This window comes from Vulpes lagopus, chromosome 17, assembly GCF_018345385.1.
Source record: "Vulpes lagopus strain Blue_001 chromosome 17, ASM1834538v1, whole genome shotgun sequence".
Lineage (NCBI taxonomy): Eukaryota > Metazoa > Chordata > Mammalia > Carnivora > Canidae > Vulpes > Vulpes lagopus.
In genome coordinates, this window is record NC_054840.1 from 25,291,853 (window position 1) to 25,578,230 (window position 286,378).

General features: G+C 40.0%; 4 protein-coding genes across 7 annotated transcripts; 2 read left to right on the forward strand and 2 right to left on the reverse strand.

The window, feature by feature from the left end:
* The first annotated feature begins 15,440 nt into the window (after positions 1–15,440).
* On the forward strand, positions 15,441–62,770 carry PARL (presenilin associated rhomboid like). The gene is made up of 10 exons (XM_041731608.1): positions 15,441–15,604; positions 24,917–25,112; positions 25,786–25,926; positions 28,380–28,428; positions 43,111–43,206; positions 43,791–43,940; positions 45,788–45,858; positions 58,331–58,432; positions 58,572–58,669; positions 62,443–62,770. Exons 1-10 carry the CDS (start codon positions 15,480–15,482, stop codon positions 62,552–62,554), a joined length of 1,140 nt encoding a protein of 379 aa, XP_041587542.1. The 5' UTR covers positions 15,441–15,479; the 3' UTR covers positions 62,555–62,770.
* A 3,368-nt stretch (positions 62,771–66,138) lies between these two features.
* On the forward strand, positions 66,139–75,480 carry MAP6D1 (MAP6 domain containing 1). Of its 3 annotated transcripts, none has more exons than XR_005984220.1 (4): positions 66,139–66,583; positions 70,639–70,703; positions 70,984–71,101; positions 71,593–75,480. XR_005984220.1 is itself a non-coding variant. In XM_041731609.1 (3 exons), the coding sequence occupies exons 1-3, from the start codon at positions 66,186–66,188 to the stop codon at positions 71,671–71,673; spliced, it is 597 nt and encodes a 198-aa protein (XP_041587543.1). In that variant the 5' UTR covers positions 66,139–66,185; the 3' UTR covers positions 71,674–75,480. The 3 variants fall into 3 exon arrangements, 1 of the variants encoding a protein (XP_041587543.1); XR_005984219.1 differs by lacking the exon at positions 70,639–70,703 and having other exon boundaries at positions 71,593–71,755; positions 72,442–75,480; XM_041731609.1 differs by lacking the exon at positions 70,639–70,703.
* YEATS2 (YEATS domain containing 2) lies at positions 75,249–195,814 on the reverse strand. Its single transcript, XM_041731650.1, has 31 exons — positions 195,633–195,814; positions 168,989–169,106; positions 164,623–164,720; positions 163,561–163,653; positions 159,659–159,904; positions 156,694–156,809; positions 147,133–147,294; positions 139,594–139,705; positions 134,745–134,789; positions 132,219–132,399; positions 120,774–121,013; positions 119,155–119,313; positions 116,975–117,078; positions 115,871–115,978; positions 115,221–115,403; positions 108,447–108,705; positions 105,763–105,924; positions 104,181–104,353; positions 103,254–103,412; positions 98,978–99,023; positions 97,723–97,974; positions 90,952–91,080; positions 90,140–90,238; positions 85,857–85,959; positions 84,893–84,966; positions 83,061–83,140; positions 82,203–82,404; positions 80,295–80,521; positions 79,398–79,472; positions 78,563–78,636; positions 75,249–77,024 (listed from the first exon to the last, which is right to left on the reverse strand). The coding sequence occupies exons 2-31, from the start codon at positions 169,086–169,088 to the stop codon at positions 76,916–76,918; spliced, it is 4,170 nt and encodes a 1,389-aa protein (XP_041587584.1). The 5' UTR covers positions 169,089–169,106; positions 195,633–195,814; the 3' UTR covers positions 75,249–76,915.
* A 28,492-nt stretch (positions 195,815–224,306) lies between these two features.
* On the reverse strand, positions 224,307–268,706 carry KLHL24 (kelch like family member 24). Of its 2 annotated transcripts, XM_041731632.1 has the most exons (8): positions 268,555–268,706; positions 261,627–261,689; positions 251,644–252,624; positions 241,653–241,837; positions 240,592–240,710; positions 236,272–236,460; positions 234,394–234,582; positions 224,307–229,422 (listed from the first exon to the last, which is right to left on the reverse strand). In XM_041731632.1, exons 3-8 carry the CDS (start codon positions 252,561–252,563, stop codon positions 229,222–229,224), a joined length of 1,803 nt encoding a protein of 600 aa, XP_041587566.1. In that variant the 5' UTR covers positions 252,564–252,624; positions 261,627–261,689; positions 268,555–268,706; the 3' UTR covers positions 224,307–229,221. The 2 variants fall into 2 exon arrangements, with proteins under 2 accessions (XP_041587566.1, XP_041587567.1); XM_041731633.1 differs by lacking the exon at positions 261,627–261,689 and having other exon boundaries at positions 268,555–268,697.
* Positions 268,707–286,378: the final 17,672 nt, after the last annotated feature.

Here is a 286,378-nt window from a genome sequence, read left to right on the forward strand (position 1 = left end):
CCTTTAGCAAGCTTCCTTTTGAATATGCTGGCTTGTCCCACCTGGGAGACAGCTGTGGGACGGGAAAACTGAATTTGGAGACAGAAAACCTGGATTATTAAACAAATCAGCTCACCTTCTGAGCCTCACTTTCTTCATCTGGAAAGTGGAAGCAATAACTTTCTTCACAGTATCCTAGAGAGGACTGGTTTAGAAATTTGATGTGAAATTACTTCATACAGGGAAGGTGCTCAACTAAAACATCTTATTGATTTAAGTTGTTCCTAGAGGACCAGGAGAGAGGGGTCTGAGTTTCATCCATCCTCGGCTTAGCATTTGAAAGAGAAAACAGGGAACCCCATGGCTTGGGTGATGATGATGGCTAGAATCACGAGACTGCCTATGAAGGTGCCCTCTGAGCTTTTGGAGGGGCAGACATACTCTGCATGAGGGCTTCCCTTTAAGTAGGAGCTTTGTGGTCCACATCTACCATCTCACTTGGGAGCCCCCACCTCACAATCTGACAACAAAGGCTTGGCCCAGCAATGAAGAAGGAGTTAGTACCTTGCTGGAGCCTCCGTTCTAGATCTGTATCCCTGGATCTGCCATCCCTGGAATCCAGTGGTCATCTGGCCCTGTGTGCTGGATGTCTCTGGCTTAGGAGCCACATCCCATCCTCAGCAGCCAGACAGTGTGACCTTGGGCAAGAGAGGGAGGAGGGCAAGTTCAGGGTTCAACACACTTGGAAGCATTGAGAAGGCAAGTCTTCCACTTGAATAATACCTTTCTACAACTTCAAGAAAAGTCCTCAAATGTCATAGCTGATTTGGAGGAGGCTCTGGACAGCATTCCTGGCCAAGATACAGAGACGACAGCTGAAGCCAAATGGAATGTGGTCATTGAGGTCACAGGCAGACAATAGACCCATCTTTCTAAACTACCCCCATCTCCAAAAGCAGAGTCACAGCGCTGCCTAACTACCTTCATCTGTGCTAAAGCCTCAAAACCCTCATGACCACCAGTACCCCCAAAACTACCATCCACATGTACCCAAACTGCCAAACCATCTGAATTAAATTGGAGGCTAGACCGTTATTCTAGGTGACATATTTCTTTTTTTTTTTAATAGATTTTATTTATTTATTCATGAGAGAGATAGAGAGAGAGAAAGAGAGAGGCAGAGACACAGGCAGAGGGAGAAGCAGGCTCCATGCAGGGAGCCCGATATGGGACTCGATCCTAGGTCTCCAGGATCAGGCCCTAGGCCGAAGGTGGTGCTAAACCACTAAGCCACCAGGGCTGCCCCAGGTGACATATTTCTGTTGAGAATGGTCGCTGGTCTCGAGTAGCTCACACTGCAGTGGGGAGAGGAGGTGGTCAAAGAGTCTGGGCATGCATGAAAGGAGCCCCATGTAGAAGCTCCTGTAAATGGGCCACTGGTGTGCTCACAAGAGAGGAAGATTGTGCACTGTGGGATTGGATCCCAGGGCCACCAAGTCTTCCTGTCAGTGAGTCCACATCACTCAATGGCTACTCACGACTCTGAGCAATTGGATAACACTTCTGCAGAAACCCGAAGAAAGGGACATCTGGTTGCCTTTAGGAGCTTGACATATTGTGGGAAAGATGGCGTAGACACAAAACGTAGACAACAAAACCAAGGAATCAATCCAGAATAAGGCAAGGACCACCACGGGAGACAGCTGACATGTTTTCAGGAAGTGGCGAGGGATTGGTGGGGTTGACTAGAGAAGATTTTGGAGGGGTGAAGTTTCTGAAAAAAAAAATGTTATGAGGAGGAAGAAACATGATTTGCTGGAGAGGGAAAGGCAACTTCTAACAAACAGGTAGCAGTTTTGTGGGAATGGCATCAGTAACAAATATTGTACAAGCATGGAACATTATCCACAGCCCTTCCATGGAGTGTTGTCTAATCCCCCCATTGTCCCCAGTCCTAGGCAATCACTGATTTCCTTTCCATCTCCCTAGATTGGTCTATGCTGGACATTTCACATTAATGGAATCATGCAATATGTTCTTTGTGTCTTGCTTCTTTCACTTAGCATAATGTTTTCATGTTTGTCCATGTTACAGGATATATTAGTACTTCATTCTATTTTGTTGCCAAATAATATTCCACTGTATGATTATACCCCATTTTATTTATCCATTCATCAGTTGATAGACATTTGAGTTGCTTCCACTTTTTGGACTTGATGAATAATGCCACTATAAACATATGTGCACAAGTTTTTGTGTGAACACACATTCTCATTTCTTTTCAGTATATACCTAGGAGTGGAATTGCTGGGCCATATGTTAACTCTATAATTAATTAGTTGAGGAACTGCTTCCAAAGGAGCTGCACCATTTTACATTCTCTATGGGATATCTTACCCTCCAGCTGCTAATTGGATTTGACCAGTGGGAGGCACTGACAGAGATCAGAGAGTGAAGGAAAGTAAAGGTTGGGTATTTATCCCCATAGAATTGCCATAAACCAGCTGCATCTGGCTAGCAAAGGCCTGAGCTCTTGCCAGTGACCCTCTCCACCCAGCTAGGGGCTCCAGGTTCTTCCAACATCTCTATCCTTTTACATTAAAAAAAAAAAGTAGTAAAATATACATAACACAAAATTTTCCATTTTAACTATTCTTATGTGTACGGTTCAGTGGCATTACGTACATTCACACTGTTGTCAACCACCACCAGCAAGCATCTCCAAAATTTTCCCATCTGTCCAAACTGAAACTCTACCCATTAAACAATGTTCCTTGACTTTTTTGAGTGGTAAAAGCTCACCACTGTGGCTAGGCTTGAGCACTGCACTATGCTTTGTGGTTCCCCTAACCCCTGCCCACACACCTTTGTAAACTATCTCTTTATTAGACTATCCTTAATTTACTCAACTTGAGTGCACCATCTACCTCCTGCTGGCACTGGTAAGGGTATAGAGTTCTATGGGGCAGATGGTTTTTTCAATTGTACGAATGCAAAAACTGAGGCAAGTGGAGGCTGAATCACTTGCCTGGGGTCACTCACCCAGTAAGAGAAGAGCTAGGATCTAGACCCAGCAGTCTGGCTTGAGGACAAATGAAACTTTAAAAGCAAAGACTACAGAGCTTGACTATGGACAAACAAATGGAGACCCCAGGCAAGAGAGGAGTCCAAACCTGACCTGAGCTTGGAGCTAGGTGGAGGACGGTGACTGGATGCTGGGGAGGCCTCCACGGAGGCTGCTTAGTGCCTGGACAGAGAAGGGCAGGAAGTGTGAATTCCAGTTTCATATCCTGAGCTGGAGTAGCATATCCTGAGGGCAGACGACACCACTCCAGGGGCTGCCCCCTATCCCTTGCTGAGCCCACCCATGTAGTCCTCTGAGAGTCCTAGGCAGAGGCTGAAAGGAGCCTGACTAACACTGAGCTCCATGGGCCAGAGGTGAGGCTGCTGTGGGAGAGAAGGTATCCCAACCTGTCCCAGGCTGAGCAGCAGGACCTCATTGTGACTGGCACGGCCGAATGGATTTACTCCATTGGGAAAGACTCCCGGAACTTGTGTCCCTCTGTGATGCTGCCTGAGAATGCTGACATATAAGTGGAGGTCAGGCAGGGTGGGTGAGGAGAGTGGCCGGAGGAGGCTAAGGAGAAGGCTGGATTCCACTGGAAACCCTGGGACCAGGAATCTGAGGGGTATGGGGAGGCCCAAATGTTGCCTCTGCTCAGCAGGCTGGCTTTACTCACTTTCCTGCCCTGGAAACTTGGCACCTTCTACTGGAAAGGGAGCTTCCTCCTGGCTCCTTCCCCTTCCCATCCGAGAACCCATGGCAGCTAAGCTTTCAGCTATACCCAGAGACACTGCTCTAGGTGGGAATTCGGTCCTCTACTGGAGGTCCTGAAGGGGTAGGCAGATGAGCCTCCCTCTCTCAGCCCAGGGACACTAGAAGGAAGGAACTGGGCTCAGACACGTGGGGGTGAATCCTGGTCCTGCCACTCACTAGCTCTGTGGCCTTGAGCTTCCTTCAGTTCCGCATCTGTTAAATGCAGGAATGTTGGAGGGATTGCAAAAAATTGAAGGTAAAGACTGTGCAGAGGGGCACCTGGGTGGCTGGTGGTTGATTGTCTGCCTTCGACTCAGGGTGTGATCCCAGGGTCCTGGGATCGAGTCCTGAATCAGCCACCACAGGGAGCCTGCTTCTTCCTTTGCCTATGTCTCTGCCTCTCTCTCTGTGTCTCTCATGAATAAATAAATAAAATCTTTAAAAAAACAAAAAGACTGTGCAGAGCCTATCTCTGCCCACAAGAGGATTCTGAGGGAGAAGCCTGCTGCCCTTGAATGTGACACTACCAGAAAAACTAACAGAACCATGCCTAGGGGAGCACTGTGTGTGTGGATGGAAGGGGTTTTCTGAAAAGCCATTTGTGATGGGAGATGGGGGAAATGGGGACACCCAAGTACCAATGGTTACACTAAGCCACCTTCTAGGGCCAGTGGATCTCAGCAGTTGGAGGGCTTCTGTTGTGTTGCATGGGGTTTGAAGTCCAAGTCAGAGATGAATGGCTGCTGAGAACCCTGGGTACCAGGAGACTCTTCCCTTCCCCATGACAACAGTCAGCTCTCAATCAATGTTGACTAAATATTTTTTAGTATTAAGTTTTGGTTGAGGATACTAGATGACTGGTCCCCAGGCTCCTCATGCAGTGAGAAGAACACTGCACTGGGAGTTGACAAACCTGGGTTTTCAGTCCTTGTCTTTTGCTTTCTTTTTTGGCCTCCATTTTCTTCTTCTTCTCCTTCTTTTAGGATTTATTTATTTATTTGAGGGGGGAAGGGGCAGAGGGAGAGGGAGAAGGAGAATCTCAAGCAGACTCCCGCTGAGCACAGAGCCTGAAGCAGGGCTCGATCCCAAGACTCTAGGATCATGACCTGAGCTGAAACCAAGAGTCAAATGCCTGACTGAGCCACCCAGGCACGCTGACACATTTCTTCTTACCAATGCTATCCTTTACACGTTGTTGTTACTGTTATTCTTATTTTACAGACAGGGAAACCAGGTTAGAGAGCTCAGGTAAGGGCCCCAAACCCACAGTAACTAACTGACTTATCTGAGTTTCAAATTCTTCTCCCTCTGATTCCAAAGTTTTAGCTCTTTCTACCACATTCCCTGACATTCTGATTACTCCAAAAATGTTCTCTATTGAAGTCAATGAGCCGACTGTTGAATGGAGATGTTTTGCTGCCCATTGGTCTGCCAGACTGGCTGATACTGAACTATCCTTGGCAATAACTGTCCAGTAAGTTGTCATAGGTTTGACAAATGTTTACTAGAATATGAGTACAAGACCATAAACCATGTCATTAGCTTCTCTTGCTGTTGGCATGGCAAGAGGCCCTGAGCCCTGATGGTCTAAAAGCTGTGTCAAATTAGGTCAAGTTAAAAAGGAGGGAATCTGGGGCATCTGGGTGGCTCAGTTGAGCATCCAACTCTTGATTTTGGTTCAGGTCATGATCTCAGGGGCCTGGGATCAAGCCCTGTGCCAGGCTCCACACTCTGCAGAGACTCTGCTTGAGGATTCTCTCCCTCCTCTCCTTCTGCCCCTTTCCCTGCTCTTTCTCTCTCTAAAATAAATAAATAAATCTTAAAAAAAAGAAAAGAGGAGAGAACCAGAGTTCAGTTCTGTTTTATACCAATTGGGATCAGAAATTTCCTTATTAAGAGCCCATTTCTACCAATTTGATTCTAGGAATTATTCTGTGTAAGAGCTCCAGAGGCCCATTAATAACCTGGAGTCATTAATAGCCTGAGCTATTGCAACTTGTGTGGGAAATGTTTCCTGAAAGAGGAATTCAAAGCTTGCCAGCAGATCAGTAAATGTTACAGGTATTTCCAAAGCTATCCTCAATCATTCCATCAAGTTGAGCGATAGCAAAAACAGCAATGATCTCTAATACAGTGATGGCACTTCAAGCCTGTCTTCTCATTCTATTTGATTGTGAGCTCCAAATTGCAATTTCCTGGGAGGAGGCTGGCATAGAGTCATCCAGCAGCCAGATGGCTCTGTAATTTGGGAGACAGGGAGGGTGGGCCTTTTCGTATACTGGATAAGCTGTCCTCTGAGGCTATTCTATGGACTAAGATCAGTCAGGCACTCTGTAAGGAATCTGGAATGTCACCCAGAACAGGAAATAAATAATTCTGGAGGGAAAAGAGCATTTTTCCAAGGCCCTCTGCAACTGAAGATGATTATTAATAGATTGCAGAGATTCCTTCACCCTGGTAGGGGAAATCTCCCAGAACCATAATTAGGAAATGGATAGCTCAGTCAGACAGCAGCAAAAGCATGTGTCCCCCAGCCCCTCCACTTAAAGCCATGGAGTGACCACCCTCGCTAGGTGACCCTTGATCCAGATGGCTGGGATCACATTTTTCCTTAAGCCTGCAGAGTGCAACTAAAAAAAAAGAAAAGGCACATCTGGCTGGCTCAGTTGGTAGAGCATGCAATTCTTGATCTCAGGGTTGTGGGTTCGAGACCCATAAACTTTTTTTTTTTTTTTAATTTATGATAGTCACAGAGAGAGAGAGAGAGAGAGAGGCAGAGACACAGGCAGAGGGAGAAACAGGCTCCATGCACCGGGAGCCCGATGTGGGATTCGATCCCGGGTCTCCAGGATCGCGCCCTGGGCCAAAGGCAGGCGCCAAACTGCTGCGCCACCCTGGGATCCCACTTTTTTAAAAAGAAGAAAGAAAGAAAGAAAGAAAGAAAGAAAGAAAGAAAGAAAGAAAGAAAGAAAGAAAGAAAGAAAGAGAAAGAAAGAAAGAAAGAAAGAAAGAGAGAGAAAGAAAAGAAAGAAAAGAAAGAAAGAAAGAAAGAAAGAAAGAAAGAAAGAAAGAAAGAAAGAAAGAAAGAAAGAAAGAAAAGTGCCTTCTGAAAGTATTTACATCAGCTAAATTTCTGCATTCTTTATTTGCTTCTGTTTAGGATGTACGCTTCAAACTCTCCAAGTTTTTTCGTTTTGTATTTTTTTTAAAAGATTTTATTTATTTATTATTTGAGAAAGAGAGAGATCACAAGCAGGGAGGAGGAGTAGAGGGATTAGCAGACTCCTCACTGACCAGGGAGTCCAATGGTTTGATGGTTTGCTTCGCTTAACCAACTGAGCCACCAAGGCACCCTTTTTTTTTTTTTTTTTTTAAGATCTTATGTTTTATTTGAGAGACAGAGAGTGCAGGAGTGAGAGAGCACTAGCAGGAGAAGGGGCAGAGGGAGAGGAGGAAGCAGGCTCCCCCTTGGGCAGGAAGCCTTATGCAGGCTCCATCCAGGGACTCCAGGATAATGATCGGAGTCGAAGGCAGACATTTAACCCACTAAGCCACCCAGGCGCCCCTTTGTATTCAATTTCAAGACACCTTTGTCAAAGTCAAGAATCCTGCTGCCAGTCCTCTGGTTCCCATAGGAGAGATTGATGAATTCTCTGGTATTTGTTAAATGAGCTGCAAGGTACGAAGCCTTCCTCAGAACCCCTGGAGGTGAGTGTCCCAGGTCCTGGGTGGATAACCGACCCCATCCTGGTTCCACTTTGACCTTCTTGTTAGCCCAGGGCCAGAGGGTGAGGAGCCCTCTTGTAGGGGCCTTTGGCTTCTTTGGGCTCCCACCTAATCAGGCTGATTGTCTTCCCACTCACTCACTTCTCTTTGAGGTTAGTGTGAGGGCTAGGGCTGTGTAGATTTCATGTTCTCTCCCTTATCCTAAAGAGGGTTAGGGTTGGGGCTAGGGCTGGTTAGGGTTCATGTCTCCTCTCCCCACTCTGAAAGAGGGAAGCTTTTTGTCTCCTCCCCTTCTCTCTGCCTCTTCACGCAGTCTTTCTCTGTCATTCCATTTCTCGTCCACTTACCACCACCACTCCCCCTCTCCCTACAATAAAGTTGTCCTGCACAGAACCTGGTCCTCTTCAGTCATACCCAACAGCTGCTGGCCTTCTCCACAAGTGGCAGTAGCTGTGTCTCTAGACCTGGGCTGGGAGTCTTCAGGATAAAGGTGGGTGGCCCCTAGCCAGGACAGCGTGATGCTCAGCGACTTCACTGATGTGAGCCTGGACAAAAGGAACCCAGGGAGAGCTGGCTGCTAAACCTTTCAGTGGCCTCTCTCTGGGCCACTCTCAGCCCTGGCCACTCTCCTGGGCCACTCTCACCAGCACACTGGGTGTTCTCAGAGCTCACTTTAGCCTACTGTCAGAGCTAGATGCTGGGTCAGCTGAGGCTCCTGGAGCCACACCAGCTTCTCTCTGCAGGGCACCATCATTTTGCCCAATCTAGCCTCTGTGCTCCTTGATCCTGAGTGTTGGGAGACCTCTCGACAATTCAACCCAGGCCTCTTTTTGGACATGGATGGAAACTTCCTGGTCAATGAGGCTTTCCTGCCATTCTCTGCAGATACTGGGCAAAGCATTGGGTTATGGGTGGTAGGTAGAGGGTGTGATGGGACAGGCACAGAGACAGCTACCACCATCTAACCTTTCTCTTTGCTTCTGGGGCATCAAGTGGGCCCAGGGGACCAGCTGGCTCTGATGGAACTCTTCTTGATGTTTGCCAACCCCTTCATGAACTTTTGGTTCCAACTGCCGGAAGGGAGCCTAGGGTGAGACCTACAATACATTTGGGGCACTTTGTAGCCCCAGCCCCAGAAGATCTGTGCAGTGCCCCCATCTGAGTCGCCCCAGCCTGGGCGATGGGGGGGGGGCATGTGGGAGGATCTGTAGCCAGCAGGGGATCTGGAGACCTGTCCCCCACAAAGTCCATCCTCAGTCTCTCTCAGCTTCAGCAAAGTTGTAGAAGAACAGGGTTCCCCAGCTCAGCTTTTCATGTGTCCCCCTCATACAGGCTCTCTGGAGTGACATTAGACAGGAGACTTAATAAGGATTCTCCAACAGTAGCTCAGTTTCAGTAGTTTAGTTCTTAGGTTAGTTATGCTTTGGGAGGAAAGGATTTTACAAAGTTATTTAAGATTTGGCATTGAATTATTTCACAAGATTAATCTGGGGAGTCAAACCTCATGCGATGGCAGCTAAATAGGTTGAGAGGGAAAGCCATTTGAGAAAAACTGCCAATATAATACAGTGTGCAAATAATATTGATGCTGGTGCCTAATGAGTAAGTTCCAAACGGGGCGGTTTATTTTCTACCCTCTCCTGCCCTCTCCTGACCAAAGGGAAGAAGTTCAGGCCGCTCCAGACAGCGCAGGAAAGCTCTTTCCCAGTCTGTTATCCCACAAAACTAGCAGCTAATAGGACTGTTCTCTCTCTCTTTTCTTTTAATATTTTATTTACTTATTCACGAGAGGGGGGTGGGCCGAGACACAGGCTCCATGCGGGGAGCCTGACGTGGGACTTGATCCGGGGCCTCCAGGATTACACCGTGGGCTGAAAGTGGCGCTAAACCGCTGAGCCACCCAGGCTGCCCACAATAGGACTGTTCTCAACAAATTATCTACCAAGCACTCCCTTTACTTCTCCCTTAGCTCCCGCCAAGGTCCCCAAGTTTTGAAACAGTATGTTTCCAGACAAGCCTTGTTTATTTTAAAAAGATTGAGTTAGGGGTGCTTGGGTGGCTCAGTCGGTTGAGCATCTGCCTTGGGCTCAGCTCATGATCTCAGGTCCTGGGATAGAGCCCTGTGTCAGTCAGGCTCCCTGCTCAGTGAGAAGTCTGCTTCTCCCTCTGCCTCTACCTCTTCCCCCGCTTGTGCTCTCTCTCTCTCAAATGAATGAATAAAAATCTTTTAAAAAAAGATTGACTTATATGAAGTCAAAATCAAAAGGATACCACTGTACATCTTTTAGAATTGCTAAAAACAAAACCCTGACAATCCCAAGCACTGGAAAGAGTACAGAGCAAACCCTATGAATGGTACAACCACAATGGAAAACAGTTTGGCAATCTCTTGTAAAATTAAACACTTCAACCCAGCCATCCCACTCCTGGACATTTACCCCCCAAAAATGAAAACAGATGTTAGCACCAAGACATACTATATGATTCTATTTGTATGGTATTCTTGAAGAGACAAAACTACAGGAATGTAAAGCAGATGAGTGGTTCCTGGGGTCTGGGAATAGGGTTATATAGGTTGACTATAAAGGGGATAGGACAGCCCCAGTGGCTCAGCGGTTTAGCGCCGCCTTCAGCCCGGGGTGTGATCCTCGAGACCCGGGATCGAGTCCCACGTTGGGCTCCCTGCGTGGAGCCTGCTTCTCCCTCTGCCTGTGTCTCATGAATAAGAAAAATCTTTAAAAAAAAAAAAAGGAGGGGGACATGAAAGAAATTTCTAGGGTGATGGAAATGTTCTGTATTTTTTTTTAAGTTTTTATTTATTTCTGATAGTCACACACAGAGAGAGAGAGAGAGAGGCAGAGACAGAAGCAGGCTCCATGCACCGGGAGCCCGACGTGGGATTCGATCCCGGGTCTCCAGGATCGCGCCCTGGGCCAAAAGCACACGCCAAACCGCTGCGCCACCCAGGGATCCCAGAAATGTTCTGTATTATAACTGGTGATGGCTATACAACTGGATATGTTTGTCAACATGGAACTGGGCACCTGGGTGGCTCAGTGGTTGAGCGTCTGCCTTCGGCTCGGGGCGTAATCCTGGGGTCCCCGGATCGAGTTCCACATTGGGCTCCCTGGAGGGAGCTTGCTTCTCCTTCTGCCTATGTCTCTGCCTCTGTGTGTGTGTGTCTCTCATGAATAAATAAATGAGATCTTTTTTAAAAATCATGGAACTATACATCTAAAAGGGTGAATTTTATTTTATATAAATCATATCTCAATAAATCTGACTTCTAAGAAAGGCATGTCTTTTTTTTTATATTTTGTTTTTTTAAAGTAGACTCTGGACCCAACTCAAACTCACAGGGCTCAAACTTACAACCCCAAGATCCAGAGTCACATGCTCTACCAACGGAGCCAGCCAGGCGCCCCTAAGAAGGCATGTCTTACTATTCTCCTTTGAGTTATTTAAAAGATGCACGTTGGGCTCCCTGCAGGGAGCCTGCTTCTCCCTCTGCCTATGTCTCTGCCTCTCATTCTGCGTCTCTCATGAATAAATAAATAAAATTTAAAAAATAAAATAAAATATGCACATGTGAGTGCACCAACATTTCAGTTAGTAGCATCTCAATCATTGCTGCTGCGCTGAGCTAGGAGAATCCCCATCAGAATTAAGGAAACTTGATGTACTAATTAACCTCTGGCATTTCTGCAGGCAAGCCTAGCCATTCCTCTAGACTTCATGAAATCCTGAAATTCTCTCACAGCAACTCATTTGCTGTGTGGAACCACACCTATAACCTGGAGAGTCCAGACTGGGATCCACTGAGCAACTTGGGTCCCAGAAAGCAGCAGAAAGACTGGGGTTTTGTTGCCTGGGAGAGTCTCTCCCACCCCCTCCCCAAGGCTGGCACCTGTTTGTGGCCCAGGTAGGCCATAGGGTGGAGAAAACACAGCAGCCTTAATCCAACTGCTTTTTGCCTCCCTCCTAACGCTTCTCTTTAGGAGAAGTTCTCCCCCTGTTAGAGTCTCGCTGGTATAGTGAGAAATATATTTGGGTTTTTTGCCTAGCACAAACCCTTGGAATTATCCTAAGTGACAAGGGTGTCTTTTGTCATTCAGAAGAAGCCCTTTTGAGTTTACTCTAATGAGGTGATCTGGACAAAGTCAGAATGGGGCTGATCACCAGAAAGACCAAGAGTTTAAAGGATTGGAATTTTCAGCCCTACCTACCGGGCCTCTGGGAAGGGGGAAAGGAGGCTGTAGATTTGCTCTGTAAATACTTAAACTATGAGATTTGATGAGTTTCCAAGTTAGTGAATACATCCATTTGTTGGGAGGATGGCACACCCCAGTTCCATAAGGACAGATGTTCCTATTCAGGAGACCCTTCCAGGTTTCACCTTGTGTACCTCTTTATCTGACTTTTTGTCTGTATCCTTTATAACATCTTGTATAATAAACTGGGAAATGTAAGTAAATATTTCTCTAGAAGTTCTGTGAGCCACTCTAGCAGATTAATTGAACTCACCTAGAGAGTTGTGGAAACCTCTGATCTCTAGCCAGTGGGTCAGAAGCACAGGTAATGACCTGAACTTGTAACTGACATCTCAAGTGGGGGCATGGGGACAGTCTTGGGGGATTGAGCTCTTAACCTGTGGAATCTCACACTATCTACAGGTAGAAAGTTTCAGAACTGAGTTGATTCCTTGGTGGTTTTGAAAAATACACCTCAGAGCTTCTATCTGGAGCTTGCAACACCCTCTAACATCTACCCCTGCCATCTTCCAGTCTCCTATCATCCTGCCTGGCTTCCTGCATGTTACTCCATTCAAAGGCCAACTCCTCCAGGAAACTTTCCCTCATATGGGCTTGGACTTCGGTTGAAATCCCAGTATTGCTCTTAATAGCTCAACTTTTATGTGCCTTGGTGTCCTCATCTGTCCAATGGGATGCCAATAGGAATTTTTCCCTTAGGATTGTTGTGTGGAAGGCTCAGCACAGAACCTGGCATATGATAAGTGCTCCATACATGTTGGTGGGAATCTCTTTCTCCCATACAACCATATAAGCACTTCGTACCTTTGTTTATGGCCATAAAATAGAAATGATGATGATGAGAGGAAGCCTTCACCTGTGGATGGGCTTCTATGTTAGTTTCTAATTATTACCTCATAATAATAGGATGATAGCTACTATGCATTGAGTATTAACCATGAGCAACTGGGTATTTGATACAAAGTCATTTAATTTTCAAAGTGACAAGGTAGATATTATTATCCCAATTTACAGGAATCAGAGTCAAAGTGTCAGAGTATCTGTAAGCCTCCAGCTGGCCCATGGCATTGACACTGTGGGAACTGGAGAAAAAGGGGAACCCATGCAAAAATAATGCTCATGCTGCTTGTTTGTGCTGTGGGTAAGTCTTTTGTCTTTGACTCAGAATCTCCTGTTTACTGCCAGCAACCAAACTCATTAGCTTCTCAATAGGGTAAAATTAAATTCCAGACTTGACACCTATGTCCTAGGCAAAGTGAATTTATTTTAGTTTCTCGAATAAGTCATGCCCTGAAAGACATCACAAATACTATTCTTTCTGCCTAGAACATTTCAGCCCTTCTCTTCTTTTGGTCACCCCCACCAGTTTCTGTAGGAAGCCTTCTCCCCTGCCTCCTGCTCCCCATCTGTCAATTGTAGTATTTTCCCCTCTTTTAAGCTCCCACAGAGCCTTCCGTTTCCTGGCTCAAGCACTTCTCACAATGTGTTGTAATTGCCTGTTTATTTACTTGCCCCCCTCCCTCAGTAAAGCAGGATCTCTGTGAGGTCAGAGACACTGTCATCCAAAATACGCCCTTGGGACCCTTGGGACGGCTAGGTGGCTCAGGGGTTGAGCATCTGCCTTTGGCTCAGAGATTCTGGGGATTCTGGGATCGAATCTTTCTCTCTCCGTGTCTCTCATGAATAAAAAAATCTTAAAAAAAATACACTCTAATACATTGCCTGGTATACAAAAAGTGCTTCATAAATATTTATCTGATGAATACAGTACAATTAGAGTGATACGCATAAAGTGGTAGTAAAAAAAAAGCATAAATGGAGGTCATTTAAATAAGAGTGGAGGTCTGGGAAAGGCCTTTAAAGAAACCAGAATATGTCACCCCAAAGTATGCCTCTTTGACATAAAAATTATTTTGAGTTGAAGGCAATTAAGAAGCAGTAAATCCTAAAAGCAGGAAATGTCTCCTTTCCTAAAGACTCTTAACAACCCAAAGACCAGAGGCCAGGCACCAGAGGATCTGCAAACAAACCTCATTAAATTAATCCTTTTCTTTCTCATTAAGGAAGATAAGGACTACCTTGCTCTAGTTGGACTACCCCTAACCTGAACCTCACTGTCAATTCTTCACAAATTATTGTTTCTTTGCCTAACAGATATAAAACCTTCCTGTTCTGGTCTTTTCTTCAGATCTTTGTTCTCTGGCCTTTCCACGTAAGTGTAAAAATAGAATAAAATTTGTATGCTTTATTAGGAGGCCTGGGTGGCTCCATCAGTCCAGCATCTGACTCTCGATTTTGGCTCAGGTCATGATCCCAGGGTCACATGATGGAGGCCCACATTGGGCTCTGTACTCAGTGGGGCACCTGCTGGAGATCCTTCTCTCCCTCTGCCCCTCCCCTGCTCTCTCTCTTTCAACTAACTTAAACAACTATGTGTATGCTTTTTCTCCTGTAAATCTTTGTCAGTATGATTCTCAGACCTAGCTAGAAGCCCCCAAGACAGTTGAGGAAGACTTTCTCCTCCCCTACAGCCTCCTGGAAGAGAGGACAATTGAGGTTGGTCTGAAGGACAAGTCGGTTTGGTAGGTTCAGTAGGGAGAGAAGACAAGGGCGTTTCAGACGGTGAGAATGGTTAACGTGAACATGGAAAAAGCAGGTGCCTTTAAGAAAACGGCCTATCTGGGCGGCCTGCGTGGTTCAGCGGTTTAGCGCCGCCTTCAGCCCAGGGTGTGATCCTGGAGACCTGGGCTGTCCCAGAGTCCCACATCGAGTCCCACGTCGGGCTCCCCGCATGGAGCCTGCTTCTCCCTCTGCCTGTGTCTCTGCCTCTCTCTCTCTCTCTCTGTCTCTCGTGAATAAATAAATAAAATCTTAAAAAAAAAAAAACAAAAAAACCGGCCTATCCTGCAGAGCTGGCTGCAGCCGGGGTCAGAGGGTGGGTTGGAGTGACAGGAAACAAGGCTGCCTGCCAGGTAGGTAGGTGAGGGCTCAATCATGACGTTTGTATTTCATCTAGAATACAGATTTTCATTTCAGATTTAGACTTTTGGTTAAAGATCAGACTTTTTGTAAAGATACATTTACACCCTCTTCAATGTCTCATACCCTGAAGTGGCGAGGGGCACCTGGGCGGCTCAGTCTGTTAAAGCCCGTGGCAGTCCTGATTTAGGCTCAGGTCAGGATCCCAGGGTCCAGAAATCCAGGCCCAGGGAGGGGCTCTCTCTCTCTCCTTCTGCCCCCCTCCCCCCGCCATCCCCCACCGCAGGAAAAAAAAAAAAAAGAAATAATGTAGGAACACGTGGGTTGCAATGATGGTTTCTTCACTCATTCCCTTCTGAGCCTCTGTAAGCCAGGGGTGACCGTATCCGCCTCAAGTGTTTGGCGGAGATTAAGCGCAGTAACCTGGGTAGCGGGCCTGATAGGCGGCCTTATTCGGTAAACGCTGGCTTGCCCTTGTCTCTTCCTCCCGACCACTCGGCCGCGCTGCCCCACGTGCGCGCCCGGCCCCGCGGGGAGCTCGCCCCCCCGCCCCCCAGGCCTCGCGAGCTTCCGGCCTCCGCCGAGCCCGGCGTGGCGGCGCTCTAGGCTGCACACTCCGGCGCTCTATGGTTTTTTCCTCCGCCCCGGAAGTGGTTCCGCCGCAAGAGTTGGTAAGGTCGGGCCATGGTGGGGCAGAGGTTGGGAAGATGGCGTGGCGTGGCTGGGCGCAGAGAGGCTGGGGCTGCGGCCCGGCGTGGGCTCAGCCGGCGGGCGGTCGCGGCTGCGAGGAGCTCACTGCGGCCCTGGCCCCGCCGCGACTGCTCGGACGCAGGTAATGACCGGGCTTCTTTCCCCTAAGACCCTCAGCTCCGGCCGAGCATCCTCGGGGGCGCAGGCCGCGCGGGCCTGCGGGGCTGCCTTCGCTCACCCCCGTCGTCACCCCTCCCTTCCTCTCTCCATGCATCCCGCTTTGCCCTCTCGCCAGCCCTCGCATCTCGCCGTGCCAGCGTGCGCCGAGCCGGGGTGCCCGTGACCGACCGCGGCGCCGCTTCCCGTGAGCCCGCGCCGTCTGCCCCTCTCCCAACGGGAAGGACGTGAGGAGAAGGGAGCTTAGTCTCTGAGGGCTAATTGCGTGCCACGCCTCATAATCCCGCGAAGAAGGTATTAGACCCACTTTTTTTTTTTTTTTAAGTAAAGCCGTTACACAGATGGGAGAATAGCAGAACTGACTCTATCCGTCTTTATAAGCCTGTGTTCTACAAGTTACTTTTTTAAAAAAATATTTTACTTATTTATTCATGAGACACACACACACACACACACACACAGGCAGAGGCAGAGGCAGAGGGAGAAGCAGGCTCCATGCAGGGAGCCCGACGCGGGACTCATCCAGGGTCTCCAGGGTCACGCCCTGGGCCACCCGGGCTGCCCTACGAGCTAACTTTACCGTTTAGAGAACTAAGGGAAGACGGAGTCCATGGGCATTTGCTTTGCCTTCTGCTAAGTCTTAGGAGAGGCTTCTCTGTTGGAGAATGGAGACCATGGAATATTTGGTTTCCAGATGACTTGGAAAGAAAACTACAATATTGGTTTACCCAAGTAGAAGCTGCATGAAGAGTATACTCAATATTTGCTGCTTTTTTTTTTGTTGTTGTTGATTCAATTCTGAATTAAGAGAAGAAAAAAAGAAATCGGCTGTCCGAGATTTTGATGTGGTTTGATTCGAAATTTGTTCCAGTTGTTTAATCTCAAGTTCGAACCTTCCCAGTCCCTGAGTTGGTTCCAGATGCCTGGAATCCCATCTGATTGATGGTAGAGCAAGTTTAGGTAGAGTGTTGAACAGAGTGGTCAGCCAGTGGCAAGTGGAGGCTCATACGTGGTGGAGTTTTTGCCTGATTTTAAGAATCACCTGGAATGTTTGTAGATTTTTCCCAGGCCCCATCCCAGTTCTATCAACTCAGAAATTGTGGGGTTGAGGGAGTGGAAAAACCTGTACTTCTTGGCAAGCACTCCCAAATGAATTAGGGATTTGTGAAAACTTGCATACATTGTAGCTTAACCTCGTGACACATCTTAACATTGGAACTTCAGGCGCTAACCTTAAACTCCTGGGGAGATGGAGAATCCCATCTGGAGGTTAGGTGGAGATTTCAGTGGTCCAGATTCCATAATTTCTTCCAAATCCTGTGAAAATTGCATGGTTTGGGGGTGGGGGGAGCAAAAATGAATATCACTATTAGGAAGCAACAGGTGTGTTAATATTAAAAATAAGTATTAAGGGAAAGCAAAGGAAAAATACCTTGACTAATGAAGAGCTTCTGGTAAAAATTGGAAACCATTTGAAAAAAACAAATGAAAGTGTGATGTGGAAGGTTAGCATCTATTTTTTTTAAGTTTGCCTTTTATTTGCAAAGTTTGAAAATGACATTTTTTATGGTTGTATAGAAAAATGTGCATTACAAGAGAATGTAGGTAAGCCTGAAATAGATATGGCGGCTCAACTCTGGAAATAAGCACTTAAATAGGAAGAAGGAGTTACCTTCTATGTAACTTTATTTGCTCTGTTTTGACTTCCTGTGGTTCTAATATTAGTATATAGACTATAGTTAGAGGTAAGGTTAAAAAGCAGAGTTCTGGGCCCAATCCTTGTCATTCTGATGTGATAGACCTGAAGCATGGCTGGAAATTTGCAGTACAAGTAATGATAGAAGAGTTCTGTAAACTATGGAAGGCCCAATGCAGCCCATCTGGTAAAAATGATTTTTATGTTTTTAAAGGGTTGCAAAGCAAAACAATATGTGACAAATGTGTTCTTCATAAAAACTACAATATTTGCTATCTGTCCCTTTGCAGAAAAAAGAAAATCTTAGGGTCTTCAGAAGCTTTACCATTATCAAATTTCTGGCAGCACTTCTAAGAAATGGTTTAGGCTTGAAAGAAGCCTGCACAATTTCAGTTGTATGGAACTATCCAAGAGAGTAGTTGGTTGTTCAGCTACTTTCTCTATTTAATTTATCATCTATTGACTCAAGATGGGCTTTAAGAGAATAATTTTGTCATGAAAGTTTTTATGTAGAATTCCTCCTCCCCTAAATACGTTTAATTTCTTTTTAAGTGTAATGAATCTATTGCTTGTATGCTTAGACACATGTTGTCTTCATTTGAACATTAGGCCATTTCTACTCAATGTATTCATTAAAATCTGTAGTAACAGACATTAGTGCTGACTTGTACATATATCTAAGTTGCATTGTTAAAAACAGTTCACAAGACTGTTTTCACTCATTAAGCCAACTAATTCATAGATACGACTTTTCCTATTTATTTGTTTATGTATTTTTTAAAAGATTTTATTTATTCATGTGAGACAGAGCGAGAGAGAGGCAGAGACATAAGCAGAGAGAGAAGCAGGCTCCAGGCAGGGAGCCCGATGTGGGACTCGATCCCGGGATTCCAGGACCATGCCCTGGGCCAAAGGCAGGCGCTCAACCACTGAGCCACCCAGGCATCCCGACTTTTCCTATTTAAAAGTTATGGGATCATGTTAAACAGAACTATAGGGGGTTCCCTGGGTTATATGTATATGCCTCTAGTGGTCCTCTCCCTTTCTACTCTCTGCTCACACCATCCATTTTATCATGTTGTTTCTCTTTGTTTTCTGAACCTTTTTCAGGTAAGTGATTTATTCATTTATTTTTCTCCTTTTTGTACTGATATGAATGAGTAGAGCTAAAGAACCTAAGCTTGTAAATATGATCTCAAACATTTTGCAGTTAGAAACGTTTATGATGCTTTTTCCTTGTTTTTGCATTTTAAGAAATTTAAAACAAAAGCTCCTTACGAACATAATGTACCTTTCCTACAATGTGTGATGAAGTACTTGATCTAAAAATATTTTTGTACTAACAGAGGAAACCCAACTCTAACCAACCTAAGTAATTAGGGGAATTTATTGGCTTATGCGGTTAAGTCTAGAAGTAGGACTGGCTTCTAATGAGGCAAGATTCAGTATTTCAGATTGTCACCAGGATTCCATTTTTCTCCATGGGTTGGCTCTGCTTCCTAAACGTTGGCCTTACTCTTGGCATGCTCTCCTTGTTGTAAGATGGCTGTCAGTAGTAGCTCTTGGGGCTGTATACTCTTAGGTTCACATCCAGCAGAAAAAGTTCTCCAGGGATGCCTGGGTCGCTCAGCAGCTGAGCGGCTGCCTTTGGCTCAGGACATGATCCTGGGGTTCTGGTGTTGAGTCCTGCATTGGGCTCCCTGCATGGGGCCTGCTTCTCCCTCTGCCTGTGTTGTGTCTCTGTCTCTCGCTCTCTCTCTCTTTCTCTCATGAATAAACAAAATCTTAAAAAAAAAAAAAGAAAGAAAAAAGTTTTCCAGTATTACAAACAAAATCTTGAAATTCACTGGACTAGATTTGCCTGATTTGGGATACGTGTCCATTTTTGAATCCTTCGAAATTGGCAGGAGTAGGGGCTTTCTAGGTTGGTTTAAGCCAGTCAGGAGCTGGTGTGCCTCTCCCAACCAAATGGCTGGAAATTCCAGTGTACTGTTAGAACAGGGGGAAAGGACTTAGATGCTGGGAGTCAGCGAGAAACGTTCCCTACTGTCAGATCTAGTGAAACTTTTGTGTTTAAATTCTTTGTTATAAGTCCAAATTTTTGTTAGTCCTAGTCAGATAGGATTACCCTGTATATAACCATTCTAGTTGAAGTGGAAGTTTTGTTAGGAATTAGGTTCTTTTTTTTTTTTTTTTTTTTTAAGATTTTATTTATTTTTTCATGAGAGACACAGAGAGAGGGAGAGAGGCAGAGACATAGGCAGAGGGAGAAGCAGGCTCCATGCAGGGAGCCTGACATGGGACTCGATCCAGGGTCTTCAGGATCACGCCCTGGACTGAAGGTGGCGCTAAACCGCTGAGCCACCGGGGCTGCCCAGGAATTAGGTTCTAGCTCCATTGTAAGTGGTTCATGAACTAGCATTTTAGGCCTCGTCTAGGATAGGGGTGGCAAACTTATTTTGTGAAAGGCCAGGTAGAAAATGACAGGCTCACATATGGTTTCTGTCACATACTCTTTCTTTTCCTTTAAATAACTCTTTTAAAAATTTAAAAACACTCTTAGCTGAAGGGCCAAATCCATCCTCCAAGCTGAAGTTTGTCAGTTTGTGAGCTTGTTGAGAAATGTAGAATCTCCTATTTTTTCCGCCTTACACTTACTAATTTGGAATCTGATATTAACAAGACACCCAGGTGATTTGTATGGATACTAAAGTTTTCCCCAAATCTGTGGTAGATCAACCCTGGGAAATAAAGTTTTTAGCTTTCCAGCTCCTGCGGCATATAAATATGTGCCAGATAATAGGAATAGGTGTTCAGTGAACCAGTTTTAGTTCTATTGAACAAGTCTTTTTTTTTTTTTTTTTTTAAGATTTTATTATTATAGAGCATGCACACAAGCCAGGAGGAGAGGGAGATGTAGAGGAAGAAGCAGACTCCCCTGCTGAGCAGGGAGCTACCTGCGGTCTGAATCTCGGGATCCCGGGATCATGACCAGAGCTAAAGGCAGATGCTTAACCAACTGTGCCACCCAGGCACCCCTGTTGAACAAGTTCTGTATGTCTAATTATAATTCCCAATATGTATATACTTAAAAAAAAAGATTTTATTTATTCATGAGAGACCCAGGCAGAGGGAGAAGCAGGCTCCTTGCAGGGAGCCCAATGCCGGAGTCAGTCCCAGGACCCCGGGACCACACCCTAAGCCGAAGGCAGGAGCTAAACCACAGAGCCACCCAGATGTCCCTGTATATACTTTTTTCATATGTATATATTCTTAATATATATATTCTGCATCTGACCTTAACCCTGGGCCCAACTTGTGTAACATATTCTCAGTGTCCTTGGCCCCATGCTTATTTTTTTTTTTTATAAATTTGTTTTTTATTGGTGTTCAATTTGCCAACATATAGAATAACACCCAGTGCTCATCCCATCAAGTGCCCCCCTCAGTGCCCGTCACCCAGTCACCCCCACCCCCCGACCACCTCCCCTTCCATCACCCCTAGTTCGTTTCCCAGAGTTAGGAGTCTCTCATGTTCTGTCTCCCTTTCTGATACTTCCCACTCATTTTTTCTCCTTTCCCCTTTATTCCCTTCCACCATCCCACGCTTATTTCTAAGGTAAATATTATTCAAGGCAAAAGGTCTGGCTTTGCTTAAAGTTAGGTTCCGAAACTGGTGTATTTGTGTTTCTTTTCAAACGTGCACTTCAGAATTTTTGTTTTTGTTTTTTTTACGATTCTGTTTATTCATAAGAGACACAGAGAGAGGCAGAAACCTAGAGGGAGAAGCAGGCTTCCTGTGGGAGCATGATGCAGGACTCTGATCCAAGGACCTCAGGGATCACAACCTGAGCCAAAGGCAGATGCTCAACCACTGAGCCACCCAGGTGCCCTGCACTTCAGAATTTTAAATGAGTTGATAAGCTATAGAAGTAATCTTTTATTAGAATCGATTGAGTTTGTGTCTTCTAGTATTACACTAATGGAAATGTAAATGGGTCTCATCCTTCACATTTCTTGGTCTAATAAGAAAAAAATGCTAGAAAACAACACTTGGTTACAACTTGTGGTCTTTATTTTATTTTTTTAACTTTTTTTTTTTTTAACTTTTATTTAACTTGTGGTCTTTAAAGGGAACATACTCTTGTTACTTTATGTCACACCTTTATCTTTTGACCCGAAGTGGTGGTACTTTATTTACCAGCCATGCTCTATGTTACTTTTAATTATTTAATAAAAATTATATCCCCTCCCCCAAAATAAATAAAAAATCCAAACGCAAGGGATTAACATTTGCCACTTTAAAGGTGTTATCAGTTAGGAATGCATTTGGCTGTAAGTAAATTTGCTGTTTAAATAAATGAGGGGATGGGTAGTTAGCATAAGATGATGGAGGTCAGTGGCTGCTCTCTGCTCAGTAGCTCAAAAATCCCAAGGTTAGTATTTTAATCCCTTGGCCTTTCTCTTGGCATTCAAGATGACTGCCCCAAATCTAGGCATTACAGCCTTATTCAAGGCAAAAATGAAGGGGGGAGGATTATGGTAATGACACTAATGATATGTCCATTGTTATAGAGAAACAAATGTTCCCAAGAGGCACATAAAAATTCTTAAGTCTCTCATTTTTCGAGAACTCTAATATGGCTACCCTGTGCCATAACGGAGGCTGGAAAAGTGAAGGTACTTATCTTTTCTAGCCTCTGCAGAAAAAGGCAATAGAAAAAGAAATAGATTTGGGATTAGCTGTTTAATGGTATTTGCTAAAGGATATTCATGATACTGGTAACAGGGCTATGAAGGAAGTTCAGAGCCATTCAAAGCAGCATTGCTTTGTTTTGAATAAGTGCATTGCTTTTCCAAATAGATTTCCTCAAAAGGAATAGCACTTATTTGGAAGTATAAATTATGAATTATTAAAGGTTTCAAGGCAAATTCCTTTATCACCATCACCCATCCTCACCATGTGACTTCTGAGAAGTTGAACTGTGGAGTGGACTCAGTGTTGAAGAAAGAGCATACTAGGCAAGTAATAGTAATAATAGTTGCTATGCCATTTTTCTGAGTTTCAGTTTTTTCCAGATATCTACTAGACACTACCTGGGTATCCTACAGTTGCTAACAATATTTTGTGTAAGTATTAAGTGTATAGCCCATGGATTCTGACAAATGTATATACCTGTGGAACCATCACCTAAAGATAAACATTGTTTTGCTCAACAATGTTTTTGAGTTTTATCCATGGTGTGTAATCAGTAGTTTGTTTTTTGCTAAGTAGTGCTCCATTGTATGAATATACAACAGTTTGTCCTTTCCCTTTTTGATAGGAATTGAAGTTCTGGTTTTTTAGCTGTTAGAATAGAGCTGCTGTGACGACAAGCATTTGAAAGACTGCCCAAGATGGAATTCTTCATGTCTTATCTTCCAAGTTCCTATTTTGGTCCCCCTGATTTCCCTTGTCCTGGTGAATAGTATCATCTTCCTTTCAGTTATTCAAAATAGAACGATCATTCTTGACCCCCTTCTTTCTTCTAATAATTATTGATCTTTTCTTTATTAGGGGCTGATCTTGGTGATAGAGATACAGTGAATACAAAAGTAATTGTCTAGTTGTGGTACAGGCCATAATTCTCACATAAGCAAAAGAGTCTATACAGGATGCTTTAGGACTCTAGGAGTACAAAGGAGACACCCACCCTGGTTAATGAATGATTCCTGGAGGATGAGATAGATGAACTGAATTTTGAGGGGCACAAGAGTGTTTTAACAAAGGGATGTATCAGAACAAGGGAGTAGCATTGCTGAGTTTGATGGGAGGATGAAAAATTATTGTGGAGTTTAAAGCAGGGGAATGATACTACATTTGTGTTTAATAAAATGAAGATGAATTGGAGTGGGGCAATATTGGAAGTAATGAGGTATGGGCATTCCTCAAGTAATGAGGAAATAGGGCATTCTAGGTCAGAAGAGATGAGCTAGGAGTTGTATTGGAACTCGAGAGATTTTTGGTCCTCTGAGGAGGCATCTGGGGACTATTGAATGAGGAAAAGTGATTTAAGAACAACATACAAGTTAAAATGTTTGAAGTTAAGTAAATTGTTGCTGTACTACAGGCATGAAGTGAGGGATTAAGAGTGAAATTTTTTTTTTATTTGACAGAGTTGGTTTTTAATTGGATGGTAAAAATAAAGGAGAAAACACCAAAATGACATTTAGATTTTTAACTTCAGCGATTGAGAGAGCTGTGGTTTCTCTGAAAGTCTTTCTCAGAAAGACTGAGGAAGTCAGAAAATGGAACTGTTTGTAGAGGAGGAGTTTCTTATTGAATATATTGGTTTTAAAATAAGAGCATATCCAAATCAAATTCAGTATACAGATGGAAATACAAGACCACAAGATTGAAATTAGGACTAAGAAAATATATTTAGAAGTCATCACTGGCCACAGAAATACATTTATTCAGCTAAAATGTTGGAAGGCCTGTCTGATTTCTGCTTTCAAGGAGCTTTGAGTCTAGGAGGATGGTATATTTAGAGTACAATGAGAACAAACAGGAAAGGGCCTCTACTTTGTCTACTTAAGGAAATTTTACAAAAGAAAAAATTCTTCATGAATTTATATGGGTTGAGTTTGAAAGAAGAGCATGTAAAGGAACTATTGGAGACTTTGAACGTATCTATCACTAAGGGATAGGAAGAATGGGGAGAAGCCATCAAGAAAGTGAATTTGAAGAAAAGGAATGAGATCTTACAGGAACTGGGTAGGGCTGGTAAGTGTGGTCAGTAGTGTCAATGTTTTGAGGTCAAGCTATGAGGACTCAAAACAACAAAACCCTTTATAAAACATTTGGCAGGTGTCCCCAGAGCTGAGTGATATAAATAGGGGGAGAAGTAGGGAAAATCCATCAACTTAGAATGATCAGTATTTCTATAAAAGAAAGCAATTATTTGAATTTGGAGTGACTTTGAGGATAATCCTTATATTTAAATGTTTGTCCTAGAAATTGAACAAACTTCAAACAAAATAACAAAGCCATTCTGTGCAAATTCACACTGACAAGTTGGAGTTCTCCAGCTTTTTTTTTTTTTTTTAATTTTTTTTTCAATTTATTTATTTATGATAGTCACAGAGAGAGAGAGAGAGAGGCAGAGACACAGGCAGAGGGAGAAGCAGGCTCCATGCACCGGGAGCCCGACGTGGGATTCGATCCCAGGTCTCCAGGATCGCGCCCTGGGCCAAAGGCAGGCGCCAAACTGCTGCGCCACCCAGGGATCCCGAGTTCTCCAGCTTTTTCCCAGACTCCGAACTGTGTGTAGAGGAGGGAGACAAATAATTTTGCTGATTGATAACACAAGTTAACAATCCAGACAAATTCACTTTAAAGTTGCTGTGGTTTGTGTGTCTCTGTCCCCTTTTCTAGAAGGGCACAGTTCAGTATTTTGACTTAGAACCCTAGCTGGAAGTAGGAATATTGGCTTCTTTGGGGGCTATGGAAGGAGAGCAGATGCAGGCCGAGGGTGAGGGTCATGGAGGTTAATGTTTGCAAAATGCAGCTGTTGCTAATCTCTCATTTTCCCCTTAAAGGTTTAACTTTTTTATTCAGCAAAAATGTGGATTCAGAAAAGCACCCAGGAAGGTTGAACCCCGAAGATCAGACACAGGAACAAGTGGTGAAGCATACAAAAGAAGTGCTTTGATTCCTCCTGTAGAAGAAACAGTCTTTTATCCTTCTCCCTATCCTATAAGGACCCTTGTGAAGCCCTTGTTTTTTACTGTTGGGGTAAGTGCTCATGTCACCAGGAGTTATTTATCTTGCTGCTGCTGTAGTAAGGAAGTATATTTGTCTTATTTGGGCTCCCTTAAAGACAAGTAGAAGGGGATTTAAAGCATCTGGGTATCTGGGGAGTCATGAATGATTTTGGGAAAACAAGAATTTAACAATTGCTATTGTTACTATTTTTTAGGGAGCTTATATGCATGCGTGGGGGGAAGGGGCAGAGGAAGAGAGAAAGAATCTTAAGCAGCCTCCATGCCCATTGGGGGCTCATGAGGCTCTGTCTCATGACCCTGAAATCGTGACCTGAGCTTGAAATCAAAGACACTTACCCAACTGAGCAAGCCAGGTGCTCCTAATAATTGCTATTAGAATCTGATTCACTTCTGTATGCCCTGCAGAAGAAACTTATGGCTTTCTTATTTGGGATAACATTTTATGTGGTATTTTGAATTTTATTTGAAAATTTCTAACTATAAACAGGCCCCAGGGTACAGTAAAGTTAATAAAATGGGGAGAACAGTTAAATATTCTTTTCACCTAATTAAGTTTCACTATGCCAGATGTTTCTGTTCCTTCTGTTGATTTTGCAAGAAGCAATGAAAATGAAATATTGTTCTTAGATCTTTGTTTTGATCTCTTTTTCTTTTGAATTTATTTTGTGATATGTTTTATATAGTTTACAGGCTGTGCATTTGGATCAGCTGCTATTTGGCAGTATGAATCACTGAAATCCAGAGTCCAGAGTTATTTTGATGGTATAAAAGCTGATTGGTTGGATAGCATAAGACCACAAAAGGAAGGAGACTTCAGAAAGGAGGTAAACATGGCTTTCTTTGTTCTACTTGATCACAAGTTTAGAAATCTGGTTATTTGTTAAGTGTTTTTAATGATGATAACATTTACATCAGGGGATACAAAGTTATTGAACTTAGTATTCTTTAGGGTCATTTCATTGCAATATCAGTGCTTTTTTATACGTCTGGCAGTAATGTACTTGACGGTATTCTAGGTTTGTCCCTCTACCCACATGTATCAAAAATCACTGGATAGTTGCTAAAAATTAATGGGCTGGGGTTTCAGCTCTACCAAAGTTTAAGGGCTACTGTTTTGCATTACCTGCTGAATTGTTTTAGAGTATGTAGTAGAATCGCAGGCATTTTTTTCAAAGCATCTATGCCTTAGGTGTAGAGATATTATGTGGATTTTATTTTATTTATTTATTTTTTTTAAGATTCATTTATTTATGATAGAGAGAGAGAGAGGCAGAGACACACACAGGAGGAGGGAGAAGCAGGCTCCATGCCGGGAGCCTGACGCAGGACTCGATCCTGGGACTCCAGGATCACACCCTGGGCCAAAGGCAGGCGCTAAACCGCTGAGCCACCCAGGGATCCCCTGTTATGTGGATTTTAAAAGGCTGCTCAGTGTGGGACGCCTGGGTGGCTCAGCAGTTGAGTGTCTGCCTTCAGCTTAGGGTGTGGTCCTGGGATCGAGTCCCACATCAGGCTCCCTGCGAGGAGCCTGCTTCTCCCTCTGCCTGTGTCTCTGCCTTTCTGTGTCTCTCATAAATGAGTAAATAAAATCTTAAAAAAAAAAAAAGCTACTCGGTGACATGATGTTTACACACCTCTGTTAACTACCCACTGTAGAATATTTCTCCCTCAGGATAAAGTTGAAAAGGGCACAAAATATAGAGCTTTTAGAGCTTTTCATTATTTCGTATGCAAGTTGGTGACCCTCTTTCAATTTAATTGATTTTTTATTTTTTTACAAATACTGCCTATAAGATAAAACATACTTCTTTCACCTGACAGTACTTAAGTGAGCAGGGAGGCCCTAAGTTAATGTGTGGATCCAGGTTCATTTGGTTTTCAAGCACCTTTGTTTTTTGTTGATTTGTTTTGTGTTTGTTTTTATTTGTTTTGATATGTGTGTGTGAGAGAGTTTCTCCTATTAGTTTTCTCCTAATGATAATTCAGGGTCCTTTGAAGTACAAAGAAGTATTCATTCTTCACTTCTTCACTTCCCCATAGACAAATGCAAGAAGCCTGAGCCTTACCTGGTTTAGAGAGGTTTTGTGTCAAGAGGACAATGGGTGTGATTATTTGCATGTGAAAGCCACAGTAGCTAACAGTGATTAATTCAGAACAGTATGTTTAAGAAGTTAGTAACACCTGTTTCATAATGCTGGATTCCTTAGAAAGCTACAGGTTTCCAGCATGTCTATATTATAAAGTATTTTTAAAGATTTTATTTTATTTTTTATTTATTTATTTATTTATTTTTAATTTTTATTTATGATAGTCACAGAAAGAGAGAGAGAGGCAGAGACACAGGCAGAGGGAGAAGCAGGCTCCATGCACCGGGAGCCCGACGTGGGATTCGATCCTGGGTCTCCAGGATCGTGCCCTGGGCCAAAGGCAGGCGCCAAACCGCTGCGCCACCCAGGGATCCCTAAAGATTTTATTTATTTTAGATCATGAGCTTGGTAGGGAGGAGAGTGTGTGAGCATGTGAGCTTGTGTTCTTGCACTTGAGCAGGGAGGGGTAGATGGAGAGGGAGAAGCAGAGAATCTCAGGTGGACTCTGCCCTGAAGGTGGAGCCCAACGCGGGTTTTGATCTCAACACCCTAAGACCATGACCTGAGCTGAAACCAAGACGCTTAATCAACTGAGCCACACAGTTGCCTCTATATTGTAAAGTTTTGATGGCCCAAGTTGGTTCTTTAGAATGGTGAAAAGTGACACAAGCAGTACATACATGAGCACATAAGCATGGGTAATAGCATAGGGAGAGGGACAAGCATGCTCTCCGCTGAGCAGGGAGCCCAATGCAGAGCCAATCCCAGGACCCTGGGATCACTGTGTGAGCCGAAGGCAGATGCCCAACCAACTGAGCCACCCAGGTGCCCCTTTGGGCGCCTAGAATTTAAAACTCGATTGGACCTTGGTGAATAAATCACTTAACCTTGATACCTGTATATAATCTGATAGTGTGCTAGGTGTTTTATGTTATTAATATTCCTCACAATATTGCTAGGTACCTATGTCTCCATTTTTAGAAATTATTTGTCTGAGGTCACAGAGCTAAACAGCGGCTCTGCATGGAGATTGTAGCCTCACTAAATCACCTGTTTCTATTTTGCCACATATCTATTGTCTGTTTATTGGTAATATTTACACAGGAATATTTTTATGCACAAAGCAATTTCATTTTCCTAGCCTGAAAGTATTTACCATATGGTGATAGGCAATTTTCCTTCTGTTTTAGATTAACAAGTGGTGGAATAACCTAAGTGATGGCCAGCGGACTGTGACAGGTTTGTGTTAGCTTACACGTTTTAGCCATTCAAGGGAAGAGAAATCAAACCAAAAGGTACAGTATGTCACAGTCAATGGCTTTTGTGTACCCTGCTCACCAGTGGTTTAGAAGACAGAGTCTGTACCTTCAGGCTAATGTAATATTTTATAAAAAGTAGTGTGACATAAAGGTGTGCATGATGTTCTGGATCACTTATTTTCTAATTTGACCTAGTATGATACTGATCAAATAATCTTTGTTGTAGAATCCTAGCTTGTGAAATAGGTTCTGAGTAATTATTACTTCTCCTGTTAAAGAAATTAAAGGGGACATTAATTAAGTACCTTCTTTATGCAGAATGCTTTATACACATTCTCTCCCTACCTCACAGGGTTGCTTACCGGGTAGTTCTCTCCCTTTTTACCAATAAGGAAACTGGCTTTCAGAGAAGGAACTTTTCAAAGGTCACACTGCTAGTAAGTAGTAGAGCTAAGTTTTGAAACCCAGGTCTGTCTCATTCTAAAGCTAATTTTCTCTTTACTGCACCATGCTGTTTTTAAAGTCTTTATTTATTAAATAAATGTAAGCATGCTATGCATGTCACCATGATAATTTTTGTCTGTTGTCAATTTTCATGGAAAGATAAATCCAGCTCTTCAATGTAATACTTGTACAGGATTTTATGGACTTAGTTATTTGAGAATTTGGGGAAATGGATTTGAAAGTTTAACAATTGTGCAGATAGGGAAAATGTCTTCTAGAGAAATAGCAAAATACTGCTTTTTCTTAAATATGGTTAGACTTAATGGTACTCTTAATTTTCTTTACCTACCTAAGAGGAGAAAAAATGCTCATCTTTCTTCCTTTGGGCTCTTTGTTTAGAAGATTTACTTTTTCTCTCTCCTTGTTAGAACCTGAACTGGTCTTCAAGCTTATGGTTTAGACATTGTTTCCTGCAGTAACTGTTACCAGACCAAAGTGAATCTGCTCCTTGGTGAATTATAGACAGAGACTATATCAGGTTGGAGTTGCTCAGAGTTATCTTTATTTGTACAAATGAGACCATGGGAAATAATTTCCAAAGCCATGACTCCTTTCATCAGGGCTTGGGGTGAATATTCAGAAGGGTAAAAGATTTTAATATAATGAAGCTGAGGTAGCAGGCACTTTCTGACTCACCTACACAGGCTTCCTCCTCAAATATTTCTTATCCTGTTATAGCAGTTCATTAGTTTCTAAAAGATGAAAGTGACAAGCCAAAGCTTCTGGGAGTGTCCTAGATTTAGTGGGTCATGAGATCTTGTCAGTAACAGGTGCTTTAATATTTCTGAACTCATTGCACTTTTTTTTTTAAAAAAAGATTTTATTTGAGAGGGAAAGAGATCATGGGAGAAGGGCAGAGGGAGAAGCAGACTCCCCTCTGAGCAGGGAGCCTGATGCTGGGCTCCATCCCAGGATCCCGGGATCATGACCTGAGCTGAAGGCAGGCAGTTAACTGACTGAGCCACCCAGGCATGCACCTCTCATTGCACTTTTTAATCATTTATTTATTTTTTAAGATTTTATTTATTTTAGAGAGTGCACGCATGTACAAGTAGAGGGAGGAGCAGAGGGAGAGGCAGAGAATCCTTAAGCAGAGTCCTTGCTGAGTACAGAGCCTGAGGTGGGGCTGGATCCCAGGACCCCAAGATCATGACCTGAGCTGAAATCAAGAGTCTGATGTTTAACCCACTAAACTGTCCAGGCGCCCTATACTTTTTAATCATTTATAGCACAGCTTGCCTTATGTAATTGTACATACAACATCCTTAAGGACAACAGTGAGATTTTTCATTTTTTAGAGCAATTAGCACATGTCTTCCACACAGTAATGGCACTTGACTAAAAATCTGCTGAGTGAATGAATATTGAATGGGCTCTTGAATCAAAAGATTGAGATTTTTCAAAGGTATATTGCTATACTGTAGAATTGCTTAGTCAGTAAGGTCTTAATAAATAGAATACCTTCAAAGACAGCTCCATAATAGCTCATATGTTTTCATTGGGATTAACAGGGTTTTTCGTTTGTTTGCTTGTTTTCTGAAAGTAACTAAAGTTAACATTATTTCCTTAGGGTAGTAAAGTTTTTATTTCCTTTGATATTTTCAGAGTATCTCATAGTTAGTTAACACCTAGTGTTTTTTGAAGATAGTAAAGATTTTATGTCATTAAATATTTGAAGAAACCTTGGGATTAAAATGTAAAACATTTCTCATGCCAGTAAATACCTTATACAAAGAAGTTGGTATTTGGAGACCACTGAAAATCAGAATTCTTTCCCCAGCCTTTTTATCTTAGTCAAATCCGTTATTTGACACATAGGATATAGCAGTAGAGAGAGAGAGAGAGACATTTTGATCTAACTGGCAGCTTGAGTGTAAAGTGCTTTGAATCACAGAAACATGAACAGTCATGCTAACTCCTTATTATGAGGTTATCTAAGTGACTTTTAAGTGCTGAGGAGATGCTGTCCCTGGGAGTAACTTTTTCAAAGGAACTAGAGAACTAATCTTTTTTTTTTTTTTTTTAAAGATTTTATTTATTTATTTAAGAGAGAGAGAGAGAGAGAGAGAGAAAGAGAACAAGCCAGGGGGAGGGTCAGAGGGAGCAGCAGACTCCCCACTGAGCAGGGAGCCTGATGCAGGGCTTGACCCCAGGACCCTGGGATTATGACTTGAGCAGAAGCAGATGCTTAACCAGCTGAGCCACCAAAGTGCCCCTAGAGAACTGATCTTCATCCTCCCTGCTCTCCCTTTGGTTGGTTGGGGATTTTTTTTTTGGTGTTAATCTTAATTACTACACAGAAGTATCTTCCCAAACTTCACCTTGCTTTGAAAAAAAAGTTCACTTGGTATTTGTGGGAGCATCGAGTAGCATTCTTCAAGTTAGACTTGTCCCTGGTGCTTTTACACTTCAATTAGTTTCCTATTGTATTACCTTGTTCTGCAGGGGTTTTAAGCCTGTACTGGAGGTCCCTAGGCAACCCGCAATTTCTCTCAAATAGATAAGGAGAGTATTTCCCCTACCTTTCTAGCTTTCAGGTATGTCTGTGAGATACCTGCCAGGTTTTCTAGTAGCTCAGCAGAATGCTGACTTTACTATTTTGGGATTTAGGTAAAGCAGAGAGAGAGAAACCTGCCAAATTGTTGTATCTGATGGAGGAGGAGATGCAGAGGAGGAGGGGAAGAGAAACCTCAGAAAACAGTGCCCTATTTTCTCTGCTAGTCCATGTGTATCGTCAGCTCCAAAGTTAGTCACTATCGCACCCTAGGGCCTTACGCCTTCTGCCCCAACCTCTAAAAGTGTATTTTTTTTAAATTTCATTTTTTTGCTATTTTCCTTCTACCAGGAATAGTTTATTTTTAGTTTTTATTTCCTTCCTTCTTTCCATTTTTAAGTAGGCTCTACACTCAATTTGGGGCTTGAACTCACAACCCTGAGATAAGAGTTGCATGCTCAGGGCCCCTCACTGGCTCAGTCAGTTAAATGTCTGCCTTTGTCTCAGGTCAAGATTCCTGGGTCTTGGATTAAGCCCCATGTTGGGCTCCCTGCTCAGTGGGGAGTCTGCTTCTCCCTCTCTTGCCCCTCCCACTCTTGTTTTCCTCTCTTTGTCTCTCAAATAGATAAATCTTTAAAAAAATAAAAAGAGTCACATGTTCTACCAACTGAGCCTGCCAGGGGCCCCTAGTTTCAATTTTCTTTCCCTTTATACCTTTCAAAGATTTTGATCTATACCTCCTAGGCTAAGGTCTGCTTCCCTGCTTCTGAAGTTGCTGGTAAGGCAGTGTTAACTGGATCTAACTAATCTTAAACTTTTGTCACTTTTTCCTGAAATTCTTAGCTTCTCAGTCTTCTGACAAGTTATTTCTGGGTAAAGAAAAACAAAACTAATGTTTGAGTGCCAATTAGGCTTCAAGTACTAGGGTAGGTACTTTACATATGTGCTGTTATCCTATTATTAATCTTTTTATTTAAGATTTTATTTATTCACGAGAGAGACAGAGAGAGGCAGAGACACAGGCAGAGGGAGTAGCAGGCTCCCCACAAGGAGCCCGATGCCAGACCCAATCCCGGGACCGTGGGATCACACCGTGAGCTGATGACAAGATGCTCAACCACTGAGCCACCCAGGCATCCCCCTTATTATTAATCTTAATTGTAAGAGCCCTTTTGGTGGTATTCTGATTGTTCACATTAAGTAACTGAGGCTCAGAGAAGTTAAATAACTTGTCTGAGCTCACACAGCTAGAAAACGTAGGGATGGGATGGGGGGAATAAACTTTTTTTTTCCCCTCTCAAGTGCACTTCCTAGTTTAATATACATTTTATTATATCTTTTCACTTTCTACTATAGCAGATCACCTCACCACTAACTTATCTTTCTGTTAACCACACTGCCACCTCCCAAACCAAGGTATCTGGGTGTTTATTGACAGCCCAAACTGCAGTGGCTTGTCCTAAGACAGCAGGCTGGCACTCAGGGATGAATGGGAGCCCTTTTTGTCTACTTAGGTTAGTCTTTGCCGTTGTAAAATGAATAAATGTACATGGTAACAGGATAAAATAGTGTTAAAGAATATATAAAGTGAAAAATCTCTATAGATTTCTAGTTCTGCAGTTTTTTTAAAAAAAAAAATTTATTCATGAGAGAGAGGGAGAGGCAGAGACACAGGCAGAGGGAGAAGCAGGCTCCATGTAGGGAGCCTGACGTGGGACTCGATCCCAGGACTCCAGGATCCCACCCTAGGCCGAAGGCTGCGCTGAGCCACTGGGGCTGCCCTAGTTCTGCAGTTTCTGTTCCCATATTAACTACTGCCTTTTTAGTTATATTTGTATATTCTTCCAAAGTGTTTATAGATAGGCATTTATACTCCTTTGCGCCTTGATTTTATTATTCTCTTGATATCTTAAAGGACACTGTATCAGTACAAATAAGTCTATTACATTCTTTGTTTTATAGAAGTATAATGTACATAGAAGAATATGCACATGTCAGATGTACAGTTTTCACATGAGCCCATCCATGTAATTATAATATAGCACCTAGTTCAAGTTCAAAAATGGAAATTACCAGCACCCTGGGCTCAGAGTATTCTTTTTAATAGCCTTGTAGTAGTTCATGCAAATGATTACTATGTACCAAGTCTTCTATTAATGGATATTTAGGTTAGTTGTAGTCTTCAATAAATAATATTGCAGTGAATATCCTTATATAGAGATATTTGCACCCTTTTGCAAGCGTATTTTTAGGATGAGTTAGTAGAAATAGACTTCGTAGGTCAAAGAGTATGTACTCTTAAAAGTTTATTGTCAGATTGTCTTAAAATAAGTTTTAAATATTTATTTAAATATCTATTTAAATTTAAACATCCTCCAACAACCTACAGAATCTAAGTCATTTATTTCTAAAAGTTGCTCACAGGGGAGGTTACGTATTCTCATTTATAGGGAAGGTGCAGAGAAATAACCCCTTCTGTGGTTAGTTTGTAAATGTCTTTGTCTACCTTACTGTGAATTTGCCCCATTCTTTCCATCTGCCTTTGTCAGTTCTAACTATCTGTATCCCAGTTGGAAGATTTAAGATAGATGGTCTTTCTGAATTTCCTCTTGATTCCAGGAAGCTGTAGGACCAGTCCTCAGCTAGTTTTGTTGATACTGTCCAGGAAGAGAAATTATAGTCACTGCGTGAAGCCAACAGGATGATCCCTATGCCTATAATTGTGCTTCCCAGGGAACCTGAGGTAGGAATCACTTGAGCTCAGTTCTTTGGTTGTCGTGGATGTATATATTTGATAGTGTCTGGACTGGCCAGGTCTAGCCTCCCTCAGGTAGGGAAGCTGTGGAGAGGTGAGCTGGCCTACTGCATCAGCAGAGGGGATCTTGTTCTTAGCTACTAGCCTCCAGGTGGGATAGTAGGTCCTTTTTCAGAAAAGGAGAAAAATAGACTGAGATTACTGAACCAAGGAGTGATTCCCAAATTAGTGTATATTTCTTTTACTCAAGATATTATTCATATATCTTAAAATTTGTCTTTTAAAAGTATGCAGTTCAGTGGTTTTTATTGTATTCACAAGGTTGTGCAACTATCATACTCTAATCCCAGAACATTTTCATTATCTCAAAACGAAACTCCATACCTGTTAACAATCACTCCCCATCCTCTTCTTCCCCTCAGCCGTAAGCATCCCCTTATCTATTTTCTCTCTATAGATTTGCCTGTTCTGGATGTTTCATATAAATGGAATCACATACATGCCCTTTTATGTCTGCTTCATTCACTTCGTGTGATGTTTTCAAGGTTCACCTAAGTTGTGGCATATGTCAGTACTTCATTTCTTTTTATGGTTAAATAATATTCCATTATAAGGATGTATCACATTTTGTTTACTCGTATGTTGATGGATATTTGAGTTTTTTCCACTTTTGGCTATTATGATAATGCAGTGGACTTTTTTGGTATACATTTTCTTCCTCACTCCTCCCTCCGTCTCTTTCTTTTCTATTTTATTAATTTGACAGACCACAAGCAGGGGGAGTAGCAGACAGAGGGAGAGGGAGAAGCAGGCTGGGAGCCTGGTGTTGGACTCGATCCCAGGACCCTGGGATCATATGACCTGAGCTGAAAGCAGCAGCTTAACTGATTGAGCCACCCAGGCACCCTTTTGTATACATTTTCATGTAGATATACCTTCATTTCTTTTGCTAATATATACCTCGAGTGGAATCATTGGGTTGTATGGTACTCTTATTTAACTTTTTTTTTTTTTTTTTTGAAGATTTTACTTACTTACTTATTTATTTATTTATTTATTTATTTGAGACACAGAGAGAGAGGCAGAAACACAGGCAGAGGGAGAAGCAGGCTCCATGCAGGGAGCCCGACGTGGGACTCAATCCCGGGTCTCCAGGATCACACCCCGGGCTGAAGGCAGACGCTAAACTGCTGAGCCACCAGGGTTGCCCTTGTTTAACTTTTTAAAATTGTGGTAGAAACAAAAAATGTACCATGTTAGCCATTTTTAAGTTTACAGTTCAGTAGTGTTAAGTATGTTTACTTTGTTATAAAACATCTATAGAACTCTTTTGTCTTATAAAACTGAAACTCTATGGACAATTTCAACTTTTCCCTCTCCCCTTCAGCCGCTAGTAACCACCATGCCACTTTGTTTCTATAAATTTGACTATCTACCTCATTTAAGTGGAATCAAACAGTACTTCTGTTTTTTGGCTCATTTATTTCACTTAGCATAATATCCTCAAGATTCATCCATGTTGTAGCATGTGATAAGATTTCCTTCCTTCTTAAGGCTAAGTAGTTTATTCCATTGTATGTACATACCACATTTTGTTCATGCATTTATTCATTGATAGACTTTTGGATTGCTTCTACCTCTTGGCTACTGTGAATAGTGCTGCTGTAAACATCAATATGCAAATATCTGAGATCCTGCTTTCAGTTCTTTTGGATATATACCTGGGTATATCTCAAAAGTTGGATTGCTGGATTATATGGTAGTTTTATTCTGAATTTGAGGAATTTCCATACTGTTTTCCACAGTGGTTGTACTGTGTATTTTATTTTTAAGTAATCTCCACATCAAATATGGGGCTCAGTCTTACAACCCTTACATCAAGAGTCACATGTTATTTATTCATGAGAGACACAGAGAGGCAGAGACACAGGCAGAGGGAGAAGCAGGCTCCATGCAGGGAGCCCAATGTGGGACTTGATCCTGGGACCCTGGGATCACACCCTGAGTGAGCCAAAGCCAGACGCTCAAGCGCTGAGCCACCCAAGCATCCCTCTGTTTTTTTTGTTTTTTTGTTTTTTTTTTTTTTGATAGTAGCCATCTGAATGGGTGTGTGGTGATGACACATCATTGTGGTTCTGATCTGCATTTCTGTGATGTTTAGTGATATTACACATCTCTTCATATGTTTGTTGGCCATTTGACTATCATCTTTGGAGAAATGTCTATCCCAGTTCTTTATTCTAATCAGGTTATTTGACTCTTTTTTTGATTGTCATTGTTTTTTATATATTCTAGATATTTACCCTTTATCAGATAAATGATTTGCAAATATTTTCTCTCATTCTGTAGATTGCCTTTTTCACTGTGTTGTATATTTTGGACAAAAGTTTGTTGTGGTTTTTTGTGTGTGTGCGTGCTTGGGCTTTTTTTTTTTTTTTTTAAGATTTTATTTATTTATTTATTCATGAGAGAGAGAGGCAGAGACACAGGCAGAGGGAGAAGCAGGCTCCATGCAGGGAGCCCAATGTGGGACTGGATCCTGGGTCTCCAGGATCACACCCCAGGCTGCAGTCAGCGCCAAACTGCTGCGCCACAGGGGCTGCCCCATGCATGGGCTTTTAAGAGCGAGAAACTGAGCAAGGGGTGGGGAATGGAGGGATAGGTAGAGGGAGAGAGAGAATCCCAAGCAGACTCCACTGTCAGTGAGAAACACCACATGGGGTTCAGTCTCAGTATCCTGAGATCATGACCTGAGCTGAGATCAAAAGTCAGATGCCCAACCAACTGAGCCCCCGAGGTGTCCCTGGACAAAAGTTTTTAGGTTTGATGTCCCATTTGTCTATTTTTGATTGTATTCCTTGTGCTTTTGGTGTCCTGTCGAAGAAATCATTGCCAAGTTCAATGTTACAAGGCTTTTCCCCTGTGTTTTCTTCTAGGAATTTTATGGTTTTTGTTTTCACATTTCAGTCTTTAATCCATTTTTAGTTAATTTTTGTATGTGGTGTTAAGAGTCTAAGTTCATTTGTTTGCATGTGGATATCTACTTTTCTCCATATTTTCTTTTAGAAGAATTGCCAAATTGTTTTCTAAAGTGGCTGCACCATTTTACATTCCCTCAAGAACTGTATGAGGATTCCATTTATTGTCTTTGTTTTCTAGTATATCAGTGACACTGCACGTATTAATTTCCCATTTCCCCTTCCTCTTAACCCCTGGTGACTACGATTTCTATGTCTCTGAATTTGCCTATACCTCATATAAGTGGGATTGTAAAATACATTTTTTGTGTCCAGCTTCTTTTGCTTAGCATACTGTTTTTGCAGTTCATCCATATTGTAGCATGTATCAGAATTTCTTTTTTTATTTTTTTAAGGCTTAGTCATTTTTCCATTTTATGTGTACACCACATTTTGTTCATCTGTCAATGGGTATTTGGGTTTCAGTCTTTGGCTGTTACGAATTCTGTTCCTACAAACATTCGTGTACAAGTTTCTACTTTGTGTCCCTTCTTTCAGTTCTTTGGGGTATATATATAGTCAGAGGTGGAATTGTTGGATCATGTAATAATTCTGTTTAATTTTTGAGGAACTGCTAAGATCATGACCTGAGCCAAAGTCAAGAGTCAGACATTTGAAACTGACAAAGCCACCCAGGTACCCCTGTCCCTTCATGCTTATATGGAGAAATGTCTGTTTAAATTCTTTGCCTGTTTTAGAGTAGTCTTTTTATTTTTAAGAATTCTTTATATATTCTGGATTCTAGATCCTTATTAGATACATGATTTGCCACAAGCTAGAAAGAGGGAAGGAAAGACTCTTCCCAAGAGTCTTCAGAAAGAAGCATGACCTAGCAACAACTTGATTTCAGACTTCCAGCCTCCAGAACTTTAAGATAATACGTTTCTGTGGTTTTAAGTCACCAAAGCTGTGGTAATTTATTATAGCGGCCCTAGGAAAGTAATAAACTGGTGAAGCCATCTGGTTCTGGGCTTTTCTTTGTGAGAAGTTTTTTTGTTTTGTTTTGTTTTGTTTTGTTTTTTAATTATAAATTCACTTTCTTATAGGCCTATTTAGACTTTCTTTTTTTTAAAAAATATTTTATTTCTTTATTCATAGGAGAGACAGAGAGGCAGAGACATAGGCAGAGGGAGAAGCAGGCTCCCTGTAGGGTGATCCCCAGGATCACAGTGTGAGCCACAGGCAGACACTGGACCACTGAGCCATCCAGGTGCCCATGACTTTCTTTTTCTTGAGTCAGTTTCGGTAGTTTGTATCTTTCCAGGAATTTGTCAGTTTCATCTGATTTCTCATTTGTTGGTATACAATTGTTCATAGTATTCTCTTATAATCCTTTTTATTTCTGTAAGGTCAGTAGTAACATTCTTTCATTCCTCATTTTAGGAACTTGAGGTGGTGTTTTTTTTTGTTTTTTTTGTTTTTTTGTTTTTTTTTTCTTTGTCAATCTCCCTAATGGTTTACCAATTTTATTGGTCACTTCAAATAACCAACTTTTGGTTTCATTGATTTTTTTTATTTCTCTATTTTTCTGTTCCTTCATCCAAACTATTATTTCCTTCTTTTTGCTTGCTTTGGGTTGGCTCTTTTTATTTCTCTAGTTTTTTAAAGTAGAAGGTAGGTTATTGATTTGAAATCTTTATTCTTTTTTAATGTAGGCATTTACAGCACTACTTTTGCTGTACCCTGTAAGTTTTAGTATTGTTTTAGCAGCTTGGGTTGTCAAAACAAAATACCATAGACTGAGTGGCTTAAACAACAGAAAATTATTTTCTCAAAATTCAGGAGGGTAGAAGTCCAAGATCAAGGTGCCATCATGGTTGGATTCTGGTAAGAAGTCTCTTCTCTCTTCTGCCACCTTCTTGCTGTGTCATATTTCAGAGAGAGAGCAAGAGCAAGCTCTTCAGTATCTTATCTCTCTTATACGGAAACTGATCCCCTCAAGGGGGACCCACCCTCATGCCCTCATCTAAGTCTAATTACCTCCCAAAGACTTCGTCCCCAAATACCATCACATTAGGGCTGTGTAATGAATCTTAGTGGAACATAATTCAGTCCATAGCAGCTAAGTTACATTTATGTTTTCAATCATCTCAAAGTACTTTCTAATTTACTTCATGATTTCTTCTTTGGCCCAGTGGTTATTTAGGAATATATTAATTTCCACAAATTTATGACTTCACCCAATGTATTATCGATTTGTAATTTTATTCCATTGTGGTCAGAGAGCATACTTTATATAATTTCAGTGTTTAAAATTCATTGAGACTTGGTTTGTGGCCGAACATATTGTCTCGTCTATCCTTGATAATGTTACATGTGTGCTTGTAAAGAATGTGTTGTTTGTGTTTTTTCTTCCTTAAGATTTTACTTATTTTTTAAGATTTTATTTATTCACTTGATTGAGAGAGAAAGGAAGCATGAGTGGGAGAAGCAGACTCCCCACCCAACGCAGGGCTTGATCCCAGGATCTGGAGATCACGACCTGAGCTGAAAGCAGATAGCTTAACTGGCTGAGCTATACAGGCACCCCTTAAGATTTTATTTTTGAGCAATCTCTACAACCCAGTATGGGGCTCTAACCTACAACCCCAAGATCAAGAGTCACGTGCTTTACCAACTGAGCCAGTGGGGTGTCCCAAGAATGTATTGCCTTGTTGTTGGGTATTTTGTTTTATTAAGTAGGCATCACATCCAGTGTGGAGCCCAACATAGGGCTTGAACTTACCATGTTAAGATCAGATACTTAATCAACTGAGCCACCTAGGTGCCCCTGTTGAGTGTTATATAGATGTCTGTCGGGCCTACTTGGTTTATAGTGTCATTCAAGTCTTATTTCCTTGCTGATCATTTTATCTGTTACTACAAATAAGGTATTGAAGTCTCCAACTATTACTATTGAACTGTTTCTTTCTCCTTTTAAGTTCAATTTTTGCTTTATATATTTTGGGATTCTATAGGAGCATGTATGTTTGTAATTGCTATATTGATATATCAAGAAGATGTTATATCTCCTTGGTCCTTTTATCATTCTATAATGTCCTTCTTTGTGTCTAATAATAAATATTATCTTAAAGTCTATTTTTTTTTTTTTGTTAGGTTTGTGGTATACAAGAACCTAGGACTATATTGAGGCTTTATAAGCTCCTGTGGACATCTCATTCCTTAGCTTTTCCTTTTAAGATTTTTGTTTGGTCTTTTGTTTACTCCAAAAATTATCCACCATCTTAGGCAGCCATGAACGTAAAAACACTTGCCTGATATTGTTTCTGACAAATGCCCTCTGTGAAAAGGAATTTTGCATTTGAGGTTTCAGTCAAGTCCAATATAGACATCCTTGCAAGTGGAGTCTTGCAGGGAACTATTATCAGGTCAGATGATAACAATTCTTTGGGAAGGAGGCTTTAAAAGAGTTCCAGCTCCATTGTGCTACCTCTCGTGGTTGTGAGACTGCATGGGAAATGTGGATTGTTTTTATAACTTATTGCTTCAACTTGTAGCTGGAAAAGGAATGGGACCAGGGCAAGTTAAAATGCCCAAAATTTTCTATTCCTATTGAGATTTGCCATTTTTCTTAAATACTGAGTTGCCACAGGCCTTTAGCTAGTTTCCAAGAGTTCTGAATAAGTTGATTCTGACAGGGTTTTTTTTTTTTTTTTTTTGCCAATTTTTTCATTGCTTTGTGAAGGAAAGAATTTTTCAAAGTCCTTATTACTTCATCACTCTCTCTAACGTAATCCACTGCATCCCTTTTGGTAAAGGTAGGTGTTGAGGCAGCAGCACGCTTACCAAATCAACAGTGTCAAGTTTGTCTAAGAGTTTACTGAGTCAGGAGGAGGCAAGTAATACTCCTTTTAAATGGAGATAAAAGCAAAGACCTTAAGCAGTGCTACTTCTCAAAGGAAAAGGAGGAGGAGGGAACCATTATTTGAGTTTCTGAATACTGCATTTGAGTGCATGCAGTAATTTTGTTTAAGCCTGATTGTCTTTGCGATCATGGAGTCCTGGAGCCAAACTATTCTCAGATCTTCTTTATCCCAAGGTACCAATCACTATGTACAACCTAGGCCTCAGAGAATTTTCTGGGTAATAAAGATATTTCTTATAAAAGAAACTAAGGAAACCCAAGCAACACTAATTACTGCTCACTTCCTTAGGATAAACCCTTTGAGGTCTGTTCCTTCACCTGAGGAGGCTCTACCCTTCCTTTGCCCACCTTTCCTGCCCAGGGTTTCAGGCTCCTTGTTGGGAGGTATACATTGTACTTTCACTTGCCCTGCTTGTGACCTCTTTTCTCCATCCTTTCACGAATATTGTCCTTCTCACCATCTTTGAAAGACTTCTAATTAGTTATTTACTGAAGGTGCATAACAGCTGTCAGTTCCCACTAGTAAGACATGATAAAATTGATGGAATCATTCAGTTAATGCAGCAAAACACCGTTTCATGTGCCACGAAGAAAAAAATGTTTCCAGTTCATCTATGACACACCACCAGTTGTAAGATGCATCCTGATTACAGATATTAAAATGGAGGAAATGTCTTAGAATCTATGAAAAATGGTAGCTTCATTTCCTGCCTGACTCTCAAATGGGAGAGTGAAAACTGGAGAGACTAGTAATACCAGGGTATAGCTGAGAGCCTTAGTGAGTAAATATAGAAGCCAAAGGAAACTCCAAGATACAGCAGCCAGTGGGGATTATACAATGAATATCTTCTAAAATAAATCCTCTTACCAGAATGTTGCTGGAATCAGTGTTTACTATGATTGAAGAAGCTGAAAGGCCTTAGTTGCTTATTGATGAAAGAAACTGGAAGAATGAATAAATGTTTAAATTCCTTTAATCCAAAAAAAAATTTAAAAAAAAACAACAAAAAAATAAATTCCTTTAATTCAAATAGATGAGTGCCTGCTATATGGGCAAGGAGTTGTGGTACCTTAAAATTAATGTGTTTTTTAATGTTTGTAGCTTTTAAGAATAAATTTTATAATTTTATTTATTTGAGAGAGAGGGTGAGTGAGAGTGAGAGAGTGGGAGCAGGGGAAAGGGCAAAGGGAGAGGGAGAAGCAGGCTCTCTGCCGAGCAAGGGAGTCCAGTTCAGTGCTCAATCCTGAGACTCTGGGATCATGAGCTGAGCCAAAGGCAGATGCTTAACTGACTAAACCACCCAGGCACCCCAAGAATAACAATTTTTCACTAAAATGTTACTGAATAGTTAATTCTTTTTTTTTTTTTTTCTGAATAGTTAATTCTATCATTAAATAATAAACCTCAATTTAGTGATAGTTCTAGCAACATCAATTTCTTAAAAGTGAAAGTTACTCAACTCCCACATATAAACAGTTTCAAAAGCAGTTGGAAAATTCTTCCAGGTCATTCCTCAATTCTTATCTAAGAAGTATTTTTCTCAGACAAGTGGATCTTCATCTACCCAATGACACATAGATATTTCTGTAAGTTTAGGAAGTATATTATTCCCTGTGGAAAAAGAAGCGTGTTATACAATATAGCTTTTCTGATCTTGGCCAAAGAACCCAAATCTGTACATTACTTATCTCTGGCTTGCCATTTTCAAACAGTAATTATAGATCTGATTATTGCTTATTGAGAAGAGTAAACTGTTCTGAAGAAAGTGGATCTGAATGAAGGAAGTTAGCTTCTAGAGCATTTGCAGTTTCCCAGGAATTTTCTGACTGTACCAGTGCATATAGTTTGATACTTAAAAACATTGATTTCACTCAACTTTCCTTAGCTTGCCCTGCCCCCACCCAACCCATAAGTATATAGTAATCTTAAATAATTGTGGTAGAAAATCTTATTCAGGTGGACTTTCAGTCAGACTTTCTTTGTTCCTATTTTTAACCTCCCTAAATTATAAATCTTTATTTTGTAGGTATCATAGCAGCAAATGTTTTTGTATTCTGTTTATGGAGAGTACCTTCTCTACAGCGGACAATGATCAGATATTTCACATCAAACCCAGCTTCAAGTAAGTCTACTTAATGACTTTATTTTGAAGTAGATGTAATATGAAAGAAATATGCTTTATGTTAATTGAAATGCTATAAAAAGGATGAGTTACTTGTCAATATTATAAGCAGAATCTAGAAGATAGACTATAAGTAAGCTCCTTGACCTCATTTCTCTTAGTGTTATGTCTCAGGTACCTAAAATGTGCCTTGCACCTAGTAGATAAGTATTTTTTAGTGACATAAGATGCATGATCACTACAAGTTTACTCTTGGAGGAGGATACTGTTATGTACAACTGCATATCTGTAATTGAAATAATTTATGAAATCCTTTTTCTAAGTGATTTTTGCTATAAGGATAAGTTGCTTTCGTTGAACTGAGAATTTTTATTGGTTGCTTGCTAAAGTAGAAGAGAGAAATTTAGGATAACTTTTTGCCACTTTGAAAAATACTGTGGTAAATCGTCTTATTTAACTGGCTCTATTTTTATTTACTATGTTTGAATTTTTTATAATAGTAATGAAAAAAATCTAAAACAGATCATTTTTAGATCATGGTCGTGTGTCCTATGATTACCAGACTGTTTTTCATTCTCTTGTAGAGGTCCTTTGTTCTCCAATGTTGCTGTCAACATTCAGTCATTTCTCATTGTTTCACATGGCTGCAAATATGTATGTTTTGTGGAGCTTCTCCTCCAGCATAGTGAACATTCTGGGTCAAGAGCAGTTCATGGCGGTATACCTATCTGCAGGTAATAAACTTTAATCTGGGGATCTTTCAGAGTATAAGCATTCCCACCTACCTGGAGGAGAAATTAAGGGAATGATTATAGTCATAGTCTACATATGAAGACTGTATGTAGAGAATTGTATAAATTGTATATAGAGAAGGATGCCACAGACTGGTGGCTTATTTTCTTTTCTGCTTCTCATCTGGTTTCTTCTTAAGATTATAGGTATGTTTAGTTTTAAATCAGGATAGACAGGAGTTAAGGTTTAATATAGATTTTACAAATGTCATTTTTATCTCATTAGGCTTGGTTTCTTTAGATCAGGCCTACCATTTTTATAAATCAGTGTTTCCAAGACTTCCTGGCTGTCTCAGTCATCTGGATCTTTGTTAAATAACCATAAAACTCATTTCCCATGGTGTGTTCAGTTTCCAGAAAGCTTTGGATCAGAGCTTTGTAATAAATTGTCAAGAATGAGTTTATTCTAACTTTGCTGCAAGCATATATCTTAGTCTGGAACAGTTCCAGTCATGGTCCTGGAGATAACACCATTTCCTTATTTCAACTAGGAAATGATGGTAGTAGATTTCAGGTTCTAGATGCTACTAAACTGGCAATTGGTCAATTAAATTCTACCCCTCTCTTTGTAAAATGTACTTAATTAAAAACCACAAAGCATAAAAATTCATTTCTGAAATCTCTCTTTTTTTTTTTTAGATTTTATTTATTTATTCATAGAGACACGGGGCGGGGGGGGCAGGGGCACAGGCAGAGGGAGAAGCAGGCTCCACGCAGGGAGCCCGATGCGGGACTTGATCCAGGGTCCCCAGGATCAAACCCTGGGCTGCAGGCGGCGCTAAACCGCTGCGCCACCGGGGCTGCCCTCTCTTCATTTTTTTTTAATTAAAAAAATTAAGTTTATTTTTTAAAAATAATCTCTGTACCCAGCATGGGGCTTGAACTCAGAACCCTGAGATCAAGAGTCACATGTTTTTCTGACTGAGCCAGCTAGGCGCTCCTGAACTCCCTTCATTTAAAAGCAGTATATCTGGGAATCATACTGTAGTGTGAAAGAAAGCACTTGAGAGCTTGAAGACAGAAGTCCTAGTTTTATTAGATCCTATTTCTGCTACTTGCTGTGTGATATTGTGGAAAAGACCATATACTTCTCTGAGGTAATGATACTTAGTCTCTCCTGACAAGGTGGTATAGAAAGGATTAAATAGAAGCATTTACCGCAAGGCCCAGAATGAGTGCTTAGTATTAATTAAATATCCATGCATCTGGTCCCTTCAAACTAGAAACTGAGCAATATCTTTGGCCTGTAACAGAAGTGTGTAGTTCTTTTCTCAAGCACTAGTTGTATAGTAGGTAAGATGAGTCTGTCAGCTGCCATTAATTCCTGCTCTGTAGGAAGTTGTTTAAAATGAGCCATGTTCAGCTTAGATGACATCGGAGCCAGAGGGACTTGAAAAAGATCATCTAGTCTAGATCTGTGGCAGAGTCATTTGGCAAGCTGAGTAAAATATAGATTCTCTGGTCCTATTCCACAGAATCTGATTTAGTGTTTGGAGTATGGCCTAGAGGATTCCCAGACAGTTGGTGAGTTTGGAAATAGTCTTTTTCATGTTATAGATGAGAAAAGTGAGGACTGAGAAGTAAAGTGAATGATCCTGTGTCACTCAGTAAGTTGTGCAGTTGGTCAGACTCTTTAAAATACCTAGAATGATAGGGTAAGTTGTTTGTGCCTGCACCTTGTACTGACCTAGGTAGAGATCCGACACTGTTAGTCTCTATGAGGTGGAGATCAGAAATGGAAACCATTTTTATACTTCACTATAATGATCGAAATGTGACTTTTTTCCCAGGCGTGATTTCCAATTTTGTCAGTTACGTGTGTAAAGTTGCCACAGGAAGATATGGACCATCACTCGGTGCAGTAAGTGTTTCTAATGTAGATTTTCTAAATTTAGTTTTTAGCTTCATTTTGACATAATTTGAGGCTTACAGAAAAGTTGCATAATTATTACAATGACTTCCTATATACCCATTACCCTACTGTTAAGTACAGAACCACAGTACAATTATCAAAGCCAGGAAATTAACATTTGAGACAATGCTACTAACTAATCTGTATCTAACTTAGAATTTATATGTTTGTAGACCCTTTAAGCCTCAGGCTATAGCTTTTAACCATTGGTCATTTATATATACTTGATGTAACAGTACAAATCAAGAGGAGTAGTGAAAACAATGAGTGTTCGGTCTGGTCTCTAAAACCAGGTAGCCTAATCTAGCATTGGAAAATTCAAAATAATTACAGATTTGCTTATGATGTTTAGTCACTACTTGAGTGTCTGCTAGGCAGATTAGACTAGTAGGCACTCTACTCAAGACTGGGGATTACAAAAAAAAAAAGACTGGGGATTACAGCCAGTGAGCAAGATGATCATAGTACCTGTCTTTAGGAGCTAAGTTCTGGATGCTTTAAAAACATAAAGACAAAAATACATTTTCTTTTGAGTTTAGTGGCAGATTTGTAGGCACATGGAAATCTTTGCATAACATTTCTCTAAAGACTTCATTTTATACATATTTATTATTTTTAAAAGATTCATTTATTTATTTGAGAGAGAGTGGTGGGAGTGGCAGTGGGAGGGAGAGAGAGAAGCAGACTCCCCATCAAGCAGGAAGCTGGATGCGGGGCTCTGTCCCAAGAACTGGAGATCACAACCTCAGACCCTAGCCAAAGGCGGTGGTTTAACCAGCTGAGCCACCCAGACACCCTATTTTCTACGTATATAAATGCAGATCACTTAAATGCATTGAAATAGGGGGTTTCATATTTAAAGAAACTAAGAAAGGCAGCCCAGGTGGCTCAGTGCTGCCTTCAGCCCAGCATGTGATCCTGGAGACCTGGGATTGAGTCCCACGTCGGACTCCCTGCATGGAGCCTGCTTCTCCCTCTGCCTGTGTCTCTGCCTTTCTCTCTCTCTCTCTCTGTGTCTTTCATGAATGAATGGATGGATGGATGAATAAATCTTAAAAGAAACTCTAAAAAGATTCAGTTTTAAAAGAATTCTTATGTAATCAGCCCATAATTTGTGTGTTCTTAATTTCCTAATGAGACATATACTTTTTCCTATAACCTACTGGATTTCTTAAGCCCTGCTTTTCCCTTAATGGAATGTTTTATATATAAAATTTTGTGCTGATATAATTTACATATTTCAAATCCTATCCTTTACGTCATTAACCAACTAAGCACCTGTTATGTGAAGGCAACAGAGACCACTGGTATGAGTCAGAAATAGATTCTGACTTTAGTTGAGGAAAAAACATTATACACTATATGTAATACACACTGAAAGGGCTTAGTGTTCTCTAGAAGTCTTCAGGTGTTCTGAATGTGGGGAGACTTTTTTCATTAACTGAGAGGATCTGGAAGGGCTTTTTTTTTTTTTAAGATTTATTCATTCTGGGAAGAGAGTGGGGGACGGTCAGAGAGAGACACTCCTCAAGCAGACTTTGCATTGAGTTCAGAGCCCAACACAGGGTTCAATTCCAAGACCCCAAGATCATCAACTGAGCCAAAATAAAGAGCTGGGTGCCCAACCAACTGAGCCACCCAGGCGCCCCTGGGAGGGCATTTTGATGTGCCTCCGGACAAGTATTCTCATTTTATAGATAAGAAACTGAAGTCCAAGATGAAAAGAGTGTGGCAGATATTTGGAATTAGACTGGGTTTGCGTTCCAGCTCTGCCACTTATCTGTGATTTCTAGAACATATTCCTGAACCTTTCTGAGCTTTAATTTCTCTATGTAAAATGGGGATAGCACATCTCTTCTGATCTGCAATGCAAGTGTGTTTAGAATGCTTAGCATAATAAGGAGCATGTACTAAGAAATGTGGTAGTGGTAGTTCCTGCTCAGAAATCAAAATTCTGTATAGCCATGTCAGGATAAAATCGTCCCCAATAATAAAGAAAATGAAATCATCAGAAATAATGGCATTTTTAATGAGAAAGCTAGAAAAAAATACTGTCGACAAAGTTGTGTTAGATGATGGGCTTCATCATAATCCTTTGTTAAAGGATAAAGGGGACCATTAAAGAATATTTGTCAATTAACATATTGGCACTAGAGAGCAAGAATACTGATGGGATTTTGATAACGGTTTTGTTAGACCTCTGTGTTTTCAGAATCTCACTTAAAAATTGTTTCTTAGTAGTTATTGGTAGGAAGCTTTCCCTAGTCTACTTTTCAAAAGTTTATTGTCTGTGAAATATAACCCTTAATCTTGAGATGGCAAAGATCAATAAAATGTTTGTTGTAGGAAACAGCATTTGTTAAAATGTTAGAGAAATTTTTTTCACTTAATGATGTAGTTTATCATAGTGTGGATTTGCTCAGTAGCATTATGATAACTTGCTTACTATAACTTCATTGATGTAAGTATCACATTTAATCTGTATATAAAAATTCTCTGCTAAGTTAAGGAAGTATCTTTTTTTTGGAGGGGGGAAGTATCTTTAGTCTCTTCCTACAGGGTTGCAAGTAAAATGAAATGGTCACTAGAACAGATTCATATGGAGTTCTATTTTGATTTACCTATAGTGTCTGGAGTATATCTCTTTGTATAACTTTTTTAGTGGCTGCTCTAGGTATTCCAATATATATACACACATCACTTATTACAGTCTGCTGGTGGTGGTTGAGTGAAGTGAACCTTACCTCCCTTTTCATTCCTATGTCTTCTCCAAATTATACTTGTCTTAAATACTTGCTCCACATATATTTAGAATATTGGCCACTATTATTATAAGTGCTTCAATAATTAAGCATCATTTAGAAAAGTCCAAGGGAGGAGAAACCAATTATATTTATGCATAATTTTTACTTTTTCCATTGTTCTTCTGTCCTGATGTTTCAAGATTCTTCCATCATTTTCATTTTATTTGGAGAATTAGCCATTCGTTTAGGTAGGTCTGCTGGTGATACTTAGGTTTTTCTTAGAACATGTCTGCCTCTTCATTTCTGGATATTTTCACTGGATAAGAAATTCCAGGCTGACATTTCGTTGGGCACTTGAAAAAATGTTGTGCCACTTCTTTTTGGCCACGATAGTCTCTGAAGAGAAATTCTTTGTTGTTCAGATAGCTTTTTGCCTATAGGTAAGGTGTTGATCTCTTTGAAAAATTTTTTTCTTTGTCTTTAGTTTTCAGAAGTTTGACTCTGTCTTGTCATGGATATCTTTGTGTTGATCTTGTTTAGGATTTGCTTAGCTTCATGAATCTAGAGTTTGTCTTTTGGGACGTTTTTAGCCATTACTACTTCAAATACTTTTTCAGCCTCACCCTTCCTCCCTCCTTTATAACTCTGATGACATAATGTTAGATCACTTATAATCTCATGGGTCCCTGAAATTTAGTTAATTTTTTCAGTCTTGTCTTTCTGTTGTCCAGACTGGGTAATTGACACTCTGTTTCAAGTTCACTGACTATTTTGTCCTTTCCATTCTACTTGGGCCGATTTATTGAGTGTTTCTATTTTAGGGTACTATATTATTTAGTTCTAAAGTTTACATTGTTAGTAGTGTCTTCTGTTTCTTTGAGAGCTTTTCTATTTTTGTGCTATTTTTCACTTGTTCCAAGCATGTTTGTAATTGCTCATTAAAGCATTTTTATAATTGCTGCTCTAAAATGCTTGTCAGACAGGACGTCTGAGTGGTTCAGTTGGTTGGGCATCTGACTCTTGATTTCAGCTCAGGTGATGATCTCATGGGTCATGGGATCAATCCTGCTTTGGGCTCTACACTCAGTGGAGAGTCTACTTCGGATCCTCTCTCTTGGCCCCTCCTCCCTGCTTGTGCTTGCATGCTCTCTTTCTCTCATAAATAAATCTTCTTTTAAAGATTTTATTTATTCATGAGAGACACAAAGGCAGAAACATAGGCAGAGGGAGGCAGGCAGGCTCCCTGCAGGGAGCCTGAAGCTGGACTCTCTCCTAGGACCCCGGGATCACACCCTGAGCCAAAGGCAGACACCCAACCACTGAGCCACCCAGGTGTCCCAATAAATAAATTAAAAAAATATATACTTGTCAGACTATTTTAATACCTGTGTCATCTTGTTGGTGTTGTCTTTTTTTCATTCAACTTGAGGTTTTTCCTGGTTCTTGGTATAGTGACTGATTTTTATTTTATTTTATTAATTAATTAATTAATTTGTTCATAATAGACATAGAGAGAGGGAGAGAGAGAGGCAGAGACACAGGCGGAGGGAGAAGCAGGCTCCATGCTGGAAGCTGGATGCGGGACTCGATCCTGGGACTCCAGGATTGCGCCCTGGGCCAAAGGCAGGTGCTAAACCGCTGAGCCACCCAGGGATCCCTGGCGAATGATTTTTTTTTCTTTTTAATTTATGATAGTCACACAGAGAGAGAGAAAGGCAGAGACATAGGCAGAGGGAGAAGCAGGCTCCATGCACCGGGAGCCCGATGTGGGACTCGATCCCTGGTCTCCAGGATTGCGCCCTGGGCCAAAGGCAGGCGCCAAACCGCTGCGCCACCCAGGGATCCCTGGTGAATGATTTTTAAATGAAATCTGGACAGGGCAGCTCAGGTGGCTCAGCGGTTTAGCGCCACCTTCAGTCCAGGGCCTGATCCTGGAGACCCGGGATTGAGTCCCACGTGGGGCTCCCTGCATGGAGCCTGCTTCTCCCTCTGCCTGTGTCTCTGCCTCTCTCTCTTTGTGTCTCTCATGAGTAAATAAATAAAATCTTAAAAAAAAAAAAAAACCTGGACATATTGGCTATTATGAGACTTTGAGTCTACTGTTTATTAGGCTGCCCCGAAGGTGCTCTGATGAGGGGGGAAAAGGGGTATGTTGATCATTAGTGTCTGATAAGGTTAAAGTCCAGGTTCCCTACTTAGCCTCCTTTGACACCTAAGGGATAAAGGCTCTTGTTACTAGAGGGCAGGACTGGGAGTTCTGGAAATTGAGTCGCCTATGTAGACCTCTCTTGGCTAGGAAGAACAGGGTGCCTTGTTACTGCTGCCTACATGACCTCCACTGACCCTACCCTGTCAACAGTATTGGGATGCCTGGTTGCAGTCTGCAAGGGTAGAAGTCAGACTCTCCATTCAGTCTTTGTTGATGGGGATTGGGCCACAGCCTTTTCTGTTGTTTGGCTGGAGTAGAGTGGTTATTATCTAAAAGTTGATAGGCAGCCCAGGTGGCTCAGCAGTTTAGTGCCGCCTTCGGCCAGGGGCGTGATCCTGGAGACCCGGGATCAAGTCCCACATCGGGCTCTCTGTGAGGAGCCTGCTTCTCCCTCTGCCTGTGTCTCTGCCTCTTTCTCTGTGTCTCATGAATAAATAAGTAAAATTAAAAAAAAATAATTTTCATATTAATATCTAAAGTGAGCACTTTATTTATTTTTTTTAAATTTTTATTTATTTATAATAGTCACAGAGAGAGAGAGAGAGGCAGAGACGCAGGCGGAGGAAGAAGCAGGCTCCATGCACCGGGAGCCTGATGTGGGATTCCATCCTGAGTCTCCAGGATCGCGCCCCGGGCCAAAGGCAGGCGCCAAACCGCTGCGCCACCCAGGGATCCCTATAGTGAGCACTTTAGATGAAGAACAATCATCTATGGAGAAGTAATCTATAGCTACCTAACCATTTTAATTTTAGTGTTGTTCTTTTACATCAAGTAATCAAATTCTGGTGGCCTCATTTGGAGGGAAATATAATTTTATTGTTTTTTTTCCTTTTCAGAAAATAAGGTCTCAGCTTGATTTTGGGTTTTGTTGAGTTGACCTTTTTAGGTTTGTTTAAAAATAAATCTAGGAAGAGCAGCCTGGGTGGCTCAGTGGTTTAGCGCCACCTTCAGCCCAGGGCCTGATCCTGGAGACCTGGGATTGAGTCCTATGTCAGGCTCCCTGCGTGGAGCCTGCTTCTCCCTCTGCCTATGTTTCTGTCTGTCTCTCTCTCTCTCTGCATCTCTCATGAATAAATAAATAAAAATATTTGAAAAAAATAATAAAGTTTATAATTTGGCAAGCTCAGACATGAGGATACCCATGGAGCCATTGCTAGAATCAAAATAAATGAACATATTTGTCATCTTAAAAGTGTCATTGTGTTCCTCTGTAGCCCCCCCTTACTGCTTCTCCCTTCATTCTTGGGCAGCAACCTCTCTACTTTCTGTCATGATAGTTTCATTTGTATTTACTGTCTACAGTTTAATAATGGAATCACCTAGCATATAGTCCTTTTTATTATTGTTCTGGCTTTCATTACTTTGTAGTTATTTTGAAATTCATCCATAAAGTTGTATATATCAATTTATTCCTTTGTATGGATGACTCATGTTTCATTGTATGAATATGCTAGAATGTGTATATGCATTCACCTGATGGACATTTGGGTTGTTTCTAGTTTTAGCTATTATAGAAAAGCTGCTATGAACATTTGTGTAAAACTCTTTGTATGCATGTGTGCTTTCATTTCTCTTGGGTTAACACCTAGGAGTGGAATGGCCAGAGAGTATGGCAAATAAGTATTTAACTTTTAAGGAACTTCCAAACAGTCTTCCGAAGTGGTTATAGTATTTTACTTTCCCACCAGCAGCGTCCTCACCAGCACTTAGTGTGGTCAATCTTTTTATTTTTTTATTTATTTATTTATTTTTTTAAATTTTTATTTATTTATGATAGTCACACACACACACAGAGAGAGAGAGAGAGGCAGAGACACAGGCAGAGGGAGAAGCAGGCTCCATGCACCGGGAGCCTGACGTGGGATTCGATCCCGGATCTCCAGGATCGCGCCCTGGGCCAAAGGCAGGCGCCAAACCGCTGCGCCACCCAGGGATCCCTGGTCAATCTTTTTAATTTGTAACCAATATATAATGATATCTGTGTGGTTTAAATTTTTTATTTCCTTAATGATTAATGATGTTGATCATCTTTTCATGTCCTTATTTGCTATCCATATGTCTTTCTGAAGTGTTCAAATATTTTGCCCAGTTAAAACAATTTTTTAAGGGGCACAGTTGGTTAATAGCGTCTACCTTCAGTTCATTCGGTTAATTAAATGCATAGTAATGAGAATTTTCTTTCATATTAGATTATCTGTAGTGAGCCAGTATTCTCTTTTACCTATATCTTGTCTTCTCTCAACAGTGTCCATTGGAAGACTGTTTGGTTTATATAAAGTCTGATTTACTAAGTTATTTTTTCTGAAGGATCATGCTTTTTGGTCTCATAGCTATGAAATGTTTGCCCAACATAAGGTCACAAGGAGTTTTCTCCTATGCTTTCTTTAAAGGTTTTTATTTTATGTTTTACATTTAGTCTGTGTTTCACTTTGAAAGAACTGCAAAATATTCTTGAACTGTATTCACCAGTTTTTAACAGTTTGCCACATTTCATTTGTCATTTTCTTTATATATACATACTATTTTTTCTGAACTATTTGCAAGTAGGTTGCATATATCATGCCCTTTTATCCTTAAGTACTTCAGTGTATATTTCTAAGAATATGAATATTCTGATTCTTTCTACAGTTCAGTTATCAAATTCAGGGAATTTGCTTATTTTTTTTTAAAGGTTTTATTTATTTATTCATGAGAGACACAGAGAGATAGAGAGGCAGAGACATAGGTAGAGGGAGAGGCAGGCTTCACTCAGGAAGCTCAATGTGGGATTCTATCCTGGGACTCCACGATCACACCCTGAGCCAAAGGCAGACGCTTAACTGCTGAGCTACACAGACGTCCCCAAATTCAGGAAATTTAAAAGTGATATAATATTTTAGTTTCACTTATAGAACATATTACAGTTTTGTAAATTGTCCCAGTAATGTCTTTTGTAGCTATGTTTCTCCCTCTAATATCATATATTGCATTTAGTGGTTATGTCTCTCTGGTATCCCAAAAGCTGGAACATTTCCTTCCACAGCTTTTAAAAAATTTTTAAGTTGAGGTATAATTGACATAATATTATAGCTTTGGGCATACAACATAATGATTTTATATTTGTATAAATTGCAAAGTGATCACAATGAGTCTGGTTAAACATGGTTAACAGTCTGTTACCATATACAGGGTACAGTTAAAATATTTTTTCCTTGTCATGAGAACCTTTAAGTTACATTCTCTCAGCAACTCTCAGCAATACTACTGTGTAGTATTAACTATTGATTAGTATTAACTATGTAGTATTAACTATGATTGCCATGCTGTACATTGCTTCCCTATGACTTACTTATTTTGTAATTGGAAGTTTGTACCTTTTGACCCTCTTCACCCATTTTGGCCCTCCCTATCCCTGACTCTGGTAACCACCAATCTTCTTTACATACAAGAGCTTGCTTTTTGTTTTTTGTTTTTTTTTTTTAGATTTCATATGCAAGTGAGATCATACAGTATTTGTCTTTCCCTGGCTTATCTCACTTACCATAATGCCCTTAAAATCAATTCGTGTGTCACAAATGGCAAGATTTCCTTCTTTTTAAATTTTTTAATTTTAAGATTGTATATATTTAGGGATGCTTGGGTAGGTCAGTGATTGAGTGTCTGCCTCTGGCTCAGTGGGTGATCCTGGAGTCCCGGGATCGAGTCCTGTATTGGGCTCCCTGTGGGGAGCCTGCTTCTCCCTCTGCCTAAGTCTCTGCCTCTCTCTCTCTGTCTCTTATGAATAAATAAATAGAATATTTTAAAAAATGATTGTTTAGAGATTATAATCTCTAAATTATATAAATATATAAATTATATAAATTATAATAATCTAAATGATTATTTAGAGAGAGCATGCACAAGCAGGGAGAAGCACAGAGGCAGAGGGAGAGTGAGAGAATCCCAAGCAGATACCATGCTGAGTCCAGAGTGCAACACCAGGCTTAATCTCATGACCCTGAGATCATGACCCAAGCTGAAATCAAGAGTCCGATGCCCAATTGATTGAAACACCCAGACGCCCTAAGATTTCCTTCTTTTTAATGGCTGAATAATATTCCTCTTTGTGTGTGTGTGTGTGTGTGTGCACACATATGTACATACCACATTTTCTTTATCCGCCCATCCATTGGTGGACACTTAGATTGTTTCCCGATCTTAGCTATTGTAAATATGCTGTGAACATGGGAGTGCATACACCTTTTTGAGTTAGTGTCTTTAGATGAATACCCAGGAGTGGAATTACTGGATCATATGATAAGTCTGGTTTTAATTTTTAAAAAACATTCTTTTTTTTTTTTTTTTAAAGATTTAATTTATTGAGAGAATACATGAGCAGAGGGAGGGGCAAAAGGAGTGAGACGGAGAGCATCTCAAGTAGACTGTGTGCTGAGTATAGAGCCTGACGGGGCTGTATCTCACAACCCAGAGATAATGACCTGGGCTGAATTCAAGAGTCAGACACCCAGCTTACTTGAGCCACTACCAGATGCCCCTCTGTTTTTAATTTTTTGAGGAACTTCCATGCTGTTTTAACAATAGCCATTCAAACAGGTGTGAGGTGATATTTCCTTGTGGTTTGTGACTGCTGGCCATCTAAAAGTCTGGAAAAATGTCTATGCAGATCTTATGCCCATTTTAAATTGGATTGTGTTTTTTTGCTTTTGAAGTATAGTTCTGTATATATTTTGAAATTAATCCCTTATTAGATATGATTTGCAAATATTTTCTCCCATTTGGAAGGTTACCTTTTCATTTTGATGGTTTTCTTTGCTGTGCAGAAGCTTTTGGGTTTGATGTAGTTATGCTTGTTGCTTTTGATCAGCCTTTTTTTCCCCTCATGTCATTAACAGTTTTGAACCATGCGGACCAGTTATTTAATAGAATATCCATCAGTTGGGTTTGTCTATTTCCTCATGATGAGATGCTGATTGTGTGTTTTTGGTTGAAATGCTACATGAATGGTGGTCTGTCCTTGGGTAACACAACTGGAAGCACATAATGCTCATTTGCTCCTAATTGTCCATTTATTGACTGGTTGTTATCCAGTTTCTTTACTGTAAAGTTACTGTTTTCTTTTACTGTTTAAAATCAGTGTATAATTTGTGAGAAGATGCTTTGGGATTTATGTAAGTATCGGGATCTCTTGTTTGTCAACCTCCTCACCCCATTGATTATTCTGGCTCGAAGTTTTTGCTCTGGTGATTATTATAAGGGTGAAGGATACATCTCATTAGGGGTACATTAGGTAACAACTGTTATAACCATGACTTACCAAACTAAAAAATTAACATTGGTAGAGCACTGTTAACCTGCAAACTATATTTGGATTCCCCATTTTTTCACGACGTTCTTTTATTGTTCTAGGATACTATATTGCATTTAATTATCATATCTTTTTAGTATCCTCCAGTCTGTTGTGCTTTCTTGATCTTGTCTTTCGTGACCTTGATACTTCTGAAGAATAGTAGATACATGTTTTGTAGAATGTCTATCATTCTTGTAGAATGTCTATCATTCATTAGATTTTTGGGTAATCTCTACACCCTACACCCTGAGACTGAGTCACATGCTCTACCAACTGAGCCAGCCAGGTGCCCCGGAGCTTTATTATTTTTAATAAGTGACTAGAACTGAGAACTTTGGCAGAAGACAAATGAAGTTAAATTGCTGACCTCCCTTTGCTCTCCCCCCTGGCCTCCAGCTGTACTCAGCTTCTTTGTATTTCTCCCACTCACTGTCCTCTCTGATATCCAGGCTTGGTTTAAGCTGATTTTCTGCCTGGAACACTCTTCCCATCTCCTCCCCTTCTACTTGCCCAATGCCTGGTGACCCTTCCGTGCAAAATTTGATGTCACGTCAGCCTGAGCTTAAATGAGCTCTCCCTTTCACATGCCACCATAGCATGCCCTACTTCACTATCCTACCTCATCACATTTTGTTTTTATGTCTGTGCTTCTGTAAACTCCATTCAGGAAGGGACTGCTAATTTTGTGCTCCTCTATACCCACAGCATCTTGCATTGTGCCTGGTACGAAGTAGGCCTCAAGTATTTGGTTGAATGATTATCATGAGATTTAATGTGAACTAGCAATTATGATCTAATTTCTCAAGTATTCTACCGTTTAGAGGAAGTGGGAACATGTCTGACATTAAGACTTAAATTAGCATTATTTATCCAGGAGATACTTCATAGCCATTATACATTTAAGTTATGAAGGTTATGTAGCAACCTGGAAAAACGTGATTCAAAAAAATATAGCCATTGTAATTTCAACTATAATAAGAAATGTTTGGCTTCTTGATCATAAGGTTGTGACATTTAGATTTTCTTTTTTAAGTAAGCCCTAGGTCCAGTGTGGGATTTTAACTCATGACTCTGAGATCAAGACTTGCATGATTTACCAACTGAGCTAACCAGGTGCCCTGAGATTTAGATTTTTATTCTCTAAAATAGTAGGAGGTTGTTGGGGGGAAGTGCTTCTCAGGCAGGCAGATGCATGTGTATCCCTGGGAGGATGCTGTGACGGGTAGGTCATGTAGAGACATGGGACAGACATGACGTGCTCTTCTAGAGCAGAGCATTTACTCAAAAGTTGTTTGTTTGTTTGTTTGTTTTTTAAGATTTTATTCATTTATTCATGAAAGACCCAGAGAGGCAGAGACATGGGCAGAGGGAGAAGCAGGCTCCATGTGGGGAGCCCAATGTGGGACTTGATCCCCAGACCAGGATCATGCCCTGAGCCTAAGGCAGATGCTCAACCACTGAGCCACCCAGGTCTCCCTTACTCAAAGGTTTTAAAGAAAATGTTTGGGGCATCTGGGTGGCCCATGGTTAAGTGTCTGCCTTTGGCTCAGGTCATGACCCTGGGGTCCTGGGATTGAGTTCCGCATTAGGCTCCCGGCATGGAGCCTGCTTCTCCCTCTGCTGCCTCTCTCTCACTGTGTCTCATGAATAAATAAAAATCTACTTAAAAAAAAAAAAAAGTTTAGTTTTACTATGAAGTAGGGTATAAATTTCACAGGGTGTTTTTTGTTTTAAGATAAAGCATTATACTTGGAAGAAATTCATGCATGTGAGTTTCTTTGGGCAAATTCACGTCACAGTCTAGGTGAAGTGGCTTTGTGGAAATTTGAGAATTTCTTTTTAGTCATTAAATGAAATGATGCATGTATCATGCTTAACACTGTCCCTGAAGTTCATGAAGTACTCACAGGCTAGTGGTTACACATCTCCTCGTTCTTTCCAGGTGGTTACTCTGCAGTGGGCTTGAAGCCCCTTTGCCTGATATTTTCTACGTTAATAACTAAAGGCTTTTAAGATATGTACTCATCCTAGAAATGTATGGCTTATAAACTTTGTGGAAAAAGTATTGCTACATTAGACATTGTAGTCATGAAACAGTTGCATATTGAAGAGTTTCACATTTTCACATGTGTTTGTTTGCAGTCAGGTGCAATCATGACCGTCCTTGCTGCTGTCTGCACAAAGATCCCAGAAGGGAGGCTTGCCATTATCTTCCTTCCAATGTTCACATTCACGGCAGGGAATGTGAGTATTTTTATGAAGTGAAGTGCTGGGGACAGTGGTGATATTTTTACATTGACTGAATTCTTGCCCTTAAATTAGAAATGTCAATGCTGGATGAATCAAAGTTGTACCAGTTTTATTCTCTTTTGCTGGCTTTCAGGCCCTAAAAGCCATTATTGCCATGGATACAGCAGGAATGATCCTGGGCTGGAAATTTTTTGATCATGCAGCACATCTCGGGGGAGCTCTCTTTGGAATGTAAGTTTGAGTATAACCAATTGCTAAGCTGCTTCCTTGGTCCTCTCTTCCTGCCCACCCTTTTAAGAAGGCAGAACAAGGCAGTTAACTCTGGGACAAAAGCAGGGGCAAGTGGGGGTGGGAGATTGAGAAACCTGCCACATAGTTGTTTTCAGCTTTGCCCAGTTCCACCATGTGAGCTTGGAAGGGAGAAGAGCAGGTCCTGCCCCAGCCTCAGTAATTTTAGAGAGACTATGCCGTTACCCTACTCTTAACTTCCACTCACCCCAAGTCCAGAGCTGTCAGAACTCCTAGCCCCTCTTGGGCTACTGTTTCCCAGCCTCCCATGTGCGTTGTCCTCTCCTTTCCTCATGCTTAGGCCTCCTCTGTCCTGCTGCTGCTCACCTCCCTGTCACCAGCGCTGGGCAGTCAGAGTGACACTCTGCCTGTGACAAGTGTCCAGGTGTGTGCTACCTGAACAAGTAGAGGATGGGGATCATAAAACCAGTGTTGACCACTTAACTGGGCATCATTTATGTGGCAGGCTCTGAGCTAGTAGTTTCCATTCTACTATTATTACTTCCATTTTACTGGTGGGAAACAGGCTCAAAAGTGATCTTTCCCAGGTCAGACAGCTAGGAGCAAAGCAAAGATTTAAAACCAGATCCAGAGTCCTTTCTACCTCTGTCACACCATATTGAATATAGTAGTATAGTGTTCATAAGATCTCCCATTTGTGTGTCAGACAGTGGACTTTTGCCTAAAATGTAGTAGCATTGGAGTGACTTGATCATAGAACTTCCTCAGGACTCCTGGAGCCTATCTGACCATGAGAGTCCCTTCAGCAGAGTAATTTCTATCTCATGTACTGGGTCCCCTGATGGACTATCTTACTTATCCTACATAAATGTTGCTTTTTGCCCTCACTTGGTTTTTACTTTGTTTCATGACAATGCAAAACTGAAGTTTTTTAAATTTAAAAAAAAAGAAGAAAAGTCTATTCTAAGTGGAGCAGTTTTGCCCAGTAGGCGGTGGAACTAAATGCCATTATGCCATTTATAATTTTCAGTGATGATTAAAGAATTGCATATGTGAGTTCTGGCTTTAACAGCAGCACATTATAAATAGTAGAAACTGACCTGATATTACAGTAGGAGAAACCTAGACTTAAGAAACAGGATTCTGTTTTATGAACTCTAAATTTATCTCTCTGGATCCTCCCATGTATACTTAAAGGATCTTCTCTTCAGCAGGTTTTTATTCTTCTGAATAAAAGGTCATTAGATGACCTTTTCCATTCTGAAAATAATTAGATCAAATGTATTTTAAAGTACAGGATCTGAAAGGCAGAGGAATCCTTTTTCTTTGCTCTTTCTAATTTCAACCCCTTTCATTTACTAGATCTCAGTCATATCCAGAATTCATCTTTTATAACATCTTTAATTCAATTAATAAAGCTAAAGATTTAGAAATCCTTACTAATGGTAAAAACCATATTAGTATCCTCCTGCGCATTGCCTTGACTCTGTTCTCTCATCAGATGTTATGGTCTTTGCTCTGTACTTTTGCAGTAATACTAGCTAACATATTTTGAATATTTGCTGTGTGCCCAAGCTAAGGACTGATTTAATATTCTTAAATCTTGTGAGGTTAGAAACTGCTTTAAAGAAGGGAACTGTTCAAAGTCACACAGCTAGTCCTTGCAGAGCTGAGTTTCAGAGTGAGCACTAGGCTATACAGCTGCTGCAAAACAAACCAAAAAAAAACCAAACTGAAACTTAGAAATTGGTCATTTTAAAGCGTTTTCCTAATTTTAATTTAGCCAAATGACCAATTATATTTGAACTTCCAAGTATGATCAGAACAGTTTACCTGTAATATTAAACTGGTTGACTCTCTGCTTGAAATAAGTGTATTACAAAGATCTGGGAAGACACTTCATTAATGGAGAGTTCCTGACAAGTGACTCATTTCTTGCAAGAGTTTTACAATTGCGTTTGAATCTTAGGTGATCCTTTTTCTGTTGTTCTAAGTTCACCACAAAATTTGATTTAGGCCCAAAAGAATTTTGTAACATGCCTATTAATTTGCATGTTCTTTAAGTGTCTTTTTTCTTTCTCTATATTTACTGATTTTTTTTTAACATTTTAATGGTGACTATTTTCATGATCTTTTTAAAAATATATTTAGTGAATGTTAAGATTCAAGTACTTGGGAGAAAAAAAGATACAAGTACTTTATAATAAACATACACAGAACATTAAAAAAATTGAAACAGGGCAGCCTGGGTGGCGCAGCGTTTAGTGCTGCCTGCAGCCCGGGGTGTGATCCTGGAGACCTGGGATCGAGTCCCACAATGGGCTTCCTGCATGGAGCCTGCTTCTCCCTCTGCCTGGGTCTCTGCCTCTCTCTCTCTATGAATAAATAAATAAATCTTAAAAAAAAAAATTGAAACATTAAATTGCTATTCTGATACTAATCTAAGCCATTTAAATAGAGCATGTTTTCAGTCAGGTGTTTGAAGAGATGCAAAGATTAACACAGTCTGGTCTCTGCCTCAGGGAACATAAAATCTATTTGGGCAAGGAGGGCAAAAATAAAAGTTTCAGTCATAGCTGTCAATGACAGCCATTCCAGACAACCTCGTCTCCTCCAGGAAGCCCTCACAGCCTTCCCCTAGCCCAAGAGAGGAAGAGGTAGGTGCCTCCGAGTTATACTTACAGCCTGTGCCTCCCTCAGGTAGAGCTCCTGGTCTTGCAGTACCTAGGCCTGTGGGCTTCTAAAGGCAGGCATTGCTCAGTGGTCTCTCAACTTTGTGTTCCTCCGCTTACAGTAGATTCTCCCTAGAGTCAGCAGTAGTGATTATGGCACCACTTTCAGAATCAGATTTAGGTTCTAGTGTCTGTTCTGGTGATCGCTAGTTGTGCAGCCTGGGCAAGGTAAGTTTCTGAACATCTCGGTGCTTCATTTTCCTCAGCTCATTGCTTTAGGCTGCTTTTTGGCAGTATTTTAAGAGCGGAATAGGGATTGGAACTATATTTTTAAAGGTGGGCAGAATTTGGATCAGCAGATAGCTTTGTGTAGCCTGGTGGAAGATGACGAGAAGCATTTAAACTATTGAAGCCATCATTAGTGAATTTGAATGCTGACATTTCTTACATTTAATGTAGTGAAGAGGGACCAGGCTTAGGATCAGTCTAGACCTTCAGGTGAGTCCTTAGAAGCTGTTGTTAGCTCCTGAGAAGATTGCTTTCTCTGAGGCTTGGTTTCCTCATGTCTGTAATGGGGAGGTGATGCTCAGTTGCAGTGGTGAATCAAAAGTAGTATGTGTCACACACAGTCCCATCCCTCTTATATTTTTTTTTTCCTCTTGATCTGTCATACACTCCATATTAACAGTGAGTCAGGGATCCCTGGGTGGCGCAGCGGTTTGGCGCCTGCCTTTGGCCCAGGGCGCGATCCTGGAGACCCGGGATCGAATCCCACATCGGGCTCCCGGTGCATGGAGCCTGCTTCTCCCTCCGCCTATGTCTCTGCCTCTCTCTCTCTGTGACTATCATAAATAAAAAAAAAAACAAACAGTGAGTCATTGATCTACATCAAATAAATCAATCAGCTATTTTAATAAACAAGATAGTAAATAACCATAGCATTCAGTTTTTATTTTTTATTTATTTATTTATTTTTTTTTTAGCATTCAGTTTTTAAATGTCAATTTGATATCATCATGGTACTTAACATTTGTATGTCATACTGTTTGAATGTTGAGCCTGGTTTGTTTTTCTCCTCCCCAGATGGTATATTACTTATGGTCATGAACTCATTTGGAAGAACAGGGAGCCTCTAGTGAAAATTTGGCATGAAATGAGGACTAACAGCCCCAAAAAAGGAGGCGGCTCTAAGTAGAACTGGGATCAGATGATACTGGTGCATGTGCCCCGTGCTGCCTGGAGAGTCCCAGGAACTCATCAGCCCTGGAGTGACCACATCTTTGCTCCTGCTTGGAAGACACCCAGCATCTAGCTTTCCCAGTATTTTAAACTCTGTCTCCAGTACATGTCTTACCAGAAAGTGAATTATGACAAAGTTGTGAAATAAAGGTTTATATCTCTAGTTTGTAAACAGAGGGTGTGTGTCCCTTTTGAAAAGCACTAATGCTGCCCTGGAATCTTGCTATTAGTGTGATATCTGACATAGTTTGAGCAGTGAACTTGGCAGGAGTGCACAGGGAAAGGCCTAATTGAAACTCAGAGATGCTTGTTTTTGTACTTTGGCCTTCTTGCATCTCTGCTTCCTCACTTACCCTTTCCTTTGGTTGGTTGGCAGGTTAAAAAAAAAAAAAAAGATCTGGCTGGCGTGGACTGAAATAACAGCTGTAGTATTTTCTAAATTTTCCCAAGAAAGGTAATGTTTTCTGGCATATACAAAAAGCTATTTTTAGGCTTGCTTTCTAGATTAAAATTGTAGCTAAATTAAGAGTTAGAAGGAAATATCTTGGAGAAATTCAGACTTGAATCTGAGCCTAATTGCATCTTACATTTGAAAATGTGCATTCTTTGAATTGAAGCATCATACTGAAATAGCAGACAGTGGTCATCAGAACAGCTTCACTCTAGTAGAATTCTTGCTTGCCCTCATGATTGAAAATTATTTCTAGGAAATGCATTTTGAGAATTTAAAAGTAGTGTTTGTTGAGATGATTTATAGGAGACTTGTTAGTCTTTTGGTGGCCTCAGTAGGTAATCCCGGTTCTTGCACCCTGCCCTGGAGAGGAGTGCAGCCATCTTTCCTGCTAGGTGTCAAGCTTTATGGAAAGGAGTGAGCTGTGCCCACCTCACAGTGGTGAGAGCTGAATGGCAGCATGTCCCCGCACATTGGAATTGTCTAGAATTTGACAATTCTTTGTACTTTTCCCCCCAGATTCTTCTCTAGTGTGAAATACTTTATTTTTACTAGGCAGAAAGGATTCTATCCTAAACTATAATGTCACTCGTTTTGTTTTGTTTTTTAACCTAGCCCTCTCTTTGCTGGTAAGGAAGCAGGATGGTCATGTATGGGTACTGCTCAGGGTCACACTGCTGTGCTTTGACATTTCTGAATATATTATGCCACCAGCCCTGCAATACACAGATGAGGCAGGAAGCATTTCTCAGAGATAGGATGGGAGGCTGAGATCACACGGACATTCTGTATGGGGTCCAAAATGAAATTTATGTCTTGCTGTGGGCCGACTAGGGACATAGGCCATGAGGACATGTATTTTCCTGCTTTGTGATGGTTAGTGAAGGAGCATTTAGAAGGTCAAGTCCCTAAATCACTTCTCTGTCCATAACATCCTTCCATGCTGATGCCTTTGAACAGCCAAGTTGCCATTCTCCCCATGAGAGGCCTCATGAAGAGTCCGAGCCCAGCTCTGGAAGCACGAGTCTTACTGTCTGTAGCTTTGGCAGTCGTCCCTACTACTCTTTGCCCACTAGGGTGTTTTCTCCTCATGGCTTCTCTACTGACACGTGAGCGCCCCAAGCCTCTGTTCTGCCTGGCTAGTGCGCCTCTCGGGCTATGCCTCCTCTACTGGCCTGTCAAGTGCGTTGCCCCCAGGAACACAACTGCCTCGTCTCTCTGCTTTCCCTGGCTTTAGTTATCTTCATGAGGACATCCTCTGAGCTCTGGGCCCACAGACTACCTCTATACCCAGTACATGGATCTACCGCATGCCAGGTATGGTTTCAGGTGCTAGGACTCCATAAGCCCTTCAGATACCACTCCTGGCTTACTGAGTGGTCTCACTGATCGGAAGCCGGAAACTTGGGAGCCATTCTAGATTTCCTTCTCTCAGCAATCATTTCTAGAATCCAGTGCCCCTTCCATCCCCAGTGCTTGTGCCTTAGTTCAGCCCCTTGTCTCTAACCTAGACTGTTGAGACTGTTCTCCAGCTGGTCTCTAAAATTTCCTTATATGTCTTCATATGGCTACATGGTGCTGGAAACACTTTGGTCATTCCCCATTGTCCCCCGTGAAAAAAACTTTTAAATTCAGTGTGGTTCCCTGAGGCTCTCCATGGTCTGGCCTCTGATGCCTTTGACTGGACCTCCCAACCTCCCACCCTGCATTCCCACCCCTACCCAACCACCTTCCCTCATTACAGGTGACTGGGCCAGCCTCACCACCCCCTACTTTATCCAATTCTGTTGTTGCCTTACTACACTGAACCTCTTGAGTCCCCCAGCATTATTCCAGGCACCTCGTAAGTGCTCTTTGTTGTTTAATGAATGAAATAAAAAAGAAAAGCTACCTTTTCTTTTTCTTCCTTTTTCCTGCAGGATGGAGTACTGTAGTCCCAAATGTCTCAATGGCTAACCCAGGACCCTGGAGCACGGAGGTCACACAATGACAGCTTGCTCTGCCCAGGGAGAGAGCAGGTGTGCAACCTCCTAGTGTCTTCACGGCATGCTCCTCTTCTGCCTCCTGGGCCATGGCCTGGCCAGGGCAGCTGTCACTCTGCTATGACTGGAAGCTAAGAGAGGATGCTCTGGGAGAGGAATCAGTATCCTGACTGGTCAGGGCTGCACTGCAGATTTCTCCTCCAAGATGCAGACTGGAGACCATCCAAGTGTATGTTGGAGATGGAGCTCTGGGTAATTAATGCCGTTTCGGTAGTGTGATTAATTAATTAGTCATTGGTCTGCAGTGCACATTGAGGGCATGTGTCAAATACTCAGGAAGTCTCTTGAGTGTGGCCAGGGAACCCTGTCGTGCATTAAACAAACTGACCTTTAGTGGCGGATTACCCAAACTGCAAAAAAAATAAAAAATAAAAAAGGTACAGGGGGAAAGGGAATTTTTATTATAACACAGCGGCCAGAGATTTATCGGCAGCTTTATAATGTAACTCCTCTGTTGCCATGCATTAAAATTAGGGATTTTAGAACCCAGGGAAAGGTCAATTGAGGGCTAATGCCAGTTCTCAATGAAAACTGGATTGGTTGTTACAAATTTAGCATCGCGAAGGCAAGTAGTGACTCACTGGCTGATTCGGACACGTGTTCCCTGGCAGCAGGGCCCGGGCGGCCAGCCCCGCGCTCCCGCCTGCGGGGCCCGCGGGCAGCGCAGCGCCAATGCGGCAGCCCCGGGCGCCCTGCGAGGCCCAAGCGCCTGGGGGGGCGGGTACTGCGCCCGCGCTGGCCCCCGGGCTCTCGCCCTCCGCCAAACCAGGTCCGAGTTAGAAGCCAGCATCAAAGGGAACTTCGGGTTAAATCATGAAACCCTCGAGGGGGACGCTGGCAAATGCCTCCAGGCGCCTTCGTGCGCCCCCCGCGCCCCCGCTGCCGGGCCGAGCCGGGCTGTCTCCGAGCCCGCCCCCGCCCGCGCCCCCGCTCCCGCCCCCGCCCCCGCCCCGGAGGCCTCCCCCAGGCCAGGGGGCGGCGCTGCGGCGGCGCGGGGAGGGCCGCGGGGGCGGGGGCGGGGACGGGGACGGGGACGCCGGGCGGGGGCGGCGCGGCCCGGAGCGCGGGGAGCCGAGCGGCGGGCCGGGGCCGGCATGGCGTGGCCCTGCATCAGCCGCCTCTGCTGCCTGGCGCGGCGCTGGAACCAGCTGGACCGCTCCGACGTGGCGGTGCCGCTGACCCTCCACGGCCACTCGGACCTCGAGAGCGAGGAGCCGGCCCCGGGCGGCGCCGCCTCGCGCAGGGGCCCGTCCCCCGCGGGCGCCCGGGAGCCCGGCCGGGACGTGCCGCTCACTCAGTACCAGCGGGACTTCGGGGTGTGGACGGCGCCCGCGGGGCCCCGGGATGCTCCGCCGGGGCGCGGGGCGGCGGCGGCGGCGGGGGCGGGGGCGGGCGGCCGCAGGGGCAAGGCGGCCGCGGCCCCGGGCCGGGGCGTGTACGTGCTCCCCATCGGCGACGCAGACGCGGCCGCAGCGGTGACCACGTCGTACAGGTAGGCGGCTTCGGGGGCGCGTGGGGAGGGCGCACCCCGCGGTGGGGGAAACTGAGGCCGTGCGCCCGGAGCCCCCTCCCTCGCCGTCGCCCTGCTGCGGGCGCCTCGGAGGTCGCCCCCGTTGGTCCCGGGCTCCCTCCGGGCCTCCGGGTGGAAGCGGGCACCTCTGCCGACCGGAGCCCACGGCCTCCACCGAGCCGCGACCCGCTTCCGGGGACTTCCCCAGGTGGGCCTAGCCGCGCGGAGGGCGCCGGACAGCTGCCGGACCTCCTGCCCTTGCCCTGGTGCCCGCGGTGCCCTCGGTGCCCTGGTGCCCGCGGTGCCCTGGTGCCCGCGGTGCCCGCGGTGGAGGCGTTTGTGACCATCAGGGCTCCCAGTAGGTGGCCCCCTGGGGATCGCCCTGAGTGGGCGGACCTGTGCGTCCACCCTGCCCCCACCTCAGCTCCGCCCGGGGCTCGCTTCTTTCTTAGTACAAAAGTAATATAGACTCACCATAGAAAAAAATAGAAATTACAACAAGTTAATTCCTTTAACTCACCCAAACTGGTAGTTCTTTCTAATCCATATTTGAGTTCATACCCACTTGTAATTCTTGTACGTTTAGATTCCATACACATTTTTCCATCAATTTCAGTTGTCTGCATGTTACTGGATATTTTTTTACAACATGAATCTTAGTAGATGTGCAGTGTTTCATCCTAGGGATGGATATACATTCGTCCATATATGGATATGTATGTTCAATTATTAATCTGTCATTGAACATTTAGGATGTTTCTAATTTGGAACCATTAAAAACGCTTCTTTCAATCCACTACTCCATTTCCAGGAGTTTCCTTCTAAGTATTCAATGTGGGGCGAGAGCAGAGGAATAGAAGCTATGTTGCAACCTTGTACTGCGGAGATGGAAACAATCCCACCTCCCCCCCCAGTGCAGCTGGTTAATTCTAGGAGGCCTGGGATGTACGGATAGTGGAAGATCTGGAAGGTCTTGAGTGGGTACCGGCCTCAAAAAAGAAAACAAAATGCAGAACAGTGTGTCCACTATTTATGTTTTTAAAAGGAGTACTGATGTACCCGTATCTGCTCAAATAGGAACCCTTGGGGGGAGGAAGAGTGGGGAGGAGGAGGGGATGCCAGGGTGGAAGGGCACTGAGTGACTTTCAGCGTCTTAACTGGTTTTTTTAAGCGTTTACAGGTGTTACCTTTAAACCATTTTTTAGAGAAAATAATTTCTGTGATAAGCATCCTTATAGCTGTCTTTGCTCTTATCAGTTTCTTTATAAGTTCCTACCTGTGGAATTAAAGGGGCAAAAAGGTATGAACTTTCTTTCTCCGTCAGATTTATTATTTTTAGAAGCACTGTTAAGGTAAGATTCCCATAATCATCAGGACACATAGAACATTCCATCTCCCCAGAGGTTCTTTCACAGGCACACAGATTTTCAGGAACCTTGGTGGAGAATGGGTGCTGCAGGCTGGGTCTCCAGTTTGCTGATGGGTGCTCAGCTGAGCTGCTAAAAGGCACGGGCAAGGTCAGGGGGCAGGGCCCACACTGAGCCCAGCTCAGGCCCCAGCCGGGCTGTGGGCGGTTCTGACTCCTGTGCGCTGGCGGGGAGCCAGCTGCAGGGGCCTGAATCCCCTCCAGAGAAGCCTGTAGGGCCCAAGGGCCTGGGGGTGCAGCACCTTCACATGACCAGTGTTTCAAGCCAGGAGGAGGACCCATGGCTTCAGCTCAGGAAGGAAGAGCTTTCTAGTAATTCCAATGGACTGATGACGAGGTGAGCGGCCTCCAGAGTGCTAAGCTCCTCCTCACTGGAAATGTTCAAGCAAAGGTGGGGCCCATTTAGAAGGAGCCCCTCACTTGCGTTGAGCAGATGATGGGTTTGAATGTCTCACTGGGTCTCCCATCTCCAATGATGCTGAAGGTACAAGTTGTTGTTCTCTGCTTAGCAAGTATCAGAAACCAGGCTCAGGACTTGGCAGATTATCTCCCCAAGACCTCACCTCCTAAGATGTTGCTGCCCCGAATCCCTTCATTTCTTGAGCTGTGTCCTGCAGTGGGGGAAGTGTACTGCCAGGAGTTGGGATTCACTGGTGCTCTTGTGTCCTGGGGTCTAAACTTGGTGGGTCACTTGGCCTCTGTGACCCTTTCCTCATCTGTAAAACAAATAGCCAGAGCTTGACTCCCTGGGTCCCCATACCCCTAACTCTGGCCCAAACCCAGGACCACTACTGAACTTGGCTCTCCAATCCATGCCAGCCGACCTCCAGGATGCCTCACTTCCCGGCTCTAGCACTTGATGCAGGAAAACTCCATTCTGGCTCCTTCTTGTAAGATGCATGTTATCTGAGCGAACTGTTGAAAGAAATTCACAAAACAAAATGAGTAGATCCAGGGAGCCGAGATACCGGTGTCCTCGTGGCCACTTGCTAGCCCCGCTCCTCGTGTGAAAACTGACCTGCCTCACTTGCTTGGCCAGATGGGTGCAGATCCTGCTCTTGCCGCCAGCCTGGGTCTCTCCTGGGCAGCGCCCAGAGCCTCCCCTCTGGTATTTTCTAGGTGCTATTTAGCACCTTTGACACAGGTTCTAGACCTCCTTCCCCAGTTGTCATCCCCTTTCCTTCCTGGGTGGGTTACAGGGCAAACCATTGTGCCCAGCCCCCAAGGTTCATCATAACCTCCTGCATATGCATCAGTAGCCCTTTTCATGAGGAAGCTGAGGCTCAGAGAAATGAAGGGGTTTGAAGCCATGAAGATGGAGGGTGCTCGGCCTTGCCACAGGTGGCCCCTGGCCCTCTGTGGGACTGCAGCCCTGAGGGCCCAGCTGAGGCCCAGACAAGGTGGACAGGAGAGCCTGCTTGGTCAGGGGAGGCACCCTGTGTATTGGCTTGCCCTGTGTTTTTATTATCCTCTTTGCCAGAGCCATAAATCTGTCCTCCTTCTCTTCTGGGCAGTCACGGGGCGTCCTGCTGATTCTAGTTCTGAGGCCTCGTCTCCATCCCCACTGCAGTCTCCTCTCACTGGTCTCCAGGAGCAGCTATGGGCATTGTTCTAGCTCCTGGCTCTGGTTGCTTTATGCCGTGACCCCTGCAGCCACCCTGGGGCGGCAGGCTTGGGCTGCCAGGTCCAAGGCTCAGCTCAGTTTGGGGACAGAAGGGCACGCCCAGGGGAGGACCTGCTTCCCCAGGAGAAACAGAATGGCAGATGGCTCGGGCAGCTGGTCTTTGGAAACTTGCAGCTTCAGAAGCATAAGTGATCCGTAGGGCCCTGGCCCAGCTCGCCTCCTGGCACCCCTGAGTGCTGACCACGGACAGACACAGCTGCTCCCTACACACAAGGCCTGCCCAGTGGTGCCCAGCTGTGCTGCTGCCAAGGAGAAAGGCAGCTTTGTTGACTTCTGGGCCTGAAACCCAGCCAGGGCTGTGGGTGGGATGAGACAAGAATGGATCCAGCCCACATGTGGGTGCTCCCTTGGCCAGCTGGACACTTTTCTACAGAACATTGCCTTGGCAGGTGCTCCTGGACACAGCAGGTCTCTGCCTTCCTGAGCTGTCTAGCAGGGGCGTTGAAAGAATTAAAAGAAATAGGTCTTTTATGCAGAAGAATTGAGGAAATAAGTCTTTGTCAAAAAATGTACTCCAAGGGGGCACCTGGGTGGCATAGTCGGTTAAATGTCCAATTCTCGGTTTCAGCTCAGATCATGATCTCAGGGTCGTGAGGTGGAACTCCCACTCAGCAGAGTTCAGCCTGGAGTCTGCTTGAGATTCTCGCCCCCTCTGTCTCCCCTCTCTCTAAAAATAAATACACGAATCTTAAAAAAAAAAAAAATACTTGAAGAACATGAAGCTAGTTTGTGCCAGCCTTGTCACTTCTGCCCAGGGAGCCAACCACCTTCCCTCCTGCGTCCAGGCTGGAACGTGTGTGCACGGAGCCGTTTAAAGCCAGACCAGCTTGTAGTTGAGACAGTCACTACAATCTGTTCTGTTTTGTAGGAGTTAATAAGAAATTATTAAAAAGTAAACAATACTGAACCTTATTTTTTCCTTCTCAGTTGTAACCAGGTAGAGAAGAACTTTGCTGTGCTGGGCACTGTCCTGGCCAGCACCTTCTGTGGATGTAAGTGACCTGGGCTGGAGGTGACCAACCTTCACTGGTTCTGGGTGACTAGGGCCCCTTAAAGTGGCCCAGAGACAAAAGTGGGAGCACTAAGGAAGGGCTGGGACTTGGTTTCCGTTGCGCAGCACGTACCAGGTGCTTGCTCTGGATCCAGAGCAGGATGTGAGCAGTGAAGACTGGCCAGGACGTCTTGGAAGCACGGGGCAATGGCGGTGGCCCCTGTAGAGTCGGGAGGGATGACGGACTCTGAGCAGGGTGGTGACTGTGTTCTCTATTCCAGACAGGAATTCCAGGCCTGGACCGGAGTGAAGCCGTCGAGATCCACAAAGGCGAGACCCGCCACAGTCATAACAACGCACAGCTCTGGATGGGACAGCAGCCCCCGGGACAGCTTCCAGGTCAGCCTGAAACTGGTGCTGCAGGCACGGGGCTGGGCTCCAGGCTGCAGACGGTGTGAGACAGTCTTTTTCCAGATGGTCCCCTACTGCTGGCGGGGTGGCCATCTCCCCAGTGCTGGCGCCTCTGGCAAGCAGGATGTCCCTTTCCGTCCTAAATCCCCATCTTACCCTTGGCCACTGAGCACTAGCAATGAGCCTTCCACATCCTTGGCATTTGTGTAAGGGAGGAAAGATGGGAGGTGGGGACTCTTCAGCCACCTGATTCCACCCAAAGGAGGCTTCAGGAAGCAGAATGGAAGGTCCAGGTGCCATATTTGTCCTAATGCAGTGACCCTGCCCCCCCACAGATCCCCCAGGCAGGTGGTCTCAACTCTTAGAGAACAAAGAGGTCAGGAGGCAGGAGTTTTCCTCCAGGAGCTGAGGTGGGAGGAGGTGGGGAGGGTAAGTCATGGGAAAGGCACACTGATATGGCGCCATATTTCATTTCCCAGGCTCCTGAGGGGAGGAAGAAGTTTACCCCTAACCCCTCAGCCATCTTTCAGGCGTCAGCTCCCCGGATCCTCAATGTGTGACTCCCACCACGGAGAGGGCCACAGCGGAGACCGAACCCACTGCTGCCAAGATGGAGCAGTGCTCAGCCACTTGGGGACTGGGGTGAGATCCTGGGACTGGCCCTCTCCGTCCGAGGGGGAGGGCCCGTCTTGCTTACCGTGGGCACCGCTCCCCCCCGGCTGCCACCTGGGCTGTGGGCCTGGCGCAGAGCAGGGGCGCAGATGGACACAGCATCACCCTGCTCAGCTCTGGACCCCCACCAGCCTCTTGTTCCTTGAGAAGTGTACAGAAGGCTTCGGATCTTTTTTTAATTGCCTCTTTTGGCCACCCTTCAGTTTTTAAATCTGAAGAACTTAAGGACCAATTCTGTGGTAAACTGAATTGGTCTGTGCGAGCTGAGGAATATGGACATAACAGGTGCTTGAAAGAACCAGTTAATGTCCACTTTGTTGTTTTCCCAGGCTGCACAAGAACTTTGTAACCTATGGCAACCCAAGGGCCTGTCCCTGGGTGTTCCTACAAATGGCCCCACGCATTCAGGTTGAAAAACTCTTGGGTTATCACCTGCATGAGACCCATGATGCTGCTGAGTAGGATGCCATTTCCAAAAGGAAGAGTATCAATCACAGGATTTCCGTTTTAACGACATAATTTAGGGCCCAGACAACCGTTATGTTTTAACAAAAGGCTTCTTGTGAGGAGTGCTTCAAGTAGTGAATGAATGGCATTTACCTTGTAGGTTTCTGAGCCCCACATTTTATTACTAATTCCAGTTTTTTCCCTTACAGTTGACAACTAAAAGGGAACACCATACACACTGGCAAAGAATTGGGAGCTTCCTTGGGACGAAGTGGCATTAGCCTCATTCCCTGAAAGACTTTAAAATGTTATCTACACCTAGATGACTCCCACCCTGCTCTCTCCCTTACAGTCGGGGAGCTCACTGTGAGGAGGCAGCTGTCGGCTTTGGAAAGCTGCCTCCTTTCCTGGTAAGTCCCAGCCTATGTGGCCCTGGAACAAGCCTGGCCCGTTTGCACAGCAGGTGGTCAAACACTCGGAGTTCGGCCCCTCTCAGAGATCAGAGGCTCAAGCTAAGAAGTCTTCCGTAAGGAAACGCAAGGATTTCCCTCTGGATGTTCATCCTTCTCCGCCCTCACGCGCTGGCTGGTGGGCATTTACTTAAGCCAGCGGCGCCCACCCTCCCAGCTCACAGCCCGAGACCAGGAGCTGGGCTGGTTCCTCAAAGGGCTGCCTCGGGCTGGCACAGCCTGCCCCTCTGCGCAGCAGAGGAAACGCTCTGAATCATTTTAAAGGCAGAACCCAAACCATATGCTTACACAAAGGGTTCTATTATTTCCGACTTCACTGGTTTGCATGCTAGTGGTTTCTAAGAGAAGAGACTGCCTGCTGCTGTGCATTCTGTGGGGAATGAACAGAGTAACCATACAATCTCAGATTTTACTAAAACGCAAAAATGCACGGTTACAATTTCTCGTTAGCTTATTTCTTTGTGAACCCAGAGCACCTTCTCGCATGTCTTTATCCCCTCTTGGTAATAATAAGGACTTTGGCGGGTCATGGCTAGTCCTGGTTGTCCCTTGGAGGCTTGCAGATCCCAGGGTCTCTCCCTTTGGACCGCCATCCACACCGGTGGCGTGCGCGGTATTCACAGGACGTACCATCCTCCCCTTGCACCGCACTGCCCTTCTGCATCTCCCGGAGCCTAGGTTGAAAAGTCCATCCTTGAAGCTAATCCTGGGCTCAAATCCTGACTTCTCTCCTCACTACCTGTGAGCAGTTTCAGCTTCCATTTCCTTATGTGCAGAGTAAGGAGACCACCCCCTCCCTCGCCGAGCCGGTTTATGTTTATGGGCAGGGTGCTGCTCGGTACAGTGAATGGACAACAAAGCACAGACATGGCAATTGTCCTTTCCTGCCCAGGCCCCCCCTTCCTCCTTCCCCATGGAGCCGGCTCTATTCTCCTTTGCAGCTTGGGTCCCCCTGATGCCACACACACAGTCCTCCCTAGACCCTGCCCCTGTCACCCTTCCCTCCCCCGAGCTTGCAGACCAGAAAGGCTGTACCTCAGCTGGACACCACAGGTCTGCCCTTCCTGGCCGTGTCAGCACCATAGCAGCAGGAGCACCCTGTGCCTCAGCGGGCCTGCCTCTCAAGGCATATTGCATGCCTAAGAACCTTTCTGGAATGTACTGGAACAGATAGCTTTCCACAAAACCCGCAACTCAATAATCTTTGCCAGGCTTCATTGTTAGGAGACTGGGGTTCTGAAGAAGGGACTTCCTCCCACTAGTAAGGCCCATCATGTTACTGGAGTGACCTTCCAAAGCAACTGAGGCAACAGTCTCAAGTGCGGTATGAACCCACATCACACACAATACATGTATATAAAATAGACAAAGATGGGAAAATGCATTGGAATACTAAGGTAGTTCTCTTTGGGAAGGGGAACTATGGGTAACTTTAAATTTTTTACACCTTACTGTATTTGCTAACGTTTCTATATGATAAGCATTTTTGTATTAATTCTACATAGTAATGTTTTTAAAAATAAAAAGTTCAATCTGTTAGCTAATTTCAGCCAAAAGCAAGTGTTCAGTATCAATGATTTTATAACCTGTGTCAGCACTGCCAGTGGCCGCCTCGACCTACCTTGAGGATGCACTGTGAGGCCCACAGAGAGGGGAGCCCCGAAAGTCCTCACCCGCAGTCATTTAGACCAGGGTCCTGCCTCTGTGTTCCATGGTGCTTCAAAAGTCAGAAAAACCCACTGCAAATGGGAACTCTTTCACACCCGTACGACCACCAGGATTTCAGGTCCAACTCCAAAAAGCACCCTTTGAAAGAACCTTGACCCTGCAGACACCCCATTAGTGGGGTCAGCTCTGCCCGCCCCGTTCACACAAGCTTCGGTCCTAAGAAGGAGTCCCCACCCGAGGTGACATCAGTCATTAGCGAAAGAAGCCTCAGTAACGCCCCTATTCTCCATCCTCCAGACACCTTAGTTCCTTAAAGGCTGACACGGGAGTCTGGTCCCAAGAAAGCTACGGACCTGGACACTATCATGATGCCTCTTCCCTGCGGAACTTCTTGCCTCCGAAGAACCAAAGCTTTCAAAGCCCCTAGTTCTTGTTAAGGACAGATGTAAAAAGTGGTCATTTCTGAACTGTTTCTGCATCTCTCATTTTTTTAGCCATTCTGATAGGTGGTCCCAGCAGAACTGTGTCACAGGAGTCCCCTCTTCCCAGACCTCAGCATAGACCAGGATGCTGCTGTCAGATGACAGGCGTGGTCCCCTCCTTGCCAGGGCTCTGAGGAGGCTCCAAGGTGCTTCTCTGCCCCAAGCTGTCAGAAACCGCTATTTCCAGGGTTAATGTGCATCTTCCAAATTTCTTTTCAGACTCTTATGTAACAGTGATCCTTTATCCTGCATAGCCGCAAACCCTTTATGGAAAGCAGCAGCAGACTTAGCGTAAACACGCAAGTACCCATCCCTCTGCCCCACCCCGGCGCCTCCGGGCCTCCCGTAGGAAGAACCTACCGAAGTATAATGCATCTAACTCAGAAAAACCCATCACAAATACTAAAAGATTTATTGTAGATTTTTGTTACACATTATGATACAAATACATCTGAAACATTAACACATATGGGAACTGTTAAATGATTTAATATTTCTTTTGCAAAAAGATAATTACTTTAGGCTTTCATACCTGTAATAAATCACTCTGTTCTCATTTGGATCAAATCCTCCGTCCTGTAGATCTGTCACAGTCCACGCTGAATAAATCTATGCACTTGCCCACTAACCTCGTTTGCAGTAGTTAATGTATAGAGTATCTGAGCCTTTATGTACTTTTTTTTTTTTTTTAAACTAAGCCTGGGCATGCCCAGTGCCTTACCGAACAGATTTCCTTGTGCATCTGCAATCTTCAGATGCTGAATAAAAAAGGGTAGATTTCTCAGTCACCTCCCTGTCCTCTTCTGCTCCTGGCCCAAATGTCTACAGAACTCAGGAAAACTTGAATTATGCTGACTCGGTACGTGTGATTCACAGGCTTCAAATTTCCTTCGAGAAGATTCCTAACAGAATAAATTCTTTGCTTTCCTTTGACAGAGACTGTGTTAGGATGATTAGGACAGAGTGTCTGTAATGGAACTGGGCATTGCACAGGGCACTGCTAACCTACCTTCGGTTCCCTACTCCACTGAGAGGGCTCTGCGTCTGGGCACAACCTCTTCTCACTGCTTCTGAGCACTGACCTTCCTGTCTCGTGGCTTCAGCAGTCATCTCTCTATCTTTAAGGCACTCACAGTGTTTCCTTGAAACGCTTTTCTTTGGAAAAGCTGAGTGGAAAAGAACAGGACACTAAATCCACGGACAGGACTTACCACCCCAGCAGGCCTGTCCCAGGCACTGCTCCCCACTGGCCACTCAACAAGGGGTCGGCAGCAAATGCCATGGAACTGGCTCTCTGCCTGGCACACATGCAAAGCTGGTACAAGCCTGCCAGGTGCCTGGGACTTGCGGGTGTTCTCTTACTAACATTTTAAGAGCTTCTTGGTTATAGTCAAACCTTAACCTGGACCTACGCTGGGATGCGCCTACCCCTTGACAATACTCTGACCATGGCTGTAGTAACATTTCTGTGCTCTGTGAAAGAAAAAAAAAAAATTCTGTGCAGTGTGCTGGCTCCCAGGCTTATTTTCGGCAAGGAGTCACCGCTTCCTATAGTTAACTGGGTCCCCCACGCCACGGCCACCCCAAGTGCGGAAGCCCAGCCTGTCTCCAAGTGTTAGCAGGGTAACTGCTGGAGCTGCCTGTAACCCCAGAATGGGTGGACTGCTAGTGTGCCAGACTTATTTTCTGCCTCCTGGAGGGACACTCAAGTCCAAGGTGCCCCTTGACACCCAGAGAAGGACCTGCTCACTACACATGGCTGGTCCCAGCTCTGAGACTCTCCTGGAGCCTTTGCAGAGAGCGAGCAGATGCAAGCGAAGAGAGCACACATCCACTCACAGCTTCACTCTAGAATCAGGAAACAAACTTCTGTCCTGAAGGGATCTGATTTGAGACTGAACACCCTGGTGTTACAGTGAATTAGGTGGAGGCAATGGTTTGGTAGCCATAATATTCTGAGGCACACAGAAAATAACCTCCTTCCCCAAAGAGAAGAGTCGTCACAGTTCAAAGCTTCAGATACATTTTCAAATCCTGCTTTTATAGGAGCATCTTCATTCCATTCACTGATCTTCATTCAATATCCCCATGTGTTTATTTGTGAGAAAGTCCAGAAAAGGAATGTTGCAAATGGCCTGGTGAATATTACTCACTGTAATTTCTTTGGGAATCCTGTCCAAAAACAAAGCACATTAGGTGCAGTTTTCTCAAGCATGTAATAATTTAATCAATCCATTTATCAAAAGGACCATTCCCCCACTGCAGGCCTACTGGAAACAGGCCTACTGGATGGGGACAATACTGAGGCACATTTTCGGCCACCTCGCATGGGGGTGGCCAGGTACATTCTCTCACTTGCTCTCCTTCCTCATTAATTTATTTTGTTTTGAGGACAACTGGCCTGGCCTCTTAGGGCTTAGATCTGACTTCCCAGTCACAGGCATGAGATGGATTTCAAGAACTTAGTTGAACAACAAAGAAAAAGACTCTCAGGATTGAGAAAAGAGAAAGGAAGTAAACTGGACAGCAAAACAGCACAATGTTTTCATAATTCAGTCTTACCGGACTGAGTTCAAGGGCTACAGAACTGCAGGACCACGATTCCGTCTGTCTGGCCAGTGAGGTTAAGTGTTCTTATCAAGAGCACCCCAGCTACTCTCTATCTCTACAGCCAGGACAGTGGTGAGCAGGGGCCACAGAAGGCGCTCAGCCCACTCTCGCATTTCACGCAGGACAAGAGCATTCTTAGAATTCCTGTTTCCTTTTCCTTCTTTCTTAAAGATGTCTTCTAGTTTAAAAGGATTCTATTTATTTATTCAATCACGAGAGGCACAGAAAGAGAGAGGCAGAGACACAGGCAGAGGGAGAAGCAGGCTCCATGCAGGGAGCCTGACGCGGGACTCGATCCCGGGACTCCAGGATCACGCCCTGGGCTGAAGGCAGGCGCTAAACCGCTGAGCCACCCAGGGATCCCCCTGTTGATATCTTCTAATCCTGTGAAGTCTGACCTCGTAGTCCTCTGATTTAAGCCTTTTTATGTCCTCAGACACTTTTGATACAATTTTGCAAACTTATGATAGGCTTTAAGCATACTGGGATAAAGCGGATAAAGTACTTGTTTCCTCTGAAAAGAATGCCAGGATGCGGAACAAAGAAATAACCTGTCTGCCATTCCTTGGGGCCTAGGAAAAAGGCAAAACTCAGTGTCCCGACCAGTGATAATTGGGAAGGCAGCAAAGCAGAGGTGAGCCGGTGGGCTTTAGAGCTAATGAGGTCGGAGTGGGTGTCTAGGTTCTATCACACAAAGGCTGGGAAAGCCAGGCAACAGAACTTTCAGAGCCTGGTTTCCTGACTTCTACAAAGCGGTTTAGAGTTCTCCAAGGAAAAACAAATCAAGTAATATATGCAATGTTTGACCCCAACATCTGATACATCATGGACAATATTATCTTTAATGCAAAGAGCTGGTATTTGTTCAACCCTGTAGCGTAACAGTCCTAATGAATGCTGTGTCTGGAGGGGTGACTAGGAACATACAGACCTCTGGGCAGAGCTGAGCTTTTACAACCATGAGTCTCAAAATGACCAAGCTGACCCCATGTCCCAAGCACTGACCCCTCCATCTCCAACTGGAAGACCCCTTCATGGGCGTCTAACCTGTCAGGAAGTATCTTTAAGCCTACTACCCCTGACTAGGGAGGTATTAGTACCTGTTGTGAGATGCTGTCTGGTATCCAACTGCCAAAGCCTGCCTCAGGATGTCATTCACCAGCTGCTCCGTGGCCTACGAGAGAAGATGGGGTTACTCTCGAAGATGGCCACGGGCCTGCTATGAGAAGAGACACATCTGACCCCATCCCATACATAAAACTTTGGAAACAATTGTATCTAAAGATCATAAGTCCTTAAGGAAAAAATAAAGGTCCAAATTATAGACAAAAAATATCAGGTCAGAAAAATGGTGGCCATAATTCTGAGAAATTATGAACGGGGGTAACATTCATTATTCAGATGGCGTTTTTAAGGAAAACAGGTTGAGGGCTATTTGTGAGTTATCTGTGCTGTGGGAGAAGTCCTACCAGGAAAGGAGCTTGTGGAGCTAGGATCAGACAGGCTAAGGAAGCTAGTCTATGAGCCTCTCGCCCAGGGGTGGGACAGCTGTGGCTGTTTCTCTGTTGTTATGAAGAGTGGAGAAAACCCAAGGCCTTGTTTATGTCATCTCCTAAAGCAATGAGAGCACTCTCATCTCAGTCTGCTTTAAAAGGCCCTAGAAAGTATTGTTAGAGTGCCAACAGCACAGAAACTCTTGTGAATGCTTTAACATTCAGTTGACCCACGATTTAGTTCATTCAAAAATCAGAAGGAAAAACACAGTAAGCCTGAATAAGATGAAAAAATCTTAACACTTATTATCTCTGTTCCATTTCATTGCCCTTGTCCCTTACCCAAAATTGCCTGGGACCCAGACCATCCTGCCTAGCTGGCACCTCAGTGCTTCAGCCCATGGAGACAGAGCTTGGCCCTTTGCTGCCAACAGGCACCCACCTTTAAAATCATGTCCTCCACCACCGATGCATACACGTTCTTGTAAAGTGCCACAGGCTGCAGGGTGATCCCAATCTGGAAAAGAAGAAAGCCATTTGTTCCTATTTCTACACTAAAACCACCTCTCTCCAAACAAGCACACTTCTCAGATACCCAAAGAGATGTCCAATTGAAAGAATAACTCTGTAAGCATTCTGGACAAAACTCAGGGGAAGTAACAAAAAATATAACAACTGGAAGAACACATCATCCTTTCTTTGTTTCTGAGTGGCTGTTAAATATGCTATTACAATCCTGCTTTCACCCCCAAATCTCCTTCATGAAGAACATGGTCAGGATTTGCAGGAATTCTGATAGTGGGATCAACACGCCGGAAAGCATGGAATCTAACTTCAGGCCCTGTTTGTAAAAGGTGGTGAAGATACACTTGGAAACTGTGACTCGCCCCATTCTGCATTTTCTCCTGTAAATGAAAGAACACCACCTTCCGCCTTTCTGTCCCAAGCAGCTGTCCAAGCTCCAGCACAGGCAGGGCACCCGGGAGCTCTAATAACGTCAGGGGAACCTCGCCCTCTCAGGTGTGACTTGGCAATATCAGGACATGCGCCTCATGGGAAAGGAGAGCCGCTTCCACGGAGGCCAACGAGAACAAAGATGAAAAGTGGAAATGGTCTCTCTCTAGCTGCCTGCTTCAGTTCCATGGCCACCAAGGCACCTTCTCACATTAACAGTTCTAAGGAGATGCCCGGGGAGCACACTCCAAGCTCATGAGGCAGAAGAAACTCACACCGTTACTTCACCAGGAAGGACTGAGGTTTGTTTCTAAGGCTGACGCTCCACGCACCAGCATCTCAAACCTGGCTTGTGACCAAGAAACACCAGAGGCCATCCCCCTACCTTCTGTGTGATATCACCAATGAATTCAGACCCCAGGGTTGGTGGCAGGTAGAACTTCATTTCTTCCTGTTTCTCTTCCTGTTCCTTTTTGATGTTGATCTTTAACGGCTCTGGCAGGTTGAGTATGTCCACCTCCTCTTCATTCTCTGGCTCTCTTTTCTGAAACTGCTGCAGGTCCTCCAGTTTCCGGCAGAGGTTGTCGGCAGAGGAGAACGACGACGGGCACTCTAAATGAGAGGCGATTGGTCTTATGACAGCTTGCTGGCCAAAGGAAAGGCCTGCCTATCTCTGTAAGACCAACAGTCTGAGACCCAGAGGAGAAGGGACAAGTATCAAGGGAGCTAACTCTCTTACCAGCTCTAGAATTCTATGGCTCTGTAACTGTGAGAACTAGTAATTCAGGAGACAGGCATCTTATGTTAATATATATGTGATGTAACTGCAATCTAAGACAAAACAGAGGGGATCCCTGGGTGGCGCAGCGGTTTGGCGCCTGCCTTTGGCCCAGGGCGCGATCCTGGAGACCCGGGATCGAATCCCACATCAGGCTCCCGGTGCATGGAGCCTGCTTCTCCCTCCGCCTGTGTCTCTGCCTCTCTCTCTCTGACTATCATAAAAAAAAAAAAAAAAAAAGACAAAACAGACAGTATGTAATTCTGACTTTGCCACCAAAAACTCGGCCATGCTTGAAGCTGTCATACAGAGGCAAGTACTGGTAACATCAACACCGTTAACAAACTGTGCATCTGGTCTTCAATAAGCTGATTTGTACAAAGTCTAGCAGAAGACTAGACCTTCGGAACCAGTAGGGGACCTGGGAATCATGCTGTGCATCCTTTTCAGTTTACGGACGAGGAAGCAAAGTCCACCCGAGGTGCAAGATGGGCTCCAGGGTACGCAGGCAGGCTGGTGACAGAAGCTCCCGGCTTCTGTGTCACTGACTGGGCACTTACAAACCAGTCAGTCAGAGTAACGGAAAGCTAGGGGGTGTGAGGTACTGTGCTTCACACGGGCTACCGAGGAGGCACGGAGGTAACCGACATGGCCTCTGTCCTCCAAAGAACTTAGGTATTTATTTCTGACAAACTGTCAAGGTTCTAATATTGGGTGCTGCTGGATTTCAGAGAAAAGAGTGGTCATCCTGCACGAGGGCTCTCAAGAAAGCTTCATGGAGAAAATGGGACTTGTGCTTATCGTTAAGGACCCCCCACTGCCACACACTCTCCCTGTGCAACAGGCTCCCTCACACTGAGAGGTGGGGCTTCTGCTTTTCTACAAACGTAGGGTTGGGAGGAGGAAATGACCCTTCTTATTTTTTAAGGTGAAATGCAAAATACTCTCCTTCGTGCCCTGCTCCTACCCCATATAGCCCAACTGTGTTTCTTCACCATCAAGCAATTCATCTTATTGGCAACATTATTAGTTTTCATTTGTGTCTCCAACGCTGGGTTGCATACTGCCTAGCTAGGTCTGGGGATAAAGTAAAGATGAGACCATGCCTCCATCTTCAAGGAGATTGGGTAGACGTGTCTATGAGAGGTTATAAAGTCGCAAAGGAAGGAGAAGTCAGTTCTGCCTAGAGGAAAGGAGGAGACTAGGAAAGCCTTGAAAGAAGAAATGATGTCAAGGAGGGGGACCACTGAAAAACAGTGTGCGCCTGTTATATGCCACAGGTTGGAACACAATGCTGGAGACACCCAGGCACAAAGAGTTGTGCAGGGCTGTACTCGGGCCGTGGGGGTGGGGAGTGCAGACATGCATCTACAGGTGAGCAAAGGCTCCTGGTCTCCCAGTCCTGTGGGGCATACGTGGTCCCAGAACCGTGGAAGCTGAAGAGATGGGAGCGTGCGCCACACAAACCCCTCCCAAGGCTGCCGACGGTGCTCAGGGCGCCCACTGAGGGGGTACCTGGCTCACTGTCGATCTGCGTCAACACATCCTCAATAGAGTCGCTGTCGCTCCTCAGAGTCTCGGGGTCGGGTGGGGTGTAGCCGTGGCAGCGACACCAGTGAGCGATGTGCTTGGTTTTAAGAGGAGTCAGGTGGTGGAATCTTGGATTCTTCTCCAGGATTTCTTGTAAGACTTTTCGCATTGTCATTGCTCTTTGCCACTTAAAACAAAATTTTTTGAAATCATCAATTTCAACTTAGCAGTGTGTTCAAATAAATCACCCAACTGTAAATTACCATGCTAACTTGTCAGAATTTTTTTTATTAAAAACCTCACTGTGTTTTTAAAAAGCTGTAAAAAAGAAGTAAAGGAACTTCTACCTGGTATTTATGAAGTAACACTGACACTCCTAGGTCTGGCCTAGAAGGTTTTCCAGCTGGTCTCAACCTGTGGTCTCCAGTATCCCTTTCCCCAGCAAACCCATCACGCTGACCTTCTCACAGCTTCCTCCGCATGCCTTCAGACCTGCCACTTTCTCCTAAAACCCCACCATCTGACACAGTAGCTGCCACACTGTGAGTACTCAACAACTACTTCGTTCCATTTTAATATATTGAATGAAAATCATAAAAGATGTTTAGAAATTTTTTATCAGTGCAGGATGTAATAGCAGACTTTTCAAAGGCTAGCTACCTGTGTCTGAAGAATGAGATTTTAAATGGAGGAATAAATTCCACCATTAAATATTTAATAAAATATGCTGTAAATTTTATCACTGCTCTGTAAGATGAGGTTTATGGAAGTAGCCAGAATGCATGTGTGTTCTGGTTACCGTCTTTCAGGCTCAGTGGCAGCCTCGTGAACAAACGAGATTACCTCAGCAGCTCTCCTTTTCCCAATGTTCCAGCCATAATACTGCTCCACAGACTTTGCAGAAAAACAGCTGGCATCTTCATCTAGAATGAACATACCCAGCAAACTCTGAACAAAGTTGTTATGACTGAAATCAAATCTTTTTTTAAAATAAGATTTTATTTATTTATTCATGAGACAGAGAGAGAGAGGCAGAGACACAGGCAGAGGGAAAAGCAGGCTCCATGCAGGGAGCCCGATATGGGACACGATCCCAGGACCCTGGGATCACACCCTGAGCCAAAGACAGGCGCTCAACCACTGAGCCACCCAGGTGTCCCTGAAATCAAATCTTATTTGCTCGAAGTATGTCTGAAAGTTTCTTTAGACCTGTTTATTGGACATATGTTCCTTACCGGACAAGCTCACTTGAGGTTTCACACAGAGGGCTTCTCCTTAAAAGGGAAGTGTGTATTCAAAATAACACCCCCTCTGGGAAATCAGCTTATTTGGCAGAGCAAGTTTCGTGGCAGTAGACCACCTACCTATTAAAAAAAGTAGTGCAAATGGCACCCGCTAGAGGTAGCAGCTCTGAGACCTAGGCCTGGCCTTGCCATTAGCTTGCTAAGTGGTGCCGCGTGACCTAAAGCACCTGTTTGGGCTTCAGTTCTCTGATCTATAAAACTAGACTGTTGGGAAGATGGTTTTCTGATTCGCCTTCCAGCTCTAATATTCTGTATTTGTATCTAAACAATACAATACAGAGATTTTAAAATTTCTTTCTGCTGGGCTAGGAAAACATCCCCGAAAGTTTACTTTGAACTACCTCAGAATGACCCTACTTCAACCAAGGAAAAAAGAGATCATTTCTCTGTTGTCAGAAAAAAACAAGCAGGGTAGTCTATACTTGGCTTATCGTTCTCATACTCCCATGAATGGAATATGATAATGTGCGTCATCCCTTCCCGGTAAATGTTTGTAGTCGTCGCTCAAGAGCATACACCTAAGTATCAACAGGCTATCTGCACCCTAAGGCAGTTTGGTTCTGTCAAAACAACGGAGGCTGAGAAGCAAGTGTTTCAGTCTTGCTGACAGTGGATAATGACAGAGCTGACGTCACTGCAGGAAGTCTTGATAATCCTGCATTTCAACTTTCAAGTGAGAGATAGTGAACGATAGAACATTAATGGTTTTGGACTCAAACAGACCTAGGTTAGTAACCTTCCTCATCATAGGTAGTGATCTTGAGCAAGTTACTTAATCTTGCTTATTCTCATTTTTGTCATCTGTAAAATGGGAGATGATACTACCTATCCCACAAAAGACTATAAAAATACTCAGCCTGCAGAGTCTGGCACATTGTAGGCAAATTCTAATTTCCTTCCTTATTAATTTACATTAAAGACTAATGCAGTTTTAATTATATATGCAATAGGTTTACAATTTACATACACCAATAAATGTAAAAAATTCCTTCCACAGATCAAATGCAATGAAAACAGTAAAAGACCAACTGGTTGACCAAGATATTGTGAATTTGAAAATCTTGCAAATGAGCTATAGTTCTAACTAAAACCTCCAAAGGTAACTACCACATTAGTATTAATTTATAACACAACGGCTTAAAGTTGACTCAATATCCCAAGTAGTTCACAGCTTTAAAAATGCATCCATATAGGGGTGCCTGGGTGACTCAGATGGTTAAGTGTCTGCCTTCAGCTCAGGTCTTGATTTCTGGGTCCTGAGATCAAGCCCTGCATTGGGCTCTGTGCTCAGTGGGAGTCTGCCCCTCCCTCTCAAATGAATAAACAGTTTTTTAAAAAAATGCATCCATATATTCAGTGTAATTGTCTTACTTTTTGCAGTGATTAAGGGGATCTTCTTTACCACCGCTGTTAAGAGTTGCTGGATAGTCTCTAAATGGTCTATCCTGAGAAGGATAAATGAAAAGAATATTAAGGTAATAATTACAGCAGTTTCTAGCCACACACACACACACACACACACACACACACACACACACACACAAATTCATGTATATAGTCCCTCTTTCCAAGGGAATTAAAATTTAACCAATTATATTGGGCATGTCTTTTTTTCCACTGCCTTCTAAACATAACCCAGATGAGACTCCAGGAATGGCAAATTATGCAAATATCATTTTATCTATAGTTTAAAATTAAATAGTCACATATCTTTTTGCAGTTGATTGCCACTAGAACAGAACACTTCTATATGCAAATTCCTATTCTTAGGTTTATTACAGTTCATGTTGTTACCTATTGTGTCAAAGCGGCTGAGTTTCCATTATCCCCAATAATCTGACATACTTCAAAATACATGGAGTGGGTCAGAGGTGGGTTCCCAACTTGGAAGTTAGAAAACCTCATGAAGTATTTATAGAAGCAGTGAGTATGTATGGCCCATGAAAAGGCAATTGTGATTAGGCAGGTGTGTGGATACTCAGATGTAAACTGTAGACATATCTGAGAATTACACCACGAGAAATTTGATGCCCAAAGATTCAGCAAAGAAAGTACATGTTTTTAAGCTCCACTGGAGGGAGATCTGTACCATGTGAGGCATTGGAAGTGCCAAGTCATGCTGCCCACTGGTGATATTCAGGTGTTACATGAAGACCCCTGGGCTGTGCATCCAGCGTTAACACCTGCTCACTGAACACGAGCGGAGGGTTTCCACCAACCAAGGGGCTTGCTTCCATACACACACTCTACTCAGCCATCACAGGTATGGGTTTTAAAAAAGTACCATGTAAAACAGCAAAAGCATAACCCCCTTAGAAAGGATCGAAATAATTACTTAATGACATAGTTTCCCAGCTCAGAACTTTCTTCTGTTTTCACTGCTGTCTGAGCCTCCTGAGAGGGGCAGCCTGGCCCAGGCGTCTCTGGTTCAGTCTTTACTACAAGGGAAGAGCAACAAGAAGAGAGCTGTCAGCCTTCAATGACGGAAGGACACGCGAAGGCAGAAACAAAAGCTCTTCCACTGAAACTCAGTGAGGGCATGCCAACCCAGCTGCAGCAGGGGTGGGGGACTGAGATGGCGCCCATCATCACAGGACCAGCAGACAAGGGAGAACTGTTACCCTGGCACTCAGGGAGAGCGCCTCTAGGCTCAGGACAAGGCCAGGCAATACAGTGGCTTTGTATATATTTCTTTCTTTCTTTTTTTTTGTATATATTTCTTAAAGGGCCAGCCACACTGCTTGGTGAGGGCCCCCTCACTCACACACACTCGTGTGTGTGTGTGTGTGTGTGTGTGTGCAAACTGCCACATTAAAATACAATAGTGGCCTGTTCTAAGTTCTAGTATCCTTTTGGATATCATCTCTCCAGCTAAGTTTATCAACTTTCAGCATTATCTTACTATTCTGAGATGTAAGGCAGAAAGCAAAAATCAGATCTGCTGTGCCTGGAAACAGCCAAGCCACACCCATTAGGCATTAATCTCCCCAGATCTACTGATGGAAGATAGCAATGTCTCAGGTACATGTACTTCCAGTTTTCTTTGATCAAAAAGCCAAGACCACACACTCTCTGCTTCTGCATCAGCTTCCCTTATAACTCACCTTGCACATCAGCACCAGAAAATTTTCCTAAATCTTTTTAGTGTCATTTCCATACTTAACATCCTTCAGTACTTTCTTATATAACAAGGGTCTATAAATGAGATCTACTCCTCTATCCCTCCCCCTTTTCACTGATGCATAACTTGCATAAAATGCACAAATATTAAGTGTATGGTTCCACTCCCCATATATACACTCATGTACACCACTCCAATCAAGATATAGGCCATCTGAATTTCACTGTACTGTATAAAAACCTTTGCACCAGCATCTTTTTAGCTATTAAAAATAATGCAATGGATATTCTTGTGTATGTCTTTTGGTGAATGAACCTATGTGTGCATTTCCTGGAAGTATATTTGCTGGAACATAGGGCAGATGTATGTTTATCGGAAAATGCCAAACTGCTCTCCAAAGTGATTGTATCAATTTATAGTTCCATCTGCAGTGCGAGTTCCAGCTGCTTCACATCCTTGCCAGAACTTGATAACAGCCGGTGTTTTAAATTTTGGTGAATCTAATGGCATCCTACTATGGCTTTAATCTGCATTTCCTTGATGACTAATGAGTTTTCACAACTTTTCCTATCTTTGTGAGCTACTAGGATACCCTCTTCTGGGCAGTGTCTGTTCACATTTTTTGCTATTAAAATACCTTTGCCCAAAGTCATGAAGATATTCTCATCTTCTTTTCTAGAAAGTTGCACTGTTTTACCTTTCACATTTAGACATTATAGACATAATCCAACTCTAATTTTTGTTTATGATGTAAGGTTCATTGTTTTCCCAAATGGATGTATCTAATTAACCCAGCACTACTTATGGAAATGGACATCCCTTCCCTACTGAATGTCATAAATCGAGTGACCATAAACATATGAGTCTATTTTGAGGCTCTCTCTTCTATTCCATTATTGTGTCTGTTCTTGAACACACCACTATCTCAACACTGTAGCTTTAATAGTATGTGTATCTGTGGTCCAAATCCCCTACCTTTTTGTTCTTTAAAACTGCCTCAGCTCTTCTGGGCCTTTGCATTTCCACACACATTTTAGACTCAGCTTGTCCATTTCCACACATACACATAACACTGTAGGCATTTTGGCTGGCACTATATTCATTTTGTATGTAATTTTCTGAGAGGAAGAGCTCATACATAACACATCAGGTCTTTCAGTAAATTAATATAATTTTTACCATATTTATAATAAATTACAGTTGGGCCTTGAACAACTCTGAGGGTTAGAGGCACCAAATCGCTGTGCAGTCAAAAAACCCATGCAAAACTTTTGATTCCCCAAAAACTTAACTATTAATAACATATTACTGACTAGAAAGAAGCTTTACTGATAAAATAAATGGTTAACATATACTTTCTATGTTATATGTATTATATTCCATATTGAAACAATAAGTTAGAGAAAAGAAAATATTAAGAGAATCATAAAGAGGAGTGATTGCAATTACAGTACTGTATTGAAAAAAATCTGTAAGTGGTCCTGCACAGTTCAAACCTGTGTTGTTCAAGGGTCAATGTACTTATAACTTACTATATTTATAATAGTACATCCTTCCATTTATTTAGGTCTTTTCAATTTCTTTCAGAACTGTTTAGTAGGTTAGCACTTAATTTCTATATAAAAATTAAATTTTTATGTATAAATTGATTTGTATTGAATAACCTTGCTAATTTCACTGTTAGTAAATACATATTCCCCCAACCCCTAGTGATACCAAGACTTCAAGAAACAGAAGGAAGGCATCAGAAAAAGTTCATATACTTCAATTCTATAGGCACAAGTATACTCACATTAATCTGGCCCTCAAAAAACTACAGAATTATATAATTAGCCTTTCCAGGTTGACAAAGCTATTCTACTAGAGAAATGAAAACACATGCTCTCAAAGACTTGTACATATGACTCCAAACTGGAAACAACCCTAATGTCCCCCAACAGGAGAAATGATAAATTATGGTATATTCCTACAATGTGGAATACTATTTAGGTACAATATGTAGAAATATCAAAAACATTATGGTGAATAAAGCCAGACATAAAAGAATGCATGTGCTTCCACTCATATGAAGTCAAAAAGTAGACACAACTGATCTATCATAAGGGAAATCAGAACAGTGGCTGCCTATGGGGGCTGGGAACTGACTGGAAGGGGCACAAGGTGATGAAAATTTCTGTATCTTCAATGGAAAATGGGTTACATGGGTTCATAACAAAACTCATCAAACAGTATGCTTAGTATCTTTGCATTTCAATACACAAAATTTTATCACAATGAAAATAAAAATAGAGATGCTCTGACCCCAGCCTAAAATTAACAGCATCAGAATCTGCATGAGGAAGGCCTATAAAACATTAACTACTATTGAGGAGAAATGCTGGTCCAGACTGATACCAATTCTTTTATCAGCTATCTTTTGATCAGAGGTTGGCAAACTTTTCCTACAAGAGACCAATCAGTAAATATTTTAGGCTCTGTGGGTCATATGATCTCGACTGCAACTTATCAGTTGCAGTCTTATGTGGTAAAGCATCCACAAATAATATGTAAATAAATGGGAATGGCTGAGTACCAATAAATTTTATGTAAAGACAGGCAGGGGACTGTAATCTGAAAACCCCATTTTAGTTGGTCACACTGTAAGTTACAAATCCACCTCTTCTCAAGATTAATGTGAAAGATCTGGCATGCCTAAAAAGCAAAAAACGTACTTCAAATTCTGACTGTGCTTTTTGACTTGGGAAGTAGATACTTTAATATCTCCAAACTTCAGTTTCCTCATCTGCAAAATGGGCATAATAGCTATCCTGAAGTACTATGGTAATTAGTGATATATATAAAGCTATATATAAAGCAGCTAGCTTGGTGCCTGGTACACTTGAAGCTCTTACCACATGGTAGCTATCATTATTATAAGATGTTACAGGTATCAAAAGTGCTGCTCTAACCCACAACACCATTTCAATCTTCACAGTAGTCAGAAATATCCCCCTTGCCAGCCTGCCAAAACCTGGCCCTACCTAAAGCTCCTTTACCACAACTATACAGCCTGGATGAGTCCCCCTAATTGGTTTACTTCCCCAAACAAGCCCTCTGAGTCTCTGTCTCTACTGTTCCCTCAAAATGCTTCACTCTCCTCAAGTCCAGGTTATAATCCACATTCCATAAAGTCCTTCACCCCACTATGCCCTCACCAACCCTGACCAGATACCCTAGACTGAAATATTTCAACATTCATTTTTCAGATCACTTATCCTGCATTTATCAATCACTGCTTGCTGTCTACTACAACTCTCTTCAACCTGATTATAAGTTCTCAGAAGACAGAAACAATGCTTTATACATCTGTGTTTCCCTCAGTGTCAGGTCTACTTTATGAACACTTGGTAAGGATTTCTGAAGTGACTGATTCACAGAGGCTGAAATTCAGGGCACCCAGATTACAGTAATATCTTATATAAAACTTCCAAGCAAAAATACCATAAGAAACTACCCACCTTTTGTAACAGCTGCAGGAGCAGAGCTGGGGATAACTGGAGTTGGGGCAGCTACAGGCAGAATGGCAGGTGATTTGTTGGCAGAAAATGACTGAACCACTAATAGGCAAAAACAAACAAACAAACAAACAAAAAAAAACGCCAAAAAGAACAAAAAAGAGGGAAAGAATGTAAGAAATATAGAAATTATTTTAATGACGATATCTAACTCCCAGGTAACGGCCTCATTTTAGACAAACAGCGCTAAAACAATTTCAATACAACATTAAAAAGGTCCTTATTTGGGAGCCTGAGTGGCTTAGTCGGTGAGGCATCTGCCTTCGACTCAGGTCATGATATCAGGGTCCTGGGATCCAGCCCCACATTAGACTCCCTGCACAGTGGAGAGTCTGCTTCTCTCTCTGTCCCTCACCCCACTTTGTGTTCTCTCTCAAATACATAAATAAATAAATTCTTTAAAATAAAAGGCCCGTATTTAATATAGTGATCTGACAAGGTAGGCTGATTTACTGACAGTACCAGGGTAACTGAGCTATTATCTTCAACTATGAAATGGGGGCTTGTCACTATGAAAATAAAAATCCAATTAGCCTGGAAGTCTCATAGATGCTTAAAAATGTTCTCCCCTCTACTCAAGAAATGGGGAGCTATTTGGAAACCAATGGATCATCTGGGGTTCACTTTCAGTGTGAGAGTTGGTGCTCCAGAGTTCAAAATGCCAAGGAGAACTGATGGCTACTCGGCAGGTTACACGGGAGGGGTGGCCACCCACACAGACCTGGAGGCCGCCACAACCCATGGTGAGGACTTACCTTTATTCACAGGCATCAGTATAGTCTGTACACCTCCGGATGTATTTACACTGAGAGGCTTGAGCTGGCTGGGAATCGTCAGGACAGCCTGCTGGGGATTGGATTGACTGGAGTGAATCTTTAGCAATCCTAAAATAAGTTGAAAGATAAGGCCAAGCTGAAGATCAGATGCTTCCTGAAAGTCCTGCCCTCTTCAGCAGTCACACTGTCTCACAGGTAGAAGTTCTTAGGACATTTACCCCTTCAATAAACAAAGAGCTAGAAGCATGAGGCAAGGGATGTGGCTGACTTCACAATGAAACAATGATGTGACAGTGAGGATTTATTTTTGCCCGCAATTATAAAGTAATACAGAAATTTTTGGAAAAGCAGAATAAAGAAAAAGATAAAGAAAAAGAGAGAAAAGGTCATCCAAAGTCCAACTGTGGAGATGACAGTAATAACATTTTATGATAGTTCTTTTTCATGTTTGTTCCCTATAACAGTTTCTTTGCTTTGTATATAGCTGTGATAGGTACAAACTGGATATAAAATTTTTTTTTTCAGATGATCTTTTTTTAAATATTTTTATTCATGAGAGACATGAAGAGGCAGAGACACAGGCAGGGGGAGAAGCAGGCTCTATGCAGGGAGCCCGATGTGGGACTTGATCCTGGAACCCCAGGATCACGCCCTGGGCCAAAGGCAGGTGCTAAACCACTGAGCCACCTACGGATCCCCGATATAAAATTTTATATTCTGATTTGGAGAACAGTCTTTTTCCTAGCTAAAAACCTTCTCTGGCTCCTGGCTGCCTATAGAACATTTCCAAAATTAGTTTCAAAGTATTCAGAGTCCATTTTATAATCCAGTCCCAGTTTATCTGTGTCTTCTTCACATCATCCCTATATATCAAATACTTTGAAATGTGTGTACTTGCCATGCCTTCTAATTTCCTACCTCTGTGCAGCTCTTATTTTCCAAACATCATTCTCCACTTATGATTTTTTTTTTAAGTAAAACTCTACCCACAATGTGGGGCTCAAATTCATGACCCAAAGATCAAGAGTGCCAGGCTCTACTGACTGGGCCAGTCAGGTGCCCCTCCACCTATCATCTTTTTTTTTTTTTTTTTTAAGATTTTATTTATTTATTCATGAGAGACATAAGAGAGAAGCAGAGACATAGGCAGAGGGAGAAAGCAGACTCCCTGCAGGGAGCCCGACGTGGGACTCGATCCTGGGACCCCAGGATCACACCCTGAGCCAAAGGCAGAGGCTCAACCACTGAGTCACCTAGATGCTTCTCCACCTATCATTTTAGAAAGGGTCATCCTCTTCTACTTTCCTTTAGGGATAACTTCCATACTCCTATTTCCCTTACACAACTACGGGAGGCATTCAGAGAAAAATCAACAAAGGGCTTTTATTACAAGACACACAGAAAACACAACACAAACACATGCTGTCATATAACAACTACTTAAAAACAGCATTTGAGAAGTGCCTGGGTAGTTCAGTCAGTTAAGCATCCATCCAACTCTTGATTTTGGCTCAGATTGTGATCTCAGCGAGCCCTGCACCAGGCTCTGAACTCAGCATGAGTCAGCCTGAGATTCTCTCTCCTTCCCTCTCTGCACCCCCACCTCCTGCACTCTCTTGAGCACACATGCTCTCTCTCCATCTCTCTAAAAAACAAAAGCAAAAACAACAGTATTTGAGGCTAAAGATACCTTAAAGCACTGGAAAGCAGCAGGTAAGAGTAAAAAGAAAGGAATTCTCTTAAATACTTTCTGAAATAAAGCCTTAAAAATCTTTCTTTGGAATAGAGGAGTGTCAAATCAGTCAGGTAGTAAGTTCTTAGTGAGATGTGTCCTCAGAACAATGACCTGGTTTTTCCTTTTGAAAATTCTTATTTTTATCAAAATATTATATGCTTATCAGTTGAAAAGTAAAAAGTGCTAAAGAGGCTCTAAATTAAATATAGCCATCCTTTCCTCCACTTCCCTGTCCTCATGTAACTAACTCCCCAGCAGCATCCACTTTGAACCCTTTTGACTCCTTTAATATTTATCTTAGTAATTAATTTTTAAAGAATGTGTACATTGTATGTATTAATTTTGATGGTACATACTGATGTGCTATTAGGGTAGATACAGGCATTTTAAAGCACTTATACCTGATGGAACTAGAGAACATAATGTTAAGCAAAATAAGTCAATCAGAGAAAGACAACTGTCCTATGATTTCACTCATGTGGAATTTAAGAAACAAAACAGAGGATCATAAGGGAAGGGAGGGAAAAATAAAACAAGATGAAATCAGAGAGGGAGACAAACCATAAGACATAAGACAAACCATTCCTTAGTCATAGTTCCCTGGAGGAAAGGGGGTGGGGGGTTGGGGTAACTGGGTGATGTGATGAGCACTGGGTGTTATCTAAGACCGAGGAATCCCTGACATCTACCTCTGAAACTAATGATGTACTGTATGTTAATTAAATAAATTTAAATTTTAAAAAAAAAGGCACTTATACCCTCTTTCCTCCCTATACTTTTCTCTATTGATCCAAAGAGCACCATAACACTGAGATTCCAATCTGTTCTCTTGAGATATTTCCTTTTTTTTAGTTGCTTAGTTCTCTTACAACATCTACGTCTTCTTACTTCCTTCAAAAATGCCATAAACCCCTCCTTTATAATTCTCCCTATAGTCAGATCTCCTAAATAACTTCTAGCTTCCACATTGTCTGAGAGAGAACTTTTCTGGAGCTGTCTAATCTGTTCCACCTTATTTTCTAGGCTGCTGCACAGCTGCCACCCTGGGACATTCTTTATCATTACCCTGGGGATTCCCTTTGCCTTCCTTCTATATTGGATCCTGTTTCTTCCACTTTCTTGGTCTATATCTCTTCACTCTAGTAAAAAATATGTATTTTTTACTAATGCCTTGAGATAGGGAGCATAGGAAACAGAACTTTGCCAGAAAATATTTCTACTCTCACTCATCTGGCTGAAGACAGAATTCTCGAATGAAGGTCATCTTCCCCTAGAGTTCTGAAGAACAGTATCATGGCTTCTAGCACTGCTGAGAAGCCCAATGATCACATAACTTCTGAACTTTTCTATTTCTTTTTCTGAAGGCTTGTAAGATCTTCTCCTTGTCCCCGGTGTTCTGAATCATGAATAAATTGTACTTCCCTGTGAGCTATATTCCATTCACTGTGCTAGACATTTGTGCCTTTTAAACTTGGAAGTTTGTCCCTTCAACTCTCAGATAAATTGTTTGGCTTCTTGGATCATTTCCTTCCTACCACCTTCTGTTTGCTTTCCAGTACTTCTTTTAGTCTGACAAGACTCCCCAAAACACCACCGAATTTCTTTCCTTTTTTTACCCCCAAAGATTTTATTTATTTGAGACAAAGAGAGACAGAGAGAGAGAGAGACAGAGAGCACACACACATGCGTTGGGGGCAGGGGCAGCAGCAGAGGGAGAAGTAGATCCTCTGCTGAGCGGGAAGACCAATGTGAGGCTTGATCCCAGGACTTGGAAATCATGACCTGGGCCGAAGGCAGACGCCCAACCATCTGAGCCACCAAGGCGCCCCCGCAATTTTCTTTCTTAGTGTCTAATTCTTGGTCTGCTCTCTGCTTCTACCTTGTGCTTCATAGTTTGGTCTAAATGCTGCAGCCAGTGACCCTGTTGTAAGGTAGAGCAGATTAAGTTACTCCTTAGTTTAAAATCCTCCAATGGTTTCCTTTGGAGTCAAAGTTCTTAACATGACCTACAAAGGCCCTATGTGATTTGGCCCCCACCACTCTGACTATATGCCTCAGTACTCTTTCCCTTGCTCACTCTGCTCCAGTCACAACAGTAACTTTGTTCAAAACAATTCATAAAATGCACACAAAAATTTTATTTAAAAAATTAATGGTTATACCTTAGCTAAAAATAAAGTCTACATACACACAAAAAATTAATGGGCAGCAGAAAATAGTTTGGTTCTTCTGTGAAAAGATTAGATACAAAAAGTTTCAGCAGCAGCAACATATGAAGTAAGACCTAAAGCCAGGACACTTCATTTACTTCATGTTAAAACTTAATTAGAAAAGGGGAAGGTAAAAAAAAAAAAAAAAAGAAGAAGAAGAAGAAGAGGGGAAGGCAGGGGTGCCTGGGTGGCTCAGTCAGTTAAGTGTTCGAGTCTTGTTTTCGGTTCAGGTCATCATCTCAGGGGCCTGGGATGGAGCCTCAAGACTGGCTCCATGCTCAGAGGAGTCTGCTGGAGATTCTCTCTCCCTCTCCCCCCAAACCCGGCTCATGCTCTCTCTTAAAAAAAGAAAGAAAAGACAAGAGGAGGGCATTTATTCCTCATAAAGTAATCCTTCTGTTTCCACAATTTCTACTCCATTCCTAACAGTGCCTGTGAACATTCTGTTAGCAGAGAACAGTACTCCCTATACTAGAACTTGATCAATGGTTAACTGGTAGGTAGAAGTCACAGGAAAAACTACCAGTCTTCATCTTTTGGTCTTGAACTACCCCAAAAATAAGGCACAGGGGCTTGTCACACACAAAATGAAATAACGATGCAATAAGAATATCAATATTCACAACTGGGGCATCTGGGTGGCTCAGTTAGCTAATTGTCTGCCTTCTGCTCGGGTCATGATCCCAGGGTCCTGGGATAGAGCCTGGGATTGGGCTCCCTGCTTAGCCAGGAGTCTGCTTCTCCCTCTCCCTCTGCTCCTACCCCCATTAGTGCATGCTCTCGCAAATAAATAATTAAAAATAACAGTATCCACAACCTTTCATCCAAAGGTACTAAGGTACCGTGTGTATGCACATGTATCTCAGTAATGCTCAGCTTCTTTTGTGTGTTAGTGCCAGCTGGCAAGCTCTTATCATTCTGCAACAAGGTAATACAGAAGCACAGAATGTTCAGAAACTTTTGTAACAGTGTGACACTGCTGTGGTATTTTTACTGCATTTCACAGAAGTATCTGCAGTGAACAGTAGAAAAACAAAACTGATCTTTCAAGTTTGAGAAGCAATGCTATACATTGTATCAGCCCACTGGCATGTGGGCAGCACAATGTAATCAAGCACATTAGTATTTTTGTGGTGAAACACGAATATTCATATTATGTCATATAAACAGACTGTCAATGGAGGTCAGATTTCACACTAAAATTAGTTACCCAAACAAAGAAACAAAAAAAACACCTTTGGTTTTTCATAGCTCTTTATATTTTAGAATTCAAGGGAATTCTAAATTAATTTTTTTTTTTTTTTGGGAATTCTAAATTAAAAAAAAAAAAAGAATTCAAGGGAACATGGATAAGGATACTAAAATAGCAGCTATTTTCTTTTTTTAAAGATTTTATTTATTTATTTATTTATTTATTTATTTATTTATTTATGAGAGAGAGAGAGAGAGAGAGAGAGAGAGAGAGAAAGAGAGAGACACAGGCAGAGGGAGAAGCAGGCTCCATGCAGAAAGTCCGATGTGGGGACTTGATCTGGGGTCTCCAGGATCCCACCCTGGGCTGAAGGCGGCATTAAACCGCTGAGCCACTGGGGCTGCCCCGCATTATTTATTTATATAATGGCTACTACATGTTGTATAGCAGTCAAAGCATTGACACACTGAATCATTTAATCCTCAGTCGGTATTATTATCAACCTTATTTTACAGCCAAGGAAACTGAAGCAAATTATTTGAACTAAGGTTATCTGGCTCCATGATTTGTGCTGTTATGTTAACCAATGTAAAGGGCACACTCTTCTGGGGCCATTTGGTGTGCACACAAAGATATCACACATTTTACAGACCACATGCATGTTATTCTAATACTACCCAACATAATAATTAAGGTTAAAAATCACAACTTGGAGTCATCAGGGCTAATTTATTTATTTTTAAGATGGGAACCTGATGTGGGACTTGATCCTGAGTCTCCAGGATCAGGCCCTGGACTGAAGGCGGTGCTAAACTGCTGAGTCACCCAGGCTGCCCCAATTTATATTTTATATACTTTGTTTATGAAAATATGTTTTATAATGTGTTCCATTCAAAACTGGATGATAAAAAGAAAGCAAATGGCAATGTAAGGAAAGTAGACTCTTAGTTCTCCACAAAGTTACGTTGTAAAAAGCAGTCAAAATACTCCAGAGCTCCAGATGACTGAAGTTTTATTATATCACTTAAAAATTACTATTAAATCCATAAACCATTTCTGACTTAAGAATTTATGTGTAGGGCAGCTCCGGTGGCTCATCGGTTTAGCGCCTGCCTTTAACCCAGGGTGTGATCCTGGAGACCAGGGACTGAGTCCCATGTCAGGCTCCCTGCATGGAGCCTGCTCCTCCCTCTGCCTGTGTCTCTGCCTCTCTCTCTCTCTTTCTCTCAATTATAAATGAATAAAATCTTTTTTTTTTTTTTTTTATTATTTATGATAGTCACAGAGAGAGAGAGAGGGGCAGAGACACAGGCGGAGGGAGAAGCAGGCTCCATGCACCGGGAGCCCGATGTGGGATTCGATCCCGGGTCTCCAGGATCGCGCCCTGGGCCAAAGGCAGGCGCCAAACCGCTGCGCCACCCAGGGATCCCAAATAAAATCTTTTTTAAAAAAAGAATTTATGTGTAGATTTTAAGAATAAATTATAGAAAAGGCAGTTTTATGGAAAATGTGAATTACTTTTAACTACTTATTATATATAATATTGTTTAAGACCTTCCAAAAATATTCTTGGCCTAAGGAGGGAGAGAGAATATCATTATGACACAACTCACCTGATACAGTAGCTTTTCCAGAGATGGGGTTTGGTGTGGACACCAAGGACGTGGCACTGATGACGGAGGGAGCGGCAGCCTTGCAAGTTCCCATGGGGGCCTGGCTCACACACACTGATTGCTGCCCAGATGTTTTCACTACAGAACAGATAGCAGATGATGGACTGGGAGTTGTTCCTTCCACCTGCTCATACATAGGGCCAAAAATAATAGAAATTAAGAAGAAAGCAGTGTAAGTTAGAACAGTGACTGCTATGGAGTATATTCAATAATCTATTAGCTATTATTTTACCTATTAAATCCCATGCCATTTAAAAAGACTGCCTCTCTTGTTCAGTGTTGCCTATACTTTTGGAATTCACAGACCAGAAAGTTTTTAAATTTTAAAACTAGGAGGTATCAGAGAGTAGACCACATTAAAAACACAACAACAAAAACTCCCCGAAACCCTTACTACCTATTATATCACCCTATAAAAGGATATCTCATCACCAAAAAAAGGAGGACATAATCTCGGAACATAAAAGTGATAAGTTTTATTAAAAACTCACTATAATATTTTAACATTTGTCTCATTCATCCAAACAGCATCTACTATGTGGCAGGCACAGTGTTAAATGCTAGGGTCCAGAGGTAAAAGCCCTCAAGGAGGACAGAGTTGCCAAACTGTGATGGATGCTATAATAGGCATAGGTACAAAGCACTATTAAAACTGAGAGGAGGGCACCCCGGTGGCTCAGCGGTTTAGCGCCGCCTTCAGTCCAGGGTGTGATCCTGGAGACTGGGATCGAGTCCTGCGTTGGGCTCCCTACGCAATGTCTCTGCCTCTCTCTCTCTGTCTCTATGAATAAATAAATAAAATTTAAAAAATACATAAATAAATAAAACTGAAAGGAAAATTACTATTTCTGTCTACGGATAGGAGGGAAGAGTATTAGGAAAAGCTTCATATATAAATATGGCATTTGGGGGGAATATTCCAGATTCAAGACAGGGAAAAGGGGGAAACAAGAAAGAACGCTTCTTGGCAGAAGACAGCAGGCAGAAAGAGAGGCATGAGAGAACATGATATGTTCAAGGAACTACAAAGAAGAGTGGTATGAATAGGTATATGAAAAGTAGTAGCTGGACAACATAAAGCCTGAAAAACAAGCAAAATCAGCCTCAGAAAAGACCTTGGGTTTTGATTTGTATTTCCCTGATGGCAAGTGATGCAGAGCATTTTCTCATGTGCGTGTTGGCCATGTCTATGTCTTCCTCTGTGAGATTTCTGTTAGCGATGCTTGTCCCCCAGGGGCCGCCTGCAGAAACAAAATGGGTTGAAGTAATAATGCTGCCCTGGCTCAGAGGCACAAATTATTCCTTATCAACATAGGACCCAAGAATTAGAGCAGATCCAAGAAAGTCTTGCTAATCAAAAACATATGAGGTTTGTGCACCCTTCCAATAAGCTCTCAAGTCTGACTTTTTACGTACAAATGTTCCTTTACCCCTAATGTAAAACAAGTTAAGTGAATACATTTGCCAATCACTAATTGGCAGCAATAATTCAAAGATACCAGGTCACATGTTATCAAAATAACCAAGTCCAAAATGCTCTTAAATGTACACATAATTATTAAACATGAAAATCTAAACAAGATGGGCCAGATTTAAATGGTTAAGTGCTCTATGCACTCAACAAATTTAGTACCATTCAACAAATTCTACTTTTAGTGGGTTAAATCAAGGCTCAGCAAACCTTTCCTGTAAATGGCATAAGCATTTACAGCAATGCAGGCCATATGGTCATTGTTTCAACTCCTCAACCCTACTGTTATAGCATGAAATGGATGTGGCTGTGTTCCAATAAATTATTACTTATAAAAACAGGAAGCCTTGGGCATAGTGTGCTTAACTCCTGGCCCGAATGATTACTTAGTACCCAAATTAATACACTGCACAAGCAGATACCATTTATCAGTCTCTGAGGACTTACTATTGTGTGTCAGGAATGGCAGAAAGCACTTTTACATATCTTATATATCATTCAATCTTTTCATAAACTTTATAAGGTGGATTTTAGTCTTATTTTACAGATGAAGACATTAAGCTCAGTAATTTTACCAGAATCACAGTTAGTATGGCATAATTTGTGCTGGAGTCTGATGCAAATTAAAACCACAATGAGATATCACTTCATACTCACAAAAATGGCTAAAAATAAAAGGACGGACAGTCCTCTGTGTTGTTGAGGATGTATGGCAACTGGAACTCTCTCACATTACTTATGGGAGAATCAAATGGTACAACCACTTTGCAATCCATTTGTCACTTTCTTATAAACTTTCTTATTTATTTACCCTAGGACCTAGCTATTCTACTGTACAAAAGATGTATACAAGAATGTTTGTAACACTATGGTTCATAATAAAAATGTGGATCATAAAAAAAAAAAAATCTGGAAATATTCCAAATGTCCATAAACAGGGGAATAAAAGTTATACAAGGGGCAGCCCGGGTGGCTCAGTGGTTTAGCGCCACCTTCAGCCCAGGGTGTGATCCTGGAGACCAGGGATCGAGTCCCATGTCAGGCTCCCTGCATGGAGCCTGCTTCTCCCTCTGCCTGTGTCTCTGCCTATCTCTCTCTCTCTGTGTCTCTCATAAGTAAATGAATAAAATCTTCTAATAAAATAAAATAAATATAAAAATAAAAGTTATACAAAATATTACTTAAAAATAAACTACTGATACAAATATGGATAAATCTCAAAAACATGTTGAACAATCGAAGTTAGACATGAAAGACTACATACTGTATAATTTTATTGTTCAATGACAGAAATTAGCTAATTTATAGTAACAGAAAAATGATTGAAAGGGAAATGAGGGTATGTTTTAGAATGACAGAAATGTTCTGTATCTTGATTGGGACAGTGCCTGCATGAGTTTATACAGTGGTCAACACTCATTCAGCAGTACACTCATAATCTGCGCATTACTTTATGTAAATAATACTTATTAAAACACAACGGTAATTGCTCCACTGTAGCAGAACCTGGAGAGCGTCACCACACTGGCTGCAACCATAAGCAGGTAAGAAGAAATAAGCTAAGATTTAAAAGAACTGCCTAAAGAATTTTGGGGCCTCATATCTGTTTAAGTACTAAGCGCATCTGACGAAAGGGAAATTAGCACTCAAAGAAACCAAATACTACTAATATGAAAAGACTGATGATCAAGAAAGAAAAGAGAAGATGCTTAATTATCATAATCAAGAATGAAAGGGGGGTGCGCCTGGGTAGCTCAGTTGGTTAAGCATCTGACTATTGATTTCAGCTCAGGTCATGATCTCAGGATCATGAGATCGAGCCCTGCAACAGGCCCCATGCTGGGTATAGAGCCTGCTTAAGATTCTCTCTCTCTCTCTGTCCCCCCAACACCCCAATCCCCACTTGGGCACTCTTTCTCTAAGAAAAGAAAAGAAAATGGGGCCATTATTAAAGATTTTACAGACATTAAAAGGATAATAAAGGACAATTATGAACAATTTTAGTCTAGTAAATTCAACCACTTTGATGAAATGGACACATTCCTTTACAGATAAAACTTACCAAACCTCCCTCAAGACAAAACAAATAACCTGAATAGTCCTGTATCTATTAAATAAATTTAAATTGTAGTCAAAAAACCTTACCAATTAACAAGACTCCAGGTCATTATGGCTTCACTGGTGTACTCTAAACAGTTAAGGGGGACACCTGGGTGCCTCAGTAGTTGAGCCACTGCCTTTGGCTCAAGGCATGATCCCAGAGTTCTAGAACTGAGTCCCAGATCAGACTCCCTGCAAGGAGCCTGCTTCTCCCTCTGCCTCTCTCTCTCTCTCTCTCTCTCTCTCTCTGTCTTTCATGAATAAATAAATAAAATCTTTTTTAAAATAGTCACGGAAGAAATAATACCAATTCTACCGAAAATCTCACAAAAAACAACAGGAAAGAAAAGTTGCTAACTCATTTTAGGAGGCCAGCATTACTCTGATATCAAAATCAGACAAGAATTATGAAGAAAACCACTAGCTAATAACTCTCACAGAAATTCTAAACAAAGTTTTATCAAATGAAACCCAACAACACATTAAAACAGGAGAACATGTCACAACGAGGTAGGGTTTATTCCAGGAGTACAGGGCTAATTTAACACTTTTTAAAAAATGTTTTTTAATTAATCTCTATACCCAATGTAAGGCTCTAATTCATGACCCTGAGATCAAAAGTCACATGCTGCACCAACTGAGCCAGCCAGGCACCCGTTTTAACATTTTAAAAATTAATGTAACTCACCACAATAACAAAAAAAGAAAAAAACACATGACTTCTCAATAAAACACAGAAAAAATATTTGACAAAAATCCAATATTCACATTCCATGCTTTGAGAACTATTGGTCTACACACAGAGAAAATGAATGATTTTTTGATAAATGGTATCACACTGCCCCTATCCTTCTATACCTTGTTTGCTTCATTTGGTCAACTTTTTGAGATCTAGCTATAGATTCTCCTGCAGGTGATTCTGACATCCCTCACCAGCTAAAATGTCCTGTCGCTATTCTTTGGCTTACACACTAAAGAATGCTGTAGAAACATGTACCAAGTCCCCTACAACATTTACTTTTTACAGCTGGACCTTGAACAACATGGGGTTTGAACTACACAGGTCCACTTATACATGGGTTTTTTTCTTTTTAATTGTTATTTTAAGTAGACTCCATGCCCAATGTAGGGCTTGAACTCACAACCCTAGTATCAAGAGTCACAAACTCTACTGACTGAGCCAGTCAGGTACCCTATGGGTTGTTTTTTGTTTCTTTTTAAAAGTAAATACAGTATAGTTCTGTAAATATTTCCTCTTCCTTATTATTTAATAACATTTTCTTTTCTCTACCCTACTTTTTGTCAGAATAGAGTATATGATACATATAACATACAAAATGTGTGTTAATCGACTATGTGTGTTATCGGCAGGGTTCCTGGTCAACAGTAGGCTATTACTAGTGGGGGAAGTAGAGTTACATGGGAATTTCCCACTGCCTGAAAGGTTGGCACCTCTAAACCCCACATTGTTCAAGGGCCAACTGTATATGGATATTGTGGCTATAATTATCTATTATACTATTCAGAATCTCTTATATGAAGTTTCTCCAGTGAAGTTTTAGAATGAAGTAGCAAGAAAATTTTGTTTCTTTTAAGGAAGTATTATGCGTGTATTTCTTTTTCATCTTACAAATAGTGTGAATTTTGTAAATGATCATGCTTTTGATTTGCTTTGGCAAGTATTAGTGATTATAAAAGATATAACTGCGTATCTAATATCTTCTCATTTCTAACTCATAGTTTTCTCAAATCTCAAGATTTTATTATTTTTTAATACTATTTAATTGTTTATTTTCTCATGCATCTTTAATTTCTTTGTGGAAAGAAAGAAGCTGTAAATGTTTAAATAAACGCCATAATATCCTATATTTGGGGTATGTATGTGTGTTTGCATATTTACCTGGGTAAACAAAGTGGTTTTCTGTCCAGAGATGACTTTTAACGTCTGTTGTCCTTGTGCAGAAGATGTGCTGACTCCCAGGGTTCCCTGGACCACTGATCCAGTAGTCAGCTGTTTTCCAGATGTCTGCGGTGATGGCTGACCAACTAAAAATGTACCCTAAGTTAGAAACAAAGATCTACTCAGTAATTTGTTAAGTGAAAATGACTTGCCCTGACCCTATAAATCACAAGGTCCCATGTTACAAGCTACGATGCTCACCTTCAATTCTGCAACTCAGCCAAAATAACTAAAAAGAACAGCTTTGCCCTCAGTTCCACTACCAACAGCTTAGCTAGCCCCACTTCTGAAACTCTGCACAGTAGTTATGGAGCAGGCTGCTGGACAGTCAAGTTCTATAACCTAGTCTTTAAATCTGAATTATTCAGACTGGTAACTATCCATCCTTCTCAATAAGAACATCTAGACCAAAATTCCACGACCTTCCTTAAGAGAGGAGTCAAGATTTAAAAGTAACTAGGGGAAAGAAGGCAGAAACTTGTTCTTAATCATGAATCCAATTCAACTCCAAATACCAAAACTTGATAGTATTCCTTTGGTTACTCCCTTGCAAGAGAAAATTTTCAACTGTCTCTTAATACTATTCATTAACTCATGGATTTGGGAGGCAACAGTGTAGCAAAAATTGAGTAAGAAAGCTATGAGTTTAAATCCAAATTCTAGCATTGGATTAGCAGAGAGATCTCGTACTTAAGTCTTTCTGAACTTATGTCCTCTCAAAACAAGCTCAAAATAATAAAGATTCCATGTGGCTATATTGTTAGTATTGACTCCCAATCCCAGAAATGTAAAAACAAATACAGTATAATTAAAGGCAGTTGTTAATAACTAAAGGATTTGAAAGATACCAGTCACGAATGATCAGACCTGAGGAGTCTGCTTCAGGATGTAAGATGTGTAAGTCAGGTGCTGGGATATCCCTCCAGGGCCTGCAGGGCTCTGGGCTCCTCCACCACTGCCACCCGCACTGCTACCTCCACTGCCGCTGCCGCCTCCGCTGACGCCACCACCACTACCTGAAGCTGAGCCAGACTGGAGATCTGAAAACACAACGAGATGACAGCAACATCATAAAAAATAGTAAGAGACTTACCAGGAAAAAAAATGCACCCAGAGTGACAGATGACGTTTCCATCCCTTCCCTTTCCTAGTCCCCCTTTTTGGTAACATACCTATTCTGTGACAACAGTGAGGAGACTGTTCTAGAATTAAGGACTGAAACTGATTTTTACTTTCAATTGAAGGACAAATGATGAGTTCAGCTTTCAGTACTAGAAGAACTTCGCTTTAACAAGAGTTCTGACTTCGTTGTGGGAGATCAACAGTCTGATACTGACATTTTCTAACCAAGTGTTGACTAAAATATGCTCAGAGAAGGGCTTCTAAACATTCTGGCATCTCATTCGATTTCAGTGAAACTGATAAAATTAAGTGTAGTTTTACAGAACTCTCTTTTCTGTCTCCCTCTGCCCTGGAAAAAAACATTTTTCCTCATATTTATAATGACTTCAGTGCCCCATTTTCCCCCCCTTTTTATATTCCATCTTAAAGCCTTTGGATCCCCTTTACTTCTCTTTTGGTGACATAATGTATATAAACTAAAACTGAGGTGGCTCTCTGGGTAAATAATGGAATCCTTACATTGTCCTTTTCTTACGTATCTTTTTATATATCAATACTCAGGTATGAGGGAAAAAATGCCATGATGAGCAAACAGAAATCATCCAGTACAGTCAGGAAACAAAATGGTGACTAGCTCATACACTAGATTTTGGCAAGGGCAGCTCATTTCTAGTGAACCTAATTGCTCTATCAATTATACTTATGATTCAGAGGGAAATAATTCCTTTTACCCTTTCCTTTCCAGCACTATCCAAATTGCTTTTCTCTATGTCAAAGCCAAAGTTTCTAAGTCTAGATAAACCACCTAATTTCTTTGGGGTTTTAAGGCTTAACACTAAGGTTGACTCTATATTTCTCTTTCCATCTCCAAAACTGACAAACTTAAATAACAGCGGGCAGAGAACATTTGATTTCACTCCTACTCCTATGCCCTCCAAAATGCACATAGGCCTCCAGTTACTATCTCCCCAGGTATCACTGGTTTCTAGATACCACTGAAAAGAAGAACTTTTTTTGTTTATAGTTCACACGAACAGTTTTCTCCCCACACTGTCTTAATAGTCATCTCTCTCCAGTGTGATTTGTTCCTGACCCCAAACTCTGAGTAGATAAACCCAAAATAGCAGTGTCATCGCCTAGGATTATGATTATTTAAACCCACTTCTAGTTATGTGTATGTTTTAAATCCAAGTGGGCAAATACTACCATCATACCACCACAAAGAGCTACAGAAACACTTCCTGAAACAGGTAAGAGCTGCCCCTCGGGTGGATGAGATGAACATACCCAGAGACCCAAGAACCAAATGATTTAATGACGGACTGACTAGCATTGTTGGTAGCTCGCAGGATGGCTCCTTGAGGAATCAGCAGCAGTTTCCCTTTTCCTGAAGGGTTCTTGCTGTTCGTTGTAAGGTAGAGTTTAGTGCCAGGTGGCAAATTTGCCAAGTTGGCCAAGTTAGTGGCTGGTAGCTGCAATGTTGCCATCACTAAAATGGTACAGGAAAAAAGGAAAAAAAAGTAAAGAGAAAAAGTAGAACTGAGGACAATGCTATCACTAAAAATTAAAAACAGAGCAATAAATTCTTATTAAAAAACACAAACAGTAAACTCTACAGTTTGTTTTCCTAGATACGTAATGCTTCAAAGGCTAGTATCTTGCTAATCAAAAACTAATTTACATATTAGAAGAGCTTGCCATAAATTACAAAGGGGAATTTATATTTGTACATAAATAGGATGACCATATGTCCCAGTTTGCCCAGAACAGTTCCAGTTTACACCTGGGTCTGATTTTTATACTTATGTCCCAATCATTATTAACCATGACTCTTTTTACTCTCAAAAGTCCTATGGTTTAGACAATCAAAGAAATAATAACCTTATTTTTGGATGAATATATATTTCTTCCCAAAACCTGTTTAAAGCCCTTTTTATCAATTTCTAGTAATGAATGAAACTACAGATTTGAAACAAGACTTCTAACCTCTCTCACTTTTTAAGAACTAAAAAAAAAAAAGACAACAACAAAAAAGCCAGTCAACAACTAGCACATATAGTATGAAACCAGAATTTACCTTTTGAAAGCCTCACCTATGTCAAAGAGCTTTCACTTATCCCCTAGGATTTACTTCTCAATGCACAAGGCTATAAACCTCTAAATGTGACTCTTCAGTGAAGACTTACACATCAAAATTTCTGCAATTAACCTGAATTCAAATCTCCCTATAATGAAGCCCATAGAACGGAGTGAGTCACCACAGGCACAGGGCTCTCAGAGCCTCCTCTAGCCTGTGCTAGTCCTCTTCTTCATTACTACTCCACTGAGCAAGCCCAGGGAAGCAAGACCCCAGGAAGCTGCCCCCCAACAGCAGGGACTGATATGAAGACTGGAATACCAGCCCTCTCCACTGCTGCTAGAACTCACCCCACCTTATATCACTGTGCAGCTCAGCAAGCCTCTCTGCTCAGTCACCCACACCCAGAGTCCAGCCTCACACTGCCCTGCATTCCTCATCTGAACCCATCTCCTCAGCCCATCCTCCTCCCCTGGCTCTCTCATCTTACCCCCAGGAATTCCTGCTGTGATAATGACACCCACTAGAACCCTGACATCTCTGAAGTCTTTCTTTTTGTGGTATTAAACACTGAGTCCTCTGAAGATACAGGACTTCCCCAGTAGCACCCTTAGCTAAAAGCAATTTTTTGAATCTTACTTAGTGTCTGATGGCCAGGACAAGGAGAGGAGTCTTTGTGCTCTCCCATTTGGCTTTCAGACCCTTATTACCCCTCATTTCAGAAGAAAAACCTACTGGCTCCTGCTTGGCTCTACCACCTTAACCCTCTTTTCTGTGCTCATTTACTGAACTCCCAATCACTTCCCCTCACTTGCTGAAGACTGACTCCTGACTCAGTCTTGCTCTAAAGCCAATGATCGTCATCCTCAGTGATAGCACTATCAGTGACTTAATTATCTAGCTTCTCAGGCACCTCATTTTCTAAACTCCAAAGATCACTTCCTCCAACATTGCAAACACTCATTTTTAATGCCACAAATGGACTCTGCCATCACCAACAACTCACCACCTCTGAAATCTTTATTTTGGACATCCACTTCCTTCTTTTCCCTTTTTCTTCTAAATCTTTTTTATTTTATTTTATTTTATTTATTTATCATAGTCACACATACAGAGAGAGAGAGGCAGAGACACAGGCAGAGGGAGAAGCAGGCTCCATGCACCAGGAGCCCGACGTGGGATTTGATTCCAGGTCTCCAGGATCGCGCCCTGGGCCAACGGCAGGCGCCAAACCGCTGCGCCACCCAGGGATCCCTTCTTCTAAATCTTTTTTATGTTTTATATAAAGTTGATTCTGGTTATTCTTTCAATTTATTATTTAGCTTTTATGTTTTCTTTTTTAATTTTTTAACTCAAGTGTAATGAACACAGTGTGAGTAGCAGGTGTACAATATGATTCAGATATCCGCTACCATCATCCTTCTAATTCACTGCAATAATTCTTTAGCCTCATCGAGACCTTCAAAACTTAGTGCATCTAATGCCTTAGGTATATTTTTTCATGCTCTCATAAAAACAACATATCAAGGCTTCAAACACATCCAAGGTGTTTAAACTTGTTTGGTAGAGAAAGCATTAGTTCAGTATCTCAAAATGCTGCTGACAAATGACCATCCCAAGATTTTAAGTCTGAATACAATCCAAAGTGGAGATAAGGGCAAATGAAAATTATCTTTCAGACCTGAAACCACTATCAAGAAATATGCTCTATTTTTATTACTCTTGCTAAAACACACACATGCTCCTTAAAGTAAACTGCTTTATAGACTTCTATGTAAAATGCTACCTGAAAAAAATTAACATGTTTTTATATACTCATTATGCATCAACCTAATAGGTTTTCTTAGAACCAAATACCAAATAAAACTACTAGCAAAGAACAGTTTATATATTAAAGGCCTGCTGCTGAAAGGGACCCAATCAGTATCAGTTACCTGAACCCTGGGATCCACTCTTCTGAGGGCCAGCAGCAGTGACCTGAGCCTTGGTTAAGGCTTGCACTGGCTGAGCAACAATGGTTCCTCCACCTCCACTCACAATTGCTTTGGCAACTCCTTGGGTCACAACTTGCTTTGGACCAACTGCTTTGGCAACAGAAGAGCTGGCCTTGGCTACAAGGATTTGGCCACCACTGATCGCCACAGCCTGTTTCACTGTTGAAGGTAAAGTAGACCCAACTGGCACCCCAACAACCTGTTGAAAATAGAGAATAATCCACCAGTGCTTCTTCTCAGTCCTTTCAAGGGCTCTTAGAACAGAACAGTCACTCTATCAGAGAACAAGGCAAAGTCCTAGATATAAAACATGGAGTCTAATTTCATCGCCTAGAAATGCTACCTATGATGTGTGAATGACAGAATTTTTTACATTTTGGATGTTATTACAATAAAAGGCTATGGTTTTCGTCTTAACCCCAGCTACTATCTAGAACTTATTTTATATGTTTAAATAAAAAACTTAGAAAATACAGAAATGTAAAGAAAAAAATTCTACTTACCCACTTATTATTTAATTTTATTTATTTATTTATTTATTTATTTATTTACTTACTCCATCAAGAAGTGGCTGGAGAGTATGGGGAAACAGGAACATTTGTTCACTGCTGAAAGAAAAGTAAATTTGTACAGCCACTCCAGAGAGGTATTATAGGCATATCTACTCAAACTGAAAATTCACCTATCCCGTGTTAAAACAATTCCTCTTTTAGAAATACATCCTAGAGAAACCTTAGACCTGTGTTAAAGGGAACATATTCATAACATCCAAGGTAGTATTGTTTATAATTACAAAAAATGTTAACAAACTTAATGTCTATAACATGTAACAACATGCTTTAGGTCTACAGGTAGAGGAATGGATAAACTGTGGTACAAGTCAGACAACGGAATAGCATACATTAGTAAAAATGAACTAGAACTACAGATATCAGCATCAACAAACTCTGACAGTACAAACACTGGAGAGCTGCAGAAAAATATAAGTGTAAATATCTCTAATATAAATCTTCGAAACACACACATTACATGTTATTTATGGCTATGGATTTATGCAATAAAAGTATGAACTGGAAAGCTACACATCCCAATTCATTACAGTGTTGCTTTTGGTAAGAACAAAGTAGACTTCAACTCTGTCCTGTTTTATTTGGGGAAAATATATGAGATGAAATAAATATGAGCATGCTCATTTTGGTTGGAGGATATGTGAGCATTGATTATATTATTCTTTGTATTTTATTTTAGAATCTTTCTAAATTAATGATAGGATTACCAATAATAGGATTACATAAGAAGTAGAAGAAAACGATAAACCATATACAACTGGTAAATGGAACTTTTACGTTAAATAATTACTAAATCATACATGGTTTCTTTTCAAAGAATGTAAATACAGTAAAACACATTTGCCATGTGTTTGGACACTATGGTTGATATAAAGGAAATGGTCCTCTAATCAACAGTTATAAACCACAGTATAACACAGAAGAAAGAGTACAAGATTTTATAAGCAGCCAGACTTGGCTTCCCAGCTTTGTTCCATCAGTAGCTAGATAAGTAGCTTATCAGTAGCTTCCCAGCTACTGTTCCATCAGTAGCTAGATAAGTTATTTAATGTTTCTGAGCTTTAGCCTTAGACATCTCATTTATAAAATATAGATAATATTTATCTCATAAGATATAATGTACACAGTAAATGACTGCTGCTGCCCATGACACTTATTATTAACTGAAGAACTGTAATCTATGAGGCTACATAGAGCCTCAAAGGATGGAGAACATCAATGGATCCACATTCAGCTAGGGCAGAAAACCTTCACTGTAAATCCTAGATTTAGTCAAATAGAAATTAAAGTATGCAACATCTGGTATCTGCTTTAAAATATCCTAGAAGAGAAAGAAGATTAGCAAAATGCTGATAATTATTGAAACTGGGTAGCGGGCATACAGGATTCATTATAATAGTCTCTCCACTTTTATGTAAATTTAACAAAGGAGGGAAAGAAAGAAACAAAAGACTCAAAGAACCAATGGGGAAAAAAAAACAAGTTAACTTAGAACGAAGAAAAAAAAAATCCTCCCACTATCCTGGCTTGGTTAAAACAATGCCTTAGGATGATCCAAATCTCTTTATTCTGACTGTGAGCCTCATTCTGCAGGCAACATGGAGTGTGGCTGTAGCCACAGAGCTGGGCACAGTCACCCTGCTCTACCTCACAGATGTGGATGTAGAAACTTTTTTAAGATTTTTGTTTATTTATTCATGAGAGACACAGAGAGAGAGGCAGAGACACAGGCAGAGAGAGAAGCAGTCTCCATGCAGGGAGCCCAATGCGGGACTTGATCCCAGGTCTCCAGGATCACGCCCTGGTCTGAAGGTGGTGCTAAACCGCTGAGCCACCGGGGCTGCCCAGAAACTCTTCTTATTAATCAAAACCTCTTCCCCACATTGGGCTCCCTACTGGGTGTGGAGCCTACTTAAGATTCTCTTTCTCTCCCCCACTACTGTTGATTGCTCACTCTCACTCTCAAAAAAAGAACTTTTCTATATATTTATGGAAAACAGTTTCTTAATTTAGAAAACCATTTTTGGGTAATGGCAGAAAGTGTCAGCTGAATCCTGATAACCATTCTTGTTTTCTCTCTCATGGTAAGAGAGCCCCCAGTTTCCAGCTAGGGACATAGCCACATAGAACATTTTCTATCTAGCCTAGTGTTGGTCATCTCATTTCTGGCTAAAAGGATAGGAAGAGAAGTGATGAGAGCAACTTTTGGGTTATGCCTCCCCGCACCCCCTTTTCTCTTCCTGCTGGCCAGAAATATGAACATGGTAGCATAAAATGAAATGGCCATCTTTGCCCACAAGCTGAGAACCAAATTTTGAAAATGGCAGAGCAACAAGATAGGAGTCTAGATTCTTGATGATTTTGGAGCCAACATATTAGAACTGCCTACAGGTCTTTTATGTGTGAGAAAAACACTTAAGCTTTTGGTTTTTGGATTTCTCTACTATTACAGAAGCCAAACTTTTTTCCTAAGAGTCTTCACATTTCTTAAATATATCAAGCTTAATAATTCACTGCATAAGCTAAATTACACATAATCTATTTTCATGCTCTTAAGAGCCAACAAAGAAAGCAAAAAAATCTTAAAAGGAAAATATATATGGATTCATTAGACCAGTTTTTTTCTTTTCTAAAATTCCATGCATCTTAACTTGCTTTTTCCACCTTGTACCAACCTCTATCCTTACTCAACTGCTTCAAATTTTCCAGAATATGACATACTTAATCCCTCCAAGAGCTAAATAAATGTGGTATCCCAAGTTGGCCACAGGAGGGCAGTTTTTATTAGTGAGCTTATCCAGTAGGAGCATACCACTCACAAGATTAACCTCCTCCCCTTTTGTTTGAAAAAAGAGAATGAGGAAGTCTGGCATTCTATGGGGAAAAATCCTACACACAGCTGTCTATGGACATCATAAGGAAGACTCTTAAGTAAGACATTTAGTTTTGCTTTTTTTTTTAAACAATACAACATTTTAGCCTAGAACCTGAACTCCTCCCATTCCACAACACTTCTCTTTACATGCCTACTTTCCTTCTGGTTTCACAAAGCAGACACCCTTTGTTCTATATTGTTACAAATACTTTACTCTGACTCAATGTTTTTGTTTGTGTCCTGTACAGACCTCTACAAGTCAGAATTTACTTTAAGAACCAGAAAGTGAAGATTCTATGTATCTAATTTTTCTTCTAGACACTGAAAAATACAGCCAATTACAATTTAGTACTCAATGATAAGAACTGCCATGTACTTAACGCATGTACTTAACATGGGACTTGTCCTTCCTCAGGTAACATTAGCTACTACTATTTATTGAGTACTTGCTCTGTGCTAAGTTCTTTCTATACAATGATTTCTTTCTTTCTTTTCTTTTTTTTTTTTAAGATTTTTATTTATTTATTCATGAGAGACACGGGGGGGGGGGGGCAGAGACAGAGACAGAGGGAGAAACAAGCTCCACGCAGGGAGCCTGATGTGGGACTCGATCCCGGGACTCCAGGATCACGACCTGGGCTGAAGGCAGGCACTAAACCGCTGAGCCACCCAGAGATCCCCTTTTCTATACAATTATCTCTACTAATTCTCCTACAACTCTGAAAGACAGAGGGTATTATTCCTTTACTAGATGAAAAAAACAAGGTTCCGAAAGACAAACCTGTCCAGGTCACACAGGTAGTGTGTAAGTGGCTGAGATTTGTAACAAGCTCTAATTTCAAAGCTCGCATTGTTTTTACTATGCCACACTCCTTCCTTCCCACAAGAACCCACTAAGTGCTCAGATGTCCCATTTTATGGCAAAAGCAGCACTTCTCTTTATTTTCATGAAAAAAGATAAGCCAAAGTTGAATGGAAGGTAAAACAGTATCTTTTTGTTCACCCTTCTGTTTTCTGGCATAATTTCTGGGAATGCACTTCACACCAATAACCAGGGACAGTCTGTACTTGCAGACAGTCCTTATCTGGAGTCCAAAGCATGTACTAAATTTCCTGGATAAACAGGAAATGTCTTTCCTCATGCTCTTCTGCTTCTGTACATTTCTTTCACACTCTTCTGTGGCTTTTTCTGGTGCCCTTAAACTTTATTCAGGGCATTCTAGCACAAAACCATCTACTTTTTTTTAGTCCTACATTGTCACTAAGTAGATGGCAATGTGACAAGAAAGCCAATACAGCTGTTCAGGATTACAGAGGGGTGGATTTGTAAAAAGCAAAGCGTAAAAAAGTGAAACTAACTTGTCCAGAGCTTCTGGGCATAAACAGCAATGCTATATTGACTCAAAAACCTAACTCAGCTATTCCATGTATCTTTGGTGAAACAAAATAGATTCTGAAGAATGACGATGTGTCCGAGTAGCAAGTCCAGATAACAATAACTGACTCATGAAAGGACTTTGACGAGAGCTTACTCCTAGGGCCAAAACGATAGCAAGAGCATTAGGAAGCAGATAGGGGTGCCTGTCTCAGTTAGTCAGGTTAGGAAAGCCCCAAAGTCAAATGTGATGTTATAGCTTGGTGGTTCCTAAATTTGTTGAATCGTGAGTCAGCAGAACTTGATAAAAATCCAGATTCCCAGGGCTCCCAAGAAGAGTTTGAGATTAGGGTATGAGGGTATTCAGAAAGTATGAGATGAGGGCCTTAGTATCTAGACATTTTTTTTTTAATTTTTTTTTTTAATTTTTTATTTATTTATGATAGTCACAGAGAGAGAGAGAGAGAGAGGCAGAGACATAGGCAGAGGGAGAAGCAGGCTCCATGCACCGGGAGCCTGATGTGGGATTCGATCCCGGGTCTCCAGGATCGCGCCCTGGGCCAAAGGCAAGCGCCAAACCACTGCGCCACCCAGGGATCCCTATCTAGACATTTTTAATTATCAGATAACTCATGACCAGCTAAGTTTGGGAAAGTAGTTAATGGACTCTTACAGATTTGAGAACAAACCATACATATTTTAGAATTATACAAATTTTTGTCAAAATCCATGTGCAGTTATCTAGCCTAAACCAAAATATCTAAAGCCCTTTTTCTAGCCCTATTCTATTTTAAAGCGTTCCTCTTGAGGCACCTTGGATGGCTCGGTCAATTGGGCCTCTGCCTTCAGTTCAGGTCATGATCCCAGGGTCCTGGGATGGAGTCCCGTGTCAGGCTCCCTGCTCAGTAGGGAACCTGCTTCTCCCTCTCCCTCTGCCTCTGCCCTTCCCCCCTGCTCATGGCCTGCTCCGCCCCTCAAATAATTTAAAAAAAAAGGTATTCCTCTCAGAGCAATTCATCTATCCCTAGATAGGCTGACTTTCAAGTTGAAAAACAAACACTTCACATAATATTCTTGATAGCTACAGAATGTATCTGCCACCAAAATGAGATATTTTAACTCTGTTATGTTCTAAAATCATGCTTAGGTTCCAGACAATGGCTCACAAATTTTAATTAGCCCTGCAATGGGAGATTTGGGGCTCAGCAGACCCAGGTTCCTGTGTCACTTATTAGCTAAACGCTCACAAGGAAGCTGCTTGACCTCTCAGTTTCCTCATTTGGAAAATGGGAGTTGAGAGTACCCACCCTGCAAGGTTGTCTGAGGAGAACAGATAGCATGTAAATGAGAACATCACACACACAGGCATTCATAAGCACAACCAATGCAGGAAAACATGGACCTACATGCCATTTTATCATTATATTAATTCCCCACACTTCCAAATTATAAAGCAAATAAATTCTCTAAAGAGTCAAGAATCAGTAAACAGATCACAGAGCCTGGACATTAGAGTTGTAAACTAACAGCACTCACCTACTAGAAATAAATAAAACAGTAGACCTTGGTCCTGTTAGCTACCCATTTTACACCTGAATCAATTGGGAAATTGTGTCATGAAATCTATAACCTTCACTGCCAGAGAGATAATAAGTATCCCTTTGCCTCTTGACTATTCCTGAGCCCTCTCTGTAAGATGTGCCCCTGCTCTTGTCAATGATTACTGCAAGAGCAGACGGGTTTAACACTAACTTGCTTTTCCAACAGGACTTCCATCTACAGGATTTTCTAGGGGCAGCAACCCTGTCATCTGAATTTTGTCAGCACCTACCTATTATTTAAGGCACCTAATGTTCATTTACATATTGATCTCCCCAACCCTACCCAACACAAACCTTGGAGGGCTGAATCTTTGGTGACTGGGAAGTCCCTTCTCCAGCTGTTAGGACCTGTTTTTGAGGGGACACAGCTATCATGTGACCCCCTTTCACAGTCACATACTGAGGGAGTGGTGACTGGCTAGCAGCTCCTGTTGCAGGCACATGAGAAGCTTCACCAGGTTCCTGTTTGATGATTACCTGGCAACAAACATGATAATGACACTGAATGATCATCCTATGAATAAAGCCACTAATATTTGAATCTATTCTGCTTGCAGAAATTAATGAATTAATGAAGCTTGGTCTATAAAAAAAAAAATGACTCCACTAGAAGGTAAAAATACTGCTTAAATACAATCCATGAAAGTTATCAGAGGGATGAAAAGGAGGATCTGGATTTGATCCTGTGTTTCTGCAACTCAACCTAGTCCATTTGTTCTAGATTTTGGTGGCACACACAGCTTGTGCTCTCAGGAGATCTTGCTAGATACCAAGGGCTGCCCTGTGGACACCACTAAATATATGGAAACATGTCACAGTAGTAGGATGTGGTCTTAGAATTAAAAATTTACATGTTGTAGGGTAGCCAACTCCCAACATGCCACAAAATAATTATATAACAAAACCATATTGTCTTATGTGATAATGTCCTAATAAATACTCACTTTTGTGAAAGCTCCAAGTCCTCCAGTTACAGGTTTGGGACTTTGAACCTTAGGGTGACTCCCAATTGGACAAAGAGGTGGCATAGATGCAAACAAAGAATCCTCCTGCTGTGTATGTAAAAATACACATTATACAATTAGGATAAAATAAGTGATTTCAGATATTCCAGTCCCTTATATTTAATATAAACCTGTGACATTCTCTAGCAACATAACCAAAAAGTAAAAGAAAATCAAAAGCTCAAAACTCTTTGGGGTCGTCAGCCCCCACACTAGCATTTTAATATTGTTTCAGAAACCAAATGCAAGAAAAGGCTATAAACTGGCACTATTCACCTGTGCCCCAGTGTATGCTGGGAAGTCTCCTATGATATGCCTCTAATATTTGGTTGACTCATTGATTTACATGTCTAGTCCCCTGCCTGATGGTAAGACACTTAAGGCCTGGCACTGTATTTTCTTTCTTTTCTATCCCTAGAGCCTAATCACTAAATAAATAAACAGGTTCGAGAAAAAAAAAAAAAAAAACAGGTTCGAGTGGTTCAGTATATACTTGAACCAAACGGTGAGCAGATACCCAGCACTCTAGGTATCTAGGTATCTATTAGCTGAACAAGTCAAATCATATTTGAAGTTCTAATTTTAAAGGCTTCTTTACCCTGAGGGGGAAAAAAAAAAAGATAAATTGTGGAATGATAAAAATTATTTTCAGGTAACTACATGGCTGACGTATAGAAAAAATACACAATCACTCTTTACTGGACAAACATAGGAAGAAAAATAGCATACTGCCAGATGAATATTTTTATAAGGAAAAATCTGTAACAAAGCTGACCACTCCTAAAAACAGCTGCCTCCTCATCAGAGTAAGTTTTCAAATAGATACTGAACATCCAACTAATAAAAGTGTTGAGGAACATTTTTCACACTAGGAAAAGACCAAGAGGAAGGTAGGGGAGTCTGGAATAAATGATCTTCAAGATACTTATTAGTTTGAAGATTCTACTTAATGAAATTTGCATTATCAACCAACAAATTCTTGCTGACCTTGAACTTACTGTCTTTATAAACTAGAAAAGTGCAATAATGCAATAAGAGTGTTACCTTGACAGTAGATGTTACAAAACTACTTCCATGAATTTTAGGAATAGGGGAACCTGTTCCTTGGGAGGCCTGGGAGGCAGTAGAGAGCTTGTTTGTAGGACTTCCTGATAAGCAAGGCAGATTTTAAAATAAAGTACAAAGTAAAATGTACAAAATGGAAGTTTAAAGCATTTTCCACTACCCTCCCCCTTTTCCCACTATTTTTCTTTTTTTTTTAAGATTTATTTATTTATGATAGACAGAGAGAGAGAGAGAGAGAGAGAGAGAGAGAGGGGCAGAGACACAGGAGGAGGGAGCAGCAGGCTCCACACAGGAGCCCGACGCAGGACTCGATCCCTGGTCTTCAGGATCTCGCTCCGGGTTGCAGGCGGCGCTAAACCGCTGCACCACTGGGGCTGCCCCTCCCACTATTTTTCACTTGTAAGGGTTGAAAACTCACAACTATGAAATTATGAAATTATTACAGAAAAAATACTTAAGGGTTCCTCCCATGAAATTAGCCACTTCATTAACTTAAAAGTAGACAAGTAAGGACATGTAGAAAAGTGAGTAATTAGACATAACATACTCTACTACCTGTATACAGAGACAGATACCAGAATGCAAGGATATTGGTTATGTAACAATGTACCAAATGTATGAATCTGAACGAAAGCTAGCTTCTTCAAAGCCTCCTCACTAGGAGATTATACCTATTCCATAGTGCTGCTGACATTAAACAGTTTATAGGCCATCTGTACAACTGCCTTTAGGGTCTGATAAAAACAAGTCCCATCATCTATGGGGCACTTGGGCAGCAGTTGGTTAAGCGTCTGCTTTTGGCTCAGGCCATGATCCTGGACTGAACCCCAAGTCAGGCTCTCTGTTCAGTGGGGAGCCTGCTCTCCCTCTGTTGCACCCTCTGCTTGTGCTCTCTTTCAAATAAATAAAATCTTAAAAGAAAAAAAAAAGTCCCATTATCCATAGTCAAAAATAAGGCAAGACCAAAAATGGTATCTGATCACATGCTCCATTTATCAAACTTGCCTGCAAAGAATTTGGCTAGTTCCTAAAACTAAACATCCTCAAAGGATACCTATTTGATATCCCTAAATATAATCAAAAGGCTATTAAGTAATTTCTGAAAGCAACATTTTTTAAAGGACTTCCATAATTCTAATCACTGTTAAAGGACCTAACTTTTCCAAAAAAACTACTTGGAAAGATCCAACATACAGTCATGTGTTAAAATCAATATGTTTAAAAAATTTTAAATCAGTCTCATTACCTTATAGTTACTTCTCTTTTCACTATTTCTCTTAATTAAAAGTGAAAGCTAGGGATCCCTGGGTGGCGCAGCGGTTTGGCGCCTGCCTTTGGCCCAGGGCGCGATCCTGGAGACCCGGGATCGAATCCCACATCAGGCTCCGGTGCATGGAGCCTGCTTCTCCCTCCGCCTGTGTCTCTGCCTCTCTCTCTCTCTCTCTCTGTGACTATCATAAATAAATAAAAAATTAAAAAAAAAAATAAATAAAAATAAAAAAATAAAATAAAAAGTGAAAGCTATAGAAAGTTTGCACTTAGAAGCACGTGTTCCCATAGTTTAACTGAAGCGAATACATAAAATAATGTTAGCAAAAGTCTTGGAAAAACTGTAAAAAGCACTCTGTAGTTATTGGAAATTATGACGACACAATAAATCCAGTTCTTATTCGTATCAGAGGTCCCTTTTTATAACTGCAGAGTTCAATTTCCCTCCCACACACAAAATTTACTTATTCACAGAAAAGTAAAGGTAATTTTTTTATTTGGTAAGAAATATACGTGGCCCACAAAGGTATTCTTTCCTGAAGCTTAAATATGGAAAATAACCACACTGCTTGTAAGCCCAAAGAGAATGTCTTCCAAATGAAAACAAAATTAAGTTTTGGGTTTTTTTTTTTTAAGAAAATTAATTATGGTTCACTTTTAGTCTTTAGAAATTAAAAAGAAAACTGAAGTAAATTCCTAAAAAGTATAAATTTTACATAAAGTACATCTTCCCTCAGAGAAATACCACTGGATTTACTGTTCTATATGTCCTTTCTTGAATCAAATCGAAGATTTCATTCTCCCATTATATGGCTACATAAGTCCTACTAAGATTTCATCTCACAAAAGATCAAATCTTTTGGATGCAGAAATATTGATCAAATGCATACCTGTAGTGGGAGTGGTAGCTCCAATAACCTGCCCTGGTTTATCCAGGATAACATAAGGATTATTAATGACAGAGCTGGCAGTGCTTTGTTTCACATGGACTGGAGTGGAAGTTGGGGTTCGAGGCAGCGGTGATGGACTTGGAGTTGATATGGGGGAACCTTTATTAATAAAAAAGAGAAACAAAATAAACTAAACAAAAAAGATATACTCCACCCATCTAAGGAAATGGTGAACAGAGAACAAAGGTGACAAACTGGGAAAAGAGAATGGGACAGGATGTTTCAGGTACTGATCAAACAGTAGCCGTTGGCTGAGTTGGGGATTAGTGTGTTTCCCTCTCTATACCTTACATCAGCATCAATAGGGAGCTTTTGAGAAACATATTGTGAGGTGCTACTCCAGACCTACTAAATACAAATCTATACCTTAACAAAATTCCCCCCAACACAACCATCCATTAAATTCAAAAAGCAGAGCTTCACATAACAGCGTGGAACTCCTGAATCCCTAACCAAACTCTTAATAACTTGGGAAAACTGTTATAATAATGGTTAGTCAAAGACACTAAAATTACAGGAAATTCGTTATGTGAAACAGCAAGGCTTACAAACCAGGAGCCTTGATTTACAATTACTTTCCTATAGGAAAACATGAATTTCACCCACCCAAAACAAGTCTGTCAATACTAAATCACAGCTACGATCCAGAGATTCCTATTCCCGAGAACACTCTCAAATGTTACCCCTGTATCAGTCAACATCCCAATGGTTTTTTATCAATCAAATCTATCTTCCATAAATTTCTCTAAACTTCAAATCAACTTGTATTTAATATTTATTTTAAGTCTATTTCTCGTATGAAGCAAGAAGTTCCAAAATGCTTCTAACTGGGAGGTAAAATTACATGTTCCTCACCTTTCATCAATTTTGAAGACTTGGATTATATTTTTGCTTGTCTATTTTTAGCACGGAGGACTCCTTTTCTACCCCCTTCATATATAGAAGATTTCCACTGCCTAGATATTTCTACTGACTCTTTCCTGCCCTTTCTCAAGTGGTACAACCTAAACCATTAAGCATAATCCCATCAGAAGTCTACCTAACATAAATGTGAAACTGTCATGAGACAGTAGATAATCCAATCTCAGTCAAGGTGAAGGCTCAGAATTTCCTACTGGTAACAGGAATGAGTAATTTTCTAGTGTGATTAGTATAAAAGAAAATTCAATTCCAAACCAATTCCCACCTTTGAAGCTTTAACTCCACACCAAAAGGCCTTTAAAGTGTTCTTATTATTAGTCATTCTAGTTTCCATATATAACTCAAAAACTTAATTCCTACCTTAGCTTCAACCATACATCCTGGTAAACATTTTACCTTCCACCAATCCTTGAGATGAAAACCTGACTGCTTTGAATTTCACTTCTTTCCTATTCAAAAATTGTTTTCATATGAAATGACTTTTGTTTTTCCTTTGTTGATAACTTTGCTAATCAGTACTGATTAACTCACTTATTAAACAAAAACCCTACTTAAAAGAACTTTTTAAAAAAGCCATAATACTTTCCTTGGTTATTACAATTTTTATACACTTCAACTTGACACACATCATCTTATACCTGAAACAATCTTGCAGCTCATGGTGATGGGTTGGAAGGATTTTCCAGGTGACTCAGGATTAGGAACCTGACTTTGAGGCACAATTTTGCAGCTTGATGCAATTGGCTGAAAAGCTGAATTGCCATGAGAACAAAAGGTAACTTTCTGGGATGCTGTCATTTTGGTGGGTGTTCGTTCCAATGAAGATGGCAAAGAATAAAATGTAGTGTGTCTCTCAGCTTCAGTGTTGGCTGGGAAGCCTATTTGAAATGAAACAGGCAAATGATAAGTCATGAATCACTTAGAAATAATAAAACCTTACCACTGTGGGAAAAGAATGAAATGATAAAAATCCCTTACCACTTCAACAACCATTTAAAACACTTCCTGGTAAAATACATACAGCTGACAATACTTATAAACCCTTTACATATATTTGGGTGAAATGTAAATTATCATGTTCAGAATCATCTTATTAAAATTTTTTTCAAAAGTTAGAAAAAAATAGAAAACATTAACTATTAAGTACGTACAATATAAAAAGCACATGTTTATTATGTTGTTTTTTTTTTTTCTCAAAGATTTTATTTATTCATGAGAGACACATACAGAGAGAGAGAGAGAGAGGCAGAGACACAGGCAGAGGGACAGAAACAGGCTCCATGCAGGGAGCCTGACGTGGGACTCGATACTGAGGCTCCAGGATCACATCCTGGGCTGAAGGCGGCGCTAAACTGCTGAGCCACCTGGGCTGCCCCTGTTTATTATGTTCTGAATTGAAAACTGTTTAAATTAGAAAAGAAGAAAACTCAAAAGCATTCACTTAATCTAATAATGTCCTATTTTATTAAATGCCCATGAAGATGCAACTGAAATTTAAAGAGAAATAAAAGTTGAGATTTATAAAAGGACCAAAATATTAACATCACATTAAAATGTAGGGTTAGAAAGGCACCTGGATGGTGAAGTTGGTTAAGTGTCTGACTCTTGACTTCAGCTCAAGTCATGCAGGCTTGTGAGACTGAGCCATGTGTCAGGCTCTACACTAAGCATGAAGTCTGCTTGAGATTCTCTCTTTCCTCCTGTACCCCTCCCTCCACTCTCTTAAAAAAATAGAAATAAAAATAAAAATAAAATGTAGGTTTAGAAATTAAACTGATACCATTTAGAACCAGTTTTATGGGGCACCTGGGTGGCTCAGTGGTTGAACGTCTGCCTTTGGCTCAGGTTGTGATCCCAGGCTCTGGGATCAAGTCCCACATCAGGCTCCTAGCAGGGAGCCTGCTTCTCCCTCTGCCTATGTCTCTGCCTCTCTCTCTATGTCTCTCATGAATAAATAAAATCTTAAAAAAAAGAAGAACATTTTCTATCTTAAATGTATAAGTCACAGAAGTGACCTAATTACAATACACTTATTATATACTTATTAAATGAAAAAATGTCATAGTTGAAATAGCTTTGTTAATTTTTTTAAGGTGTATTTAAAAAAAGTATATTTATTTATGGGGGAAAGGGGCAGGAGGAGAGAGGGAGAGAGAATCTCAGAGACTCTCTGCTGAACACGGAGCCTGATGAGGGGGTTTTCTAGTAGATCAAGTGTTTTCAAGTAGATCAAGTGTTTTCAAGTAGATCAAGTGTTACTCTTCTAGTAGATCAACTACTGTTGATGTCACAGAAATTATTGCCTAGAATCTCTACTAAAATTTTTATGGTTTCAGGTTTCACGTTTAGATCTTTAACCCATCTTGAGTTTATTTTTGTGTATGGTATAACAAAGTGGCCCAGTTTCATACTTTTGCATGCTGCTGTTCAATTTTCCCAAAACTATTTGTTGAAAAGACTTTTTTTCCATTGCATATTCTCACCTCCTTTGTTGAAGATTAAGTGACCATATAAGCATGGGTTTTCTGCGTTTTCTATTCTGTTCCACTGATCTACATGTCTTTTTCTGTGTCAATACCACAGCATACTGTTTTGATTACTATAGCTTTGTATTATCTTGAAATCTGGAATTTTGATATCTCCAGTTTTTTCTTTTTCAAGACTTCTTTGGCTATTTAGTTGGGTGGGTTTTTTTTCCCACCAGCTCTTTCCTATGTTTTTTATTTTAGTCATTCTGATAGGTGTGAGGTGGCATCTCATTTGCAGGTTTTGATTTGCATTTCCCTGATGATGGGTTATGTTGTGCATCTTTTCATGTGTGTTGACCATCAGTATGTCTTGAGAAATGTCTGTTCATGTCTTCTGCCTGTATTTTTAATTGGATTATTTGTTTTTTGGTGTTGAGTTATAGAAGTTCTTCATATGGGCAGCCCAGGTGGCTCAGCAGTTTAGCGCTGCCTTCGGCCCAGGGCATGATCTGGGGACCCCGGATCGAGTCCCACATCGGGCTCCCTGCCTGTGTCTCTGCTGCCTCTCTCTGTGTGTCTCTCATGATTAAATAAATAAAATCTTAAAAAAAAAAAAAAGTTCTTCATATATTTTAGATATTCATTGTAAATAGCTTCCCCCATCCAACAGACTCTTTTAGTTTATTGATTTCTTTTGCTGTGCCGAAGCTTTTTATTTTGACGTAGTCCCAGTAGTTGATTTTTGTTTCCCTTACCTTGGGAGACGTATCTAGAAAAGTGTTACTCTTCTAGTAGATCAAGTGTTTTCAAGTAGATCAAGTGTTACTCTTCTAGTAGATCAACTACTGTTGATGTCACAGAAATTATTGCCTAGAATCTCTACTAAAATTTTTATGGTTTCAGGTTTCACGTTTAGATCTTTAACCCATCTTGAGTTTATTTTTGTGTATGGTATAACAAAGTGGCCCAGTTTCATACTTTTGCATGCTGCTGTTCAATTTTCCCAAAACTATTTGTTGAAAAGACTTTTTCCCATTGCATATTCTCACCTCCTTTGTTGAAGATTAAGTGACCATATAAGCATGGGTTTTCTGCGTTTTCTATTCTGTTCCACTGATCTACATGTCTTTTTCTGTGTCAATACCACAGCATACTGTTTTGATTACTATAGCTTTGTATTATCTTGAAATCTGGAATTTTGATATCTCCAGTTTTTTCTTTTTCAAGACTTCTTTGGCTATTTAGTTGGGTGGGTTTTTTTTCCCCTTTAAGATATTTCTTATTTATTGGGTGCCTGGATGGCTCACCCAGTTAAGCGTTCAACTCTTGATCTCAGGGATCCCAGGTGGCTCAGCAGTTTAGCGCTGCCTTCGGCCCAGGGCATGATCTGGGGACCCCGGATCGAGTCCCACATCGGGCTCCCTGCCTGTGTCTCTGCTGCCTCTCTCTGTGTGTCTCTCATGAGTAAATAAATAAAATCTTAAAAAAAAAAAAAAGTTCTTCATATATTTTAGATATGTCATTTGTAAATATCTTCCCCCATCCAACAGACTCTTTTAGTTTTATTGATTTCTTTTGCTGTGCCGAAGCTTTTTATTTTGATGTAGTCCCAGTAGTTGATTTTTGTTTCCCTTACCTTGGGAGACGTATCTAGAAAAGTGTTACTTTTCTAGTAGATCAAGTGTTTTCAAGTAGATCAAGTGTTACTCTTCTAGTAGATCAACTACTGTTGATGTCACAGAAATTATTGCCTAGAATCTCTACTAAAATTTTTATGGTTTCAGGTTTCACGTTTAGATCTTTAACCCATCTTGAGTTTATTTTTGTGTATGGTATAACAAAGTGGCCCAGTTTCATACTTTTGCATGCTGCTGTTCAATTTTCCCAAAACTATTTGTTGAAAAGACTTTTTCCCATTGCATATTCTCACCTCCTTTGTTGAAGATTAAGTGACCATATAAGCATGGGTTTTCTGCGTTTTCTATTCTGTTCCACTGATCTACATGTCTTTTTCTGTGTCAATACCACAGCATACTGTTTTGATTACTATAGCTTTGTATTATCTTGAAATCTGGAATTTTGATATCTCCAGTTTTTTCTTTTTCAAGACTTCTTTGGCTATTTAGTTGGGTGGGGTTTTTTTCCCCTTTAAGATATTTCTTATTTATTGGGTGCCTGGATGGCTCACCCAGTTAAGCGTTCAACTCTTGATCTCAGGGATCCCTGGGTGGCTCAGCGGTTTGGCGCCTGCCTTTGGCCCAGGGCCTGATCCTGGAGACCCTGGATCGAGTCCCACATCAGGTTCCCTGCATGGAGCCTGCTTCTCCCTCTGCCTGTGTCTCTGCCTCTCTCTCCAGGTCTTTCATGAATAAATAAATAAAATTAAAAAAAAAAAAAAAAAAACTCTTGATTTCAGCTCAGGTCATGGAATCAAGCCCTGCACTGGACTCTGCACTCACTGAGGAATCTACTTGAGATTCTTGCTCTCTTTCTTCCCCCGCCCCCTGCTCACACACAGTCTCTCTCCCTAAAATAAATAAAATCATTAAAAAAAAAAAACACAAACAAACCAAGATTGATCTTATTTATTTTAGAGAGAGAAAGCACAAGAAGGAAGGACAGAAGGAGAGGAAGAGAGAATCCCAAGCAGACTCTGTTGAGTGTGGAGCCCAGTGCAGGGCTCAATCTCATGACCCTGAGACCATGACCCGAGCCAAAACCAAGAGTCAGAGGCTCAACCGACTGCACCACTCGGGTGCCCCTTAGGATCTTTTGTGGTTCCATACAAATTTTATAACAGTCTGTTCTCATTCTATGAAAAATGCTGTTGGTATCTTGACAGGAATTACATTAAATCTACAGATTGCTATGAGTAGTCTGGACAGGTTAACAATATTTGTTCTTCCAATCTCTGAGTATGGAATACCTTCCCATTTGTTTGTGTCACCTTCAATTTCTTTCATCAATGTTTTATAGTTTTCAGAGTATAAATCTTTCACTTCCTTGATTAAGTTTACTCCCAGATATTTTATTCTTTTTGGTACAATTATAATAAATATGATTATTTCTCTTTCTGCTGTTTATTTATTACTGTACAGAAATGCAACAGATTTCTGTACATTGATTTTGTATCCTGTGACCTTACTGAATTCATTTATCAATTCTAGTAGTTTCTTGGTGGAGTCTTTAGAGTTTTCTATACAGAGTATCATGTCATCTGCAAATAGTGACAGTTTTACTTCTTCCTTACCAATGTGGATACCTTCTATTTCTTTTTCTTGTCTAATTGCTATAGTTCTGGCTTCCAGTACTACGTTAATTAAAAGCAGTGAAAATGGACATCCCTGTCTTGTTCCTAACCTTGAGAGAACTGAGTATGATGTTAGTTGTGAGTTTTCATATATAGCCTTTATTAGGTCAAGGTATGTTCCTTTAAACTTACTTTGTTAAAGGTTTTTACCAGGAATGGTGTACTTTGTGAAATGCTTTTCCTGCATCTATTGAAATAGCTTTCAATCTTTTCTCTTATTAATGTGATATATCATCTTGATCGATTTGGGAATACTGAACCATGCTTGCATCCCAGGAATAAATCCATCTGATCATGGCAATGATTTTTTAAATTTGCTATTGGATTCAGTTAGCTATTTTGTTGAGGATTTTTCCATCTACGTTCATCAGAGATATTGGCCTATAGTTCTCTTTTTTTGTAGTGTCTATCTGGTTTCAGTATCAGAGTAATGCTGGCCTCACAGAATGAATTAGGAAGCTTTCCTTTCTCTTCTATTTTTAAGAATAATTTGAAAAGAATAGGTATTAACTCTTCTTTAAATGTTTAGTAGAATTCACCTGTGAAACCATCTAGTTCTGGACTTCTGTTGAGAGGTGTGTTGTGTTTGGTTTGTTTGTTTGTTTGTTTTGAGAAAGAAAGAGAGTATGTGTGTACATGCATGCAAGTAGGGGGAAGGACAGGAGGAGAGAAAATCTCAAGCAGACTCCCTGCTGAGTGCAGAGCCCAATACCGGGCTTGATGTCACGACCATGAGCTCACAACCTGAGCTGAAACCAAGTCGGATGCTCAACCAACTGAGCTTTTCAGGGATCCCAGGAATTTTTTGTACTGATTCAATTTCATTGATGGTAATTGGTCTGTTCAAATTTGGCACTGCTTCCTGATTCAGTTTTGGGAGGGTATATGTTTTTTAGGAATTTATCCATTTTGTCTAGGTTGTCCAATATGTTGGCATATGATTTTTCATAGTATTCTCATAATCCTTTGTATTTCTGTGGTGTCCATTATATTTTACTTTTAAAGACTTTATCATTTATTTGAGAGAGAGAATGACCAAGAGAGGGAGAGAGGAGCACAAGCCTGGGAGAGTGGTGGAGAAGCAGAGGAACAGGGAGAAGCAGATTCCCCACTGAGCAGGGAGCCTGATACAGGGCTCGATCCCAGGACTCTGGGATCATTACCTGAGCCGAAGGCAGACATTTAACCAACTGAGTCACCCAGGCGCCCTGTTATATTTTAAATAAGCTTAGATACTTAGCATTCAGTTTCTTGTTCACACAATTAAGAACCAAACCAAAAAGTCTTCCTGTAACATATTAGAAGAAACCATTAAAATCATAAAAAAATAAGCATTTAATGCCTTTTTGTGAGTTTATTTTTTTTTTTAATTTTTATTTATTTATGATAGTCACAGAGAGAGAGAGAGAGGCAGAGACACAGGCAGAGGGAGAAGCAGGCTCCATGCACCGGGAGCCCGACGTGGGATTCGATCCCTGGTCTCCAGGATCGCGCCCTGGGCCAAAGGCAAGCGCCAAACCACTGCGCCACCCAGGGATCCCTTTTTGTGAGTTTAATGTTCTATAAAATGTCAGAAGAACTTCATGAAAGAAACTTCTGAGAAGAAAAAAAATTTGGCTATTTTCATATCTGGACTATATAGTAGATGCAGCATGTCTACTTATGGAAAATTTATTTTCCATACATTCTTAAATCTCTATAGGCAGCAGTTCAAGATATTTATGCAAATGAGAGAAAGGAATGCCCCAGAAAGTGACTCCTCTGTACAAGGAAAAATTCATTTCCATACAAGGAAAAATATATTACCTTTCTCCACACATGTATCAGGTACTGGCTCATGTGACTGCTTTATCGGTGAGGAAGCTTTCACTGGGGCTGGAATGGTCAAAGGCAAAGATGGTGGGGCATCAGAGATGTCTGACTCGGAGGACTGAGGATAAATGGAATCTTCTCCAAGAGAATGTCGGTGGAGCTCAACATCCACTACCTACACAATCAGGCAACAATCGGGCTCATGAATCCATCATCAATGTCTCAGAAACCCCCAAACCTGTCCAAGAACATGGTTCTCTAAGAGATGTGACAAATAATTTCTAATCATACTTCAAAAGCAATTTCAATCTAAGAACTAAAGGACTTAACCCAGAAGGTAATCTAGTTTGGTTTCACAGATAACTGAGTGAAACCAATCATATAATTGGGGCCTTTCCATTTGCTGTTTCTATGTCTTAGAACATTCTTTCCCACTCTTACCCAAATCTTTCCATGACTACCTCTTTGTCATCATTAGGTCTCAATCAAATGTCACCTTCTCAGAGACACCTTCTCTAATCAATCTAGCTAAAGCAACAACCCTTTTGTCCTCTAGCTACTCTTTTCTTTATAGCACTTATTTTAAGTGAAACTATCTCATTTGCTTTTATTTACTATATATCTTCTCCCCATTTTCAACACAACCAAGAATATAAGTCCTTAAAAGCAGTAGTTATCTTATTCACCTCTGTATCCCCAGTACCAGGACCAGAATCTAATATGTGGTATATGTTCAATAAATATCTTTTGATTACAAAAACTCAGATTTTTCCCTAAAAAAGAATAGCTTTACAGGTAGTTAATTCTAACTATAAGAACTACTGCTGATATCATGAATACAAAAAAAAAAAAAAAAAAAAAAGTTCTTCATATATTTTAGATATGTCATTTGTAAATATCTTCCCCCATCCAACAGACTCTTTTAGTTTTATTGATTTCTTTTGCTGTGCCGAAGCATTTATTTTGACGTAGTCCCAGTAGTTGATTTTTGTTTCCCTTACCTTGGGAGATCTAAACTAGAAAAGTGTTACTTTTCTAGTAGATCAAGTGTTTTCAAGTAGATCAAGTGTTACTCTTCTAGTAGATCAACTACTGTTGATGTCACAGAAATTATTGCCTAGAATCTCTACTAAAATTTTTATGGTTTCAGGTTTCACGTTTAGATCTTTAACCCATCTTGAGTTTATTTTTGTGTATGGTATAACAAAGTGGCCCAGTTTCATACTTTTGCATGCTGCTGTTCAATTTTCCCAAAACTATTTGTTGAAAAGACTTTTTCCCATTGCATATTCTCACCTCCTTTGTTGAAGATTAAGTGACCATATAAGCATGGGTTTTCTGCGTTTTCTATTCTGTTCCACTGATCTACATGTCTTTTTCTGTGTCAATACCACAGCATACTGTTTTGATTACTATAGCTTTGTATTATCTTGAAATCTGGAATTTTGATATCTCCAGTTTTTTCTTTTTCAAGACTTCTTTGGCTATTTAGTTGGGTGGGGTTTTTTTTCCCCTTTAAGATATTTCTTATTTATTGGGTGCCTGGATGGCTCACCCAGTTAAGCGTTCAACTCTTGATCTCAGGGATCCCTGGGTGGCTCAGCGGTTTGGCGCCTGCCTTTGGCCCAGGGCCTGATCCTGGAGACCCTGGATCGAGTCCCACATCAGGTTCCCTGCATGGAGCCTGCTTCTCCCTCTGCCTGTGTCTCTGCCTCTCTCTCCAGGTCTTTCATGAATAAATAAATAAAATTAAAAAAAAAAAAAAAAAAACTCTTGATTTCAGCTCAGGTCATGGAATCAAGCCCTGCACTGGACTCTGCACTCACTGAGGAATCTACTTGAGATTCTTGCTCTCTTTCTTCCCCCGCCCCCTGCTCACACACAGTCTCTCTCCCTAAAATAAATAAAATCATTAAAAAAAAAAAACACAAACAAACCAAGATTGATCTTATTTATTTTAGAGAGAGAAAGCACAAGAAGGAAGGACAGAAGGAGAGGAAGAGAGAATCCCAAGCAGACTCTGTTGAGTGTGGAGCCCAGTGCAGGGCTCAATCTCATGACCCTGAGACCATGACCCGAGCCAAAACCAAGAGTCAGAGGCTCAACCGACTGCACCACTCGGGTGCCCCTTAGGATCTTTTGTGGTTCCATACAAATTTTATAACAGTCTGTTCTCATTCTATGAAAAATGCTGTTGGTATCTTGACAGGAATTACATTAAATCTACAGATTGCTATGAGTAGTCTGGACAGGTTAACAATATTTGTTCTTCCAATCTCTGAGTATGGAATACCTTCCCATTTGTTTGTGTCACCTTCAATTTCTTTCATCAATGTTTTATAGTTTTCAGAGTATAAATCTTTCACTTCCTTGATTAAGTTTACTCCCAGATATTTTATTCTTTTTGGTACAATTATAATAAATATGATTATTTCTCTTTCTGCTGTTTATTTATTACTGTACAGAAATGCAACAGATTTCTGTACATTGATTTTGTATCCTGTGACCTTACTGAATTCATTTATCAATTCTAGTAGTTTCTTGGTGGAGTCTTTAGAGTTTTCTATACAGAGTATCATGTCATCTGCAAATAGTGACAGTTTTACTTCTTCCTTACCAATGTGGATACCTTCTATTTCTTTTTCTTGTCTAATTGCTATAGTTCTGGCTTCCAGTACTACGTTAATTAAAAGCAGTGAAAATGGACATCCCTGTCTTGTTCCTAACCTTGAGAGAACTGAGTATGATGTTAGTTGTGAGTTTTCATATATAGCCTTTATTAGGTCAAGGTATGTTCCTTTAAACTTACTTTGTTAAAGGTTTTTACCAGGAATGGTGTACTTTGTGAAATGCTTTTCCTGCATCTATTGAAATAGCTTTCAATCTTTTCTCTTATTAATGTGATATATCATCTTGATCGATTTGGGAATACTGAACCATGCTTGCATCCCAGGAATAAATCCCATCTGATCATGGCAATGATTTTTTAAATTTGCTATTGGATTCAGTTAGCTATTTTGTTGAGGATTTTTCCATCTACGTTCATCAGAGATATTGGCCTATAGTTCTCTTTTTTTGTAGTGTCTATCTGGTTTCAGTATCAGAGTAATGCTGGCCTCACAGAATGAATTAGGAAGCTTTCCTTTCTCTTCTATTTTTAAGAATAATTTGAAAAGAATAGGTATTAACTCTTCTTTAAATGTTTAGTAGAATTCACCTGTGAAACCATCTAGTTCTGGACTTCTGTTGAGAGGTGTGTTGTGTTTGGTTTGTTTGTTTGTTTGTTTGTTTGTTTTGAGAAAGAAAGAGAGTATGTGTGTACATGCATGCAAGTAGGGGGAAGGACAGGAGGAGAGAAAATCTCAAGCAGACTCCCTGCTGAGTGCAGAGCCCAATACCGGGCTTGATGTCACGACCATGAGCTCACAACCTGAGCTGAAACCAAGTCGGATGCTCAACCAACTGAGCTTTTCAGGGATCCCAGGAATTTTTTGTACTGATTCAATTTCATTGATGGTAATTGGTCTGTTCAAATTTGGCACTGCTTCCTGATTCAGTTTTGGGAGGGTATATGTTTTTTAGGAATTTATCCATTTTGTCTAGGTTGTCCAATATGTTGGCATATGATTTTTCATAGTATTCTCATAATCCTTTGTATTTCTGTGGTGTCCATTATATTTTACTTTTAAAGACTTTATCATTTATTTGAGAGAGAGAATGACCAAGAGAGGGAGAGAGGAGCACAAGCCTGGGAGAGTGGTGGAGAAGCAGAGGAACAGGGAGAAGCAGATTCCCCACTGAGCAGGGAGCCTGATACAGGGCTCGATCCCAGGACTCTGGGATCATTACCTGAGCCGAAGGCAGACATTTAACCAACTGAGTCACCCAGGCGCCCTGTTATATTTTAAATAAGCTTAGATACTTAGCATTCAGTTTCTTGTTCACACAATTAAGAACCAAACCAAAAAGTCTTCCTGTAACATATTAGAAGAAACCATTAAAATCATAAAAAAATAAGCATTTAATGCCTTTTTGTGAGTTTATTTTTTTTTTTTAATTTTTATTTATTTATGATAGTCACAGAGAGAGAGAGAGAGGCAGAGACACAGGCAGAGGGAGAAGCAGGCTCCATGCACCGGGAGCCCGACGTGGGATTCGATCCCTGGTCTCCAGGATCGCGCCCTGGGCCAAAGGCAAGCGCCAAACCACTGCGCCACCCAGGGATCCCTTTTTGTGAGTTTAATGTTCTATAAAATGTCAGAAGAACTTCATGAAAGAAACTTCTGAGAAGAAAAAAAATTTGGCTATTTTCATATCTGGACTATATAGTAGATGCAGCATGTCTACTTATGGAAAATTTATTTTCCATACATTCTTAAATCTCTATAGGCAGCAGTTCAAGATATTTATGCAAATGAGAGAAAGGAATGCCCCAGAAAGTGACTCCTCTGTACAAGGAAAAATTCATTTCCATACAAGGAAAAATATATTACCTTTCTCCACACATGTATCAGGTACTGGCTCATGTGACTGCTTTATCGGTGAGGAAGCTTTCACTGGGGCTGGAATGGTCAAAGGCAAAGATGGTGGGGCATCAGAGATGTCTGACTCGGAGGACTGAGGATAAATGGAATCTTCTCCAAGAGAATGTCGGTGGAGCTCAACATCCACTACCTACACAATCAGGCAACAATCGGGCTCATGAATCCATCATCAATGTCTCAGAAACCCCCAAACCTGTCCAAGAACATGGTTCTCTAAGAGATGTGACAAATAATTTCTAATCATACTTCAAAAGCAATTTCAATCTAAGAACTAAAGGACTTAACCCAGAAGGTAATCTAGTTTGGTTTCACAGATAACTGAGTGAAACCAATCATATAATTGGGGCCTTTCCATTTGCTGTTTCTATGTCTTAGAACATTCTTTCCCACTCTTACCCAAATCTTTCCATGACTACCTCTTTGTCATCATTAGGTCTCAATCAAATGTCACCTTCTCAGAGACACCTTCTCTAATCAATCTAGCTAAAGCAACAACCCTTTTGTCCTCTAGCTACTCTTTTCTTTATAGCACTTATTTTAAGTGAAACTATCTCATTTGCTTTTATTTACTATATATCTACTCCCCATTTTCAACACAACCAAGAATATAAGTCCTTAAAAGCAGTAGTTATCTTATTCACCTCTGTATCCCCAGTACCAGGACCAGAATCTAATATGTGGTATATGTTCAATAAATATCTTTTGATACAACACAGCATATTTCCCTAAACAGAATAAGCTTTAACTAGTTAATTCTAACTATAAGAACTACTGCTGATATCATGAATACAAAAAAAAAAAAAAAAAAAAAAAAGCTGGGAGGAGGTATATGGGAAAGGAAAACAAAGCTGAAGGTCTCATTTCCTGACTTCAAAACTTTTTACAAAACTATAGTAATCAAAACAGTGTGGTACTGGCATCGAGAAAATATAGAGACCACTAGAATAAAATGCCCCCCTCGTACAAATTATTGTTGACAAGAGTGCCAAGATCATTGGGAAAAAGTCTTTTCAACAACTGGTACTGGGAAAACTGGGTATCCATATGCATTAGTATGAAGGTGGACCTTTACCTCACACCATTTACAAAAATTAACTCAAAATGGATCAAAGACCCAAAGAGAAGAGCTAACACAATAAAACTCTTAGAAGGAAATATAGGGCAAAGCTTCATGGCAATGAATTTGACAATGATTTTTTGGATGTGACACAAAAAGCACAGGCAACCAAAGAAAAAATACATAAATGGGACATCAAAATTAAAAACTTCTGTACATCAAAGGACACAGTGAGCAGAGTGAAAAGGCAACCCACAGAATGATCTGATAAGATATGAGTATCAGGAATATAAAGAGAACTCCTAAAACTCAACAACAAAAAACCAAACGCATGATTCACAAATGGGCAAAGGATCTGACTAGACATTTCTCCAAAGATGAATCACAAATAGCCAATAAACACATGAAAAGATACTAAACACCAGTTATCATTAGGGAAATGCAAACCAAAACCACAATGAAATACCACCTCATGCTCATTAGTTTGGCTACTAGTAAAAAAACAGAAAACAATTAAGTGTTGACAAAGATACGGAGAAACTGGAACTCTTGTGCACTGTTTGTAGGAGTGTAAAATGGTGCAGCCGCTATAGAAACAGTGTGGCAGCCCCTCAAAAATTAAAAACAGAGCTACCATGGGGCACAAGACTGGCTTAGTTGGTGAAGCATGTGACTCTTGGTCTTGGGGTTGTGGGTTTGAGCCCTGTGCTGGGTTGCAGAGATTACATAAAAATAACTAACTAATTTACTACTATATGATCCAGCAATTCCACTTTCTTAGGTATATACCCAAAAGAACTGAAAGCACAGACTCAAATACCTGTACATCAATGTTCTTGGCAAGATTATTCACAACAGCCAGAAGATGCAAGCAACTCAAGTATTCACTGACAGGTAAATAAATAAAATGTGGTACATACATACAATGGAGTATTATTCAGTCTTTTTTAGGAAGGAAGTTCTGATGCATGCTACAACATAGATGAATCTTGAGAACATTATGCTAAGTAAAATATAAACAACAACAAAAAAAACCCCACACTGTATAATTCCACTTATATGGTACTTGGAGTAGTCAAAAAGTCATTGAGACAGAAAGTAGAAGGGTAGCTGCCAGGGGCTGAGGGAGAGGAGAATGGAAGTTATTGTAAATGGATACTGCTTCAATTTTCTGAGATGAAAAAGAGTTTTGGAGATGGATGGTGGCAATAGCTGCACAAAAAAGTGAATATATTCAATACTTCTTAACTGTACAATTAAAAATTGTTAAATTTGGAGTGCATTTTATCATTTTTTCAAATTAAAAGGGGGAAGGCAAACTTTAAAAAAAATTAAGCACTCACTTTTTCTCCTAAGAAAGAATGAAAATCAATTTTCAGTCTACTTATTCCCAAATAGTACTATAGGAAAAAACCTACCGTCTCTGCTCCAAGAGTCTGCAAGCCAGTGTAAGTTCTATCCAGCTATTGAAAGACAAAAGAAGAGTGCAAAGTTTCACTTGGCATACTTATAAATCTTAGGATACAATCTCATCTAAGTACCCTTTTACCACAAGTCTTCATAACACAGAAGTTACTTTTTCGTAATATAAACTATCAATTCATCACTTCAATAAAAACCCTCTTAATAAAGGAAATGAGTAAAATTAATAAACATCAAACAGATAGGTATTGTACTTTTAATATAAACTATATATTACTAAAAACATTCTAAGGGCAATCTAAAACTGGAATAAATTTTACACAAAAAGATGTTTACTACAGCACTATCTATAACCACAAATTGAAAATGTCCATCAAGAGAGGAATGCTTAAGTAAATCTTGAACCATCAACTGTGAAGTATTACGTAGCCACTTAGATGTTTACAAAGATAATGTAAAGAATATCTTAAAGACAAACTATGGGGGCATCTGACTGGCTCAGTTGGAAGAGCATGTGACTCTCAACCTCGGGGTTGTGCGTGTGAGCCCCATGTTGGGTTTAGAGATTACTTAAAAAATAAAATCACTTTTTTTTTTTTTTTTTAGGAGCCTCTGGGTGGCTCAGTCAGTTAAGGGTCTGATTCTTGATTTTGGCTCAGGTCATGACCTCAGGGTTGTGAGATCAAGCCCCAACGTGGGCTCCATACTGAATATGTAGCTTGCTTAAGATTTTCTCTCTCCCTCTCAAAAATAAATAAATAATAAAATAAAATCATTTTTAAAACAAAAAGATGGGCTATAAAAATAAATATACAGTGTGAAAACACAATTATATACTTAAGAAGACATTTTACTAAACATTTCTGAAAAGAAGGAAGAAAAATTTAGGTGATATAGGCAATGTTAATAATCACTTCCAATGTATTAGCATCATGGATGATTTATTTTAGAGGAAAGAAAAAAGTATAACCTAAAGGAATAAAAATAATATAAATAAAATCTACACTTAGAAAGAGGCTAACTTCTTATTCCTATATTTTATTTATATTCTATCATTTTTATTAAAAAAGATCTGTATACATACACACACACACACACACACACACACACACACACAAATATTACTCAGCCATAAAAAAGAATGAAATCTTGCCATCTGAACAATATGGATGGACCTAGAGGCTGTTGTGCTAAGTGAATTCAGTCAGAGAAAGACAAATTCTCACATGTAGAATCTGAAAAACAAAACAAATGAACCAACAAACAAAAACCAGGAACAGACTTATACACACACAAAACAAACTGGTAGATGCCAGAGAGGACAGGGGTAGGGTCTTGGGCAAAGTAAGTGAAGGTGATTAAGAGGTACAAGTCACAGGGATGAAAAGTATCTCATAGGAAATAGTCAATAATACTACAGTAACTTTGTTATGGTGACTACACATATCAAGTTGAGCACTGCATAATGTGTAATTAAATTATACTATATACCTGTAACTAACATAACACTATATGTCAACTATATTTCAATAAAAATGAAAATCAAAAAAGTCTTGTTTAGCATAAACAATTTGTTATTTGGCAGTATTTTTGCTTTGAAGCAATAAAGCATTCTAACATTAAAAATTAAAAAAAGATCTGTGGAGCTTATTAATATAAACACTACATAGTAAGATTAATAGGGGAAAAACTATACAGCTGGGCAAAAAGGAAAGATGATTTACTAATAGTATATAGAAAACTCTAGGACTTGGAAAAAGTAGATTTCAAGTCTGGCTGAATTCCTTAGCAGCCAACACAGACATGACTACTCAGTCATGGGATCTAGTTTCGCAACTTTAGAAAGACAATGCAGGGTGAATTCATACTAGTTCCATGGAAGAGATCTAGAGTTCTAATACTTAAACCTCAGCCAACAGTATGACTGTTAAAAGGCAATTTTAGGCTACATCCATTTTCATATTCTCCAGAGCATGGAAATAATAGTCTCTCTATAATGTGCACTGGCCTACGTGTTTCATTCTTGGAACCATACTTTAAGGGAGACATTGATAAGATAGAACTATTACCAAAATGGCAAGAGGAACTAGAAATAGAAAGCACAGCACACAAGGAATTTTCTAAGAACAGGCTCCGCCTAGAGATGACTTAAGGAGAGACATAAAGGCTCTCCTAAGGTCATTAAACATTTTTAGGGTTCTTATAAAATAAAACAAAGTCCTGTCCTGTGTTATTCCAGAAATCAAACTAGGACAAATAAGATCAAGGTTTAAAAAAAAAAAAAAAAAAAAGCACAGTTTCTTCATGAAAGAGCCTTTCAAAAGTTTATTTTCTAAACGGATAAATGGGTTGTTTTGGAAATTACTGTGCTCCATGGTGATGGCTGATCAAGGATGCAGGATGTGGGAATTTCATACATTCTGGGAACTTTAAATTGTACATACTTCTAACACTTGAGTATTTAGTATTTAATGGAATTGTAAGTATCAAATATAGATTGTTAAGTATTTCAGCATTTCAGACTAGAGAGAGGTCACTATGTGCTTAGTCAGGAAAAGTACACAGGAACTTGAACTTGAAGAATGGAAAGAATTCAAACAGGCATTCTAGGAGGGCAAAAGCATAAAAGAAAGACGCAAGAAAAGAAGGCCCGTGGCATTTCTGGGACACGAATAACTGACCTGGCTGGAATGGGGTATCCATGTACAGGATTAGCAGGAGATAATTCAGGGAAAATGTCTTGAGTCAAAATGTGAAAAGTCCTGAACAGTAGGCAGCGAAGTCTGAACTTGAGTAAAGGGAATTCAATGAAAGCTTTTCTGAGAGGAATAGCATAATGGTTCTCCTTACTAACTAGATGGTGGTGTGCAGAATGGATGGAGGGTAAAGCAGATAGATTAGAATGAAATAAGCTAACAAGGAGACAGTGGAATAATGACCTAAGCAAGAGTGGGAAGGGTAAGAATAATGATGAAGAATAATAGCAACTGAACAAATATTTGGATCAAAGAGACAAGAATCCAAGATGGCTCTGAAAGTTAACACAAAAATAACAGGCCAAAGAATACTCCGGTACAAACAAGATCACATAATTACAACACAGGTGTTTAAGCCTCAAGGCCAATCAACATATAACAAACAGTAAAATTAAGCTTTCCAAAAAAGCTGATAAGAATGTTTAAATACGGGATTCCTGGGTGGCGCAGCGGTTTTAGTGCCTGCCTTTGGCCCAGGACGCGATCCTGGAGACCCGGGATCGAATCCCACGTCGGGCTCCCAGTGCATGGAGCCTGCTTCTCCCTCTGCCTGTGTCTCTGCCTCTCTCTCTCTCTCTGTGTGACTATCATAAAAAAAAAAAAAAAAAAATGTTTAAATACTGTCATTCTAAAACAGTGTGTCTTGGGGCACCTGGCTGGCTCAGTCAGTAGAGCATGCTCTACTGCTCTTGATCTCAGGATCATGAGTTTGAGCTCCATGTTGGGTGCAGAGATTGCTTAAATAAATAAACAAATCATTGTGTCTCAATCTTCTACCAGGAACTCTTAAGTGATATGGACAATAGTATGAGAACTATGGAAACAATTCCTTTTATTTTAGAAATTAGGGCTGGGCCCAGTGTGATAGAAAATGGTATGTACAGCGCTTAAAAGAAGACAAAAAGAAAGCAAAGTATTTTAGACCTTCCTCTAATTAAGTGGGATCATATCCTGCCACTCTGAACAATGTGTGTATATATTCTTTATTTTGTGCCAGTTCTTCTCTGAGGTCATAAAGCAATCTAGTCTTAGAGTAATCTCTAAAAAATAACTTAAACGCAAAGTTAAGCAGTGATGTCGATCACCAATGGAGGGCAAATTTCAGCCTTAAGGTTGAAAAACTTGTATTTGTAGAACAAAGGGAGCAAAATGGGAATTCTGCAGATGTACTAAGATTCATTTAGTTCAATTTTGTGAGCCATTAATGGAAACAATGTGGTAAATCACAACGTAAGAGCACTTTGGGGTAAGTTTAATATTAGAAATTTATCTTATGAGACGATATAGAGAGGAAGTAGGAAAACATTTTAAAAATAATCTTTCAATTATAAAAGTTAAACATGTTTATTATAGAAAATTAGAAGGAAGAAAACAGACAATAGGGCACAAGAAATTGCCTACAATATCATTACTTCAATTCCTCCAACATTTTGGTATATTTCTTTTCTGTTTTTTCCACCTATCTAAAAATCACAGTTGACTTCATACTATACATAACAGTTCTGTACTCTGTGCTTTTCACTTACTATAACTGGTAGTTTTCCCCATGTATAGAAAACACTTCATAAAACTTAAAATGTCTGCATAATAAATCATATGGATATACCAATGAATTTCTTAAAACATAAATCAAAAGAATTACAACTTTGTATAGTACTTTCAATTTTCTAAAACATGTTCACTTCTGTCTTTATTCTTATAAGATAAACATATCTATATCCTTAGGAGATAAATAGATGAGGCTTATTATTTGCCTCATTTTACAGAAAAGTAAACAGATTTCTTTTTTTGAAAGAGTTTAGTCACCCAGTCTCAGGTAACACAGTTAACAGTGAGCTTTGATAAGAGATTCAAGTCTTCTGATCTGACCAGTTCATCTTTTCAAAGAATATACATTCTAATATAACACAACCTTTTCCCCAACCTTCAGAGAACCCCAAAGGAGTACTGTAGCAGTCTGCATAACACAATCAAAAAGATTAATCCTCTTAATCTTGGCCACTTCTCTCAGAAGGCCTAACCCACGCCTTGAAGTAACCAGATGAAAAGAGGTGCTTCATTTTGGGGGAGCAATGTTTTGTTACAATACCTTCAGATTATGTATGATATCTATCCGCTTGTTCTGGCTGTCCTTAAAATGAACTTGAACTCTGACAGGAAACTCACCCCAGCCTCTTCTGGTCAGGTGAAAAGGAGGCTCTCTAGAGAAAAGCACATATTAACACATTAAGCTATAGTCACGCTCTTATTCTAGAGAGGGAATGTTTTCTCATACTGGGTAAATTAGAAATTCACCTTTAACATTTACATTTCCTCATTTGAAGTTTAATCAATATGCTCAATTTTGCTAAAATGCTAAAAGAAATGTTGAACTCAAACCTACATTAAACTTTCAATTACTAAATACTTAGAGCTGAGACACTTACAGTATATACAATCCAATGTCATTATTTTCACAGGCAGGGAACTAAGGTGATATGATGGATGTCACATATTAAAAGCCAGAATCCTTTAACTGCTACTTGATAGACACCAGCTATGAGGTATATGTTCCCTACCCTAGACACTCATATTTATTCCTCCACACTGGCAAAAACAGAATAAATCACAAATGCTGAAACTAAAACTGAGAATTTATTTGAAATTATCCACTAATAAGACTTAAAAGATCATATGTTCACCATATGCTCTTCCCTAAGCAGTGACTACGATTTTAGTGGATAGAGGAGGAATGTGCAGGAATGCTAACTGAACTAGAGAATTTTCAGTCAAAATATAATTTGTGAAGTGAAGAAAAAGGAAAGTTGATAAAAGACTAGCAAATTGTTAATTGATGTTGGGTATAGAAGAGCTCATGATACTCTACTTCTGAGTATGTCTGGAATTTTCCATTAAAAAAAACATTTTTAAATTTAACTGAGAACTTCATGTACTAAAAAACAATATGGTTTAAGTTAATGTGGGAGAGAGAATGCTTTAAAATGAAAATGTTCATTATGAATCACTGGCTTGGAATTATTGAAATGAAAGAAGATGCCAAGATGGTAGGGAGGAAGAAACATTCAACAGGATATGCTTTTGCAAAACTAAAAGACAACATGAATTCAGTAAGGGCAGAGTCCAAGGAGACAACCTGAGAGGAGTCTAAAAGATCTGAAATTATCAAGAGCCAGAGGCTACCAGAAGGGTTCCAACAGGAAAAATCCCTGAGTACAAGAGTAGCCAGACAGAAAAGAAAGCAAAGAAAACTAAAGTGCCCTGGATGGGAGAAACTAGCTGAACACCCACCCACTGAGTTAGTAAGAGAGGCAGCCATGACATTGGCATAGGTCAGACAGAAATTAAAAGACAGGCTTAGGATCAAATGAGAAGATCGACTTGAGACTGTAGTTTGAAACAGGATGCAATGGGGCCTAGAGGCATGATGAACTTTAGAAGAAAAATTAAAGTTCTACTGATAACATGTCATTTAAATTCCAGTAAAGTAGATAGCCTAAATTCATTTTGGAACATACGTCAATCATACTGTTTGTATGCCGGATTTCTCTTACAACGGATATAGCAAATTAGCTATGTTCCTCAATTTATGTACATTGGCTAAACTCTAGTGAATGAACAGGAAGGACTACTGCCAGAGTAGACAGACAGATAACATAAAGGACAGGAAAAAGGAACAATGCTTTTAACAGGAAATTTCTCCCTAACTATATTTTTGGAAGCAAAAAAGGAGGTTAGAACTTACCAAAAGACATCACCTACGGAAACGTTAAACTTCAAAAAGATACATGTATTTCACACAAAAAAGGACTTCCTTCCCCAGACTTTTTTTACTTCTGGATTCCTCACAGAATTCCTCTGTGAATTCACAGAAGGTGAAATGTATCAATAACCAAGAAGGAAAAAACTACAGAATACTGGGCTAAAGAAAATGGCTCTACTAGAAATACAGCAAGGGGTACAACTCCTTACCCACCTAATTCAAATGCCAACCAGTCTTTCAATCACTTCAGTGACCCAAAAAACTTACTACTTAATAAGGCTCTCTACTATATTTCTGAACAGCTGTTATAAAAACATTTCATCTTCCTCCTGCATGTTAGTTCCACTATAAACCTTCTGCAATCACAAATTCTTCCTCCACATGACCTTCAAAAAAACCAGAAAACATTCCCCTAACTGACTTGCCCTAGGTCACACAGCAAATAAGTAGTAGGGCTGAGATCAAACTCAGGCAATAGGATCCAGGACACTCCACGCTTTAACTTCTAGCCAATCCACATCCCTGTGGTGTCAGATCTCCAGACTATCCAGACGACTCTCCTCCCAGATGCTCAATAGTATGGCTAGATGTGGTGAGAATGTAGGGTAGAGCAAGTCTACTCTACTTGTAATAAAGCAGCATAAGACTACATTTCTAAAGTGACCATTACAAAGTTTTAAATTACTTATGAGGGTCACAGTATATTTCTATTGGACAGCACAGCTCTAGAGAATTCCTACATTCAACCTGAATGAAACAAACATCTTGAATAAGCTCATGAGAACATTCTCTTGGGGACCTAGCCCAAGAGAGCAAGGACCAGAATATTCTACCAAATTTCTCAAAGGAAGAAACCATGTGTTCTTCATTTTTGCAATCTCTGTATCGAGTTCTGGGCCTAGAATACATTTAGTGACTATCTTGTACTTCAAAGCAAAGTTTACAATCAGAGCCTTTAGGAAGGCGGCCATGGCAATGGAATCAAATGTGAAAAAAAACAAAATGCTTCTATAAGAACAGAACCTGCCCATGCTCTTCATCAGGTAATGTGCTGTGATAAGAAAATTCAGAGTATATGAGGAACACATATTTGCTTTGATCTAGAAATAAGATTAACCCCAAGTTTCAAAGCACCTACAAAAGGTCTCCCCTACTCACAAACTACTTTAGATATCTAACACAAGAAACATCTTCAGATCCTTGTAAAGAACTAAAGAGTTAAATTAAATGTACGGTACATGTTAATGTTCTGATCTTGGTTTCACCATACCTGAAATTTAAAGTTCACTTCTAAGAAGAATAATTTAAGAAGAATACAGACAAGCTGGAACATATCAGAGATTATAACCGAGGTGGCAAAGGAACACAAAACAAAGTCACATGAGTGACAACTAAAACAAATGTATTTGGCTTAAAGCCTGGAAGAGACACAACAGTTGCTTTCAAAAAAAAAATCGGAATAATAGCTACATGAAAAGAGATTATAATGACTCTATATGGTGTCACAAAGCATATGCAAGATTGTTTAGAAGTTAAAGAAAGTTACATCTTTGCTCAATAAAATTAAAAACTTCCAAACAAACACAACCTTCTACTAATGGGATGGCCCACACCATGAATTCAACATGAAATGAACATTTCACTCAATGTGAAATGAGCATTAACTATATGCTAGGCACTGCTAGATTTTGGAAATATAAAGACAAATAAGAAAAGATCCCAAACATCAAGAAGCTTTGAAACTAGTCAAGGAGAAATATATGTAAATTAATAAGTATAATAATAGACTTAAATACCTTATGTTTGCTATAAAAGCAGAATATGGTTAATCATAACAAATTATTTCTCCAGTTTTAAACACCAGAAGCATACAACCAAGGAAGTCTTTTAAAATCCTATTTAAAAATCATAACCTTGGGCAGCCCCAGTGGCCCAGCAGTTTAGCACCGCCTTCAGCCCAGGGTGTGATCCTGGAGACCCGGAATAAAATCTCACGTCAGGCTCCCTGCATGGAGCCTGCTTCTCCCTCTGCCTGTGTCTCTGCCTCTCTCTGTGTCTCTCATAGATAGATAGATAGATAGATAGATAGATAGATAGATAGATAGATAGATAAAATCTTAAAAAAAAAAATCATACCCTTGTAGTTAATAACGTATGGGAGAATCAGCCCTTGGAAAAGATAAGTGGTCATGATGTGGTAAGTTGTGAAAACTGCTCAAATATGTCATAACAGCTAATTTATGCAATACTGTTAGAGTGGCACGAACCAGACAGAAAATAACTATCAAAGGCTATTTTAATGATGTGAAAATTCATAAATTTCACAAAGTTCATTTACTATTAACAGAAGATACTCCAAATGTATACAATGAAAGAGAAATTTGAAAAGGAGCAACAATATGACTTTTTTCCTTGGATTTTCCTCAGACCGTTACAACACATCCTAGTTAATTATTAGCTCACGGTACTCTCATGCAACTTAAGGAAAGTTAGTGTTTTATAAATCACAATTCTCGGAGTGATAACTGAAAAAATAGGCACTGGTTTGAATCAGTAAGTATTAAGGATTTTATGTAATGAGTTTTTTGTTTCTTTAAAGATTTTTTTTTTAAATTTATTCATGAGACACACACACAGAGAAGCAGGGACATAGGCAGAGGGAGAAGCAGGCTCTCTGCAGGGACCCTGATGTGGGACTCAAGTCCAAGACCCCAGGATCACGACCTGAGCTGACAGCAGACACTCAACCACTGAGCTACCCAGGCATCCCTGTAATGAGTTTTTAATCCCATTTTTTGGTTAAGTTAGATGTTTATCATCAATAAGAATATGATTAATATATTTTAATTTATTCACATGATTTATATGAAATAAAATGTTTTGGGGAGCCTAACTGGCTCAGTTAGTGGAACATGTGACTCGATCTTTGGGTCATATGTTTGAGTCCCACATTGGGTGTAGAAATTACTTAAATAAATAAACTTAAAAAAAAAAGAATCAATCAATAAAATATTTGGGGTACCCAGGTGGCTCAGTCAGTTAAGTACCTTCAGCTCAGGTCATGATGTGAGGTCGTGGGATCAAGCCCCACGTCAAGCTCCCTGCTCAGCGGGGAGTATGCTTCTCCTTCCCCCTCCGCCCCTCCCCACCAACTTGTGTGCGCTCTTTCATTCAAATAAATGAAATATTTTTAAAAATAAATAAATAAAATAAAATATTTTCCTAAGACAATGTGCTTTATTTTTTTAACCAAATAAGGAAATTGTTCATTGATCCAGACACTAAAACATATATTCATTTTATTATTTATATTTTTATAGATACAGCATCTTTTAAAAGATTTATTTATTTTTTTTTAGTAACCTCTGAAGTAACCGGAAGAAGTAATCTCTAAGTTATGTCTTAAAGGATAAAGAACAGACCTTTAGTAAGATAGCTACACTGTATGTGTGTGTGTGTACACACAAGCATATGTGCAGACATGCCTGTGAGTGAAGATGACAAACTAGCAAAGAAAACAAATCTAAGTCACCAGTGGAATTCCAGGAGAGACTAGATGAGCTACGGAGTGTATTTGTGAAAGGTTTCATGAATCAGGTATAGATTTAAACCAAATCACAGACGTGGTTTTTTCAACACTGAGAGCCTAAAAATGAAATTACTTCTTTACCAATTAACCTCTACTTCTGGGATAAAACAGAATAGCAAACACTTTACTGAGGTTCCATCCAGTGAAATATGTCAAGAAAATGAAGGAAATTTTTTAAACAGTAAAAGAAAGCCTTAAATGCATTGAAAGCTGAATCTGGAATAACATGTATTCTCAAGAACAGCCAAGAAAAAAATTTTAAAATAATAATAATCAGGGGAACATACCCTACCAAATAGAATATGCTATAAAGCAAAACAATTTAAACAGTATAATATTGGTACATAAATAAATATTAATAGAGTGTAGCATTGGATCCATACTTATATGGGACTTAGTATTAAATATAAGAAAAAGATGGATCAGCTGATAAACGGATATTGGGACAACTATCATCCATATGAAGATAAAAAAGTCCCATTTCCAAATATTTCATTTTCTGACCATCTATCAATTCCTATCTTTCCAGCTCCATTCCTAATCCAACTATTTTTTGACTCACTGGGAATTCTACTTCTTACCCACATCAATTTTCACTACCTCTCACTGCTCTTTATATAATTTCCTTCTCTCCTTAGCTTGGATTCTACAGCACATCACTACCACAATAACCTCATTATAAAAGTGAGGAAATCAATGAACTGAGAAATCAGTTCTGGGTGAGCTGTCTACATCAATGTCAAAGTCCTTAGGAATGACATCAAGAGGAAATTAGGACAATAGGTGCTAAAAATGTTTTTGAAAGAGGGGAGTAACTGGGAAATTAGCAGATGTCTGCAACAAGGAGGATATGATGCTCCAAAGGAGTGGACAGTTTTTAGGCAGAAACAGGGAAAAGATGGTCTAAATGCCACAAATACATGCAACGAATACACACACCCCACACCTAGACCAATGGTACATGGTGTGAGAGGAAAAAAACAACTGCCACCTGAAAGCTGTTCTCAGAAAAGTGTTCTCGGAAAATAGTCATGTTTTATTTAAGACTCAGGAGTGGATGATGCCTAAGTGGCTCAGTAGGTCATCTGCCTTTGACCTAGGTCATGTTCCCAGGGTTCAGGGACCAAATCCCACATTGGGCTCCCTGCTCAGTGGGAAGTCTGCTTCTCCTTCTCCCCCTTGCTCATGCTCTCTCTTTAATAGATAAATAAAATCTTAAAAGAGTTAGTAGAGGGAATGTTCTGAAGAGGGGTGAGGATATAGGAAATTTCACTGATAATAAACCAAAACTACTTGTACAATTCATTCATACAATGAATGTATATGTGATATTTAACATCATTTAAAGATATAAAGAATACACATAAGGTGAGCCTGGATGGCTTAAGTCATTATCTCATGAGTCGTGAGATCAAGCCCTGCATTGAGCTCCATGCTCAGCAGAGTCCGCTTGAGATCCTCTCCCTCTGCCCTTACCCCCTCCCGAACTCACACACACATGTGATATCCCCCTCCCCCCTCCCTCTCCCTCTCTCTCTCAAATAAATTTAAAAAAAAAAATTGGGGTGCCTGGGTGGCTAAGTTGGTTAAGCATCTGACTCTTGATTTTGCCTCAGGTTACAGTCTCAGGATCTTGGGAGAGCGCCCTGCATTGGGCTCCATGCTCAGCAGGGAGTCTGCTTAAGGATTCTTTCTCTCCTCTCCCTCTAGCCCCCTCCACGCCCACACACACACTCCCACTCTCTAAGATAAAAATAAATAAATCTTTAAAATAAATCAAAATCTTTTAAAAAAAAGAATACACCTAAATGAAACAACTTTCAGAATAGCATATACATAATCATTCCATCTTTGTGGAACAACAACTACTATACTAGACTAATATATGTAGGAAGAATATCACTGGGGTTAATTCTGAGAATATGAGATCATAGGGAACTTTCAACATTAAATATTTTTGTAATGTCAGAATCCAATGTTTAATTCTATTACATTCTGATATTCATAAAAACAAGAATACTTTTATGTTTATCTCTATATAAAAAAAGTTTAGCTATTTCCAGGGGGGCAAAATCCAATAATTCCAACAGGAGGAAATAATGCTTTTTCAGGGAGACAATAATCTGCAAGAGGGAACAATAGTTAAATGTCTATTGTGACTAAAAGTCAAAGTTAAATAAATAATAATATAATAATTAAAGGGAACATTCTCAAGTTAAATCACTCTTCTAGTTCAATAAATCTTTATTTCTTAAATTAAATAACTCGACTGTGCTTACCTAACTTCCACAAGGTCATTTGGTTTATAGCTGGGATGAAGAAAGAACCAAACTTTCTTGACAAAATGATTAATGCTGGGTTCTCTACGAGACCCTCGGACATATACCATCCACTTGTGGGTTGATTGGTCATTTTCTTCTCTCTTATCAGGAGGTATGTACCTAAAGGAGAAAAAAGGAAGAAACTTGAATTCTTTTTTTTTTCCTTTAGAAACCTAACAAAACAACTCCTACTTAAAACAAGATTAAAAATAAATTACAAGAAAAATGGGCAGCCTGGGTTGCTCAGTGGTTTAGCGCTGCCTTCAGCCCAGGGCCTGATCCTGGAGACCTGGGATCGAGTCCCACATCAGGCTCCCTGCATGGAGCCTGCTTCTCCCTCTGCCTATGTCTCTACCTCTCCCTCCCACCGCCTTTCACGAATAAATAAATAACATCTTTAAGAAAAAAAATAAATTACAAGAAACCAAATGGGAATTCACAAATATAGGAGATTAAACAACATGCTACTATACAACCAATGAGTCAAAGACAAAATCAAAAACTATCTTAAGACAAGTGAAAATGGGGATCCCTGAGTGGTTTAGTGGTTTAGCGCCTGCCTTCGGTCCAGGGTGTGATCCTGGAGTCCCAGAATCGAGTCCCACATCGGGCTCCCTGCATGGAGCCTGTTTCTCCCTCTGCCTGTCTCTCTGCCTCCCTCTCTCTGTGTCTCTCGTGAATAAATAAATAAAATCTTAAAAACAAAACAAAACAAAACAAGTGAAAATGGAAATATGACATACTAAAACTTAAGGGATACAGCCCGAGGTTTTAAGAAGGAAATTTATAGCAATAAATGTCTACCCTAAGAAGGCTCTCAATCTAACTTTACACCACAAGGAACTAGAAAAAGAACAATCTAAGCCCAAAATTAGTAGAAAGAAGGAAATAACAACGATGAGAGTGAAAACAAATGGAGACAAAAAGACAAGAAAAAAGATTAAAGAAACTAAAGAGCTGTTTTGCTGAAAAGGTAAACAAAATAGACAAACTTTTGGCTAGACTTACCAAGGAAAAAGAGAAAGGACTCAAATAAATAAAATTATAAACAGATAAGAGGACACATTACAACTAATATCCCACAAATACAAAGGATCATAAATTATGACAGTCACCCAGCTGACTCAGTAGATAGAGCATGTGACTCTTGATCTCAGGGTCGTGGGTTTGAGCCCCACAGTGGGTGAAGAGATTACCTAAAAATAGAATCTTAAAATAAATAAATAAATAGTTAGGAAAAAGAAAAAGAAAACCACTATCAACAATTATATGCCAACACACTGGACAACCTAGAAGAAATGGATAAATTCCTAGAAACATACATGCTACGGAGACTGAATCATGAAGAAATAGAAAATCTGAACAGAACAATTACTAGTAAGGAGATTTAATCAGTAATCAAAAGTTATCCCAACAAAGAAAATTCTAGGATCAGATGGCATAAAGGGTGATCTCTGCCAAATATTTGAAGAATTGATACAATTCTTTCTAAAACTCTTCCCCAAAATTGGAGGGAACACTTATAAATTAATTTCACAAAGCTAGCATTACCCTGATTTCAAAGCAGACAACACTACAAGAAAATCACAGGCCAATATCCCTGATAAACATAGATGTAAAAATCCTCAACAAAGTATTAGCAAACAGAATTCAATAGTACATAAAAAAGATTACACATGATGATCAAGTGGTAGTTATTCCAGGTATGTGAGGATGGTTCAACATCTGCAAATCAATCTATACATTAAAAAAATGAAAGATGAAAACCATATGATCGCCTCAACAGATGCAGAAAAAACACCTGACAAAATTCAACATCTATTCTTTTTTTTATATTTTATTTATTTATTCACGAGAGACACACAGAGAGAGAGAGAGGCAGAGACACAGGCAGAGGGAGAAGCAGGCTCCATGCAGGGGGCCCAACGTGAGACTCGATCCGGGTCTCCAGGATCAGGCCCTGGGCTGAAGGGGGCACTAAACAGCTGAGCCAACCGGGCAACAAACTGTATAAAGGGAATATACTCAAAATAATAAAGGCCACATATGACAAGCCATGGCTAACTACCCCATTGCTGTGTATATATGCAAAGATAATGAAATGGGTTATCAAAGAGCTATCTGCACTCCTATTTTCAGAGCAGCTTTACAATAGCCAAGATATGGAAACCTGTATGTCCATTAACAGACGAATGAATAACAACATGAATGGATAAAGATATATACATATATATGCAGCTTACATGACATGACATAGGTTTGAACTGTGCAGGTCCACCTGTGTGATTTTTTTTTTTTTTTTTTTTTTACAATACTATAAATGTCTTTTCTTTTCCTTATGATTTTTTTTTTTTTTAAAGTAAGCTCTACACCCAATGTGGGGCTTGAACTCACAACCTTGAGATCGACTCCCATGTTCTACTTAACTAAGCTGGCCAAGCATGCCCCTTATGATTTTCTTAGTAACATTTTCTTTTCTCTAGCTTGCTTAATTATAGGAATACATTATATAATACATATAACATACAAAATATGTATTAATCAATTGTTAATGTTATCAGTAAGGCTTCCAGTCAACAGTAGTTGACTATTAGTTAAGTTTTTAAGGAGTCAAGATTTTACATGGATTTTTATTTTTTGAAGAGACAGAATGAGTATGCGAGTGAATAGTGGTAGAGGAGAGGGCGAGAGAGAGAGAGAGAGAGAGAGAGAGAGAGAGAGAGAATTTCAAGCAGGCTCCAAGCTCAATGCAAAGCCCAACAGGGGGCTCAATCTCTCAATCCTGAGATCATGACCTGAACCAAAATCAAGAGTTGGATGCTGGGGCACCTGGGTGGCTCAATCAGTTAAGCGTCTGACTCTTGATTTCGGCTCAGGTCATGATCTCTGGGTCCTGGGATAGAGGCCCACATTAGACTTCATGCTCAGCAGGGAGTCTGCTTGAGTATTCTCTCTCACTTCACCCCTCTCCCCCACAAATAAATAAATAAATCTAAAAAGATAAAAAGAGTTGGATGCTTAATCAACTGAGCTATCCAGGCACCCTTATGTAGATTTTTAACTGTGAGGGAGGTTGGTGTCCCTAATCCTCGCATTGCTCAAGACTGCTCAAAGGCCAACTGAGTAAGTATGTATATATGTATGTATATAATGGAATATTATTCTTCAGCCATGAGAAAGAAAGAAATTCTGACATTTGTGAGAGAACATAGATGAAAATGGAAGGCATTATGCTAAGTGGCATAAGCCAGACAGAGAAAGACAAATACTACAGGGTATCACTTAAATATGAAAAAAAAAAAGTCAAACTCCTAGAAACAGAGCAGAAAAACAGTTACCAACCAGAGGCTGAGGGTAGGGGAAATAGAGAGGCTGGTAAAAGTGTACAAACTTTTAGCTTTGAGATAAATAAGGATTTAATGTATAACAAGGTAACTACAGTAGATAACACTGTAAAATTTGCTGTGGGAATAGAATTTAAATGTTCACACCAAAAGAAAAAAGATAAATATGTGAGGTGATGGGTGACAGGGCTCCTGACTGGCTCAGTTGGTGGAGCTTAAGACTCTTGATCTCAGGGTTGGGAGTTCAAGCCCCACACTGGGCATAGGGACTACTTAAAAATAAAATAAAAAAATAAAACAATAAAAAAAAGAGAGAGAGAGAGAACTTGATGGCAGGAATTCCTTCAAAATGTATATACACATCAAATCATTATATACACTTTAAATCTTTTAATTTTGTTAATTATATGTCAACAAGGCTGAAAATTTTTTTACTGAAGTATAGATTACACAATGTTACATTACTTTCAAGTGTACAACAGTGATTCAATACTACATTATGCTTTGCTCACCATATCTTTCCTCATACACTATTACAATACAACTGACTTCATCTCCATACTTAATCATTATATAACTGGAAGCTCATATTCCCACTCCCCTAAAAAATATTTTTTAAAATGTTAATCCCATCAAGATTTTAACAGCTTTACCACTTAACCAAGCAACTTGAGTCTTTGCATTTAATCCTTTTCTTTTAAACATTTTTCTTTTTTTTCCTTTCCTGGTCTAAGAAGCATTCTCTTGAAGTTTGTTTTATTTTATGATTACTACCATGCAATTAAAAAAAAAAAAAATCAACTTTGCTTTTCCAAGCAGATACATGAGATAGAAATAAATTGGCATATTTTATTACTGGTTTAGGGACTCTCTAGCCTTTGGGTTGATTCAGGTTTCAGAGTGCTAGAACTCTGAACTCTTCTAATTCCTACTCTTTGCTACCAGGAAGGTTGTAACTGGTCTCTTAACCCGTAAACACCAAAACAAATCATTCCCTTTAAGTCCTGACCATGGTAAAACCAGTATCTCTAGCTCTCCCTTTATTTCATGAGGCCTCCTTAAAACATTCTGTTGGAAAATATGGTCGTGGCCTTCTATATGTTTATTTATGCCTATGGTTATCCTTAAAAATGGGCCAAGTTATATTGATTTTTACTGTGAATCCAAACTTTCATGTCTTGGTCATAAAGTATTATCATTTCTGTATTTACAAAATTCGGTTTCCTAATGATTTTGTTCAGTATTTCTGTACCTATATTTACAACCGTGTATGTCTTATAATTTTCCTTTCTTATGAATTGTCTGGCTTTATTTAAAAAGTTAGGCTACTCTCATAACATAAACTGACAAGTGCTGCCTCTTTCCCCCAGAAGATTTTGGAGGGTTTTGGTTATTTTTATTTATTTATTTATTTTTTTAGGAATCTCTATATCCAATGTAGAACTTGAACTCATGACCCCAGATGAAGAATCCCATGCTCTACCAACTGAGCCAGCCAGGTTACTAGTAGTTTGAATTTTTAGACATAAATAAGTTTTCTAGGGATGCGTGGGTGGCTCAGTGGTTGAGCATCTGCCTTCGGCTCAGGTCGTGATCAAGGGGTCCTGGAATCAAGTCCTGCATCAGGTTCCCTGTGGGAAGCCTGCTTCTCTCTCTGCCTATGTCTCTGCCTCTCTGGGTCTCTTGTGAATAAATAAATAAAATCTTAAAAAAAAAAAAAAAAAAAAACTTTTCTAGGAGTGCCTGGGTGGCTCAGTCAGTTAAGCCTCTGACTTTGGCTTAGGTCATGATCTCTCAGTCCTTGGAGTGAGCCCCCTATCAGGTTCCTCTGCTCAGTGGGGAGTCTGGTTCTCCCTCTCCCTCTGTACCACCCCTCATTTGTGTGCTCTGTCAAATAAATAAATACAATCTTAAAAAAAAAAAAAAAAAACAGTTTTCTAGTTTTCCTACTATCATTAATTGCAATAAATAGTCAAAATAGTAGTCTGGGTTGGGGGACCGGGTCGCACAGTCGGTTGGGCATCCCACTCTTGGTTTCAGGTCATGGTCTCAGGGCCATGAGATTGAGCCCTGCATCTGGCTCTGTGTTCAGTGCAGAGTCTGCTTGAGATTCTCTCTTCCTCTGCCCCTCCCCCATGTGCTCATGCGTGCTCTCTCTCAAATAAATAAATCTTCAAAAAAAATCTACAAAAACAAAAAGTAGCCTGGGGGCACTTAGCTAACTCAGTCAGTGCGACTCTTGATCTTGGGGTTGTGGGTTCAAGCCCCAAGCTGGGTGTAGAGATTGCTTAAAAATCTTAAACAACAACAACAACACAGTGGTCTGCATGATACAAGTCCTTTGATATTTGTTGAAGCTTCCTTTATGGCATACTGTGTAGCCCATTTTCATAAATATTCCTTATGTGCTTAAAAATGTTTAACTAGGGGCACAGAGGTAGAGTCAGGTAGGCGTCTTACTCTTGATTTCAGCTCAGGTCATGATCTCTGGGACATGGGATCGAGTCCTGCGTTGAGCTCTGTGCTCAGCCCAGGGACACCCGGGTGCCTCAGTGGTTGAGCATCCGTGCTCAGCCCAGAGTCTGCTTGTCCTTCTTCCTCAGCTCCTTCCCCTACTCGCTCTTGTTCTTTCAAAAAAATAAAATCTTAAAAAAAAAAAAGTTCCAACTATTACATGTAATAGTCTACATGTATATATTAGCTCAAGCTTTGTTAAATGATGTTTGAGTCTTTTACATTTATACAGATATTTTGCTGAGTATATCAATTACTGAGAGAGGAGCATAAAATATCTCAGTACACTAGTATATTTAGAATTTCTCCTATGGTTCTGTCAACTTTGGTTTAGATACTTTAAAACTTTTATATATATAAAAAAAAACTTTTATCTAGTACACAATTGTTTAGAATTTTTGTCTCTCCCTGGTGAAAAGAACTTTTTAACATTATATAATAACTCTTTCCCTTTATGAATATTTTTGGTCTAAAATTTCATTTTGCCTGATATCAATGTGCTACACTGGTTTTCCATTGGTTAGTATCTGCCAACTATATCTTACCTATTTGCTTGCTTTCAATCTTTATGTATTTAGATATGTCACTGATAAAATTTAGTTCTCTATTGTTTATCTCAAGATAATTTCTATCTTTTAACTAGATAACTAAATCCCTAGGCAATTTTTATTATTGTTGATATATTTAGATTTGTTGTTACTAAATCATTTTATACTATTTGTCTTGTTTTTTCTCTTTATCATACCCTTCCTCCTGCTTATCTTAAGAATCAAAAGATTTTTTTCCTTTTCATTCAATTTCACCTTCCTCTTACTACTTTTTTTTTTATTTTTATTTATTATTTATGATAGTCACAGAGAGAGAGAGAGAGAGAGAGAGAGAGGCGCAGAGACACAGGCAGAGGGAGAAGCAGGCTCCATGCACCGGGAGCCCGACGTGGGATTCAATCCCGGGTCTCCAGGATAGCGCCCTGGGCCAAAGGCAGGCGCCAAACCGCTGCACCACCCAGGCATCCCCTCTTACTACTTTTAAAGTTTAAATCTCTATGTCTAATTTTGTAATTATCTTAGCTACTCTAACATTCTTAACAAGTCTAAAGTAAATCAATAATTTTCCCTCTTCCAGAACAAAAAAGGACTTTACAACTCTCATGCCAATCATTCCTTCTCTACCTAAAATCCATGATTAGCCATTATTTTAGTTCTAGCTGGTCTTCAAAAAACCAAAACACCTACAAATTAAACGTAATTGTTTGAAAATGTCAATGACTATTTCTCCCCAGTCTTCTAGTGAGCCCATCTAGATTTGCAGTTTTAGATTTTCTGAGGTGACAGGTCTTATACTATTGTTACACTTCACATGGTCGAAGAGTCCCCTTATCTAAATGCATGCTAACTCTAAAATAATCCATAAAATAGAAATCTCATAGCCTTAATCATATTTTATGCTTCCATTTAAATACTATCACATAAACCATTAGAAACCTTGCTTATTATCCTAAGACTTTTCATGAGGGACAGAGAGAAAGAGGCAGAGACATAGGTAGAGGGAGAAGCAGGCTCCCTCTTGGTGTCCATCGAAAGATGAATGGATAAAGAAGATGTGGTATATGTATACAATGAAATATTACTCAGCTATTAGAAATGACAAATACCCACCATTTGCTTCGACATGGATGGACCTGGAGGGTATTATGCTGAGTGAAGTAAGTCAATCAGAGAAGGACAAACATTATATGGTCTCATTCATTTGGGGAATATAAAAAATAGTGAAAGGGAATAAAGGGGAAAGGAGAAAAAATGAGTGGGAAATATCAGAAAGAGAGACAGAACATGAGAGACTCCTAACTCTGGGAAATGAACAAGGGGTGGTGGAAAGGGAGGTGGGTGAGGGGTGGGGGTGACTGGGTGATGGGCACTGAGGGGAGCACTTGATGGGATGAGCACTGGGTGTTATGCTATATGTTGACAAATTGAACTCCAAAAAAAAAAAAAATTTAGCCATTAAAAAAAAAAAAAAAAAGAAGCAGGCTCTCTGCAGGGAACCCAAGGTGGGACTCAATCCCGGGATCATGTCCTGAGCCCAAGGTGCGGCTCGGCTCAACCGCTTAGCCATCCAGGCGTCCCTATCCTAAGATTTTTAAATGTATTTCTTGTTTGTTATTTGTGGTCTATTAATGGGGGTTGGTATATTTTCCCCCCCAAATAATTAGTCTGTCTGAACCTTTTATTTTCAATAATTGAATCTATTACAATTTTCATAAATACATCAACTTATTTAACAATCAAATATTTAGTGAATACCAACTACTTAAGGTACAAAACAAATGAGACATACTTTCTACCCTAGAGAGATTGCAGTCTGATTTGGAGAAAAAATATAACAATAGGAAATGACTATATGACAAAGATGACAAGAGCGCACAGAGAAAATACATCTAATGAGGGAGGAGAAAGGCAAATAAAAACTTTGTGAGAAAATAACATTCTTATGCTATTTGAAGAGTTTTGTCTTTTTTTTTTAAGAGTTATGCCTTTATCCATTTCTAGATACTTGGCAAAATGATAGTGCTCCCACAAGACACCAGGAAATCATATTGTTAAGGAGCTAGTCCTTCAGCTTGGATAAGTTCTTTTTTTTTTCCCCCTTTTCTCTAGAGAGAGAGAGAGAGAGAGGCAGAGACATAGGCAGAGGGAGAAGCAGGCTCCATGCACGGAGCCTGACGTGAGACTCAATCCCAGGTTTCCAGGATCACATCCTGGGCTGAAGGCAGCAACGCTGAGCCACCTGGGCTGCCCAGAGAAGTTCTATCTTGAAGACATGAACTGTAACTTTTTGTTAAAAATTTAAAACATTCTGGGGAACCTAGGTGGCTCAGTCAGTTAAGCATCTGCCTTTAGCTCAGGTCATGATCCCAGGTTCCTGGGATCGAGCCCCACATTGGGCCCCCTGCTCAGTGGGGAGTCTGCTTCTCCCTCTGCCCCTCCCTCTGCTCATGCTCTCTCTCATAGTCACTCTATCTCAAATAAATAAATAAAATCTTAAAAAAAAAAAAAAATTTAGGGGATTCCTGGGTGGCTCAGCAGTTTAGCGCCTGCCTTCAGCCCAGGGCGTGATCCTGGAGTCCTGTCTGCCTCTCTCTCTCTCTCTGTCTCTCATGAATAAATAAATAAAATATTTAAAAAACAAAAATTTAAAACATTTCAATTTGGACAACAAACATTTTTTAGCAACTAGCTAAGGCCCCGAAGGATAGAACTAGGTCAGAAAAAGTCAAAAGTTCTAAATTTATCCACACTAACATGCCTGATAAAATATACCATTTGTATATGGAGTGCCTGGAAGCTCAGGTGGTGGAGTGTTTGATTGTTGATCTTAGGGTTGGGAGTTCCAGCCTCATGTGGAGTACAGAGATTACTCCATTTGTATAAAAGCTCATGTCTTAGAAATTTTTACCAAGTATAATTTTACTTTATGTCAAAGACAAGCAGATACACTGAGGCAGTTTCAAGTCTTTGGACCTTAGTTTATTTTAAAACAACTAAGAGTTTGGGGAAAAAACCCTTAAGGCTTCTTCCTACAGTAATACTATGATAATAAAAGTATGCCAGAGCATTAACATAAATGGATAACCAAAAATGAGAGAATACTGGATACTCACTTGGACACATTGCCCACTACTATTGTTTTCTTTACAAAAAGTCGTGAAGTTTCATCTCCTGTGAGATCAGCATTCCGCTGCTCTGTTTTATGAGAGCCAGTAATACTAGCAGTGTCCTGAAAGAAATCATAATCAATTTTCACTTTTAATTTGGACAATTTCTAATAGACAGAAACCACAAAAATTTATACAAGGTATGTATGAAGCAACTCATTTTTTTTTAAATACAAAGTTCTCTGGCTTTATGGTACCTCTAAGAACATAAAAGAGTAATTTTACCATTTTTTTCATTAGCTTACATAAAATGTTCATTATAACTCCATGAGTATATATATACTCACACACATATACATATATTTACATATATATATATATTTAACAGTCATACACATCTGTGCTGTATATGCAAACAGGATATGGAAGGATATACAAGAAACTATTACAATGGTTACCACTGGGAAACAGGAATGGGGAAAGGGATCAATGGAATTTACTTTCTTTTTAACATTCTATATTATTAAAAACTTTTCAATGAGAAGTAATGCAGATAAATGATTCAAGTTTGACTATGGAGATAGACTGCCAGGATTTAAATCCTGGCTCTTCCATTTACTAGATGTTTAAGTTTGTGTAATTATTTAACTTCTCTGTCTCAGTTTCCTCACCTATAGAATAAGGATAACAGGGGCACTTGGCTGGCTCAGTTGGTGGAGCACATGACTCTTGATCTAGGGATTGTGAGTTGTGTGTTGGGTGTTGGGTGTAGAGACTACTTAAAAAATGTTTAAAAACCCTAGGGGCACCTGGGAGGGTCAGTCAGTTAAGCATCTACTCCTGATTTTAGCTCAGGTCATGATCTCAGGGTTGTTAGATCAAGCCCCACATCAGGTTCTACAGTGTGGAGCCTGCTTGAGATTCTCTCTCTCCCCCTCTGCCCCTTCCCACCATTCTCTCTTAAAAACAAAATAAAAAATAAAATAAGGGGGATCCCTGGGTGGCGCAGCGGTTTGGCGCCTGCCTTTGGCCCAGGGCGCGATCCTGGAGACCCGGGATCGAATCCCACGTCGGGCTCCCGGTGCATGGAGCCTGCTTCTCCCTCTGCCTGTGTCTCTGCCTCTCTCTCTTTCTCACTGTGTGCCTATCATAAATAAATAAAAATTTAAAAAAAAATATATTAAAAAAAATAAAAATAAAAAAAAAAAATAAAATAAAATAAGGATAATAATACCTGCCTCACATGATTGTTTCATACAGTTCTCAGAAGTGCACCATAGTAAGTACTAAATATTTGTTACATAAACATGAACATGTATATTACATACATGATGGTAAATTTCAAAATCCTATAACCTGTATCACCTAAATTCTTTTTAATTAAACAGAATCAAAATACAGGTGCCTGGGGATCCCTGGGTGGCGCAGCGGTTTGGCGCCTGCCTTTGGCCCAGGGCGCGATCCTGGAGACCCGGGATCGAATCCCACATCAGGTTCCCAGTGCATGGAGCCTGCTTCTCCCTCTGCCTGTGTCTCTGCCTTTCTCTCTCTCTCTGTGTGTGACTATCATAAATAAAAATTTAAAAAAAGGGGATCCCTGGGTGGCGCAGCGGTTTGGCGCCTGCCTTTGGCCCAGGGCGCGATCCTGGAGACCCGGGATCGAATCCCACATCGGGCTCCCGGTGCATGGAGCCTGCTTCTCCCTCTGCCTGTGTCTCTGCCTCTCTCTCTCTCTCTCTCTCTGTGACTATCATAAATAAATTAAAAAATTAAAAAAAAAAATAAATAACAGAGCCATCCAGGCACCCCGTGGTGGTTCTTTTAAAAAAAAAAAAAAAAAAAAAAAAAAAAAAAAGAAGAAAAAAATTAAAAAAAAAAAAAAATACAGGTGCCTGGCTGGCTTAGTCAGTAGAACATGTGACCTCCTGATCTCAGGGTTAAGTTTGAGCCCCACATTGGGTGCAGGTATTACTTAAAACTAAAACCTTTAAAAAAATAAACACAACCTCCCACCCCAAAAAACCATGTAGTATTTGCCCAGAAATAGTACTGGTAAGAAACAAATAAATCCAAACATTAATAAGAGTTTTCATTTTTGGGTGATGACATTATGACTTTTCTATTCTTTTTTACTCTCTTGTAGTTTAAATTTTTCAAAAATGAATACATGTGAATTTATAAAAAGAAAATTTCTTAAATTGATTTTTCTCAAAATAAATAAAATCCTTGATGTCTGAATATGTGAAAAACAACCTGAAGATTTCCTCTATCACAGAACACCTGGCTGAGAAAAATCATCCAACAAGGGCTCTACACCCAAATATTATTTTTTTTTAATATTTTATTTATTTATTCGAGAGAGGGGCAGAGGGAGAAGCAGGCTCCATGCAGGGAGCCTGATGTGGGACTCGATCCCGGGTCTCCAGGATCACGCCCTGGGCTAAAGGTGGCACTAAACCGCTGAGCCACCCAGGCTGCCCTACAGCCAAATATTATACCAAGAAGTTCAGTTGGTGGAGCACATGACTCTTGATCAAGAAGTTCAGAGCAGCTTGAGATGGGAATTCAAATGAGAATCTGGCAGGATCAAAGAGGAATAAATGGTTTTCAATTTTATTACTTGTCAAGTTTCCCCCAGTTATTAAAGCATTAAAGTCTCACAAGGCAAAATGCTGAAGAGAGAACAAACATGACAAAATGGAAAGACCTTGGATAAGGTCACAGAATTGCCAATTCCTCAAGGTTTTTCTCCTATCAGTGTGGATGGCCTCTAGGAGTTGTGCAGGGCACAGTTCTGACTCAGTTTAATTCTCAGTTCTGATATTTGTGGACAAATGCAACATAAAGCCCATCTCCAAAAGGGATATAATTAACTTATTTCTTAGGGTTCCTATGAAGGTGAAATGGAACATGTACATACTTAATAAATACTAGTTCCCTTCTCATCTCCCTCCCACCCATCAAAGTATACCCTTCCAGTATTTCGGCTTGGTCTCTGGTCCATGTTGTTTGAGAGTCTTTCTTCTATATCCATATTGCTATTATTGTCTTTGTCAGATAAGAAGTCATTATGTTGAGATAAAGAATCACTTTCTGAATGATTGGCTGATGGTGTCTCTGATCTCTGATTGGCAGGAGACGATGACCTAGACGGGGACTCCAAAAATTTCTTGATAGCAGGATGATTAAAAACCATTGTATCATAAGTCTTTGATCCCTGCAAAAATGAAAGCAAGCAAAACAAACTTTTAATCAAATCCATTAAAAGTAGGTAAAATTTTAATTTTCCAAAACCCTTATCTATTTAGGGATCATGCTTAAAATTCTTCAAAATCTCCCCACAACCACAAAATGAAGTCCAAATCTGTTAATGTAATCTGAGCCAAACCAAACAAAAGGTAGAAAGTGATAATTATGTGGAGGTCTTAACACTAAAAGGTGCAAGTTCTCTGAAACGAAATATAAAATAAAGGTAAACATATAGTAAATTATGGAAAGTAAGATTTGACTTTTAAAAGAATAAGCCTCACACTGCTTTAACACATCAATTGCTCTAAATAAAATGTTACTATAAAAGATACAAAGATTTTTAAAAATGTATATGGTAAAATGGCTCCCACAAAATGTAGTAAAGAATCCTTTAAAATGATTAATACTTACATATAAAGCTTGTCATCAGCCCAGTACTGAAGCCTGGAGTATTTTTGTGTATCTTGTTACTTGGATACAAAATACAGTGTATTCTCTTATAATGAGATACACTCTACAGTTCCCAGGAAGCCCAGCTTTTAAAAACTGTGCAATTAACATAATTTAGTGAGAAGAAAGGAGCCAGAAACTAGTATTTCAAAGTAACAAAATTATTGAATCTCAATAATAAAGGTTATTTTCTAGAGCTGTGATGTATTTTGTTACAGAAAATTAAAAACAATTAAATAGTAGACCATAATAGACAAAACTACACCTCAATATCCTTGAATAAACACTAATCAAAATATAACAGGAAAAAAATATCAGTCTACTTCTAGACTACCAAATAACACAGTTCAGAACTGCTAATCACTTAAAAAAATAAAAGGTGGGGGGAGGGTGTTGCCTCATGGCACAATCATTTAAGCATCTAACTCTTGGCTTCAGCTCAGGTCATGAGATCAAGCCCTATGCCGGGCTCCCACTCAAAGCAGAGTCGGCTCAAGTTCCTCTCTCTTAAGTTCCCCTCTCCTTCTGCTCCCCAATCCCTGCTGTGCTCTCATTTTCAAATAAATAAATAAGTAAATCTTAAAACAACAACAACAAAACATTAAATGGACAACCACCTCTACAAACAGAGTTGCTACAAGTACCACGTCATACAGTTGCTAGCCTGTAATATCCCTCTTGTTGAATCTGACAGCAAGCCACGTAACAGATGACACTAAAATCTACCCTGGGTGAAGAGTTGTCTTCCAAAAATTCATATTCACCCTGAACCTGTGAATGTGACTTTATCTGGAAATAGAGTCTTTGCAGATACAATCAAGTTAAGGTGATGTCATACTGGATTAGGGCTTACTAATAAGAGGGAAATGTGGAGAGAGAGAAACTGTGACGACACTTAAGAGGGAAAACATCCATTTTTTGGATGAAGATAGAGGCAAAAACTGGATTGATGTAGCCACCAGCCAAGGAATGCCAAGGTTTGCCAGTAACTACCAGAAGGTAGGAGAAGGTGATGAAGGATCCTTCCCTAGGGCCTTCAGAGAGAACATCATCCATAACACCTTGATTTTGGACTGTTAGCCTCCAGAATCATGAGATAATAAATTCCTCGTTTTAAGCCATGAAGCTTGTGGTAATTTGTTACAGTAGCTCTAAAAAATAGTTCAAGACTCTAGTATGTATTATGGAAACTCCTGTGGTAGAAGAAACAACCATCTATCCTCAAAGATTAAATTCAAATAATGCTCCAGATTTCTCTAAGACAACATGGGAGTATCTCCAATGCCAGGTACCCTCAAGCAATATAGGATGACATGAAAGCCAAAACATAGTACTTCTTAGCCATAAAAACCACAGGGAACAATGTAAACCAGTATGGCATCACACCTTCCCCAGCCCTGCCACCATTCTCACTGAATGAAAAATGAACAAAAGTTATATGGTGAAATTATCAAAATCTCAAACAAGAAGAAACACTTCTGTTTCAGTTCAACTCTAATGACATTCCTTTATAATTGGAGCGATCCAGTAGCAATCACATTAAGTCATTACACTTAATATCCCAAACAGTAGGACAACCTGATTACTAGGTCTCCTGATTTGATACAATAAGATATACAGCATCACCTATGAAGTATTATTGCCAAAACCCTCTAATTTTAACCAAATATTTACACCCAACTACCAGTTTACAGAAAAATAGAGGGAATGAGGGACTAACCCAAGGAAAAAAAAAATAAACCCAAAGTGTGGAATAGTCTGGCCTGATCTCTTTTTTTTTTTTTTTTTTTTTTTAAATTTATGATAGTCACACAGAGAGAGAGAGAGGCAGAGACACAGGCAGAGGGAGAAGCAGGCTCCATGCACCGGGAGCCGGACGTGGGATTCGATCCTGGGTCTCCAGGATCGCGCCCTGGGCCAAAGGCAGGCGCTAAACCGCTGCGCCACCCAGGGATCCCATGGCCTGATCTCTTTAAATAAGTCCACATTATGGGGGGAAAAGGTGATCAGATAAAATGAGTCTAGAGAAACAAAACAACCAAATGTAGCCCATGAACCTTGATTAGATCCTATGTCAAAAAATCAGGTTTAAAAAATATTTTGAGGATGACTAGGAAAATCTGAATATGGAATGGTTATCAAATAATATCAAGAAGTCACAGAAGGAGATCCCTGGGTGGCTCAGCGGTTTAGCGCCTCCCTTCAGCCCAGGGCATGATCCTGGGGTCCCAGAATCGAGTCCCACATTGGGCTCCCTGCATGGAACCTGCTTCTCCCTCTGCCTGTGTCTCTGCCTCTCTCTCTCTCTCTGCCTCTCTCATGAATAAATAAATAAAATCTTAAAAAAAAAAAAAAGTCATAGAAGAATATCCTGTAGGAAATACATGATATGTGTACTTAGGGGTGAGGTGTCATGATTCCTGGAACTTATTTTCAAATATTTTACAGAAACATAAGATGGATAAAGCAAAGATGACAAAACATTAAAATAGTGAATCTAAGTGATGCATAAATGGGTGCTTATTTCATCTTTTCTGTGTATTTGAAATTTTTCATAAAAATTAAGGGAAAAATCAGGGTTTCCTGAATAGGGTGTATCTACTGAAACTACAAATTGCTGTTCACTAGGAAAATCTATCTATAACTTACTCCAAGCTGACCATAATCAAATGAAGAATAAGGCAAGTTAGAATAGGGTCTCACTCAACTTTGTATCTACAAAGCCTAGCAACAGTGCTAAACATTAGCTGGAGAAGGATTTAATATCAAGGAAAAAATGTAGGGGTGCCCAGCAGCTCAGTTGGTTAAGTGTACGACTCTTGATCTCAACTCAGGTTATGATCTCAGGGTCATGAGATCAAGCACTGTATCAGCATCCAAGCTGGACATGGAGCCTGCATAAGATTCTTGCTCTCTTTCTCCCTCTGCCCCCTCCCCAATCCCAGGCACATGTGCTTTTTCTCTAAGTAAAAAAATAAAAAATAAATAAAGGAAAAAATGATACTTAGGATTACTGACAGTTTATGTATTTTCCAAGAAGGTACACTAGGCTTCTTGAATTCCAAAGGTCAATATAAGAACATTTCAAAAGCAGGAATTTCACATCAACACTAATTTCCCCTTCACACAACAAATATGGATAGCCAGAAATAACTGTATACGAGGAAAACTTACCTCAGAAACTTTTAGAAGTCCTGCAGAAGCATAATAGTTTGCAACAATGCAGGCACGAAGTTTATCCATCATCCTTCTTGCCTCAATCAGTCGCTAAAAACAAATGTTAACCTGTTACTTTAAAAAATAGAAATGACATAAGAGATAAACTATAAAAAAATTAATAAAATAAGAAATACAAAGGACTGAAAGCTCAATTCTCTAATAATCAAAGAAAGGCAAACAAAAATGACTATTTCCACCTATCAAATGGGCAAAAGACTTTTTAAAAGAATGACAAAAGCCAATGTTTACAAATATAGACAAGTTAATATGTAATATTTATGTATATGTACACATAATCACTGAGAAATGTCCACAAAAATACTGAGCAGAGAGCAAAAAGGTATTACCTTATAGGATGGAATTTCAAGTAATTTTTTTCATTATATTTTTCTGCAATTTCATTTATAGGAAAAAAAAGGCATATGCCTTTTTTCCAAAATGAGAACACTCTTTTTAAAAGAACAGGAAGGAAAAAATAAATAAATAAATAAATAAATAAATAAATAAATAAATAAAAGAACAAGAAGGGGGATTGTGCCTGGGTGGCTCAGCCAGTTAAGCATCTGACTCTTGATTTTGGCTTAGGTCATAATCTCAGGGTCCTGGAATTGAGCCCCACGTCTGCATCTGGCTCCCTGCTCAGTGATGAGTCTGCTTCTCCCTCTCCCTCTGCCCCTCCCCGCTACTCTCATGCACTCTCTCTCCCTAATAAGTAAATCTTGAAAGAACAGCAAAGATGAAAATCAACATTCTACCTCAACAGATTTTTTTTTTTTTTTGCAACAGGTTTGTTGTTGTTGTTTTAAAGATTTTATTTATGTGACAGAGAGAGAGAGAGGGAGGGAGAGAGCACAAGCAGAGGGAGTGGCAGAGGGAGAGAGAGGCAGGCCCTTTGATGAATAGGGAGCCCAAAGTGGGGCTCAATCTCAGGACCCTGGGATCAAGACCTGAGCCAAAGACAGAAGCTTAACCAACTGAGCCACCCAGGCACCCCTTGTTTTTTTATCACCATTATACCTGGTCAATGACTTCAATTTCATGTTCCTTATTCTTCATTTCAAGTGCAAATTGTTCCTTGATAATAGTCTCGATCTTCTGCACAGCAGCATCTCGAGCTGCACAAAGAACATAAAATAATCCAAGGTCTAATTAATCAGTGATTGTCTTAAGTCAGTATGCAATAGAAGAAACTCAGGATAACTTCTACGTGGATAAACTTAGTGGCCGTCACTTCAACCAATAATGAAAAGTTAACATCATTAATATGGAGGCAAACTGACTTCCTGTGTTTTCTGACATGCATCACTCAAAGGCATTCTGGCCAAAATCCTAAATCTAATTACAGGGAACATCAAAGAAACCTAAACTGAAGGACATTCTGCAAAATAACTGGCTTACATGCTTCACACATTAGAGTCAAGAAAGGTAGAAAGGCTGAGATTAAAAGAGACTAAAGAGATGACAACAAAATGCCATGTGTGCATTTTGGATCCTGGACTGGATCCTAGAGAAGGTAAAATATTTACACAATACTGAGAAACTGGTAACACCTGAATATGGACTATGTATACATTATGTATTACATTACATAATGTAATGGATGAATGTTAAAATTTCCTGCTTCTGGGATCCCTGGGTGGCGCAGCGGTTTGGCGCTTGTCTTTGGCCCAGGGCGCGATCCTGGAGACCCGGGATCGAATCCCACATCAGGCTCCCGGTGCATGGAGCCTGCTTCTCCCTCTGCCTATGTCTCTGCCTCTCTCTCTCTCTGTGACTATCATAAATAAATAAAAATTAAAAAAAAAATTTGAAAAAAAAATAAAATAAAATAAAATTTCCTGCTTCTGATAATAGTACTGTGATTACCATAAGAGAATCTCCTTAAGAAATACACCTACAAAAAAAAAAAAAAAAAAAAAAAAAAAACACCTACATTTACAGGTTTCCAATTTATTATCCAATGATTTAAAAAGAATGATATGCATATATACCTGCATGCACAGACGCATCTCAGAGTATGTGTGTTTGGGGGTGGGTAAAAAGACTGATAAATCAATGAGGCAAAAATATAAACAACTGGCAAATTAATCTGGATAAAAGACATACAAGTATCCTTGTAATTTTTGTTTGGAATTACACCAAAATAAAATTACTGTATAAGAAAAAGAAATCCATTAAGATTCTGAGAGAAGTATTTGGTGACCTCTGAAAAACCATAGTCCCAAAGACAAAGAAAATAAAAGACTTAGCTAGAGGAGAGGTAGTCTGTGACATAAGAGCAGTTTGTAAGAAGGCAACAAGCTTCCCTCTGTAGAAAAGGATATAGCAAGCAATTCAGTTCCTGATCACAACTACATAAAACAGTGACCAAAAAAAGAATTCAAAAGTAAAGAAAATGCTTCTGGGCCGCCTGGATGGCTCAGTTGGTTATGTGTCTGACTCTTGATTTTGATTCAAGTCATGATCTCAAGGTCATGAGATCAAGCCCCACATCAGACTCTGCATCAGGCTCCACTCTGGGTGTGGAGCCTGCTTGGGATTCTCTCTCTCTCTCTCTCTCTGCCCCTTGCCATCCATTCTCTCTTTACAAAAAAAAAAAAAAGCCTCTACTCTTGAAAGTAATATTATACTATACATTAACTGGAATTTAAATAAAAACTCAAGAGGGGGTACCCAGGTGGCACAGTGCATGAGATATAGCCTGGTATCATGGTGTCTGCTTGAGATTCTCTCCTTCTCCCCTTACCCCCTGTCATGCTCTCACCCTTCTCTCTCAAACAAATACAGCTTTTAAAAAAAAACTTGAAACAAAAAGAAAAGAAAAGAAAAGAAAAGAAAAGAAAAGAAAAGAAAAGAAAAGAAAGAAAAGAATGCTCTAAAGGTGATAGAATTCAGATGACAATGACTCAAAGTAATATGCAACTCGTAGTTTAAAATATCAGATACAAGGGAGCCAAATGATTGTTTGAAAAACCTGGGATTTGGGGGCACCTGGCTGGCTCAGTCAGTACAGCATGTGACTCTTGATACTGGGGTTGTAAATTCAAGCCCCACATTGGGTGTAGATTACTTAAAAATAAAATCTTTAAAAAAGAAAAACTTGGAATTTTGCAAAAATGATTCTGTGTAATATGAAAAAAATGATGTTCACTCATGCTTCGGAGTATATGAAAAATTGCAGAGAAAATTTGGACCCCTTGATACCCATGTCACTCTCTCCCTGTAAAACATAGGTCATTAAACTGGCAACTTCAAACCAATAATGATATAAGTGAGCATTCTTGTGGATATGTCTGCATGAATGGAAATGACTGACTTTTGTCATTATGAAAAAAAGAGTATTTTCTACTATAACTATATATATCCTTGTCTGTAGAGACCAGCAGATACTCTTAGGGGAGAATGAAGACAGAGACTGTGATCATTGAAGGCGGTTTTGTCATAAGCTCCTCAGAAAGAAACTTTTCTAAATTAAATCTTTCATGGAATGAATAAAAACAAAACCAACAAACAAAACAAAATAAGCAAAAAGAAGCATCCTACCAAATCTACTTTGAGCAAAACTCTGAAAACTAAAATATGGTTTGGGATTAGGCAGGCACTGTATGGACATCAAGAGGAAGAGCAAATTGTCCCTCAAGGAAAAACTGTCCCTGCTTAAGCAGACTATCTGGGATTTTTAACAGAAATTATGATGTTTACTAAAACAATCAGTTTTCCCTACTCTTATTTTTATTTTTATTTTTATTTAATAAAATAATTTTTATTGGTGTTCAATTTACCAACATACAGAATAACACCCAGTGCTCATCCCGTCAAGTGTCCCCCTCAGTGCCCGTCACCCACTCACCCCCACCCCCCGCCCTCCTCCCCTTCTACCACCCCTAGTTCATTTCCCAGAGTTAGGAGTCTTTATGTTCTGTCTCCCTTTCTGATATTTCCCACACATTTCTTCTCCCTTCCCTTATATTCCCTTTCACTATTATTTATATTCCCCAAATGAATGAGAACATACACTGTCCTTCTCCGATTGACTTACTTCACTCAGCATAATACCCTCCACTTATTTTTATTAAAAAAGTTATGGCATATGATGCATTTGAGGAGTAAAGGAGTAAAGTCTCATATTTATTTGGCTTATTGAAAATAAATAATTTCCTTAAAAATAGAATTATAGGGATCCCTGGGTGGCGCAGCGGTTTGGCGCCTGCCTTTGGCCCAGGGCACGATCCTGGAGACCCGGGATCGAATCCCACGTTGGGCTCCCGGTGCATGGAGCCTGCTTCTCCCTCTGCCTGTGTCTCTGCCTCTCTCTCTCCCTCTCTCTGTGTGTGACTATCATAAATAAAAAAATATATATATATAAAAAATAGAATTATAACTGAATAAGGGGAAAGGTTGCAGTGAAATGTTTTCATTACTTGAAATTCAATTCAAGGAAAGGAAAGGAAATTTAAGGAAAGGAAAGAAACTAGACTTTGATAATTTTTGCTCCACAAAGACTTTTGGAGGGTATGTATGTCTTGACTGCACTTAGAGAAAGGAATTTTGTTTCACCACCTCAACTCTAGGGGCACTAATCTTTGTGGAGCTACAACACTTTATGACTTGGATGCCTTCTTTACCAGTTGTATTAACTTACATAGATTATTTAAATAAATAGTAATGAATTTCAGCAATAATTTGTTTTAAAAACTCAAATTTAGCAACTTTTTTTGAGATAGCTTAAAATATTCTGGGTTGCTACAGACACATAGTTGATGATTTGCTCTTCAACTAATTAATTACATGATCTTGGGCAAGTAATTTAATGTCTCTGAGCCTAAACTACTAGCAGCTAAGTGCAGAGGTTAAACTACATCAGTAATTCCCAAATTTGTATCACTCATATGCCATCATTAAGTTACCTACATCACATCTGAGAATCATATGAAACATCTAATTAACATAATATTTTAAAATAATTTTAGCCTTATCCTATGTAACAAGTCATGCAACTACAAAACTTATAAGATCATCATCTTTCCAACAGACATTAAAATAATATACAACTATTTCAATAAAAAAAACCTTAATCCATATGCCACCCATTATCATCTACCACATTGCAGCATACATATTATAAGATTTTATGGTTATGCCTCACATACAATGATAGCTAAAACTTACAGCCAGTCTCATTATTGACACTTTCACTGTCTACATGATTGTCTTCCTGGCCTTTTTCAACACACAGGGTGTATTGCTATTGACAGACCACTTAATTAATCCCTCTTCAAATTATACGAAACAGAGAAATACATTTTGTTTTAGTTCCTGTAAATCTTATAGGAAAGCATACCTCAAAAAAATAAATAATTTCCTAAAGCAGGTGAATTTTTACCTGAATTCTCAATTGCTTTATGCCGCTTATTTGGAAGAGCCACAGATACATCCTCATAATCAGGGTCAGTTTCTTTGATTGTTCGCTTGATTCCAGACATGATGACATTCGTTCTTCACTGTGAAGTAATAATAAACAACACTGCTTGATGCTAGTATGAATATATGTGCACACAAAAACAAAGGGAAAAATATTACACAATACTGATACTCTTAAGTCTCTGTATAAACACGTACATACCCTTGTTAAAATCAAAAACCTAACTTCAAAAGTTTACTAAAAACAGGAGCGCCTGGGTGGCTCAGTTGGTTAAGCATCCAACTCTTGATTTCAGCTCCAGTCATGATCTCAGGATCATGAGACTGAGCCCAGCATCGGGCTGAGAAGAGAGAGAGACAGCTTGAGGTTCTCTCTCTCCCTCTCCCACTGTTATTCCAATCCCCTCCCCCCATGCCTGCATACACAGGCATGCATGCTCTCTCTCAAATCTTAAAAAAAAAAAAAAGTTTACTAAAAACAAAATCATCATCATCTGTCATAAAGTGTAGGTTTCCCTTTCAAGAGAAAATCTTAACAAGTCAGCACATTGCTTAAACTTTTCAAAAGAAGCCAGGCTTTCACAGAAGGGCACTCAAAAGGAAAGGAAAGAAACTAGACTTTGATGAAAACATGGTAAAGCCCAAATAGCACTTTGGAATTCACAATGCAACCAGCATATTACAAAACATGAGTAATATATATAGTTAAGCTCTTAATAAAAAATTTATCATAAAATCTTCTTTCTGGTACTTACACAGTGCCTACTATATAACAGGTACTCAATAAATATTATTGCTACTGATCACTTATCATTACTCATAAAAAACCCATACATATAGATATATTAAGCAAGTTTGCAATATAGTAAACAAATCCTATGTATACAGGTCTGCAAAAAAAAAACAAAACAATCCCATAAATCTTCTAGATCAGCACTGTCCCGATACATTAACTACCCATATGTGGCTATTTAAAGTTAATTAAATTTTTTTTTAAAATAAATAAATAAATTCAAAATTCACTTACTTTCTGGTACATTTCAATTTTCTCATTTCAGAACTAGCTACATTTCAAGTGTTCAACAGCCATCAGTGGCTAGTAGCTATACTATATTGGACAGTGCAGATACAGAACATTTATATCACTGCAAAAGAGTTCTACTGGACACTGTTGCTCTTCCAAACTATGTTTCATGGAGCACTTATTAATATTTCATGAGTTAGCTTAGGAAATGCTGCCCAGGGATCCCTGGGTGGCGCAGCGGTTTAGCGCCTGCCTTTGGCCCAGGGCACGATCCTGGAGACCTCAGATCGAATCCCACATTGGGCTCCCAGTGCATGGAGCCTGCTTCTCCCTCTGCCTATGTCTCTGCCTCTCTCTCTCTCTCTATCATAAATAAATAAAAATTAAAAAAAAAAAAAAAGGAAATGCTGCCCAAACCAGCGCCGTCCAAAAGATATATAATGTGAGCCAAGTATGGAATTTAAAATTCTCTAGCAACATGTCTCCAAAGGCAAGGGAAACAAAGGCAAAAATTAACTACTGGGACTTCATCATGATAAAAAGCTTTTGCACAGCAAAGGAAATAGTCAGCAAAACCAAAAGACAACCTACAGAAAGGGAGGAGATAATTGCAAATGACACCTCAGATAAAGGGCGAGTATCCAAAACTTATAAAGAAGTTATAGAACTCAACACCCAAAGGAAAAATCAATCAAGAAAATGGGCAGAAGACATAAACATTTTTCCAAAGAAGACATATAAATAGCCAATAGACACATGAAAAAATGCTCAACATCACTTGCCATCAGGGAAATACAAATCAAAACCACCATGAGATATCACTTCACACCAGTTAGAATGGCTAAAATGAACAAGTCAGGAAACAACAGATGTTGGCGAGGATGTGGAGAAAGGGGAACCCTCTTACACTGTTGATGGGAATGCAAACTGGTGCAGCCACTCTAAACATCTGGAAATTCCTCAAAAAGTTGAAAATAGAGTTACCCTACGACCCAGTAACTGCACTACTGGGTATTTGCCTCAAGATACAAATGTAGTGATCCGAAGGGGTACCTGCACCCCAATGTTCATAGCAGCAATTTCCACAATAGCCAAACTATGGAAAGACCCCAGATGTCCATCAATAGATGCATGGATAAGAAGATATGGTGGACTATCAGCATACAATACATACAATGGACTACTACTCAGCCATCAAAAAAGAAAAAGAAATCTTGCTATTTGAAACAATATGGATGGAACTAGGGGATATGCTAAATGAAAGAATGAGAGAAAGACAATTACCAAATGAACTCACTCATATGTGGAATTTAAGAAACAACACAGGATCATAGGGGAAGAGAGGAAAATATAAAGCAAGATGAAATCAGAGAGGGTGACAAAACCATAAGAGACTCCTAATCATAGGAAACAAACTGAGGGTCACTGGAGGGGAAGAAGAGGAGGGCAGGGAGATGGGGTAACTGGGTGATGAACATTAAGGAGGGCATGTGATGTAATGAACACTGGGTATTATACAGGACTGATGAATCACTGACCTCTACCACTGAAACCAATATTACATTTATGTTAACTAAATTTAAATTAAAAATTTTAATTTAAAAACATTTTTTATTTTTAAAGATTTTATTTATTTACTCATGAGAGACACAGAGAGAGAGAGAGAGAGAGAGAGAGAGAGAGAGAGAGAGGCAGAGACCTAGGCAGAGGTAGAAGCAGGCTCCATGCAGGGAGTCTGATGTGGGACTCTGTCCCAGGACCCTGGGATCACAACCTGAGCCAAAGGCAGACGCTCAACCACTGAGCCTGGACTGAGCTCAGGTGCCCCTAAATAAAATCTTTTAAAAAATAAAATTCTCTAGCGGCCACATTCAAAAAGGAAAAAAGGGGGTAGCTGGCTGGCTCAGTCAATAGAGCTTTTGACTCTTGATCTCAGCATCATGAGTTTGAGCTCCACTCCACGTTGGGTGTAGAGATTACTTTAAAAAAAGGGGGGGCAAAAGAAATGGGTGAAATTAATTTTAATAACACTTTTACTTAACCAATGTACTCAAAATATTATCATTCCAACAATGTAATCAATATGAAATTAGCAATAAGATATTTTACAAAAAAAAAAAAGGTATTTTACATTCTTATCTCTGTACTAAGTCTTTAAAATCCAGTGTATAGTTTACACTTAGAGCACATCTCAATTTGGAACAGCCACACTTCAAAGGCTCAGTAACCATCTGTGGCTAGTGACTCCCTTACGAGAAGCGAGGGCCTACTGATACAATATACAGATAATAAGACAGGCTCAGGGTAGTTTATATGTTGTTCCTTAGAACATTAATCTATGACACAGAATAGACAAGAAGAGCTCCTTGATTTCCAAACCTTTGTTCTACCATCTACCACTAAAGGTTATTTACCTAACCAAAGGCAAAAATACACAATATGTATTTGCTTAGGTAATTAGAAGTTCTAAAATAAAATTAATAAAAATGTTAACTCAAAAACGTTTTTATTTAACATTAAAACAGAAATAACAATTTAAAAGTTTCTTGGTTTAGTCCAGTTCTATTACCCATCCCTGAGATAGGCTCACTTAATTCAGCTGGGAGAGAGACCCATTATATAATGATACATATTTAAATCCTAGATCTCAGAGATCATTTTTTCCTATAACTGCTGTGTAATAAGCTCAAATGTTCTAAAAACTCCAGCATTTATAAACATCCAGAACCAAGCCATTTAATGTTTCCTCACCATCATTATGTACCTGCTCTAATTTAGAATATAAATGAGTCTTCATTTTTGTAGAGGCCCGGAATCCAACTGTTATTTTATGTTTCTAAAGAAAGCTTATAAAAAATGAGAGTAATGGGATGCCTGGCTGGCTCAGTTGGTAGAACATGTCACTCTTAATCTCGGGGTCTTGAGTTCAAGTCCCACCTTTGGTATAGACCTTACTAAAAATACTAATAAAATAAAAAATAAAATAAGTTTTCAAGGGGTGCCCAGGTGGCTCAGTTGGTTAAATGTCTGCCTTTGCTTCAGACTGATCCTGCAGTACTGGGATCAAGCCCTATTTTGGGCTCCCTGCTCTGGAAAGACACTGCTTCTCTTTCTCCCTCTGTTGCGCCCCCTGCTTGTGCTCTCTCATGCTCACTCAAATAAATAAATGGATAAAATGTTTTTTAAAATATTAAAAAAAAAAAATGGGGAGTAAGGTCTTGCCTTCCCCAATTGGTCTGCAACGAGTTTTAGACAATCTGAAAAAATCTTGGGCCATTACATAAAGAATACATTCAAAAAAAAAAAAAATCAATAAACCTCATTCCTTCTTCTTTAATGCAGAAGGGAAAAAACATACGTCCTATTCTCCAATAAAACCTAGAATCAGAAGTAGACACATTCTAGCAGATCTCCAAATCTGTTTTTGCACTACACCACTTCCTCAGTGATCACCTGTCTTCTACAGTTTGCCAGAGTCTTATGGGATTATTTGCAAAGATGAGTGAATCCAGCATCACCTTCACTCATCCATTCCATGGACCTCATAATCTGAATATTTTCCTCCTACCTCCCAAGAGTAACAGTAGCTCCTCCACAAGAAGGCTGGGGATCCTTGAAGAAAAGAGTATTTTATTTCACCCTCATTTAAAAGATAAAATAAAACTCTCTTTTGCTCTAAAACTAGGGAAACAGAAGAGAAAAAAAGAAGAATTTGGGTGTAGAGGGGTTGGGATAGAAAAAGAAGAAACCAATGAGTTAACTTGTGCTGTCAAGGTCATTCATAATTCATGCAGCCTTGTAATAAAGCTTTGATATCAACTTTGGGCATAGATTTGAGCTTCTGATAAACAGGTGTAGGAAGATTTAGGTCCATACTGCGACTTTTTAATAACTCAGGTCTGCTTCGGTCTAGCAAAAACACTAAAGTATACACATGCCACATTCAAGTATATGCTAGGAAAGCTGGGAACAACTGCTGAGGTATGCTCTCATCATAATGTAATGAATAAGTGAATGGAATGTGTAACAAATGATCCATGGTCATCTTAAGCTTCAGATTATTGTTTGACTTTCAGATTTATGAAAAGGAAATAAGAACAGTTGTTAGATATTGTTACATTCAACTTTGAAACAAAATGTCCTATTAATCCTCTTTAGGTTTTGAATCAGATAAAACTAATATGAAGATGGTAAATGTGAACTGCTACCAAAAAAAAAAAAGTCCATTACTGTTTATAATTAGTCTGTGAGAAACGATTTTTTCCATATTGTGGGACCAAATCCATATTCAGAAACATGTATAATGCTGATTCCTCTAATTTAAAATTTTTGTCACTGAAACAGACTCATTATAATAAGTAAACAGCTTGGGGCTCCTGGCTGGCTCAGTCAGTGCAGTGTGTGACTCTTGATCTTGGGGCTGTGAGTTCAAGCCTCATACTGGGTGTGGAGCCTATTTAAAATATATATACATGTATAAATAAAATAAAAAGTAAACAACTTCCTGGCAGCGATGACCTCTGCATGAGGAAGAACATCTCCTAGTGAAGACCTCTTCCACCTGTCCCCAGGAGAGAAGAGGAAGCACAGGCAGAAGCGCCTAGAGCGGAGCTCCAACTCTTACTTCACACATGTGTGAAGTGCCCAGGAGGCTACAAAATCACCATCCTGTTCAGCCATGCACAAAAGGTAGTTTTGTGTGTTAGCTGCTCCACTGTCCTTTGCCAGTCTACAGGAGGAAAACAAGGCTTACCGAAGGATGCTCCTTCAGATAGAAGCAGCACCTAAAGCATCCTGAATCAAGATGGGTGGGAAACTATCCCAATGAACAGATTTGGATTTAAAAAAAAAAAGAGGAAACGTTGTCAGAGCACCTGGCTGGCTCAGTCAGTAGAGCATGTGACTCATGGTACTGGGGTTGTGAGTTCAGCCCCATACTGGGCCTAGAACTCACATTTAAAAAAAAAAAAAAAAAAGTAAATACTGTCAATTTAAACCTAAAAAGTAAATTTTCCCCTACAAGTAAGAAAGCAAAAGTACCCAATCATATCCATTCAAATTAACAAGTCAGAGTTTTTGAAAAAAGTTAAAGATCAAAAGCAAAACAAAACCTTGTTCTATTTATACTTTGTAGTGTTCTATACTTTGGAATAAACCTCAAGAAAAAAATAATTTTAAAAGGAAATTGTATAATTAAAAATACAATTATAGGGGCACCTGGGTGGCTCAGTCAGTTAAGAGTCCCACTCTGGATTTTGGCTCAGGTCATGATCTTGGGGTCCTGAGATTGACCCCCATGACCAACCGGCTCCATACTCAGCATGGAGCCTGCTTGTCCTTCTCTCCCTGTGCTTCTCCCCCAGAAAGTAGGCACATGGGCATGCTGTCAAATAAATAAATAAATAAATAAACAAACTTTAAAAAAAACAAAAACAAAAAACAGACTCTGCTCCTCACCTCCTCCACACAGACATGCACATTTTCTCTCCCAAATAAACCTTAAAAAAAAAAAAAAAACTCATCTTGGAAAGTCAAAGAAGCCAGACACATAAGCACATACATAAATGATTCCATTTTTAAAAAATGATTCCATTTATATGAAGTTTTAGAACAGACAATCTATAGTGAAAGAAAAGGTGCTGATGGTGAGGACAGACTGGGAAGAACAAAGGAACTTTTTGGGATGAGAAAATTTATCTTAAGGGTGTGGATCGCATGGGCATATGCAACTGTGAAAACTTATCCAACTCTACAAAAATCTGTGCATTTCACTGAATGTAAACTACACTTCAATTTACATTAGGACTATAAAGATATTTATCTAATCATGTCATCCCCTGTTCAAAATCTGCCAATGACTTTCCATAACACTTAAGAATAAAATCACACTCCTTAACATGACCCACAAGATCTTACATGAATTGAGCCCTGCCTGCCTCATCATCCTTAATCATTAAGATCCAGACACATTGGTCCTTTCTATTCTTCAAATACACCTCAATCTTTCCTTAGGATTTTAGTTTTGTTTAAGTAAGCTATATCCCCAACACGGGGCTTGAACTCACAACTCCAAGATCAAGAATCACACATTCTAAAAAAAAACAAAAACAAAAACAAAAACAAAAAAAAGAATCACACATTCTATCAACCGAGCCAGCCAGGTGCCTCTCCTTAGGATTTCTGGACTTAAGGTTCCCTCTACCTGGAATGCACTTTCCCCAAATTAGCTTTTCTAGACCCCAGCTCAAATGTCTACGTTGTCAAAGAAGGCCTTCCTTAATCATACTATCCAACACAGCTTTCCCTAACTTCCCTTCCAAAGTTCCTGGACACTCTCAATACATTATTTGCTGAATAAGTAAATGAAGGGATAACAGATACGTGTCAAAATACAAATACCCACAGGGAACATAACCACTAGCTTATGGTAACTTTTATCACTCCTGATACTTACAAATCTATTTGATATTTCTACATTTTGAAAGGTATTATAGCTAAATGTTTAAAATAAAGGGATGGGCAAAGTTTGTGTTTATTTTTTTATTTTTTAAAGATTTATTTGTTCATGATAGAGAGAGAGAGAGAGAGAGAAAGGCAGAGACACAGGCAGAGGGGAGAAGCAGGCTCCATGCAGGAAGCCTTATGTGGGACTCGATCCCGGGACTCCAGGATCGCGCCCTGGGCCAAAGGCAGGCGCTAAACCGCTGAGCCACCCAGGGATCTCCCAAAGTTTGTGTTAAAAAAAAATTTTTTTTTAAGTAAGTTCCACAGTGGAGTCCAACGTGGGGTTTGAACTCACAACCCTGAGACCAAGACCTGAGTTGAAATCAAGAGTTGGATGCTTAACGGACTGAGCCACCCAAGTGCTCTGGGATGTGCAAAGTTATAATACACAGATACATGCAAATGAAAAGATAACTGGCATGGCATGATTAGTAACCAACAGGATAATTGAACACCAATAAACTTTAATAATGATTATGTTACTATTAAAGGACACAATCAGGGGATCCCTGGGTGGCTCAGCAGTTTGGTGCCTGCCTTCGGTCCAGGGTGTGTGATCCTGGAGTCCTGAGATCGAGTCCCACATCCGGCTCCCCGCGTGGAGCCTGCTTCTCCCTCTGCCTCTCTCTGTCTGTGTCTCTCATGAATAAATAAATAAAATATTTAAAAATAAATAAATAAATAAAGGACACAATCACAAAGATATGCCATAAACATCGAACATGTTAAAATGTACAAAATAAACCAGAAATACAAGAAAATTTTAAGAAAATCACAATCATTACAGGGGAATTTGAACATGTGTCTCAGAAATTTAAAAGATAAAGAAAACAACAGACAAAAATACCAATAGTATAGATAATGCAATTTACAAGCCAGATTTAACAGCTACATACAAGGGCCTAGCTGGCTCAGTCGGTACAGGGCGTGTCTCTTGAACTCAGGATTGTGACTTCAAGTCCCACACTGGGTGTGGAGCCTGTTTTTAAAAAGTAACAAAAATTTTTTAAAAATTATAGCTACACATCATTCTGAACACAACAGAGAATACTGTTTAAGATTATCTATAAAAAGTCATTAAAATTAAATCAGGGTGTCTGGGTGGCTCAGTCAATTAAGCATCTGGCTTTGGCTCAGGTCACGATCGTGGGACAGAGCCTGGCATCCGGCTCCCTGCTCAATGAGGAGCCTGCTTCTCCCTCTCCTGTTCCCCCTGCTTGTGTTCTCTCACTCTCTGTCATATAATTTGGTAAAATCTTTAAAAAAAATTAAGTCATGAGATGGAATATAAAGTCATAATTATTACAAAACATTCTCTGATCCTAATAAAACTAAATATGAAATCATTAACAAGAATGTTCTATGAAATGGAAAACAAAATACTTTTCTAAATAACTCATGACTCAAAGAGAAATTTAAAATAAGACTTTTAAAATTATCAACAAAAAGAGCACTGTATCTAAACCTATGAAGATGTGGTCAAAATCATCAGTAGAGAAAAATAACAGACCAGTTTTCTTTTGTGAATACAGATAAAAAATATACCCTGCTGGATGGGATTTATAAGATTTTCTTTCTTTATTTGGGTGAGAGAGCTAGCACGCATGCAGGAGCAGGAGGAGGGGCAGAGAGGGAAAGGGAGAAGCAGACACCCTGCTGAGTGTAGAGCTAGATCCCAAGACACTGAGATGATGACCTGAGCTGAAGTCAGACGTTCAAGCCACCCAGAGGACCCCAGTACAGCAGAGTATTAGAAAAACAGAAAAATAACTAGAAGCTTTTCTTATCAGCAATAAGTAACTAGAGATCTAGAAGCAAGGTGACTTGCACTAAATTTGTCTAATGTTGAATCTTTAGGAATCCATTTAATAAATTACATATTGGAAATTAAAATAGCAGCTTTTACCCCAACATCATCCAAGGCTTCCCGAAGACTGCCCAATGTGTATTATAAGAAAAAAAATATCCATTTTGATATCCATTTTTTCTTTTTTTTTTATTTAGATATTTTGAGAAAATTCATTTGGCATGAAGTCCTATCAAAAAAATCAAAATATAAGAGACCCCAGCTGGCTGAGAAGAATCATGATCTTGATCTCAGGGTTGTGAGTTCAAGCCCCACACTGGGTGCAGAGATTACTAAAAAATAAACTTTTTTAAAAAATCAAAATATATTTCAATGTCGATTTAAATTTTTCCTTCTAGGGATCCCTGGGTGGCGCAGCGGTTTGGCGCCTGCCTTTGGCCCAGGGCGCGATCCTGGAGACCCGGGATCGAATCCCACATCGGGCTCCCGGTGCATGGAGCCTGCTTCTCCCTCTGCCTGTGTCTCTGCCTCTCTCTCTCTCTGTGACTATCATAAATAAATAAAAATTAAAAAATTTTAAAAAATAAAAAATAAAAAAATAATAAATAAATAAATTTTTCCTTCTATTTAAAGATTAGTCATTAAACTGTCATCTCCTTGACATAGGTAACTGAAAATATACACTGCTAATTTTCTCACCCAAATCTTGCTTTTTATCACAATACAAGCAATTTAGTGACCTCGTGGCACAATGGTAGCACGTCTGACTCCACAATACAAGCAATCTGAAGTATTGTATTATATGAAAGATTCAGATCAAAGGAAATCTAAAAAGGAGAAGATTCTGTTCTAATTTTAAGCTGGTACTAACAAAAACTCTGTATCCTAATTATTCTAAGCCAGATTTTATATATAAAACCATTTGCATATACTCTCATTTTTGGTCAACATAATCAATGTTTCTTCAACTCATCTGGTATGGGAAAAAAATAGGTCTTTTAAGTAAAAATAGTCAGAATTTCACACTGGACCAGAATGGTGGGGAGCAGGCCAGAGGTGAGTAGTTAGCATCTGACATGGGCTAGTCACAGTACAAGATGTAAGAGCTGAGCAAAACAGAAAAGCTAAATATCTGAGCTCAAAAAAATTGTGCTACTTGGGTACCTGGGGGCCTAGTCAGTTAGTATCCAACTCTTGGTTTTGGCTCAGACCATGATCTCATGGGTTGTGGGATCGAGTCCCATATCAGGCTCTGCACTCAGTCGGAGTATGCTTGAAGATTCTCTCCCTCCCCCCACACTCTCTCTTAAAAAAAATTATTATTATTTAAGTATTATAGATTTCCAGGTCAAAAATACATACTTTCCTATTATAAACAAAATTGCTAAAGACCATACGAGTTGCCATATAAGGTCAGCCCTAGGATCCATTCAGGCCAGTACTTTGTCTCCTATCTACAAAGTAACATGTTAAAGAGTTCAGAATAAAACAGCTATTCTAAATCATCCATGCCACTGCTTCTAGCTGTTAGTGTTAGAACTGGAGAGATGGCCTTACGTTGTTTTACCCTTCCCTTACTCCACCACTTCAACACACCTTCTCTGGACAGAGAGAGAGCTATATATATGAAATGTTTAAGGGTTTTGAGACATTTAAGGTAAATTCTTAAATTGACAGAAGAAAGGAAATAAAGAGGCACCTGCCTAGCTCAGCTAGAGGAGCATGCAACTCTTGATTTCAGAGTCTTGAGTTCAAGCCCCATGTTGGGTATAGACTGCTCAAGTAAATAAACTTTTAAACTTTTCAGACAGAAAGAGGGATGCCTGGGTGGCTCAGTGGTTTAGCGCCTGCCTTTGGTTCAGGGTGTGATCCCAGGATCCGGATGGGATGCCTGGGTGGCTCAGCTGTTGAGTGTCTGCCTTTGGCTCAAGGCATGATCCCGGAGTCTTGGGATCAAGTCCTGCACCAGGCTCTCTGCATGGAGTCTGCTTTTCCTCCCTCTGCCTTTTTCTTTTCTTTTTTTTTTTTTTTTTTTTTAAAGATTTTACTTCTTTATTCATGAGAGACACAGAAAGAGAGAGGCAGAGAGACAGGCAGAGGGAGAAGCATGCTCCATGCAGGGAACCCGATGTGGGACTCAATCCCAGTACTCTAGAACCACGCCCTGAGTTGAAGGCAGATGCGCTTAACCGCTGAGCCTCCCAGGTGTCCCTTCTCCCTCTTCCTATGTCTCTATCTCTGTGTGTCTCTCATGAATAGATAAATAAAATCTTTTAAAATAATAACCTTTTCTTTTCTTAATTTAAATTCAATTAATTAACATTAGTGTATTATTAGTTTCAGAGGTGGAAGTCAATGTCATCAGTCTAACGCCCAGAGCTCACTACATCATGTGCCCTCCTTAATATCTATTATCCAGTTACCCCATCCCCCTATTCCCCCCCCCAAGCAATCCTTAATTTATTGTCTCTTATGGTTTGTCTCACTTTCTGATAACATTTTGTTTTATTTTCCCCTCCCTTCCCCTATGCTGTTTCTTAAATTCCACATGAGTGAAATCATATAACTGTCTTTCTCTGATTGAGTTATTTGCATAATGACTTATTTGCATAATACCCTACCCTTCCATCCAGTAATTTTTTTTCTTTTTTAAAGATTTATTTATTTATTCATTCATGAGAGACACAGAGAGAAACAGAGAGGCAGAGACACAGGCAGAGGGAGAAGCAGGCTCCACACAGGGAGCCCAACGTGGGACTTGATCCTAGGTCTCCAGGATCATGCCCTGGGCCAAAGGCAGACGCTAAACCACTGAGCCACCCAGGGATCCCCAATTTTTTTTTAAAATCATATAAAATAACAGTGACGGGGTACCTGGCTGGTTCAGTGGATGGAGTGTGCAAGTCCTTTTTTTTTTTAATGTATTTATTCAGTGAGAGCAAGAGCATGCAGGGGGAAAGGGAGAGCCACAGAAGAGAGACCCTTAAGCAGACTCCATGCTGAGCATTGAGCTCAACACAGGGTTCAACCTCACAACCCTGAGATCACAACCTGAGCTGAAACCAAGAGTCAGAGGAAGGTACAACTCTTGATCTCAACATTGTGTAGGTTCAAGTCCCACACTGGGTATAGAAATTATTTAAGATTAAATCTTTAAGGGACCCCTGGGTGGCGCAGCGGTTTGGCCGCCTGCCTTTGGCCCAGGGCGCGATCCTGGAGACCCGGGATCGAATCCCACATCGGGCTCCCGGTGCATGGAGCCTGCTTCTCCCTCTGCCTGTGTCTTTGCCTCTCTCTCCCTCTGTGACTATCATACATAAATAAATAAAAATTAAAAAAAATAAATAAATCTTTAAAAAAATGATAAACCCAATATATATTAACCTTAAGTCTATTTACAGATTATCCCTTCCAAAGTATGTGAGTACATGCTATATGTACATTTACAAGGTGGCAGGAAGTCAACTGGGTAATCAACATTAGGAAGGTTAATTTGGGGTGGGGAGGGCACAGATTAGTAATACTTTTAAATTTTAGTTTATCCTAAAATATTTCAGATATTCAAAAAGTAAAAAAGGATCAGTTAGGGGATTAAAAGACATTTTTAAAAGTATCTGCCTTTGGCTCAGGTCATGATTCCAGAGTCCTGGGATTGAGCCCCACATCATGTGGGGAGTCTGCTTCTCCCCCTCTCTCTCTCTGCTTCTCCCCACCTCAAGCTCTCTCTCCCATGTGTGCTCACTCTCTCTCTCTCAAATGAACAAAATCTTTTAAAAAAATATATACTTCCTTATATGCACTAGGAAATATGTTAAGATTATTTTTATTTAAGAGAGCGCAAGCAAGAGCAAGAGACAGCACAAGACAGCATGAGCATGGGGTAGAGAGAGATGCAGACTCTCTGGTAAGCAGGGAGCCCAACACGGAGCTCAAGGCCAGGATCATGACCTGAGCTGAAAGCATACACTTAACTGACTGAGCCACCCAGGTGCCCAGTATATAGGATGTTTTAAAACTAAAATGTAAATAAAGAAATTATGGGGGACACCTGGGTGGCTCAGTGGTCGGGCATCTGTCTGCCTTTGGCTCAGGGCATGATCCCAGAGTCCCGGGATCAAGTCCCACATCAGGCTCTCTGCATGGAGCCTGCTTCTCTCCCTTCCTATGTCTCTGCCTCTATCTGTGTGTGTGTCTCATGAATAAATAAATAAAATCTTTTTTAAAAAATTATGTACATTCATGGAATGGATACATCAGTTCCACTACAATGTAACATATACATTCCTAAAAATCACCATGCTGTATAAAACTGCATAATAAAAACCACAAAGCATCAGGAAAATCGGGTTAAGGACACAACATTCAAAAATGTGACATAAAAAAAAGGTAATCTAATAAAAATAGTAGCACAATTTTACACATTAAATGGTAATGAAATACATAAATGCTACAATAAATATGGCAGTTCACCTTGAAAAAGACCTCAAGTTTGCCTGGCAATGTGGGCACTAAAAGGTTACAGCTTGTATGTTACCATGAAGTGACAAAAGGAGGTAATCTGAAATCAAAATTGTAGTGCCAGGGCAGTCTGGGTGGCTCAGCGGTTTAGTGGGTGGCTCGGAGGTTTAGCGCCGCCTTCAGCCCAGGGTGTGATCCTGGAGTCCTGGGATCGAGTCCCACATCGGGCTCCCTGCATGGCGCCTGCTTCTCCCTCTGCCTATGTCTCTGCCTCTCTCTCTCTCTCTCTCATGAATAAATAAAATCTTTTTTAAAAATTATAAAAAAAAGTTGTAGCACCAGATGTGGCTCATAAGAGAGAAGTAAGCAAGCTGAGGTAGGTAGCAGAATGATAGCTGCCAGGCGTGTGCAGCTGTGTAATCCTTTCTGTGGCTCAGTTCAGCAAAGTGCAGTTTTCTGCATTCACCTAACATTTCTTGCAGACAAAATCTTAAGAGCAAATGTGGAATTCACATTATAATCAAATAGCTCCCTAATAGATTAACTGCACTAGAACAAATTCATGGTTTCTTAAAGCAATACTGACTGTACTACTGTAATCTGTAATGCAGCCATGATAAGGAATGTGCTGATATGATAAATAAAATCCTTAAAAAAAAAAAAAATGGGACGCCTAGGTGGCTCAGCAGTTTAGCACCTGCCTTTGTTTTTTTTTTTTGTTTGTTTTGTTTTTTTAAAGATTTATTTATTTATTCAGAGAGAGCAAAAGAGAGGCAGAGACACAGCAGAGAGAGAGAGGCAGGCTCCATGCAGGGAGCCCGACATGGGACTCGATCCCAGGTCTCCAGGATCACACCCCAGGCTGCAGGCTGGGCACTAAACCGCTGCGCCACCGGGGCTGCCCTAGCACCTGCCCTTGGCCCAGGGTGTGATCCTGGGGTCCCAGGATCGAGTCGCACAACAGGTTCCCTGCAATAGAGCCTGCTTCTCCCTCTGCCTGTGTCTCTGCCTCTGTCTGTCTCTCATGAATAAATAAAATTAAAAAAAAAAAAGAATGTGCTGATATGAAGTACCTCCAAATTAAACTGTGAAATGAAAAAAAGCAAGGTGCAGAATAATATGTATATTTTGATTCCTTCTGTGTAAACTAGAGATGGAAAAAAATTAAAAATTCTGGTATACGCTCGTGTAGGCCTGGAAGAAAAGATTAAAAAATGATTAACAATCGTTGCTCCTGGGTAGTGATTTTGCCTTTTATGTTATTCCTGACTACAACATTTGAACTTTCTAAAACATGTTCATGCATTACTTTAGGGAGGAAAATGTCAAAAGGACTAATCTGTGAGATGGAATATAGTTTTACCCTGCTATCTTAAAGTGCAGCATTCCTACAAAAACTTTCCTAACTTGAAATGGTGTATCCCCTACTTTCTGAAATTTCACATTACACTACCTCACTTTTTCAAAAGACCTATATCAGTACCTGTTTTCCTTAAATCAAAATCAGAAGAGGATTTTTGCTCTTATGCAAAAGCCATGAGCATCTTTCTTTATAAAACCAAAGTGGCATAATATGAACTTTCAGAAAGCGGGGGATACCTATATAGGGGTCTTTATGTCTCTGTTTTCTTCTTCACTAAATGTTCACAAGAACACAACTACATAGTGTGGAACAACAAACTCTCATACATTGCTGTTGGGAATATAAAGAGGTACAACCACTTTGGGTACTACTTTGGAAAACAGTTTGGCAGTGTCTTAAAAAGTTAAAGATACCCTACAACATGACCCAGCCATTCCATTCCTATATATCTACCCAAAAGAAATAAAAGCATATGTCCTTACAAAAACTTGTAAGCACATGTTCACAGCAACTTTATTTGCAGTAGTCAAAAACCAGAAATAATCTAAATGTCCATTAACAGGTGAATGGATAAACAAATTGTAATATATCCATACATACAATATTCATCAATAAAAAGGAATGAACTGATACATGGAGCAACATGAGTTAATCTCAAAACAATGCTGAGTGAAAGAAGCCAGTTTACGTATATACTATAATCATTCCATTTATATAAAATGCGAACTAGTTTACATTGACAGAAAGCTCATCACAGGTTGCCAGAGGAAGGACAATGACAGGAAGAGGGAGAAGGAGTAAAAGGAGCATAAGAAAAATTTGTGGGATGTTTACTATTTTGATTGTGGTGATGGTTTCATAGGTGTATAAATCTGTTGAAACTTCTGAAATTGCCTACTTTGTGCAGTTTGTAGATGCCAACTGTACCTCAATGACACTGTTTAAAAACACACACAAGGGCAGTCCGGGTGGCTCAGCAGTTTAGCACCTGCCTTTGGCCCAGGGCGTGATCCTGGAGACTCGGGATCGAGTCCCACGTCAGGCTTCCCGCATGGAGCCTGCTTCTCCCTCTGCCTATGTCTCTGCTTCGCTCTGTCTCTCAAGAATAAATAACACACACACACACACACACACACACACAACTGGGGCACCTGGGTGGCTCAGTTGGTTGAGCATCTGACTCTTGGTTTCGGTTCAGGTTGTAATCTAAGGGTCCTGACATCGAGTCCCGCACTGGCTCTGCACTCAGCACGGAGTCAGCTGGCAATTCTCCCTCCCCCTTTACCATTCTCCCCTGATCCCTGCATGCTCGGGCTCTCTCTCTCTCTCTCTCTCCCTCTCTAATAAATAAAATCTTTAAAAATAACACACACACCCCCATTGAATAGTCTGCACAAAAAACATATAAAGAATACACAATAGGAACTCTCATACTTGTTGGTGGAAATGTAAAATGGCGCAGCTGCTGCGGAAAAGCTTGGCAATTCCTTAAAAAGTTAAACAGAATCAGGGTGCCTGACTGGCTCTGAGGGAAGAGCTTGAAATTCTTGATATCAGGATTCTGAGTTTACTAAACCCTGAGTTGGGTGTAGAGATTACAAACAAAACAAAACAAAAAACCCAGACTAAACTTAAAAAAAAAAAAAAGTTAAACCAATTTACTATATGACCTAGCCATTCTACTCCTAGGTATATATCCAAGAGAACTAAAATGATATGTCAACATAAAAACTTACATGTAAATGTTCATTTAACAGTATTAGTCACCATAGCGGAAAAGTATAAACAATTACCAACTGATGACTAGACAAAATGTGACATATTCATACAAGAGATTATTATTAAGTGATAAAAACTAGGTACTGGGCAGCCCCGGTGGCACAGCGGTTTGGCGCCGCCTGCGGCCCGGGGTGTGATCCTGGAGACCCAGGATCGAGTTCCATGTGGGGCTCCCTGCATGGAGCCTGCTTCTCCCTCTGCCTGTGTCTCTGCCTCTCTCTCTCTCTGTTTCTCTCATGAATAAATAAAATCTTTAAAAATAATAATAAATTTTAAAAAAAGAAAAAAAAAAACTAGGTACTGACACATGCTACACCACAGGTGGACTGAGCATGCTAACTGAAAGAAACCAGATACTAAAGGCCACATGTTATTTGATTCACAATTATATGAAATGTACTTGCAAATCCACAGACACAAAAAGTGGCTGCCGAGGGACAGGGGGAACCAGAACTGACTGTTAACAGGTATTGGTTTCTTTTTCTGGGGTGATGGAAATATTTTGGAATTAGATGGTAGAAATGGTTACATAACCTTGTGAATATACTAAAACCCACAGAATTATACACTTTAGAATGATGAATTTTACATTATGCAAATTAATCTCAATTTTAAAAAGTAAACACACTCTTGGAGTGCCTAGGTGCCATAGCTGGTTGAGCGTCGGACTCTCGGTTTCGGTTGGAGTGGTGATCTCAGGGTCATGAGACTGAGCCCCACCGTGGGTCAGCGATCAACGGAGAGTCTGTTTAAGACTCACTCTCGGGGATCCCTGGGTGGCTCAGCGGTTTCGTGCCTGCCTTTGGCCCAGGGCGCGATCCTGGAATCCCGGGATCAAGTCCCACATAGGGCTCCTGGCATGGAGCCTGCTTCTCCCTCTGCCTGTGTCTCTGCCTCTCTCTATGTCTATCATAATTAAATAAAAATAAATCTTTAAAAAAAAAAAAAAAAGACTCCCTCTCCCTCTGCCTCTCACCCCTGGCCCTGGTGCTCATGTACTCTCTCTCTAAATAAATAAATCTTAAAAAAACAAACAAACAAACAAAAAGCATACACACTCTAGGGGAACCTGGGAAGCACAGTCAGTTGGGCATCTGACTCTTGGTTTCTGCTGGAGCCATGATCTCTGGGTCTTGGGATGGGGTCCTGTGTCAGTGTGCTTGGGTTTCTGTCTCTCTCCCTCTCCCTCTCACTGCTTATGCATGCATACGCATTCTCTCTCATATAAATACACAAATCTTAAAAAAATAGTACACACACTCTCAAACTTTTTTTTTTTTTAAGATTTTATTCCTTTATTTTAGAGAGAGCGAGTCAGACAGCATGAGTAACAGGGGCAGGGGAAGAGGGAGAGAGAATCTCAATCTCCATGCTAAATGAATGTAGAGCTGGACCCAGGGCTTGATTCTACGACCCTGAGATCATGACCTGAGCAGAAACCAAAGGTCAGACGCTTAACCCTCTGAGCCACCCAGATGCCCCTCAAACTAATTTTTAAGAAACAAAATAGGTAACAATCACCAATGTAGCCACATAACTAAATGAATAAACATACAAATCAAGCTGAAGCACCCCTTGGCATTCTCCTCACCTCCTTCACTATCAACACATAACAGGTCTCCTCCCACACACACACACACTCATAGCTCATTATTCAGATAAACAGAATAAACAATCCCTGGCTGGAGAACTAGTTCTTCTACCTCTCTGTCTACAGTCATCAAAGTTCGCATGCCTGAACACAATTACCTTTCAACGGATTCGTATTTCACCTCTACCTTCTCTCTTGCTTACTGAAATGCTATTCATTCATCTTTCAAAAACCAAATCAAATTCCAACTCATCCACGAAGTGCTCTCCATTCTTCAAAACTTTTTCCAACTGACAGAACAGATGTTATAGAGACAATTCATAAGTCTTCTATGAGGGAAAAATGCACTGACTCTCACCCTCTATTCGGTAGCAGTGTGAAAAATAGGGTAAGAGGGGCAGGATTAAAGGTAGGGAGATGGGGGTGAATTCAAGGATTGGCAGTGAAAATTCAAATACAAATCTCTGGTTAAATAAGAAGAAAATCCTCTTTATCAGAATCTATCCTAAGAAATTGCTCTCAACTTGTCATATGTGGGCTGCACTTACAGATCTACAATTAGCTTTCCTCTTCCTATATATTTTATACATGACTGGAAGCAGTCTATAGCAAATTATAGTGTATCCAATGAATGAATTTTAATACGGAGGGATATGAGTTTATATGTGGAAAACTCTAAAGATCCCACAAAAAAAAATCTGTAGAAATAAATGAATTCAGCAAAGTAGCAAGATAGTCAACACACAAAAATCAGTTGCATTTCTATACACAGTGAAAAATCTGAAAAGAAAATTCAAAAACAGTTCCATTTATAATAGCATCAATGAATAAAATACAGTTGACCTTTCTTTTCTTTTCTTTTTTTTTAAGATTTTATTTATTCACTCATGAGAGGCACAGAGAGAGAGGCAGAGACACAGGCAGAAGGAGAAGCAGGCTCCACGCAGGGAGCCGGACCCGACACAGGACTCGATCCTAGGTCTCCAGGATCACGCTCTGGGCCAAAGGCGGCACCAACAGCGAGGCAGAGGCACTGGGGCTGCCCACAGTTAACCTTTCAACAATGCAGGAATTGGGGGCACCAACTACCCACAGTCAAACATCTATGTATAACTTTTGACTCCCCCAAAACTTAACTACTAATAGCCTCTGTTGAGGCTTTACCAATAATAGAAACAATTAACAAATATTCTGTAGATTATATGTATTATATATTGTATTCTTACAATAAAATAAGGTAGAGAAAATATTAAAATCATGAAGAGTAAATACATTTACAGTACTGCATCAAAAAATTCTGCACAAAAAAAAAAAAAAAATTCTGCATATTGGGATCCCTGGGTGGCTCAGGGTTTAGCGCCTGCCTTCGGCCCAAGGCATAATCCTGGGGTCCCGGGATCAAGTCCCACATCGGGCATCCTGCATGGAGCCTGCTTCTGCCTTTGCCTGTGTCTCTGCCTCTTTCAGTCTCTCATGAATAAACAAATAAAATCTTAAAAAAAAAAATTCTGCATATTAAATGTTTCCACACAATTCAAACCTGTGTGGTTCAAGGGTCAACTGCATTTGGGAATTAACTTAACCAAAGAGGTCAAAGACCTATACAATGAAAACTACAAAACACTGTTGAAAGAAATTAAAAACAGTATAACTAAATGGAAACACATCTCATATTAACAGAGTGGAAAATACTGTTTAAAAGTCAGTACTACCCAAAGCCATCTATAGATTTGATGCAATCCCCACCACAATTCCAATGACATTTTTTCACAGAAATAGAAAAACTCATCCTAAAATTCTTATAGAATTTCAAAGGACCCTAACCAAAACAATCTTGAAAAAGAACAAAACTGAAGGACTCATACTCCCTGATTCCAAAAGGTACTAGACGCTACAGTAATCAAAACAGCGTGGTACTGCTGCCATGAACAGAAATATACAGACCAGTGGAACAGAACAGAGCCCAGAAATAAAGCTTTGCACAGATGGCCAAGTTATTTTTGACAAGGGTGTCAAAACTATTCAATTAAGAAAGGACAACGGGATCCCTGGGTGGCGCAGCAGTTTGGCGCCTGCCTTTGGCCCAGGGCGCGATCCTGGAGACTCAGGATCGAATCCCACGTCAGGCTCCCAGTGCATGGAGCCTGCTTCTCCCTCTGCCTATGTCTCTGCCTCTCTCTCTCCCTCACTGTGTGCCTATCATAAATAAATAAAATTAAATTAAAAAAAAAAAAAAGAAAAAGAAAGGACAGGGATGCCTGGGTGGCTCAGCGGTTGAGCATCTGCCTTTGGATCAGGATGTGATCCCGGAGTCCCAGAATCAAGTCCCACATCGGGCTTCCTGCATGGAGCCTGCTCCTCCCTCTGTCTATGTTTCTGCCTTCCTCTCTCTCTCATGAATAAATAAATAAAATCTTAAAAAAAAAAAAAAAAGAAAAGAAAAGAAAAGAAAAGAAAAGAAAAGAAAAGAAAAGAAAAGAAAAGAAAAGAAAAGAAAAGAAAAGGACAGTTTTGGGGAGGCCTGGGTGGCCCAGCAGTTAACTCCTGCCTTCGGCCCCGGGCGTGATCCTGGAGTCCCGGGATCCAGTCTCAAATCAGGTTCCCTGCGTGGAGCCTGCTTCTTTCTCTGCCTATGTCTCTCATGAATAAATAAATAAAATCTTTAAAAAAAAAAAAAAAAAAGACAGTTTTTTTAACAAATGATGTTGGAAAAATTGAATATCTACATGCAAAAGAATGAAGCTGGATTCTTATGTAACAACATTTACAAAAATTAACTCAAAATGTACCAAAGACTTAAATGTAAGACTGAAAATAATAAAACTCCTTGACAACATTGGATTTACAAAGATTTCTTAGATATGACACCAAATGCATAGGTAATAAAAATAAATTGGACATCATGACAATTTTAAAATTTTGTGCATCAAAAGATACTATCAACAGTAAAAATGCAACTCACAAGAGAAAATATTTGCAAATCATATTCAATAAGGGATTCATACCCAGAACATAGAGAACTCCTAAAACTCAAAGCAACCAAAAACTCTGACTCAAAGTAGGCAAAATATTTAAATAAACATTTCTCCAATGATATATAAATGACCAAATAAGCACTTGAAAAGATGCTCAACATCACTAATATTAGGGAAGTACAAATCAAAACCACAGTGAGGGGCGCCTGGGTGGCTCAGTCGGTTAAGCATCTGCCTCAGGTCATGACCCTCAGGATGAGCCCCATGTCCGGCTCCCGGCTTAGCAGGGAGTCTGCTTCTCCTTCTCCCACTGCCCCCACCTCTGCTCATGCGTGCTCTCTCTCTCCCTCTCAAATAAATAAAATCTTTCAAAAAAAAAAAAAATACCCCACACAGGGAGATTATAACCTCACACCCTTTAGGATGGCTATCAAAAAAAGAAAGAATCAGAAAACAAGTGTTGGTGAGGATGTGAAGAAACTGGAACCTTTGTACAATGTTGGAGGGAATACATGTGCAAGCCCCTATGGCAAACAGTGGCAGTTCCTCAAAAAACTAAAAACAGATTTACTGTACGATCTAACAATTCTACTTCTAAATCCATATATACTGAAAAAACTAAAAGCAGGAACTTGAAGAGGTATCTGTACACCCACGTTCTTAGCATTATATACAAGAGCCAGAAGATGGGAACAACCCAAGTATTCATCAACAGATGAATGGGTAAACAAAATGTGATATATACATACACTGGAATATTATTAAGCCTTAAAAAGGAAGGAAAGTTCTTTACTCAAAGGATACAAAAACACTAATTCAAAGGGATACATGTGCCCTTGTGTTTAGGGCAGCATTACTTATAATAGCCAAAATACAGAGCAGCCCAAGTGTTCACTGACCAATGAATGGATAAAGATGTGGCATATATACACAATGGAATTTATGTAGCCATTTAAAAGAATGAAATCTTGCCATTTACAACCACATGGATGGAGCTAGAGAGTATAATACCAAGTGAAGTCAGTCAGAGAAAGACAAATACTGTATGATTTCACTGATATGTGGAATTTAGGAAACAAATGAGCAAAGGGGAGAAGAGACACAAACCAAGAAACAGACTCTTAATTACAGAGAACAAACTGGTTACCAGAAGAGAGGTGGGGGGATGGGTGAAATAGGTAAGTGCACTTGTGATCAGCACAGGGTAATGTATGAAAATGTTGAATCACTATATTGTACCCCTGAAACTAATATGTATGTTAACTGGAAATAAAATTAAAACTTAAAAAAAAATTTTAAAAAGGAAATCCCGACACATGCTACAACATGGATATATCTTTGAAGATCTTATACCAAGTGAAATAAACTCATCAGAAAATGACAAATACTGGGATGCCTGGATGGCTCAGTGGCTGAGCATCTGCCTTCCGCTCAGAAGGCAAGGTCCCAGGATCCAGTCCCATGTCGGGATCCCTGCATGGAGCCTGCTTCTCCCTCTTCCTGTGTCTCTGCCTCTCTGTGTGTCTCTCGTGAATAAATAAATAAAATCTTAAAAAAAAAAAAAAAAAAGACAAATACTGTATGATTCTACTTATATGAGGTACTTAATGTAGTCAAAATCAATCACAGAGACAGAAAGAACGGTGGTTGCTGGGGACTAGGAGAAAGGGGGAATAGGGAGTTGTTTAATGGGCATAGATTTTCAGCTTTATAAGATGAAAAGAGTGACCAAAATGGATGGTGGTCATGGTTGCAAAATGTACAAATGTATGCTACAAATGCTACAAATACAATGCTACAAATGTATCTAATACCACTGAACTGCACACTTAAAAATCATTAAGGTGCTAAATTTTATGTGTATTCCACTATAATTGGAAAAAAAAAAAAAAGAAGCATATGTAGGAGTTAAATGTTAAGTATGGCTTTTCCATTAACCATGTCCTTCCTGATGGAGCATATGTTATAAACTCATTTACTCCCAGAAGGGAAAAATACTTAAGAGCAGAAGTTCTGCAAGCTCTATGTCAAACTACATGTTTTCAAGATCTAAAAGGACTCTTGATAATCAATTCCCAAAAGTGATAAACACAAAAAATATATACAGGACAGATACAGAAAATCACCAATGGCAAATATATGTTAAAAAATGTTCAAACAAACAAACAAAAATGTTCAAACACTCTAGTAAACAATGAATGAAAAATTAAACAAGACACCATTTTTCACCTACCAAATTTAGTTTGGGAGCAGATGGAAATGAGGCATCTCGAAAAAGGCCCAGGTTTTTCTAATCCACACTCATTATCTTCCCTTCCTCAAGCCCCAATCAATTAATTATTCCAATCCCGTTTCCATCTCCCACTTCTAGAACTCTGGATAATAACAACAATGACCAGAGGTGCCTGGCTGGTTCAGCTGGTGGCACATGAGACTCTTGATCTCCAGGTTTTAAGTTCAAGCCCCACAATGGGTGTAGAGATCACTAAAAATTTTTTAATCTTAAATATAATAATACCAATGACAAAACCAACAACCTCCAAATCCAATTGAGCATCTCACTAAACATCTCAAAGTCAGGGATGGACATCCTCTATCCTCTCTGAACTTATTTTTCCTGGCTTCCATGACACCTTTTGGTCTTCTGCCTTTTTTCCCTACCTCATTGGCTGTTTCTTCCATACTATGTTCAATCTTCTTCCCATACTGCAGCTCAAAGTATTAGTGATCAAGTGCCAATTTTCACTTCTCTATCTATATTCTTTCCCTTGGTGATCTCATGCAGTCCCATACCTTTCAATATCATCTATGTAATGAATTCCAAAGTTTTATCTAACAGCTCCTAGCTCTCTCTTCCATGAGCTCTAAACCTGCACATCCAATTTCCTCAATATACCAACTTCATAACTGATATACATCTCCCATTTAATATACCCAAAACAGAACTCATGATTTTTCCCCCCTTCAAGTTTCTCTTCCATTCTTCACCCTCTCAGTAAATGTCTCTATCTACCCATAGCTGCTCAAAACAACTACCAAAAAAAAAAGAGAGAATTCTCGGGGCATCTGATTAGCTAAGTCAGTAGAGGATGCAACTCCTGATCTCAGAGACCTGAGTTCAAGCCCCAGGATGGGAAGAGAGTTTAACTTAATTTTAAAAAATATATAAAAGGGTGCTTGGGTGACCGAGTAGGTTAAACATTCGACTCTTGATTTCAGTTCAAGTCATGATCTCAGGGCCAAAAGATAGAGCCCCACTTCAGCTCCGTGCTCAGCAGAGTGTCTACTGGAGATTCTCTCTCTCTCTTTCCTCTCCACCCCTCCCCCTCCTCCTGCTCTCTAGGACTCAAGCAATCCTTCTCTCTCAAATAAATAAATCCTTAAAAATACATTAAAAAAAAAAAAAAGTAGGGATCCCTGGGTGGCGCAGTGGTTTGGCGCTTGCCTTTGGCCCAGGGCGCGATCCTGGAGACCCGGGATCGAATCCCACATCAGGCTCCCGGTGCATGGAGCCTGCTTCTCCCTCTGCCTGTGTCTCTGCCTCTCTCTCTCTCTCTCTGTGACTATCATAAATAAATTTAAAAAAATTAAAAAAAAAAAAGTAAAGAAGTCTCCTATTTCCTCACTAACCCACTCACAAGTCTTGTTCATTCTACAACCAAAATAACGTTTAAATCTCTGTACTCGGGATCCCTGGTGGCGCAGCGGTTTGGCGCCTGCCTTTGGCCCAGGGCACGATCCTGGAGACCCGGGATCGAATCCCACGTCGGGCTCCCGGTGCATGGAGCCTGCTTCTCCCTCCGCCTGTGTCTCTGCCTCTCTCTCTCTCTCTCTCTCTCTGTGTGTGTGTGTGACTATCATAAATAAACTTAAAAAAATATATTAAAAAAAAAATCTCTGTACTCTTCATCTCGCTGCCATGGCCCTAGTTCAAGGTACTGCAAACAGCATCCTAACTGATCTCCCCGCTCCCATTTTCACCCTCTTCCTCTACAGAGCAGTCAGATTATGCTACCTGCCTTCTTAAAACCTTCAAAGGATCCGTATGAAAACTAAATTCTTAACCAGGGCATTATCTGCTCCACTATCTTTGAAAGAATATACAGAACCAAAAATACACAATATCTCGAGGCAGCAGAACTATGAAAACTCTTCCTCATTTTGCTTGTCTATATTTCTTAATTTTTCTATGATGAATACTTGCTATTTGCTTATTAGGAATAAAGGATGCTGCCGAATACTGTATATTACATCTCGTTTCAACACCATAAGGAGAAAAGAGAATGGAAAATTGTAAGTAAACTCTAATTGCAACTGTTACAAGCTTAGATGAAAATACCAGCAAACACACACAGAACACTACGAAAGAGGTGTCAGGGCCGTGGGATTACTGGTGATATTTTCCTCCTCTACTTTCTATTCTTTACCCTGATTACACTCACGACAGAATACAAGGTTATGATATAAACCTCATTCATTGTCTTTTGCAATCTGGCCACAACCCACCAAACCAGCCTTTCTTCCAAGTCCCACTTTCCCAAGCTTTCCGCTGTCACCCCGCACTGTGTCACGCCTCTGGTGCCTTTAACTGGAGCATATGCCCGGAAAATCCTCCAACCTTTCCAAATCCCACTCATCCTTCGCGAGGGAGGACCGTAAGGATGGCGACAGGTTGGAAGCAGATTCCGCGGTGCCTGTCGGTAAACCCACAACTCGCCGGTGCCGGAGCCGGAGCCCAATCTCGTCTCCGAGCCCCTCACAGGCCACCAAGCCCACCAGGCCGAGAGCTCCAGCCCCGGGGCTTCCAGGGACCCCGCCGCCCTCCGAGAGCGCTGAGCCCCGAGGAAGGACCCCACACCCGGCTGCAGGCTCCCGCTCCCGAGACTCCCCCGACCCGCACACTCACCCGGCCTGCTCCTCGCGGCGCTCCGCTCCCCGCAGTCGCCGGCTCCCTGCCCCCGCGCCGCCGGGGCCGCGCGGCGCGCAGGGTGGGGGAGGGGAGCGCACGTGCCCGCGCCGCCCCCGCCCAGACAATGCCCCGGAGAGCGGAGCGCGCGCCCGGCCGGTCCGGTCCCGCTCCCGCTCCCGCTCCCGCCAACACTCACCCTCTCCCGGGTCTCCGGCCGAAGCGCAGGGCCCGCCGGGCGCCGCGAGAGGGCACGAGGGAGGTGCGGGGGCGGGCGAAGCCCCGCGGAGCCGCCCCGCCACGAGGCCCCAGCGACCCCGGAGCCCGCGGAAGCACACGGCTCGGCGGAGCCCGCCCGTCCCTCTCGGCCTCGCACGTCAGCACCAGGGGCGGGGCGAGGCGCGCGTGCGCGGCGGCGGCGGCGGCGGCGGCGCGCGCGCGGCCCGGGGGGCGGGGCTTGCAGGGATGTGGGCGGGGCCGGGGCTCCAGCTGGTGCTGGGGCCCGCGCAGGGCTGGAGCTGGGGTTGGCGGCGGCCAGACTCTGATGCGGGCTGGTGCTGCCGCACTGCCTGGGGAGTCTGGATGCCCGTTCTGGCAGAGGCACCGTCATTTATCATATTCCTCCCTAGAAGATGGCGAGTTCCAGCCTCCAGTTTGACAGACCGACTATTCATTCTCCCAGCGTAGATGAACCTCCCACAGGTCTAAAACAGTAGTAATGATTTGTGTGTGTTTATCATCTTGTGCCAAGCTTTGTGTTAGGTGCTAGGGATACGGATAACAATAGTTATCACTAACCTATTATGCAGATGCAGAAATTGAGGCTCAGAAAGGTTGGGACTTCACTAGTTTATACAACTAGTGAGTGACAATCCATCAAATCCTAAGTATCTTTTGAGCCCACCTTTCCCTTTCTTTCTTCCTGTAACATCCTGCCTGAGGCCTCATCATCTCTCTGCCCAAGACTGCTGCAGCTCTCCAGGGATCTGTCTCTGTCTTCCTTCAATCTGTTCAACTCACTGTGTAAAAATTTACCCCTGGAGCTGAGTAGTAGGTTTAGAGAGAGTTCACTTATAATTTTTTATACTATTTATGTGATCAATTTTTTGGATGTACTTAAATGTAATAAATTGTTCTAAAGAATTTAGCATGCACGCAAAAAGTATTTGTTGAAGGGTGCCTAGGTGGCTCAGTGGATTGAGCGTCTGCCCTAGGCTCAGGTCATGATCCCAGAGTCCTAGGATGGAGTCCACTCCCTGCTCAGCAGGAAACCTGCTTCTCCCTCTGCCTCCTTCTGCCTGCGACTCCCTGTGCTTATGCTCTCTCTCTGTCAAATAAAATCTTAAAAAAAAAAAAAAAAGAAAAAAAAAAGTATTTGTTAGGGGCACCTGCCTAGCACAGCTGGTTGAGCCTCCAAATTTGGTTTCTACTAAGGTCCTGATCTCAGGGTGGTGGGATAGAGACCCTTAGGCTCTGCTCATCAGAGAGTCAGCTTGAGATTCTCTCTCTCTCTCTCCTTCCCCCCCCACCCCCACTCCACCCTCATCTTCCTCTGCCCCTCCCCCTCAGACAAGCACATGTGTGCAGTGCATGCTCCCTCTCAAATAAATAAATATTTAAAAAATACACATTTGTTGAATAAATGATTAGTAAGGCCAAGAACTGACTCTAAAGCTCTGCATAATAAGGGAATTGAAGGGTTATTAATATATCACACACAACCCAGATGCCTGGGTGGCTCAACAGTTGAGTACCTGCCTTCAGCCCAGGGAGTGACCCTGGGGTCCCAGGATTGAGTCCCAAATCAGGCTCCCTGCATGAATCCTGCTTTTCCCTCTGCCTGTATTTCTGCCTCTCTCTCTGTGTCTCTCAAGAATAAATAATAAATCCTTTATATATATATATATATATATATAATCACCCCTGTCCTCCTGACCTTAGGGTCTATTAAGGGTAAAGACAGATAAATAATATTTGTTCAGCAAATTTTTATTGTGTTTTGATCTTCTGGCACTGTGTGGCCAAGCACTGTGTTAGGCACTAGGATCAAGAAGAAACAAAACAGTACCTGCCCTTGTGAAATGTAGACAATGTGATCTGAAAGGCAGGGAAAGTCCTCCCTGATTCTGAAGCTAAGACCCAAAGAGAGAATAGGAATTGGGGAGGTAAAAAATATATTTCATGGAGAAAGAGGTAGGGCAAGAGGTCAGCATGAGTGTGTCAGTGTTCCCCTGCCTTTGAGGTCTAACTCTGAGGTAGGTACTGCCTTGGGGCAAACAGGCTTGAGCAATGAAATGGAGAAAGGGCCCACAGCAACCACCTGGCTGAATATAGACGGGCCCATCAGGCAACCCATCTCAAAATATCCATAGGCCCTAACTAACCAATGGGCTACTTATAAACAGGCACAGCACCAAAAAGGGAAAATTCTGTATGTGACCCATACCTCCTCACCATCCCTCTTTAAAAACAGCCCCTACCAGGGCAGCCCAGGTGGCTCAGCAGTCTAGTGCTGCCTTTGGCCAAGTGCATGGTCCTGGAGACCTGGGATCAAGTCCCACGTCGGGCTCCTTGCATGGAGCCTGCTTCTCCCTCTGCCAGTGTCTCTGCCTCTCTCTCTCTCCCTGTGTCTCTCATAAATAAATAAATAAATAAATAAATAAATAAATAAATAAATAAATAAATAAATAAATAAAATAAAAACAGCCCCTACCCACTGTTTCCTGGCAAACAGCCTTTTTGCTGTCCCACCTACTGCTCCCTTGTGGTGTATTCAATAAACTTCTATGTCTTTGTTTTGCCTCAGGTAAATCATTTTACAGCCCATCCCACCGTATCATCACCCCATATTGGGGGCCCCCATCCAGTTGGACAGACACCACATGTAGACACTGCTTAGAAGTGTCCAGCTAGGGGATCCCTGGTTGGCTCAGCAGTTTAGCGCCTGTCTTCAGCCCAGGGCGTGATCCTAGAGTCCTGGGATCAAGTCCCACATCAGGCTCCCTGCATGGAGCCTGCTTCTCCCTTTGCCTGTGTCTCTGCCTCTGTGTGTGTGTGTGTGTGTGTGTGTGTCTCATGAATAAATAAATAAAATCTTAAAAAAAAAAAAAAAAGAAGTGTCCAGCTAACGGAGCATAGAGGTGGGGCTAGTCCACTTCTCCCAACCCAGCTTGGTTGGCTGCCCAATTCTGGCAGATGTCTCACATTGAGCAGGGCTCAGAAGCAGAGAGTAGCATGGGAGAGAGAGGGGATGCTGCTGCTCATTGTCCTCAACTTACAAATGGTGTGCCAGAAACCCAGATTTCTCTGTATGCTCCCTGCCAGGCAAAATAACATGGTTGAGAACCATGGATGGGACAATGGGTATTATGCCAGGGACAAGATGAGCCTAAACCAGGGGCAGTAGTGGACTAATTGGCAGGGAATGGCTGAAGAATATGACCAAGAGCCAAAGGATGTACAGAGATGAAAGCCCCAGCAAGAGCTAAAGTGATTCCAAGTCACCTGGTGAGAGGAGCAGGGATGGGGGATGGGATGAGAGACATTCAGGTATCTGAATCTCAAGGTGTGGAAGCAACAAATCATAAGCTTGCCAGCCAACAACCTCAGCAGCTGATGACAGCAGAGCTGTGATGACCAGATATGACTAGGGAGAAGCCAGTGAGAACCCAGACTACAGCTCACAGCTGTGCACACAGATCTGAGACCCTCTGGCCACTGCCTCTAAGGTTCCCTTTGATCCCACAGGCCATCTTGGGAAGTCAAGGTGGGGGGAGGGAAAGTTCTGGCAGGACTGCAACTTTAAACTGACCAAATGTTTACCCTAATGAGACTCTTTAAGACTAGATAACTTTAATTAGCAAATTTCAGTTTAGCCCAGCCCTGATAGCAGTGAGAGCCTCGGAAGAAGTTTGCCTCATTTAATGAGATGTAACATAGCTATAGATTTTTACAGTGTGCATATTTCCATAACAGAGATAAGCTGAATTGGGCAGAGTAAAGAAAGATAGCACAGCACAGGGGAAGTACATTTAATATTAGGAGGTGGAAAAGACCTCCCTGAAAAAACATTCAGTGAAGCTGAATGTCAGTAGAAGCTGAAGTCAGAAAGCTGAAGTCAGTAGAAGCCTTTGGGGCATGATCATGCCTACTGCAAGGTAAGAAGGAAGCCCAAGAGAACTTATATAAGAGCAGAGTGGCTGGGCTGGGAGCAAGATCACACAGGAGGTGGTGTTAAGATTTTGATCTTTGCTGTAAGAATAACAGGAAGTCATTGAAGGGGTTTAAGCAGGGGAGTAATGTATTTTATTTGCCCTTGTAAAAGGATTGTTTACCTTGCGAATGGGTGGGGAATGACTGGAAGGGGGTGTGAGCAAGAAGCAGCTCAACGGTTGGAAAGTGAGGATGGCCTCCACTGAACGGTGGAGTCAGAAGAAGTAGAGAGATTCAAGAATTGTCGAGAAAATACATTTGGTAATGGAGACTGACCCTGCTAAGTCAAATGCGCGTAGACAAATCCACCCCAACCTTCAAGCAGACACAGTCCTGCACAGCTGGAGGTGGGATTTCAGGGGCCTCTTAGTTAGGCCTCCTCAAAGAGGGAGGCCGGGAGGAGATTAGGAGGGAGAAGAATTGAGATTGACCTCAAGGTTTCTGGCATTGGCAAATGGGGTTTAGCAGTGCCATTTCCTGAGCAGAGGGAGTCTAAAGGAAGAGCAGATTTTGTATGTTGGAGGTTGGGTGAAAGAAGAATTCCCTTTGAGGGGCACTTGGTGGCTCAGTAGTTGAGCCAGAGGCCTGGGATCGAGTCCTGCATCAGGCTCCCTATTGGGAACCTGCTTCTTCCTCTGCCTGTGTCTCTGCCTCTTGAGACTAAAATCTTAAAGAGAAAAAAAAAGAATTCCCTTCGGGACATGTAAGTAGAAGGACTGAAGAGCAAACAGGGTCATATGACCCTGGGGCTCAGGGGGGAACTGGTGGGTGGTGCTGCCAACATGCCTTTCCCAGGCAGTTGGTGAGAGCTGGCAAGATTGCAGTGAAAAGCACAGTTCAGGGGATGGGATCCCTGGGTGGCGCAGCGGTTTGGCGCCTGCCTTTGGCCCAGGGCGCGATCCTGGAGACCCGGGATCGAATCCCACATCGGGCTCCCGGTGCATAGAGCCTGCTTCTCCCTCTGCGCCTCTCTCTCTCTCTCTCTCTCTGTGTGACTATCATAAATAAAAATTATAAAAAAAAAAAAAAGCATAGTTCAGGGGGGTTCACAGCTACAGCCCTCAATGGCACATTTTGCTTTAAACAACCCAATACTCCAGGGGCCCCTGGGTGGTGAAGTCAGCAGAGGGTCCAACTCGTGGTTTCTGCTCGGCTCAGGTCAGAGTCCTGAAACTGAGCCCCGCATTGGGCTCCAGGCTCAGCAAGGAGTCTGCTTAATATACTCTCTCTTCTTCTCCCTCTCCCCCTCCCCATGATCTCTCTCTTTCAATTAAATAAAATCTTAAAAAAAAAAAAATAAAAAGCCAACACTCCAAACATTGAGAAATTTCACAGAATCACCTGGATTTCTCCTTCTATGAAAAATCAGAAGCTGTGGGAACCTGGACCTGCCTTAGATACTGGCTAACACTGTGTATGTATCAGGCGGTGATCCAAGCACTTCACAAATTTAATCTAACAGCTTTTTTTCATCTTCTTTATACTTTAAGGAAGCAAAAACTAAAGCAGAGAAAGGTTGAGTAACTTGTCAGACAGCTAAGTGGGGGAGCTGGTTGCTCACCCAGGCAGTCTGGCGCCAGGGTCTTCGCTCCCACACCCTGGAGGCTGCTGAAAGGCAGCACCGTTCAGAGAAGCTCTATTGCCTGCCGCAGATGACCCGGCCCCCTCCCTGCTGTCTCCCCACACCCCCTCATTCCATAGGGACCCTGGGTTGCCAAATATTGTTTAACTCGTGCTGCTGTTTTCTGATGTTAGAGAATTATTTCTCTATACCAAGTAGAAAGTTAAAGATATCATTTTTTAAAAAAGATTATTTATTCATGAGAGGCAGAGACAGGCAGAGGGAGAAGCAGGGCAGGGAGCCCATTGTGGGACTGGATCCTGGGACTCCAGGATCACGCCCTGGGTCAAAGGTAGACGCTCAACTGCTGATGCCACCCAGGTGTCCCTAAAGTTATAAATACTAAATTGAGGGGCACCTGGGTGGCTCAGTTGGTTAAGGGTCTGACTTTTGATTTCGGCTCAGATCATGATCTCAGGGTGTGAGATTGAGCCCCGTGTGGGGATCCACGCTGGGCCTATATAGTAGCCTGCTTAAGATTCTCAAGATTCTTTCTCTGGGCCCGCCCTTACTCTGCTTGTGCTTGCTGTCTCCCGCAAAGGAAAAAGAATTAAAATTAAATTGACACGTCTAACTTCTATGGATAATAATTTAAAAATTATTTGGGAAATTTCTGTTTGTACATTTTCTTATCAGATAAAACCAGTAAAAACAGTTTAAATTAATATTCAGAAGAACACCTGGGTGGCTCAGTAGTTGAGTGTCTGCCTTTGGCTCAGGGCATGATCCCGGGGTCCTGGGATCGAATCCCACATCAGGCTCCCTGCAGGGAGCCTGCCTCTCTCTGCATTATGAATAAATGAGTTAGATCTTTAAAAAATTAATATTCAGATTAAATATGTATGAGAAACTCTTCACTATGTTTCCATGCTTTTGATACAATCACACTTCTGAGGTGATCTCTTATTCCCAAGTATATAAAATTAAAATAAAACCAAGGCAACTAAAATGTTAGATAACCTTTAAATTTGGAACAGTTTTATTTAAATAAGGTTGATGTCCTTAGACTGAGGTCAGGGAGATTTTGAAAATATGCGTCACCTTAGTTTCAAGTCTTGGGAAAAAAGTATAGTTAACTCAGTCACTTACAGCCTCTCTAGTGGGAAGGGGGATGGGTGATTTAAAGATTTATTTATTTATTTGAGAGAGAGCAGGGGGAGGGGCAGAGGGAGATAGAATCTCAAGCAGACTCCCCACTGAGCACAGAGCCCAATGCAGGGCTGCATCCCATGACCCTGAGATCAAGACCTGAGCCGAAATCAAGAGTTGGACGCTTAGCTGACTGAGTCACCCAGGCACCCCAGGATGGGTGGTTTACATTGCTTACCAGTGTCTTCCTTAGTAAAAGTGTGGGAGGAAAGAAGAGGATATGGATTTAAATGTACAACATTAGTGAGGAAAAAAAAGCAACTGTTATTAACATTAGTCAAGAAGGTTCCCGGAATGGTGACACTGACCCGGGAAAAGGAACCTGTAGTTGGAGGGGCCTAGCTATGGGAGATAGCTCCAGAGGCGAGAGACCCCTGAGAGCAAACTGAAGGCAGTCATCAGGGAAACCAGGAAAGCCTGAGAAGGATGGTGAACTCCAAGTTCCACCTGAGGCAGAAGCTGGCTCAGGTGGAACATTGTTGCTAATCTCTGACCCAGAGATTCAGGTGTCCTGGCCTATTTCCTGGGAAGACTATCCACCCTTCTAAGATGAACATGAGTCGGACCCCAGAGCCCTTAAGGTAATGACGTTCCCTTATTAGGTTGCAGATACTAATTAGACTTCTTAAATGAGAATCTCACTTATGTACAGCCTCAAGCAAACTGTAATTAGTGCCTTGGAGTTACACTCAGTCACAAATAAATAATTATTGGCGTTACCTGGCTGGCTCCATTGGTGGAGTGAGCGACTCTTGATCTCAAGGCTGTGAGTTCAAGCCCCATGTTGGGTATACAGGTTACTTAAAGAACACAAAACCTTTGGAGCACTTGGGTGGCTCAGTCAGTTAAGCATCTGCCTCCAGTTTAGGTCACGATCCCAGGGCCTGGGAGCACCACATCTGGCTCCCTGCTTAGTGGGGAGTCTGCTTCTCCCTCTGCCCTTCCCCCTGCTAGTGCCCTCTCACACTTGTTCTATCTCAAATATGTAAATTTTAAAAATCTTTTGAAAAGGGACACCTGGGTGGCTCAGCAGTTGGGCGTCTGCCTTCAGCTCAGGGCGTGATCCTGGAGTCCTGGGATTAGGTCCCACATCAGGCTCCCTGCATGGAGCCTGCTTCTCCCCCTGCCTGTGTCTCTGCCTCTCTCTCTTTCTTTCTCTCTCTCTCTCATTGTCTTTCATGAATAAATAAATAACATCTTTTAAAAAATCTTTTGAATAAAAGAACTTAAAAACCTTTAAAAAAAGAATAAAGTATTATTCTCAACCAGGTCCAAACAAGAAACCAAATGTCTGACTGGCATATTTGAATTTTGGCAAAACTATACCTCACCGTTGTAGATTTTACTGGATTCCATCATTACCTGAAAGAAGTCAGTTATAATGGTTTGGTTTTTTTTTTTTTTGTTTTTTTTTTAGGATTTTATTTTTAAGTAATATCTACACCCAATGTGAAGCTCAAATGCACAACCCTGGGATCGAGAGTCACTTGTTCCACTGAGTGAGCTAGCTAGCAAGGCACCCCTACTTGTGCTTTTTTTTGTTTTTAAGATTTTATTTATTTATTTGAGAGACAGAGTGTGAATGGGGGGTGCGGGCTCAAAGGGAGAGGGAGAAGCAGACTCCCTGCTGAGCAGGAAGCCTGAGGCAGAGCTCAATCCCAGGACCCCAGGATCATGATCCAAGCAGACTCTCAACCCACTAAACCATCCAGGCTCCCTTCTACTTGTGCTTCTAACTGTGGATTGTGCCGGCACCCACTACACAATACAAACCTTAAGAATGGGGAAGATGATATAATACCTGTTTTCATTCACGAAGAAGAGGAGGAGGAGGAGCGGTGGAGAAGGAGGAGGAGAAGTTTGGCCTGAAAGGAAACTTTCTTTGACTGGAACTGGTTGGGTTCTCTGTGTTTACTTCATAGAAAAATAAAGCCTCTAGTTGTGGAGAAATTGGAATTCTCATACATTGCTGATAGGAATATAAAAGGGTGTGGCCACTTTGGCAAACAGCTTGGCAGTTTCTCAAAATTTGTAAAACACAGAGTTACCGAATGACCCAGCAGTCACACTCCTAGGTGAATCCCAAAACGAAATGAAAGCATGTGTCCACACAAAATTTGTATATGAATGTTCATTGCAAAAAATGTGTATCTTAAGTTGTTGTGGGTTTTTTTTTTTGTCATTTTTTTTCCTAATAATCTACACTGAATGGAAGGCTCGAACGCACAATCCCGAGCTCAAGAGTCGCATGCTCTTCTCGCTGAGCCAGCCAGGTACCCCTCAATAAAGTTTCTTTAAAAAAGAAATCTCTGAGCACAGGCTAAACATGTCCGACAATTAGTGTGGAAGGTAAGGTAAAATAAATATAAAATTTCCAACCCACCCATATGAGTTGGTTGTGGTGGAACCCAGACAATGTAAAAAGGGGAACATACAAAGTAGTTCTACTTAAACTTTAAAGCCTAAAGACTTCTGGTCTTAATCTGGTTATATTTCCTTACATCTTTAATTAGCTTTTTCATTTACTTACTGTTTTTGAATGAACTTCCAAAGATAAATAAGTGCTAAGCTTATTTGTTGACAGAATTTTTAATATCCTTTAATTTCCTTGATAGTATTGACTTGTATGATCCTCTGCTAGTTTTTATCATGATGTTTTCCATGGCTTCCTATTTTATGATCCATCTGTTCTAGAAATACCCCCCAAATGCCCTTAGTCAAGAGGTATAATCCTGACAGTAAATAGCCCTCATTCCCAAATATAATAAGAGGTCTCTGGTGGCCTCAACTGAGCCAAAACAAAGAATGTTGCATATATCAGGTTTCAAAAGTCAATTGCTGCCAAGAATGCTGTACTGTTGACCCTAATGTTAGAAATATATATTTTTTAAGATTTTATTTATTCACGAGAGACACACAGAGAGAGGCAGAGACAGCAGCAGAGGGAGAAGCAGGCTCCCCACAAGGAGCCCGATGCAGGACTTGATCCCAGGACTCTGGGATCACAACCTGAGCCAAAGGCAGATGCTCAACCACTGACCCACTCAAGCATCCCTGATGTTGGAAGTCTTAACCTGCCTTCACGATGGCAGATTTGGAGATGTTGCCCCTGTAATCAGATCTCAGTTCCTCCAACAAGTGAACAGGGAATTTTAGTTGGTAAGAGCAACCTTCTACAAATTGACCTTGGCACTGATATGAACACATGGGCAGTAACTTTTTTTAAAATATTTTATTTATTTATTCATGAGAATACACAGAGAGGAGAGAGAGAGAGGCAGAGAGAGAAGCAGGCTTCATGCAGGGAGCCTGACGTGGGACTCAATCCAGGGTCTCCAGGATCACACCCTGGGCTGCAGGCGGCTCTAAACTGCTGAGCCACCGGGGCTGCCCAGTAACTTTTATTTTATTTATTTTCCAAACTTTTATTTGTATGACCACTATGTTTCTCCTTCTATGCTTATAAAATGCCTCATTCATATGTTCATATGTAAAGTCATCCAGATTTGCTATTCCCTAACTGAGCAGCAGATAATGTCAGAACAGCCATAAATGTGCTTCAAGAATTGTTCACAGTATCAAAGAAACAAAAGGAGGAGAAATCATCAGGGAATTTTCTCCTACTGTTTTGTCTTGTATTTCTTGGAGATAAGACCAAGTGGAAAACCTGAGCATCAGAGTTTGTGTACAGATTGAATTTGGGTCTTCAGGGCCCCAAATGTGGACAGTCTGTTTTAAAATAAAAAACAAAGCCTCAAAACCAAACCCCGTAGTATTGGGTATAATAGCTGGGAAAACTTTTCCGTGACCCTTAACTATATATAGTTTGTACAATGTTGACATTTAAAAAAGAATTTTGGGGGGGGATCCCTGGGTGGTGCAGTGGTTTGGCGCCTGCCTTTGGCCCAGGGCATGATCCTGGAGACTCGGGATCGAGTCCCACGTCAGGCTCCCGGTGCATGGAGCCTGCTTCTCCCTCTGCCTGTGTCTCTGCCTCTCTCTCTCTCTCTCTGTGTGACTATCATAAATAAATAAAGAAAAAAATATTAAAAAAATTTTTTTTTCTTTTAGATTTTATTTATTTATTGACACACAGAGAGGCAGAGTCACAGGCAGAGGGAGAAGCAGGCTCCATGCAGGGAACCTGATGTGGGACTTGATCCAGGGTCTCCAGGATCACACCCCAGGCTGCAGGTGGCGCCAAACCGCTGCGCCACTGGGGCTGCCCCCCCCCCTTTTTTTTTTAATTTAAGTAGGCCCCATACCCAGTGGAGCTTGAACTCACAATGTGGAGCTTGAACTCACAACCCTGAGATCAAGACCTGAGCTGAGATCAAGAGTCAGACATTTAACCAGCCAAGCCACCCAGACATCCCCATGTTGACATTTATATTTTGCATAAAAAGACTTATTTACGCAACAACAAAGGTGTAAGAAGCTATGCCTCTCCTCTTCCCCTTGGGTCACCTTGTCTCTCTCCTTCATGAACTCTTTCCTTTTACATGCGACATACACAGCAACTTGGCAGACTTCACATCTATTCCCAACCTGTTCTCCCTTGCCTCCTTCTATAGAAGCTGGACAGTTGAACGCTCAATTTCCTGCCCTCCCCTGAGGCCAGGAATGACCACATGACTCAGTATCTAAGAAGATGAAACCATTGGTTCAATGAATGAAAAGAATTCCCAAAGAAGAAAGAGCGTTGTAGCTAGTCCTGACTTTGTCCCTCTGTCCCCTTGAATTTGGATAGGACTCCTAAATGTCCAGCAGCCATCCTTCAACCATAAGATTATAAACCAACACCTTAGAAATAGTGGTGCAGAAAGAAAGCAGGAATCTGGGTCTTTAATGATGATATTGAGCCTCTGTACCAGGTCTAAACTGCCAATTTGCTATGTAAGAAAAATATCCTTTGTTTAAACAACTTGTAGTCAGTTTTTCTATTGTTTCTGGCCAAGGATATTCCTATATGACACATGAGATTTCTTCAATGTGTTTCTTTCCTGATTCTCCTCAACTTCTCTGATAGTTCTCTCTCCCAGCCTCCTCTTTCTCTGCCAGTACCTAAATAACTGAGGTTTCTATGTCTTCTGTCATTGGTCTGCTCTCATTTCTTGAATAATTTTTTCCATGTATACAGCTTGAACTGCCCCTTACATACCAATGAGTTTCCAATCCAGACCATGAATTTTGGTCTCTATGTTGAACCTGGACCGTTATTTTTAAGTATCTTTAAGACATTTCCCCTTGCATGGCCATGAAGCAAATTCAGCCTATCCATAGTTAAACTCATTTTTTTCCCATCCAGAGCTTACTTTTCCTCCTTCCTCACCTATTTTGGTTAGCAGTTTCACCTAAGATAGAAACTTTGGAATCTTCTAATCTTCATTTGCCCTCACAGGTCTCATCTAATTGGTCTCCAGATGCTACTGTGTCCATCTTCTTAATTCTTAGGTCATCCTTCCTTCCTTTCCTCCCTCAGCCATTGCTGTGGGCCAGGTGCCCACTCTCACATCTGGATTCATGCATCTCCCAGATGGTTGTGTTGACTTCCTGTTCTTCCAGTCTAACGTATCTCAGCTGCCCAGCCAACTTCCTACAACACGAATCTGACCACCTCATTTAAGATGCCTCCCAGTGCTCCACCCCCATTGCCTAGGGCTAGTGGTTCTCAAATTTTTTCATCTGCATTACCTAAAGGAATTGTTCAAACACAGATTTCTGGGCCCTCCTCCCGTGTTTTTGATTCAGTAGGTCTGGAGTAAGTCCTAAAATGTGCATTTATTATTATTATTTTTTAAAGTAGGCTCCACACCCAACATAGGCCTTGAACGCATGACCTGGAGGTCAAGAGTCACATGCTCTACCAACTGAGCCAGGTGCCCCCTAAAATGTGCATTGTAACAAATTTAGGGATGATGCTGATCAGGAACCACACTTTGAGAGCCTCTGGCCTAGGCTAAAATTAAAGCTTATTAACACAAGGTTTAAGATCATTTACAACCTACCTTCCCAGTTTCTGGCTATTGCTCCCCATATTCCCGAAGTTATTTTCTTTCTTTTTTTTTTAATTTTTATTTATTCATGATAGTCACAGAGAGAGAGAGGCAGAGACACAGGCAGAGGGAGAAGCAGGCTCCATGCACCGGGAGCCCGATGTGGGATTCGATCCCGGGTCTCCAGGATCGCGCCCTGGGCCAAAGGCAGGCGCCAAACCGCTGCGCCACCCAGGGATCCCCCGAAGTTATTTTCAAAGTTACCTTTCACTTCTATGGAAACTCAAGGTCTTGACTCATTCTCTTCCCCCTGCCTGGAATGCATGTCATCCTTCTCATTCCTGGCAAACTCCTTTACCAATTATTCAAGGAAAGTCCAGCTCCAATCTTCCATTCTCTTAAAGAATTAATTTACTGTTTCCTCCTCTATACTCCTTGGCACTTCATACATAGGGTATTTTATAGTCTTGCTACTTAAACCATGGTCCTCAACTAACACTAGGGACATCACCTAGAAGCTAGTTAGAAATGCAGACTCTTAGGCCTTACCCCAGACCTACTGAATCAGAATCTGCAATTTAACAGGATCCCCAGGTGATTCCTTTGCAAAAAAAAGTGTGAGAGGCACTGCTGGGCACAGCTTCATGCTAGGCATTGTGATAGATGGTTTGATGACAATATTTTCTTTGATTCCTTCAGAAGTCTTATGGCTTATTATTTGCCCACAATTTATAGAGGAAGTAGAGGTTGGTAGTAGCAGAGCTGGGTTTCAAACCTAGGACCATCTGGCTTAAAAACTTACTCTTGGGATCCCTGGGTGGTGCAGTGGTTTAGCGCCTGCCTTTGGCCCAGGGCGCAATCCTGGAGACCCGTGATCAAATCCCACATCGGGCTCCCGGTGCATTGAACAAATAAATAAAAATTTAAAAATATATATTAAAAAAAACCCAAAAAACAAAACAAAAAAAACCTTACTCGTGGGCAGCCCCAGTGGCCCAGCGGTTTAGCACCTGCCTTCGGCCCAGAGTGTGATCCTGGAGTTCCCGGACTGAATCCTACGTCAGGCTCCCTGCATGGAGGCTGTTCCTCCCTCTGCCTGTGTCTCTGTCTCTCTCTCTCTGTGTCTGTCATGAATAAATAAATAAAATCTTTAAAAAAATAACAAAAAAACCTATGCTTACTGTACTATACCTATTGTCTCCTTTTAACAGGTCTTTACACAAAGTATTGTTAATTATCTATCCATACATCTGGCTCTCTGTCCATCTCTAGATTTCAAGGATAAAAACAAGGAAGAACCATTGTTCTTTCTCACTGTCAACTCCAGTTCTGATAGCAACTTTGGGTAGGATGGGCTTCTTGAAGGAAAGAGTTTACATGAATTTTAAAAAGAGTTTACATGAATTTTAAAGCTGTTTTTTAAAACAGCTTTATTGAGATATAATTCAAACACCACATAATTAACCCATTTAAAGTATACAATTCGGTGGTTTTAAATATATTTACAGAACTGTGCAATCATCACCACCATCAATTTTAAAACTTCATCAGCCCCCAAACAAACTGTATACCCATCAGCAATGACTCCGATTTCCCCCAGCACCCCAACTCCAGGCAACCAACAACCTACCCCTGTCTCTGTAGCTTTGTTTATTCTATATGTTTCACATAAATGGAATTGTACAATAGGTAGCCTTTTGTGACTGGCTTCTTTCATTTAGTGTGATGTTTTAAAAATTCAGCCATGCTGTAGCATGTATCAGTGTTTCCTTTCTCTTTACTGCTGAGTAAAATTCCATTATATGGATACACCACCTTTTTTTTTTTTTTTTTTTATTCACGAGAGACAGAGAGAGAGGCAGAGGGAGAAGCAGGCTCCATGCAAGGATCCCGACGTGGGACTCGATCCGGATCCTGGGATCAGGTCCTGAGCCAAAGGCAGATGCTTAACCGCTGAGCCACCCAGGCGTCCCAATACACCACTCTTTGTCCACTCATCAGTTGATAGACACTTGAGTTGCTTCCACCTTTTGGCTGCTATAAATAGCACTGTTATCAACATTGATGTATACGTTCTTGTGTGGACATACATTTTCATTTCTCTGTTTATATACCTAGGAGTGGAATTGCTGGGTCATAATTCTGTGTTTAAGTTTTTTTTTTTTAAGATTTTATTTATTTATTCATGAGAAACACAGAGAGGAGAGAGAGGCAGAGACACAGGCAGAGGGAGAAGCAGGCTCCATGCAGGGAGCCTGATGTGGGACTCGATCCTGGGTCTGCAGGATCATGCCGTGGGCTGAAGGTGGCCCTAAACCACTGAGCCACCCGGGCTACCGTGTGTTTAAGTTTTTAAGGAAGGACTTGACAGACTGTTTTCTACAGGAGCTACATTATTTTAAATATTCAGCAGCAGGATTCCATTTTTTCCATATCCTTGCCAACATTTGTCATTATTTGCCTTTTTAAAAAATTCAATTTATTTAAACTAACAATAACTTATCTTTTTATTACAGTTATTCTAGTATGAAGCTATTGTGGTTTTGATGTGCGTTTCCCTAATAATGAATGATATTGAACATCTTTTCATGTGCTTGTTGGTTATTTGTAAATCTTCCTTGGAGAAATGTCTACTCAGATCTTTTGCCTATTTTTGAACTAGGTTATTTTATTTTGAACTTAAATTCATTTAAATTTTTTTAATAAGAAGGCTCCATGCCTAATGTGGAGTTCAAACTCATGACCCTAAGATCAAAAGTTGCATGCTCGACTGACTGAACCAGCCAAGTGCTCCCTAATTTTATTCCATTTTTAAGAAGTAAACTCTACCCCAGAGTGAGGCTTGAATTCACAGCCCTGAGATCAAAGTCACACACTGTACTGACAGAGCCAGCCAGATGCCCCTCCCCTACTTTAGTTTTAGTTCTAAGTGTTCTCTATAAGTTATGAGTTGAATTGTGTCCTTCTACCTTCCCTCCAAAGATGTGAAGTCCTAACCCCCAATACCTCAGAATTAAGACTTTATACAGCCTTTACAGCTATAACCAAGTTAAAATGAGGTCTTAGAGTGGGCCCTAATCCAATATGACTGGTATTCTTTTTTTTTTTTTTTTTTTTAAGATTTTATTTATTTATTCATGAGACACACACACACACACACACACACAGAGGCAGAGACACAGGCAGAGGGAGAAGCAGGCTCCATGCAGGGAGCCTGGGGGACTCGATCCTGGGTCTCCAGGGTCAGGCCCTGGGGTTGAAGGCGGCGCTAAACCACTGAGCCACCTGGGCTGCCCTATGACTGGTATTCTTATGAAAAGGGAAAAACCTGGACACATGCACACAGTTGAATCATCATATGAAGATAAAGGCAGAGATCAAGGTGATATAGCAGAAGCTAAGAAACACAAGAAATTGCCAGAAAACATCAGAAGCTATATGAGAGGTACAGAACATATTCTCCTTCACAGCACTCAGAAGAAACAACCCTTTTGAAAATTTGATCTCAGAATTCTAGCCTCCAGAACTGGGACATGATACATTTTTGTTGTGGAAGCCACTCAGTCCATAGAACTTTGTTATGGTAGCCTCAGGAAACTAGTACAGTATATCTTCTAGATATGAGTCCCTTATCAGATAACATGATTTGAAAATATATTCTCCAATTCTGTGGATTATCTTTTCTGTTTCTTGATGGTATCCTTTAGAACACAGGAGTTTTTAATTTTCACGAAGTTCAATTTAATTTTTTTAAAAGTTTTATTTAATAGTCTCTACATCCCACGTGGGGCTCAAACTCAACCCCAAAATCAAGAGTCACATGCTCTTCTGACTTAGCCAGCTAGATGGCCCTGCAGGGTTAATTTTTGAGGCCAGTCTTTGAGGTTTGTTCTGATCCTAGGAAGGGTCTTCTTCGCTGTTTTCTTTCCTTAGTTCTCAATGATAAACTAGCTTGCTTATGATGTTCTCTGATCTCTTGGAGCTACCAGGCTCCCCTTAACTGTTTACCACCATTATTTTCAAGACCTCTCTTAGGTTTGAACTTTCCCACAATTTTTTAAAAAAATATTTTATTTATTTATTCATGAGAGAACAGAGAGAGAGGGAGAGACACAGGCTGAGGGAGAAGCTCCCTGCAAGGAGCCCAATGTGGGACTCAATCCCCGGATCCTAGGATCATGCCCTGGGCCAAAGGCAGATGCTCAACTGCTGAGTCATCCACACGTCATTTTTTTTTTTTTTTTTTTAAGATTTTATTTACTTATCCCACAATTGTTTAAAATAAAGTCAGCTTTACAAGCAGAGTGCTTGGGGGGTGTAGCCTCTGGTCTGCTCTTTGGGGGTGGAACCTCTAACATACAAGAGTGGGGTGGCTGGAGGAAGGGTGCCTTAGCCTCTCAGTGATATTCACCTGGAAGTTAGCCTAGGACACACAGAGATGAGGGGATTGAGGGGATGAGGAATACTAGTGGCCTGCCCTTCTCAAGAAGATATCCTTGACTGATAGCTGGCATGAGCCCCACCTTCTTGACCACACTAGCTAGGAGTGTAGCCTCTGTCACACTGAGTTAGGTGGGAGGTGGGGTTGAGAATGTGTAGGGGCTTAACATGCTACAGACTCTGTTCTTACTAAATTTTAGTAGATTTTCTTGAATGAGTGTTTCTTCACTTACTATATGCCCTTAGGGCAATTTCTAGAGCCTTTAAACATGGTTTTTAGCCACCATTATTTTCAAGACTTCTCTTAGGTTTGAACTTCCCCACAATTTTTTTATTTTTTAAGATTTTATTTATTTATTCATGAGAGACACAGAGAGAGAGAGAGGCAGAGACACAGGCTGAGGGAGAAGCTGGCTCCTCGCAGGGAGCCCGATGAGGGACTCAGTCCTAGACCTGGATCATGCCCTGAGCTGAAGGCAGATGTTCAACTGCTGAGCCACCAGGCATCCCTTTTTAAAATTATTTATTTATTTATTTACTATATATTTTTTTAAAAAGATTTTATTTATTCATGAGAGACAGAGAGAGAGAGGGGCAGAGACACAGGCAGAGGGAGAAGCAGGCTCCATGAAGGGAGCTCTTTTTTTTAAAAAAAAAAAAAATCGTTTTCACCAGTTACATTTGTTTTGCTGGGGTGTGGGTCCACAAAACTCTTCACATCACCCTTCTAGGAGTAATTTATAACGTTTTGATAAAAACAGGATTATTGCAGCTGTGGAGGTATGGTTATACATGGTGGGTAGGGCTAGCAGTAATAGAATAAGTCAGGAGTAGAAGATTGGGTAGCGATCAATTAACACTTTCAGGTAGCATAACAAGAGAGGGGCAGGGGCACCTGGGCAGCTCAGTCTATTAAGCATCTGCCTTCAGCTCAGGTCATGATCCCAGGATCCTGGGATTGAGCCCCATTTCAGGCTCCCTGCTCAGTGGGCAGCCTGCTTCTCCTTTCTTCCTGCTTGTGCTATCTCTCTCTGTTAAATAGATAAATAAAGTCTCAAAAAAAAAAAAAAAAAAAGCCAACCAAAACCAAACCAAACAAGAGAGAGGTAGTAGCTGCGAACCAAAGCAAGGACTGCTAAAGAACTTTAGAGGTTTTATAACTTCCCTATTCCTTTGTTTTTCAATGTAACCCTTATTCTTCCCATAGTGATTCACAGTCAAGTAAGTATTCATTACCTACTCTGTGCCAGGCACTTTGTCAGGTCCTAGGAATGGAGTTAGGTTAACAAGACAGACTTGGTCCTTGCCCTCAAGGAGTAAAGAAGAAATCCATTTGGAAAATCAGGAAAGGTTTTATAGAAGAAGCAGCATTGGAGTTGGACTCAGAAGCAAGAAAAGGGTTGCTCCAAACCTAAATTTAGACAGAAACCCAAAACCTAATGATAAGGTCAGGGGAAGTCACTGTTATGTAAGATGCTGGGAAATCATTAGGAATGTAACAACATATATTGATGAGATTTTTCAGTTCTAGGCAAATTCAAAATAGCTCATTTGTCCCTAGCACTCTATCTTCTCTTTTCTCTCTTTTCACTTTTCAGTGACCTGGGGCTTTCCAAAACTATCCACTAAGTCATCTTATTCCAGCTAGTCCTTGGATCTCACCAAATAAGAAATGGTCCTTTCCAGATAGTCCTTGGATCTTACCAATTAAGAAATGGTTCCTGATTTTAAAGAGTCCATAACCTGGGGGAAGGAGGTAAAGAGTCAAATAAACAGTAAAGTACCATGACAGAGGTATATAAAAGGGGTATTGGGGATACAGAAGAGTTCATCTAACTCAGACTGAGAGTGGTCATGGGAGTTCCCCTGAGGAAATGAATTCTAAGCTCTTTCAGAGAATGGGAAAGATAGCTGGAGGTTAGGAATTCCTGGAGAAGAAAGCCAAGGCACAGAGGAGTAAACCCATGAAAACTCCTCCTTCCCCTGACCCCCACTGCCACCCAAGATTTGGGGAATTTCATATTGTATTTATTTTGTTGAGAAGCAAAGCCTACCTCTTCCTAAAGAATTCAGATCTCTCGGGATCCCTGGGTGGCGCAGCGGTTTGGCACCTGCCTTTGGCCCAGGGCGCGATCCTGGAGACCCGGGATCGAATCCCACATCGGGCTCCCGGTGCATGGAGCCTGCTTCTCCCTCTGCCTGTGTCTCTGCCTCTCTCTCTCTCTGTGACTATCATAAATAAATAAAAATTAAAAAAAAAAAAACAACAAACAAACAAGAATTCAGATCTCTCTCCCTGGGCCTTAGCAGCCAGCTAGTTATATGAACTAGTGTCAATCAATAGATTGTTTCCAACAGGGATTTCAATCAAGGAGTAAGTGAGGTAAAGATAAATTTGTTAGCTGTTATGGTGGATGGGCAGACATGTTCTCTCCAGATTATTTCTGCTTAAAGATCACTGTTTCACGTCCTGCTTCATGGCTCTTTTGAGCTGTCCCAGTTTCTGTCTGTTTTCCAGTTCTGATATTTGGCTCCCTCATCAATTCTCTGACCCTTGGCTGCCTTCCAACAAATTCCTTATTCAGATATAGTTCGTTTCAGTCATATGCCAACTTTGATCTTAAAGTCAAACCATTTGGGAGGCTCTTCCACAAGAGGTCAGATGAAGGCCTGAACTAAGACATTGAGAGGAGGGATAGAAACATAGATGGAGGGGATGCCTGGGTGGCTCGGCGGTTTGGCGCCTGCCTTTGGCCCAGGGTGCGATCTTGGAGTCCCGGAATTGAGTCCCGCGTCGGGCTCCCGGCATGGAGCCTGCTTCTTTCTCCTCCTGTGTCTCTGCCTCTCTCTCTCTCTGTGTCTATCATAAATAAATAAATAAATCTTAAAAAAAAAAAGAAACATAGATGGATGGATGGAGAGAAAGATAGGTAGACATATTTAGATATCAAAGTGGAAGAGTTCGTGGCACAAGGTAGGTACTCAATAAATATTTGAATGCATGATTGAATAATAGAAAAAAAAATTACTCCTAGATTTCTGGCTTTGATAAGCAATTTTGTTGCTATTTGCTGCAGAAGAGAGAATGCAAGATAAGTGAATATTTTTGGAGAAGGAGATTCTAGAGTTTAAGGTGCTAGTAATCCCATATTAAACACTTGGGCAGAAATCTCTAAAAGACATTTGGATACAAGTGGGGTGTCTTTTTGGCACAGTTGGTGGAGCATGCAACTCTTGATCTTGGGGTAGTGAATTCAAGCCCCATATTGGGCATAGAGCTTACTTAAAATAATATTAAATTAAAAAAAACCATTTGGATACAAGTATATTGACTGAATATTTATATTTAAAAGTCATAAAATACAGTTATAACTGGAGCCATAGAAGTGAGATACCACTTTACACTGGTGAGAATGGCTAAAATGAGTAAGATCAGAAACAACAAATGTTAGCCTGGATGTGGAGAAAGGGGAACCCCTTACACTGTTGGTGGGAAAGCAGGCTGGTGCAGTCACTCTGGAAAACAGTGTAGAGGTTCCTCAAGAAGTTAAAAGTAGGGGCAGTCCGGGTGACTAAATGGTTTAGTGCCGCCTTCAGCCCAGGGCCTGATCCTGGAGACCCAGGATGGAGACCCATGTCGGGCTCCCTGCATGGACCCTGCTTCTCCCTCTGCCTGTATCTCTGCCTCTCTGTCTCTGTGTGTCTCTCGTGAATAAATAAATAAAATCTAAAAAAAAAAAAAAAAAAAAGTTAAAAGTAGAGCTATCCTATGACCCAGCAATTGGACTACTGGGTATTTACCCCGAAGATACAGATGTAGTGAAATGCTGGGACACCTGCACCCCAGTGTTCATAGCAGCAATGTCCACAATCAAACTGTAGAAGGAGCTGAGATGTCCTTTGACAGATGAATGGATAAAGATGTGGTGTATATATAGAATGGAATGTACTCAGCCATCAGAAAGGATGAATAGCTATCATTTACATTAACATGAATGGAACTGGAGGATTATGCTGAGTGAAGTAAGTCAATCAGAGAAGGACAATTATCATATGGTTTCACTCATATGTGAAATATAAGAAATAGTGAAAGGGTCCATAAGAGAAAGGAGGGGAAACTAAGTGGGAAAAAATTAGAGAGGAAGACCAACCATGAGAGACTCTTAACTCTGGGAAACAAACTGAGCGTTGCTGAAGAAGGTGGGGGAGGAGGTGGGTAACTGGATGATGGGCATTAAGGAGGGCATGTGATATGATGAGCATTGGGTGTTATACTCTATGTTGGCAAATTCAATTTAAATAAAGAAAAAAAGAAAGAAGTGGATAAATTACCCAGGATAATTATCTGCAAGGTAAGAAGAAAGCCTCCTTACTGGGGATTTAGGACAGAGGTAGAAGAAGAGAACATGAAAGAGCAAAGGAAAAGTATGACTACAGCCAAGATAGAAAAAATGTAATTAAGAACATCAAATTTATAGGGAGTTAAATAAAACAAGGGCTTCTGATTTAGCAACAAAGATATAATTGGCACTCTTAGCAAGTGTGAGTTCTGTCATGGTATGTATGCATCAGATTGCAGTGTAGTAAGAAGTGAGAGGCAAAAGAGAGATTTCATTATTATTATTATTATTTTTTAGTAATCTCTATGCCCAATGTGGGACTCGAACTCACACTATGAGATCAAGAGTCCCATGCTCCACCAACTGAGCCAATCAGGCACCCCAAAAGGAGAGATTTTTAATTTATCATTATTTATTTTTAAATTATTTTAATTTTTATTTGGCATAGTAGTTTTATTTTATTTATTTCAAAATTTTATTTAAATTCGAGTTAGTTGGGGATCCCTGGGTGGCGCAGCGGTTTGGCGCCTGCCTTTGGCCCAGGGCGCGATCCTGGAGACCGGGATCGAATCCCACATCAGGCTCCCGGTGCATGGAGCCTGCTTCTCCCTCCGCCTGTGTCTCTGCCTCTCTCTCTCTCTCTCTCTGTGTGACTATCATAAATAAATAAATAAAAAATTAAAAAAAAATAAATTCGAGTTAGTTAACATATAGTATAATACTGTTTTCAGGAGTAGAATTTAATGATTCATCACTTACATGTTAACACCCAGTGCTCAACATGACTAGTGCCCTCCTGAATATTATCACCCAAGGAGAGATTTTTTAAAAAGATTTATTTATTTGAGAGAGAGAGAGAGAGAGAGCATGTGCACAAGTTGGGGGAGGGACAGAGGGAGAGAATTTTCAAGCAGACTCCATGCTGAGCTCAGAGCCTGCTGCAGGGTTTGATCTCACGACTCATGAGATCATGACCTGAATCGAAATCAAGAAGCTTAACTAACTGAGTCATCCAGGTACCCCAGGAGAGACTTAAAAAAAAGAAATAAAGTGGAGTTAGAAGGGAACTTAGAGCTGCAGAAAGGATTTTAAAGATGAGACAAGCTGGAGTATGTATAAATGCTATGGGAAAGTACTCATAAAGAGGTTGAAAATCAGAGAGAGAGGTAGAGGGACATCCTGAAAACGCTAGACAAGAAGGATTCAGAGTTTAGATGGAGGACAGATACCTAAATCATGAAGGAGAGAGGATGAGAAATAAGTAGGGGAGGGCAAGATGCTGGGAGTCTACTTCATATCTTTAAGTCTTCAAAGGAAAAGGCAAGATCAACTGCTAAGAACATAAGAGAAGACAGTAGAGTACTCCAGGAGAGTGAGGAACAAGTTGTCATAAAGGAAAAAAGAGAGAGGGTAGGTTCTCTGAAGGTTTGCCAAGAGTATCTTGCCCCAGTGAGGTTGGAGATCACAACATTTTAGAGGTATCAGTTTGTAGCTAGTTGATTTTCTTTATCAGTAGTCAATATCAGTAGTCAGTATCAGTAGGAGCAGAGAAGGCCAATAATTGGGCTGATTCCCATGTGGGCAGAGGAGAGAAAGTGGGATGGGAGATCAGAAGGGTGAGCAGATTTGAGTGCTGGTGAGAGTGGTTGGAGCAACATGGTAACTACGGAGTGTAGCCTAGGAAGGGAGAGTAGGCAACCTGGGGACCTGCATGAAGAGATGCTAGAAGATTGGAGGGCTGGATAAGTTCACAAGTAAAGTCATGGAATGAGAGAGGAAGGAAAGGAAGGCTGTGGCAAAAGACAGAAAGATTTTAGAGGTTAAGGTTTCATAGGAAGAGTAATTCTGGGCGATGAAAGGACCTAAGGCAAGGCCTTGTGAGTTACTGGAATCAGTGGGGGTGAAGGTCTATTGACTAGAGGTCAAAATACTGTGAGGCGAGAGCAAAGGGATAGGTTCTATACGCTGAAATGACCCAGGATAATGGCAGAAATCAAAACTAAAGAGCAAGACTTTGAGTCAGGTGTCAAATTTGCTATAAACAACACGGTGAAATGGTGTTTGGAAACCACAATTTGAGAAGTGGCAAATACAACAAACTAGGGCATTAGGGGGCGCCCAATTGGCTCACTCAGTAGAGCGCATGCAACTCTTGATCTCAGGGTTATGACTTCAAGCGCCATGTTGGGTGTGGAGCCTACTTAAAAAACAAAAACCGGGCAGCCCAGGTGACCCAGTGGTTTAGCGCCGCCTTGGCCCAGGGTCTGATCCTGGAGACCCAGGATCGAGTCCCACATCAGGCTCCCTGCATGGAGCCTGCTTCTCTCTCTGCCTGTGTCTCTGCCTCTCTCTCTCTCTCTCTCTCTCTCTCTCTCTGTGTGTCTCTCATGAATAAATAAATAAAATAAAATCTTTAAAAAACAAAAACCAAAAAACCCCTAGGGCATTAGTGTAATATCATTTCCCTGTCTCTGCAAGCAGCCTTTTCCTGATTGCTATGCAGTGTGTCCCCTGACAGAAAGCTTCGGGAGCACAAGGCCTGTCTTGTTTGATGTGTTCATCCCACGGCACCTTGCCCAGTGCTTGGCACCGTTGGAAACAAGGGACCATAACATCTCTTTACTCTGGAAATTGATGATTCTTTATCCCCGTTTACACAGTTCTCAATAACTGCAATGCCCAGAGCTTCCTCTATCACACTATATATAATTTTTCTGCTCACATGTCTGCTTTCCCTGTATCAGTCCATAAGCTTTAAGAGCAGGGACTGTCACATTCATTGATGCAATGCCAGCAGGAAACACTCTGCCTGACCCACATCAAGGACTCCAATGTTTGCCAAATAAATGAATGAATGAAGTCTCTAAGCTAGTAATCACTACAATTCCTGATTAAGCACCATTGTCATGTACTGTACTGACTGCTTTTACATTCTGAGTTAATCCTCAAAACAAGCCTAAGTGGGAAGGGGGGAAACTAGAGCTTAGAAAGGTTAAATACCTTACCCAAGGACACTCAGGCAGTAAACGTTAAAGCTGGCATTTGTAAACAGTTGACTTTATTTATTTATTTTTAGATTCTTTTAAAAAATTATTTATGATAGACATAGAGAGAGAGAGGGGGGCAGAGACACAGGCAGAGGGAGAAGCAGGCCCAATGCCAGGAGCCTGTCGTGGGACTCGATTCCGGGACTCCAGGATCGCGCCCTGGGCCAAAGGCAGACGCCAAATCGCTGAGCCACCCAGGGATCCCCGACTTTATTTTTAAAATATTTTATTTATTTATTCATGAGAGACACAGAGAGAGGGGCAGACACAGGCAGAGGGAGAAGCAGGCTCCCGGTAGGGGGAGCCCGAAACAGTTGACTTTAAAACCTATTTTCACATTATGTTGCCACTAAGCCTAGTCTAACTGTAACAACTAGAACTTTCCAGAAAATCAAGTTTAGTGGATGGGTTCCACAGTGCCAATTTTATCATTAGGGCAGTGTTTCCCAAGGGACTTTTTTCTACGTATGTCAGTCCTGTGTCCTCTGAGATGAGATCAAATATGCAAAGATTTTTTAAAAATATTTTATTTATTTATGAGAGACACACAGAGAGAGGCAGAGACATAGGCAGAGGGAGAAGCAGGTTCCCTGCCGGAAGCCCGATGTAGAACTCGATCCCAGCACCCCAAGATCACAACCTGAGTGGAAGGCAGATGGCCAACCACTGAGCCACCCAGGTGCTCCAAATATGTAAATTTTAATGAAAACATGCAAAGAAATGCCCTGTGAGGGAAACCATGGAGAGCCATTAGATGCTAAAAGCAAATGAAGGGAAGAGGGAAAAAAGGTTGGATAGAAACATCCTGCATTACCATGTAGTCTAATGAAGGTTGGACAAAATAGAGGGGGAGTCATGGAACCAAAATCCATGATCAGGAGAGACTTGTCTTGGGTGCGTGGGTGGCTCAGTCAGTTAGGAGTCCAGCCAACTCTTGATTTCTACTTGGGTTATGATCTAAGGTTGTGAGATTGAGCCCCATGTCAGACTCCGCCCTGGGTAGGGAGCCTGCCTAAGATTTTCTCCCTCTCCCTCTGCTTCTCACCTCCCCGCCCCCCACCGCCATCCCTTTCTTAAAACAAAACAAAACAAAACAAACAAAAACAAAAACAAAACAAAAAACAGAAGAAAAATAAAAAGAAAAGAACAGTCTTTCAGGAACAAATGTATGTTAAGTAACCCTGCCACAAGACACTGGCTGGGAGCAGCTGGTGGGAGGTGTGGTCTCTGCAAATGCAAGCTGGATTTTAAAGCCAGAAGCTGGGGCATTATTTGGTCAGTTATGCTCCCTGTGGTTGGAAGCTGGTCAGGCCCCCATTTCCATGGCTGCCACACCACACTAGAAAGCTTTCTGAAGAGTTGCTTTCTGTTTTGTTTTACCTCTTCTATTGTATACATGTGAACACTGAATTTCTGTAAAGCCCTACCACCTTTGGTATCACCTACCAAACCCCAGTAGAATGGAGTGTAAACAAATAAATATGATTATTTATTTATTTATTTATTTGAGTCAGAGGGTGTGTGCAAGTGGAAGGAGGGACAAAGGGAAAGAATCTTCAAGCAAACTCCTCACAGACGATGGAACCCGACCCAGGCCATGATGATCCCATGACCCATGAGATCATGACCTAGGCTGAAACCAAAAGTCAGAGGCTTAACCAGCTGTACCACCTGGGCACCCCTAAATATGATCTTTTAAAATCTTTTCTTCTTCTATGTAGACAAGATGCTTCCCTTTATTGTGCTTTCTTGAGCATCAGTGCTCAAAGCCTGGACTCTTTGGACTGATTTCTCTTCAGTGCTTTGGTGGCAGTATATATGTACTGATTATTATGTTTATCAAATGTACTCAAAAATTCTATTTTAAGGTCTATTTTTTTTTTTAAGATTTATTCATGAGAGACACAGAGAGAGCAAGAGAGCGAGAGCGAGAGAGAGAGAGAGAGAGAGAGAGGCAGAGGCACAGGCAGAGGGAGAAGCAGGCTCTATGCAGGGAGCCTGATGTGGGACTTGATCCCAAATCCTGGGACCACACCCTGGGCCGAAGGCAGAAGCTAAACTGCTGAGCCACCCAGGGATCCCCTTAAGGTCTATTTTGAACAGACTCTTGTATAGCCATAAAAAACAGAATTAGTGCTTTTACTCACTAAAACCTTAAATCACTCTTGAAGTAAAAGTTTAGTCTTACTGTTCTTCTAGAAACAAGAGGCATGTCATGCAGGGCCATGGGGAAAATACCAGTGTCAAGAGGCAAAAAGAAATGAGAGCACGGGCTAGAGCCTTTATTGGTGTTTCCATGAGAAAGTCAAGGCAGGGCAGGTTATACATTTAGGATTGGCTAGTTTTAATAATTCTGGCAGGCTTCACGACAGAGGAGCTTCCTTATTGCCTGGTTACCTGGCCCTGGAGTGATTGAGGGGCAGAGGGAATATTGGCTTGGTATGTGAGAGTTAAAGGAGGTGGTTGGGGGTTATGGAGAAAGATTGGTTTATATATGAAAGGTAGGCTCACTGACAAGTTCTAATTCCTAGAAACCTACTGTTTTTTAGGAATTAGCTAGTTTTAGGAAGGGCAGTCTCTCCCAGCAAAGTCCCCCCAAGATGTCAAAACATCATAAAATATAAACAAGAAATAAATAAAAAGGCCCCAAGAAAATTAGGAGGAAAACCATGCCTTTTAATTTTCTAAATGATCATCAATAGAATCAGAAAAGCAGAAGGTAGGTTTAGCCCATTTTTTCTCCATTCTATTAAGAGTGCAGGTAATTTTTTTTTTTTTTTTTTTTAAGTAAGCTCTACATTCATTGTGAGGTTTGAAGTCATGAGCCTGAGATAAAGAGTCACATGCTCTACCGATCAACCCAGCCAGGTGCCAGAATGTGCAAAAGATTTTATTTTTTCAATTTTTTAAAAATGCACTTTTTTCCTTAGATTTTATTTATTCATGAGAGAGAGAGAGAGAGAGAGAGAGAGAGAGAGAGAGAGGCAGAGACACAGGCAGAGGGAGAAGCAGGCACCATACAGAGAGCCTGATGTGGGACTCGATCCCGGGTCTCCAGGATCACGCCCTGGGCTGAAGGCGGCACTAAACCGCTGAGCCACCCGGGCTGCCCGCAAGCGATTTCTTTTTTTTTTTAAAGAGAAAACTTAAGTTACCAGAGGCTTCTATTCTTTACCCCATTATCTATGGTTTTCCAATCATAAGCTAATAATTTTAATTTTTTCAACTCCTTCTCTGCTTTTACATATTGCATTTTTGTCCTGAACTAGCTGCATGGACAAGGAACCAACATTTATGTTCCCATTAGCTCATCTCCTTACAATAAGCCTGTGAGGGGAGTATCCTAATCTTTCTTAAAATAAGGAAAATATGGATCAAAAGTTAAATAGCTTTATGATGGAGCACTGGTTGGAATCACGTCTGATGAAGCCCAAGCACTTTCCAGGGGTGGCTACCAAGGAAGCGAGTCAAGGAAAAATCATTAACATTTACGATTCAAGAAGCACTCTAACATGCCATTTTATTTTGATGGCATGATTTAAAAACTAAGCATAAAAAGCTAGCATTGCATATACTTCTGTAACATATTTTATATCTCTTCAAAATTTTACTTTTGTTAACATAAAATTAGACATTGCCTCTCCAATAAATAACATGCCCTCTCTTTGACATCTGAAAGAAAATTTCTTAAGTCCTTTACTCTTAATATTACTACAAGGGTACTTTTGAGAGTCAAAGAACACTAGAGTAAACGTGTTATGAGTAACTTTCTGGTAATTAAAAATTTTTTTTAGATAGGTAACACTTCCATGTGCTTCAGACAAAAATATCGATTATATGCACATTTATACATAATTACATAACATTACATATGAGTACAGAGTGGCATTTCCTTTTTACTTGTTCCTCAGGCACTACCTCCCTTCTTCATATACACTAGTGCTTTATTTATTCTTCTAGTTACTTTATGGACATACCAGTACATATTCACATATATTAATATGAATTTTCCTCCATCCTTTTTTTTGCATAACCATTTGGATGTATTTAAAATAAAACAAAAACAAGTTTTTGGTAAACAAAATTTAATACAACTGTAAAGTCAAATAATAATGGTTAAAGGACATTTTATTAGATACAACTTTTAAAAAATTAAACTATGCACAAAGTATATTTAAACAAGGCATATTAGTATTAATGTGCTACAATCAAATTGAGAGCAAAGAAGTACAAAGCATTTTTCACTGTGAAGATACTGGAACCTCTCACTGAAAGCAAATGACATTTGGCTGCCATCGGTTTGTACAAGTTGTAAAGCATATCATGCTTTTTTTCAACACTGTAATTGTTGTCTTAGCTCCAGAAATTCTCAAAACTTTAAATAAAAGAAACTAGGGGAGGGATGATGGGGAAAGCAAGAGTAAGAACTTTTTCAAGAAATATAAATGAAAAAGACTGTAGAAGGAAAAAAAATAGTACATAAGAATGGAACAAAAATAAGTACATTTACTTTTTTGACATTAGATGTAGACTTTGCAAATGATGTTTTCAAAAGTTTAATCAATGTTAGATGTTTGAATATCTTAAAAAGCACCTTGGTTACAAGACAAACAAAATCCCCGAATATAATAAAACTCCAAACACTCAACATTTCTTAACATTCTCATTCTGCCAAGCAACCACATGGTGCTTATTAAAAAATTTAAGAAGGGAAGTTTACTTACTCTGTAGGAAACAAATATGAAACTCACCTAAGGTAAGCTTTATTTAGAATGAAAAAAAAGTTGAAATAGCACTAGAGAACTTAAGGCACATAAACAAATTCAGATGTAGTTATTATGAAAACATTAAGTTCTTTTCTTTGGAACATTATATAAAATAAGTTATGACTACTGCTGTTTTAAAAAATTATTTATGATGATCATCTTTAGCACTAAGTAAATTTAATATCTAAGGCAATCACACACATGTAAAACATTCATAAAAAACATTAAAAAATGTCTGAAGTATGTTGAAAATGTCTCTGGAATTATCAATTCACACTCTGGCTCAAGTGGTTTCTGATGTCTAGCATTAGATGTGACAATAAGTAGAGCTACCTAGTCAAACCTACTTAAAAGCCAACCAAATTGCCCCCATTCTGGTTACTTGATATGGCGAATTTATTTACTTAGCTAAAAGAATAATGGGGTGAGGTGATGTAAACCTGGCTTTCAATATAATGCACAAGAAATTCTAATAAGGCCAAAATTATGTTGAGGTTAACTGGTGTCTTGAGTTTAGTAAAATAAAGGCTTCCATAGGAAGCTTTTAAGAGACATTATCTTATCACTTGGCACCACATAAATAGCTATCTCTTCTCTTTGAAAATATAGTCTGGAGATGTCTTTTCCACATGTAAATCTCAAGACACAAAAGGCACACACAATTATTCAAACCCTCTACTCTTTTCATGAATGGGTTCTCACAGCAATTCTTAAAAAAAAAAAATCTATTGCCATATCCAGACAACAGGAAAAAAAACCACACACACACACCTGGGTTGCGTATTGACAAAAGTAGTATAACTGAACCTTTGTCTTTCCTGAGTTTCAAAAGGGTATATGACAGTAGAGATACATAAACAATTTGTAATCACTAAGAGAAAATGTATCAGTCCACAAAACATTTTCATCTTTCTAAATATAAAAGAATGAATGTTCAACCACGGCCTGTGTGAAGCCCCTTTACCAAATTAGATTTACTCTAGGATCATGAACTGAACGTTATATAGTTATGGCACTTTAAACACCCCAAATAGGCAAAAATGACAAGTTAATACCCTCCCTGAGTATTTACATCATTTTTTTTAACACCTGGTTTAAATGGAGTAAATATCTATATTTCAGTCATCCAGGGAAACAAAGGTTACTGAAGATTGAGTAAGCTACTATTTCATACCTGTGCAGTAGTCAGTGGGAAGATTAAGGCTGAAAACAAAGAAGGTCCACTGTTGTAAAAATTAGACCACTTTATAGCTCACTCATACATAGGAAAACACACATTCATGAACAAAAAGACTATACTTTCCTATTAATTCAACAAAACATATGTTTGAACTGCTTTTCCCACTGAGGTATCAACAGTTGGGTTTAGCAAACTTGTCTCTACCTCCAATTTGTTTTCTGATTTTGTGAAACTTTATGTACTACATAGATTTTGACTGTACACAAGTCATTATACTAACACTCATCAGGTACTTTCAAACTTTTTAAAAGAAATCTCTACACCCAACGTGGGACTCCAGTGCACCACCCAAGATCAAGAGTCCCATGCTCTACTGACTGAGCCAGCCAGGTGCCCCTCAACATGTACTTTCAAATGTAAAAAACTATTATAAAAATACCCAAATAAAAAATCTTCTGGAATTGAATTTAAGAAAGTCAACCAATTTTTACTTTATGTGCTTTTTTCTGATCATCACAAACTGATCAAATTCTTGGTGTTTGTATATATGTGTGTACATGACCATACTATCTATCTACACATGTGTATAAATATATATATATACTAATCCCAAAGGGTATATGAGCATCTCCTATCAAGAGAAAATCTGTCAACTATGTAATGACAGTATGAATATAATCTGACACAATTTGGTTGATGAATCCCTTTTGATATACTAATTATACCCTAAAATTATTTTATCAATGCTAACTCCTTTATTTATCAATATTCAGTAAAGGAAGATAAATAGTTAAAGGCTATTAAAAAATCAGTTGACTAATTTCAAAAAATTATTAATGTCATGGGACTTAAGCTAAGTTCTTGGTGGCCTACTTAATTTATGCAGTTTTAAGTTATGTAGAAAGAAATTAAACAATATTGACATGAGGTCTATGTTTATGCAAATTGTTTTATAGGATTTCATTTCAAATTTAGTACAATAAACACATGGATTTTAAAAATAAATGTATAAAGAAATACAGGTAAATAGTTATTACTTTTACAATAGACAAAGTACTACAATACAAGTGATCTTGAGAAAGTATTTTTTGTGTGTGAAATGTCTGTATTTATGTATGGGCATGATCTTACAGATACACATGAAAATAACAAGTATCATTTGTATACTCCTCAACATTTACAAAATACTTTTCTCATACATTATCACATCTACTGCAAAGAATTTCTGAACTAAATAGGTTCCATTATCTACAAAAGGTATATTGCAGGAGTAGATACTGACAGTAGGGATACTGTTTAATTTGCTTTAGAATTAAAACCAGTATCCCAATTGTTTTTGCAATTGTCTTTCAACAAAAATGATAGAAAATTGTTTCCTGAATTGCTTTTATAATTATCAGAAGAGTATATATCATTTCAAACTAAAATTTGGAAAATTAAAATTCCCTCAAAATTTATAAGATTTTTAGAGTTTTCCTCAGAATTCAGATTCCAGCTAAGCATTGATGTTGATGCCATACAGTTTATTAGAAATCTCTGTATCATTCGAAGATGAGAAAACAAATGGTCTATGTAAGGTTTTGATTACTAACTTGGTTTTAACAGAAATATGGTGGCACTAAAATCACACATTTGCATCATCTCTCCTGTGACAAGGAATATGTATTATGATGTGAGATGACAATAGTGCCTGGGAAGTTGAAATCCAGCAGGCTACCTGAATATCCCTGGAATATCCCTAAAATGTTGTAAATTTTACCTGTTCACCCAGGAATGACAGTAATCACTTGGGCTACAGTTCCTGCCATTCCATTTGCCTTAAAAACAACTGTATATTCCTTTCTGAAAACTAGTAAGCTTATAAACTGGAGTTGAAAAATCTAGACAAAGCAATTTGTTGTAGAGAAGCTTGAGAATGTTGACTAGTATTTTCCACAATGGGTACCAAATGAAAGATTTCTCTTAAAAGACTGCAAATACTGCAGTTAGTTTTTTTGGGATTTTAAAATTTTAAAAGAAAAATGGACCCACTGAAAAGTGGTCCCTCTTTAATCCTTTAAAGGCAACTCAAGAGTGGAGACTCCAGGAGTTTTACCTGTTCACAGGAAAGGAGGATAACCAGGGAAGAGGTCCTCACCCAAAGCACCATACTAATGAGGCCAAACCCTACTGGGTTAGGGAGAAAAATCTGTCCTTGTTTTCCACAAAATAATATTGCAAAATGGATTTCAACTCTTTTGTCAGATTCAAGAAAAGGTGCTTCCTTAGAGAATTTAGAGATGATACATAAGTACTTTGAGAGCCACAGTGGGTCATTTTCCCTTCAATGGTCTTACATAATTTTTTTCTTAGGAATTAACCTATAATTTTAATCCCCATTTTAGGGGCACTTGCTTTTCTATCTCCTATCCAATGGTTTTCCAAAAATATGTTTAGTAGAAGACAGTTCTAAGAAGTAATGATAATTCAGTATAATACTCAAATTGTCATTACATTTTTATCAATTACTGAAAAAAAAACCCTTCAATACAATTAATCCGTTTGAATATATTTTTAGTGAAAAAGATTTTTTAAACTGATTTCCCGCCCTTTGTAAGCACTCTAAGCATTATGTGATTCAAACTAAATGAAGCCTAAGTCATGCAATTTTCTATACATATATGACAAAATAAGGAATATATAGGGTTACAGATAAACATATACAAATGGAAAAACCATTCACAAATTCCTAAAAATTACACAGGCAGACATTATTTCCTACTCCACATGAGTTTCTTACAATACTTACAAAGGTACACTCTCAAAACCCAAGCAATAACCACTATTACTTTCAACAACAACATATTTTTTTTCTCCAATTATAGGAAAGGTTTTATTACAGTTTGAAAGATTGAATTTCAGGGGAAAAGGCACCACAATTATTATCTTTACTTTTTTGTGTACATGGCACAAAGGAGATATGTCAAGTTCCCACTCTGGAGCTCTTAAAACCTCTCATCTTGGATCAGTGTGGCTTCTTGGGTGAGGTATCCTGGCATTAGAGCTTAAAGCATTTTTCATTGTATCTATGTATAGTCACACAGCCGTGATAGGAGACTGGCCTGGGCATTGCAGCTACCCCTGTGATGATACTTGTTGCAGGATCATAACAGAGAATAGTGTCTGTGGCTTCTCCATTTTCCCGTCTTCCACCCAGGATATATATTTTACCATTACACACAGACATACCACAGTTTTCCTGTTGAACCAAATAAAAAAAAAAATTCACTCTTTGAGGGGATTTGCTAGCAAACTGAAAAGTAAAATATGCTTTAACAGACAAAAAAAGACGGCATGAAACAAGCTCCCTTTTGCCCAACTCCTGCTCTATGTGTGAGTGCTAGGTAATTTTGCATGAATGAAATGTTAAAATAAAATCTATACTATTGATTGGGGTCCAGACGTGGGAGTGAAGTGAGGGTAGTGGACTAAAACAAGTTTTAACTTAATAGCAGTTGAATGAAAATATTTTTGAACAGTATGACTTGCTTCTCCTCTTAAAAGGAGGTCCCTTAGTATAGCAAGTGGCTATTACATGACCAAGGAGTAGGAACATTATTCATTATGTGGAATTACCCACAAGTTCAATGAATGAATGAGAGAAAGATTTATAAACAAATTGACAAAGCACTGTTATCAGGGGCTTTGGCTGGGACGTAGAAACTCCTCAAATATTTTAACTTTGCACACAATAGGATTCTTAGCTGAATTTCCTCTGTCAATAACATAATTACTATAAAAAACAAATATTCTTGCAAGGATGAGAGTGATTCTTCAAATAAAGAAATTACACTAAAATTGTCCATTTCATGGATCTCATTATGCTGCAGGTCGAATATTCTATTTACATTTTACTTTAATTCAGAAAGTTATTGCACATTACTATCATCCTGTTTCATATAACTAACAATGGGATGGATTTTACCAATTGGTACAATAAACATCTTTAACTTGACTAGATTTACTGTGTATGTAAGTTTGCTCTTTTTTTGTAGAAGATTTTATTTACTTACTTGAGAGAGAGCGAGCGAGAGCGAGCATGAGGGGTGGAGGAGAGCAGAGGGAGAGAGAGAAGCAGACTCTCTGCTGAGCAGGAAACCCCATGTGGGTCTCTGATCCCAAGATCCTGAGATCATGACCTGAGCTGAAGGTAGGTGCTTAAATGGACTAAACTACCCAGGCCCCCTAAGTTTTGCATTTATAGAAGAAATTAAATCTTGGTAGAAATTAAATCTTTCTTCAGGTCTAAAAGAATTTGTGAGCACTTAAAAATATTTATATTAGAGTTTACACATACCCAGAATAATCTGGCTCGTTATCATTTATGAATGACAAACTTTTATCCAGAATATCACCCATGAATTGTACCAATTATGTGCCAAACTACAACATTTTTCTTTTTCTTTAATTTTATTTTTATTTGGCAGAGAGAGAGCAAGAGAGAGAAATCAAGAGAGATCGTGCACAAGCAAGGGGAGCAGCAGACAGAAGGAGAGAGAGAAGCCAGCTCCCCACCGAGCAGGGAGCCCAATGTGCAGGGCTTGATTCCAGGACCCCAGAATCATAACCCAAGCCGAAGACAGATACCTAACTGACTGAGCCACCCAGGCACTTCCCAGCATTTTTCATCTAAAGCACAGTAAACTTTTTAAATAAATTCTAAAAGTTCTGAATACAATAAAAAACAGTATCATCAGTTTCCAGATAGAACCTAGCCTGTAGAACTGAACCTTACAGTTACTTTAATGATGATTCTTAAACTATATAATTATAGGATCTTATTAATGTAATTTCAGAGAATAATGCTCAGAAATAAATGAAGCAAGTAATCTTTAAATCAGTTTTTCTTTCATATCAGGAAATTGCTTTTATCAGATATAGTAGCTTATTTCACTGTATTAGAATGTAAGGAGTAATGACAGCTGGTAAGAAAATAGTTTATCAATACATGAAGGTTTCTTTTTTTTAAATATTTAATTCTTGTTTAAGTAATCTCTACATCCAACACGGGGCTTGAACTCACAAACATGAGATCAAGAATTGCACTCAGTTGCAAACATCTGAGTCTCCTGACTCAGCCAGCTAGGTGTCCTAAAACATGAAGCTTTAATGTTATTTTTCAAGACTGGAACAAAACATGATCCTAATAAAAAAAAAAAAAAGTTGTCCCCTTAATTATAATTTTTAAAAAAGATTTTATTTATTTATTCGAGAGAGAGAGATGCAGAGAAGCAGGCTCCATGCAGGGAGCCCGACATGGGACTTGATCCCAGGTCTCCAGGATCACACCCTGGGCTGAAGGCGGCGCTAAACCGCTGAGCCACCGGGGCTTCCTTATAGTCTATTATCTCTTATAACACATGTTGCATATAAGACTCTTAAGATTAGGTCCCTTGTTACTACACTGTCTCATTTGTTTACTTACTCAATAAATACTTACTGAGCACCAACTAATGCAAGATACATAGAAAAGGAGTTAGAAAAAACAGTATTCTCAAGAAGACAGAATTCCAGTATGGAAATAAACATTTATACCCATAACAGAATATATAACTGCCATAATAGAGGTGTAAGTACAGTGACCGATTAGAAAAGGAGGAAATTAATTTTGAACAGGGGAAACTTCAGTTTGTTGTAACTATGAAGTGGTCCTGGAAAGTGGAGTAGAATTACAAGTAGAGATGATAGAAAGGGCATTAGAGCCTCACAGGACAGCATGAACTAAGGCAGGAACACATATGATGTATACAGCAAATGCAAATTCACAGGTACTTAATATAATTGTGATAAAGTTGCAGAAAGTGAAGCTGAAAAGGCAAGCAGAGGTCAGAATGCCTAGAACGAAGTAGGAAAACTTTTGGATTTTATTTAGTATGTTTCCAATCAGAGGAGAGACATAAGATTTGTTGGAAAATAGTGGCAAAATGGGTGAGAGAAGAGACATTAAAGAACACTAATTAGAATATTATTGCTTTTGTTTAGGAAGAACTGATAAGAATTGAACAAAAGCAGGAACCACAGGTATGGAAAAGAATAGGAGAAACTCTGAGGACACAGAACTGATATGCTAGATTGATTCAATTTAGGAGAAAGTGAGGAAAACCTAAGAAATTAAATCTAGGTATGAAATAATAGAAAAATATATATTGGTCCCTGCCCCCAGTTCCTGACAGAGTTCCTAAATTCCTTAGAATTTCCTGAGTGATAGGAAAATCTTTTTTTTTTTTTTTTTAAAGGTTTTATTTATTCATGAGAGACACAGAGAGAGAGAAAAGCAGAGACACAGGCAGAGGGATAAACAGGCTCCATGCAGGGAGCCCGATGTAAGACTTGATCATGTCCTGAGCCAAAGGCAGATGCTCAACCACTGAGCCACCCAGGCGTCCCGAAATCTTTTTTTTTTTTTTAATTTTTTTAAAGATTTATTTTTATTTATTTATTCATTTATGATAGACACAGAGAGAGAGAGGGTGGGGGGGCAGAGACACAGGAGGAGGGAGAAGCAGGCTCCATGCTGGGAGTCTGACGCGGGACTCGATCCCGGGACTCCAGGATTGCGCCCTGGGCCAAAGGCAGGTGCTAAACCTCTGAGCCACCCAGGGATCCCCTCTTTTTTGTTTTAATGAGACAACCATTGGCAGGCTTCTGGAAGGAAGCTGGTCAACAAGATCAGGCCAAAATTAGAATCTTAAAATTTTTATCCCCACTTCCCATTCTCTGGAGAGGGGAAAGGGGCTGGATATTTAATTAAAACTACATGATGAAGCCTCCATAAAAAATTCCAAAATATAGGATTTGAACAGCTTTTGGGTTAGTGAACACATCCATGTGCCGGGAGGGTGGTGCACTTCAACCTGAGGACAGAAGCTCCTATGCTTGGGACCCTTTTGGACCTTATCCTATATGCCTCTTCATCTGCATCCTTTATAATATCCCTTATTATGTAATAAATCAATAAATCTAAGTGTTTCCCTGAGTTCCACGAGCTGTTCTAGCAAATTATGAACTCAAGGAGGGGGCTGTGAAAATGTTAATTTATATTCAGTCAAAAGTCCTGGGGACAAACTGGAACTAGCATTTGGCGTCTGAATCAGTGGCAGTCTTATGGGACTGAGCCCTTAACTTATGGAATGGGACACTAACTCCAGGTAGATAGTGTCAGAACTAAATTAAATTGCAAGACACTCAGCTGAAGACGGAAGATTGGTTAATGTTGGAATGAATCCACATATTTGGTGCCAGAAGTGCTGTGAATGTGAGTAAGGAAGAGACAGTTTTTCCATTCACTAGGCTGTTCGGAAACAGAAAAAGTATGCTTGGGGAAGACAGTATATTCTTTTTTTTTTTTAAGTTTGAACTCTTGGAACATCATAAAAAATAACAAGTAGGCAGTTGGAAATTTGAATTTGGAGCACAAGAGAGGCTTTAATGAAGATAAAGATTTGAAGTCACCAGTACTGAGCAATAATTATGATTTACTCAGGAATAAAGTAAAAGCTAGGAAGCAAGTAGGAGAAAGAGACTCAAGGAACACCCATATTTAAGGGTTGGATAGAAAAAAATAAGAGAATATGAATATAGACTGAGGACATTATTAGTAATGACCTCTGGGAGTGTAACACACTTCTAAAGTGGTATAGGTAGATCCAGATTCCTAGCATCAGAACCATCAAATCTTTTGGTGGTAGGAAGGAGGGTAGAGACATGAATCAAAAGCTGAGAGAATCCTTTTTGGGAAGCAGGAGGTGGAGTAGGGGTATGGGTAGTGTGCGTGGGTGAAGGAGACCTGAGTACAGACATTTCTTTTATAATAAAAACCATAGAAGGAAAGAAACCAATTTGGGAGCATTTCTTCTTGTTCAAAATTTGTAAGAGATAGAGATAAGGACTGGGGTAGATTCTGAAAAAGGTCAAGGAAAACAAACCCCAGCAGTCCAAATGCAACTGCTCCTTCACCATGAGATGGTAGAAAACAAGTTATTTCAATAAAGCAATTCCCTAGAACAAGTTCAAAACAGGTATACCATATGACTTATGTGGTTTTAAAAATTCTGAAATAATTCATGCATACATGAAATATACTAACAGTGAAATTACAGTATATTTATAATGGCCATGTATTTGGTCCCTCTTCAATTGATTTTTCTTTTGGATCGTTTTATGTTATTACCTGTCGGCTGAATGTATTCTGTACGTGCATCCAGTAATCTTCAACTGGATCATAACAGTATATTGCCTTGGTCAGCCCACCAGCAACATATATCAAGTTGTTTAAGGATACGGCTGTTATACACCTCTTGGCAATTGGGATAGCTGCACGAAGTAGCCAAGAATTGGTTTCTGGATCGTAAGATTGAACCTAGTAATATATAGAAATATTTAATTAAAATTTCTAAACAACACTGCAAATTTAGTTAATAAAAAAATCTACCAATACATAGAAACATGATTAAAACTTAAATCCCATTAATTACATTAATTCATTCACATTAATTCATGGAATTAAAGGAGGTTAACTTGATAGGGGAATGTTTGAATTATAAAAATTCTCAAAAGAAATGAAAATTTATTACTATCAAGCAGAAGAGAGTAACACACACAGATTGTTTCCAGGATGAATGACTATGCTACCATGATAAATTTTCATTTATTTCCGTTAAAATTGACAGTCTAGATTTTTCTAAAGATTTAATTAATTAATTAATTTTAAAAAAATTATTTATTTATTCATAAGAGACAGAGAGACAGAAACACAGGTAGAGGGAGAAGCAGGCTCCTCATGGACAGCCCGATGTGGGACTCAATCCTGGGACCCTGCGATCATGACCTGAGCCAAAGGCAGATGCTCAAGCACTGAGCCACCCAGGTGCCCCAGATTTATTTATTTTAGAGAGAGAGAGAGAGAGGAGGGAGTGCATGCAAGCAGGGGGAGAGAGGCAGAGGGAGAAGAGAAAATCTGAAGCAGATTCCCTGTTAAGTGTGGAGCTTAATGCAGGGCTGGATCCCACAATTCTGAGATCACGACAGACTTAGCCCCTCAAGTACCCCAACAGTCCAGATTTTTAAAAAATTGTGTCATATAGGATAACTATGCCTCAGTCTGAATACAATTTCTTTTTTTTTTTTAATATTTTATTTATTTACTCATGAGGGACACACACAGAGAGAGAGAGAGAGGCGAGACACAGGCAGAGGGAGAAGCAGGCTCCATGCAGGGAGCCCAATGCGGGACTCAACGCTGGATCTCCAAGATCATGCCCTGGACTGAAGGTGGCACCAAACTGCTGAGCCACCCGGGCTGCCCTGAATACAATTTCTTTATACTTTTAGGAAGTCCTTTCTTCATAAGAACACAAGTAAACCTCAATTCAGTATACCCTGAATTATCAAAATTCTGAATTAATGAATTCTAAAAATGTAACATTATATTAAAATTTAATTAAATAATAATTGGCTGACAAAATTCAATTAACAATTGTGAAACAGATTAGGCCTCAGATAGTTGTTTCCAGAATAAACACAGTATTTTCTGAAGTGTCAGGATGGCAAATGTTTTGTTCCAGGAATTCAGTGAACTGCAGCAACTTTGAGCTATTTTCTATTTACGTTACAGAAGTTTACTTTCCTTTTTTTTTGTTGTTCTGAAACATACTTTTAAAGTATGCAGAACATGACCCAGTTGAAGGCAGTATAGTTACGGTATCATATCCTCTGCTAATTTACTTCCCATCTGTGTTTTTGTGAATAATTTTCTGTTTCTATAGACTATAGCAGTAAAAGGTTTACAACAATTTATTTAGTACAAGATCCCAATGCTGAGATTAGTTTTATTTCAAAAAGACTAGATAATGCTTTATACAGAAAATTGTTAGATATATTAGGATTTCACTTCAGTAACTTGAAACTCAGTGTTTTCTCCTTAAAATATAAAGTACTAGACAATTTTTAAAAGGTTTCTTACACTAAAGGTCCTAACTATTTGATAAGCCTTCTGTATTTTTCTTCTTGTGTACATCATTGGTAATTCCTGTAAGAGAACATGGCTTACCTTATCAGAACATGTATTATCATCAGGTCCTCCCCCAATCACAAACAATTTGCCTACACAGCTAGTCACGGCAGGAGAACTCACTGCTTCCTTAAGGGGAGCAACTTCAGTCCATCGATTTGAAAAGGAATCATAACATTCTACGCTGCTAAGTCTGTTTTGTCCATCATAGCCTCCAACAACATACACCTATATGTGGAATACATGGAAAAATTTTTAATTGTCAAAAGTCTGAATTTTTGACTAGTTGGCTAAGGAATTAGGGATTTGTCCCCTTTAAAAAGCCCTTTGGTAACTATAATTGCAATATATTTAGCTTGGTTTCTGAAACTTTTATTAGCACCCTATCATCACCACCAAGGAGACTTTTTAGTTTTTTTCATAATAACCCCCTCCAATCAAGTTTTAATACCACAGATACATTGTATATCTTTTTATGTACTGTATGTTTATCTGCTTTACCTATGAAAGAGTACAATTTTTTTTATCCCCAAGAATGAATCTTTACCCCCTTAAGGGTCATACTGCATGTTTTTGAAAACTACATGATTGCTCACACTCATGGATGATGAAAATACTTGATTATTATGAAATAATAAAGCTATGAAACTAAACTATTAGGTAAGGAATACTAGACTCCAGGATCACTAAAGGCAGGACCTGTCTTGTTTTTCATTTTATTTATTTATTTTCTAAAGATTTCATTTATTTATTCATGAGAGACACAGAGAGGGGGGGGGGGCATAGGCAGAGAGAGAAGCAGGCTCCATGCAAGGAGCCTGATGCAGGACTCGATCCCAGGTCTCCAGGATTATGCCCTGGGCTGAAGGCAGCTGCCAAACTGCTGAGCCACCCAGGTGTCCCTGTTTTTCATTTTAGTATCTACTCTGCTTAACAAAGTACCTGACACACAATGAACTCTATATTTCGAAGGGCTTTCACAAATATGAGGAAGGCAGACAAATTAATACCTTCATGTGACAGGTGAACTAATCAACAAGTCATTTATTAAATGACCTATATGCAGAATAATCCATTAGGAATCATGAGATAGGGCAGCCCGGGTGGCTCAGTGATTTAGTGCCGCCTTCAGCCCAGGGCATGATTCTGGAGACCTGGGATCGAGTCCCACATCGGGCTCCCTGCGTGGAGCCTGTTTCTCCCTCTGCCTATGTCTCTGCCTCTCTCTGTCTCTCATGAATAAATAAAATCTTAAAAAAAAAGGAATCAAGAGATACACAAGAAAACTCATAACTTATTATTTTTTAAAGACTTATTTATTAATGAGAGAGAGAGAGAGAGAGAGAGAGAATATGAGAGCGGCAGAGACACAGGCAGAGGGAGAAGCAGGCTCCATGCAGGGAGCCTGATTTGGGACTGGATCCTGGGTCTCTAGGATCACGTCCTGGGCTGAAGGTGGCGCCAAACTGCTGAGCCACCAGGGCTGCCCCAAGAACCTCTTAACTTAAAAGAGATTTCTCCAGTTTAATATCCACAATTCCTTTAATCAACAGTCATTATCAATTCCTCCCTCCATATCTAAATAACTGTTAAGTCCCACTGGGTCTTATTTCACAGCACAAATTAATTTTCTTAAAATATCTCAATTCCTTTTTTTTTTTTCCTTTTTGAGATTTTATTTATTTATTCATGAGAGATACAGAGAGAGGCAGTGACATAGGCAGGGGAAGAAGCAGACTCTCTGCGGGGAGCCCGATGACGGACTCCATCCCAGGACCCTGGGATCATGCCCTGAGCCAAAGGCAGATGCTCAACCACTGAGCCACCCAGGCATCCATCCCTCAGCTGGAAGACTGTATGACAATTGTGGTACAATGTAGCAATTAAGGGCATGGTTTTGAAGTCAGGAGAGGCAGAGTTCAATATCTAGCATTGCCATGATATGTAAACCTTGGGTAGTTTATCTTCTGAGATTTAGTCTTTATTTACTCAATTCAAAAATGCAGACAATAATAGTATCACATATCATAATTTTGAGGATTAAACTTTATTGCCATTCTCCTGCATGCATAAACTGAAAATATATGTTGTGAGCATCGAGATGAAAGGCCTCTAGATTAAGAAAATCTGAATTTGTCCTCCTTTATCCCTTTCTGTATAACCTTGGGCAAGTGATTTGATCTCTTTGAATTTGGTTTCTATATAAATTGAAAAAGTTACATGGAATTTTATCTAAGATTCCTTCCTATTCTTAGATTCAGTATTCCAAATTATCTTACCGAGGTTTTCTTAATAGAGGCCATTTATAAATTCAAATAATTTTATATGTTTGAATTCAGTTTATATTGTTAATTTCTTATGATAATAGTTTCCATGATGTGAGTACTTGATATGTAAGGTAGAAAGATTTCTTTCATGTCTTGATTTATTGCTTCTAAGTCTTATGTAACTTCAAGGCAAATATACCAACACTTGTCAAAAAAAATTGTGTTCATCAATCCACACGTGATATTTGAGACATCAATCATTTTCATTTGCCTTTGTACCTTCAGGCTAAATGAATTTTTTTTAGTCAGATCTCTTCTCTTTCCAACCCTTGAATATTTTAGCTGCCCCCTTTCAGTAATATTTTATCATTCTTGAGACATGGCTACCAAAACTATATATAATATAGTAGATACTGACAAACTAGTGACTTTGTAAAAATAACCAATAGAATTAGTATTTTATTTCTAATACATCTATCTCAAGGTCCTCATTATTTCATTGACCTTGTTGACAGCAGCAGCACAATAGATCAATATCTTTAGGAATTAACAGTAGCTTTCAAACTGTGCTTTCAGAAACTCTAATATTTTATAGTACAGAAATTTCAAGAAGCTTCTATGGAGAAATAGGGGAAGAGGATGAGAGCTGATGAGAGGCTGAGAAAGGTTCTTGAACCATCTCTGTTTGCATTAGAGCAATTCTGTTTTCTCCACAGGAGGGTCTAAGAGGCAGCAATCTTTTTAGAAAGTGGTATCAGGGAACCAGTAAAAAATACATGTGGCAAGTAAGTAGCTGCTTTTATTCAGATTGCTCATTAATTTAAGGTAGCTTTGGAGGAGCTAATAGAGATGGAGGCAGAGAAAAACTAAAGAGCCCTTGGTATACTGCTGTATTTTTTACCTTTTCTATATAATGGCTTTTTTGTTAGATTTAATTTTTTTTTTAATTTTTTTATTTATTTATGATAGGCACACAGTGAGAGAGAGAGAGAGGCAGAGACACAGGCAGAGGGAGAAGCAGGCTCCATGCACCGGGAGCCCGATGTGGGATTCGATCCCGGGTCTCCAGGATCGCGCCCTGGGCCAAAGGCAGGCGCCAAACCGCTGCGCCACCCAGGGATCCCAGATTTAATTTTTTTAACTTTATAAAAGAGGGTGTAGCTGCTTTTTAAAAAGTTTGGAAACCACTAATCTGCAAGTGTTTCTCAGGTTCCTAAGGACAAAGAATGGTTCTGAACCAAAAAATATAAATGTAAATATATAAAGTAGATTCCATACCCAGTATGGAACCCAACATGGGGCTTGAACCCTGAGATCAAGACCTGAGCTGACATCAAGCATCAGACGTTTAACCAACTGAGCCACCCAGGAGCCCCCCCAAATTATGTTTTTCTTTTTTTAAGATTTTATTTATTGATTAGAGACAAAGAGAGAGAGAGAGAGGCACAGAGACACAGGCAGAGGGAGAAGCAGTCTCCATGCAGGGAGCCCGACGTGGGACTCGATGCCAGGTCTTCAGGATCAGGTCCTGGGCTAAAAGCGGCATTAAACCACTGAGCCACCTGGGGCCGCCCCAAATTATGTATTTTAAAACATTTATTAGCTGCAATCAGTAATCAGTTTTCCTTAAAATACACTCATGAATTTATCTTAACACTCACTTTAAATTTGTTTTGTCCCTAAATTGTATAAAGAAAAAAGATAAAATAACATCAGTCTAGGTAAATATATCTCCTGCCTGACTGCCAAAGTCCGTAAAGGGAAAAAGACTGCTTGGATTAGACATTGGCCTGTTTTTGTACTCGATGTAACTCCTTTATTTTCCAATGCTTCTTAGGCATTCAGACTCCAAGGGAGCATGAAAAGAGAAATGTGCTTCACTGCCACAAATTCCAAATTGGGAGAACAAAATATCCATTCAAAAGTACAGTGTCAAATTGTTTATATCTTCAGTTTATCTAATGAGGTTAGAAATGGAAGGAAATACAATTTGAATCCAAAATACCCAGAGAGTGAGTAAAAAGAAGGATTTAGTTGTAGTATTTATTTTGGAAATGTGCCAATAATAGTAATAAAAAGTGGTTTCTCTTACTTTACCAAGGAGGACAGCCATTTTGTGACGCCATCTGCCTTTATTTAGAGAAGCAACTCTGATCCAAATATTTAACTGTGAGTTATAAATCCATACATCACGCCCATTGATTCTTCCACCTTTAAATGAAAAACAATGTATACACAATAACAAAAATATCACCAAGGGGCTTATGCCCATGGCAAAGATAATTAAAACATAGGATTTATTCACCCAGTCTAAGAATTTTGAATTCAGTTCAATAAATGACACAAAGATCCTCTTAAAGGTTAATGGAAACAATTCCACAGAGCAGATATAAACTTTGCTGATTGTTATCTTGAAAAATATAGGCCCCAAATAATAAAATGCAGAGTATGATTTTTACAAACGTGTAAGCTTATTAACCTGAATCAGACATCAGAAGCACCAAAATAGAATTATTTTAAAAAGATTTTTAAAAATCACCCATCTTTTCAAAAGTATTTAATTACACAAAATAAAGTACGTGTTGTTATATTGTTCAACGTATAATACAGTAATTTGCGAAGCTGGTAAAATTGTTAACCAAATAATAGTCTTAGGATCATTGATAACGTAGTTATACTTTGTGTAAGCCTATCATTTCATTGTCTTAGATTTTAGATGTAACATCACATAAAAGTAGTTAAGAATTTTAAGGAAAATCCTATTTCATAAACTTTGGGTAGAATTTCAAAAAACCTGGGTAGATCAGAGATGCTTAATTAATTCTTTAAGTAATTTTCACTTTGCATACTTTACTGTGTTCCTTTAAACAAATTTAACAAGTAAAAGTTTTAAAAATTATATTCTATATGCATTTGAGAGCATCTGAAATATGATTAAAGGTATTTTTCTGACAGATATTTTATAAATTACTCTGGATCATCTTGAGCCTGTTTTTAAGAGAAAAAAGTCATTCTTGGTTTTATTTGTTGTATAAACTCTTCTGCTGAAAGTGGGCATATTCACTTTCACGGTTTTCTTCTGAGACACTACTACTTAAAACAGCCAAGCTGTGTTCAAATTAAAAGTAGCTACTGTAATTATTCTCCATTTACCTGAAACAAGAATGTCATTCCTTAGAGCACAGACTGCATACTCTGATTTGGTAAATTCTGGAAGCTTAGCCAAAGATTTCCACTCTCCTGTCACAGGATCATAGCACTCAGTGTATGGAAGATTAAATCCTCCAACACGTTCACAGCCTCCAACGACAACTATCACCTCAGAATAGCCAGTTGACCTAAAATAATTATTATAAGAATATATAAATAATAAAATACACTCAAGATTGTTGAAAACTCTAAAAACATATCATTATCATAAATAAAGTAAAACACTATTATAAAACAGTTAAGTTTATTCTCTGAGCATGTGCCAAATAATACAGGCTGCCAATGACTTTGAAAACAAACATTTGCAAGGGACTTAGTGACATCATTTTCCACAGAAATTCCTATGGATGGATCTTTTCTTTTCTATGGAGTTCTGCCTCAAAAATTGTAAAGCAGTCCAAAGATCCTACCTAACTAAACTGGAATCCTAGAATTAATAAGGGTAACTTTCAAATGCAGTCTTGTAGTAATTCAGATATGCATAGCCACACTACATTACACACTAATGTAGGAAAATGGTGCTTTTTCATCAGATCGCTAGTTCTTTTTTTTTTTTTAATATATTAATTATTTATTTGAGAGAGCAAGAGCAGGAGGAGGGGCAGAGAGAGAGGGGCCCAATGCTGGGGGCTCAATCCCAAGACCTGGAGTTCATACTGAACCACCCAGGTGCCCTAGATTGCTAGTTCTAAAAAAATTAATTCATAGTATAATCTAAGTACCCTTTAAAGAAGTATATTTATTTGTTCAGAAACTATTTTTTAAAATTAATTAATTAATTAATTAATTAATTATGATAGTCACAGAGAGAGAGAGAGGCAGAGACACAGGCAGAGGGAGAAGCAGGCTCCATGCACCGGGAACCCGACGTGGGATTCGATCCTGGGTCTCCAGGATCGTGCTCTGGGCCAAAGGCAGGCGCTAAACCGCTGCGCCACCCAGGGATCCCTAAAATAATTTTTAAAGTAAATTAAACTAATCTGAATTAAAACACTGAGCAGTCACTTAAAAGTGTTAACGGAGTTTATAACAAAGAATGTGAAAGGAAAAAGCAACACAAAAAAATTGTACAGAAGGTCTGATCAATACTATGTAAAAACTGTGTCTGGAAAGAATATACCAAAGTGCTAATGATATCTCTAGATAGTATGGCTTCCTTTTTTTCTATCAACATGAATTTTCAAAATGATAATGAGCATGGACTATTTTTTTTGAGTGGAAAAAACATTTAGAGCACTAAGAGAATTCTAAGGTTTATGTTAATAGACTTTTTTGTAGTTTAAATTTAAGATAGATAAGGAAAAACTAAAAGTTATCCAGGTTCTTTGTTACTCATAAGGCTCAATATTAAATTTGGAATTTAAAAATTTTTGGATTTTGTATTTTTTCACAAATATAATTGAAGTGAAAAAGTTCCTGTAACTACATTTTATGGTTGTTACAATTTTAATTTCATGAAGCAAAATGCTAACAATCCTTCTTCTCTTAACTTAAATGTGGAAGGAAAAAATACCACATCAGAATACTGATTTGTAGTTTTAGTCACTATGATGTTTCACAATTACAGTAGAAAAAAAAATCAAAATTAAGCAATACTGGTATGCCACTTTAACAGAGACACTATATTCTAGCTATGTTTACTCACAGCTTTTTCAGCTAATAATCATTCATCTGTCCCATGCCAGGCACACTTTTCCATTATAAAATCAGAAAAATATATTGTAGAACAGATTCTTGTTCATAGATGCAATAAAAACTACTTTTGGAACCCAGTAAATCATATAACCCTAATCTAGTATACAGTAAAACTTTATTAGAAGGACTGAAATATTATCAATGCTATTTTCCAAATAATTGCAAAATGAAACAAAGTAAATAAGGAATAACACCAGATACTTGATATGATTATTAACTTTTCCTTCTTTCCATAAAAGTTATCATTTCCTAAAATTATACTTAAAATACTTCTCGAACAAATTCATGTCATTTTCCTCAAAGCCTTATTTATCAATTGCTCAAAACAAAAGTTGCTAAACACTGTTATGGGGTTCAACCACTCCCAATTTTTTAAATATAAAATCAAGGTAACTATTATATATTATAGAATTGTGTTTTACACTTTCTTTATAACATTTTATTTTTAAATTCTTGTTTTCTTCTTATAGACAGAGGGCAGAGCAGTGTGTGGGGGACAGAGGGGAAGAAGGAGAGAGAATATTAAGCAGGTTCCACTCCCTAGCATGGGGTTACACACTGGGCTCAATCTCAAAAGCCTGAGATCACGATGTGAGCCAAAGTCAAGAGGGGGACATTTAACCAACTGAGCCACTCAGGTGTCCCATATTTGATTTATTTTATAGTTTCTTTTTGCTTAAACTTGCTTGCCTTTTTCAAGACTTCTTAGCTTAATAAGCATATATTGTCTGTTTTTGTACCTTGGAACAAAAAGAGAAAATAGCACAAAAAGCTAATGACTAAAAACAAAACAAAACACCTAATGACTAATACAATTGGTCCCACTAAATAAAGGATTACTTCAGTGTCTACCAGGAATGTATTTTTATCTGAAAGGATCAACAAACTGTAGTTTTGCCTGTACTGAAGGTCTTATTTGCAACCAAATCAAAGACAAGTCTAGTATTCTCATTAGAGACTGTTATCCCAATAAAAGTTATTTTTAGAGGTGCCTGGATGGCTCAGTTGGCTAAGTGTCCAACTCTTGGTCTTAGTTCATGATCTCGGGTTGTGGGATTGAGCCTGAGTCATGCTGCCAGTTCAGTGTGGAGTCTGCTTGAGTTTTTTTCCCTCTGCCCCTCTCTCTGCTTGCATGCATATGCTGTCTCTATCCAAAAAAATTATTTCTTGAGCTTGGAAAAATTTTTATCTAAAGCAGGGAATTGACTGCCTTAAAGGAAACAGGTCACTCCAGCTGATAATAGCACCTGGAAAAAAAGGCAGTCAAGATGATAGCATAAGATGAATAAAAGTCTGGATAGCCCATTCAATCTGTTTTTTAAAGTGAATGTTACTTTATTTTATTAATGCTTTAAAGTGAAAATTCTGATTTTGATGTGATAAAATATTTGCTGTGTTAGAATGGTTACATTATATGAAAGATAAAATAATTATAAATCCATAGGACATTCTAAACTGGATGAACAAAACATAAAATTATCAGATTCAATTAAGAATCTCAAAAGGCAAAATACAGGACTTGTTGGCTGACATAACAGACCTACTTATTATTAATGCAATATATGCCAGAGACAGGTGAACTGCTAAACTAACTCTCATTAATAAAAGGAGTCAATGCAATGGTTAATGAGAAGAATAACTGAACATATTTAAAAAGCACAATAGGAAAGGCAGTGTTTCAATATAGCAGGATATTGGAAGAAAGAAGGGAAAGATATTAGTAATATGATCTACTCACCACTCCAAGACTCAAAATATCTGAAAACTGACCCATCAAACAAAATAAATAGAAATATGAGACTTGAAGCCCTAAAGAGACTATATGGCTCTCTAGTCTGTAAGGTAGGACAGTTACTAAACTGTATGAATAGATCTAAAGAACTATGTATCAAAAAGAGGGATTGGTTAATCATAGATGCAACAAGTAAATGAATGAAAAAGTAAATAATCACAGAGGCAAACATCTCTTGTGCCTATTCAAGTTCTTGTCTAAGGGAAAGAGAATCTTAGTTAACTTGAACATTACTGGTTCTTTGGTAAGAAGATTTTTATGGTGGATGAGACTTCCTCAAGCTTTACTAGCTGAGAGGACTCCAGTTCTAAAGATCTATTAACTCCCTTTGTTTGGATTCCATACTTGCCAACAACCTTTGAAAACTTGGCTTCCCACTTAGTGATTTGTCCATAGTAAGAGAATATGCTGAATAGACTGACTTAAATATCTGTATGCTTTGATGTGGAATAATCTCCAAGACACTTATAAATCATGAAAACAAGGTGGAAAACTGAATGTATACAAAAAAGTAGGGAAGTAAAAAAGTAGGGAAGTATTTGTGTGTATATATACACATCCACTTCCATATGCAAAGAATATTTTTAAAGAGTTCAGAAAACTCCTAACGCTGGTATCCTTTGGGGAGAACTGATATATTAAGGGTCGGATGATGGAGACTTAATGTATACTTTTATGAAAAATGTTTAAGTTAAAAATGAACATGTAGAAAAGTGGTAAAACTATGCATCCTATAATACAGTAATTATCATTCTTAAGAGGGATTAGAACAGGGGCACCTGGGTGGCTCAACAGTTGAGCTTCTACATTTGGCTCTTAAAAATAGTATTAATTATAATATGGTTTGGCTTCCAATAGGAACTTGAACCTCATCTTCATTATGGACATAATTTTCATTATATATTAACTGACTGTTAGACATGAGAGTACAAAGTATTAAAAAAGTACTTAATTGACTCCAATCTCAAAATGACAAGCTTACTAAATCTTAGCTATCTCTATTGCTCAATGGAATGTGGCAAAGAGTGTCAATTTTTTTTCCACAGGGATGAACAAATTATTCTTAAACCATTTGATATCAAGTATTTCTTGTCTTTCAAACTACATTTCCTATTCTGTAAAAATTTTGATTTTCCTTATGAAACAAGCAAAAAATTTTATGTGCATTTTTGTGTGAAATACCAGCTTATGTTCTTTTCATACTATATTTCCAATCCTCACAATTTTATGAGGTGGTATTATGCTTATTTTACAGATGAGAAAATGGATAAAGAAGTTGCAATGTTTTGCCTAAGGTCATGGAATAACTATTTGCAGAGCCAGATCCTAGTCCACACCTGATTCTGAAGCCATTACTCTGAACACATCATGATACTTGCACTTGTTTATTAAAAAATAGCATTATGTATTAGGAGAGATTTAAAGTTGCATAATAGATATTAATAGAAAGACAACTATTCCTAAGCTTTACTATCTTTTTTTTTTAAAGATTTTATTTACTTATTCATGAGACACACACACACACACACACACATACACACACACACGCAGAGGCAGAGGCAGAGGCAGAGGCAGAGGCAAAGGGAGAAGCAGGCTCCATGCAGGGAGCCCAATGTGGGACTCAATCCTGGAACTCCCAGATTACGCCCTGGCCTGAAGGCAGGCGCTAAACCGCTGAGCCACCCAGGGATCCCCAGCTTTTACTATTCTTGAAGTTGCATAATAGATATCAATAAAAAGACAACTATTCCTAGCATTCCTATGATTGGTCTCTATTGTTTCTTTTCCCCAAGGGTTTACAACTGGTAGTGCAGATTATCAAAGCTTTTGTGCTCTTCAATTGGCTCATATCCTCTTTCTAGGTAACTGCAATCATACTCTGTTTTTAATATAATGTATGTTGGTGTTTCTCTCTTATTTAAGAGACATTTGGGTACATATAGGTAGAATATTCAGTATGGGTTGAACGCTGGACAACACTTGGCACAGAGTAAACACTGAAGAAATACTGGCTGATGTGAGGACTATGACCTAACTATACAGTGATGGGAAAGACTGTTATCATCCCAATCTAGAGTTAATCTTTGCATCAGCAATCGTGGGACAACCAGATAGGCTGTGCCTCCTAATGCAATGCAATGCAATATACACATTACCTAGGATGAACTCTAGTCAAAAATATTTAACTTGTCTCCATCAAGCTGAAGTTTGTAGAGCTAACTTCTAGTTTCCAGGAAACACAGCTAAATTCAGCTAAGTGACAGCAGAAGGAAGCAACCTAAGAGAAGGTGAAATATTTTTCTGGATAACTTGCCCTTCAGCAAGTTAAAAATCATGAAAAACAAACTGTTCTGGAATAAAAGAGACTTCATGGGAATAATCAGATGCAATGAGTAGTCCTGGATTGGATCAAGGTTCATTAAAGAACAGTTTGCAAAAGATTGGAGAAATATGGCTATGGACTGGGTATTAGTTAATATGAAAGAAACATTAACTTTAAGTGAGATGCTATTTTGACTATGTTACTGTTTTAAAGACACATCCTAAACTAAAAATAAACAGACAAATAAATAAAAATTTTAAAAAATTGGTTGAATGAGTAGATGAATAAATGAAAAAAAATCTGGACTGGAGTTATAGGTTTGATAGTCAATAGCATGCATGGTAATTAAAACCAAGAAAGTAGATGAGAACACCTAGGAAGATGTGATATAAGGCATGACAGAGAGATGTGAACCAAGGGGATCATCAACATTTCGAAGGCTAGATATAGAACCATCAAATGGAAAAAGAGCAGCTGGAAAAGAGGATCATGAGGAAAATGATGTTCTGGAAGCTAATAGAGGAGTTCCAAGAAAAAGTAAAGCGATTGATAAAGTCAATTCCTAAAGAGAGATCAAGGTGAATAAAGATTGAAAAGAGGCTAACAACAAATAGAAGGTGAAAGATGGCCTGATTGAGAGGAGTTTCAGTAGAGTGACTGCAGAGAAAGTCAAAAGAGTGAACTGTAGTTGAAGTAGAGACATCACTACTCTTTCAAAGAAGTTTGGAGTTTCTCAGAAAGAGGGAAACCTGACAAACAATGCACAGTGTTCAGATAATCAAATTCCTAGTGATTGGTACTAATATGCAATAACAGGTAAGTGAAGGAATATAAGGAATAGGAGGTGATGGTAGAGTTGTAAAATAAAGGATTTCTCTTTACATTCCTCATGCAATATCTACATAAAAGAGATATCTTCTATTATACTTATTACAATAGTCTGCAAATTCCATGTAACTATAGTTTGGTTTTTTCCTACTTGCCCCCTAAAGAAAGATGACATCGCAATCATATATATAGATGTGTTTCATTGTATGAAATGGATTGATTTCCTTAGAAATTGGATGTAAAATACATTTTTACAAATCAAATAAAATTAGGGGTGCCTAGGCAGCCTCGGTGGCGCAGGGGTTTAGTGCTGCCTGCAGCCCAGGGCGTGATCCTGGAGACCCTGGATCAAGTCCCACGTCGGACTCTCTGTATGATGCCTGCTTCTCCTCCCTCTGCCTGTGTCTCTGCCTCTCTCTCTTTCTCTCTGTAATAAAATCTTAAAAAAAAAAAAATTAGAGGTGCCTGGGTGGCTCAGTTAAGCGTCTACCTTGGGATAAGGTTACGATCCCAGTGTCCTGGGATGGAGCCCCACATTGGCTTCCTGCTCAGCAAGGAGTTTGCTTCTCCTTCCTCCTGCTCTTATGTGCATGTATGCTTGCGCATACTCTCTCTCCCGCCCCCCCCCCCGAAATAAATCAATAAAATCTTTAAAAAATATATAGAAGTGAATTGAAAAATTATCTATTTATTACCTAGGCCTAATTAACTTTTTATTTTTTAAAGATTTATTTGAGAGAGAGAGATAGAGCCAGAGAGCTTATAAGCAGGGGGAAGGGCAGAGGGAGAGGGAGAAGCAGGCTCCCTGCTTGGGGAGGGAGCACGATGCGGGGCTCAATCCCAGGACTTTTGGGCCATGATAGGAGCCAAAGGCAGATGCCTAAATGATTGAGCTACCCAGGTGCCCCAGCCTAAAGACCTTTAGGCTGCAATCTTATTTCATTTAGGTCATATTTTTATAAATAATGTTAATAATAACTTAATTTGATTTTATAACATATATTCCTTGGTCTCTAATTCTAATCCTATGTATATATAGGAGATATACACAGGAAAGTTATTATCAATCCTGTTTGACCCAAAACCATTCTGTCTGCTGTAAGGGGATTCTGTTTGGAAAAAAAAATACTCAATTTTCTTAATAGTCCTTAAAAAAAGTAACAACTTAAAAAATTAATATATTTATATAAGAAAATTAAATGTTTTCTGTCCTTTGTTAAAAAACTGAAAGTATACTTTTCTTATAAAGCAATTATTTTCACTAAATTCAGTTGACTTTGAAGAAAAACATGTACTGTAACCCAAATACAAAGAAATATTACATTAGTTTTTGTAATAATCACCCAATATCGTATCCAATTTATAAAAAGTTCAGCCTGTTAAGTACTGGGAGTTTTTAAAATTTATTTTAGAGAGACCACGTGCATGAATGTGCACGTAGGGGAGGGAGGGGCAGAGGAAGAGGGAAAGAGAGTCTTAAGAAGACTGTGAGCTGAGAGGGGAGCCCCACGCCAGGCTTGATCTCAAGATCCTGATAGGACCCGAGCGGAAACCAAAAGTCAGACACTTAACTAGCAGTGTCAACCAGGTGCTCTTGGAGTTTTCTTAAAGTCAGTCAGACTTAGGTTACACTACATAAATAATAATTTTTAAGTACTTCTATGCACCACTTTCTATGATGAGTTGCATTTAATAGTTTCAGTGGCAGAGCCTGTGAAATAAATGATGCATTTATCATTAGGATGATTGCATTTAATAGTTTCAGTGGCAGAGCCTGTGAGATAAATACTATTTATCATCATTCTCATTTTAGATATGAGGAAACAGACTAAATCTTGCTATATTCAAACTAGTGTAGATTTTAAAGAGGTGCTATCTTCATAATATGCTGAATTTTAATCACATTCCAAAACAATAATAATCAATATCAAAGCTAAAATTTTGGTTTGAGAGCTATGTTCTAGTAAATTTATAGGAAAAGTGGAGATAATATGAGAAAATAAAAATCACCAATTTCACAACAACGTGAATATATTTAACACTACTGAGTGGTATACTTATCACTTATAAGATGATACATTTATGCTGTATGTTTTTACCACAATTTATTTCTCACAATAGCCATTTCTTGCTTATTCATAGTATAGTACACTTAATATTACTCCTTCAAATATTAAGACATGGATATTATTTTTCTATAGCTTATGAATTAAAATCTGTATGTTTTACTGAAATAATGTACTATAAGACAATACAAGTATAATACTGAACTAAATTCCTACTTCTAAACATAAATTTTCCAAATTCTCTTTAATAATATAATTTATATAATCAAAAAAATTGGGATGCCTGGGTGGCTCAGCAGTTGGGCATCTGCCTTTGGCTCAGGACGTGATCCTGGAGTCCCGGGATCGAGTCCCACATCAGGCTCCCTGAATGGAGCCTGCTTCTCCCTCTGCCTATGTCTCTGCCTCTCTCTCTCTCTATGAATAAATGAATAAAATCTTAAAAAAAAAATCAGAAAAAAATTTAAAAATTGACATTGACATTAAATAACTGTGGCAATAAGAGATCTGAAACCTGGGTTTTACATCCAAAAATCCACCCAATATATACCAGCTTACTTACTTCATCTTTATATTTCAAGTCATCTGTTAGGATAGAAGGAAGTCTGTGAATTTGCCTATTTATCTATTTATTTATTTAATTTTATTTTATTTTAGAGAGACAGAAAATCTCAGACCTCAGAATGCAGAGTCCAATGTGGGGCTTGATCTCATGACCCTGAGGTCATGACCTTAGACCAAAATCAAGAGTCAGATACTTAACCAACTTAGCCTCAAGGGCACCCCTGCCAATTGTTTTTTATTTGTAGAGGCAGTACAAGAGAGTCTACTAAAGTCTTTAGTCTACTTTATCTCCAAAGACTCTTTGGAAAGAAAAGTGGAGTGATTTGAGATCCTACAAAGATTAAGAGAAATAAGCAGAAATACGTTGAGGCATTCATAGTTGTAAAGACACTTTGGAATACCCCCTTCATAGCTCAGAATAACAAAGAATGCTACTGTTGAATCTAGTCTTCATTGGGAGAGACTTTTTAAAAAAAACTTTTAGGGGGGAAGGAGAGACATTTTAATCATTTACATAACCCAAAAACAGTATTATAGATTATATAAAGCCACACATAGACAATACATATGACTACTCTGAGATTTCACTCAGGAGGCTAAAAAATATTTTAAGAATAAAAACTTTTGATAATTATGTTGTAGTTCATTTATAAATCATTTTCTCACCTGCGTGGCCTAGTCCTTGGGGACATCATTTCATTCCCAAGTATGTGGTACCGTCTTGCTTCATGCAACAGCTGATAACACTCAGGAGAATTCTGGATCAATTGGTCCACCTCAACTGTTTGCACAAAGTAGTTAGGATGCAAAAGAGGGAGTCTCACATGTGTCAGGAGCTCATGTAACAGTGGTCTTCTCAGATCAACAGCACGATAGACCCAACGCATGACGGCTTCAAAAACCATCTCCTCTTTACCAATAACAAGTTCATCACTACAAATATAATCAATAAGCTCATCTTTGTCAAGCTCAAGAAATTCTTCATGCTGGGACACATCTTCAAACGTCTGTAATGCAAAATTCTTGCATTTTGTGAAGAGTGTTTTGAGAGAATGGGTATCAGCAAAGCGCTGGATTCCTAAGCAGTTACAAGGATCAAGTTGCTCCTCTAAGAACTTGGCACAAGCATCACGAAGAACACTAATCTGAAAGAGACTTGATGTTTCAAAAAGATACTGTACATTCTCTGTAGTGATCTTTACCTTTCCAGTATAAACATACTGCAAAAAACATTCCATGGCTTCAGCTAAAATACCATTGATCTCAACCAACATTTCTCGGCTTTCTCTGTGGTCATTACAAAACATAGCTCTGAAGTAGCTGCTACAGGCTGAGAGAACAGCTCTATGGCAAGGAAATTCTTTGCCTTCCACACAAATGATGACGTCTGTGAATAAGCGGCTGTCTCGGAATTCATTGAATATCTGGAGTATATTTTCAGCATGGGATGATCCTGAAGAGAAGTCAAAAAACTCATGGCCTGTCAGAGATTTAGGGTCCATTTCAAAAACTTTACGCTTAGTTGCTGGGGAATCACGCACCCCGAGATCCTCTCTGTTTAGTCTTCGTCCCAATATTAGTACCATTGTTACATCAGTTGACTATATAATTGTTGAGAAATGACTGTTAAAGATCCTTTTTATGCGGCTAAAGGTAAAAAACAAAACAAAAACACATTTCAATATATAAAAAAATGCAGCATTCAAACTACATAGTCTCATTTTGTTGTAAACACTACAACAAAATCACATTATTAATATATCTTACTTAGAATACTCTCATTTTAATAAAAATTGATAAATAAAAACTTGTCTCCTTTTACACAATTGGGTTTTATCTACTGACCATAGAGTTAAGTTGGAATGCTATAAGACAAAGAATTTGACTATATTCAGAATCCTAATGTAAATGTTTATTATCTTAATATGGTATTGTAAAAGAAGAATTGTTTTATCTATCAATAGCCTTTATTTTTTTTTAATTTTTATTTATTTATGATAGTCACACACACACACACACACAGAGAGAGAGAGAGAGAGAGAGAGAGAGAGGCAGAGACATAGGCAGAGGGAGAAGCAGACTCCATGCATCGGGAGCCCGACGTGGGATTCGATCCCGGGTCTCCAGGATCACGCCCTGGGCCAAAGTCAGGCGCCAAACCGCTGCGTCACCCAGGGATCCCTATCAATAGCCTTTAAAGAAACGTACATTGGGGCACCTAGCTGGCTCGGTCAGTAGAGCATGTTAACTCTTGATCTTGTAGTTGTAAATTTGAGCTCCATGTTGGGGATAGAGATTACTTAAAAAAAAGTATATTGTTTGACCAGCAAGCCCCTTTCTAACAATCTATTCTCAGGAAATAATCAGGAATATGTGGAAAGATTTATCTACAGAAACATTCAATGCTGTATTAACAGAAAATACTTACAAAAATCTAAATGCCCTGGAATAGATTACTTAAACCCTACTGCATCTTGAGGTTTGAAGATAGTCTATGCAGTCATTTAAAATTATATAGACTATTTAATGACACAAGGAAGTATTAATCAGATAGTAAGTATAAAACAGATCATAAAACATGATAAAAAATAGAAAATGTATCAGCATATATTAGGGAAAGAAAAAGGGAGGCACATATGCCAAAATATTAAGTGATCTATATTTTTTTCTCTATTTCACTATTTCCTTCACTAGAATAATGTAGTGTTTTGTTTTCAGATCTTTATTTTTTATTTTATTATTATTATTTTTATTTTTTTTAAATTTTTATTTATTTATGATAGTCACAGAGAGAGAGAGAGAGGCAGAGACACAGGCAGAGGGAGAAGCAGGCTCCATGCACCGGGAGCCTGACATGGGATTCGATCCCGGGTCTCCAGGATCGCGCCCTGGGCCAAAGGCAGGCGCCAAACCGCTGCGCCACCCAGGGATCCCATGTTTTCAGATCTTTAAAACACATGTATCTATATCCTTCTTTCCCTTTAGCTAATAAGAAACATCCCCAAACTGTCAGAAATGAATATGAATAGATAAACTAATGGACTGAGGCCCTGGGTTATAGCTACAATTCTCTTAAGTTTTGATTCTTTTTTTTTTTTTTTTAAGATTCATTTATTTATTCATGGGATACAGAGAGGCAGAAACACAGGCAGAGGGAGAGGCAGGCTCCTCACAGAGAGCCCGATGTGGGACTCGATCCCAGATCCCGGGATCACACCCTGAGTGAAAGAGAGATGCTCAACCGCTGAGCCACCCAGGTGACCCTTAAGTTTTGATTCTTAAGGTGGTTCTCCTACTGTTACTTTCTTTTCACATCACCATAAGTTTGTTTTTTTAAAGATTTCACTTCATCCATTCATGACAGACACAGAGAGAGAGAGAGGCAGGGACATAGGCAGAGGGAGAAACAGGCTCCATGCAGGGAGGCTGATATGGGACTCGATCCCGGGACTCCAGGATCACACCCTGAGCCCAAGGCAGATGGTCAAACGCTGAGCCACCCAGGGATCCCACACATCACCATAAGTTAATATGTGATCCAAAATGCTATCTGTAACCAGCTTAAGAGCACTCAGAATCTCAACTATTCCTATGCTCTCATAATCTCATATACAATTCCTTCTAAAGCTCTCAGCTTCTTTCAGAAATAGTTCAATAGTCAGACATCCAGGCCTAACTATGGCATCATAAAGGTTTATGGACATCAAAGATAACCCCCAAATAAAATGCTGTCCTACATTCATAAGCCACAAAAAAATCAAGACTTGAGATTAACAATCTTAATTTAGGACTGTATTTTGTGGGGTTCCTGGGTGGCTCAGTTGATTATATGTCCAACTCCTGGCTTCAGCTCAGGTCATGATCTCAGTGGTCTTGATATCAAGACCCTCATCAGGCTCAGCACTCAGCAGGGAGTCTGCTTGTAAGATTCTCTCCCTCTGCCCCTCCCCCTGCTCGTGTGCATGCATGTACTCTCTAAAAATAAATAAATCTTAAAAAAAAAAACACCTGTATTTCGTATACCCCATCACATAAAAAATTGTACCCCCTGTTAAAAACCTTTATGTGACATAATAAGAAAACATGAAATAAAAATCAAGAAGCAACTCATTCTATATTTTTTTCATATGATTTATTATATTTGCCTTCTTTTCTCAGTCTAATGACTCAGATATCCTTTTTAAATTTTTTTTTTTTTTAATTTATGATAGTCACACACAGAGAGAGAGAGAGGCAGAGACACAGACAGAGGGAGAAGCAGGCTCCATGCACCGGGAGCCCGATGTGGGATTCGATCCCGGGTCTCCAGGATCGCGCCCTGGGTCAAAGGCAGGCGCTAAACCACTGCGCCACCCAGGGATCCCATGACTCAGATATCCTAGTCACAATATTCACTACTTACTTCCAATTTTCATCAATACCCTCACTGAGTTTGTCACTTCCACTTCTAGCATCATCAACAAATACTTGTTAGCCTACCACCGTCAGGATACTGTGCTCTGTCTATGGTTTTCAGAGATGTAAGATATTACTGTTGAGTTTTTAAAAAAAATATAGTTGAGATAAAGCATATTCACAAAAAGATAAATAATAAGGTAGCATAGGTGATATGATGCCACACTGGTATAGACAGCACAGTTCCCACTTAAATTTCCATGAAATTTTTATCTCTTCATATAAATTAGCACTTAATCTTCCTCAAGTCTAGATGATAGGATTTTCACTGGGCAGATGCACACCAAGCTATTCCTACTGTTAAGGAAAAGTACCTGGTTGTAATAACGTGAAGGACACCTAAATATTTGCACGCACAGCATCTTTTTTTTCTTCCATTCCTCTATTTATCTCCTAATTTTGCAGGTAAAACCAGAAAAAAATTCAAGCAATTTTATCAGACAAATGGAATAAAGATGCAAGTAAAACAAATACTATTTTCACTTGGGATCACCAGGTGGGGGAATTCAGAAGCAGAATGCTGATAGAGAAATTCCTGCTGTGTTCATATGGACTGTGTGGATTTAAAAAGTCCTAAAATGAAGGAAGAAGAGTTATTTTGGTTCCCTCTAAGAATTCTGGTAAAAACTGAGGAAATTCTTGGAAATCTACCAGGTAAGGCTGTGGGAACTAGTAAGAGCCAAATCTGTGTGTATTAACTGGTTTGACGATATCATGGGGGCTGTATTTTCTTATATACATTAAAATACAAAACACAACAACACTAACCTTTTTTTTTTTTTTTTTTTTAAACTGCTTTCTATGTGCCTGGCACTTTCTAAATTCTCTTTTCAAAAAAAAAAAATTTAGGGATCCCTGGGTGGCGCAGCGGTTTGGCGCCTGCCTTTGGCCCAGGGCGCGATCCTGGAGACCCGGGATCGAATCCCACGTCGGGCTCCCGGTGCATGGAGCCTGCTTCTCCCTCTGCCTGTGTCTCTGCCTCTCTCTCTCTCTCTGTGTGACTATCATAAATAAATAAAAATAAAAAAAAATTAAAAAAATTTATTTATTGGGGTGCCTGAGTGGGTCAGTTGTTAAGTGACTGACTCTTGATTTTAGCTCAGGTCATGATCTCAGGGTCATGAGATCAAGCCTCACATGGGGCTCTGTGCTCAGAAGGCAGTCTGCTTGAGATTCTTTCCCTCTCCCTCTGTCCTTCCCCTGCTTTCTCTTTCCCAAATAAATAAATCTTTAAAAAAATTAAAAAGATTTCCTTATTTGAGGGGGGAAGGGAATCCTCAAGCAGATTCTCCTCTCAGCAGAGAGCCCAACACAGGGCTTGATCTCACAACCCCTGAAATCAAGACCCCAGCCAAAACCAAGAGTTGGACACCCAACCAACTGAACCACTCAGGTGCCCCAACTTTCTAAATTCTTCATATAAATCTATTAATTTTAAAAAAAGATTTTGTTCATTTATTCATGAAGAGACACAGAGAGAGAGAGACAGAGGCAGAGACATAGGCAGAGGGAGAAGCAGGCTCCCTACAGGAAGCCTGACGTGGGACTCGATCCTGGGACTGCAGGATCATGCCCTGAGCCAAAGGCAGATACTGAACCGCTGAGCCACCCAGGCATCCCTCTTCATATAGATTTAATTTAAACATCCCAAAAACCTTATGAGGTTGTTACTACAATTAACAAAAGAGTTGGTTTACAGCCTTAGGACTTTATATACGGGATTAAGACAGATTTTTCTAAATAGGCAGGAACTATTTACCAAGTAGGTGAAAGACTGATAGGGATAAACTTTACCCCCATTTCTAAGTTTAAGAAAACAAACAGAAAATTCTAAGTATTCAAATATATATATGTTGGGATCCCTGGGTGGCTCAGTGGTTTAGCGCTTGCCTTTGGCCCAGGGTGCGATCCTGGAGTCCCGGGATCGAGTCCCGCATCGGGCTCTCGGCGTGGAGCCTGCTTCTCCCTCCTCCTGTGTCTCTGCCTCTCTCTCTCTATCATAAATAAATAAATAAATCTTTAAAAAAAAATAATAAAAAACCAAAAATTTTCAGATCTTTAAAACACATGTATCTATATCCTTCTTTCCAAAAAATTGGAAGTAAGTAGTGAATATTGTGACTAGGATATCTGAATCATGGGATCCCTGGGTGGCGCAGTGGTTTAGCGCCTGCCTTTGACCCAGGGCGCGATCCTGGAGACCTGGGATCGAATCCCACATCGGGCTCCCGGTGCATGGAGCCTGCTTCTCCCTCTGTCTGTGTCTCTGCCTCTCTCTCTCTTCTGTGTGTGACTATCATAAATTATCATAATAAATTGATTTATTTTCTAAATGTGTAACAATGTTTATAATATAATGAAACAGAGCAGTGGAAACTCATGTAGAAGGCCTATTTAAATAAACACACAAAAATAAACCTAAGAGAATGCTTATGAATAACTGGTTTTTGGAGCAATGTCAATTACTGGATAAAGTTCTTCATTTTGTAAATTTTAATACCTACATGAATAAAATTACATAAGTTTAAAATATTTTACTATTAGTTTTTTTTCAAATGAGATCTTTCCTTTATTATTATTATTTTTTTTAAGATTTTTATTTATTTATCCATGAGACACAGTGAGAGAGAGAGGGAGGGACACAGGCAGAGGGAGAAGCAGGCTCCATGCAGGGAGCCCGACGTGGGACTCAATCCCAGGTCTCCAGGATCACACCCTGGGCTGAAGGCGGCGCTAAACCACTGAGCCACCCAGGCTGCCCATACTATTAGTTTTAAAATGTATTATATCATGAACCAAAAAATGGGAGAGGTTTCTTCCCATCTCTTTTGAGATTTTCTTGACTAGAATTCATGTTTGCCTCACTGCAGGTCATTCAACTTCTTGGGTTATGCATGTGTGTGCCATCCACAAATACATGCATATATACATGGGTTAAACTGTAAAAATTCACTTATAGTACAAATCATCACTTCTAAATTACAAGCTCTTCATGGGCAGCAGCACATATCTCAAATATGCTTTTAATCTGAAATTATCTCAGTAATAGTTCAATATATAGAAACTGATCTCCTGTGCCTGAAGCCAATTTTTTATTGTTGAAACAGAAAAAGGTTCAAAGCATGTAATATCACAAGTGATAACCATTCAATTATGATAAACATAAACAAACATGATACGGAATATAACTTATTTTAACCTTAATGCTTTACACCAAGCTAGATTCAAATCATGGTTGATTTAGTCACAAGTCAGCTTCCCAAATCAAGAATTTATCTTTAGAGTAGCCTCGGTGGCTCAGCGGTTTAGCGCCGCCTTCAGCCCAGGGTATGATCCTGGAGACCATACATCAGGTCCCATGTTGGGCTCCTTGCATGGAGCCTGCTTCTCCCTCTGCCTGTGTCTCTGCCTCTCTGTCTGTCTGTCATGAATAAATAAATAAAATCTTAAAAAAAATTTATCTTCAAATCAGCTTAATTTAAATTCTTATTGCATTTCAGGTTCAAAAAATTCACAAATTATTTTTTTGACTAGTGATGTTATTACTGGCATTAATGACCACAAAAATCTTGAACTTGATGCCTTTTCTGTTCTACATTTTTGTACTCTCAGTATTTAAAGATTTTTTTATTTATTCACATATTTGAGAGAGAGAGAGAGAGAGAGAGAGAGAGAGAAAGTACAGGAGTGAGAGTGCTCATGAGCGGAGGAAGAGTAAAGGGAAAGTGAAGAGAGTGTCCCAAGCAGACTTTGTCCTGAGCACAGAGCCAAATGCCAAGCTCGATCCCACAAATCTGAGATCATGACCTGAGCAGAAATCAGATGCCCAACTGACGGAGCCACCCAGGTGTCCCTTCTCAGTGTTTAATGAATGCAAGACAATGCAAAGGAATACATACAAAGTGCAAAACAAAATAACATACTGCAAGAATTTTCCTTCTGGCTAAAAGGGACAAGTAAGAAAACAAACAAAAAGATTCTCTGCTTTTGGTATCCAATAATCTTACTGTGTCTGGTATTTGTTATCTGGTATCTATATCCGATAAATTTAGGGATAGCAGATGGAGTTACGTATTATACAAAGCTGATGAAAACTTTAATAGCAGTTAAGGGCTTATCTTTTTATCCTATTTTCCAAATGTTATCCTCATAGCTGGTTCCTTCACTCTTGACTGATGAAAGGTCTTCCGCTGCTTTCACCCAGTGTAAAACTGAAAATCTTGGATTAGAACAGCTATAAAATCATGTGCTATTACAAAGTATTCAACAGCAACAAGATATTTTCCTGCTTTGTATGTTAAGAGAGGCTATCTCATAGATACGAGCTGTTTCCTTCTTTTTTTTTTTTTTTTTTTAAAGATTTTATTTATTTATTCATGAGAGAGAGACAGAGGCAGAGACATAAGCCGAGAGAGAAGCAGGCTCCATGTAGGGAGCCCGATGCGGAACTCGATCTCGGGACTCCAGGATCACGCCCTGGGTCGAAGGCAGGTGCTCAACCGCTGAGCCACCCAGGCTTCCTGAGCTGCTTCCTTCTAACCAGCTTTGGCCTGGCTTTTTGTACATCCTCACTTTCTCTAGCTGTTCTAAGAACTCTCCCATTAACCAGTCTCCACAAGACAAAATGTAAAACTCTTCCTATTGATGATAGAGTAAATAAGTTACACGGGAAGGTTTTAGAAATATGAGCTGCATTTCAAAGTGTGTCTTTTGGGCTTCCAGATGCAATTTGCAAGCTTTTGTTTTCCCATTTTACACAAATGAAGTATTTTAATTATTAATAGTTAAAAATGTAAAGACAAGTTTAACCATATCTGAGTACAGTATCTAATATAGGTTCAAGATTTATAATAAACAAATTCATACATCATCAAGCAAACATAAATGACAGAATTCTTCTAAAAATTAAGCAAATATTGGGACATGGGTGGCTCAGTGGTTGAGCGTCAGCCTTGGGCTTAGGGCGTGATCCCAGAATCCAGGATCAGGTTCCGCATTGGGCTCCTTGCACGGAGCCTTCTTCTCCCTCTGCCTGTGTCTGTCTCTCATAAATAAATAAAATCTTAAAAAAAAATTAAGCAAATATCAAAGCATCATCATTCCCTGCAGGAAAACGTAAGCAATTAAGCAAGCATCTCTAGACAAAATAAGAGGGGAAAATGTTTGTTCCAAAGAAATATAATGACAAAGTTTTATCTAGGTAAAGGTAGCAAATGCAAGGGTGATCAGATTGTCATGTCAGGGGCTGATTGCCAGAGTCACTTGATTGGTCTAGAAAAGCTAGTATATTTCTTTCTCTCCCTCATTTCTTCAGGCGCTTTTTTCCTGAAGTGATACTCTCACTTGAAAGGAAATTTTTTCTTAACAGGATTCTTCTGGTTAAAGAAACTCTAGGGTTCATTTCCAACTGAACTCATGTATGTTGTAGACTCATGTATGTTGAATCAGTTCCTGATTGCTAGGTGGATTTAAAATTGTTTCGGGGAAGTCTGGGTGGCTTGATGATTGTTCCTCCGCCTTCAGCTCAGGACATGATCCTGGGGTCTTGGGATTGAGTCCCACATTGGGCTTCCTGCAGGGAGCCTACTTCTCCCTCTGCCTACATCTCTGCCTCTCTCTGTGTCTCTCCTGAGTAAGTAAAATCTTAAAAAAAAAAAAAAAGAAAGAACGAAAGAAAGATAGTTTTTTGCCTATGTCTCAGAAAACTGAAGATCAGAAATAACTTATTTTAGCATCTCTAAGGCTAGAGAAAAATGTAGAAGAGGGACTGAGGATATCAGGGAGGAGCTACAAAGAGTAGATACTTTATTTGGTATCAGAAATAACTAAGACACTGTTTTCTTTTATGATCTTGAGGACAGAATTGTTCCCCATTACTCTGATTGGCTTAAGTAATCCCTGGTTAAAGAAAGGAAAATGGTTTAGATTCTCTAATAACAATGTTCAGGTTTTTAAAAAAGATTTATATATTTATTTTAGAGAGAGAGAGAGAGAGAGAGAGAAAGAGAGAATACAAGTGGGAGAGGCAGAGGGAGAGAGAATCCCAAGCAGACTCTACTCTGAGCATGGAGCCTGAAGCAGGGCTCAATCTCATGAACTTGAGATCACAACCTGAGCCAAAACCAAAAGTCAGATACTTAACCAACTGTGCCATCCAGGAACCCCTTAGATATTTTATAAATCACTATAAATACCTTGTTAGCATTTGCTTGATCAAATCCCCAGTCAAAATAGTTGTGTTGTTTTAATTTCCACACCTAAAATAGAGAACAGCAATATATTATCAGATATTAATCACTTAATGCATAGTTGGCATTATTTATTAATACATTGAAAAAAGTTTTTAGACTTCAGTTTCTGACTTTTGCATAGGTTAAAAATTTACTTTCCCGTAGAAAATCATTTCTGAATGACAATTCCTTAAAGCAAATTAATAATTTTATGCTATCTTATATTTATCAGCTTCCTTGACAATATCATCTTGGAATAAAGTTTCTTGAAAAATGATTAAACAAAGATTTGTGTCAATAGCAAGCCAATTGGTGGCCCTCAGAGGACAAAATATATATCCTATGATAACTCTGCAATGGATATTTGAAGAGTGTCTGGTAACTGAGGTCTCATCTGAGTTTGGGGCCATTAAATAATTCTGAGTTGGTCTATCAACACTATAAAAATGGACAGTTTAGTCATTATGTATTATAAAACTATGGAATCAATTTGAGAGTATCAGAAAATGTAATTCAGGAAAGAATTTTTAGTTTTTAATCTTTAGTTATAAAGATCCATACAGACTCCCAAATAATTATTTTTAAAACCTTTTAATATATAATTGTATTATTTCTTCTGCTTTGTTAGACTTTATTTTTTTTTTTAATTTTTATTTATTTATGATAGTCACAGAGAGAGAGAGAGAGGCAGAGATACAGGCAGAGGGAGAAGCAGGCTCCATGCACCGGGAGCCTGACGTGGGATTCGATCCCGGGTCTCCAGGATCGCGCCCTGGGCCAAAGGCAGGCGCCAAACCGCTGCGCCACCCAGGGATCCCTTTGTTAGACTTTATAAACTTTTCTTTTGGTGGGTGGGAAGGAGATAAATGCTTAAGAGAAAATACTACAACCTTGGAACTGTGCACAGAATAGCAATAGTATTTAAACACAAATAGTTCTGGTTTCTGGCCCTACAAACAGAATTCATAAAGTCTTAACAAGTTAAGGCAAATAACAAAAGTTGATCACAAAAACCAAGATATGGACTACTGACTTTTTCCTACATATGTACACAAACACATACCGCTATGCCCTGATTATGCTACAATTGTGAAGCTACTTTGAAATGTTTCTTTACTCTCAGAAGTAAGTCTAACATGTGTTTACCCTTGGTATTAGAGTATTTCAACTAGGTCAAATTAGGAGATTGTTAATCCTAGCTAAGTAAGTGTTTTTTCCCAGGGGACAATAAAATTCCGGGGCAATGCAGGCATCCAAGTCAAGTGAAGAAACATTTGTTTTTCTGTCTGGCACTGGAGTTGCAAAAATTGGATCCAAATCTAATTCAAGACGCTGAGGGTTGGGGTACCTGGCTCTGTCACTAGAGCATGTGACTCGATCTCGAGGTTGTGAATTCGTGAGCCCCCCACTAGGTGTAGAGATTAAATAAATTTAAAAAGATAAAAAAAGAAAGAAAACAGAACTCCAGAACTGATACTAAAATAGATTCAAATTTTCAGTGTTTTGCTGAAAACACAGATTGGAGATTTTCTCATGACTGATCTGGTCTAGAATTGTTACCTTAAGGAGGACAAGGGCAAGGCAATTCATTAAGGCATTTTGAGCAGAGTCTTAGAGTAATATTTACCGACCTAATAGGTAAGGGCAAGGGACAGAGGAGGTCAGTGTACAAAGTCCAAAGGAGCTATAATATCAGAATTGATCTAGAGTGTAGCTATACTGCAACCAAGCTTAATTTTCCTTTAGGATGCAGGAATCCTATACAAAATTAAGAAATTACCATCAGTCTTTTTGTTTTTAATTTTTATTTATCTATGATAGTCATACAGAGAGAGAGAGAGAGGCAGAGACATAGGCAGAGGGAGAAGCAGGCTCCATGCACCAGGAGCCCGACGTGGGATTCGATCCCTGGTCTCCAGGATCGCGCCCTGGGCCAAAGGCAGGCGCCAAACCGCTGCGCCACCCAGGGATCCCTACCATCAGTCTTAAAGATGGTGTGAATTAAGGAGGAGCTTTAAAGACTAATAAATACCAAAGAGCAAAGGAAACCAACATTTTCACTAATGTGGTCCCTACAACTAGTGGTAGTGAATTGCCACATACTATGTTCTACATTACTCCATTTTCTCAAATTTAGAGTGCAGGAAACATAAAGACAATCAGAAGACTAACCAAAAAGAGGTTTATCTTTAAAGATATATAAAGCTATAAAGATATAAAGTAAAGCAAAAGAAGGAAAGCCAGAAAAGTACAACACAGTAAGTTTATTATTTAAAATAACTAGATTATACTGAATATGGCATTACATAAAACCATGCAGTTCTTACAAATTTCAGATATTTTTACACTATTTTCTCAAAAGCTAATTTATTTGAAACTTTCTATTTAATGACTTTTTAGAAACTATAAATTCATACTCTTAAAATTTCAATTTAAAGCTTTACTCGTAAAAAAAAAAATAAAAAATAAAAAAAAATAAAGCTTTACTCGTAGTAGTGAGCGGTTCCTGAACCAAGTTTTGCAAATACAGTATTTAAAGTCCAGTCTTTAAGATGTTCTGTTCTTTTCTTTTGAGGAGAGGAAGAAGAGTTTATTTTACATAGCTGAATGAAATAATTTAAGAAATAGTAAATAAACAAGATGTTCTTTTCAACATTTTAAATTTCTTAATGGAATCACCAAGAATATATTTACCCACCATAGCCACCAGAAGCCAACTGACACTTAAATTTCTTTGTCTAGGATTATAGCAAGTAGTGATTATCTTGTTTACTAGAGCTCAAATGGTCAATACACCGACTGTCATTAATGAGAGAAAAAAATAAGAAGTGTCTAATGATGAAAAACTTAGCAGTGGGGACGCCTGGGTGGCTCAGCAGTTGAGTGTCTGCCTTTGGCTCAAGTCATGATCCTGGAGTCCTGGGATCCGACTGAGTCCCACATCGGGCTCCCTGTGAGGAGCCTGCTTTTCCCTCTGCTTGTGTCTCTGCCCTCTCTCTCTCTCTCTCTCTCTCTCTCATGAGTAAATAAAATCTTAAACAACAACAAACTTTAGCGTCAGACTTAACAATATAGTTCTATAACTAAAACAGATTATGATCTTAAATCACAGAACAAAAAAAAACAAATTTCTCCATTGTTTCTCTCTTGCCTTATAAGTTTTGGTTTAATATTCCCCAACCCACAAAGGAAAAACTTTGTTAATTATCAAATACCACACCTGTTATCAAGCTGCCTATTGAGCCTACTTGTGGTTCTTGCTAGACTTAATGTGTAAACCTAACATCATTTGGTTTTACCCTGCTTACATGTTTCTTTTAGGTATTTAATGCACTGTTCTATTTCAAAATTAAACTAAGGACACTACTCTCTGCTCTGCCACTCAAACAAGTCTGAGACCTAGTATTTCAGATGACTTCTCTATGTATAAAAATACCTTTAACTCAGTGATTTTTATTTGCCTTAGTGGTGACACAAATTATTTACAGAAATAATGTTTAGAAACTATTGAGTAGGGATCCCTGGGTGGCGCAGCGGTTTAGCGCCTGCCTTTGGCCCAGGGCATGATCCTGGAGACCCCGGATCGAATCCCACATCAGGCTCCAGCATGGAGCCTGCTTCTCCCTCTGCCTGTGTCTCTGCCTCTCTCTCTCTCTCTCTCTCTGTGACTATCATAAATAAATAAAAGTTAAAAGAATTAAAAAAAAAAAAAAAAAGAAACTATTGAGTAAAGAGTAAAGCCTAATCACTTTTTTTTAAAGTGGGCTCCACACCCAGTGTAGTGTATACTGCAGGGCTTGAACTGACAACTCCAAGATCAAGACTGAGCTAAAAATCAAGAATTGGGACACTTAGCTGCCTGAGCCATTCAGGCGCCCCAGGCATAATCACTTTTAAACATCAATTTAGTAGACTTTAAGATGTGCCAAATGCTGAGAAATTATAAGCCCTTGGGTGATGAATTTAGGCAGTGACAAACTCATCAATTAAAAGTTTAGCTACTGTGTTTTTTAATAGTAGAAAGAATAAGGATTTAAAAATGTCAACAGTTGTCATATGGCCACGTTTTGTTTTAGTCACACAATTAGAATTACACAAAATGTATTTTTCATATATTTATATGGATATACCTATGACGTTATTTTATTTACATTTTTCAGCACAGTCCATACCTAAATATTAATATATTTTTGAAATTCGAGTGAAGATGACTACACCAGAAGGGCAGCTTCTGTGATCCCCAACTATCTCATCACTTGTGCACTGAGGGCATTTAATATATCTAAATAAGTACAAAATGCAAACCTTGAAAAAAGATGTCTCAAATTTCTAGGTAAAAGTATCCACAAAAATAACTGCGATCATTTATTTAATAAATAGTATTTATTTTTCACAGTTTTGACTTCTGGGTTTTCATGACATGACAGAAAAACAAGTTAAAAGTTTTTGAAAAAGCATTAAGGTTTTATCAATTTGAACAAAAGCTAGTAAAGATTTAAATTAAAACTTACAGCCTTAACTCAAAATATTTCTTTTTCCTTTTCGGAGACTAAGTCACAGGCTTTGTCTAGATAGGCAGGCTTTTGAATGTTGATTGATTTATTTATTTTAATTTTTATTCATTTATGATAGTCAGAGAGAGAGAGAGAGAGGCAGAGACACAGGCAGAGGGAGAAGCAGGCTCCATGCACTGGGAGCCCGACGTGGGATTCGATCCCGGGTCTCCAGGATCGCGCCCAGGGCCAAAGGCAGGCGCCAAACCGCTGCGCCACCCAGGGATCCCTGAATGTTGATTTAAAAAAAGGTTAGAGGTTTGCATTTTTTTAATTTAAATTTATTTTTTATTGGTGTTTAATTTGCCAACATATAGAATAATACCCACTGCTCATCTCATGTGTCCACCTCAGTGCCCGTCACCCAGTCACCCCCACCCCCGCCCACCTCCCCTTCCACCACCCCTAAGAGGTTTGCATTTTGTACTTATTTAGATATGTTAAATGCCCTCAATGCACAAGTGATGAGATAGTTGGGGATCACAGAAGCTGCCCTTCTGGTGCAGTCATCTTCACTTGAATTTCAAAAATATATTAAGAATGCCTAAGAAATGCGAACTGCTCATAATATTCAGTTCCTGCTTCACCCAGGAAACTCAATCTACCTTCTACAGAAATGTATTAGGTCTTGGGTGAATTCCTATAAATTCAAAGGAAAAGAAAATTTGATAAAGCCCAAGTACCCTATTCACTCCAAACTGCATCTTCAACACATTATGGCTAAAATGATTTCCTGAGATTTTATTAACGTCCTCTTAGTTTCCAATTTTAAAACAACACATTTGAAATTTACTCAAATTCTGAATTACCGTGGGCTTAATATAGAAGAGTGGACCACAGTCCTCTAAACCAGGAAAACAATTCATCTAAACCGGGGTACGTCAGATACTTCCGTACTCTTAACTTTTAGGAAGATACCCTTAAGCTATCTTTTTTTTTTTTTTAAGGAGAATGCTAATTTTAATCACAGTCGACACCAGGCAGGTTTTAAACCTATTTTACGTTCCTAATAAAGATTAAACTCAGCTGGTGGACCTCAAAGACTAGCTACCAACTACTAAGGCGTAATTCTTAAAAAGCCGCTCGAAACCAAGTGATTAGTCACTAAGATCAGCTGTGAATAGCGACTGCCTGCCTCATCGTCCGTATTTCGCTACTTAAGCCTGGTTCACAGAAGCAGCAAGAACAAATTCGTCCGAGGACTTCCTTCCCACCACCTCGGCAATGAAGCGACGCTCGGTAAACGGGGCCAACGTTCGGGTCCTCCCGGGGCGGCCCGGCCTGCGCGGCAGCCCTTCCGCGGGGAACGCGCGCCGCGGGCTCCCGCGCGTCCTCCAGATCACCTTCACGGGGGCGGGGGGAACGGCTTGGGCAGAGCGACAGGACAGCCACCAATCGTCACCCGGAACACGCCCCGTCGCCCCGCCCGCAGCACGCCGCGGGCGCCCAATCCCCGCCGTGGTAACACTCTGCGCCCCGAGCGTCCAGAACTCGGGGGCGGGGACGTTAGGAACTAAATTAAGGAACCGCGGCCGGGACTGGTAGGAAGGTGGGGAGGCTAGGCGGGGACTCCGCCGGCTGAGCGCCTGCGCCCCCGCCCGCCCCGACTCCCCGGGGACGGTCGCTCTAGGGCCGGATTCCCGGCCCTGGCTCAGCCGCCATCCGTGGTAAACAAAGGCTCGCGGGGGGTGGGGGTGGGGGCGGGGGTAACGGTCAGGTGACGGTGCCTAGCACATTTCGCAACCGATTCCCTGGGACCCACCTTGACCCCGTCAGTCCTCCCCAACAGGACCAGCGGTCGCCCCGCCAAACCAAACGGCCTGACTCGAGACCTTCGCATTCTCAGTGCTTTCTTCCATTAAAAAAAAAAAAAAAGAGCCGCGCCGGGTTCAAAGCCCATGCGCAACATGCGGGACCCGTCTGCCCAGCTCTGTCCGCCAGCTGCCCCGGCCCCGGGGCGGCGGGGTGACCCGCACCTGCTACCCCCAGCCCCCGCGGCCATGCTCCTCCCAACCCGCCCCCGGCGGGCCGCGCCAGCAACGCCACGGTTCCGGGGCGGTAGTGCCAGGAGGCGGGGGTGCCCTCCCTTGAGGACTGCCGTTAACTGCGCTAACTGAAGAGCCCCCCCAGGGTGCCCCGGAGACCCCGCACCCCAGAGACCCTGCAAGTGCCAGGCGCAGTCTCTCCTCAGACCCCTACGTCTGGCTGCGAGACGCCGGCCGACGCTGGCTTCTCTCCTGCAGACACCCCCACGGTGGCGACCTCAGCTGCCCCTCCGCCCTCGGCTCGGGCCGGTTCCTCGCCTCTCGGCTACTCCCGGAGCTGTCATCCCCGGGTACCTCTCGGCGAAGGCTGGAAACGGCCAGCAGCGGCAGCCCCTGCGTTCCCCGAGCGGCCCGCGGCGCAGCGCTCTCTCCAACGCCGGCGTCTCCCTCCAGCCACCAGTGTTTGCCGCAGCTCACAACAAAGGAAACATGTGACCGTCCGGGCCAAAACACTGAGCGTCACCGACCCCGACGGCCAATCCGAGGGGGCGCCCCCGCCCCGGGGCACCCTGGGATATGTAGTTCCCACTCTGGGGGCGCCCACCGGGGCCACTTGGGTGTCCCGCTATAGGGCGGGTGTCGTGCGGACTGTGAGGAGACCCAATCCAGGGGTTGCTGATTCGGAAACCCTTTGTTTTAATTAGAGACGGGTTAAGGAACTCCATCCAGTTAGGAGCCTAGTGGGAAACCTGAGTCGTATGTTTATTGCCACGTCCCAAGGCAAGAGCACATTACCAAGAATTCTCAGAACCTTAGCGCGTGGGCCGAAGCATAGAGATCTTTTTATTGGACTCCTTGCTACACAATCGGGAAATTGGAGAGCCTGAGGGGTGAAAGGGACTAGAACTTTAGTCGCTAGACGGCTCGGGGAAACTTTCCTCGGCAAACCTGTTCATGTCAGTCCTATCAAATCCTAGATTACCTTTTTATTTTAATTGTACATACAATGTTGTCGCAAATCCCTATTTTCCCAGGCAGATAGATTCCTCAAAGGACGTTTTTCTGTCCCTTTGTTTCTGCAAATATTTTTTTCAAGGATGAGTACACCTGCTTTTGAAACAACTAAGTTTTTGGCTTCTGATACCGAATTATAACCTCTCTCTTCTATACTTTATGAATAGTCATGCCTTTGTTAAATAATGGAATGTGTTCCAATGACCAATGGTGGAAATAATAAAGAAGACATCTGTCCAAGCCTTTTAAATATGCTTTTTAGGCCTCTTTTCCATCTCTTTATTTAAAAAAATTTTTTTTAAGATTTTATTTATTTGATATAGCACAAGCAGGGGAGAGGGAGAGAGGCAGAGAAGTAGGCTCCGCACAGAGCAGTGAGCCTGATCGAGGGCTGGATCCCAGGACCCTGGGATCATGACCGGAGCAGAAGGCAGATGCTCAATTGACTGAGCCACCCAGGCTCCCCTCCATATCTTTATTAAAAATGCTCAGGGAAAAAAAAAAAATGCTCAGGGAAACCTGGCTGGCTCAGTTGGAAAAGCCTTCATGTCAGCATGGTGAATTCAAACCCCCACCTTTGGTGTAGAGATTACTTATGGTAATAAAACTTTGAAAAGTGCTTACCATTAGGCTTATATATTAAGTATTTAACAAATATTGAATGATATTAATATTATTTATTAAGCTCCAGACTTAGTGGAGCTAAGCAGCCCGGGTGGCTCAGTGGTTTACCCCTGCAGCCTTCAGCCCAGGGCCTGATCCTGGAGACCCGGGATCAAGTCCCATGTCAGGCTTCCTACAAGGAGCCTGCTTCTCCCTCTGCCTGTGTCTCTGCCTCTCTTTCTCTCTCTCTGTCTCTCATGGATAATAAATAAAATCTTAAAAAAAAAAAAAGAAAGCTGTCACCCCCATCCCTCATCCTTCCAATATGATTAGTGGTTAAATCATTATTGAATGTTTGTTATTAAGACTGTGTATTTATTATTCAGTGTTGAATCAAATAGTACACAATTTCCTTTCTCGTAGGGCTTTTTGTTTTTTTGTAGAGTATGAAGCCATGACCCTCACTGCTTTCATAAAGTCCTAAATCCCTGAGAATGCATACAAGATCCTTCCTGATGCACCCTGGGTTCTACCTCTGCAGCCTGAATACCAGTCTCAATGAACTACCCACAGTTGCCCAAAGGACTTTCTCCCCAGGCCATTCCCATCTATACCTGTGCCCTATGCTTCTTATGCCACCTTCATTCAATCTAATCACTGAGCTAACTCCTGCTTTTCCTTCTAGGAATCCTGGGAAAGTCTTCCCTCTCTATTGCCCTTTGGACCAAGTATCTCCCCTCTGTCTTCCCACAGCAGCCCTTCCTTACTCCTTCTCAGCAGTTATCACACTAACTGTCCATGTTTATTTACATGTCTCCCTCAACCGAGATCCCTGAGGTTAGGGATCATGTCCTTTTTTTCTTGTTTTTAATTTTATTTTTAAGTAATCTCTATGCCTAATGTGGGGCTTGAACTCACAGCTCCGAGATCAGGAGTTACATGCTCCACCAGCTGAGCCAGCCAGGCATCCAGGGATCACGTCTTACTAATTTTGTGTCATTGCATTCCCAGTAGATGTTCAGTATTTATCTGTTAACTGATGGAATTATCTCTATTTCTTGAGGTTATGGGGACCTGAGTGAAAAAATAATTGGCACCAGATGCCTTAGGATCCACTTGGACTTATCTATATGAGAATATACTCAGACTCTCTTGGGGCAGATGGATGCAGGGTGATCAATCACAGTTCTGAGAATAGAAGAGATTGAGGGGGGATCCCTGGGTGGCGCAGCGGTTTGGCGCCTGCCTTTGGCCCAGGGCACGATCCTGGAGACCCGGGATCGAATCCCACGTCGGGCTCCCGGTGCATGGAGCCTGCTTCTCCCTCTGCCTGTGTCTCTGCTTCTCTCTCTATCTCTCTGTGACTATCATAAATAAATAAAAATTAAAAAAAAAAGAAGAGATTGAGGGGACCCACAGAACAGGTAGCCCTCAAGCGAGGCAGTGGACTAATGGTGGGTGTGGGAGCTCCTCAGGCAGCCAGAGTATAGGTAGTTTCAGCATTAGTGGAGGGCCCTGGGAGTCAGACCTACCCTATGAATCAATGAGTATGGCCCGGTGGCAGCCTTTTCCTTACCTAATAGAAACAGAGCTGTCGAGTCCAGGGGGAATCTACTGAAGTTGAGTGAGATTAAGCTGTAACGTGATTCATTTTATGCAGTGTTTATAGTCCAGGTTGGCTTAGTCATATGAAGGAGATAGCTACTTGGAGTGGGGGGATCAGAAGTTCTTCAGACCTATTTCCTCTCTTTTCAGGGATTTAGCATATTGTGCCATATAACCCATGGCACTCTGTGTTTTGCTCTCCACTGGTCTGAAGGTGGCCTATCATCCATAGTTCTTCCAGCCATTCTTTTTTTTTTTCTCTCCAGCTTGCTCCCCTTCTTCATACAGACAACCATCAGGACATAGTGAATCATCATCATTACCTAAGCATATGGAACACTTTCAGATCTTTCTGCCTCCCCCCTTGGCCTCTCACACATAAAGTCCCTCTGCACTATTGTAGTAGAATTGTTGTTGGTCATTGGTTACTTCTCCTAGTGGGCCTCCTCTGATTCTTAACTCTTTCCTTGACCTGATGTGAGGCTGGGCATATGTCTCAGGTCTTCTGGAATGTGACACTCTCACTATGTTTATACTTAGTCCCTGAATGCAACTGGGTCATTTGATTTCCCCTGCAACAAATCCTAGTTGCAAAGCACTGATAAATGGAGAGTTTACTGAAGGTTTCACAAAGAATCATATGGAGGGCACCTGGGTGGCTTAAGTCGGTTAAGTGGCTGCCTTTGGCCCAGGTCAGATCCTGGGGTCCTGGGACTGAGCCCCACATCAGGCTCACTGCTCTCCAGGGAGTCTGCTTATCCCTCTCTCTCTGCCTCCTGCTCCCTGCTTGTGCTCTCTGTCAAATAAGTAAAATCATAAAAAAAAAAAAAATCATATGGCATTCCACACTGAAAAACTCTGTAACAATTCCCTTCAAACATCTCTGCTCCCTCATCTCGGCTTCTCTTTTGGTACCAGTTACTACTCTTTTCCCATCAGACTCCCTCTCTCGGGGCCTCTCTCCAGCCACAAGTTTTAGCTTCCTCCCTTTTCATGATCTCTGCCGACTTCCTCCTGGACACCCCTGTCTCTTTTTTGGCAATTTCCATTTTTGCACTCCTCTTTCTTTTTTTTTTTAATTTTAAAAAAGATTTTATTTATTTTAGAGAGAGAGTGCACACACGGGCGCACACAAGTAGGGGGAGGAGCAGAAGGATCTGCGTGAGCACAGATCCCAACACAGGGCTAGATCCCTCAACCCTGAAATCATGACCTGAGCTGAAATTAAGAGTCAGAAGATGAACCAACTGAGCCACTCAGGTGCCCCACATATTCCTCATCTTTCAAACAAGAGTTCTATTCTTCAGAAGATAGAGAACAGTGGGGTGCCTGGCTGGCTCAGTTGGAGGAGCCTGCTACTCTTGTTCTTGGGGTTGTGAATTCAAGCCCCATGTTGGGTGTAAAGATTACTTAAATAAATAAAAATTTAAAAAAAAGATGACAGAGAATAGCATAAATAACAAATGATCTTTGTCCACCCCACCTCCATCTCATTTTCCTCCACAGACAATTTAACATCTCAGCAAGTCTATTACACAATACCACCTCAGAGTGTTGAGTGAAGGGAAGAGTAAACACAGTACATTATTTGCTCTTGGCACCCGAGTCTCCAGTCTTGAGGCCCACCCCTCCCTCCCTTCTCTGGTGAGGTTAGATGTGACTCATCTCTGAAGCCCTATGAATACAGAGGTCTGACTCTCCCTGGCTGTATGGTTACCGGAAAAAGGTCTGTGAGTTGCCCCCTTGAGGTCCCATGCCCATCCCAATTTAGACAGTCTTGTCCCACTAGGCCAGTTGAAGCTTAAGGTCAAACACAGTAGCATTAGGTTTCAACAAAGGAAGATATAGCTGGATAAATCTCCACTTTGGGATCTGGGAAAAGAGGTAAGTCTGCCACCTGGAAGGTGAACTCCTTCTCCCATCCCTGAACTTTTCCCTCATGAGCAGTCTGCCACGAGGTGTTTTTCCTCACAACTGAAACAAACACATCTCTGCTGGTGGGGTGGGGTGGCAATTCTTGCTTTGTTCTTGAAATTATCACAGGTTAAGGTCAATGAGATGCTAGTCGTCAGTGCCTTGGTGGCTTCAGGATCCTGTTTGTTACCAAACTTGCTATACTACGTGCAGATAAGGGTGACTGGTCATCACCATGAGTCCCAGGCTCTGACTTCAGGGGCTGAGGCATACTCGTACCCTTCCTGCTCTGTGATGCCAAACCCTGCTCTACTCTTCATTTTTCTTTTTTGCCCAGAGGAGATCTGATTTCACCTCCGTTTCTGCTTCTTTAATTCCCCAGTAGTGAGAATTCAGGTGACTTCTTTGATCTCAGAAGAAACTTTGGGGCACCTGGGTGGTTCAGTCAGTTAAGCATCTGATTCTTGATTTTTGGCTCAGGTCAAGATCTCAGGGTCATGAGATTGAGCCCCACATCAGGGGCACCTGCTTAAGATTCTCTCTCTGCCTCTCTCTCTCTCTTTCTCCCCCAGAAGAAATCTGACATTCTGGAAAAGTTTTCTCATAAGTTACTGCTGGCCTGACTGCCCTAGGTAGACCTGATTCTCTGTAGCACCCCATAACCTCTTTATACATAGCTTGCTGCAAATCCCTCTCAAGTATGAACACACATAAAAAGTATCTTCTTTTGTTCATAGTATCCAGTCCCAAGCTTAGGTCAGTTAAAAAAATGACTCCCCGCTCTTAGCTCTGCTCAGCAATCTGTCCCACAGAAGGTTGAGTCCATATAGAATTCCTGTTGCTGGCTTCAGTGGATTTTTAAAAATTTTTTTATTTATGATAGTCACAGAGAGAGAGGCAGAGACACAGGCAGAGGGAGAAGCAGGCTCCATGCACCCGGAGCCTGACGTGGGATTCGATCCTGGGTCTCCAGGATCGCGCCCCAGGCCAAAGGCAGGTGCCAAACTGCTGCGCCACCCGGATTTTAACTCCATCTCTAGTTTCTTGCTATCCTGTGACATTTAAGAGGCATATATAATTCCAACTCAATCTTTCACTGCTATACCTGGCACTGCTCTCCTTCCAAATGACTGCAGTTTCTGAGATTGTCTTGTCCATCTGTGTGGTTCCCTTTTGCCTGATGGGCAGCCCTCCCAGCAACTGAGCATATATGAAGGGTCTGAACCTGTCCAACAGTATCTGCAGCAGACCTCTCCTGTTCTTGAAAGACCCCATCCAGTTTCTTTTTTTGTTGTTTTTAAGGATTTTATTTATTCATGAAAGACACAGAGAGAAGCAGAGACACAGGCAGAGGGAGAAGCAGGCTCCCTGCAGGGAGCGCAGGGAGCCTGATGTGGATCCCAGGATCACACCTTGGGCCGAAGGCACATGCCAAACCGCTGAGCCACCCAGGCGTTCCCCCATCCAGTTTTTAAAGAAATTATGTCTGTTGAGGGTTGGCATACTTATATATATATATATATATATATATATATATATATATATATATATATATATATATATATATATATATATATATATATATATATATATATATATATATATATATATATATATATATATATATATATATATATATATATATATATATATATATATATATATATATATATATATATATATATATATATATATATATATATATATATATATATATATATATATATATATATATATATATATATATATATATATATATATATATATATATATATATATATATATATATATATATATATATATATATATATATATATATATATATATATATATATATATATATATATATATATATATATATATATATATATATATATATATATATATATATATATATATATATATATATATATATATATATATATATATATATATATATATATATATATATATATATATATATATATATATATATATATATATATATATATATATATATATATATATATATATATATATATATATATATATATATATATATATATATATATATATATATATATATATATATATATATATATATATATATATATATATATATATATATATATATATATATATATATATATATATATATATATATATATATATATATATATATATATATATATATATATATATATATATATATATATATATATATATATATATATATATATATATATATATATATATATATATATATATATATATATATATATATATATATATATATATATATATATATATATATATATATATATATATATATATATATATATATATATATATATATATATATATATATATATATATATATATATATATATATATATATATATATATATATATATATATATATATATATATATATATATATATATATATATATATATATATATATATATATATATATATATATATATATATATATATATATATATATATATATATATATATATATATATATATATATATATATATATATATATATATATATATATATATATATATATATATATATATATATATATATATATATATATATATATATATATATATATATATATATATATATATATATATATATATATATATATATATATATATATATATATATATATATATATATATATATATATATATATATATATATATATATATATATATATATATATATATATATATATATATATATATATATATATATATATATATATATATATATATATATATATATATATATATATATATATATATATATATATATATATATATATATATATATATATATATATATATATATATATATATATATATATATATATATATATATATATATATATATATATATATATATATATATATATATATATATATATATATATATATATATATATATATATATATATATATATATATATATATATATATATATATATATATATATATATATATATATATATATATATATATATATATATATATATATATATATATATATATATATATATATATATATATATATATATATATATATATATATATATATATATATATATATATATATATATATATATATATATATATATATATATATATATATATATATATATATATATATATATATATATATATATATATATATATATATATATATATATATATATATATATATATATATATATATATATATATATATATATATATATATATATATATATATATATATATATATATATATATATATATATATATATATATATATATATATATATATATATATATATATATATATATATATATATATATATATATATATATATATATATATATATATATATATATATATATATATATATATATATATATATATATATATATATATATATATATATATATATATATATATATATATATATATATATATATATATATATATATATATATATATATATATATATATATATGTGGGACTCGATCCTAGGACCCCGGGATCACGACCTGAGCCAAAGGCAGATACTAAACCACTGAGCCACCCAGGTGCCCTGCTCCCATTCAGTTTTTTTTTTTTAAGATTTTATTTATTCATGGGGGGGGGGGGCAAAGACATAGGCAGAGGGAGAAGCAGGCTCCATGCAGGGAGCCTGATGTGGATCCCAGGATCACACCTTGGGCCGAAGGCACATGCCAAACCGCTGAGCCACCCAGGCGTTCCCCCATCCAGTTTTTAAAGAAATTATGTCTGTTGAGGTTGGCATACTAATCTCCGGCCTGAGAATTCTCTTTCATAAGCTTACTTGATGCTATGCTCATCAGATTGTGTCTCTCTGATGCCTTCCTTTTGAACTGTGTAATCTCCCCAAAGCTCTAATGCAGATCTTAGAGCAGTTCCCATACACTGATAGGCCAGGGACCATCCTGACTTGTGCTATGTCATTTTTCACTTCTTCCATAAGCTCAGCACTCTCTCCCTAGGAAGACTGAAAATCCATTTAGAGTTGCAGAGTCTAGGTTCAAATTTTGGCTTTGTTTCTTAGTAACTACATATCCTTGAGTAAATTACTTAATCTTTCTTGTCTGTAAAAAGAAGAATAAAAACACCTACTTCCTAGAATTGTTGTGAAGATGAAATGAGAAGAGCAAAAAATATATACAATGCCTGCAAGATAGTAAGTGCTCCATAACAACCAAAGCAGTTACTGCTGTGATTACAGTCCCCTCCTCCACCATTTCTAGCTATGTCCTCTATGCTTTGTCCTTTGCTCTAAGAATAGGAGGGGTAAAGAAGGAAACAAAGGAAGAGTAACAGAACTTATAACCTCTGTTACCTGTATTTGAAAAACAAGCCAAAGCAGCCTTTCTGAATACTTACCAGGGTCCGTCCTCTAACTTCTTTTGTCTTTCCTAGTGGGCATTTGTAAGATTAAAAAAGAGAGACTGGGGATGCCTGGGTGGCTCAATGGTTGAGCGTCTGTCTGCCTTTGGCTCAGGTCGTGATCCCAGGGTCCTGGGATCGAATCCCACATCAGGCTTTCTGCAGGGAGCCTGCTTCTCCCTCTGCCTATGTCTCTGCCTCTCTCTGTGTGTCTGTCATGAATAAATACATAAAATCTTTTTTAAAAAGTAATAAATAAATTAAAAAGAGAGACTGACTACCAGATGTAGGAAAGCAGTTTCCTCTGCTCTTAAAATATCCATACTCAAAGACTATGTAGCTGGGCATAAACTGTGGTTGCCTCTGAGTTGCAGATCAAGGGGCTAGTAGTCAGGGGTTGAGGGAGACCTATGACTTTTTCAGTAAGCTTATGACATTAAAACAAAACAAAAAACAAAAACACCATGTGCACACACACACTTTTTAAATTAAACAAAAATGTTTTTTAAAAACCCTTGTCTGACAAATGTGATCAAATAAGCATCTGGAGTTCACCATTGTACAATCTCCTTTGCTTCCAGCCCCAGATCTTTCTCTGTGACTGGCCTAGAAACAGCAGGCCTCCCAGGTCACCGGTGCACAGGGACAGATACTCTTGACCCTGCTTATGACAGCATCACAAACACATGCCTGACATACTTTGGATAGCCAGCCTGGTTCTATTACTGGTACATGAAAGTTTTGCTCCGGCAGCAAATCTCTAAATTTAGATGCTTTTCAGGATGAACTCTGAGTGATCTTTGTCCTGAAGACTGGTAAGGAATTGGAGGGCACCTTGCTTTTTATTTATTAATTCAAGTGCCAGAGTAGATGTTTCATAATATGAAACTTATGAAGATTGCCATAATGGAAAATAAAATAAAATATAGGAAGTATCTAAGATTTATAATTCTCATAAAAATTTTACCCTGAGTTTCTTTTTTTTTAAGATTTATTTATTTATTTGAGAGAGAGAGAGAGTGAGCAAATGGCGAGGGGCAGAGGAAGAGAGAGAGAGAGAGAATCTCAAGCAGACTCTATGTCCACCACACAGCCCTATCTCATGACCCTGAGATCATGACCTGAGCCGAGATCAAGAGTTGGACACTCAACTGACTGAGCCACCCAGGTGCCCTTCCTTTTTTTTACCACTTCAGTATGCAAAGCATTACCATATTATAGTAATACATCACAGTAATAACTTTGCACACTCAAATGAAATAAAAACTAGTCCAGGGTAAAAATTCTTCTCCTGATAAGTCTATGTAGATATTCAGAATTAATATAATTCAGGAATTTAGTTCTCATATAACATCAAAAAGCTTAAATGTTGTCATTTCCATTAAAGAATAGACAATTTCACAAATGAGAGAACTTTAGGGAATGATAAACTTACTTTAATAAAGAACCAGCTCCTTGAAAGTCTAGCCACACCAGAGTTTTTTCTTGTATAGTCAAAATATTTTTATGTATTTATTTTAAAATTTCTACTGGGATATATCTGACAATTAAAAATTGTATGTGTTTAAAGTATACAACAAAGATTTTATATATATATATATATATAATGTATAAATGTATATATATATATATATATATATACACACACACACATTGAGAAATGATTACCACAATCAAATTAACATAACTGTCACATCAGATAGATACCATTTTTTAAAAAGAATGGTACCCAATGTGGTGCTTGAACTTACAACCCTGAGATCAAGAGTCACATACTCCAGCAACCAAGCCAGCCAGGCACACCACTATTTTCTTCTTTTTTATGTGGTAAGAACACTTAAGAGCTTCCCTCTTAGCAAATTTCAAGAATACAACAAAATATTGTTAACTGTAGTCACATTGTTGTACATAAGATCCCAGGACTTACTCCTCATTTTGCCTAACCAAAACTTTGTACTTTGGTCAACATCTTCCACTTTTCTCAGTCCCCCAGCCCCTGGCAATCACCATTCTGTTCTCTGCTTCTATAGATTCAACTTTTTTTTAGATTCCATATATAAATGAGGTCATGTAATATTTGTCTTTCTGTGTCTGGCGTACTTCACCTAGGATAATATCCTCCAGATTCATACATATTGTTGTAAATGGCAGAAAAAATATATGTATAATATTCCATATTATATATTCTATAATATATAATATTCCATATTTTATATATAACAAAATGTATATATACACATACACATTCACACATTTACCAGGGCTTTTAAAAAATATTTATTTACTTTAGAGAGAGAGAGTGGTGGGGAATGGCAGAGGGAGAGGGAGAGAGAGAGAGAGAGAATCTCAGGTAGACTTCCCACTGAGTACAGAGACTAATGCAGGGCTCGATTTCATGAGATCATGACCTGGGCCAAAATCAAGAGTCAGGTGCTTAAGTGACTGAGCCACCCAGATGCCCCCTCAACCAGAGTGTTTTTATGGAGAGTCAGAAGGTAATTTTTGGATTTTAGATGGACTGGGTTCAGATCCTGGCTCTGCTACCACTAATAGTGGATGGATGGTTTATTTAACTGCTTCTTTGATGCTTTGTCTGAAAATACATTCTAATAATGTATTTTGTTATGAGGAGTAAATGACATCTTATAAAAGGAACATATAGGCCTCAATAAATAGTATTATTCAGTCAGGACATAATGGTAAGTATTATTCATCAAGATATAACGATAAGTACCAATATGACAGGAGCTAACGTTGTGTTGATGTGTCCTAGTGAAGGAAGATTCTTCCTGTTTAACAAGGAACAACACAGGGTAATGAAAAAACACAGAAAAAAGAGAAATCCTGAGGGGACCCTGCCATACCTTACTCAGTCACCCTGGACAAATCATCTAAACCCCCTGGGATCCAATTTCCTCATTTCTAAAAAGAGCACAGTACCTTGTGCCTATGAGGACATTTGGCTAAACTGTTTCCAAAGGCCTGCCCAGTTTTGGAAGTATAGGAAGTCTGCATATTTCCTTTTTGCAAAGACATCATTGGAAAAGTTCTTTTAGTTCAAGAAGCACCCAAATCAGGACATACCTGGGGGTACAAAAAAATTCTTTGGGAAGGAATTGGATCCTATAAGAGGTTACACATGACCAGAAATCAGGTTGCAGGTCTGGGAGTGGAAAACCTGGTTGACAGGCTAAGGAAACTAGGGAAGATAAATTTGCCTCCTCCACTGAACCTTTAAAACAACTCAGTTGTGAAGCCCTGCCCTTCACAAAGCCTCTTTAAGATGCATCCCTGGCTGAGCATCTCCTCCCCATGCAAGTCCCTCCTCCTCTGGAGGGGGAGCCCTGAGCCAACCTGCCCTCTCTCCCAGTCACCCTGCTCCTGTTTTGAACTCCAGTTTGCCCGGCTCACAGCCTTTCTTGTGGGACTTGTTGCCACTCCAAATGCAGCCCCCAGCTCTTATTATTTTTAGCTCTCAACTCAGGGACTTTTTAGAGTAAACAACCCCATGCACCAGGGAATTCACAACATTACTGGCTTGCGCTCTCCCTCTTACACTCTCATTAATCCCTTGCTGTAAAAAGAAGAAATTAATTTTATTTATTTATTTATTTATTTATTTATTTATTTATTTATTTATTTATTTTATTTATTCATAAGAGACACAGAGAGGCAGAGACATAGGCAGAGGGAGAAGCAGGCTCCCTGTGGGGAGCCCAATGAGGGACTCAATTCCAGGACCCTGGGATCACGCCCTGAGCCAAAGGCAGACGCTCAACCACTAAGTCACCCAGGTGCCCCGAAATGAATAGTTTTTAAAATTCTTTTTTCCCCAATTTAAAAGTATTACATGCCAAGTAGACAACTTTTGAAAGGACTAAAAAGAATTTGGGTGTTATCTGTGATCTTTCAACCCAAAGATAGCTACTCTTAGCAGTATGTTTCCAATCTTTTACTTCTTTATGTTTATATTGATACATCTATAGCTATTTATACATATTTTTTTTGCATATTTACTACTATATATACAAAAGAAACATATATTATTAACATTTTATATGTGGCTTTCTATTTCTTTCTCTCTGATCTGTTTCCATCTACTTCTTGGAAGTCCCAAGGATGCTGACCTGTAGGTTGGAATTAGCTTTCATTAGTATGTTATTACTAAATATTGAAATCAGTTGGAGTTTTATATGCTAAAAAAATGATGTCTCTCCACAAACTGAAGATCATATAGGCTCATCAACTCTGCAGACATGAATCCCAGGACAAATTTATTTTTGATTTTTTTAATGATTTTTTAAAATTTTTATTTATTTATGATAGTCACACAGAGACAGAGAGAGAGAGAGAGAGGCAGAGACACAGGCAGAGGGAGAAGCAGGCTCCATGCACTGGGAGCCCGACGTGGGATTCGATCCCGGGTCTCCAGGATCATGCCCTGGGCCAAAGGCAGGTGCTAAACCGTTGCGCCACCCAGGGATCCCTATTTTTGATTTTTAAAAAAGATTTTATTTATTTATTTGAGAGAGCGAGTGCACAAGTGCGTGTGGGCAACCAGGTGGGGGGAGTTTAGAGAGAGAGGGAAAGAGGATCTCAAGCAGACTCGATGTTGAGTGCTGAGCTAGCCCCAGGACTTGATCTCATAAGTCCGGAATTATGACCTGACTGGAAATCAAAGAGTAAGATGCTTAACCCACTGAGCCACTCAGACACTCTATCCTGACATTTAAAATTTTTATATTCCTCCGTTTCCTTTTCTAGTAAGAGAGAAATTTGCAGTAGGATTAAAATAAATCTTTCATTAAAATATAATTCATGGGGGATCCCTGGGTCGCTCAGCGGTTTGGTGCCTGCCTTTGGCCCAGGGCGCGATCCTGGAGTCCCGGGATCGAGTCCTGCGTCGGGCTCCCGGCGTGGAGCCTGCTTCTCCCTCCTTCTGTCTCTGCCCCCCCCCATGTCTATCATAAATAAATTAATTAATTAAAAAAATAAATAAAATATAATTCATGGGACACCTGGGTGGCTCAGCGGTTGAGTGTCTGCCTTTGGCCCAGGGTGTGATCCTGGAGTCCCGGGATCAAGTCCCACATCAAGCTCCCTGCATGGAGCCTGCTTCTCTCTCTGCCTATGTCTTTGCCTCTCTCTGCTTCTCATAATAAATAAATAAAATAAAAAAATATATATATATATATTTCAAAATGTCATTATGCTATCAATATGACTATTTCATATGTATTACTCATGGGCTCAGAATTTGTTTACTTACTATTTTACATATTTTTTTTTCACTTAATACTTCACTGGGAACATTTTCTGTGGTTTAAGTGCACCCAGTTAACTTCACATTAACAATGAGAACGATAACGGCAACATTCTCTGAGCACTACTCTAGGTGTTTGTTAAGCGCTTTACCTGAAGTACCTTATTTAATCTCCACAACAGCACTGAGATAGCAACTATTATTAGCTAACTCCACTTTAAAAAAAAAAAATTTTTTTTTTGAGAGAGAGAGAAAACATGAGCAAGGGGGCGGGGCAGAAGGAGAGGGAAAGAATCTCAAGTTGATTTCCCAAGGAGCATGGAACCCAACATGGGGCTTGATCCCACGACCCTGAGATCATAACCTGAGCAGAAATCAAGAGTCAGAGGCTCAATCGACTGAGCCACATAGGTGTCCCTGAGACTCAGGAACAATAAGTACTTTGCTCAAAGAATGAAGCTTAGAAATTCTGACTCTACTCCAGGGTCTGTGCTCCTTCTGAACCATTACAGCTCTTTTTGCTTTATAATATGCATTGGTAGATGGGCTATATTTTGCTCAACTACTCCATTGGTTTTGGGTACTTACATTGCATCCAGTTTTTTCCTCCAATTTTGATAACTCTGTAAAGGACATCTTTCTGCATATAGTTTTTTGCTTCTACTGCATGATTTCCTTATGGTCAGTTCTCAGAAATGGAAAGGGAAAATAATTTTCCTCAAATGCTTTATTCAAAGGGACCTTATTGGAAGAGCTATTCAGAGAAGACAAGGAAAATTTATTCAGTTCTTTCGCCACAGGCTCTGAGCCTGAGTGCACCCCGCCCCCCAACTTTAAGTGTGGGAGACAGGAGACAGTACTGAGGAATCTTGTCCCTTTCATGCTGTGTTTGGTGTCTCTCCCATTACAGAACAGTGGACTTCCTATTATCATAACATTTATTTTTTAAAGATTTTATTTATTTATCTATAAAGATTTTATTTATTTATTCATGAGAGACACAGAAAGAAAGGCAGAGACAGGCAGAGGGAGAAGCAGGCTTCCTGTGGGGAACCTGATGCAGGACTCCATCCCAGGACCCTGGGATCATGACCTGAGCTAAAGGCAGACACTCAACCACTAAGCCACCCAGGTACCCCTATCATAACATTTATCTCAGGCATTTCGACATTTGTATTATGTTACCCTCACTTAAAGGAAAAGCCTGTTTTTCATCTTTGTACCCAGGATTAACATAATCTCCAGTACATAGTAAGTGCTTAATAGATGTTTGTTGGGTGAAGAGATGAAGGATAGAGAAAGAATTCTTGTAAATGTGAGCTCTCAGTTCAATGGAATTAACTATGATAGTAAACATGAATACTTCCTAGGGTATGTATTAAGTATTGAGGTATGTATTAAGTCTTTTTATTAAAAAAATTTTTTTTAAAGATTTTGTTTATTTGAGAGAGAGAGAGAACAAGAGGAGGGAGGGGAAGAGGGAGAGGGAGAAGCAGACTCCCCACTGAGCAGGGAGCCCAACGTGTGGTTCTATCCTAGGACTCAGAGATCATGACCTGAGCAGAAGGCAGACGCTTAACCAACTGAACCAACCAGGCACCCCAAAGTCTTTTTATTTTGAAGCTTTATGGGGTCGTGCCTGCTAGAAGATGCTGTCCCTCCCAAGGTTAGCAAATTCCTACAGATAGCAAACAACTCCCTTAGGAGAGTATCTTTCATGCGTAAGACCATTATCTCAACCTCCTGTCTTAGCAGGTTCTCAAAGGGGCTCTCACCTTTGGGCCACTGTTCCCATCTTCATCACCCCAGACCTAGGTTCCAGGCAACTAGAGACAGCCCCAAAGCCCTAGAGTTTGCTGAAATTATTTAAACTAGCCAATTCTAATCCTGCTTATCCTGCCTCACCTATTCCTTCCTGTTCTTGGCCATTTTTGCCCCCTTGCTTCCTCTGCCTTCTGATTGGTTCTAGTGCTTCCTCATGTAGCACTGTGTGGTATATAGTGTGCCCCCTTTCCTTGGGAACTATGAGTAACTATGTTTTCAATCCAGGCATCTCCTCATGTGTTGGCCTCACTATACTTGAATAATAATGAAACCTACATTTTTAGACAAGGTACTAAACTTGACAATGGCTAAGATAATGGTAGCTGAAATATTGTGATAATGGAGGGGAATAGTAGGGCTACAAAATGTAACTGACAGTAATAGTGGCATTAACTACAGAGTATAATGGGTAATGTCTAGGGAGAGGACATGATAATTATGATAGTTGTAGCAATAATAATTTTATAAATTTATAGAGCACTTCAGTAATCTCAAATCATAATCTCACTGCTTTACACTTTCATGAATATTATCTAATTTGCTTTTTACAAACATACCTTTAGGCAATATTATTATCCCGTCTGATTACAGAATGGGCTAGGTCTTCTGGTAAGTTCATAGAACCAGAAATAAAATTGAAGAACATCATAATCAATCTCCTCATTGGAAAATTGAGGAAACAAAGGCCCAATGAAGGTCTGATGGTTAATTTTAAGTGTCAATTTGATTGGGCCATACGGTGCCCAGATAGATATTTGGTCAAACATTATTTCTAGGTGTGTCTGTGAGGGTGTTACTGGATGAGATTAACATGTGAATCTGTATACTGAGGAAAGCAGAATGTCCCCTCCAAAGGGGGTGGGCCTCATCCAATCAGCTGAAGGCTGAAATAGAACAAAAGATGAAGTAAGAGAAAATTCTCTTTCTGCTTGATTGTCTTTGAGCTGGGATATTGGTCTTCTCCGGCTACTGGGTCAGACTCAGACTGAAATTATACCATTTGCTCTCCTGGGTTTCCAGTTTGCCAAATGCAAATATTGGGGCTTCTCAGCTTCCATAATTGTGTGAGCTGATTCCTTATTATCTATCTATCTATCTATCTATCTATCTATCATCTATCATCTATCTATCATTTCCCATTGGTTCTGCTTCTTTGGGAAACCCAAAAGAAAACAGACGGGAAGGAAGTCTGGTTTGGTTGATCCTATCCCTCCCAATTGTCATCGTCTTAGATGTCCCTTGCTGACTAACCCCAACCTAATTTAGGAGCCATCTCAGAGCCTGGCAAGAAACAGGGCAAAGCGCCAGCAGCTGGTAGCTTGGGATCAGCTTCTGAGTCTCCCTTCCCGCTGATGTCTGGCTGACACCTCCTGGTTAGTACCCAAAGTCAGGCTCCATGCAGGGAGCCCGAAGTGGGACTCAATCCCAGGTCTCCAGGATCATGCCCTGGCCTAAAGGTGGGGCAAAACCACTGAGCCACCAGGGCTGCCCGGTTTGGTCCTTTCACCTCTGCTCACAACATTTCACAACAGCATCCA

Coding starts and splice junctions, on each gene's coding strand:
- MAP6D1 (XM_041731609.1), top strand. CDS start 66,186: ATGGCGTGGCCCTGCATCAGCCGCCTCTGCTGCCTGGCGCGGCGCTGG. Junction 66,584..70,983: donor GCGGTGACCACGTCGTACAG/GTAGGCGGCTTC, acceptor TCTCTATTCCAG/ACAGGAATTCCAGGCCTGGA. Junction 71,102..71,592: donor GCCCCCGGGACAGCTTCCAG/GTCAGCCTGAAA, acceptor TTCATTTCCCAG/GCTCCTGAGGGGAGGAAGAA.
- KLHL24 (XM_041731632.1), bottom strand. CDS start 252,563: ATGGTACTAATATTGGGACGAAGACTAAACAGAGAGGATCTCGGGGTG. Junction 236,461..240,591: donor TGGCTGTCCTCCTTGGTAAA/GTAAGAGAAACC, acceptor TTCCACATATAG/GTGTATGTTGTTGGAGGCTA. Junction 229,423..234,393: donor AGAATACATTCAGCCGACAG/GTAATAACATAA, acceptor TTGGTTCAACAG/GAAAACTGTGGTATGTCTGT.
- YEATS2 (XM_041731650.1), bottom strand. CDS start 169,088: ATGTCTGGAATCAAGCGAACAATCAAAGAAACTGACCCTGATTATGAG. Junction 115,979..116,974: donor TTGTAACATCTACTGTCAAG/GTAACACTCTTA, acceptor TTACATACACAG/CAGGAGGATTCTTTGTTTGC. Junction 115,404..115,870: donor GACTTGGAGCTTTCACAAAA/GTGAGTATTTAT, acceptor GTTTGTTGCCAG/GTAATCATCAAACAGGAACC.
- PARL (XM_041731608.1), top strand. CDS start 15,480: ATGGCGTGGCGTGGCTGGGCGCAGAGAGGCTGGGGCTGCGGCCCGGCG. Junction 15,605..24,916: donor CCGCGACTGCTCGGACGCAG/GTAATGACCGGG, acceptor TTCCCCTTAAAG/GTTTAACTTTTTTATTCAGC. Junction 25,927..28,379: donor AAGGAGACTTCAGAAAGGAG/GTAAACATGGCT, acceptor CTTCTGTTTTAG/ATTAACAAGTGGTGGAATAA.